The sequence below is a fragment of the Lonchura striata genome, chromosome 12 (genome assembly GCF_046129695.1).
Source record: "Lonchura striata isolate bLonStr1 chromosome 12, bLonStr1.mat, whole genome shotgun sequence".
Taxonomy (NCBI): Eukaryota; Metazoa; Chordata; class Aves; order Passeriformes; family Estrildidae; genus Lonchura; species Lonchura striata.
This window is the reverse complement of record NC_134614.1, coordinates 17902262-18118105: the sequence shown is the minus strand read 5'-3', so window position 1 is coordinate 18118105 and position 215844 is coordinate 17902262. Positions and strand designations below refer to the sequence as shown.

Genomic DNA, 215844 nt, shown 5'->3' with positions numbered 1-215844 from the left:
CCTCTTACAATGGTCTTACTCTAAAAACCCTTGATCTCACTGCTTTGCAATTCAAAAGCAGGCAGTAATAAAACACTCCTGGAATGCAGAAGTTCTTTCTCCACCCTGCCAATAAACTCTTGAATTATTTGCACATTGCATTTAATTCTTTTATTATACCAAAAAGAAAGTTCAGTTGATGTGCTCATTTAAGCAAGATGCTAGTGTCAGTCTTTTCTACTCTGTGGTGCTGCATCCATCCTTAGTCTCCAGGAATGTGCTTCTCAATGCAATTGGATTTGGGTTGCTTGCTGGTTGGTTTTCATGACCTTCCTTCTATTCCAGCAGCTAAGTTCCTGGGGGCAGCAGAAAGTTTCCTCTGGAGATGGGTCATTGTGACATTCTGTCTGTTCCCTTCTCCCTTCTGTCTTTGCCTTCTGCTCCCTCTTCTGTTTCTCCTTCCTTTGCAATGGCTGCTGAAGGGGGAAGGGGCCATTGGTGCTTACAATACACAGGACCCTCAGCCTGGATTGTTGCTCTTCACTTTCTAGAATTGCTGTGTAGTGCTGAAAGAATGTGAGCAGTATTTATGGCATTGTGTATTACAATAGCAGCCAGAGGCCCAAAGCAAACACAAGAGCCTCTGTGCTTCCCATCCTGCAAATAGAAGTCCTACACCATGAAACAGCAAAATGCACAAGACAGGCATTGAGCTGGGGAATGTCCAGTCACTTATTAAGCTGCTGCATTTTGAGACTGGAATTCTCTGTAGAGCTGGAATAATAATTTCCTCTGTCCATGTTGTGTTTAAATCTTTGTTATATGTTAAAAGTTTGTCTATTCTTGTGTTGAGCAACCATAAACAACATTTCATTTTACTTTTTATGTCCCCTTTTCTCTGAGACTGTTTCCATACATTCACTTTCTCCTCACCCCCCTCTCTTTTATTTAAGCACAGACTCACAGCAAATCTATCAATCACAAACCAGCCATTATACTTTTTTTCCTCTTGAGGGATGCATTTATGTGTGCAGCAAGGTCACCAAGCTCACTAAAGACTGCTTGTTTAAAAATCTGTGTGATTGCTCACATTTACATAACCAGATGTAAAATTGGCTGGAACACCTTTCAAAACACCTTTGGAAACCTGTGCTTTACCTTCTGTTTTGTTTCGGGAAACCATACTCAAAAGAGTGTGTTCTCTTCCTTGGGAAAGGTTTTGCCTTTTATATTATCTAAGCTGAGGTGTGCTTTTCTTGAGGATAGGTTAATGCACTGCAGGACTTGGGACAGCCCAGAGCTCAAGGGGTCTGGAAAAGTCAACCATGGCCTCATGAATTTTACCTCTACAAAAAACTGCTTAATGCTCAACAGATTCAAATAAGACGTATTTTTATACTGCAGAACTTAGGCCACATGAGCAAAGAGTGAAAGATTAAGGGTTGCTTTAGTCTTAGAGAGACTGTTGTAAGGAGGCAAAGCCAGGAGATCACAGAAATTAAAGGATGGCTCTAATGGGGTGTTAGTCAGCCTCCCCTGCACATTCTCAATTTTCAGCTGCCAAAAGCTCAGGAAGCTGACAGTGTTCCATCTTGAGGAACTGAATTGTAGGGCAAAAAAGTTATCATCCTTAACAGAGAAATTCAGAACTCTTACACTGATTGTTTTCTGTATTATATTATGAGGCCTTTGCATCTCTCAGCTCTATTGGAGTGACTACAATGAAATAATTGAAGTGTAATGACACTTTATAGTTCATTTGGTAAGTTGAAGTTGTGTTGTCAGCTTAGTGATAAAGCAAAAAGGCTAAAATATTGTCTTTTCTGAAAAGACCAGGTTTGCTTTAAAAAAAATAAAGAAACCTTGCAATTGAAGTAGGTGGCTGAAGGCACTGCAGTGTAATGCAGCTATTGGATCATGTGCTGAGACAAGGGCCCTCTTGCCCTGAGAACTGGGCAAAGCCTGCTAATAATGTGTATTTGCCCTTTATCTTTCTGGAGACTGATGATGACAAGGGGTACTCAGAGTTCCCATTTCAAGCACAGCCTTGTTCAAGGCTTTGTGGGTGAACATGAGCCATAATTGGTGGTTTTACCTGTAAAATAGCTCAGCTGAAGAGCAGATTCTTGGCTTGGCTTTTTCCCAGCCTACAGGGTACAGTTCACTTGAGGTGAAGGACATCAGTCATTGCTCTCTGCCAGCAGAAATAGGGTACACCTGGTTGCCAGAAATCTTTGCTAGATCTTTTCCATCAGTTAAAGACTACATGAAGACCTGAATTTTTCTAAATCTCCTGTATGAAAAACATTTGGAAAAGGCTGCCTGGCAGTTAGTGCTGGTAAACTTTATTTTAAAGCCTTTGGTAAGGGCTCCAATGTTGCATTAGTTACAGATGTCATGAGGACAAAACCCAATGTCAATAGGTTCTTAGGATAAGGCACTAAAGCCTTACATACTTTCTGTTACCTTAAGATGGATTTTGGGTTTTGTGGTACTCCTGCACAAACCGTAAAGTCAGATTTTGAATAGGATGTGATGCTCATATGAAAAAAAATTAAGAAGTAATCAGTATCTACAGCAGATATAACAAGTTGAATATTTTTCCTTTTCTGCATTTTTGTAGCCAAAACTGTGGGGATTTTTGTTGTTTTGTTGTTTTTTTTTTCCTTTGGCAATAGTAAGAAAATATTTGGCACAAAACAAAGTAGTCTTGTACCTCAAACATATATGAAGAGCTCCAATAAGTTGCAGATGTATTTGACTGGGAGTAAAGTTGCAGGATGTGTCTCACGTTAAGCAAGCAACATACTTTGCAGACAAAGACAAGCAATATTTGGAAATGGAACTTTCAAGGCCCATCTGAGCTTTTACATCTTTTTGTCTCTGACAGGTGTGTTGACACTGAATATGCTTGTAGAGATCTTGCAAGGTGTAACAATATTAATATTCGTTAGGGTTTTGTAGCAAAATATTATATTGCTGCCTGACAATTGGTCTGGAAATATTTATTCCTTATATAGTAACGTGACTAAAAATGGCACTTCAGGAAATTACGAAAGCTCCACCTTACTATGTTTTTCCATGGCTGCTGTTTCATTTGAGATTGGACATAGGAAGAACCCACAGCTGTGGTTACCTGATGGTGCCAGAAGAGCACAATCCTCTTTCACCTTTCCTTGCACGGTTAATGGTAAGGCATGAATCACAGTTACTGCTGGGTACACCTTCGTGGTGATGTATGGTGGCTGGGACGTGTGTATCTGTAATTAATGAGAGGGAGTTGCATGGCTAATTCCCTGTGCACTGCTGACATCCTGTCTGCAGCTTTGTCCCTGATCTCTTACGTGCCTCCAGCAGCCGGTTATTGCATTACATCCTTGTATTATATAAAGAAAGCCTTGACCTTTGTCCTTTGCAATATTGGTTCAGTGCAGGTTCTTAATTCAATTTAGAAAAGAAGTCTAAGCATTAAAACCATTTGATTCTCCTTAAACATTGATGGGACTATTTCTGCTAAGAGAAAGCACTAAGGCTAAGAATTTGCCTTCTAGTTTTTTGTCATTGACAAATGAGTGTGTGTTCCTTCACATTGAAACCATGCAGGAAGCCCAATCTGGGCAGGGAGTACACATCCTCCTCTGCATTGCAAGGCAGCATGAGCCTACAGAAACTATTAGCAGTGCAGTATTTTGTTTATTATTTCATCAAACAATTCTGAAACAATAACCCTTCTGAAGCAAATAACCCTTTCCCTGCTGCAGGAAAATCTCTAGTACTTTTCTTATTTTTCCTCAGTACTACATTCTGTAGCTTATTTAAGGCTTGTGTTTCTGCATCCTCCCTGATAAGCCAGGCTGACACTAGAAATATTGCAGTGCCTTAAGACAGACACCAGCTTGTGGGTGATGGAAGCTCAGGTAATCTCCAGGAAAGATCTGATCTCTTTTTCCTGTCACCATCCATGTGGTTGTGTTAGGGTTTTTTGCAATGTGTGTGTTAAAAGCAGGGTGCTTATGTCTCTGAGTGTCTAAACCCTGTTACTGCTGAGCTTCAGTTCCCCACTGATTGAAAATGGGCATAAAGGTGCTCAATTTTCTTCTGTGGGTATTGTGGGATAAATTCATTAAAGATTTGGAGTATTAGAGCTAGACACAATCTGGCTTTTATTAAAATCATCATGACTGTAATGCTGGTAGCACCTTTGTGCAAATCCTAGCAAAAGTAATTTTTTTATGATGATGGAGATACAGATCCTCTAATTATCCAGGACAACTCAAATTAGCACCACAAATATCTGCTATAAGTTGAGACTGCATGATGTGAAGTATAATTGATTTTTAATATGGTAGGGCACAACTGCTGTTAAGGTATATACAATGTCATTTTCTCCTGTTGGATAGAAGTGTTTTGAAGAAACCTGTTTGTGATTTATACCATTGCTAGAGATTTGGGCTTTAAATCAACGTTATATTATTTGTAGATTCTAAACTGGATACAGTTACATATTCAAAACTAAGAATTTTTATTTTGTATTTTATTCTTAATTTCAGAAAAGTTTTTAGTAGAGCAAAAGAAGATTCCTAGCAAACCTGTGCTTCTCCTCCTTTGGGAGAAGTAAAATAAACCTTGAGCACTGATAAGCTGATTTACTCCCCCGGCCCCTCATTTTTGGGACAATTATGTGTAATCAGTGATTACTGCCTGGATTCCATGTAAATGATATGTCTTTGGCATATGGGAGTTTTTGCAAATCATTTTAAGCAAGGCATTCTTCTATGCTTGGCAGAGGAAGGATACAGAGAGCTTTTGTACCTCAGTTGCACCAAATTGAATATTTCTTTAATCACCCTGGAGAGGAATGCACTTGATTGCATTGTGGAAGTTGTGAATTATTGTTTTTGGGTAGACCTGGTGGGTAATGTATGACCTGACTCCTCACTGCCACTACCCAGCCACCCCCTCAAATCCACCAGCTCTTCTCCCTTGGGCAGGAACTGCTCCACAGTAGTAGCAATAGTGCAACAGTCCAGAGAAAAGAATGTGAGGGAATAGCCATTAATAACAAAGTTGGCAGCCCCCTGTGAGGAGAGCAATTTTCGCATGAAAATCTTCTTCAAAGTAATGAAGCCTTGCTTCATTTGAAGTCTTAACAGGTAATTGCACAGAAGGTGATTTCCAGGTAAAGATTTTTTTCCCCTGAGTGAGGGGCAAATACTCTCTATTTAAAACAGACAAAAAATCCAAACTGTCAAAGAATTAGCATGTAGTGCAGAAGTTAAATGCTCAAGGTTTTTTCCCTAATAAGATGGTAAAAAGACAGTAACACTTCCATGATAGATTATTAATACTCCAGAAGAGGGAAACTGATGAAAGCTTGTGACTGTTTCTGTACATGGCTATGTGGTAACATATTTAGTTTTGAAGTCTCTCAAATATGAACCTTTTCCTCCCCTTTTTCATTTACAGAAAACACTGAAGATGAGGCCAGAACTAAAAAGAGACATTGTGCTGTCATCAGTTTAGACAGTTTCCTGGGAAATACTAAGAAAATGTTTAAGGGGGAAAAACATATTTCTCCATTTTTTATGCTCAGTTTTCACTCATAAACTCCAAGATTAAAGTAGTCACTTTAATTAATCTAGTCTCAATCCTCAGACACAAACAGGGGAGAGAAGCCATGTGCTGCTGGGGTATTCAATTGACAGAGTGAGTACCAGAAAGCTCAGAGGCATCACAGTCCTTGGCCTCAGTTTATGAGCTACTTACCAATTTGACAAATGTAATGCCATTTTGACAAATGTAACTTTTTCAGTGAAGGGCTCATTCAGATGCAAATGTGTTTTCTGACAGTGGGGAGAAAGGAGTTAAACTGCTGCTGCTTTCCCTCTGAAGAAAGAGCAGTGGTTCATCTGCAGCCAGCCTTTCCCTGCTGCTCAGCACACAAGGGATAAGCCCCTCCCAGGAGGCAGACAGGGTAATGCCATCAGTTAGGAGCAAGAAATGCTCATCCCATGTCTGGAGCAGCTACTAAAAAGTGATGCGTGACATCCTGAACCAGCATGAACACATTCCTACTGAGCTCGACAAGCAGAGCTTTGCCCATCCTATTTTCATTGAATCCGTGTGTTGGAGGCTTTATTTTCACAGTGGTCAGCAAAATCTCTGGATGTACATGTCTGCACAACACAGGTGCAAGCCTTTGGTTTATGATCCCCATCTGGAAGCGGGCAGCCCGGGCTGGGAGCTGTGCTTTGTGTGCTGAGGAGTGGGGCTGGGGCTGGGTGACGCAAACAAAAAGGGACTCCCAGCTGCAAACCCTTCACATCTGATGGGACCCAAGCGAGTGCATGGCTGCCTCTGCCCATATGTGCAGCTATATCAAATGTAAACATGAATCCAGTTAATTTTCACACACTTGTTACAGCTTCCCGTGTCTCAGTGGAGGCCTCTGAGAGCCCTCCTCCTTCTTGATCTTGCTGGGAAAGCCTGGATTTATGTCAGCTCAGGCTGTTCCCTGGATGCATGCTGGGGTGCCAGACGTGGGACAGTGGCTTCATTTCAGCATCAAGGAGAGAGATGAGCCAGGCTGGGGGCAGATTCAGCCTCATCAATCCACATTGTCATCTTAATTTATCAGCTATTGTCACAGAGAACAGGGAGCCAAACGGATGGAAGGGAAAGGCTTCTTCAAAGAAAGACCCAGGGGGTCATAAAATGTCTTAAATTGGGAGGAAGGGCTTAGTTGTCAATCAATGCTTTCCTGCTCACAGTGTTCCTGGCATGGCTTTCTAGATAAGCACGTCACTAAATACAGTATCTGGGATGGGAAATGATGTATCTCCCTGGTTTGATGCTTGCTCTTTTAACCAGAGCCACAGAAGAGGAAAATGTCAATGATTTCTCATATGTGTACTAAACACGTGGGTTGTGATTATTTATGTTTTGTTGTTTTTTTTTTCCTGTGAGTGTCTGGGATCCATTGGAAGCAGCAGCTCAGTGCTCTGCTAGTGCAGCAGGTAGTCAAACTTCAGGAGAGGAAGGCAAAGAAGGGGAAAGTTGCTTGGCTGTGCACAGGGATCTGTGAGTCCCACTGAGGTTTGGGGTGCCAGGGTGGATTGCTGTGCCAGGGTGGTGGCCCCAGGGTGCTGGGACCAGGCTCTCCTTCCTGTGCATGGACAATGGCCCCGACCTGGCCAGTGAATCAGAGCCTGGACTCGCCCTGCAATCAGCGCCGCAGAGCTCAGGAAATGAGGCACCTGCCCCACTTCCTCTCATTTAAAGGGTTTATTTTTAAGTGGAAAAGGCTATGAGATTTGTTCCTTTTTCTCAGGGACTTCACGTCCTCTGGAGATCCCTGAAGGATGGGGTGAGGTATGAGCAACCTCAGGGACCTTCCTTTGGGAACCACGTCCTGGTATCTTCACTCAGCACCCCGCACCAAGGCTGAGGCTGTTCATGGGATATACATGAACCAATCTACTGAGAGCATGGCAGAATCTCCTGATGCTATCTGAGCTTCCTTCCACCATGACCCCAAAGTGGAAACTGTTGCTGAATAAAAAAAACCCAGGTCCTGGCTCTGCTGAGCCTGTGTTTTCCACATCTGCATCTGGTGACTGTCACTGTGGTCCTGGTGAGCAGTGAGGCTCTCAGGCTGGGAGGCAACACCATTGCAGATAGTTTGGTCTGGGCTTTTGCTGAGATCTACAGAATTCTAGATGGTAAGCCTGCCTCACTGCCCATTTGTGACCATGGCACCACTTCTACTGGACATTTTGTGTGAGGAGACTGAAACTGAGATTCATCTGTGGAGCAGTGGGTCTTCCTCCATAGGGTTATTCCTCTCATGGGCAGTATTTGAGATGCTCACTGACTGTTTTCTATCATAAAATCACACTGTAAATGTGATTTTCAGGAGTATTCCTTTGTAAAACAGGCCCAGAAACATCAAGGCAATGTAATGTGATCTATGTTTACTTTCCATATTTTGAAGAAATATGTTTTTTGTGCTCTTCTATTCAGTGGCTTCTCTGTCTCTATCTCTCACTTTGTTTCTCTGTGGGCTGGGTGGGTGCTGCAGTGCTGCAGTTCTGGGTCTGGTGCTGTACCCAGGTGAGATGTCTCTGTGAGGTGATGCCCTTTTGGGGACCTGAAGTGGTTTGTCTGTGGCCCAGCAGTGCTCTGTGCAGACGTGCAGGTTTCCTCATCTAGCTGCCTTGGGGATCTCCAGCACACCTCTGCATTGCCTGGTGCAGGCATGCCTATGTTTGCAAAACACCAGCAATAACTAAGGATTAAGTAGGAAACAAAGGAATGCATCTTAGAGCAGTTCAAGGTCTATCCATGCTTAACCCCCCCTCCTTTTATTCTACTCTTCTCTCTAGATATACTAATTTACTTTAGCACCAATTAATCCATGTGTTTCAACCTGCCTGCCCATCCTCTTTTTTTTCCTTTAGTTTAGAATAGCTCTGGGAGGTGGTTCTTTAACTCTCACTGAACTTTTTCCAAACCAGAAGTGTTCTCAGAGAGGAATGTCAAGTGCTTAACTACAATTAATTTTTGTCAGAAAGAGAATAAATAGCGCACCACCACATGTGTCAGAACAAAACCTGTCTGTGTGATTGGGTAGGTTTTAACCATAGCTCCACTTAAAGGATTATACCCCTTTCTGTGGGGAAGGGGAAGAAAGGGGGACTCTCCCAAAGCTGGAGATGCACACAATTTCATTTCACCTCTACACAGGTGTGAGTGTAGGTAACTGGAGAAATTGTTCTTACCTTCATGTCCTTCACTTTTACCTGGTTATCACTGTTTGCAAAGCAAAGCTCTGCCTGTAGAAGTAAAGACAGACTGGACTGAACCTAAAAAACCAAATGTTCTCACTACTGTGATCTCAGAAGCATAGAAGGGCTTGGGTTGGAAGGGCTCTGAAGATCATCTCATTCCAACCCCTGCCATGGGCAGGGACATCTTCCACTAGACCAGGTTGATCAAAGCCCCATCCAAGGTGGCTTTGAACACTTCCAGGGATGGGAAATCCACAGGTTTTTGTGTTTTCTGGGCAATCTGTGCCAATGCCTCACCACCCTCCCAGTAAAGAATTACCTATCTGCTGTAACTAAAATCTTGGTGGGTTTTTTTACATTTAAATCCTTTTACAAGGCCTGAAGTTTTCACCGATGAACAAGGCAGAGATCTCTAGACACCAATCTAAATTCAAGTTTTTTCTGGATTTCTGATCTTTCCTCTCTCCTCCTTTCCACCCTATTTTTAAATATCCTTATAAATCCTTATCTCAGGCATTGTTCAGGAAGTAACCAACAATATTAACATAAGCCATGTAAACAAGGCAGCATTACACAACAGCAATGTCTGACACTATTCATTGATATTTCTAGCTATGATAGTTTCCTTATCCTTTCTTGAATTTTATTTTGTTTGGACTGTACCCATTCTTTCCTTTCTAATGTTTGGGCTTTTTCCCAGTTGATGAATATAGGGTTTAATTCTCTTTCTTACAAAACATGAACCAGCCTGGCTTTTCTCATTGACTTCCTTATTAGCATCAGCACCACCACTTGTAACATTCCTCATGTGAGCAGCAGCATGTGAGCTGGATATATTGGATATATTCTCTCTTAGAGTTAAATGCCAGGGTGGAAAGATATTGCAAGTTTAGCTTTGACAATAGGGTTTAAGGGGTCTTTGTCTTCAATTATTTTGCAGTAGTGCAATAAAAATAATTAAGAAAACTACTTTCAAGAGGCTGAAATCTGGAGGAGATCAAACTCTGGCTCATTTGGCACAGGAAAGCCAAGCAACCATGCAGGACTGGAAACTTCTAGTTGGTAAGACTTGTTAGAGTTAAATCAAAGAGGAGAGTCTTTTACTCAAAGTCATGCAATTTATTACTCCACTACAGATTCTCCAAAAGAATATAATACCTTGCTGTAATGGTAACTAGGAAAATACTTTGAGGTTTTAAAGCAGGATGTGCAGTTCATGCTGGTTACTGAGTGATAAATGATACAGGCTGCACAGAAAAATGATACAAACATATTATTTCAGCTAGCACAGCAAAGCACTTCAGATATAAATTAAAAATAACTACAGTCTTGTGGTCCTTGTCAGTTATTTACAAGCCTCTTGAAGTATTTCCTTATCTGTCTTTCTCATAAGAAATTAGGCAATTATAGTACAAGTCTGAAGCCAGAGAACATCAAATAATGAATCATTATGGCATTATTACATGGGAAGTAGGAACAAGGGGAAGGCCAAAAGAAAACCCAAAGGTTTTTCATCTTCAGGAAATCTATTTTGAATTAAATTGAAATAAAAGCCTTAAACAAGTTTAACGTAATTGTGAGGAAAAGGCAGTTGCACAATGAAGAGGTATTTGCAGTCTGAAATTCAGCTTCAGGAAAAAAAATTTCCTGTCGTTGAGCTAGTCACAAATCTTTGCATAGGGGAATCTTTCATGAAAGAGGAAGATAAATGTGGTCTGGAAGTCCAGTGACTCAGGAGTTTCTTAAAGATGGGGGGAAAAGGAAATACATCAGTGTATATGCACTCCTTATTAACCCTTATTCTTGCCCACAACATGTTTTGATTTGGGGTTTTTTTTTTTCACAATTTGAATACTGACTTAATTTCTTCTCTTCTGATTCAGCATTAGAGCACATTTCAAGATAATTAATGTGTTTTGGTTTTCTTTTCTAAGACAATATTCCAGCTTGGTTAAAAAGGCATTACATTGCCTACAAACCAAATCAGACATTCAAAATATGTCCAGCTCCCCTGAGTATCAAAAGGAGGAGGAATCAGCAAGTCTTAGGCTTCATCTTAATTTGACAAAAGATGTTACAAGAGGTAACATCTTTTGACATTGTCCATAGCAGATGCAGATAAAATGAGCCAGTGGTCTTCAGTAAATGAGTTGTTGATATCCTATTCTGCTTGTGCTCTGTGAAGGATGAAATCAGGGAACTGATCCCCACACTCACCAGAAATTGCAGTCTGATCACGACAGGCAGGACTAATGGCTTTGATTGCTGAATTCTTCTCACAGTCCTCTCCTCAGCTGTACAACTATTCACTGGAGCAATGGGCCATCATAATTGGGCAATATTTTGTTGTGTAAAAAAATATTTCCATTTAACTTTTTAATTCAATTATTTCTTCTTTTAAATGAATTGTGTCAAGGCAGGGCAAATTGTGTGGAAAAGACACTATTTGAACAGACTCAGATTTGCTAAAATGCAAATGTCTTTTTTAAAAGCCACCTCTGTATCCTGTATTTAGTATTGGTCAATCCTAAGAACATGATTATACTTGAGTTTGCACCTGAAGGATGAGAACCTAATATTTTTTCCTGACCTCAAATGTGCTGCAAGGCAACAAATGGCTAAAATTTCATTTTGCAAAGGATGAGAACACTCTGAGGTAGTTAATGTAGTTCAAGATATGTCATTCCTAATTTGGGAAATGGCAGGGCTGAGAACTGAATATTTTGGGTAAATGGAGTTCTGGGTCACCAGGTCTACATAAAATACAGCTGAGAAATATGTAGGTAATAATGACAGCTGGCAATGACATGCCACTGTTCACAAAGGAATAGCTATAGCAAATTGAGTTAAGAAAAGGAAATCCTTGATGTTATTCAGAAAGAAATTATCAAAAGCAATTTTAAAATAATTAGCTTGGATTCAGAGCAAAACATATTCTTCTTCTAAGGATTTGATAACATATCCTTCTAACAAGGATGTGAACATTTTAACATCAGTATTTAACCCACCTTTTGCATGGACTCATGACTTACAGAAATGGTGAGGAAGGTCTCACCATCCTATTGAGAGGTGAAGGACATAGAGATCCTGAGCAAGAGGACTTGCTGAGCAGGTTCATTTTCCAGTTTAGAAACACCAAACAGCTTCTCAGAACAAGTGTTAGTTATGTCATTTCTTGGGTTGTGCCTGTCTTTGAATCCTTTCCTCTCAATAAACACATACGCTCCACTGTTTGCTGTCAGGAAAAGTCTAAGCCACAAAATGTGAATAATACTGACTTACACATTTCTAAGGGCCTGAGAGAGAATGAGGATCCATCATGCATGGTGCTGTCTAAGCACGTAGCCAGTACTTGGAGTCTGAGTAAATAAAATAGGAACAGAAAGGTTCAGTGACTCGCAACAACCCGTGAGAGGAAACAAGAGCCTGGAGTCAGTCCAGCTGCTCTGACATCCCGTCCATTCCCTTTTCCACTGGATATTGCTGAGCTGACATCTTGAATGGTGCAAAAAGTGGTGCATGATCTATACCAAATGGGAGGCTTATCACAGTTATCTCTGCAATGTCTGGCACCAGAAGGATTTAAAAAACAGACATCAAATTATAGAGGCATAGATCTACCCCGAGCGTGTCTGTTCAGTGCAGTAATGCATAACTGCTTGATTATCATCAATGAAATCCTCATGCTGCTACTCATCTCTACCTGTCTCCAAATATGTTGAGATCGGTGTCTAGATTTATTTCTTGCTCTTGGTCTCAGGTGTAGCAATTAAAGAAATGTTCTGTATTGCTGAGAGCACCAGATGTGTGCAGTGGAGCATCCTATCCTGACAAGCATTTTGCATGTAATAGTTCCTTTGGGTACACATTGGCGTCTGGTTTTATTTTTCTGTTTATACTTAGTTTTTCTGTTTTATGGCACTATTTTCTTGATGGGGTTTTTTTGTTTCTTGCCTTGGAGAATGGTTTGGAGTAGCATGGATTATGGCACAGCAGCGTTAAGTCGTCTCCTGTTTCTGTTTTCAGTTCCTTAAGGTCATTCTAAGTTCTCTATTTGACTGATCCTGTATGGAATAAACAAAGAAAAATACCCACTGATTCTGAAAACTGAATTGTGAATCATGCTATGTCTTTCTGGACCTTCTTGATGTTTCTCTTGTCTTCCTGGACCTGGGACCAGACTTAACATATATATGATAAGTCTTCTTTGGGAGCAAGGTTGAGGAGCAAGGCTTTTTAGTCATAGAAGTTACAAATCTTCTTTCTCCTGCAGCCTAGAAATGTAGTGGGCACCTAGAAGGGGGCAGGTGATTTTCCCTTGAAGTCTCTTTTCAGATTTTATCCTGCAGTCTAACTTTCAGATTGTTCTTCACTGCAGAGTGAAACAAGATGCTGAATTGCAATCTCAGTGCTAGGGTGCAGCAGCAGGCATATTCTGATGTAGAGAAATCTGATTTATTTTTCTGTGAAATACTTTGTACCAAACTGAGAGTGCCATGATGGATATGACTAGCTGACAAGAGCAACAGACTATGTTTATTCCTATAAGTAGAGAAGAAAGTCTTTCCTGACTTCTGCAAGTGGTTTTCTTTGCTTCCTAAAGAGTGGAATTTGACTACAGTATGAGTAGTGTTAAATGTTACTCAGTGTGGTGAGTGCTATTTCTTCAAACTGATACAGGCAGTCAAAAATATAAGCAATGTTGGTATATCATGACACCATGACCACCTGGTATCAGGTGGAACTTCTTATCTCACCAAAACCTCATTTATTTAGTTTTTAGAACAACAGTTCAGGTGAAACCATGATAAGCAAAAGATTAAAGCTCTGTCGGATAAAAAGCAATCCGGTACCATTTCAACTATCCTAGTTTTCAAAGGAGAATGAAATATGCAATAATTCACACAAACATAAATGTTGAATAACCATTGCAATGGATTGCATTAATAGATACATAAGGTGAAAAAAAACATATTTGACTTAGTCCTCTGCTGATGGTGCCAGCAGATTACAAGGACTAACCTGTCTACTACAATGATACCCATCAAATAGCTATAATTCAAATATTTCAATTTTTTTCCATCTCAGGAAAATAGCATAGCCAGGATAAATAACAGCCTTTACATCATTTTGTTTCTCAAATTAATTTCTGGCCTCACTCAGCTACCTGTGCATCCACTTGGCCTGATGCCACATGACAGAATTTGGGCATAAATTTGGTGTGAGAGCTCTTGAAGCACCACTGATGGTGCCCTGAGATCAGGTCTCCTTCTGCCCTCTCTCCTCCTGTCTTGTAGGGATGAGCATTTCAAGGGTGGAGGTTAACAGGCATTCCTAACTATGCATGGCATCCTACTCCTTAATGCTGACACAAATGGACTGTTTCCTAGGAGATGGCTCAAAATCAAATAAATTATTTGAGAGATATTAATGTTAAAAGATTCCATGGAGTTCAATTTTACATAAAACTCCTGTTACCAATTAGCTGGCTCTAGATCAGGGCTACACGATGTGGCAGATAGGATCTATTTCCCTCTTCACTGTGTGACAAAAGCTGTGTGTGGTCAGACTCCTTTTCCTGGGTCATGCAGCCAGTTGAGTGCTCAGAGCCCCTGCCTTCCTGCCCTTGTTCCTCAGGGTCTCTCTTTCCTCCCTGTGCCCCCACAGTAACATCTCCCACAGTATGGGGGTGAGTGATGTTAGCTGGATTCTGTCCTCATGGATCCAGGGTGGTGCAGTGCTTCAGGACCCAAAGCCCTGAGGCTGCAGTTTGTTATTCCCATACCTTGCATTTCAGAATGATAAATCAGACATTCTGCTTTGTTTTTCTCCACCTCCGGCGGCTTTTCAGGTTGCATCTAGTGAAAGAATTGCCCATGAGCTGGCATTAAAGGTGCACCTCTAAGAAATATATTACCTGAAACAAAAGTTCTAATTCATAAATATCTTTCCCACCTTTTTGTTGCCCTTGTTAGGGAAAAATGCTCCACTTTAACCTCCAGCTAACTGATTACCTGCCAGTTCTGATGCTGTGGTCAGAATTAATGTGCTCCAAAAGCCAACAGAGATGACTTGTGTTTGGGCACCTCATGAGAAAACAGGGAGATGAAAAGCCTTAGGAAAACTTTGACAAACAACTTGGAGTGTTTGACCAGCTATTCACAGCTGCTGCTGAATGGAGAATGCAAGTAACATGCCAAACAGAGACCAAAGGGGATCAGCAGGGAAGGCAGCTTTGGTATCAGCACTGGACATTTTACTCTTGGGAAAGGAGAAGAAATATGCTGAATTACCTGTAGGAGGTGTGCCTGCTTTTGCTAACAGATGTGGATGGTTAAAGAATTCCTAACCACTAGATCCTGTACCAATGTATGCTGGAATTCTTTCTGAGTCAGTGGAGATACATCCATGCACAGCACCTTAATTTGACTGATTGCATCCCACCCATCTAAACATGCCTTAAAGACTTGTTTGCAGAGCCACAATCTCTCTGCCCCCTCCAATTCCCTATTTGAGGTGATAATATCTCCCCATAAATCCTGGATGCAACAGCTCCAGCATGACCCATCACTTCATTACACCAGAGCTGTGTAGTGCACTGAGGAGTTTATCTGGATTGAATGGATCTGGTCCAGGAGCAAATTAAGGAATGAGGAATCTGATTATTTCTGGGCCAATTCTGTATGAGTTACAGCTTCTCAATTTTCCTAATGTCAGCTAGTTTTACTTGTTTAGTTTTCCTTCGTCACACAGGAGGTGAAATATCTAGCTAGCACAGACATTTTGATGAGCTGCTGGTGTCAGGAAAGCCAACCTGAAATTCGGATCTGGTTGGGATGCAATGTACCATATGCAGTGTCATTTCAGCATTGGCTGTTTGGAGAACACCAGGCTTGTTCCAAAATTGGGGATCACATCACTCTCAGCAGCAGGAGTGTGGTGGCTCCTCAGACACCCCTGCCTGTCTTACTCAGTGCTGTCTGGGAGGAGCAGCCTGATTTCCTCAGCTTTGTGCAAGTGAGGAATCCTTGTACAGAGGCAATTTCTTCATGACCAGTTACAGTGGACACGGTATAGCATCCTTTCACTGCATAAAGGGAATAAAGGAAAATTATACGTCCAGTTCTAGGCTGCTCTGCACTGTTTCAGACGTGAGTAGTAGGGGAAAAGAACTATTTCTTCTCTTTTATTTATTATTTCAGGTGTTTCTTTATGATTACTTCCTAGTGATTTCAGAGATAGCTGCTCCATCTTGGCCTTACACTAGCTTGTTTAGTCTGATGCCATATATAATTTGTTTGTTTCTTCCAAGGCACTACTTTTTCCATGTATTTACTTAATGGTTTATATTTGCTTAAGACACTCAGACTTCATTCAGTGATTGCTGGATTTTTCTATGTATTCTAAAGCATAAAAATTACATCTGTGTGTTGAACTTTTCCTTGCAAAATTCCTCTGTGAGTCTCCTGTGCAAGTTTTGCAGACTTGATGGGCTTAGCAGACATAACTCTTGCAGGTACTCACTGAGGTTTTAAAGTGTTTAATTGGTCTTGAACACATAGTGCAGCTCTCCAAATGTAGGAGTGAGGTATTTTCTGATCCCTTTTTTCTGTTCTGCACGTTTGAGTTGTCAATTCTAGGTAGGCTGGCACTTGCACAGAGAAATTTTGAACTATGGATGTTTTCAGCAGAAAAGTAGATGATGCTAAAGGGAACTCATGGGTATATGTCCTGAAGTGCAGCACAGTGACAGCTCCTCAGTTACTGCTTTTGGCATCTCTTTTTAGTCTGTGCCTGCTCTGAAGTTTAGAGTAAGCAAAAAATCTTATTTGACAGAAATACTTTTACCCTTTTGTTAAATTTTTCTTTACTAATCAAAATTTTATTTGATTTTTTTCCACTCAGGTTTTCATTTGATTGGGAAATACTTCTGCAAGGCATTATGGAAAAGTCTGCTGGGTGTTTGTCCTGCTCCCTCCCAGGTGGGTGCCTGCCTTTTCCCAATACTCCCACACCTTTTGGTGTGTATATTCCTGTGCTGCACATGCAGAACTGGTGACAAGCTCACTTGCTGGCTTGTTTAATTTAGTTTCAAATTCTTACCATACTAGGGAATTCATTGTTTTCTAGGACCTAAGCACCATCACAGAATTCTTCCTGGTTATTGGTTAACACCAGTAACTAAGTACCAGGTGGCATCTTCAGCACCTCATGCAGAAATTAAAACAAATGTCTTATTTCAGAAAACTGATTGAAAATTAGCATAAGGCTGCCCTAAGAAACTGTGCTGCAAACTTGCTTCAAGTAATTGAGTGGGAAAGCTCTCTTACCCAGCAGCCACATAGTTAACTAGCATAATTAACTAACTTAATTAATTTCTAAACACGTAGGGGTTTAGATAAAATCAAGAATAAACATTTGGATTAAGAAACAACATTTTGATATTAGAGCTGTGCCTTTTCTCTCATGTTGTGTGAGAATTATGGTGTGAGGAGAGTTCATTGCCCAGCATTTTCCTTGTGGGATAGGGAAGAATCTCTATCCAGGTGCAAGTGGTAAATATCATACTTTGTCACTTGAGGGCAGGAGAAAAATCCTCTAGAAAATAAAAATCTACAGTGTTTTTGTTGTGTTTCCTTTTAAAATAGCTGGCAATTACTCCATTCACATTCTTGTCCTTTTGTCTGTGGTTCCTTAGTGCCAAGAAACCCGTGTGTGTTTTTACAACACATATTCATTCATCTTTGAATTTTTAAATTAATATTTTTGTCTTCTGAAAATAAAACTTGAAGGTATGAATTCTAAAATGATGACATCCTAAATTTGTTATGAATGCCAAAAATAAAATTTTATTTTCTTCTTAATTACCTCTTTCATAAAAATAACAACCGAGTATGTACTCATTGCCAGAATTCTGAAGAATGTCATATCACTAAAGGGGATAAATTGCTAACTAGACACCTAGAATTGAAATTCCTTCAGTAATAAACTAGCTTTTGACAGCTGCAGCCCTTTTTTTGCAGGTGCAGAAATAACATTTTCTTCTTTTTGTTTTATCTGCTTTACATCACTTAATGACTAGAGTATTCCAAGTTGGGAAAACAACTGGTAGTTGAAAGAACATAAAAATTTGCTTATCCTTTCCCATTTTATGAGTAAAAGATGGGTGGGGGGAGGGAAGATCTGAGATCAACCTGTTCTAATCTTGACAACAGGGAAGCAAGGAAAAAATAGCTCAGCTGATTTATTGCTGTTGATATTTGCACTGTTCAGTACCTCAGCTGCCTTGAAATGCAAGGAATATTTTGATAATATTTCCTAAAATATGCAGGACACAATGTAGTTCCACTTAAACAATTATGTTCTCCTGGATATTTTTGTTCAGAAGCAGCATGACACAAAGCACACATTTAAAAAGTGAATCAGGTGGCTAAAAACTCCATGTCCTGTTTTCTCATAAATCAAACATAAAAATCAAACCCCAAAATAAATGCTTAGATATATAGTGACGTGTGATATTCGTGTGCTATTTGTCTTTTTAACCAAGAGTTAACAAAAACAAATACTAAATACCAGCTCAGAGCTACCTTTCTTTGCAATCAAGCATTTTTATTAGGTGTCAGTCTCTGAGACTAACCCTTTATCATGAATATCTGCTAGAAAGCACAACTGCAATGCAAATTGAATTATTTAAATTGTGATTTAAATAACAATTAACAAAACTGATTTGAATCAGAGTGATATAAATTGGTCCCTCCTGCTTTAAAATTAATTAAGGATGTGCTTTGAAAGCATGGTCCTATCCGTGCTCTGACTCAGTGGGTTCTTCATATCTCTCAAGTTTTAATAAATCAGAACAAGGGATGGAATTTTTATTTAGTTCAGCAATCTCAATCTCTGAATTTAAGGCCACTGAAGAATAGATTAACATTTATAATTGCTAGGTTGATCAGTAATGCAAATTAAAAATGAAGATTTCAAAACAAATTAACCTTTGCAGTACATCTTGTAGAGACAGACAGACAATGGTATCATTGAAAAAGTTCCCCTCATCCTTGAAGTCACAAATCACTGTATTCTGCATGGTGCCTCGCTGCTCTGCAAACTCTGGAGTCTCTATGTCCAAAAAATAAACTGTGATAGCTGAAAGAACAACATGGGCTCTTTGAGGCTGGCAAGTTCCTGCATGGGCTATCGCTGCTTTGTGTCGCTCCAGGCAGACTTGTGTATTTTGGGCTAAGATTAGGATGTTTAGGCTAGTGCTAAATGGGTTTATAATTAGATATGTCCCAGCCCTTGACCTATTAATTGAGGTTCATACTCCCCTCCATCTACCCTCCACCTGTAATGGGACTGTGATTTAAAGCAGTTGGGAAAATGGGCCTTCTGTACCCACATTTCTGCTTCAGTGTGCCTGTCCTGGGTTCTGCTGAGAGCCTTTCTGTCCCTCTTAGAGATATCTCATGAATAGAACAGGGCACTATGTCAATATGGTCTGTGCTGTATTTATTTATTTATAAAATTAAGAGCTTACATTCTATCTGGAGAAAAACACCCTATGCAATCAGCACCTCTTCACTTGCAATGTTTCTCCTCAGGCAGAAAAGCAGTCATAGCTGGGGAAGATGGAGTGGATTTTGATGTCCCCATACAGAATCTGAGGAGGTCCAGGACTGTCCCTTCCATGCTGAGACATCTGCAGAGCTGGGACATGCAGACCCCTGTGGGTGTTGTGTGGGGGAAGAGTGGAGCAGGATAAGGATGACCATGGATGGAATGGAAGGAGTGATCACCTATGAGAGCAAACAGCTTTGGTCTCTCCTGCTGCAGGTACATCAGCTCCTGGGAAACGCTTACCTATCAATGCAGCTGTGCAGGAGCTCCAAGCTTTCTGTGTGGTGGTGTCCCAAGGAGCAGAAGACAAGCTAACCACACTTTGGGTGTAAGCATGTATGATGTGTTTCTGACATGGCTCATAGGCTCCCAGAAAATTGCTGTTTTCACCTCTGCAGTGCTTTGCCCAAAATTTAAGTTTCCATTAGCAACGTTTCATACCTTCAATGCACATCACAGAATATGCTGAGTTGGAAGGAATGCACAAGGATCATCAAGTCCCACTCTTAGCCCTGCCTGGAGACACACCAGAGTGCCTGACAGAGTAGTCCAAATGCTTCTTGAACTCTGCCAGGTTTGAGGCTGTGACCACTTCCCTGGGGTGCCACCAATGATAACTGAAATTGAATGCAAAGAAATATTCCTTTTTTTCTCATAATTTATATGCTTCCACAGTCCTTACCAAAGAGGAGCCATTAGAAACTGCTGCAGAGTGTATGACCCATTAATCTGACCCTGTGGAAAATATTAGCTTATGCAGATGTCAATGCACATCCTTTGTGTAATGGTAGGGCTATTGTGTAACTTGCCTTTTTTTTCTATGAGCAACCTTACACCAGGGGAAGCTGGTAGTACAATCTTCTGATCACAGAACTCCAGAAAGATATAAATAGGGAATGAAGAATGAACAGTGGTATTAAAAGCTTGCTCTGAATGGATTTTTTTTTTTTTTTTTTTTTTTTGCTAAGCTTATAAATAGAAATAAAACCTAAACAACCTAAACTAAATAGACCGGAATAAACACAGCACTGTGGCAGGTATTGTCATCACTGCTCATACGAGTGAATGTTTTTTTGGTTAATGAGAAAGCAAAGCCAGGAAGGAACCTTAAAGATGTCCAAGTCTGAGCAGTGGAAATGCAGAAAGTTTTTCCAGGAGGTAGAGCACAGATGAGGAGCCTGACCCCTGGTCTAGTGGAACAGTGTGTCCAAGGCTCTAGGCAGGGCTGTGGGAGGTGGGGGAGCCTTCTCTTTCCTTCCAGCCTCTTCCAGCTGAGATGCTCCTGCCTTCTGTCATCCAGAGGATGGTAAAATGTGGGTGGTAGGTGAAGAAATGCTGATGAAGGGGATATTGATAAGGCTACTGAATAGGCTGCCAAATACTTGGAATATTTTTTCAAAACTTTTGGCAGTCAGAATAGGATTGCAGCCTGGAAGAAAAAGACCCGTGTGTCTCGTTCAGTAGATGTTTCCAGCTGCTGGTAATGGTATTGGCAATAGGAGTTAATTAATAACTGGAAAGTTATTGCTTTTTAATGCATCCAAATGTTGTGCAACTGCCATTGACGTTCAGCTAAACATGCCCTACTTCACATATCTCATTTTTTGTTATCTAAATAAATTGCAGGCTGTTGAACCATCTCTTCCTTTCCTAACACTCTATTGTTTGCTAAACAATTTTTTGAGTTTTTGGGTTTTGTTTTGTTTTGTTTGTTTTGGTTTTTTTTCCCCCTCTAAGAAGAATAAAGTATTACACATGGCCCTTTTCCAAAATCAAACCTCTTTAGGATGGTTAGCCTTTCTGGTCTATCTTTTTACTGATATTTATACAGATTACTGGCAAACACAAATTTATTGCAATATTTATTGGGCTGAATTTGAAGTTACTTATTATGTGGTTAGATGGCTATTTATTAGACATGTCACAGTAGCTATTTAACACTTCTATAGCTGTCTAGCTAGAATTAGGATGTAGAACAGAATTTATTGTATTTTATCAAGGAAATGTTACAGGAAGAGTAAATTCTAGGAAAGACACAACTGTCAGAATAATGAGGGGACCAGGAAGAAGAAAGCAGTTTTAAATAGCAATTCTCAGCCAAACTGAAGGAGGGAAATATTTTGGATGTGAGGAAGTCCAGGTGCAGATTTTAGTTTCTTTAAAGTGCACCAGCTCTCTGCCTAAGAGCTGACCTTTCCCTCATGAAGTGGACATTTTTCATTTAGAAAAGGAAATTAGAGTCATCTTCTTTGATTAGTTTTGTGCTGATTAAGTAGAGTTAAAAAGTTCTATGGGACCATTTTCTCAAGGAACAATTTCATAAGAATCAAGTCTTTCACAGGCAGGTGGTACTTTGGTGTTTTTAATGTGTTGTGTTAAGGTGGTATTGACTAGGGTATGTCCACTGTGATGGATTCAAATGACTTTTTTTTCTACATTAGTGTGTTTTAACTCTGCATTTCACTGTTGTGAAAGCTTTTTGCAGCATCAGGACAAAAAGTTTTATTTTATATTTACATCTGTGGGGTTTGGATATTTTTCTTATTTGAAACTGAAAATGAATGCATGTGTTGAATATCTCATGAAGAAAGGTGGATGAGACTTCCCTGCAAGGAAGAGGCTGTAAGTGCAAAAAAAATTCAAATAATACTTATGAATTTCTTTAAAAATAGTTTCCTTTAACCTTTAGAAAATGTAGATTATTTAGGAAAATAAGTCCCCGTTTTCATGTACAGACACAGACCATCTTAAAATACTTCAGCAAAAGAAGTCAGTCTTTCTGTTTAACAAATAAACCCATTTCTGTGGGAGGATGTGGAGGAGGGAGGAAATGAGGCCATGGAAAGGCTCACAGGTGTGAGGGTGAAGCTGGGCAGCCACTGCTGGTGAAGGTGCAGTGGAGGCAGGACAGAGCCAAGGGAGCTGCTCTCCTTTTCCCTGTGCCTCCTTTTGGCATTTTCCTGGGGCAAAGGAGTGTTTGTGCCCAGTGGCACTGCTGGCAGGAGCAGCAGACCCCATCCCAGCCTCCTCCTTTCCAGCCTAATTCAGACTGTTCACCCCAAGTCCCATAGGAACTCCCTCCCTGCATCTGCCTCATTATCTCATCACAGGATGCCAGCTGTTGTGGACCAATAAATAAATATTTATCCCTTGATTCCTGCAGGTGGAGGAACCCAAATACTCCAGCCTTCAGATACCACAGCCTTGAATGCCACAGGATGAGGTGTTCAGCAACACAGAAGCAGGAGATCATCAGGGGAAACCTCTTTGTCCAGATTATACCTGCATTGAGATAAGTTTTAATGATGATTTTTTTAGACTGTAGCTGCCAATTAAGCTCAAGCTAATGCTAGTAAGAAACTAGAGTAGGTAATTCAAATAGACTATAGATTTTCTTAAATTAATTAGCTCCCATTGAGGGTTGAACATAACTAAAAATAATTACATATGAATTATGAAGTTCAAATAGAATGTGTTACTTTACTCACACAAAACTTCAAGGGAGACAAATCAGAGAGGTTTATTAGCATATTCTACTTTTCCAACAAACCTTAGCAGGAAGGGAAAATATAATAATATAAAGGAGTTGAAGATTCATGTTTCCATAATAGCTGTATCCGCGCTATCTTACCTGTGAAATTTATTCTCTGTGGGTGGTGATGCTGTTAAATAGTTATTATTTCTTAGCCATCTTTATTTTTCCCCCTGTAAGCAGCTCTTTTGTCTATGTCCATTAACATGCAATCCTCTCCTACCCTGAAATTTCTTAAGCTGCATTACACCTGAGCTGGGGGTTTTGCAGGGAGCAAAGGGCAGAACACAAAACTGATGATAAATACACTCCCAAAAATTCATTTTTATTTGAGCTCGCTCATTCTAATTGTTCTCTTGAGGCTCGATTTGGAGCACAGAGGAATCCAAAGGGGGCTCACTGGGCTGTGGGTCAGGTTTTCAGGTCACCTGTACATGGCAGGTGGTGAATAATGAGCAGCACAGTGCCAGCCCCTTGGCCTGACCCTGAGGATGGAGTAAGAATTCAGCCACTGATCTCATCAAGTGCAGTCTCAGGGATGCAGCAGAGCACAGCACCCACTTCTCCTGCTGTTGTAAATGTAGGTGAACCCAATGGGAAGAAATTATGTCTGACTCAATTTAGAAGGTTGAATGATTTCTTTATTATAACTATGTTAAAATATATTAATATATTATATAAAGGAAGATATTAAAACTACATACTACTTTTTCTAACTTTATATTTAACATAACTTGTGACCTCTCTGGGACATTTAGATACAGGTAGATTGGATTGGTCATCAGGATCAAACAATCTTCACTAGAATCTAATTAAGCACTCACTCTAGGTAAACAATTTTTTAAACACATTTCATATGAGAAGAACAAGGAGTAGAAATAGAAATTGTTTTCTCTTTCATTTCTCTCTGTTTCCTAAACAGAATCCTTTAAGCCAGTTTAAAAAGTTTGTCCTTGCAGAGAGAAATGTTCTTTTCTTTAGTCTAGATTAGGCATTCGGATGGGAAATGGAATGTGGAGGTCCTGGCCCAGCTTTCTTTGCAACCACATGTGAATCACTTCATGTTGTGGCCCCTTGCTGCTCCACCAAACTTTACCCTACTTTGCTTGATTTAAAGCCTGTGGGAGGTGGTTGTCATATTTTGCCTTTTTTAGGGACATCAGCATGCATGATGCAAGACTCAGGATTCTGGACATCGCTACAGTAATCACGATAAAGGTCTGAGAACCTCTTGGTCAATTCCAAAACCCCCACCTCTTGCCACAGTGTTAGAAACAGGTCCTTGTTTTAGCTTTTATCATCTTTGATAAAGCTTTTAGTACTTATCATCTCTGTCTCCATGGGTGCACCTTCCTGGTGTCCTGCTGCTTTCCATACATTGAGTTCTACTGTTGTCACAAAGGATCTGGAAACAGATATATAATCACAAAGTGTAAGACAGCTGCATGGCAAAAAAAAAAAAAAAAATGGAGTGTTCAATCATTAAAAGAAAAGAGTTAAAATAAAATTAATTTCTCTTATCCACTTTCCAAAGATGCCAGCCTTTCTATATAAACTCCTCTGTCATTAATCTAATACAGTTCTACTTTGTTCATAATTTACTACACTCTTGAATAAGCCATTCTAATATTTGTGCAGGGCAATACATAAATCATTGTTGCCCTTCTCTACTTTTTTTACTTATCTGGTTCTTTCAAGGTCAATAACCTACCTTACAACTTTCATCTGGTTTAAATATTCAGCTATTGCCTTTTACACCTCTCTTCCTTGTTCACATCCATTTGGATATCTGCAGCTGTATCTTCTCAAGTAGCTATTGATCATGTCTCCTTGCTAAAGGCTGCTAACTTCATCAGCAGTAATGATACAAATGACATCTGTTAGGGTTCACTCACACCTCTCTTTCAGGAGGAGAGACTGCCTTCTGACTTTGTTGTTATTGGCCATCTTTTCTGCCTAGGATATCTAAAACTCAGTGAGAAAAATTATATGTTGGAAAATATCCTCATTCTGACACATGTAGGCTCTCAATGCCCAGGTCATGCAGAGAAGCTAATCAATCCCTACTGACCTCCAGGAGCCTGGAATATAGCTGGGTAAGGCCCCAGTCCAGCAATGCACTTAAGGATATGCTTATGTAAACACAGGATCCATCCCATTTTCAGTGCAATTTGGTGAGAAGTGCATTTCTGAGCAGAGCATCTCCAGGAATGCTCCTTTTTGCAAGGGCTGTGCAGGATGAGGCTCTACCAGTTGCCAACATGAGCACACTCCAAGGTATTTGGTAATCTTGTACAGGGCAAAGTAAATTTTTTTGTCTTTCTTGTGGGGAGGCTGCTGAGGTGCCACTGCTTTGGAATCAGTGTGTGTTTGTGAGTGTGATCTCTTGTCCTCTGCACAGCTGATGAGCTCTTAGGAGTTTGAGTTTCTCTTGCTGACTGTTTAAGAGAAAATTAAATTATTTAGAATTAGGCAGAATAATTGGGTGCTGCAGGACCTTACAGTTATGCCTGTTGTGTGCCGAGGGATCATCCTGTCTTCTGACTTCATCAGATCCTTGACCCAATTGTGTTGCTGCCACAAGATTGCCAACTTGTACCAAAAAACAGAGGAGTGGAGTTTTGCCGTGGTTGTGTGCCAAGGAGGGAGGCTGGAGTAGTTACCACCATGGTATAGAAGAAAACAGGGCTAGAAAGGACCTGAACAGGTCACCTCATCCACCCCCACACAAACCACTCCTGACTCGTTTGTCTGAAGTGTTTTTTTAACCCTGTCAGGCGTGGAGATCCCCCAGCCTGCCCAGGCAATCCCCTCCAGTGCCCAGTGACCCCTGCAGCAGGGAAGTTATTCTAGTTCTGAACTCAGGTCTCCCTTGTTGCATTTAAACCCATTACTTTTTTTGTGCTTTCCTGTGGATATGGATAAAAATTTATTGCCTTCCTCTTTGCATCAGCCATTTGTATAATTGAAGGCTGTTATCAAGTCTCCTCTCTGCCTTCCCTGCTCTAGACTAAATAGCCCAGATAGGATGAAAGATGGAATGGGGTGTCAGGGAGAAGGAGTTAGAGGAGGAAATCAGAGAGGGATTAATCCTGCTTTCAGTCCCTGTAGAAACAGACTTTGCCTTCTGAAGGATGGGGATGTGGGAGGGGGAAACAGGATTCTCAGTGCTGCTGATTCACTAATGCAGCTCTGTGAAATGTGTATCTGATTGATGGGCCACTGCCTCACAGACAAAGGAAGAGGGGCTTGGGCTGACAGTCTGCTGAGCTGTGACCCTGCTCTCCAGCCTGTGCTTGGAAATGAAGGCTTTCCTTTCTTACACTGGTGAGGAGTGTATCCAGCTCACACGTCAGCTCCTGTGAGATGTATCTGGTTGAGCTTCTGTGCATCCCAAAAGCTGCTTCCAGGTGCTGTGTGTGTTATACAATCAGACAACATGATGATGTAGAACCACCACCATCCAGACCACCCAGCATGAGCCCTGCCAGGGAGCAGGAGTCCTCTCCTCTGATGGCAAAACGTTGTTTCTGCTGCCCTGGCCACGGTTCTGTGCTTCCCACCCATGGACAGCATGGGAAGCCACCCACCACACACGCTGCCTACATGTGTTTCAGCTGCCTACATGTTTACAGCTTGATTGCTGTTCATAAAACCAGCACGTGGAACAGGCAAACTCCGTGTGCTCCAGAAACCCTTGGGGTGTGCTTTGTCAATGTCACGCACATCAAGGAAGTTCAGCGAGCGCTCAGAGTGACTTCTCGTGTTCAGAACCCTTTTCCATTATTCACATCTGCTGTCAGAGCTGCAGCCATTGCTGTCACAACCTGAAACAAAAATACCTCCCAGCCTGGAGACTTCCAAAAGCCTAAGGTGGGGGAGAAATGTTTCCTTGCTACTTAATGCTCCCAAACAGCTTTTGGTGACAGTTTTGCCTTGCTCCAAACACTCCAAGAACAGCACATAAGGTGGAGCTGTTTTCCCTAGACTCCTGGTGACATGGGATCACAGGATTATTTACATCAGAAAAGGGCTGGCCTTGAAGAAAGCAAAATATTAGATGCTGTTTGGAACAGCAAGAAAGTTCATTGCATTTCAAGTGCACTGCAGGTTAACTCCAGCACTCCTAGTCTCTCTTCCTCCCCCACTGGCTCATCAGTCAGCTGTTAAGACTTTCTAGTTCAACTTTGGAGTAAAAAAATCTTGACAAATTGCAATCCAATTGTTTGGTTGGGGTTTTTTTTTCCTCTCCCTTTCCCCCACCCTCCCTTCTCAGAGTGACTTTGAAGATGATATTTGTATTTCTGAATTAAAACCACATTTGCCCAATACTGCAGAGGGGTGAGGCAGAGGCAGAAGAAAGAAGAAAAGCTTTTGTTCTCCTTCTCACAGCGACCCCTCACCTGCCAGGGGCAAGCTCCACAATAATTTCTAACAGCTGAGGTTAGTCAGGGACACCTAATCCCAGAAAGCTGGCTCTGAATTCCAGCACCAGCACACAGTGTTTGAGTTTCATCAACAGCCATTTACATCTAATTCTCCCAATCCTCTGAAGTGTGAGTATGTGTACAGGTGTGTGCTTATTTAATCAAAATATATAATTTTTTTCATAAATCTGAACCCAAATGATATCAACAGCAGTGACATTATGTTTTTTAAATCTAAGCAAGCTCAGGAATTGTTTTGAGGATGCGCTGGGGTCTTTTGAGTGTACCCTAAACATCAGTGTCTACAGAATGCCCAAGAATTGTGATTCCCAGCCAAAGGGAGGGCTGAGTTCTCATTCCCTGATTTCCTGTAATGGAAAAGGAGTGCTCTGTGCAAATGAAACTGAAAGTCTCTTGCTGAGTGTGCTGAGACCTGTCCAGTGTGTCTCCAGAAGGGATGTAAGGAGCATCCTGGCAGCACAACAGAGAGAAACCTCCCAGGGTTCAGCTGATGGGAGGATGTGACAGCAATGGCTCACTCCGAAAGAAATGCATCTTCCCAGGCATGAACAGGGATCAGATGGGATTTGGTGGGTAAAATTACAGTTTTTTCTTCTTTAGAGTCAGGCAGAAGGAATAATGTGTTATTTTTCTCGGGAGAGTTAATTTTTTCAAAGATAGTCCCCTGGTTGACCCTAGGTATTGGTGACCCAAGGATAAAACTCCCATTCTATTGCATCCCTTCCCACAAAGGAAATTTCCAGCAACTTTTCTATTTGTGGTGTTTACTTTAAGATCATTCTCTTTTTATTAAGAAAAAAACTTTGGTTTTGCTGTTTGGCCAGTTGAAATGAGTAATGAAAATGTTATTTACATGGGACAAATGAAATGTTTCCTTTGAAATTATTTCATCTTACTAATTGATTACAGTGGGACTGCTTGGATGTGTGTATCATACAGCATCCAGTCCCTCTGTTAGAGCAATACTTCAGCCAACCTGATATAAATCAGCCCATGGGAGAAAACAAGAGGAAAAGGTGTCAGGTATTTAAGGCTGACCATCCCATGGATCCAGTTCAGTCTCCACAAGGAAACAATTAGGGTGTCTGAAAAGATGTCCTAAAAATATTGGAAGTTTCTGTGGAAGATGAAACACTAGAGAATACTGATAATTAAAAACATAGAATAGAAATTAAAAAAATATCAAGAGAAAACTCCTCCAAGGAATAGGTATTTTCTGTTGTTCAGTGCAGACACCACTGAGAGCCTGCTAGAATGGAAAGTACTTGCTATTGATGAAAAGTAATAACATAAATCCACAGTATGTCTGAATTCAATTCAGAAAGGGAAAAAATTAATATAAAGGATTTAAGTGTTACAGCACAATTCCCTCAAGAAGAAAAATAATCTCATATTTGGAACTGATTTCAATATAATTATCTTCAAATATTCATGGCTGTCGTGGTTTGACACGGAAAAATAATTTTTCCCGGAAAGAAGAGGTCAATTTAGATATTGACCAATTAAAAGTAGACACGCCTCTGAGAACACAGAGGGGTTAAAAGCAGAATTCCCAGGAAAACTCACTCTCTTTGGTTCTGGTCAGCGTGCAGTGCAGACCTTCCCCCGCCCAGCCACGAGCTGGGTGGGGGAGGGGAAGCCCATGGCCTGAGAAAGGTAGGCCGAAAGCCCCAAGAGTGGTGAAAGGACTAGAACCGGGCTGGCCCCTGCAAATGGAAGGGTGGAAGAAATCTGGGATGTCTCCATTTCCCCCCCCAGAGTTCCTCTCCCAAGAGGGAGAGAGAAAGCCGCAGGGAAGGAGGAGCGGGGGGAGCTCCAAAGTGCCCAGCTGTGTGGGAGTTGCTGGATGTCTGGACATCGAGCCATCCTGGGAGTTCAGACTTTTAACCCTTCCTTGAAAAATGAAAGCTTTGTGAATTTTCCTTTCCCCTCCTCAATTTAAAAGAGAGGAAGAAAGACACCTTGGACCCTGGGATGGGATGTTGGAAAGAGAAATTCTAGATGAGAGGGGGACAAGGAGTGGCTTTTAGCTGGACTTTTCCGTATTAGCCACAACCTGAACCAATCTTCTCCTTCAAGAGAAACTGTGTTTTGGGAGGATGCCAGTGAGTCAAAAGACCTGCTTCAGCTGGGAAAAAGACAAAAGTGGAGTGAACAAAGAAAAGGTTGGGGGGTTTGTGGTGGCACCCCCTTGCCCTGGAAAGGAATGAGAAGAGAAGAAAATCTCTGTTCTTGAGCCCTCGGCCCCAGGGGAAAATGGGGGGGACTGTGGTCCCAAACAATGAAAAACTGAACTGTTGTTTTCTCCCCTCTTGGCAGGGCATCTTTAAAAAGAAAAATCCTAAAGGCAGTGACCATCCATGCATTGATGGTGAGAACACTGTGCATAGAAAGGAGAAGGGTCACCATAGCAAACTTTTTCTCCGGACAGTGCCATGTGTAACATAGAAACACAAGATGTAGAGCTGTGTTTCTTGGGGGGTCTGTGGCACAGAAAAGACTCTGTTCCCTCGATAGACTGAGTATCAATTGCTTAAAGGATAGAAACCTGATTGGAGTTCAGATTGTGTCTCACTGTAGTTTGTTAGAGTTGGGTGGTGGGGGGGAGGAATGTTTTGCAAAGTTTTCATTTAGATCTTTGTGTGTTTTCTTTTCCCTTCTTTAATTTTCTCTTTTCTTTTGTAGTAGTAGTTTAATAAAGTTTTTTTTCCTGTTATCAAGCTTAGGCCTGCTTTGCTCTATTCTAAATTCCACTTCACAGCATTCCAGGTAGGAATCACATTTTCATAGGGGCACTGGCATTGTGCCAGTGTCAAACCATAACATTTGGTTCCCTGACCGGGAAATCAATAAAATAAAATCAAATAAAATAAAATAAAATTGTGATAAGGTGAATGCTGTGAAATGAAATCAAGAAAAATAAAAACAAAGCATGTGATGAGTTTTAAGATAAATTAGGGTAGAAATTTAATGTAAGTTGCTGTTTTATGTAAAATGTATTGAATGTAATTTTGATAATAATTTTTTTTGTAGTCTGTATTCTCAGAAGCGAAAAGTAAAATGTCGTGGTTTGACACGGAAAAATAATTTTTCCCGGAAAGAAGAGGTCAATTTAGATATTGACCAATTAAAAGTAGACACGCCTCTGAGAACACAGAGGGGTTAAAAGCAGAATTCCCAGGAAAACTCACTCTCTTTGGTTCTGGTCAGCGTGCAGTGCAGACCTTCCCCCGCCCAGCCACGAGCTGGGTGGGGGAGGGGAAGCCCATGGCCTGAGAAAGGTAGGCCGAAAGCCCCAAGAGTGGTGAAAGGACTAGAACCGGGCTGGCCCCTGCAAATGGAAGGGTGGAAGAAATCTGGGATGTCTCCATTTCCCCCCCCAGAGTTCCTCTCCCAAGAGGGAGAGAGAAAGCCGCAGGGAAGGAGGAGCGGGGGGAGCTCCAAAGTGCCCAGCTGTGTGGGAGTTGCTGGATGTCTGGACATCGAGCCATCCTGGGAGTTCAGACTTTTAACCCTTCCTTGAAAAATGAAAGCTTTGTGAATTTTCCTTTCCCCTCCTCAATTTAAAAGAGAGGAAGAAAGACACCTTGGACCCTGGGATGGGATGTTGGAAAGAGAAATTCTAGATGAGAGGGGGACAAGGAGTGGCTTTTAGCTGGACTTTTCCGTATTAGCCACAACCTGAACCAATCTTCTCCTTCAAGAGAAACTGTGTTTTGGGAGGATGCCAGTGAGTCAAAAGACCTGCTTCAGCTGGGAAAAAGACAAAAGTGGAGTGAACAAAGAAAAGGTTGGGGGGTTTGTGGTGGCACCCCCTTGCCCTGGAAAGGAATGAGAAGAGAAGAAAATCTCTGTTCTTGAGCCCTCGGCCCCAGGGGAAAATGGGGGGGACTGTGGTCCCAAACAATGAAAAACTGAACTGTTGTTTTCTCCCCTCTTGGCAGGGCATCTTTAAAAAGAAAAATCCTAAAGGCAGTGACCATCCATGCATTGATGGTGAGAACACTGTGCATAGAAAGGAGAAGGGTCACCATAGCAAACTTTTTCTCCGGACAGTGCCATGTGTAACATAGAAACACAAGATGTAGAGCTGTGTTTCTTGGGGGGTCTGTGGCACAGAAAAGACTCTGTTCCCTCGATAGACTGAGTATCAATTGCTTAAAGGATAGAAACCTGATTGGAGTTCAGATTGTGTCTCACTGTAGTTTGTTAGAGTTGGGTGGTGGGGGGGAGGAATGTTTTGCAAAGTTTTCATTTAGATCTTTGTGTGTTTTCTTTTCCCTTCTTTAATTTTCTCTTTTCTTTTGTAGTAGTAGTTTAATAAAGTTTTTTTTCCTGTTATCAAGCTTAGGCCTGCTTTGCTCTATTCTAAATTCCACTTCACAGCATTCCAGGTAGGAATCACATTTTCATAGGGGCACTGGCATTGTGCCAGTGTCAAACCATGACAATGGCTGAAAATGTTTCCTAAATTCTGCTTCCAAAATGTTGTGAGACAACAACTGTGTCCTGAGCTGATTTCAAAACCATGGAAAATGATATTGTTTCACATAAACACAGAAGAAAACATGATATCAACAGAAATTAACCTGAAAATACTGTCCCTCCTTATAGAGTTGCCTTATTTATAGATCTGTGTCATAAGTGCCAAAATCTTCTTGTTCCTCACCCTCTCTTGTCAATGGCAGGCAAAGACTGCTGGGGACAATGATTTTTACCCTGGTGTCCTGTGACCTTTGGAGGATGAGTGATCCATCTCCCTGTGGGAGATTTGGTGTTTTGCCACTCGTCAACAAAATGCTGTCCTCAAGTGAGTAGTTTCACAAGTGGCAAACACAGCCACTGCTGCTGTAAAAGTAGTTACAAAACAGAGGGGAATTTTTTTTAGTATTGTACAGGGGGGTTTTAGCACCTGTACAGGGGGGGTTTTACTTTGTACGTGGGGGTCAGAAGTTCTAAGATGGAGGAAAGTGGGCTGATCCTGTTCTTCCTCCTTCTTTTTCCTTGCCTCCATGTTTTTGGTGATGTTGGCACTCACAGATTGGTTTAGAGTAGAAAAGCACTTTGTAATATAGGTAGTGGGTATTGGGGGGAAAACTATAAACATGTAATACATAATATATCATATAAAAGATAGCAGCAGCCCTGGGTGGGGAGAGAGAAGAAGAAGACAGCAGTCAGAGAGGATGTCAGGGTGTGTGTGTGTGCCTCTGCCTGAGCTGCTGACCAAACAGCCACAGCCTGAGAAGAAAATCTTTTAGATAACTCACAATAAACTGCCTTGAGACCGAACATCAAGAGCCTGAGGAGTTTTCCTTTGGAAGCACAGGTGGGAGGAGAGACTTTTCCCACCACATGAGACCCCAGACCAAGCCCGGGGTTCTCACACCTCAGGGTCTGGCAGAGCCCCAGAGCTCCAGGGTTTGTCAGCGCCGAGGTGATGGCAGGAGAGGCCGAGCAGGAGCGCTAATTCCAACGTGTCCCTCTCGTGCCATTTCCTGGAGATGTCTGCAGTGTTCAGCCCAGTGCTGCGCTGCTTTATCTCAGCCAGTTGTGTTCTCTCTGACACGAAACAAACTGCAAAGCAGATGTCTCATCATTCTGCCTCTAGCAGGCCTTGAGTCCAGCTTTTTAAATTGATTTTTCCCTTTTCACAGTGCACCTGTCAAGATCCCACTCTGGAACAGAAGATCAGAGCAAATGGGGGCTGAGGAGAACAAAAGCTGACCCAAACCTTTGACCTAAATTTAACATAAAGCCAGATGAAACCTTAGAGGTTTGTAAATGTTCATGAAACATTTCCACCTCCTGCTCCCCTCTCCTTTATCTTTGGTTTCTTTATGCCTCTACATTTAACTGTTTCTAATTGAAAGTCTAATGTAAAGCTCTCCCAAATTAATGGAAAGGCTCTCACTGATTTCAGTGCCTTCTGATTCAGCCTCCCAAAGAAAGGAAATAATTTCTTTAATGAAAGTGTATTTAAATTTAAGAGAAAAGAAAACCTGAAAAGAGATAAGGAAAAGCAGATATCAAATGCAATTTTCCAGCTAGCAGCACATGTCCTTGATGTGAACCCCGCCCATGAAATTGCTATGGATACTGTTATCCCAGGAAAAAATATCACTGCACAGAAATAGAGAATTGCTGATACAGTGGTGAACTGGTTTAATGAGCTTTAATGTCTTTTTATATGAATGATAAAATTTCTAGTTTTTGCAACCAGGTTGTGCTTTAGAACCTAACTGCTGGTAATCGGCTGGCATTTCTAACCTGAAATTTCCAGCTGGCATTTGTCACCTGAAACGTTTGTTTGTTTGTGTAAGAGTTTCCTTTGTACCAATATTGCAAAAATGAAACACACAAAAACTTTATTAGGAATTAAGTCTGCTACTCATACAATTTTTAGCTTGCTAGGTGACTTTTCAGAAGGAGGTAGTGATAGTTTATGGGGCTTAGTTACACCTGAATTTCCCTAAACCATGCATTAAATGGTCAGAATAAGCATGTTCTTGTCCAATTATATTCTGGATTCACAGACAAGAGTCTTGAGGAAGGCTGGTGAAACCAGCCCCAACAAAAATTAAGATGTGGTCATGTTGAAAAGTTGTTACACTGTCTTTTGGCAGCTACAGGTCCTGATGGATTGCTGTAGCCAGTTCAGAGCTTGGTCTCTGTAGTACTAACCTGCCTTGAGCTCTTGTTTTGCTCTTAGAAATTGAGTGTTTTCTGTGTGCACACTGGTGTGGCTGCATATTTTACTTGTGAATACATGCACAGCTTATCTAGGGAATTATTCCCTAATATCTATGTAACAGTTTTGGTGTTCACAGTCACAGGGTAGATGCACAAAGAACAACATGTGCTCCAGAGGCTGCTACTTGGTGTTAATGGAAAACACAGATGTGCAAAGTGGTCCTAGGATGATGCTGTTAATAAAAAGAACTGCTTGATCATAATGTGCCTATAAATGAGCATTATTTAAATATTATTCATATGCAAACTTTACACAGCATAGGGGTTTTTTAATTCTCGCATTTTCTTTTTGTCTCCTATTTGTGTTTTTTCCCCTTACTCCTCCTGGATTTTCTGCTTCTGAACTCCTCTGAAGTCCTCCCCAGTGTCAAGGCTGGACCGATGTGCCAGCAGGGCTGTCCCTGTCCCAGTGTTTGACAGCAGTGATGGCACCTTCTTCAGACACCCTGACCAGAATGCCTTCAGAGTATCTGCTGGGTGCCTTTGTCTTTGGAGGTTTGGATAGTCCTGTCCATGCACTGACCACTATTTAACACCTGAAAGAAAACAAAGACTGTGACAAAAGGTGCTGGCTGAGCTCCATGGACCATCCAGTGTGGGGACAGCAGTGGTGGAGCGAATCCACTGGACAGAGAAACCAGGCACAGAAGAAATTATCCTATTTGCTTATTTCAGCCCAAGTTAGAAGGGAAAAATTCTATGTGTTGGCCTAGTGACAAATCTATTTTGACTGTCAAAACTTAGAAAACTTTTCTTTTTCTCACAACTTGTCTTGGACCCAGTGGTGTGGGTTTTGCAAATATTTCATCTATCTGTTTCTAGAAGCGTACAGAGCATGAATTACTGGAAATGAAGCAAAATCTACCAGACATAAACTCAGCCCATCCTCTATAGCTCATATTCTCTGAAGACTCATTTGTCCTTTTCCTCTTTTTAGATATTTCCTCTCTTCTCTCTGGTCTGTTCTTGTTATTTGTTTCATCAGCCATTTGTTATACAACTCTTGGCAAAATATCAGGGAAATCTTCCTGTGAATGGGAAGTGCTTTTTTAAGGGAGCAACAACAGTTTCTTTACTTGGGAGAGCAGAAGACAAGTCAAGCCCAAGTATTGTCTTTGCTGAGACAGAGTTCATGAGGACAGTGATGTGCTTTGTTGGACCCAGTGGTGCAGCTGATGAAGCTTGTCTTCTTGGGATTTTCTTTGGTTTTTTAAAAGGTTTAAGGTGTTATTTCTCCCTGTGAAACTTGCCTCACTGCTGTGCTAGTGGTCAAGTAGGCAATGATGGAGGGATGGGCTGAGCTTATGCCTGGTGGGAACTGAGCTCCCTGTGTGTGGCTCCATGATGGGGGTGGGTCTTCTCATCTAGGGGTGGGGATGCCTTTCTGGCTACTGGCATCCCAGGCAGTCATTAAAACAAGCAAACTGCATTCTTTCATCTCTCCTGGGTCCACAGCTTCCTCAGCCCAGACGAGATGGCCTTAGACCCAGTCTGAGCCTCAATAAACTTTTCACTTTTGCAGTTTCACCCAAGGCTTGAGTTTGCACTGGGATTATCCTGAGATTCGTCTGCTTCAGGTCTGTTGGGTTCCTCTCTGTCTCCTCTCCAGCTAAAAGATTATAGCAGAGCTGCACAAGCATGTCCTAAACTCAGAGCAAACTGCAGGAAAGGCAGCTCCAGCTGCAGCTCACAGCCTGCCAGAGAGACTCCCCTGGCAGGTCTCTGACGAGCCTGTTACTACAAGTTCACCCCAAGTGGCAATTCCGGACAAAGCAAAATTTTGCATGCAGTTCATATTAGTTCATGCTATCTCACATTGCCAGCAATTCAGTAGCTCCTTCTCAGTGCTCAAATCTCAGCTGAAAGATTTATGTGGACTTGCAAGGCCACCTCTCTGAGGAAGTCATGAAGGTGGGCATGCATTTAGTTTTCCCAAATATCATGGTGCAAGTGAGTTGTGTAATATCTTTTGGAAGGAGTGAAGATTTTAAGTCCTAATACAAAGTTATAATCTCTGCAAGATGTAACAGCATCTAGAATAGCTTCCAAAGCAGCAAAGGACACAGTAAAAGTTGTTTTATATAGTAATTTTTATTTCCACTCACTGAATAAGTGAGGTCTTACATCTATTGAATAACCCAATATATACAAAGCCTTTATTTTAAAAGAGTTTCTAATGCTTTGACTGCATGCATTAAAACTCATTTTGTGTTTTAAATGAATTATAGCCTATTCAAAAGCACATTCTCACCCTAAAGCACTCTGTGCATTATAGTCTCTGTAATACCTTCAGCTGCTATAGAGATCTCACAGAGATGAGGATGTTCATGATAAATAAATTTGGTATTTTTTTCATGATCATTTCATTTTGTACATTTGCCAAAATATTTTTTTTAAATCCATGTTATTCAAATTTTGGAGAAGGGTTGGTTGTAAAATCTCTAATTAAGTTCCTTTTGAGTCACATTTCAGTGATGGTTTTTAATAAATGGCAATATGCAAATATTAGCCACATAGCTAACATTTTCTGTCCTCTCCTGACTTATTGTAGGTTAACAAGGATGAATTATTGTCTCACCCCTTGTGAACATTGTGTGATCTGGGCTAAAACTAATGAGCCAAACCCAGTCTTCAACTGGACCTGGAGTGAGGCAGTGGCTTCTCATCTCCCCAGCAATTACAGCAGTGCAAAAGGCAGTTCTGTACCCAGTGCCCTGCCCTGCTGCCTGCTGACACACTGCTGGGGATGTACCCTCAGCTCCTGGAGCAAAACCCACTTCCATCCTGCTGGAAAGGCCTTTACAAAGAGGAAGCAAAATCCTGCCCAGTGCTGTGGAGAACAGACAGAGGCTTTTTGGGGTTGTCTGTGGGAAGGGGAGCTTGCTATCCCCAGGAATGGGAGGCATGTCCGCAGTGGGAGGCAGTGCTCACGGGGCTCCCCACTCTCACCATTGAGCATTGTTCAGAGCAAACAGAGATGCTGCATATGGATGTAAAGCTTGATTTGTGGCTTTTACACCCACCACATTTCTTGGAGTTGACAATTTCTCGAATTTTGGGACTTTTTCTCTCCAGGCTGTTGTTTTCTTTGGGGTTTTTTCTTCATTTTATAGGAAGCTAGCATGCAAACAAACCAACCCACGCTTTGGCCAAAGCATCTGTGTAATGCTGTCCTCCCCTCAAAAGTGTACAAATCTGCAGGCATGGGGACACATGTTGGGTTGGTATAACACAGTGCAGCTGCACCATGACATTGCTTGGGTGGATGCTGAGAAATCTATAGGAATTCCCTGGGGAAATGTGGAGTTGGGGGGGAGGGGGGGGGCGGGGGGGAAGCCTGCCCTACCCACTGTTACACTTTGCTGGAAAATCCACTGCCCAACAGTGAGAATAGAGTGACTTATTTTTCCAGAAATGCCTTGGGCCAGCTGTGTCTGAATAGTTGTTTCTTGCCCCTTACAGTTCCCAAAATGTTCAGAGCATTTTCCAGGAGGAAGCAAGTTAGAGCCAAAGAGACACAGAAGAAAGAAGGAAAAGATTCAACTCAGCAGTTGTTTAGTATAAGTGGAATCTCATTCATTCTAAAATTTCAGCCCTTTCTGATGACTTCACAGTTTTAAAGAAAATAATATTTTTGAGCTCTCCTATGCATGCTGAAAAGCTCTTTGTTCCTCCTCTGTGTGGCAGAAGATGCATTACGATTTGTACAAGGCTTTGACGCAAGGTGCGTGATGCTCACCTCTGAAAATATAACTGATATTTTCTCTGAGGATGGAAAAAGGATGGGTCAGTCATCCTTTCTCTGGGAATTTCCAGCCAAAGGGAGTAGTTGTGTACTTCAATTCATTGGTGAGTGGGCAGCAGCGTGGCTTGTTGGATCTTCTCTTTGGGCATGGAGTGAGAGACACGTGGAGATGGCAGGACTGCTGTCCCCTCGTGCTCGGCCATCATCAGGCGTGTGGCTTTGGCAGACATTGTGAATCAAAACCCTGAGGGGTCTTTTCAAACTCTACCCTGACTTACCTCAGCTCTTCTCTTACAGCTGTCCCTTCCTCCAGCCAGAATGGTGGATTTGAGTGCACAAAGATATTGAATCAGATAAAACTCACTGGAAAAACCTGTATCCTCAGGTGGGTGTTGATGGACATTCTCCATTGGCTGAAAGTTTCTTATCTAGATTCAAGGACACTTCTATTTTAAAATCTCTTTTCCATTGGACATCTACATGTGAAGTCAGGTTGCAGACACGGAGGCTGGCTCAAGAAAGCCACAAGCTGCCTGATTTCTGTTGCATACCATAATTACAGTAGCATACACTTTGGACTGACAGCAATTCTCAGCAACAAAGTACTTTAGAAATATTAATCTCACATCAGCTATTTGTGTTGAATATTGGCTTATTCAGCAGGTGATGTGAGCCAATATTATCATATGTTTATAGACAGCAAAACAGAGAGGAAGAAAGATTAAGTGACCCACCTAAGGCCAAGCAGTATGTCCAAGAGAAAACCTAGTTAAACTTGGGGATTACTGCCTCCCAGTGATGGAGAAATGTCTGCAATATTTCTGAGAGGCTAATGTATATACCTCTACAATAAATTAGAAATTATACTGGCTTACGTTAGTCCTTCACTAGTGTAAGGGACATTTTCATTGCATGGTATTGCAAAATCCAACAGACTTGATGCTTTAGACAGCAGCAGCCAGATCCTCCAAAATGTCACCATGATCCTCCATGTGCAAGTCCCACAAACTGCAGTGTCTTAAAGGAGAGCTGAATCTTCAGCTGATGATTAATATAAGCTGTGATTAGCTTGTGATTTGGCAAAAATGGCCAAAAGTTTGAGTCTTTTAACCTTGTCTTCTCACTATTCAGCATTTCCCATTCCATGAGCTGAGAGGGACTCACAGATGGGGCTGTTCCCCAGTTATGGGGATGGGCTACATGATGAGGAACAGGAGTTCTGTGTCCATGGAACTTGTACAGCATCAAGTCTCAAGGTAACAGCATTTCTTAAATTGAATACTGATGTTATAGGAATTTTAGGAAATTAATTATCCCATGAAAAGTTGATTAAACTTCAGAAGAAATAGGTTTACATTGAAAAATTGGCTAATAATAGGGATAAGATAATTATACATAGGGGGGGAAAAGCCAAGCCTTTTGTTCTTAGACTTTCTTCTCTTACATCACATTATGGATGCCATTCAAGGAAGCAACCTCTGCAGAATAATTCTAAGTGTTAACTAATCATGTTTCCAAAAAAATGAGCAGGGTCTCAGATTTTACTTGGCTTGGATGTATAAAGGCAAATTATAAGTTACGTAATAAAACAACAGAATCATTCAACATTGATTTACTTGTTTGTTTTGCTATAAGAAATGAAATTTTTATTGGAATGAAATTAAACAAAAGTTTATGTGCTTGTGTTCCCCATAGCCTTTTATACTGTACTAATATAGTAATATTCATAAATCATATCAGTTTTCAAATTTCCTCAGCAGTGACCTAGACTACAAATGCTTAACAACTTGCTGAGAGACTTTGAAATTAAATTCAGCTGTAATATCATCTCACTAATTTATGGCAAGTCTGGTTGCTACAAGGATACACTTAAAGAACCATGTACACTGAAGTACATAGTGGGGATAAGATAAAACATGGGTTTAGTATCATGTAGTTATTCCACTAGAAAGATTTATTCTGCGTTTCATTGCTTTATTGAACATGGCAAACCAGTGTGTTTCTTGGGAGAGGGGAAATCTTAGATAATTAAACATGTAAATACTAGGCCAAGTAAAACATGGAACGCACTAGATAAGAAATTAAACCTTTGTATCTATTGAAGGAGTCTTCCCTTTGACATTTGTTAATATGAACATTCACACAGACACATGGACTCTCTATATTAATGTGTATCTAGAAATATATACGTGATTATACATGCATACAGTCTTCACAACAGGCATAATAGTAAAATATTATTTAGGGTAGAACAGACATTATCTGGTGCAACTGGAATCACGTTTCTGAATTGCCCAACATCCCTTAAGCCCATTTTTTGTCCCACTGCAACTTTTGAACTTCTGCAAGGCTCATTATGGCAAATTGAGATTGATGACAAAGTGCAGCATTTTTAAATTATTAGTAACAGAAACAAGCTTTTTCTTTTATCATTGCTGTTGCTTGGGAAAAGTCTCAGAATTGCTTGGCTTTTGAAGGTCCTCTCCCTGTCCTTTCTAACCCATTCTAAGCAGCTAGCTGGCCAATTAAAACAATCTCTCCTTTGGAAAGCAAGCATTTGTCAGAGTTAAGAATGAAGTCTTTCTTCTACTACATCTATTGTCCCATTCATTCATTTACATAACTACTCCAGTGTTAATCAAGTGCCTGTAGGCATCTCTCTAGAAAAGTGTAAGGCCATAAAAATAAAGGCAGACATATCTAGTTATAGATGAACCTTCCACATGCTGCAGATCTTTTCTCACACACTTATCTTGGTTTATCTCCACCTCTTTAAATTGGAAAACTCACAAAAATCCATCTCCTGTGAGATTTCCAAGGTTTCTTGATTTCATTTGGGTCAAAACTGACATAAAAAGATGCATGTCTCAGAGCATTTCTGAGCTGCTGCCAGGAACAGGGAGTGCTGGACTGTGCCACGAAAAAGGAAAAAAAGTTTTTTGAAAAGTCACCAAATTTTTTAACCTTTAAAAAAATCAGCCTGGTTCAGTCTCGGGTATGGTTAAAAGAGCTGCCCTGATTTATTGGTGTCAAACAAAGTATGTTAGGGCAGAACATCACTTTGAAATTGAAAAAGTGTCAGTGGAAGCACTGCCCATCAGCACTGCTTGGGCTGGGTGAGGTCTGAGCCTTCTCTAACACTGGAGAAAAAGAATATTTAAAAAAGAAGAATGCTTTACCTGGAAGTCCATCTCTTACTCTCTCAGATAAAGTTGGCTGCGAAGTCAACCTCAGCATTTGGGGTTGTGCTGATTAATTATCACAGAAATCATGAAATATACTGAGTTGGAAGGGACTCATCAGGATCATCTGATATTTGCTTTGTGCCTCACCCTGGCCCTGCAAAGTAAAAGAAAACAAGTTTCTCATTCCCTATCCCACCAAGAATGCTAAGACACGAATATGGAGTGATGGTTTGGGGAATGTTTCATAGAATAAGCTTTCCATACACATAAATCTAATAAAAAAAAATAATATTCTCCAGTTGGTAACATAGTTGCTTCCTGCTGTCCTTTAATTTTGCACTTTTTCTTTTCTCTTATAAATGACAAATTAATTTTATTTCCACTGTGTTCTTGCTCTTGCACAGTGTCTTACCCAGAGCAATTCTCTCTTAGAGCTCTGTCACAAGGACATGCCAGGACTGCCCAGAGACAAAGGGAAAATGAAATGTAAGAGATGCAGGGGAGTCAAGCCTGCTGTTAATAACCCAGTTTCAGACATACTTGTCCCACCATCATCCTTCTGAAGTATTTTTAATAGAACTCCTATGCAAAGGGAGACCTTAATATGATGCCTATTCCTGCCCTTCCTGAAACCACCATGTTCATTTTTCTTGAAAACGTTCAACTGTGGTAACTTTTAATCTGATTTATGACCCTTTGAGATGCCATTGAGGTTATAGTTGAGGCCCTTAAACTGGACAAAATTAGAAGCAAATATAAATTTAATTTGGTAAACTTATGATACAAATTATATCAAAAAATCAGCACTGACAGGAAACTCTTACATGAAAAATCATACTGGAATTAGCAGAGTCCTCTGCACCTACACACATTGCTTCTAGCAGATATTCTGCCTGTCCTACTTTTGGGCAACTACTTTTGATCAAAATGCTGCAGACTAAAAAAGGTAGTTGTCATTTTGTAGTGCTTGTTTTGGGTGAACAAAATTGTCTTCTGTCTTTAGATGTTGATGAATAGAAGTCCATGTACTCCCACGTAGGGCAAATGTGTTTTTTGATTGATTCATAATAATTAATCTTTGTGTAAGTGGAATGCATTAATTTCTCCTACTGGTGGTGACTGTACTTCTGTTTCTTTTCCTGTGTTAGATGGTTGTGCTCCAGAGACATATTTGCTGATTAAATTGGACTGCAACTGGGTGCTTAGGTTATGTCACTGTTACCTAAATGATCTTTTAAAGAACACAGAGTACTTGTTTTTCCTGCTCTTATGTGCTCCACATTTAATCACAGATCTTTGTAGCTTGTTATTTCTAAAATTCAGATTACTGTGACTTAAAAGCCTCTCTGTCTTTGCTAGTGCTTGGTGACATAAAATAAACCCACATATTAAGAAAAGAACCACAAAACTTGTCAAGTTGCATGAGGGATGGAAAGAAAAAGCAAGAATGCTTTACAGTGATTTGAAAAGGCCGTCTGCAGCACAGCTATAAAGGGAAATGCTATAATAAGTTGATATTCACCATGTAGCCAGAACTGCTTTTGAGAGTGCAGCAGCCCTGGGCAGGGGTCCCTGCTGAGTGTCCCAGGGCATGGGTGGGACACAGACACAGCAGGGGTGGGTTCATGGCCTGGGGACATACGAGTGCCACTGGGCAGCAGGACTGGGAGGGGGAAAACAGAGGGTGAGATTCCCCACCAGTGTCCTGCTGCTCCTTGGTGAGAGCAGCCCCCAAAGCCCCGTTTGCTCCTCCCCACCCTTCTGTGGCCTGGCTGAGACCCTCGGGCTCGCTGGGCTGGCCCTGAGCCCCAGCACACAGCAGTGTCTGTCCCATCTTCCTCCCCCTGCCTCCTCCTCCTCCTCCTCCTCCTCCTGGCCAGGCACTGAGTGGGATGGAGACAGAGCTGGCACAGCCTCCTGCTTGATGGACTGAAGTGCTCCAAGTTCCTTTTTTAGTAAAATTGCTTTGTCTCGAAAGTGCTGCAGAGCCAACCCTCTCCCTCCTTGCTCTTGGGCTGCTGCAGTGCCGGGATGCCGTGCCAGAACTGCTCCTCATCCCTGGACATGGACCATCCCGGGGTGCTGCAGCCCGTGTCCCACACCCCAGGGCAGTGTTAGGCTTCCCCAGGACAAGTACCCTGTCCTCCAGCCCCAGCATTTCTCTCTCTGGTGAGGCCTGGTGGCAGCATTGCTCCTTTGTTCTTTTAAGATATGGCATCTAAGGAATGGACAGAAACCAACAACTCTTTTTTCTTTTTGGCCTGGGATAATAAATAGCTTGCATGCAGCTGTAAAACACTGCACTTGGGCAGAGTTTCACTGGCTGCACTGAAGGGCTCACAGCTTCATTAATTCCTTCCACACTCAGTTTTGCCTTTTCCTTGCTGCTCCTCCACAGCCCACAATGGTGCTGCTGGGGCATGGCCAGGGTGCCAGGGAGGAAAATTACACCAAGGGGTGATGGGGGCAGCTACCTATCTCTGAGTTTGGTTGTACTCCATTCCCAGTTCTGATGCCTTCCAAACTCAGGCAGGGCTTTGGCCCAAAGTCTTTGCCAGAATTTCACCACATGAACTATTTTGTTGTCCAGACAAACACCTCTTCTAGGTCAGAGGATAGTTTGGGATGGGGATGACTGACATCAAGCTGGCCTCAGTGGAGATGCCCAAGGGATCAGTGTGCACAAGGGTTGTGAGGAGTGGGTGGGTGGACCAGAACCAGGTAAAAGGGGCTTTGGTTAGAATATGGGAGTCAGGGAGATGCTGGGAGGTAATGAGCTGCTAACAAGGCTGATAAAGAAGGTGTGGAGATAAATATAATGAGAATTAAACAGGAGAGATGGTTGGAGACTGGATGTGGACAAACAGTGAATATAAAACAAGAATGGAATTAGGGTGAAGAGGACAAACTTACCTAAGAGGTGAGGTTGCAATGAGGGCAGGACATCTGGAGCTGCAGGGAAGAAGGGGCAGACTTACATTCAAACATTTAATGAACTGCTGCTACCCATCAGGATGTTGTTTTCTCCAGTGTCTCTTTGGAGCTCAGTGCTCCTGGCTCAGCTCTGAGCTCTGGCAAAGGATTCCTGCTTCTCCCATTCCAGAGCCACCTGCATCTCTGACAGAATATAGAGCAGGTGCCTGCACATGCACTGGCTGTGTGGCTGCATGAGAAGTGGGCAAGAGTGGCTCTGGTTTGGGGAAACCATGGCACAGTGATGCCATCCTTGGTGACATGACAGGGTACTTCCGGGTGTTGAGGCAGGCTTTGTATTTTTATTCATATTTTGTTTATTTATTTCTAAATAAATGGTCTCCTGCCATGCTGGGTGGCTCTGCTCTAGTGTCAGATCTTGGAAGTAGCATGTTGTCTTTCAGATTCATCTTCCTAGATGATGGGAGTTGAGTGTGGGACTTCAGGGCAAGGCAAGATGATCCCATGATTAAGGTCTCATGCATTTGAGTGCCCTCCCAATGAACTGGGTTCAGTTTCCTCAGTTACCCAAACTAAACTCTTTCAGGATGATTGCTTCTGTGGTTTTGGCCAGGGATTGGGGTTTTTTGCTGATGTTGCATATTCCCAGCTGAAATAGGTATTAATGAGAGCTGAGTCTTACATGTACAGCATAAAGGCCCTTGTAAAGATTTTTGGACAGTTTGGACACCCCAAAGTTTCTGGAACTTTTTTATTTTATTTGTATTATTTCTCACCCCTCCCTGTTCTCACAACGTGTGATTTAGCTGCAGGAATACTTTTGTTAGTTTTGGATGATTCACTAATGAGAAGTACAGAAAACCCATGAGGATATGAACTATTTTCTCTTGTTTGCTCAAGCAACATGCAGCAAAATAGGCTTGGTGCAGTGCAGTATACAGCAAGTAGAAAACCAAAAGTAAAATCATTAAAATACATCCTCCATGCTGTGCAAATGAAGGACAGAAAACTCCTAGGAAAATCTCTAGGAATTCAGCTGCACTTGCATAACTCCAATTAGTGTGAACAGAGTGTTCATTAAGCCCTTGTACTTCTGTGAGGTAAGGTCCCATTTGAACTTCTCATTTGAGATGTTACTGGCCCAAGCACTAGAGGCTGAAGATGGCTGTTCAGTTTCTACATCTCTGAACCCTGTTGGGGGCCTGAACTGTTCACCTGAATGCTCATTTTTATGTGTTTTCTACTAAAACAGTTTTAAGGCATCTTTGAATTCTTGCTTGTTTGTCATAAAGGAGGAAAAAAACACCAAATGGGAATTAAAAAAAGGATTTTCTTTGTGACTACAGCTCCTCATTAGGAGGTTTATGATCAGGCTTAGGGAAAGCTTTCCTTGAATTATTTTAAAGTTCTAATGATAAAAACCTTGGGGAGGTCATGCACATGAGGGATTTAATGCCCATTCAGAACCGTCTGGCATTAGATCACATGCAGGGGAAGAACAAAATCTGGCAGGAGTACTTATCTCCATTAACCCAGAGTACAGGCTGATATGATTGTAGCAGAGAAAATACCCTCACTCTTTCACCAGGAAGAGTTCTTAATAGACCTGGGCTAAATTGACTTATAAAACCAAAGAAGCGTGGGTCTGCCATCTCATTGAGTACATTTACTTTGGCTTTTAATACGTATTTCATATCTCTTTAACCTTGACAACTAATACTTTATGGTATAAATGATTGCTGGGATGAAGGACTGTGTTTGCAGCTCCTAACTTACTCTGTGAAAGTTAGTGATGTAATCACCATGTTGAAGTACAGCCAGTGTTGCTCCTGCCTCTTCTCTAGAGCATCACAGAGTGCACAGTTTCAATGATATCCTCAGCAAAACTCCTGCTGATGTCAGTTTTGACAGGAAATCTTCCCTCCAAGACTCTGAACCACCTACATGCTTAAGTATGTGCTTGGCCTGAAGCAAACTGACCAGCGAGTGGTTTGGTCCAAACCCAGCTGAGAGAGTGAACAATGCCAGGGAGATGTTCCCTTCTCATCCAGATTAACTCTCTTTCACCCCAGCTGTGGGCAGGCTCTCTTCAGGCTCCTGAGCTGCTCATTGCTGCTGTACCATTTTCATCTTGTCATACTCCATCAGGATCCTCCATGGAGGGTTTCTCCCTGCCTTCCAAATTTTTCTCTCCTCTTCCCTGATTTCTCAGCTTGGTGCAGTCTGATAGCTGCTCTCTTTCAGCCAATGTTATTATTCACTTACTACATGGAAAGCAAACCCATATGGAAGACAAGATAAAGGCCATTTATCTTGGAGCCTACTGAGATGTGAACATCTCACATTAAGGCTGCAGTTCAGCCAGGCTGTCTCACACATGTTGCTGTCATCTCTTTCCTCCAGAACAGAGATGGACTCCTGCGTCAGCCAAAACAATCTTAGCATGTCATCTGCTTTGTGCTTAACACAGCCTGGCATGCAAAACATTCAAAGGAAAAAAGAAAAAACGATTATTGCTATGTCTTTTCATTTGTTCTGAGAAGCCACCTGTGCCAGCTTTCCCTTTGAAAATTGCTGTCTGGTGAAGGAAATCCTGAGATAGGGCTGAGTTAGGTAGATGCTAGATGCATCAAGCTTGGAAAAAGAAAGTTTGTTCTATATTCATTAATTAATGCCTCTCCCTGAGTGCCTGAAAGAGGATCATAGAACAACTTGTGTTGGAAGGTACCTAAAGATCATCTTGTTCCACCTCCCCCCTTCCTTGGGAAGGGACACCTTCCACTAAACCAAGTAGGTCAAAGCTCCATCTAGCCTGGCCTGGTGTTATTGTTATGGATAATATTATTCAATTAATAGCTGCCTGAAGGAAGTGATACCCAGCAGGGTGATGTCCCAGTGATGCTGGCTGTGAGCCAGGTGAGGGGCAGCAAGCCCAGCGTGTGAGCCAGGACACTGCTCCAAAGTGCCCCAGTGCCTCCTGAGCTGAGGAGGAGCTCAGGCACATAAGCAGGTGTTTAATGCTCCTGCTCTGACACTGTCTCCCTGCTTCCCTTCTGCAGGGACTCCCCACCAACACAGGAAATGACAGTTCACCTAGTCTGGGGTGAAAGCCTCCATCTTTCATACTTCTGGAGGATTAAGAGACTATGCTGGTGGATGTCCTGCAGTGTCTGCTGGTACCTTTCTGCTTTCTTCCCTGTGCTTGTGACACATTCACTGATGAATTTATGCTGCAGCTGGAAACCAGACCCAGGACAGCCTTTTCCCTGGTTTCATGTTATAGACACAAATAGACTCACACAGCCATTTGTATCTGGTTCTTTCTTTCAGCACAAGAGTTTTATTACCTCTCTAAAATGGTGCTGAAGGGGAGCAAAAGACCAGCAACAAAAGGAATAGCTGGAACAGGATCACAAAGGAGCAAATGGCAGGAGGCTGCCATGAGACCAGGCAAGTGAGAGCAGGAAATTAATGGCAAGTATCAAAAGGGCTGCTGGAAATCACCAATTTTCCTATGAGGACTCATCTTTTGAGTAGGAGCTGCCATTGGATCACATCAGGGTCACTCTGGTCTGAAGTGCATTTTTAACAGACAAAAAAGTTTTTCCCGTCTCAAATGTTGAACTTTGCAGAATAAGTTTGTGAAGTAAATGACAAGCCTTTAAAGTAGCTCATATTGCAGAGCAGTAATGTGGAAAAAAGATGCAAGTAATTATGTTTCAAATAAACACTGACCATTTTATTAGAAACTACCTGAAAAGATACTTCAGCAGTTGAAAATCTATCTCTCAGGCATGTAATCCCAGCTGTCCTGTGTGAGAAACTGTGAATCAGAGGGTTTGTACAGTGGGAATCACTGAGTAATTCCATGCAGGCTCTCAGCTGCTTTTCCAGGCTCCTCATGAGACTCTCATACCCAGGTCCTGGTTTTGTTGTCACTTTGCCCCCTTTGTGCTGAGCCCTCTGCCCGTGCAAGACCCCACACGCTGAACAAGACAAGGCAAATGGGAAGGTGGGCAAGGGGGGAACAAAAATTATTAAGAGGTAGAGCAGACTATCACTCTGCTCTCTACTGACCCTGGACTGAGCTGAGAGTGAATTTCTCTCAAATCCTGCCACCACAGCCATCCTGAAGCAGTCAGGGCACTGCACTTGCGTAAGCAAACGCTGTTGCCATCTTTCAATCACTGCTCCTGGGGAACTGCTCCAACTCTCATGCTTTGAATGGTTCCAGCTGTTCTCTACTCCTCAGAGATAGCATGAGAAAGCAGTCCCTTACACTGAGATTACTTCAGTGATATCAAAGGGTGTGGAAGAAAACTGCTAATTAGTAAACCCTCAAGGTATGAAGATATAAATAGCCCTGGAGCAATGAGAACAGATCCAAATCTGCAGACTAAGATTATCTTGAGATGAAAGCGTTACATTTAGGCTGATTCCACTAGAGAAGAGTGACTGAACATTCCTGTTGAGGGCTTGTTTCGATTGATAAAGTTCCTTATTGGGTTGTGCAGCATATTATCAATTTATTGAACCACCTGCCAAGGCTGAGCCAGGAGCAGTGGTAGCAAGAACTTAGTCTGGAATGAGCAATCATGAGGGAATTTCTGGCTTGTACTTTTACTTATATAAATAAATAAATACGTATCTCAAGTCCCTTTGCCAAAAGTCAAAAATGCTTTGGGGAGGTCCAGCTAAAAGGCAAAAATAAGTGTGACAAACAGCTGACATTCATCTACCAAGCATTTGCTAAAAAAGTGAGCTTATCCTGCCCAATGTGCTTGTGGCAGAGGGGAAATGTCAGAGCGGGGAGAGATGGAAATCACGCAATTGACTCTTCTTGGTCCCTGAGCATACTCAGGAGCCACATCCCTTGTCCCATAGCCCTGGTGACAGTTCAATTTCTCTTCATTCCAGCACAACTACAACCAACAAACCAGCCAGCTGCTCTTAAATGGCCCTCCTGCATTTTGACATAATTTACTGCACTCCTCCACACTTTCCATAGGGATTACTTATGGGGGTCTTTTAGTCTCCTACACTGAGTCTCTTGAATACTACACAAAGTAGCCACTTTGCAGTGGCTTGACAGCACTGTCCCCCTGTGCTAAATGTAGAGATCTTGGGTTTAAAGTGAAGGCTGTCTTAAGGGAAAAGGAGGAAAAACACATAAACTAAACCAAGGCTTCCCTTCAAAATACCAGCCCAGCCATAAGTGTGGACTTGCACAGCTGTTCCCAAGGGCAGGATCAGAGCACTGTGCATCAGGAGCACTTCTGCAGGACCACACAAGTTTACTGCTGTTCTTAAATCCCAGCCTCACAGCTGGTAAATTCCTGCCAAGTTGTTTGAGATGGGGGTACCTGGGAAATATTAGATGAGTCTGCATTGCATCATGAGAACACTATTGCACTTAATTATGCGTATCCCTCCTCTCCCAGCAGACAGATGCTGCATCCACAAAGTGAGAAAGAAACAGTTTTCAAGTAGAATCTGACAGCAAGAAGCCTAAGAGCAGGCTTCAGACAGTCCCAGCAATGGAGATCCTCACAGTATTGCACAATTCAGACCAGTGGATGTTGGTTTTCTCTGCAGCAACAATTCCCATCTATCCCAGTCCAGCTAACATCCTAATTCAAACAGGTTGTCTTGCACTTCTGCCTCCTTGTGCTGGAATGCTGATGGACAGGTCCTGACCTCCCTTCTCTCCCTCCCTGTGAGTCCAGCTTTCAGCCAAAAGTCTGGATGTTCTCTCTGCCAGGTGTTCTGGATGGTGCTCATCATAACAGCCTTTCCCAAAGTGTGTGAAGATCCCCCTCCAGCATTACCCTGCCTCTGTGTCTGAGGCAGTAGCTTAACAGGCACCAACTGTGCTATTTCATCTTCTAAACCAGACTGGTCTTCCAGGGATGGATGGTGGGCAGGCAGGAAAGCCTCCCATCAGTTATGCTGGCCCACAGCACAAGCTGCAGCACCACCCTGCCTTGCTGGAGCAGAGCAGATGCCCTTAAACAGACACAGCTGGTAGGTGAGCACAGATCCATCACCAGCCAACAGCTGCATGAACTAAATCTCAGCCTGTTTGCTCCTTGGAACAGCTGGAAGACAAGGTGCTTCTCCTTCACAGGGCAGTCCCAGGGTGTATTAACAACAAATGTGCAAACCAGGTTTTGGAAGCAATTCCTTGGAAGTGTGAGACTTCAGGGCATTTCTAACTTGGGTCTGTTGTTGCATGTACTCAGGGGCTTTACCCTTTCATCCTCCCCTCCTTTACACGTCAAATCCCCCATCCCCTGATCCAAGACAGGAAATTTCTGTTTACATCAAGCCATGGTGGTGCAGACACTAATCTGGCACAAGCCTGGGCTGCTGTATGGGGATGATGCTTTTCTCACCCTCTCCCTCACGCTGGCTCTACAATTCATGGGTTTGGGCTTTAATTCTGTAGATACTTTAAAGAAGTCCCAGCAGGTATGATGGAAAAGTATCTTTATCAGACATGATACAGCTGAGTGAATAAAGTGAATGGTCCTCTACTCATGAAATGCAAATTTACAACAAAACTTTCAGTTTACCTTGTTCAACACTTTTGTAGATGGGGATTATTGCCTTGGGTGAGGAATTCCTCCATATTTTGACCTGACTGTTCATCTGCATGGAGGCCCTTGACACAAAGTTTGAGTTCCTGCAGCTGCCTCAGCCCTGCTTCTCTGTAGGATGGCTTTCTATACAAAACAGGGTCTCTGCTGCAGTTTCACTTTAAAACTTAGTCTAACTAAATCTGTCACCTATTTAGGTACATTCTGCATTTATAAACAGGAGAAGAAAAATATATGTGAGCAAAGTGGCACTTTGACACTTCAAAATTTCAAATGTCTTTTCAGGTGAGTGTGTAAAATCATTCTGTAGATGAATCAACATTTTTTCATATATATTTATTTTAATATATATTAGGGCTCCAATAAAACATTGGAATGCTTAAAAATTACCATCAAAACCCCACAACAAACAAAAACACATCCCAACCAACAGTGTAGTTTTCCTGTTTACTTTGGCATGTGGTTTAAACACATTCTTCTGAATACACCAAGGCTAGTTGGTGTCTTGCTTATTTGACACGTTCAGAAAACACATGTGTCTAGCTTTGCAGCTGAAATGTGAGACATCATTGCAATTAAATGTTTATATGCTGAGAAACAGTGTCTTTATACAGCACAAGGCACTGTGTTCAATGCATATTAAATACTAGATATTCAATGCATACTGAATAATGTTTGGTGAAAAATGTTTCTTTGCTACAATCCTAATTGTTTTCTTTATAGTTCTAGGAAGTTATCCCACACTCTGTTTTAAATATGTTTCCAAATTTAATGAAGTGTCTGGTTTAATCATGTGTCTGTTTTAATGGCATAGGAATCCCAGTCAGAAAGCTTCATTATGTGAAGATGAGAAGAGAGGGGTTTTCATCCCAAATCCTGTTCCCCCTATGAGGCAATAGCTCAGGTTTCCTTCTGATAATCTCATGGATGTCACAGCTTTTCAGCTTTCTCCAGAATATGGTAAACTAGACAGTAAGTGGACCTTTTCATGATTAAATTCCTTTCAAAATTAGGAAAGTGATATTCATTCATATTCAAGGCTTCTGAATCTGATTGTGTGTCATCTGGCCACTTAATTATTCAATAAGCAGTGCTGGCCAAGGAATGTAAACTGAAATTGCTGTAAATTAGCTCTGGTATGACACAGTCCCTATAATTGATGTTGCTTTTGCAGATACTTTCTCGCAACTTTTTGGCATTGAATTAATTCTGGTTTTCACATTAGTATCCAGGTAATATTTAGTAGTGCAAGATCTCTTACCTGTATTGGGGTATTTTTTTGTTGTAGGGGGGAGGACATGCTGTACTTCAAACTGAGTTTAGTTCAGCTGCTACATAGGCAGTGATTTGCCAGAATGAAAGCTATTTTTGTGGCTGGAACAAAAGAAAAGCAATTGAGATTTCGTGGAAAACTGTTTGGATCCTGCTGCAGCTGAGAGGCTGGAAGTGTCTGTCTCTGCGGGATTCCTTCTGGACGTCCCTTCTGGTTACACATGTGCCTAAGTATTCTGTGGAACCGGGCCCTCAAAGCAAGCAGCAGCACCCACACACTTCCACAGACTATCCAGGGACACAAACAATTTCCAACCTTTCCCCAGAAAAACTTGCTTTGTCCTTGCCCTGCTGAGAAGCTCAACCTCAGCAGCAAAGACAGCTCTGCCCAGATCACCCAGCACTGCTGGTGTGGGAGGGACAGATCCCTGTGCATCTCTCAGGGAGCAGATGAGGTGCTGGGTTTTCCTCTAGCTGCAGAATATTCTTCCTGGTGCAACTGAAGGATTTCTGGATTCTTGTTTTATTCGTGTTTTTCCAGCCAGAATTTGCAGGCATCTCATCCCAAACCAGCTGCATACAGCCAGAGCAATGCAAGGGTATATTTAGAGGGTAAAATCTTTTCTTAAAGCAAGAATAAATGTTAGTCTCCTCTGAGCTAGGAGTAATATTTATTAGATGTGCTTTAGCATGTGTGTTGCTCTAGGATCAGGCAAGAAAATGAACAGTGACTCTTACCTCATGTTGTACGTATGAGGAAGGATGGACAGCAGCTGGCCCCTGCCTGGATACTCTGAGTGAGCAACAAAACGAGTTAGGTCAGGGTTTTCCTCTCTCACACTCTGTTGGGTCACTCAGGCAGAGCTGGCCCAGTGCCCTGCTCTCTGCACTGCAGCATCGAGGGTGGAGGTGGAGGTTTTGCTGCTCTCTGAGGCTCAGCAAGCTGGGGATGCTCTGCCTGGGCAGCAGGACAGGAAACCTTCTGTGCCTGCTGAAAACCTCATCATGAAGCAAAAAGCTTAAAAGATATTATTTATTTGCTTGCTTAAATTTGCTCTCTCTATTGTGTCAGACAGAGGGGATGCCTGGAAGGAGGGATGTGCCTCTGGCTGCCCAAAGCCCAGGTTTTCTCCATGTGCAGCACGTTCACTTCTGTGTGGCACCGAATGGATGCTGCACTTCCAGCCTGGCCTGAAAGCCCTGGTCTCCAGGGCAGCCTGGGCTGGGAGTGTGGCTCTGCTGAAGCAGATTGGAGGTCCAAGTGTCCCTGAGTGCCAGCCCAGTGCTGCTGCTACTCCAGAGCTGCAGTGCAGGTGCAGCAAAGGCACCGTGCTGTGCCAGCCCCAGCATCGCCCCACCGAGCCAGGAGAACCTGGACTGGCCAAAAAACTACCTGGCTTTGAGCATTTCCAGCATTCTGTGCACCCACTGAGCTTCTGCCTGCCTGCTAGCCAGTGTAACCTGAAGGTTGATGAATCCAGCCTACAAGTTTTTGAGAGTACCTGGGTGAAATTTCCTTTTTTTTCCTTTTGAAAGAAAAGAAAAATGTGCACATTGAAAGATGCAAAAGGCATTCAAGAAATGCACATATCATCATTTCAGGCATTCTGAGCAGTGGGATTGAGTGAAATCATTTATAGCATATGTTTTGATAGTTGAGTGGTTTTAAATTGTAAAGTTTTACTAAACAATTTTGAGTAAATAAATCTTTCCTAGGTAACTTTTAATCTGTTCCATTGTTTTCTCAGTCAGTACTGCTATGCCAAATATCAGTGCAGTTGTGTAATTACAGCAAGACACTTCCAGCTAGATTAACCAATGCTTTCTCATAGCACTGCAAAAAACTGCACTACGAATAAATAGATTCAGGGACAATTTGTCCAACAATAATCTATAGCACAGAGGGGATTAGGGAGTCATCTTCAAAGTATATGCTCATGTTCTTAAAATGACCTGTGAATATCTCTTTAGTCTCTAAGGAGTTCAGAGGGATTTTTGATATAATAGATATAGGTTATTAAATTACTCTTGGAAATGGGGAGCTGACCTCCAGTGGCAAATCTTTCTGTGAAAACATTGGCAAACATTTAATTTGATGAATTTTCCTCTAGTGTTTCTTTCCTAAAATCAAAATAAACAATAAAAATGCATTGGATAGGGAAAAAAAAAAAAAAACACAATAAACCTATTTTGTTGCATTTTCTGATGCATGATTCTGTCTTAACTGCTAATAAATAATGAACACACCTACTTTTAGCAGACACTCCAAGATGCCTTTGAGCTTGCATGTAAAATGGGATGAAATTACCATCCCTTTTGTGCTGATTTGGCCTAGAGCTGGTGAGAAGGCTCAGCTCCTCATTGCTCAGTGCAGAGGGACAGGAAGGTGCCGGGCTGGGATGGGAAGGGATTCCTGGGGACAGATTTTTGGCCCAGAGGGGCAGGGAACAGGGGGGGTGACACTCAGAGCACTCAGAGCCCTGCAATGAGCCTGGTTTGGAGACCTGGAGGAGCATTTCCACCTCACAGCTGCCACCCCAACAACCAGATTATACTGACAGGAGCTCTAATCTGATGAATGCTTCACTTTTTATACAAATTAAGCAATTCCAGCAGGAGGGAGAAAAATAACCCCAAACCTGTAATGAGCAGAATAAGGACTTGAACCTGAGCCTCTGGCATTGAGATAAGTACTCACATGTGTATTTTTTAAATTAAAAAGACTGTTTTGATTTTGGTGATTAATAAACCCATTTTGAAGAGTTCAGGTGATGGATTTCCTGGTGCTTTTGGGCTCTTTACAGAAAATTTTGATTAAGTCCTTTAGTAATGGCCTGAAAAATTAAGGTATTTTCCTTATGAATGACCTTTTAAATTTCCAGACTGAGCATGCTATTATAAAATCTTTGCAGAATCTGTTGCCCTACTCTATGGGACACTTGTTGGACATGAATACCCCAAGAACAGTTTCCCATCTGACAAGCTGAGTTTCTCCTGCATTGCCCAGCTTGTCCAGCAGCTTTTGCTGGAGAGACCCAGTCTGGTAACTGATGCTGTTACCATCTCTGGATCCCCTAGGTACCCTTTAAGGTAAAATCCTGTATTTGGCATTTTTCCTGGGCAGAAGGGCCCCAAGGTCCTGTTCCTTATACCCAAAATCATGCTAGAGTACTTACATACCTCCAGGCATTTTGTGAGAGCTCATTAACCAGGGGGAAAAAAAGGAAAAGAAAAAAAGTGTGATAAAAAACCATGGGACACAGGAATAGCAGAGATATGTTTTAAGCACAGGAAATGTTATTTTTAAACTGCTTGAGAGGGTTAAATCAACAAAATTCTACACCCTGTTCCCATCTCCTCAAAAGCACAAGGTCTGGACAGCATCCCCAGGCCAGACCTCAAATCCTGCTTTCTGAGCCCTGCCTCCTCAGCTGTGCCTGTGGAGGGGCTGTTGGCAGACTGGCCCCTTTTCACACTCAATTTCTGGTGTTCTGGCTCAGCCCAGGTCATCCAGCAGTAGTCACAGAATAGAATCATAGAATCATTAAAGTTTGAACAGATCGTTGAGTTCAATCATAACTCTTTGTGCTGTAGTTTGCTATAGTCTTTCCACTAGGTATCAAATTCTTCCCAAAACATCCCTCCTTGATATTTCATGTCAGCACAGTACAAAAAAGCCAGAAATATGAATTATAATGCAAACAACAATGTAAAATAAAGGGGAGGTTAATGTAAAGCAAAGTTAAGATCACTGTTATTTATACCATGTTTCCTAGTGGGAAATGTTGAGATAATTCTAAAAAAAATAGTAGCACACAACCTAGATCAGATTCCAGAATCCTGATGTTCCTGATGTGTGGGAAGCAGAACTACATCTCTGCCATGCACCCCAGAGCCCTTTTCCTTGCAGCAAGGTAATCAGCAGTTCTGTGGTCATGAACTAAAGCACTGCTGCAGATGTAAGCACAATGTACTGGCACGTCTGTGTGCTGTGTTTTACAGTCACTTCACTGCTTTCTGCTCACCTCAGGAAAACATGCAATCTGCTCATTTTTTTTGCCATGTGCTCCAGAGCATTAAGAGGAGTGATCATTGATAAAATGATAATAACTAGGCAGGGAGTGCAACTCCACTTTCTCGCTTCAGCTTGCCAAGACTGGGGAGCTGACTAAGCAGTGTCCAGGCTGGGAGTGGACAGAGAGCAGATCTGGTTATTTTATACACTGAGTGGAAGCACCCCAGGGGGAACTGCAACCTGAAACTAGCTCAAGTGGTTTGGCACACAATGTGATAGAACCTTCACATCAATAGCATCACCTAAGAGATGCAAGACAAAGGCCATGCTATTGTATGGAGTCTTTCTTCCCCCCGGGCAGAAATGGATCCTGCTTCCTCAGAGCTTGCCAGCTACCCAAGTTGTTCAGTAATTGTTTAGCTTCACGCTGATGAATGAGTGGTAAAACTGAACCAGAGCTGCAGAACACAGTTCAAAGGGTTCAACTCTTCAGCAAGATGAAAAGGATGGATAACACTTGGGTAGCAGTGTCCAGAAATGAAATATGAAAATGCTGATAAATGATAACTGGGTTTCTAAGTTTCAAAAAAAGGAACACATGGAATGGATAAAAATTGAAGCATAAGGCATTAGCATTACGTGGCCTTGCTTGTCACATGATGCTAATTTCCTGGACATTTGAGGGGAAATTTTTGGGTTTGCCAATCTGCACCACTGGTAGAAGCATTACCCTTTTTGCTCCAGAGCCTGCCTACAGTTCTGACTCTTCAAAAGACCAAGCCATGCAAGGCCCCCTTTTCTGCATCATCCTTCTGGATGTGCATGACAAGCAGCCCCTGCCCCTACCTGTCTGCATTGGGTTTGACCATGGAATAACTCATTTAATCTCACCAAACCAAACAACCCATGTGTCAGGAGTTCCATGCCTACCATGCTGTGAATTCTCACTTTGTACCCAGATATTATCAGTGATATGTTTTACCTCTTATCAGAAGTTTCTGATCAGCTTCCTTAGATTTTTTACATTTTAACCAGGTGCTGCAGCAAAACAATATGCTCTTGTGAATGTGTGTTCTAAAAATATTTTTTTAGTAACAGGAAAGAACTTGAAAACCTTGAGCCAAGGGAGTTCTTTGTATTCTTTCTTTTAGTTTTGCTCTTATTTTGACAGTAACATCTCTGTCTGCTCCATAGGCTGCTGCACAGGGAGCAGCTCCACCCCGATCCAGAGGTGGTTCCGAGGTTATGAAAAGTTACTCACCGATTCACTCCATGCACTGTGGCTCTTGTGAAATGAATTCATTTAGAAGTTTAATTACTGGAGATTAAATATATGACAGTAGAGGTAGACTGGAACATAATACTGATGCTCAGCCAACCTTGAACTTGCACATTTGACTTGCTCAGCAAAACTCCATCAGCTTTGTTGAACCACCAGATTCGCCTTCATATGTTTTCAGGCTGATGTTTGTAGGGGCTGGCATTTTCTTCTGTGATTTTTGTGATGCTGGAGAATTATGCTAAAAGTACTGAAGTCTGCATCTTTTTTTCTTGGCTTTGAAAAAGTACTCAGCTGTGGATTAAAGAAAGTTAGTACTATATACATAGTGGCCCTTTATACAATCTCTTTGAAAGATGCTTTTCCAGTTTTATTTTGCTAACAAAGGCATGACATACATGGGTCAAAGCCCACTTTCAGCTTTACTGTGTCATAAAAAAAAATGTGATAGTTGATGAAGAGGGACAGAAATATGTAATGAAAATAATAAAAAAAGAGTGCTGAGGCAATAAAATCCCAGAAGGCAGAAATGGGAGCTGTAAAATGAAAAAAAAAAAAAAAAAAAAAAAGTTTAAAACTATTTTAATTAAATTTTGTAATAAGCTCAAGAAAGGACCTGTTTTGACTATGAGGATACAATCTGTGACAACCTAGGCACTTCTCTTTTTTTTAACTGCTAATGACTGTGGGTGGATCTCACCCATCCAGTTGCTTGACCATTTGCTTGACCACTTGCTTGCTCTGGGAGCAGGTTATGTCCCAGTCCCTGGCCAGTTCCTCCCTGGGAATATTTTGCACAATCATATTTCTCCCCTGAGATGTGCATGAGGTGCATGACGGGATGTACAAACCAATATCCACCTGCATCTGCTGCAGAGGCTGGGAAGTGTGAGTGTGACCAACCCTTCTCCCCTGGGGCACAGAAAGGAGGGGCAGCTCCTTGCCCCTGTGCATCTCTTGCACCCAGGGGAGCTGGAAGGGCTCCAAAGGAAATTTGGAAACAACCCCTCCCCAGGATCCTAGATTGACACTGAGACAGGGCCTGGCTCATTCTCTAGGACACACCAGCTGGGTCTAGGCTGCTCCCAAGAGAGTCCCATCGGAGCTGAACACAATCACTGAGCCATCTCACCTGCCCAAGAGCACAAATTACTGCCCACAGCTCACCTGTGGGATGGAGCATTAAGAGAATGATCTGGCTCCTTAAAAACAGCCAGAGTTCAGCCTCTGCTGTTGGCTGAGCAGTCTTCTTGGAGGCAGCGTGGGCTGCAGAGATGCCATCCTCTCATCCTGGCTGTGGTGTCCCACAGGGAGTCCAGCACCCTCTGAGCACCAGCGTGGTCACTCATGGAGAGGTAGGGGAAGTAAACTTTTGGCTGAGCTGTACTGATTGTTTCCCTGCTGTCAGTGTGGGTTTGTCCTGACTCTCCTTGGAGTGGATGGTTTGCTATCCTCTCAGAGCAAAGCTGGCTCTTTTATCTGCTCCTGGACATGCAATGCTGTGCTCTCCTACTAACACTGCTCATGGCAAGCATTAAGCAGGCAGGAGGGTTGCCTATTATTAATTATTGTTACACTATATTAATTATTGCACTATTATTATAGTGTATTTAGCTGTTCCTGTATTTCCTAACATAGTTTTACTTGGCTGTCTTTGCCATTCTTTCCTGCTTCATCTGAAAATACAGGTCTGCCAGTTGGTGCAGACACAGGTTGTTATACCCCCACCAATTTCATTAGGCTGCACTGATTTAAATCAATACAGGATTGTAGGGCTTAAAAAAAAAAAAAAAAAAAAAAAGTCAGAATAGACTTAGCAGGCTGTGGAAAGTAACGTGCTGTGACACACATCAGTGCTGGTATTGTGTTAGATCAGGAGAAGAAAGGACTGTCAGGCCCCTCTTCTTAAAGCTGGCTCTTGTGCCACCACTGTGGGGACACTTATGTCCCTTGTGCTCTGCTTGTGTATTTTGTACCCTCTGAACACTAATGCATGGTCTTCTGGGTGTGTAATTACAAAATCACAATTCCTTTTGACTCTTTCCAGCAGTCAAGCTAGCAGCAAGTTTTGAGAAATGTGGAGGCAGCTGCTGCACCTCTGGATCCCAGAACATATCTCTGGGATGCACTTCTTGGAAGAGCACCATACCATAATTTTGTAAGGAATAACAGTAGGACCTACTCATGCATCAGGGAGAGCTCTCTCATGTGGTGAGGCTGGCACCAACCCCAGTGCTCAATAGGAGATGGCACATCATTTATGAAGCATCAAATGTGTGAAAGGAAATGGGGGCTTTTTAATACCCAGCTCATCAGGGGCTGGGAAGGCAAGACAGTCCCCAGCCCCCGGGCTGGGGGCCTCCCAGCAAGCTGAACCCCAACTGCAGACATGACTCTTAGGGCTATTTTTAATGCATTTCAGCTTCTCAGTGTAGGTTTTGGCACACACAGCTCCTTCAGGCTCCTGCGTGCTGCTTGGTCCAGCACAGATTGCTGCATTGTGACCTCTCTTGCTGGGCTGGCCCCTGCTCACACACAGAGCCTGTGCAGAGGATGCAGGGGCTCATCCTGCTTCAGAAGAGCATGAATTTGAGGCATACTAAGGACAGCTGAAAATAAATAATTTTTAACTGATCTGGTGGAGACTAGCCCTTAGAAATTATTTGATTTGTGTGAGTGAATTTCCTAGGAATTACACTCAAATGTTCATGTGATAAAAAATAACACTTCTTTCCATAGTTCTGTGGTCTTTATGTTGGCATATTTAGAGCTAATTTTTTTAAAATTCACATCAATACGCCAAGGAAAACTTCCTCAATAAACAGAGTTCTCGCATCTGTGCAGTAGTTGGTTTGCAAAGTTAAACATCCCTGCTGTTTCACATTTTTTTAAGATGCCAGCAGTGATTAGACATTACCATGGGCTAATTGCTTGTACAATTTCAGTTCTTACCTTGCAGCCGCCTTGAAATTTCCAGCTGCAACAACAGGAACAAACCCCATGCTCTCAGCAAATACAAATTAGTCAAAAGCAAAACAAAACTGGTTTTTCTTGTGTTTTCATTGCAGCTGTTTATCCAAAAATTGGAGAGCTGCTTACCTCTCCTCCATCTGAACCTTATAAACAGACATTACCCTGGTCTGAGGCAACACATATCCCATTTCAGCCAGAGCTCAGCAAAGGCACCTTCTCTGCTCAAACAAAAAACTCACATTTATGATTAATATGGTGGATCTTGAGGATTTTCTTTTAATGCAAGGCATGCTGAACTCTCTGATTAAAGGATTTGTGTAATTTGTCTTTTCGCATGTCTAAGATACTGTTGTTCAAACTATATTTAGGCAAACAGGACTCTGCTCCTGCTATAATTATTGCATGTATACCTGGGCATTGACTGCAAACATGTCAGTGGGGAGCAGCAGGATCCTAAAGCTCATTGTGCTGCAAGCACTGCCCCTCAGCCCCCTGTAAACATAAACCACTGTTTGGAAATTATTTATATTTCATTATTCCATGTGCAGTGTTTACGAAAATGCCCCAAAACACAGAAGGCATGCAGGCACACACCCAGAACGATGCCTCTTTGATTTCTGTATCAAGGATCATGCCTGTCCTTAGGGTCGGGATGCCTGGACAGCAGGGTGTGGGACATCCCTTCGGCAGAGCAGCTGTAGCTGACACCATAAATGTTTCCAGCCTGCCCTGGCTTCAAACAGCTCTCCTGACCCAGGCCCTGACGCCTGAAAGAGCAAGGAATCACCTCACTACCTTCCCCAAATTTTGAAATGCTGTTATTAGATTCAGATGCTGGAACATGTGCTGGTGCTGGAGAGCCTACATCAGGCCTGCGGATGTTTGCTAATCCCAAATTTCAGCGCCTTCCTGGCCTTGCCAGAACATCAAAGCGTGGTGGAACGTTGCAGCACAGATGAGGAAATTATAGCAGGGCATTACAAGGCAGGTAATGGATTAGGGACTTCTAGAGGAGTGAATGTTTGGCCCAGGAAAATGATAGGTAATTATGAACAGCATAGGACTTGAGATGGTTCCAGGATTCATTTATATCTTGCTGCTTTTTCTCTTGTCAGCGTTTCCTCTGCCTGTGTCCCCTGTATTCCCTACAGGCAGCAGTACAAGAGGATGAATGCCTGTCCTGGGGGAAACCTTCCTCCCATCTCCTCTTCCTCCCATTCTGCTTCCAGGATCTGCCAGGCTCAGACCCTGCACTGGTTCCAGAGGTTGTCTGCTCTGTTGTTAGCAATTCTTCTTGCCTGTTACAAAAACATATGGCAAATCCATCCTTCTTCCCTGTTTTGTGGGGTCAGACCCCCATGCAGGAGCTCAGACACATACTCCCACAAATGCTGGTGAATGCCAAAACAAAAATAGGAATAAGTAATGAAACCTGAAGCCACCCTAGTAAACTGTTTTAAAAGCATTGAGTTGAGTAATTGTAAAAAATCTTTGAAGACCTGGGCTAGTTTCAGTTCCTAATTCTGTGAGTGGCCTTGAAACAAAATCCTAAGCTCCAGTTTACTAGGCATGGGTGAAGTGAGAGCAGCTTGGTGGGGAAGGGATGTGAAAGGTTGGACTGTGTGGCTAGGGGGGACTAGAACTTGGCCTTTCTCTGCCCAGCCATATCCAGAGAGAACACTATGCCACTTAAAAGCTGCTTGAAGTGCCCAAGTGCTGGTGAAAGCAGGGTGGGTCTGCAGTGAGGATGCTCCTTGCCTCCTGGCTCTGCAGGTGTGTTTTGGGCCATTCAGGGGCAAGCAGAAGGTCATCTTTGCAATGTACAAACCTGCAATGGCTATTGAGCCCAGGGCAGTCTCTGGACTGTTGGAGTTAAGGCACAATGTGATTTTTATTGCTGCATTTTCCATCTACCATGGCTTCTAACAGCCACCAAAGTAGGCTTACTACTTTCTGCTCTCTTATCTCCGCTTGCCTTAAGCGATCTCTGCTCCCATCTCTCCAAAACACCTTGCCCTTTGTGGGCTTTTAAAAACTAACAGGGCCTTCAGAGCCATGGGATTTATTTACAAACCTACCTGGAATTTACCTACCCTCAGCAGAACTTGTCCCACTCTGGTCCTGGCATATGACACAAATACTCTAAATGCTCAGTGGAAGGTTCCAACCTACTTCCCCATGGGAATTCCTTGGCTCTGTAAAGATTTAGGATTTGTTCTCTAGTCCAGATGCCTTTTGATTTCTGTCGTGGCTGCATTAGTCTCACAGGAGAGGAGGTAACATATTTCACTGGAGCTGCTGGGAATAGACTGGCCAGGAAATGAGAAAACGTGGCTGTCCCTCACCTGCATTTTCATTGCTTTCCTCCCTTCATGCTCCAGTCTCTCCTAACACATCAGAAGGCACTCAGCAGTTTTGGGAAAGCACTTGTGTATGTGTTGTGCTCTCACTGGAGTCTGGGTAATATCTCACTACTGTTATTAGCAAGTAAATTTATTTCCTTAGCAAAAATGGGAAGGCTGATAGTGCAGTACTGATGGCTCTAAAGCTTTGACCAGTAGGTCATTCCATTATCTGCACCCCACAGAATCAGCTACTCTGTTTATTGCTTTTCTTCCTCTCTCTTTTTTTTTCATGAGCAAGAAATAAACCCTGTCCTTTTCCCTACTTATCTCATTAGGACTTTATTAACAGAAAGCACATTTTTGGCAATTAGATTTAGTAGTCATCAGCATTTTTTTTCTTCAAGCAAGTCTGTACCTTTGCAGCAGCCTCAACCAAAAAAAAAAATAAGGGTTTCCTCCCCCACTTTTTTTTTTCTTTTTTTTTGTTCTTGGAACCTTAAAAAAAGAAAGTCTGTGACTGTGTAATGTTCTTTAGTGGAACAACTAACTTTCTATACACTTAGCAAAACTGAGGAGTTTACAGTTTTTCCAGCTGTTCTGTGATGCAACATAAACAGTAAGAATGATAGCCTGCCTTGGAAATGTTCTGTGCAAGCCATGCAATTGGATTCCAGCATGATTCGTTAGGTTATGCTGTCTGCTACCTCTTGTTGTTCTCCTCAAATTTCTGAGTCATCAAAAGCAGTGAGGAGAAAACATGCAGATATCTTGCCATCATCCATTTTCATTCTTTCCCCATGCCAGGAAGAATGCAATAAAATTGATGTAGGACACAGGGAGTTACCAAGGAAGTTTTTGTGGTTTCTAGAGGAGATGCCTCTTTTGATTGTGGGGGAAAAAAAATTCTTGTGTCATTTCCAGAAATAAAAACTTGCTTATTAAGGGAGATTTCATGACTGTGTGTAAGGTGAGCCGGGCAAAGCAGGGTCATATCCATCAGCAGCACAGGGGCCACAAGGTGCTTGGCTTTGCCTTTGCTGTGTAATGCTCTGGGGATGGAGGTAGCCATGGGTGCTCTGCCCAGGCTGTGGTCAGACACCAGGCAGCCTTGGTCTCAGCTGAGGCTGGGTTTTATCAATCTGCACAAATCATTTGGAGCAGAAGACACAAAACATGTGATTCCCTCCCCACCATGTGGAAGCAGGCACAGGGTGAGAGAAGTGGAAGGAGGCTGTGTCCCAGCAGGGCTGGTTTGATGTGCTGACCCTCTGGCCTGAGAGCCAGGCTGGAGAAAATCTCAGTTAGATCCAAGAGCAGGGGGTAGGAGTTGAGTTGGAGCAAGTACAATAGCATAAAGTTAAATATCATCCAGAAATAGCTCTCAAATGGTACCAAAACACAAGATTTGGGTGGTAAGCACAAGATTTGAGTATCAGAGCTAATACCTGCTCAGAGACTGATACGTGCTGTCTGTGTGGGAGTCAGCCAGTGGAAAGCTCCATCAATCACATCTGCGAGCGCTGCAATTGCACATGCTGATGAAGCATGAATGCAGCCAAGGACTTGAGATGAAACACCCTCTGAAAATGGAAAAACCCTTCTAGAGCTCAGAATCCACTTGAGAGCAGGCTGCCCAGGGAAAATCAATCAACAAAGTGTATATGTCTTCTGTACCAGGGTTGAGCTTTCCAAAACAACCATGGCCCTTCATTAAAACCAAGGGAAAGCTGTGGATATTCTGTACCTTCAGCTCCTATGGCAACCTGGAGGCCCAAGATGTCCTTACAGGTCCAGAAATCATATGCCTCCAGTCACTGCAGCTAGAAAGGCACATTGCTTGTGAATACTATTTTATGATTGAATTTGAAGTGGAAAATGAAGTGAAAAATAGCAAAAAGCTGCAAATATCCAAATCCATTTCTGGGGTGCCTTATCCATCCAAGATTTCTTCAACCAGTGAGAAATTACAGGGTCTGATGCTGGTTTTGTGCCAAGAAAAATCACCCGAATGTGAACACGGCCTTCCACAGAGATTCTAGTGAATTACAAAGTTGTGGAACAAGACCATGCCTGTCTTGTTCTGTGGCTATGAGGTCTGGTCATGCCCTGATCCTTGGAGAAGGCAGGGGTGTCAGGAGTGCTCGTAGCTGTCCTTGCCAAGGTACAGGGGGAGGCTCCCTGTGCTACTGAGAGCCCCCTGTGAGGTGCAGACTGACTGCACCTTGTTAATGATGGCTGGTGGCAGCAAGCAGCATTTTCTGAGACATTTTGAGTCAATCCTTTAGGCAGACTAAACTGGAAGACAAAATAATCTGTGCTTTGATCTTCTCGGGATACTGGCATTGATCAATGTTCACAAATAAATTGTGAAGAAGGGGATTTAGCAATGATGTTCTTTTGCAGTCTTTTCCTCAGAAATCACCAATTCTTGTTGAATCAATGGCTTCAGGAGAAAGAGCTGTGGGAGAAACAGGCTTCTGATGCCTGAAGATTTTTTAGATGTCAGAAATTTTTCTGTTCTGCATCAACACAAAGGCCTCCCAAAAGTTTCTGTAGGAAAAAAGATTTCAAGAGCTTATTCAGGAATAACTGAGAGCCTGAGGGCAAGGCCAGTTGCCTGGGCTTTGGGAGGTGCCTCTTGCTCTGTGTCACCACCCAGCCTATTGAATTTGGTTGTTCCTGAGGAGGTGCCCAGTAGGTAGGCAGTGACTGTCTCCTGGAGTTTGCTGAGGAGACCTTTCCTGATGAAAGTCTCACCAGCATCAATACATTCTCACAAAATCTTTTGGTGAGCTGACATCTTGCAGTGTAGAGGATGCACTGGCAGATTCCCAGCCTCCCCTAAATACAGCACAATAACAGAATTAGCAGCAGGGTAAACACCAGCTTCAGTGAAAGATGTTCAAACAAATATTCTAATCTTCTCTCTCATATTTTAATGGTACTTTCATGGCATCATCTTGTAAGGCAATAGAGCAGTTTCCTGCTGGGCTGCTCAAGCTTTCCAGCACCCACAGCTACTGCCTGGAGCACTGAGTTTTGTAGCTAATTGAGAGGTGCATTCAGACAGAAACCCCTAATTGCTCAAATGCCTTTATTCACCTCAGCCTCACATCCCTGTTCCACACAAAGTGCATCAGATTTATTTAGCCTGGTAACATCTATACAGGAGAAACTCCTGTAGAAGAGTTTCTTAGAGAAACTTCTTCAGCCCTTTCAGAGATGCGTAGCTATAGGTGTTCTGCCACTGAACCTTTTCAAGTAAGTATTAAATCAGCTCCATTATAAATTAATGATTCTTGAAGTGTTATTGTAACAGTGTTCCTAACAAGCCACTTTATTGCTGTTCTGCTCATAACTTCAAGCTTCTTAAAGTGTTCATGCTTGCTTAGAAACCTCTGCATCTCTTTTTCAATACGTAATTTTTAATCTTCATGGTTGGCTTAATCCTGGGTTTAAACATGACCTTCAAGTCTCTGAATCCAAAAAGTTAAATGGAAAAATCCTTGATACATTGTTAATTCTCTTGACTTTTTTTTTATGAAGAAAATTGGTTGATCCTAAATGCCAGACTGTTATGAAAGACTAATAGTGACCAAGGTTGCATTGCTTGTATCACCTTTCTATCAAAATGAAGCATGCACTACATTAAAAAACATAGTGTTTAAAATGAAAATATTGTTACTGTGGAAAATAAAGAGGGAAGCATTATTGCAAATACAATACACCAGGAGAAATCCTTAACATTTGAAATCTCCCATCATATTGCTGCACAGGTTGATAATAAAATGATTAATAGAGAGATAAAAGAAAGTGCAGAGCATTAGATGGGATGCAAAAAAAAAAAACCTCTTCATGCTAGAAAGCAGTTAATAGCTTCGAGCATATTCTTCTGAGACAATGTGAAAGAACCTAAGAATGGAAAACCTCACCCATTGATGCTTTGAATAGATGTGGGTGGAGGAAACAGAAATTGCCAATGCTGGGATATTCTTAGGAGCCATTAAGGGGACACATCACTGGTGTATCACCCTGGGACTGTGAGCAAGGGCTGTGCCACGCTGGGGACAATGGCAGGTGTCTCTGTGGGCGAGAGCAGGGTCATACTCTGGCAGAAACAAGTTTTGGCAATTGAACTGTTCCTTTTCCTTTCAAAATTATTAGTTGTTAATCTCCTTCCTGCAGAGGCCCCTGGACTTTGGCTTAGCTGGCAAAGGGTGGGTTTGTACATCAATTCCTTTACTAAGCAGAACCTGGGACCTCTTTGCTGTTGCTGTCATAAAGTCCTGCACAAACTGCTACCAACTTTGCTAACCAAAGTCTGATTTCTCCTTCCACAAGGAGTAGCTGAGCTTTGAGTCCATTTGTTAGCTTTAGCAAGCTTAAATTCCTTTAATCTTCCAATAAGTACTTTTTCCCACTCCTAACACTGGCTCCTTTACTAGAAGGATGTTTTAAACCACTCCAGAAGCAGAGGGGAAGGAAGCAAAGACACTCATCCAACTGCTCACCATGTATCTGAAATGCTTCTTTTGCATAATCAGTATCAAGGACATTTTCTTAAATTGCATTCCATGTTTTTAGGAAATGGGCATGGATTTAATAGCTTCCTTAATGCTGCTTTGTTTTACTCTCTTACACTGGTGCCTGTGTTCCTCCACTCTATACATGGTGTGGGAGCTCAGAGCTGACTGTAACTGTGTGGACACCTGTAGAAATTTGGCCTTGAATGTCTTTGGAGCTTCTTGGCAGCCTTTCTCCAGTTTATCTGGGATTGAAACAGCAGTAATTCACTTTCAGGAAAGGAGTAGTAATTTCCCTTTCCAAACCTAGTGCCAGATTCTGACAGGACACAAATGCCTGTGCTGGAAGGAGTGCAAGGCTCAAATTTGTCTGTCACCTAGAGCTGCACTGTGAGAGAGACATGGGGCAGGACATTTCTATGTGCCTGGCTCCTGGTGGAGCTCGATCTAAAGTTTTGCTCTTTTCTCTGCCTAGAGCATCTGGCTCAGGCTCCATTTGCTCCAAAAGTAGAACACAAGGGCTGAAGCTCTGGCAGCAGGGCTTGCACCCCAGGACCAAAGGCAGCATCACCCTTTGTGCTGGCCAATGTCTGACTCCACAGGAGAGATGGGCCTTGCAGCCCCTGATGCCAGCAGGAGAGGATTAGGCTGCTCAGCTGTAAAATGCTCTCCAGTGTCTGCTCTAGCTGCAGGTGGTGGTGAGAAACAGCTGTGCATTAAACCCAGCACCCCTCTTTCTGCTATTAAGTGTATTCTTCTGGGCTGAGTAAATTACCACTGGACATCTGTAAAACACATTTATGTGTCTAGAAGGTTTCTGTAGACAAAGATGGGTTAGCTCTAGCTACCCTCCCAGTTTAGCCCCAGGGTAGATTTCTGCTGTGGATGTCTCCAGTGAGGAACAGCATTCAATTGCTAACAAAAGGCAAGACAAGCATTTTTGGTCTGTGTTATCCATTAGTGTCTGGGAGCTTGTGCCAAACCAATTCTTATTGTTACATTTGATTTGTGTGTAGATATCAATGGCTATACCTCTAAGAGCAATGGAATTCTGTATGCAGGAACCCCTCTCCAATGGCTCACGTTTTTATGGCTTTCCATGCACTGCACTGGGTATTGCACATTATTAATACATGTGCTCTCTGATTGCTAAAACCCAGGGGAATGCATTGCTTTTCCTCATTTCTCTGACTTGCAAAATACATTCATATGTTCCAGTTTTTGCTTGGTTACTGTCTTTATTGACTTCATTGAACTAATCACAACATTGCATTAGACATACATTTTTTTTGGAAGGATCAGAATTTTATTCTAACCTTTTTTTAAAGAAACAAGTAAGATGTTAACTTTGAGACAGATACAATTCTGTTGGTCTATGTCCCTTTGGTGCCTAGTTGTGGATTCCTCAGTCACAGATCCTGTACCTGTGTACTGTAAATATTTAAGGAACATCTACAAAAGAGCTATATGCCAAAGCAATGGAGCAACCAGAGGCACAATCTATCCCTCTGCACACAGATATAGACTAAGAGCTCCTCTAGACAGGTGACATTGCTCACTGCACAGAATTGTGCATCACTTACACCTAAATGAGTACACTGCAAAATTTGATAACCATTAATAAATTTTACAAGTTCTTTAGGGTGCAAGCAATTTCTAATTTTTCAAAGTAATTCAAAGAAGCACCAAAACCTTTTGTATTGGCAATGGCTTCTTAACTTTTGGAATCAAAATTACCTTCTAGCAACAGCTAATACTTGGCAAACAAATGTCTACTGAGCCCGTTTGCTGGAACTTTTTATGCCTTGCTCTCAGTCCGTATGGCAAGTATATTGCTGGCATAGCACTCATCTAATTTAAAGCTGGGAGTGAGGCCATTGTGTACAGCAGAAGGTATAAGTGAGGAAATCCAAAGATATTATTTTCCAGGCCATATTTGTTTTTAAATCCAAGACATGTTGCAGTGTAGCTATTCCAAAGGGGGACAGGAAAAGGGAAATTTCTCCAGAAGTATTTTTATGAACCATGAAGATAAATCCCTTTTTCAGAGCCATAATTCTCAAGCAGAGAAGGAACTCGGTGTAACCCCAGTTTCCCTTGTGCTGCACCCACAGAGTGCTTGTTTAAAAGCCCAGTTCCTCCAAACCCAGGAGAATCCTGGTGAAAGGGACTCTAAAGATATCTGAAGTTTCTAACTGCTATTAAAAGCAAGTTTAAAGCTGACAGTGCATGCATCTTTTCTGATTAGAGGAAGAGCAGCTGATAACAAGATAGAGATATCTACCAGAGCTGGCTCTGAATACTTGCAGAGCACAGAGGGGAAAATGGGGAAGGATGCTGTTGTGAAAAACCCTCATTTCATCTTCCCCCTAACATTTCTGCTGGCTGATGCCTCTGTTTTACATGTGCAGTTTAGCCACCAAAGGGGCCAGGCAGAAGCTGTGCTCACCTCTGTGCATCCAGCTGGGCTGAATTTGGTGCCTGTAGGAGCCAGAAGAAAGCAGCCCCCTGAGAGCAACCTCCAGAGACATCTCAGACTGCAGGAGTTGTTTGCCCCCAATGCCCCAGAGCTGCAGAGCTCCAGGAGGAGGCTGAGCCTTTGGGAGGGGATGGATGAGGGTCTGAGCCTCTCCCAGACCTCGCAGCCACCCCAGTCTGTGCTCCTGCTTTGAATGGACACATTATCTTTCACAACTGAGCACAGGGGCCCCTGTCCTGGAAGGGCTCTCCTGGGGAGGTATTTCATCTGCCATCCAGTCCCTTCCTTCTGGCTTAACTCTGTCAAAAGGCACCGTGGGATTAACCCTTGGAGGTCTGGTTCTGTGACTTTGGTCAGGGATGGCTTTGAAGATTTTAGGCATAAGCAAGCACAAGAGCACATCTTTGATTTTGTTCTCTGGTGTCCATAGCTGAAAATGGGATTTTAAGTGCCAAAAAAAAAAAAAAAAAAAAGAAAATCAGGGCAAAAATAGAGAACAGAAATGTGTAACTCATCTAAGGTACTAGACAGTGACAGACTATATAAAATGTTATTGTTCAACAAACACTGTCTCTAATAAACTCCATTTACTAGTGTTAGCAGCTTGGCAACTTGGAAACCCCAAACTCCAGTTAAGTAAGGAAACAAAAAGCAGAGCCATATGATGATACCCATAAACTACGCAGCTGGTTTCTGTTTTAAAAGATATTCTACTTTCCATATTAAATAAAGCTGCTTAGAGTGCAAAAAAAATCCCACATGGCCTTCTGGAAAATGAGAACCAAGTTCCAAACTGAAAAGTCCCTGGCCATATACCACCATTAAAAATAAAAGTGTGCTTTCTCTCTAACCAGCTACTGTAGCACCAGAGATGATCCCACCTGGGTAGAATGAGGAGTGGGAGAAACTGCTGCTTCTGATCTCAGGAGACATTTGGACCTCAGGAGAGCCTGCAGTGGAGCAGCAGACACTCTGTGCTCACTATCACAATGGAATTCATGTAAGGCCAGGTCCTGCATCCCTACCTGCCACAGGTTTCAGTAGGAATTGAAAGATCTCTGGGGTTTGCATGGAAAAATATAAGTTTTTTTGTAAGAAGCTGACCTTCTCTACCATCCTTATCAGTGTAGCTTGAAATCATATACTCATTTCTGGTTATACCCTAAGGTTTCTGACTAAAGATGTTTTACCATAAAAGTCATAAAAATATCACTGTACTTTAACAATCTTGTATACATCTGTGAAAAGAAGATAGTTAAAAAGAAGTATTGCTAATTTGTTTGAGAATATTTAAAACACCTCCCAATTAAATCTTCAGCTACTGATGGCAGTGAAAGAGATGACTGCTAATTTTGCCTTTGGTTTGGCCAGTCTCCTCAAGTATTTTACTTGCAGTGCTTGTCTGCTTTTTGAGAATTCTGCTACATGAAAAATCCTGGAAAGCACCCAGTTCTCTGTCTTGCAATCAACAGGCTAGACAGCCTCTGACAAAATAAAACTCTGGCATTGGCCTATCACCACTGCCATGAGCTGGTTCTGCCTGTGCATACTGGTTATATGTACTTGTGGCCAGGTAAAAGTAATTTAAGTCCTCTTTGCATGGCTTTCTTTTTTAATATTTATTCATAGGTGTATTTATAACTCTGACAGGGGCTGAGCTCTCCTGTTGTGCTGGATTCTCTACAGACACAAGTCATGGAGCCAGGGACACTTATAGGGGTGGTATTCCAGTGTCTTTGACTTCTCAGATAGAACAGTGAGGTCATGTGGAATTATTTGTCTGAATCCACAGATGTCTCAATTGTCTGTGGAGGCTGGAACAATCACCTGAAAAATTCTCGTCCAAGTTTAGTTTGGATTTTGAATATTTTTAATCTTCCTATGCTGTTTTATTCTGAAATTTCAGGTTTGAAGTCACTTTTCCTGATAGTACCAGGGCTCACAAAGGAAATGTGATGTGGGACACCCCAGCCATTGCTTTTCTGGTGGGGAATTTGTTCTATAAACAGCTGTTCCTTTGAAATCTGTCAGCAATTAAAAAAACATCCAAATGATGTTTCACTGAGGGTTTTATAAAAGAATTTTGAACATAGAGCAAGCACAATTTTATTCTATCATACAATTTCATAAATAGCCTTTGAAGAATAACAAAACTCTTTAGGCTGCAACACTTAAATTTGGGAAGGAGTTTTGGCAGACTGGGTAAATTTAGGAAGCAAATCTTTCCATAGACTTGCATGTAAGTAATAAAACATTCATACACATGTGGGTTAACATGGCAGAGAGTAAAAAAAACAAAGTTCAGAGAAAGTTATTGATGTTGGTCATCAGAATGGGAGACTTTGGGTGAACTGATGCTCCTTCCATGCCACTCTGCCCTCTGCTTTGGACAGCACAGCTCTCCAAAGCATTTGCACAACTGTGGCATCATTCAGGTTTTGCTCCCAAAATGTGAGGGGTGAACAAAGCTGTAAGGAAGGTGCTGAGGAGACTCTGGCTGCAGGATTCAGCCCATGGATGGCTCAGCTGAGTGCTGAGGGTGGCTGAAGCAAATCTGTGGGTGGTTTCCTGGGTGAAGGGCTGGTTTGGGTTAACAGACCTGGCACACCCCTCTCCCCCCAGTACATGGGCTAAGGTGGAAAACACAGAGCAGCATCTGGAGGGCTGGAAAGAGGAAAAAGCAGGAGGGAAAGACAAGCAGCCTGCAGGGATTCAGCCACCCAGGACAACTGGATAAAAAGCTTTACACAAACTTTTGTAGTAAGAGGCAAGTCTGGTTTTAGAACTGGCAACAGGGTTGGGGAGATAAAGATGAAACATCATTTTTTTTATCTCATGGTGAGGAGATAAGGACAAGGTGAGCTGCTATTTTCAGAAGGAGAGCCCCAGTTTCTGGATCTGCTTCCCAGGGGTCACACGAGCACATTAGTCTCAAAGAGAAAGTGAATGATGTTTTCAGCTTCAGTAAAGAAGAAATGAGGAGGGATTCACTGGAGTGTGCAGGACTAGAACTGCAAGTTTGGAGACAGAAAATCTTGCTAATTACAGATCAGATTATTTATGAAGTGTGGGACTGCATCTTGCAGGAGCCACTCAGCTCTAATCCTAGAGAAATGCTTCCTGAGAGCCAGCAGCCTGGGAGATAAGCAGAGACAGATTCCAAGAGAGGAAGAACATGAGTTAACAGAGGAACCAAAAGGCAAACAGAAGCTGTCTGGGGTCATGAGCATCCTGGGTCTCAGTATGTGCTGGCCATCCCTGAGCTATGAGGCAAAGGTTGAGAGAGGAGTTTTGCCTCATTCCAAACCTTTAGTGACTGCAAGAACTAAAAGAAGAACAAGAAAAGAAGTGAAAAGGAAGAGACTTGCAGTGTGAAGTTTTCAGATCCAGACTCAATAAATCCATGAGAGAGGAGAGGACTGCCAACCACTTGGCTCTGTTCTCATGTACATTATTGAATCAACAACCTCTTCCCTGCCAACTGGACTGTCACCTGATAAGCAGAAAAAATCAGCTGGAGAAATATAATAAAACCATTCTGAGCACAGTGGGGAAATGCAGGGTAGTGATAAGAAGCCTCCAGAGCAGGGATGTTACCTTCTGGGTGCATGAGAGTTGCTGGCACAGAGCAGTGTCACCTCCAGCAGTGCAGGAGGAGGCGTGGACGTGGCTGCAGCACAACGCTGTGATATCCCCAGCTTAAGCACAGGACAATAGCCCTGTGTGGCTTATTTGGGGCACAAGGCTTTGTCAGGCCTTATTCTGCAGAGATGGATGGATTCAGAGAGAATTCTGTTTAGTCTTGATGGAGCCATTAAATAATGAACTGGCAAACTTTCACAGCAGACTCATTAATGCACCCATAAAAGCCAACATAGTCTGGATCAGCAACCACATAAAGGAAAGGAAAACCTTGAGGAAAAGTAAAGAGCAGCTTATCTCAGTGGAGGGACCACTGAGCCAAAGCTTTTCACTAGTATCAGTGCTTCAGGCCAGCTCATCTGCCCCAGCACAGCATTCTGCAGCTGGGAGACCAAGAGCAGCTGCTGGCACTCTCAGCCAGGCAGCAGCAACACCACAACCATTTCAGGGCTTTCTGAAAGATGAGCAGGGAAGAGCTGTGCCCAAAAGCCTGAAGACACATTTCCCACAGATTCAGAACCCCCCATCAGCTTCCTGCTTTAGTTTTTGGGATGGATGTATGAACCAGCTTCAGGTGAAGAGAGATTGAAAGATATATAGAATATCTTAGAATAATAAGACTGTAACAAATCAAAATGTATCAAAGCAGGGAGATTCTGGGTGCAACACAGACGACTGCAGTGACAAGTCAAAGACTAATTCTGCTCTGATTCAGCCCTACACTTGCCCTGTCCCTGGCCACCCCCGTGTCTCTTGGCTTCCCTCTGACATCCAGGTCTCTCCTGCAAGTCTGTTGAAGGTCCTGGCACATCTCACATGTTCTACTCGAGCAAGTGGCTTCAACAGCCACTCAAGAAGCCCCTCTGAGGAATATGAAATGTGTCTCTTCAGACCTCTCTGTTCCTGCCTCCTCAACAATGGCACATGACATTTACATTTTGGACAAGACCCTTTTTCTCTCATGCTGCCTCTAAATGTAACTGAAGATAAAAAGTCATTCTTCTGCGCTCCAACACACAAGGAACAATTTTTATCTACAGTGTGATGGTACAATACATCTCAGATATTAGCTAGTCCAAAAGATTATGTCTTTATGGTGGAGACCTACAAAAACATGCTCAAGTTGCAGCTCATTTTCAAAGGAATAAATATTAGAGATATTATTTTTATTTTTAAAGAAAACTGTATGTATGTTCCCTGGCAAAGGGAGAACCTGATCAGAAAGGAAATAGGGAAGTGACTCCCAGGGTTTACACAGGACCAAACCCAGAACTGTCTATGCAACCCAGCAGAGACTTCACCTTTCTCCTGATCTCCATTTAAATCAGAATGTTGTTGTTGTCTTTGAACTTCCCAAGTTCTTCAGTTTCTCTCAGGCCAGGGAAAGGGTGATATATTTGAGACACAGTTTATTCAGAGAAGCCCTAGAGATTGTGAGCCTTGGAAACAACACAGCAGGAAAAGGACCAGACCTTTGGAGACAGCCAAGTGTGGCATAACCCCATGGAACAGCACTGCCAGGCACCAGGGAGTCTGACAGGGAAGAAAGAATTTGGCAAAGGGGGAAAGTAGGCAAATAATGAATATACAGGTCTGGTAGGAAGGAAAGGAGCAAATTGAACTGAGAGGCTTCAGTGTATAGTGGGTAACAGGAGAGCTCTGGGGAGAGCTCAGCACATATTGGAAGTGTTGTCACAGACTGAGTGACCCTGCAAGGCAGCTGGCACCCTTGGTAGGACCCAATGGTAATGCTGGTTGAAAAGAAAGGAGCAGTGGCCAAGTTTCAGAGGCGTGGGTTCACAGAGTGCCTGCACCTGCAGCCTGCTATATTACATTCATTATATTACTGCCCCTGCAAGCACATCAGCAGATTAAATGCAGACCTTAGGTGTACTCTTGGCTCGTGCACTTCCAGGGAAATGCTCAGCATTACTTTAAAGACATTGCAATGTGTTGTAAGTACACAGCCTTGCTTTCATCATGCCTTCAACCACATCTTTTTCATAAAGAGTTTATTTCATTACTTGACTGACATCTAACACAATCCTTGTGACAGAAGGGGAGCAGGTTGTAAATGACTGTACTGACCATAATGACCTTGCTCCATTACCCCTCATTTGCACAGCCCTTCCTGTCACAGCTGTGATATTGCCAGGCTGGGACTTCACAGTCTCAATTTTCACTCTGAGCATGCCAAGATGGTTTTCAATACTGTGCTTTAATCAAGTTACATCCTTTAGCATGAGTGGAACCATTGCTTTAAAACCCTGGCCCAGTATACTTCAGGATTAAAGGGCCACCTCACCACTATTCTTCTAAAATAGGTTCACTCTGAACTGGGTCAAATGTTGGAGATCTCACTTCTGGAAAGCACATCTGAGCATCTGAGTTCTACCAGACACTGATAGTCCTTTGTATCCTTGATTACTTTGTTTGCTCTTTCCAGCATGCATTCCCTGCTGCATCAATGCTATGATGCTGGTTAAATTTGCTTCATCATTTGTCTATTAAATTAAAAGATCATCAAGGCATTAAAGTGTTACTTAGTAGCTGCTGTTTACACAGATTGGTCATTAAAGATTCCAAGCTCCATTTAGCTCAGAGCTTACAAAGCAACTCATTAAGCTAAGATTGTAAGGCCACCATTCTGCAAAACAACTACCATGTGCTCACCTACAATTAAATTCAGTGAGTTTTAGGCTCATCTTTTTGACTTTTGCCATTCTGTTCATTGAGCATTGCAACTGTTTCTGGTGGTTATCTGAAATTATACCTTTTCTGATGCCACAAAAAAATCACTTAAATATCATCAGTGTTGAAGGCTACTTTAGAAACAAAAGCCCCTCTAGCTGTACCATCAAAATTTATTTATGGTATTTGTATGTACAAGCTTCATAATTTAGAGTGGAACTCAGAGCATGGTCCATGTGCTGCCATTGGAGAGGAGCAGCCAAGAGACAACAACTGGGAGACACCTTGACCAAGGTGACTCAAGTGTTAACTTTCTGCAAGGCTGAAAGAATTAAACCCAGCCAGAGAACACCTGCATCACTCATTTATTATGTTATTCAATAGAGCTTTTTGTGTCGGCCTCTTTGTTTCTCTGTCTCCATTGATGCTATCGTAGATTAATTGGCACCACTGCAAATGTTCACAGCTGTCTACAAGATGTTGGTGAGTGCATCGTGTCAGTCAAGCATGCTATCACCAAGGAGATGACTCCAGTCTTCAGGAAGACTGTTCTGTAATGTGACCTAATAAAATAAAATCTTTCAGCAAGTGTTGGGAGAATATCCATCAGTCTTCAAGTTAAACCAAAAATGCTAGGCTTGTGCTGATGCTTTATTGTTTTTACAGTTAGGCATTGAAATTTTAATAAAGTGGTCAGGAGACAAATCATGCTAGATTATATAAGCAAGATTCCTATTTAACTTGGGATGTATAAAGCATGTCTCCAATCTGGCCAGAAAGGAGATGAGTTTGCTTGTTTTATTTATGTATGCACACTCACACAGGTGTGATTCCTAAGGATTATAAAGTAGTGTTATGTCTGGCAGGTAAGGTGATGATTATTCACTTAAACATTTCAGCCCAAGTGACACCGTGTAGTGCTTGAGTTCACTGCTGTGCTTTTGTACCTTGTAGAGGCTGAAGCTGCTGCCTACAGTCACTCAAGATTCAGACCTTTCGTGTATTTATATTTATATTTATTTACTGACCCAGTAAAATTACAACTCAAACTGGGACTGCCCCTGCTCATAAAGAAGTGCTGGGGAGGGGCAGCAGGGCCAGCAGACAATGCCACCCACCTGTAGCTCCTCAGTGCCCTTTGCTAGCCATCTCTAAGCAAGACTGAAGGCAGATAAAGGTGATTTCAATCTGTGATTAAGATGAGCTGTTATTTCCTCTGAGAGGAGAGATTAAGGAGACTAGCTCATGCGTGTGGTGGCTCTTTTTGGTTGGAAGGCCCTCTGTGAAAAGGGGTGAAAGAGGTACTCCTACTTTCCCAGGAGAAAATTCAGTCTAGGCTACCTCACACCTGTTTTTGCATGAAGACAGAAGGTTCAGCATGTGTGTGTTCACCCAAGGTAATGAATTTTTGTGTATATTTTAATGTAAAATGTTGGTGGAATTGGAATACTCAGCCTTATTTTGATTTTCTAAGGAACATTTGCAGAAAGTCTTGGTCTATGCTTTCTGAAAAATTGTGTTTGTCTTTTTGCTATTGGCCTTTTATAACAAAGGCAGTATAATACATCCTGCTTAATGTTATATTGACTTACTATACCAGACTGCCTGTTAAGTGCAGCTAGAATGGAGTCATTACACCCTCTATTAAAGTAGTAACCTTCAATTAGGTCTACAGAGACTTGTTTTTCAAATGGCAGAATGATTTACCTAAGAACACTAACCAGATTTATTTTGATTTAGTTCTGTTATCAGAAAGAACTTATCTACCCAGAGTAAAAGCATTTGACCACCTATGAGATTTTTAGTTTTTAAAGTCTAGCCTAAAATGCCTCATTTGTTCTGTGAGACCCATGTTTAAAAGCAAATTACAGGGTGATTATTGTAGTATTTTTCTAGAATGATGAGCATTATTTGAAATGACAGTGCATCTATGTCAAGTGTTGGTGCGCTCTCAGCGTTCCTATTTTTTTTTGAGAAATAAAGTAATAGAAAACCTAGGCAGTATGTGTATGTTGGGACTGTATGAAAGGGGAAAAGGAAATTGGTTCATCAAAACGATTTTACATTACAAGTCTGAAGAATGACTCCTTCAAAACAGTGGTTTCCTGAAGGCCATAAATCTTTCTGCTTTGGCAGACTGTCTTAATTGTTCCTACCTCTGAGCTGTTCATTCAAAGTATGTCCTCTTAATAACCTTCAGTTGCAATTTTTAGCCCTCAAAAGAGAGAGGTGTGCACTTGTGTCAGCAGCCTGTGCTCAGCAGAGGTGGCCACAGGTATTACCCTGGTGGTAGCCACAATTCACAAACCCAGGGCTGTTTGACAGCCCACCTGAGGAACCTGTGCTCAGGCACTGGGGTACCAGAAGCTCCGTGTGCACTAAAGATAAAGAGGTTTATGGGGCAGTTTCCAGAGGTGGTCTTCAAAAGAAATCAGGTGGTCTGGAACTGTGCCCTTCCCATTAGAACCGTGACTGTTGCAAAAGCAACTAAATCCCGATAACTTGTGTAGATGTTTCTGTGCTTTGCACAGGAAAAGTACTGCAGGGAGATGTTTTGATGGCTCAACTAGAGAAGAAGCAGAACTTGTGCTACAAAAGGCCTTCAGGAGCAGGACTGCAGGGCTATGTTTGTACCACAACAGGCAGCACAGTTGTCCCAAAAATGTGTGAAGGTATTTCAGAAGTCGCACGATTTCTTGGTTGTAAGGAAAAAGTTATTACCCTGCCTGCCTGGGCTCTCCTCTCCTGCAATCATGGTGCCAACGGTGTGTGTGGAGGGGTAGCCCTTTCCTTCTCTTTTAAAGAGATTGTTCCATCCTGTGGGTAGGGAAGCAGCTGAACATCTCACTCACCAAGGCTGTGGGCAGACAGGTGCCATCCCTTGGGTGATGTTCTTCTACTCTGCCCAGGAAGAAGGCCTGGAAGTGCCACTTGGATCATATTAACTTCCCCTTGTTCGTGCACTTCCATCCTTTTAAGCTCTTTTGAGAGAGTGCAATTTGCTGTCTTATTTTTCAATGTGTGAGAAATGCTGAAACCAGGTGTAGGCTCTGTAATGCACAATTCAAGTCAGCAGTTTATTATGGTGTAGCAGTTAAGGCAACAGGCTTGGCAAGGAGTTAAAGGAAAATTAAAATGAACAGAACCAAATAATGATATTTCAATATTCCAACGTTAGGCTGTAAACTACATACAGTTTACTAATACATGAGGTGAGAGAAAAATATTCCTCAGTATAGCTGGTGAATAATTATCAGTTAGGAGTGTTATAATTTCCACAGTAATACCAGGGACAGTATTTCACTAAAGTGAAATCAATCTCCTAGCAGAACAATGGTTTTGTCTCTTGTCTTCTGCAGTAGAAATGAAATGGAATAAATGGCTTAATACACACTGAACAACCATGTTCCAAGTTCAGACATTTGTACAGTTATCACATGTAATTATTGCTTATGGTATTCACTTTTCGGAAGGTCTTTTAGTGAGAGTTAATAAGTCCTCTAGTACTGACCTACTTAAAATCTTTGGTTTAGATTCTCAGCTGCCATGCAGCCGCTGGTGTGCCGTCTGAAATTCTACCTGCTTTCTTCACAGACCCTACAGACTAATAGCAGAAAGGTCCCAAATTCTCAATTACTTTGGCACTCCTTCTTGTGGTTTAAAGAGAAAGGGGTTGAGGAAGGCAGGGTATTTGGTGTTCTGAGCCTGTCTTCCTTTAGCATTGAAAGCAGGGGAGTTTGAGTCCCCTCCCCCTTGGGACTTCATTAATACTTCTCCCAGGTGAACTTAGCCCCATACAAGGGGTTCTTTGTATTTTGTCTAACCAGCTCTTTGTTCAGGCAGATATCCAGGGCAGTAGGGAAAAAGTCAATATTCTCTATTGAATCAGTGGCCTTTTCCTGCTATGTTTCAAAAGAGCATTTCAGAGACAAATTGGTTATAATTGGCAATAGAAATAAATTCATGGATGTATATGTGTGTGTCTGTTTATATATATATATCTAACAACAAGGAAAAAATACACTATTTACACTGAAAATTTTTCCTTGAAGAGGAAAACTAGACATGAGGGTTATTGTTTCATTAAAAAAAAAAAATACAACAAAAAACTCTCAAAGCACACCAAAAAAGCCTCAAGGGCTTTGCTGAGATAGATATGGGCCTTGCACAGCTGAGCAGTTGCAATTCTTATTTACAGTACATGGTAAGATGAAAATAGCCAGAAGTTGCCCTCATGCCCCTTGACCTGACACCAGCATTTTTGCTATGTGCATGTAGCTATGGATGAAGGGAGAAGTGCAGAACTCTCCTAATCCAGGCTCGTTTTCCAGAGGATAGACATTAATGGTGCATTTGGGAGCATCTCTACCCGTGAAGTGCTGCTGGCAGAATTCACTGCTTGTTCTGCAGGATGCCTGGGACTGCCCACAGCAGCTCTGCGTGCAGCAGGAGCTTTCCTGCTTCCCAGAACCACAGTGTGGAGGTTGTGTTTAAAGCCTCAAGTGGCTCTGTTCACATTTCCTCTTGCTGATACTTCTATAAAAATAATGTCCTTGTACTGGTAATAACTTCTGGAGAGAGACTGAAATCAGGCAGCTTTAATATGAGCTTCTCTTAAGGCTTGGTACTCTACCACACAAAGCTGTCTGATGCCATTGTGTCCCCATGAGTTCTGAGCATGGTTTAATAGAGTTATTCTCCCAATACAGAAGTGTGGCATTCAAGCGTGGGAGTCGCATCCAGTTTCACCAAAATATTTAAATGCCTAATTAATGACAGAAAAATAGTATGTTTTAGGCTGGAAGGGATCTTAAAAATTATCTTAAAGACTATTAAAGGGATGTAAGATTATAACTGGTAAGATTATCAGTTTCAACTCCCTTGAAGTGGACGGGGACATCTTCCACTGGAGCAGGTCTCTCAAAATCCTGTGCAGTTTGGCCTTGGTCACATCCAGGTATTGGATCCACAGCTTCTGGGGCAACCTGTATGACAGTGAATGCAGCAGTTTAATTATGAGACTAGCTGCCTAACTGCCAGACCAGATTTCTTTCTCTAAACCAATTTATAAGTGATTGTTTCACCATATGAGTGTTGCAATTAGGTTCTTTTTCCTCAAAGCAGAATAATTTCTAAATAAATTTGTTTTCCCCTGATAAACTTGTGTCATTTGAAGTAATGAAAGTGGAAGGAAGAAAAAAGTGGAATTGCTAGGCTAATTTTAATTTCTGAATTTGAATAGACTGAGCTCCTCCTGGGAAGACCCTCTACACTTGAGGATGGGAAACTTTTAAAATATGTTTTCCTTCCCCCCATGGAGAGAACATGCAACAACCTTCATAGACAACCATCACACTTTACTGTGCTAATCCAGCACTGAACTGAGACTCATCAGTGGCACGTCCTTTTCTAAAGAAAGGAGGAAAAATAAATTTTAAAAAGACCCAAACAAATTGCTTTTACATCATCTCACCAGAATGTAAACTAAAGTGAATCTTTGATGTTACATGCACAGATGTTGTAGCTGACATATCTCATGGCAGGCACCAAGCAAGAAGTGACAGAACGGCAGGAAGTTGAGGAGACCACAAACATCCAACGCTACAGGGATGGCCTGGAGCAGCAACCTACACAAACACAACAGTCTAACTTCATTGTTAATTAAAGCAGTGCTTTCCAGGGTACAGCAGAAAGTTGGTGCTGTACTTGGGATTCTGATTTTCAGCTGTGGTTGTTGATGCTAAAGAAAGATTTGGGAGCAGAAGTCAACGTGTAGGCACCTGCCAAAATAGAGATGCATTTATTGCACTCTGTATGCATGCAGTAAGTTGTGATATCTGGATGCTTGTTAAAGAGTTAACATATGACAGCTGTTTGCCCATGGATTAAACCATATTTTATCAGCTAGACAGATACTCCTATTTCATAAATTATTATGTTTCCGTTCTTGGAGTATCAGTGAGCAGGAAGGATGTCTTCCTCTTGTCACACAAATAAACTCTTGCAAAAATTATCTTAAAGGATATTTAAACTTCGTTATAGACTTCTGATTCCACATATTTTTTGCTCAATCTTAACACAGAATTTAATTCAGTTTAGTTAGTTCTTATAAATTCATATTTCAGGTCTGAGATTTGAATGTGCAGTGTTATAGAATAAACTGCATTGTAAAGGGGACAAAGTAGGGTACTACATAGAAATTTAAAGGGCAGTGTTGCATGAGAAATAAAAGAAACTGTGAATGTATGTATGGAGTAAATGCACCAAAAAGAGCTAACAAACTAATATTACCCAAAACCATTCCTATACAGGCTAGTAGAGCTTGGATTTTCTCTTGCTACAAAATGACTGCCTGTGTTTGCACAGACATCACATGAAAATATGTTTCACCTTCATGTTGTTCATTTAATTCCCCTTTTGAATTCTGAGTGGCTTTGGGAGCAGCAATTTGTACCATATCAGCAGCAGTGATCCATCCTCTGAGTGGCTTCTGGGGGCAATGCTTGAGCTTACCAGCTTAAAATTCTGTATTGCACTCACTGATGCAGAAAGCACCAGTGGAAAAGCCTGGCTGGAGCTAATTCATTTCAAATGCAATAATAATGCTCACAGGTAATTTTTAGTTTTCTCCTATTCTTCTCTCCATTGCCTCTTTGCTTCCCTGTGTACTGCTGTGATGAGATGCATAAAGAAAATCCAGTGCTGGAGCCATGCAAGGAGAAGTTGTTCTGGTTGATGCAGGGTTCGATTGAGAGCATCCATAACACTCCTGTCATTGTCCTGATTCTGCTCCTTTAGCTTTTGATGGGCTTGGTGTTGATAGTGGATTGTTCTGATTTCTCTGGATATTTTATTGAAAATTCAAGATGGTAGGAGAATGCCCAATGTATTTTGACTTAAATATTATGAAAATGTGTATAAAAAGATCTGTGCAATCTGTCATGAAATGTAGCACAATAGATGTTAAATTTTACCAGTTTATCACCAATATTAGTATCCCTGTGTGAGAGAATATGTTTTATACATGTACTGCTGGGCATGTTCCCAGTGGGGAGTTGGAAGGGACGTGCTCGGGACAATGCACTGTTTCTAATCAGCAATGCAACTGTTGGTGAATGGCAGCAGATTTATCATCTGAAATTATTCTCTTCAAGTAGTTTTTTATTGTAATACCAGGAAACTAGTCTCCTTTTTTTAAGTGATTTATTGAAATCATCTGGCTATACTCTACCTAATAAAATGTAGTCTATGGCTGCTGGACTTCCTGCAGGAAAGAAGAATTAATCAGATATGCACAGATGCTATAAAGTGGAATGGAAGTTCTATCAGTTGCTGTAGCATAATGGAAAATATGTAAGATCCAGGCTCAGTGGGTGTAAGAGGGTTTAAGCACAGGGCAGGTCACTGGAGCCATATCCATTTTCCCCAGCTGAAGATGGTGTGTTAGTGTTGCAGTTGCTTGTGTGCTCAGGACAAACTGAACAGGACCACTGGTGCAAATATTTTAGGAGTTATTTTACTTCCCTTTCAGTCAGCAAAAGCAATGTCTGGGAGCTGTTCTGGGTGGAAACCATTCCACATGAGGACCTGAACACGAACAGCACATTGTCTGCTGTTTATGCAGAGCCTCCTGCAAAGAAAATCTCAGCCATCAACGAGCTCATCAGTGATGTGCAGGTTGAGCCATCTGTGATGGTGGTGAGAGCTCTCTTTGTAAAGTCACTCATATAATTTAGGTCTTTATTAGGTAAAAACCTTGCTTCTTGTTTGCTCCTGCATATGCTGTTGCAGTTGTCTCGTGCTGTAATATTTAACAGCTCACTAATCATGCACTAAGTGACGTGGCTAATACAGACCCTGTGTGCTTATCCAAGGGCAAATCTCTACTGTTTTGATTTTAGAGAGGGTTTTTTTTCTCCTGAAATTTGTTCTTCTGTCTCTAACAGAAAAGAGACCTGGTTAAAATGCCTTAATTTTCTCTAAGAGAACTTCTTTTCAATGAATAAATAGGAAAGTCAGTAAAATACATTTGTCAATATTTTTATGCAGATTATTTCTTTCTTTACCCCCTGATGAGAGCTGAGGAAAAACTGTTTGTTTTTCCAAACGCCAGCAAGTTCATTTTTAAAAATGTGGGCTTGATCTGTCTGAACATTCTCCTCTCCCTGTTACCTGGTGGCTCCAGTGAAAATTCTTGCAAGAAGGAAAGAAATCAATAAGGAGACCAAAATGATGAAGACTGTTTGACCATGAGGAGACCAGGCTGCAAGGCAGACTGATATGGGAAAATGTAGTGTCTGGCAGCAAGATAACAGGACTTGTGGTGTCTGTGGCTAGATTGGTTTTGATGAATGACCAGCTTGGTTGTGTTGCCTCTGACTCACTTCTTAGTTATCTGAGAAGCCTGAGGTCCCAGGTAAACTGAGCTTGCTCTTTTACCTTCAACAGTTTTCTTTCTCCTGCTGTGAATTCATGTCTGGAAAGAGCTTCAGATATCTCTGTCCAGGCTAAAACTTTGGTTTGCAAGACTTGTTTATAGCAAAAGTATATTTTTCATTGAAATAAAATAACTTCCAGAAGTCTTTTGAAGAAAAAAAGAAATGTTTCTTGCCATGCATTGTTTGGAATATGATTGATATACTAAGTCTTAATTCTACACTAGAATCCTTATGTCAGTCCCTTTCTCATGGGTTGAGAATATATTAATTCTGGAGACAACGTTGTAGATTTCATGATGCAGTTGACTCTTGTAGCATGTAGATTATATGGGATTTGAGCTGTTAAGTGGCTGGTCTGGGAAGTGGCATGGCAGAAGAGGTTGGTCCCTCAGGCAGGAGAGATATCCTTTTGTTGAAGGTGGGTCTGACTTTAAACATGCAGAAGTCTAGTGAGCCCTCAGGATGATGATGTGGAATTGCTTGTAGCTGAGCTTCTTCTTTCTTTCAGTTTTTGTTCATTAGTTCCAGCTCCCACATTGTTTTGGGTTTTTTGGGGTTTTTTTTTTTGTTTGTTTGTTTGTTTGTTTTTGCCTGAAAAGCTCCTGTTATACTACTGCAAAGTTCAGTGTGAGTGGCTTCAGAAAGCAATGCCTGTCTGGTCCCAAGTCAGACAGGGATGTAAGGAAGCAGTAGTAGTAAATCTGAGATCCTAGGTACAATTGCTGTCCTTGCTACTCTTTTAATTGTTGGTGCATGCAGGTCCAACAAAAATGTACCATACAGCCAAGTAATATCCTGCATCATGCTTTCAACCATTGAATCCAATACCTGAAAACTGTTGGTGTTTCATTGTTTCTCTTGGGAATTATACAGCAAAGTGTTCTCCACTGGAATACCTCGAATAAGTTGGTGAATAGAACTGCTCTGAGGAGGCAGTCACCATCCTCAGGGTGAGCTGCCCTGCAGAGTGGTGGAGCTGCTGCCTGGGGCACAACGACCAGAAGGTTCTGGGCTGGCCTCCATGCAGCTGGATCTGCTCCAGTCCCCTCCTCCCCTTCAAGGGAACAGGGACTTTTAGGGGGATGCCATGTATGGGGCAAAATCAGCTGGCAGTGAACAGATCCCATCCCTCTGCTGCTCTGGGAACCTGTGTTACACAAAGGTGGTGAAGAATCACCTTTGCTTCCTCTGCCTGAGTTTTGCACCACCCTGACCTTCTCCTCTGCCCCAGCTTTACTTCATGAGCTTGTTTTGTTCTCTTTGACATTTTCCCAAGTACATTTTAATTGATTCTGCCGCCTTCTCTTCTTCAGTCTCCTGGCTACTGTTCATCTATTCTTCATGTACAAACAGAAATAAACAGTGGAAAAGTGGTACAACTCCAGGTCAGAGCTCAGTTAATGCCTTCACTTCATCTTCAAAGGCTTCAGCTGTCTGGACAAGGAGCTGCTAGTCATGCTTACCTTGAGATGCCTTTGGCACCAAGGCACACATTTTTGTCTACTGGCCAGGATTCTAGGTTTTCACCCTTGGGTTCAAAGGCAGGGATGTTACCTCCAGAGCTACTCACCACTTGTAAATTATTTAAAATGAATAATTTTTCTCTCTGTGCAAGATCTTTGTTGCTAGAATGAAATAATCAACTTTGTCTGGGTTTATTCTCTCGTCCAAAAAGAAAGTAGTTGTCTGGGTGTTGTATGCACATTTGGTGGGAGGCAATCCTCTTTGTTGTTTCAAAGGGGTAATTGCAATCATGGCTTATAAATCATTGGGGAGGTATAGGACTGTCCCCTCTTAATGCAGCCTTTTACATATGAGTGATTATTTACTGATGATGGTGTAGCAGTATCTGAACGTAGCATTTGGATTTCATATTGCTCTGATCCTGGATTTGCCTCTCTGAGGCTGCCAGGGAAGTATGTGGGAACTAACCTCTAACAGAGGCCCTGCAATTGTTGGTTTTTACTCCTTAATCCCATTCCCAAACTGTGGTATTGTTAAGGCAAAGTTTACTACCTGAACTACCTCAACAGGACAGAGGACAGCTGTGCTGGAGTGAAATTTAATCTGGGGAAGGATATTTCAGTCGGTTTGTTTAAGTGACAGTGACATTGTGAGGGCAGTCATGAGGTTGTAGCCAAAATACAGTGGCTTAAGAGCTGTATTAATAGACCCATAATTACTAATGACATTTTAAGGATTAGACACAGTATCCCTCAAGTTTGAGCTTGAGATCTGGGAGCAAGCTGGCAGAGATTGGCTCTTGTTGTGAAGTATCTGCAACTGTTAAGAGTATAATAAAAGGGTTGACTCTGCAATGCTAAATGATGCTTGCTTACACAAAGGAGGTAGGACCAAGGGAAAAGCTGAAGTTTTGTTTGCAATACTTCCTTCCTTTACAAACAGAGGAAGCAGTGGCTTTGGAACTAAAAAGCTTAGTGCAACAACAATGCTACCTACATTTTTGGCTGGGAAAATAATGTATTGCTCCCTGTGAAATTTGCAGAGAAGGCAACTTTGTGCCAGGCTGTTAAACTCACCAGCTACAGGGCTGTGGGTTCCCACTGAGTAGTTCTTACCTCTGCCCATTAGGCTCATGTTCCCATCCCTTGCTCCTAATCTATTTGGCTATGAAAGTCTCTTTGGCTAAAATTCTTCTGCATTACACTGAATAATTTTAAAAAGGATGAAAGGAATTCTGGAGTGTATTGGTTAGAATACTTACCTGAAAGTGGTGATACTGGGATCCAGGCCAGTAGGAATTACATTGTATGGTTTAAATGCAGAATAAATATGTAGTTTAGGCTGTAGGTTAGATCCTGCTGTGATATCAAGGTAACCATGTGCTTTGGTACATTTATGTATCTAAATAGATGTTTATCTATCTAAATCTGGTATGGTCCTAGTGAGAATCTTCCAAAGGATCCAGGGCATTTGAAACACCAGCTGTATATGGGCATTTTTACATATTTTCTTTACCTTTGCACGTCTGTATTTTTCTTCAAGTTGTGTGTAAACCAGGAAGGAAAAATTTCCATAGGAAGAGGTAGTACATTCAACCTTACCTATACTAAAAAAACAACAACAACAACAAAAACCTGTTATAGTGCAGATAATTTTTGCATCTTTCTAGATGTCAGGAAGAGAGCAGGGGAGTATACACTCTAAAAGCACCTGTTAGGTGTATATTACAGTGAGAATGCAATGTTCAAACAATTCTGTCAGTTTTGTTGTATATCCAGCTACCCTGGCTCTTCAGAAATTGTTGCAAATTAAAGTGAGCTGGTAATTATCCTCCAAGTATCCCTCAGTGCTCCAAGTAGCACTGGAACAGGCCTTGCTGGCTCACACACAGCCTTGTGCCTCCCCACATGATTCCATCAGCTGGGCTTTGTTGTCGTGGTACATCTCCATGTGTCAGTAAATACTGGAAACAGATAAATCTTTCCTTAAAATACATAGCAAGCATGAGAGAAATGGAACTGGACAAGAAATTCATAAGCTATTATTGTAACTTTTCATATTCACTGAGTTAGAGGCTAGAACAAAGGAAAGGTGTGTTGGGATACATCAAGATCGTTGTTATGATGCAACCACAGCTCATCAACTAATTCTGATCTATCAAGTAATGTTCTTCACAGAATCACACTGTTTTTACTCTTTTTTCCTCTTTTTTCCTCTTTTCTGTCTCCAATTTTGTCACTTTACCAAGGGGGGAACCTTGCTCTTGTGCCCAGTACGCCTCCTGCTAATGGCCCAGCTCTGCTACCTCGGCCTTCTGGTTTGGGGTGAAGGTTTCTCTGAAGATGGGCTCCAACAGAGTCAGGCGTGAGTACCTCATCTCCTACTCCCCTGGCTTGGGGTGATATTCCTGTGGCTGGATTAGAAAATTCACTAGTGTACCTAATGATGCCTAAAAGAGAGCTTTTGGGACACATTGCATCTTCCAAAATTGGTTTATTTTCATGTGTGACTGGAAGGGAACCAAGTTCCTCTCAAAAAAGCACGGCAGAACAAAATCCCACTTAACCTCCTAGGAAAGATTTAGCTCCTTGACTTTAAGCAGAAAAAATGAAAGCTTTATATAAATACATCCTGAACTTCACTCAAACTTTTTTGCCATTTAAAATTATCTCTAAGCTTTCAATTACAGAATTTGATGTTATAAGCGTGGTAGAGCCACACAGCACATACTTGGAAGCAATTTGCAGTGCTGAGAATCTAATAAAGGTAGCTGACAAGATAATTGCCAAATTATAGGAATGCACTGCCACCACTCGCACACAAATGCTCTTTAATTATTTTTTGGCATCCGAGGAAAGAAAGAGGAATGCAGAGTTAACAGGCAACATGTAATCCATCTGTGTTTGTTTTGGGGCATCCTGGATTTGTGGAGGACACCAAAATGAGATGTTGTCTGGAGTACAATGACCTTTGTGTGCAGGAGAAAAATTGCCACTTGCTAGATCAACAGTGTAAAACAAGAGAGTTGCTTGTCTTTGGATTATGACCTGGTCACCTAAAGCATGTGGGAAAAATGCGTTCAGATAAAGGCTACAAAATTGTTAACACTTTGAATTGCATTTAGATTACAGAGCTTTATACAACTAGCAGTCTCTGTGTTATTGAAAACCTTATCAGCTGCCATTCAGTCAATGCACTCACTAATAAAGTGCTTCATGGAATTTGTGCATGTGTTTGTGCCTGGTGTTTGTCCAGCCACATCTTGGGGATTTCCTTCTGAGGCATCCATTTTATCCTAATCCCAGCCAACAATAGCCATTTTATTCCATTATTGTCTATCACACAGTAATGAAAGAAATTATTTCCATGCTATTGTTACTATTGTTTGTGTATACATCACAGATGAAAATAGGAAAATATTTCTTGTTAAGACAGTCATCTGTAGCATTATTCAGCCACTTGTCTGTTGTGATTTCTTGATCCATTTAGAAAATGACATCAAATTACAATGATATGGAACTCTCTAATAGCATCATTGTCTGATTTCATTTTTTCAGTTTTCTTTTAATTAAGTCAGGAGTCTATTCTATGAGGGGTGAATGATCTTCATTTACAATACCCCATTCAAAGCTTGCTGCTTCAGATAGTAGAAACAAAAGCCTTAATGAAAACTGACATAATCTAGAATAGGAAATCTTGGTCAGACATTTCTTATGGATAAGACAGATAAACAGATCATTCTTCTTGTGAAATACAGCTCCCTGGCAGCACAAAATACCAGGATTATGTGAGCATACACCTCTCATCGATTGTGTTCAGCATCCCCAAAATACTCTGTGGAAGCAAATGTGAAACCCTGATTTGGAGGTTTGGTTCTGCAGAAGCCCTGGACAGGCTGAAGAGTCAGTGTCAGGATTCAGCATTGTCACTTTGGTGTGCTAGGGAAGGAAATGCAGCAATAGCAGTGGGAAGGCATGGAGAGGAGCCTGGAGGAGAGGGAGTTATTGTTGTGACTGTGCCATGGACTCACCCAGAGCACGTTTTCCTTATCTGTAAGGAAAGGTTGAGAGCCTGAACACATGGAGATACCTGGCACAGCCTTGTTGGATATTTTCTCATACCAGACACAACCAAGTTCTCGGGGAGAATAAAAGAGGGAACCCTCTCCAATAGTTACACAGAGCAGGGAAGTGATGACAGGTAGTAGATATCAGCTCAATGAGAGTTGGTTGGAAATCCTTTCCTTTCAGAATCCAAAAGCTTGGACAGCTTCACAGCCCAAATTATTAGTCTAGGTTTCCGAATAGAATCTTCCAAGAAAAATAAAGGCTTGTCCTGAGGTGTTATTTGAAAACCCTGGTTTTGTCTTGTAGGGATGGAAATGTTCTTGGAAAAAACTTCTGGGTGGGGATTATTGTTCAACACCAGTCAAAAGGCTGCACCTCTTTTTTTTTTTTTTTTTCCCACCTTCAGGATTTTTTGTTTTTTGTGTCTTCAGAACTTCTTGTTTTTTGCAGCAGTCCAAAGAAATCACTTCTTTAGTCACCAGGGTCATGCTCTTTAGAGACATGAAGAATTTGGGATGGACAAAAAAAATGGTAGGATTTCGTGTTGCTGCAATACCTGGAAGAAAATTAAAACCTGATCAGAGGATTTGTGTTCACCACTCCAGCAGCTGGCAACTCCTGGAGCCAGCACAGCCTTCATGCTGTCTGCTACCAACCTGCTGTCCCTGGGACAAGCTCCCAGCAGCTGCCCTCACTGGGCATGTAGATCCACTGCTTTTGGCTAGCTGAGTGAGATATTCCTATCCCACAGAGGCTGACTTGGTGTGGGTACAACAGCACTGGAGTGAAACAGCTGGATCAGAGTGCTCAGGGGACAAGGTTCCACTCAGCCTTGTCCCAGGTGACGTTAGCACAACCAAGAGGCTCCACACAAGGAAGGTCTCAATGAAAATGCAATTGTTTCGGCTAGTAATATTTCTTTTTGAAGTTTTGGATCTTGCAAGCAGGTCTTCTCTTTGTTGTCTGAGTCAGGCCTGTGGTTACAGCTGTGGACATCACATCTGTTCTCGTTAGTTACTCATGCTCAGCCCTGTCTCTGATCTGACCTTCCTGGTTCAAGCACATGGTGCAATTGCAAGTTAATTGGCAACCAAGGTGATTTTCCTGGATAGGAATTTTGAGACCAGCTTCCTACTTGGTTTTTTTATTTCCTACTCAAATCAAATTTTCACTGCCAGTGTTGGCATAAATGTGAAATCTTCCTCCACGTGTTTGTCAAAACCAGGGCAAAGCCTACAGCTCTCAAAGTAGCATACATCTTCGGGGGGATGCTGAAAGGATATCTTCAAAAATCTAAAAAAAGTCTAATTTTCAAATTTATGTGTCTCCATATTTCTCTATATTTCAAATATCTCCAGCACAGAATAGTTCATCCTTACATTAACTTTTTCTGCTCAAAAATGCATATATGAAGTGTATAAGCTGGTTTTCCAAAAGTATTGATCCTTCAGAGTACTTAAACGTGCGCATTCCATGGGCACCAATACATAATGAACAATATGAATGCAGAAGCTTTACCAGAACATGGGTACAGAAGTGGTCTTGTCTTTGCAGGTTCATCAGACTGACCTGTACTTTGATTGATGGGGAACACTAAAAACATGTTATCACCCTTATAAAGAACTCAGTCCTATTCATTTTCTTTATTTATCTATATTTTTAGTCAATCAAAAGCTGAGGAAAACAAACATCCTCAGTGAGCAGAAATCTCTGGGGGGTAGGAACATACAAAAAAAAAACTTCATTCACTTTAAAGATCACTTATTTTTGTCCAGACAGGATTTCTACTTTCAGAAATCCTCCAAGCATATTTTCATTCATGCTTTGAATAATCTATACTTGTAACCAAATTTTGTTTGAATTTTTCTTCCTCTTTTTAAATAAGAAATAGGGTAAAATCAACAGAGCATGTTTGCACTCAGCAATTTTGTCTATCACTAGTTTTAAACAACTTTCCAATTATAAATTATTTCTCATTATGTTTTTTCTTATCTAGTGGCATCTCTGAATAAGGATTCACCTCTGTGCAGTTAAGAATGTAAAAACAGTTTAATGAGACCTAAATAGGTGCTTAAAACTAAGGGTGTAAGCAAAGGTTTCTCTCAGATGTAAACGACTGGAAGTGCACGCTGCTGTTGTTTTCTGAAGGGTCTTGTCTGAGCCATTTTATTCCAACACTGAGGTGGTTCTGAGGTCTGTAAAGTCCCTGGTGCACATAAAGTTAACCTTGGATAAGTGGTTGTGGCATCTGGGTTTGGGTTTCAAGAATATATTTTGTAAATGTAAATATTGTCTCTCATTAGTATGCTCCAATATTTGCTTACAATGTTGTTTGTGTGAATTTCCTAGCAGAGAGATTTGCTAACAAATTATAGCTGGAGAACAGCAAAACTGAAGCCAACTTGTCTGCAGGATAAAAAATAAAAGTACACAAGGTACTACAGACAGCAGCCACTCAGTTTTCAGTGGGAGCATTTTCATTTCAACACATTTGTAATTAAAAAAAACCCATCACAGGGGCACAATAAGAGCTGGGCAGGGGTCTCTCCTTGTCTTCAAGATAAGAGCAAATATGAAGATTCCCTTACTCTCAATATTTATTTTGCTATTTACCATAAATGATACTTTCAGTAGTTGTACTTCTAGCAGGTAGTGTAATAAGTGATAAAAGCTGTGTCTTAACTATTTTTGTTTTGCTGTAACTAATTGACATAAATATTTATGCTGTAGTTATCAGTAAAATATATTTTTCTCTAAGTACCAATAACAAACCAATCCTTTAATTATGATATAGAACATCTGGTGGCTTTCACAGAAACATTTCCTTTTTACAGATAACTCAGAGAACAGAACAGTGCTATTTTCACTTGGACCCTTTCAAAGAAACAGGAAAAAAGGAAGGGAGTTTAAATACTGTATTCTACATGCACATTAACTCCCACATTGTTTTCTGTCCAGGATTATAAACAATATTCATTTGAAAGGCTTTAGATTTATTCCTATTTTAAATACTGTAGGGAATGATTAAAGATATTGAGCATTAATCTTGTGAAGATACATCAGAGGCACTTCCAGCCTGTGCCCTGCAAGCTAAATCCTGTGCAGGCACCAAAGTCTGTAACTTTTCTGCTGCTCCCAGATCATCTGGTAAAACTTTCATCAAATACTCAGCCCTTTTTGATGTCTGCCTATGTGGTACTTGTCAAGAGCTGGAGAGACAGATTGGTGCTGGATAACTACTGTTTGGACCCGAAAGGCATTTAATATCTGTGTTACAATCCCTAGAAACTGCTCAGGGATTCTTTACCAGTAGTTAATGAATGTGCTTTAGTGGTGAGAACAAAATGAAGTCAGAGTGAGCTGAGATCTTCCTAATGGTTTGTAAATCCTAAATACAAGATGGATTCTGCTCTTAACTTCATCCAGCAGTTTATAAGTTGATATGAGAATGAGGATGATAGGAAGATACGGCTTAAGGTCAGCTGCTGTCTCATGGCTTTTGAGAAGGAGCAGACTCAAATTCAAAGCATCTGTTGCAAAACTAAACTAATTCTAGTTGAAATTTATTTCTAGAAAAGTTGTCCGTTGGGACATTCCTACAGTAAGCAGAATATTTATTTCTGCTGTGAGACATAATTGCATCTGCTGTGTGTTTTTGATTTCTGAACGTCTGGGGGCAAAATCTCAGTTGCTCTAAATGGGTAAAGCTGTTCTCCCTGCTTTTGTTATGGAAAATTCTGCTTGAGATATCAAGCTGTGGGAAAGTTGTTTTGATTTGGTTTTTGGTAAGGAGATGACTTTGGATAGGTTCATTTTTTGGTGGGTTTTGCGTCTTTTTTCTTGTGAAGATAGGGTCAAACTACAAGTAGAATACTTGCAGAAATGTTGTTCTCTTGTGTCTGGTAAAAAACCTAATTTAAATAGTTTCCTTAATTTAAGAAAAAAAAATCAACTGTTCTAGTAAAAGTTCTTGTTTTGCTCAAGTTTTTATTTCCTATGAGCACAATAATATATCATTAACAACATAAATATTTTCATTCAAAATGGTGCCACTTCTCCTAGTTAGGAGTATGAAACTTCATCCTTTCATCCTTCTCTGTGGGCCAGGTTCCAAGGCTGAACTGACATCTATCCAGAGGAACATAAACTCTTCCTCTGGCTGGTGTCCAGTGACAGAGATTTGGGGCTTGGGAGGTCTTTTGAGGGTGTTTTGGAGTTTTGTGTTCTTGGATTTGTGGGTTTGTTCATTGGTTGGTTTTTTTTAAAGTGAAAATATTTTATTTTTAACATCTCTGGCTTTGATGTGTTTTTAAACAAATTCCACAGCAAGGTTTTCTTTTGCTCAGTAATCATTTTGCCCTTGTGAGAGTTTTATATATCATCTCCCAAAACATCTCCCCAAAGCTTCTCCAGAGTCATTTATTGCATGTTGAAGGTTTTTATGGAAAGAGGGGCATGCAGGCAGAGGAGGTGCACATCCCTTTATGTACCCCATTGCTGATGTCCCATGCTCTGTGGATCTCAACATGAGATTCATTAGATACCTTTATAATATCATCATTTTAGTACAGAGGTTTGGGGTTTTTTTCAGGATTTTCAGCTGCTGGTTCTTAGCTCTTTGTCTAGATACTCTGTGCATTAAATAATTAATGTGGTTTGGACATCTATTCAGGAGAAGGCTCTAACTTCAACTTCTAAAATTTTAGTTTGTGTATGAGAAATTTTTTTCCCACTAGTTTTATTTTGGACTATTAGCCATAGCTGCATCTGGGCCAAGATTTTTCATGGAGCATCAAGAATTTACTGAGTACATATGTTCATTCTGTTTTTCTTCCTTGAGAGTACCTTTCTCCTGCAATCCAACCTGGAAAAGAAAATTACCACTGAAACAGCCTTGACACTTTGCATGACACTTCCTATCCTTCATGTGCTTCTTCTCTTGGGTTTTTCAGGAAACCACTGGGGCATCATAAAAAAGTGCAAATAAAATGCAAGTTTACAGTTATACCACTCATGGATAAAAATCAAAATTTAAAACAAATAAGTGTAAATATTGGACATGTGGCAGAAACAGAACAGATTAGCACTTAGCTGATATGCAGAAATATTTCCTGCTTTATTAGCATTGATATCATGTGCTAGTCAGTGTTTTAGGAACTTGAAAACAAATTTCTAATCACAGAGGGTCAAAACTGGTAGCAGGGTGCTCAAAAGTCTTGCTTTGCATTGTGGACCTGCTACATGTTGATTTTTAGGCTTTTTTTTTTAACCAGACAAACTCAAAAATTTCAGCTTTTAGCAGAAGATGGGTGACCAGGAAGAATAGTCCTCAGGTCCCTGATCTTTCTGACTTCATCCTCCAAAACCTTGTACTTTCCTACTAAGTTCCCCAGGAAATGCAGCTTTGCAACAGACCCAGTTTTATTATTAATACTATTTAAGATTGCCCAGCTTGAAGCAGATTTTCCAGCAAGGGTGAAGGGCTCCAGCTGCTTGAGTCTTTTAAGCAGCCTTAAACTTGACAACCAAAAATCATGTAAGGCAATTTATGTATCACACCTGAAACTCTGGGCTGTCGTTTAGTTATATGAATTCTCACCAGATTCTTGTTTCTCTTGAAGCTGTGCATGCCAACAGCAGAGGGACAGAAACTCTGCTAATAGTCCTGCATAGCCATTTTTCTGGGTGCTCACACTGTGGGGTTTGCACAGCTCTTGGTTGTCATCTGCTCTCTCTTTCCTAAGTAAAAACTGTGCAAGTTTCTCTGCCTGATTTATCTTAGTGTTAGCAGAAAGGAGGTTGCTGTAGAATGTGGACGTGAAGCAAAAGTTTTCATGAGTTTGGGTTTTATCTTAGTTGGCTGAAGTGAACTAGAGTTGGTAGAAGTGGAATTACCTTTAAAATTAAGAGTATCACTTTTTCTGTAGCTATTGTCTGTATTCTCTTTGCCCTGGATCTTCAGTGTTTTGGCTCCCAGTCATTGAGTGTGACTGACCACGGACAGAGATGGACAGGTCAGAATCACCAGAGTAGTTTTATCTTCTCCTCTGACTGATTGCCAGGCAGGACACAGATGTTTTCAGGTTCTCCTGCTTGTTGATATCAGGACATCAGGTTGTAGTTTATTGCCTGAGGCAAATTCTCCTCATGTGCAGGATTGCAAATGTTACACAAGCATTGCATATGATAGAATGTAAGAATGTGATAGATGAAGTAGAATAAGTGAGTGCACTTTGCAGAGTTCATATTTGGTATTCAGCTTGCAGCAAGAATAAGAAATTGAATTTTTTAGCCCACTATTTTTTGAGGACTACCACTAACAGTGATAAAAATGACAAGACCACATGTGCACTTAAGGCAAAAAAAAATAAAAGCATGAAATAATCCATAGATTTAATTTTCATGCTCTTGCAGTCTCTAAGGACGTACATGACTGACAACTTTAATAGCAAAAATCTGGATCTGAGGGTCTTTCTTCACTGACCCAGCAAACCTTTGCCAAGTCATGATGGCTGCCTGATGCACAGCCTGAGTGTCAGCTGAAGAAAGAGAAACACCTGGGACTCAAGAGCTGAAAAAGACATTTTAAAAGGAAATACAAGATTAAGTGGAAGAAGGTGAGAGGCAAAGAGCAAAGACTGGAGTAGCTAAAACTAATGGTATGGACATTGCTGGAGATGTTCCTGCTTCATGCATCATAGGGATCTCCAGCCTTGGTTTTGTCACTGGCAACACTATGCTGCTGTGATATTACTAGTTTGAGAGTGGATCTTCTCTAAACGTCCATCATGGGGCAATGCTCTGGGCAATGGGCAGCTCCCTTCCTCTGAACAGAGTATCAGCTACACCTGGGTGTAAGAGAGGTGAAGGATGCACCAGGGAGCAGTGAGCTGCAAGGAGAGGCTCTGCTACCAACTGGGAATGCCACAGAGCTCATCTGCAGATGTGAGCTCCTATTTAATGTGATTTCCAGCAAATCTTTAATCGAGCTCATGACCAGCCTTCTTATGTCACTTTTATCTGGATCTCTCCCATCTCACCCCATAAAAAGTGGCTTTTATGAAGATGTGGAGTAGCCTACTGCACAAATGACACATCACCTCCTGAAATCTAATAGAGCTGTCATCCTTGTGCTGCTGCTGTATCTGTTAAAGCCATCAGCTGAACATCTGTCCCTCTGTATTTTATACATTACACACCACTGCCAACTGCCTCCACCCAGCTAGGTTGCCGGAAACACTGCATTTTAAATGCTTTTAGAGTGGGAGGAAAGAGGGAGTGTTTTTTTTCATTTTTCAGTCAGCTGCATCTGATAAAAGAACACTTTGTAGTGCTGGGTAACCCCAAACATTTAAATGCTGGTTTGCAAGCCATGCTGCAGTATTGTAAAAAGGACTGGAGCTCTTCAAAACTCATTCGATTGGAATCACACTGGACCCAAATTTGGCAAGAAAACTACCTAATTTCAGTGCTGAAATCTGTAACAAACTGGAAGTAATTCTCCATTAGCATGGAGTTCATATAAATCAAGGCTTCTGCTTCCAAAACTGAATTACCCACAACAGCACAAGCTATTGTTGCTTTTAGGAGCAGACATCCAAACCCAAGCATGTCCAGTTCCAGGTGCTCAATGCTGTAATGGGGGCCAAGATTCTTTGAGATATTTGAATAAGTTAAACAGAATGTTGAGCTTTCCTGGAAAAACTGGTCTCCTTTTGGAAGGGATTTTAACCCTTTTGAAAAAAATCTGGTTTTTCTGACTATGAATATTTTTAGAAAAATTCTAGATTTCCATATAAATACTCTAGTTTTCTGGCAGGATCTTTGTATTTGGCTTGATGATGCCCACAGGAAAGAGCTGCACTGGACCAGCAGCAGAAGGCTGGAGACAGCAGTGATGAAACAGAGGGAGAAGGAGCAGACTGCAGGGCATGGCTAGAGGAGCTTCCTTGGCAAGTCCCTCTTCCCACACACAGTTGGGTAACACAGTTTCATCACATGCACCTCAAACAGAATTTGATCTCCTTGTAAAGAGTGAGGAGCTGAGCAGATTGCTATTAAAATCAACCAGATTTCGTAGAATTAACTGTAGGGTGGCAAACGTGATATAGCAAACTGCTATTTCTTTTTTTACCCTTGTTTTAATTCTTTTTTGCCTAAACAGCAGCAGGTGTTCTGGGCTGCCCTGTCAGCATTTCCAGATGGGTCAGAAACTAAATCAGCTACCAAATATGGATGCAGAGTAATTAATTACTCCTGCAGTACTTCTCTCTCTTTGCTGATACTGCATTTATTTTCATTTTAGGCTGGGTGGCAGTTCCCAAGGCAATGTCTGATTTTGTTTGCAACTTGGTGTAGTGAAAAGAACATAATTTGCTATCCCTAATTCTAAATGTTACTATTGTGTTATTTTTTTTTTTTTCACCTGACACCCTTTTGTTTAGACAATGCTGGAGAGTCAAACCATATATAAAGATGCTGTAGGTTTAATGCACTGTGATTGGGATTGATATGGAATATGGTGTATTTGAGAGTTCATCTTGAGGGAAAAGTCACAGTACAGCAAATTTATTTGCCGTGATGCTTCTTAAGATCTTGAGATGCTCACCCTGTTGCACCTGCCAAGAAAGGCTGTCTCCTGGAACAGCTCAGGCAGTTTATCTCAATAGATACTTGGATACAGCATAAAGGACACTTGCTGGCTGTGTACCTGCATTTAAAATGGGGCAAGGCTAAACTGTGTGTGTCTGCAGCCCGTGTATGTGCTACTGATAAACTCATAATCAAAGAAGCGAAATCCTTTTGAAGATCAAAAGAACTGTTGTTATGTGTATCTGATTACAAGCAATGGCCTACAGTGTCTTGTAGCTGCAAATACAATCAGTGACACAAACAGGAGTGATGGGGATAGATTGCTGGAGACATGGGGCTTTAGGGTTCTCTTCTCTGGTCTTGGACGCTCTGACCCACTGTTAGGAGAAAATACACATCACTGCTGCCACATACTCCCAGTTTCTCCTACAAGCTGAGTTTTCAGTCAACTGAAGAGACCTTGGAGGAGCAGTGAAACTGTCAGATGTATTCTGTCATGGAAAGACATCCTGACTTTTAGAGACAAAGGAAAGCTGTGCTTTCTCCCCCGCTTCTCCTTTTCCATATCAGACATGTCCAAGAATGAGGAGGAAAAAAAATCACACTTAACTATTACATGTCTCATCCTTACATTTTTCAGTGTTATGAATTCATGTTTCATGGATTAGGCTTTGTTCTAGTCCTAACATAATTTCTAGTGTAATAATATTAAAAGATGATAGCCTTCAGTGCTCTTTTCTCTTCCTTGGACAGTCTCTCAGCATTCCCCTCCTGGACCATAACCTTGTCTATCTCCTGAGGTTTGAGGGATGGGGGGAATTTTTGTAGACTTAGGGCACACAACTCAAGGAGCCATGTGCCAAGATCAGTGCTGATGGGGTGTGGAGGAGTTTGATTAATATGCTGAAACTTAAGCTGTGTCTGCCAGAGGCTGGTACTAAAGTACCAAAAAAAAAAAGAATTCTAACAAGATAGATGTTTGAGAAATGCTGTAGATGCCTCACGTTGTCAGGGGCACAGGGAGGAGAAACTTTGCCTTCTTGTACTTCTGCACAGGCCAGATATTATTTTGTCGGTAGATATCGAGAAGCACGTGAGAAAGGATAAATGGAATATCTGGAGACAGGGATTTCCAGCAGAGCCACCTCAGTGGCAGCCCCAGAGCAGGTTTTTCAGTCTGAAGCAGATCGCATGCACTGTAACTAGTCCTTCCCTCCCATCCTCCATTCTAGGCAAAATCATCTGTGCCTGGCAGCACTTGCAGGAGTTGTGGTGTAAAGGGGCCTGTACAGTGATTCCAGTCTCATCTAGGGAATAAAGTGGTCATGCTTTCTTCCTCTCACTTCCTCCCCCTTCCATATATCCCAGCAATGGATTTCCCAGAGCACTTCTGTCCCATAAATGTGTTACTCCTGTTTGCCTGCCAGAGAAACTGGGTAACACCTGAAAATCTGAAGAGGAAGGAAAGGAATATTTCATTGTAAGTGATTTCTAAATGAAGAATTTTAGAACAAGTGAGTCAAAAGTGTATCTTGAGGAGGAGGGTGGTTCAGTAAGGCACTGGATGTTGGAAATTCCAGCTGTTGTTTATAAGAAATGCTGCATAGATTCATAGCACAGCCAAGGTTGAAAGGAATCTTGAAAGATCATCTGGTCCAACCTTGTCATGAAGAAAAAAAATGTGATTAAGAAAACGTCTTGGTCTTGCTGTTTCCAGGCATGTTGGATTGTGCCTTGCTTTTCCCAAGGTCAGATGGTCATTCTGATAAAGCAGAGTGGGAAATGGGGCTGGTAGGCCACTTCTATTAATTTTCACGTGCTCTATGTAACCAAAAACTGAAGCATAAACTGTTGGCACAAGATTGTCTGTGTATCTTTAGTTCAGTCAAATAACTTTTTTTTAATACTTGACATTTTAGTCTCAACCATGGTTTACCTCTGAAGTCATTTGAAAGGTTTATTTTGATTAGAATCTGAATAGTCATTTTTGATTAGCAGTCTGCATAGATCAGAAATGATAGTAAAAATCTGAAGCCCTGCTGATTGCCAAAGGTAACACATTCTCTGTGCTTATTCAGGTTTTCAGTGCTGAACTTTTTTGAAGTTGAGCTGAACCATAGAATATTTGTTTGCTTTGCAACTGTTGTCCAGCCATCTGCTTTAGGTTTTGCTTGATTTCAAGAAGGGTTGGATTGTTTTGGCTTTTTGTTTTGTATTAAAGATATTGGATGCATTAATCCTCTGAAAAATCAAAATGTCCTCAAGATTAATTACAGATATGGGTCAGCTATTTGTTGCATTCTACCCATATGAAACAGGTGTTTGGGTTGGCAAGTCATCCAGGGCGAAGAAAGGACTTCATAGATTTGGTTTTTTTTCTCTTTGAGTTTATGGTGAAACTGAGCTTTACACATTCTCCAGGAGTCATTTACTTCAAATGTCATGTTCTGCAAACAATTCTTAGTGGAACAGTTTCCCAGAATCACAGAAAAACTGAGGTTGGAAAAAAAATGTGCAGGTCACCCAGACCAACCCCTACACATCTGCCTTTGTCTTTATCATAGGTACCCATGAGGTAGCTGGAGAAAGCAATGAGATGCACCTATCCTCAGCTTTTTCCTTGGCTGAAAAATTGCCATTTTTGATCTGTCCTGTGCTCCAGACCTTGCCTGACTTGCAGCATTTTCATGTCTTTATTGAATGAAATACTTCCTATGGGAATACAGGGCAATCTCTTCCCCTTACCTGGTGTCTCCACACATAGCCTGAAAGGTTGGATTGGGTTAGAGAAGAGTGCAGGCAAGGTCTGGGGAGATAAAATAGGAAGGCAGTAAATTCACAGCTGAGACAGGCACCTGTGGCTGGCAGCTTTCAGTGGGAGGTGGTGAGCTCACGGTGTTTTCCTGGGGGGAATTCTCCAGTAGCATATTTTGGTGTTGGAACCCAGCTTTGTTTTCCTTAGATCTATTTGGCAAATGAATAGTGCTTCCAGCAGCCAACAGCACTTCAAAGTTGATCCAGCAGGGAGCCCTCTCATCAGGTAGAAGTGATTCAGAGGTTAAACTCAAATGCTTGAGTCCCAATTCAGCACCCCACTCGTAAGAGCTTGCTTGCCATATGCTGACAGATGACTGCCTTTTCCTCAACAACTAAACTCTTGTTTAGCTTTATTTCAAATGTTTACTTTTCTGCTGGGATTTCAATAAAAGCCCCTTGTCCTGCAGCAGCAGCAAGTCATCCAGGACAAGAATGGGGTCTGTAAAACTGTCCTGGTTTTGTGCTTGTAAAGCTCTTTGAGAGAGACTACACTACCATTCCTGTGTTTTGCTTTTGGAAGGAAGTTAAACATACATTATTTAAGTTATTTGTGTTATTGTTAGATCATGGGGACAAAGGGGCTGACTGGTAACAAGCATAAAATAGTTGAAATTTATGCCCCTATGGTTCTTTTTCTAAAAAACAAAACAAACTCCCAAAACAGGAAAGGCAGAAGTGGGGGGAAGTGAGGATCAGTTATGTTTTGAGTTGATTTCGTTTATGCATTGTAGTTTTTCTTTTTGAGCTCCTGTTAGCCTACTGCATCTCAAGCTATCTCTGGTCCCAGAAATAAGGCCACTTTTCCAGTTTTTCTAACAGAAGAGTTGCCTTTGAAAATGGAATTCTGCAGCTAGACCACTGGTGTGTGGTCCACTGAGAAGTGCTTCCAACACAGCACTGTGCACTTGCCTCTGTTTCCTGGTGGCTTTTCCCTCTGTTACTGGACAGTGATCAACTCCCTGTCACAGAACAAGTGCTACAGCAGCTCTGGACAGGAGCAGAAAGTGTATTTTAAATTTCTCTTTGCCTTTTCTGTTTCCAGCTTTAAATGATGCTGAGTAGTGGGAAAAATCAAGCCTTAAGGTAGAGCAGCAGCAGCTCTTGAGCCCGCAGTGCCTTTGGGTGCGCTCAGTGTTGTGCAGCTCCCACAGCATCCAGCCCGGGTGCTGTGCTGGGTTCAGCCCTCCTCCCAAATTCTGGAGAGGAGGGAGCCAAACCTGCCAGTCCTTCTCCCCTACTGGTGTTGACTAAATCATGTGAGAGGGATTAAGGAGAGCAGTGAAGCATTTTAACCCTGCTCTCTCCGCAAGAGCACTGGGGAAATGGAGTGTTCTCTTGTCAACTGGGCATGTGCATCAAAGGGCTCGGACCTGAGAGGGGAGTGAGGTGGAGTTGGACAAAAAGCCCCTAATCCAGTTAGCTCTTGATACTGCTGACGGGGCCACAACATGGGACTAAGGGATGTTTGCTCCAGGATTTCCTCCTCTGGACGCTGAGCACTAAGGATCTGTTGGGTTTCAGGAAGGCAGCAGTGCCACAGCAGGTTTGTGTGGTGCTTCCACAGCCGTTCCCACCCCTCCCTGGAGCTTTCTGAAATCACTCTGCCTTTTAATAGTGGCCCTGCTCCCCAGTTCAGTGCCTCCTCTTTGTGCAGGCACCATGGAGTCCAGGCTGGAGGGAGATAATACTTCCTGAAGTGCTCATTTATCCCAGCGGGAGAGAGGCGGCTCGCAGCATCCACACGGGTTATTAAGCTGCGCTGAAAAGAAAGAGCAAACTGCAGAGTTGTATTAGTTTATGTATTATCAGCATTTGTAAGGTACCTGTTGCCCTAGTAACGAAGAACAATGTATATAGGTTCAACCAGGCAAAATCACCCTCTGGTCAGGGAAATAAAAAATTCATGGCCTTTCCTCTGGGGCCACTCCTCCAGTGCTTGGGGAGGAGGGCTTAGGAGACAGAAGAAACGGAGCTGGTTGTTATGATCATACAATCCCAGTTTCTGTTCATTCACTGCTCCTGGGAACCCTGCAGAGCTGCTAACAAGCTGTGTGTATATTGAGAGCACGTAGGGATACGCTGGAGGCAGGAGGGACAGAGGGGTGGGCAGGTTCTCATAATTCAAAGCCTGCACAGTGCCTGGCAGTGCAGTTGGCTTGGGGATATCCGGAGCTGCCCTTTCCATATCCCTCCTGCTCTCATCTCCAAAGGACTGGCTGGGGACCTCAGCAGTGGGGCTTCTCCTGACCCCATCCTCCTTAGGACTAAGCTGTCTTGGCATGAGAGGAGTGACAGGCTCTGCTGTTTTTGTGACAAGTGTATGTGCTGCCCTGTCCTCGCTTCTCAAGGCTTAGTGTTTAATCATTAAATGGGAATCACAGCATTGCCAAACTTGAAAAGCTACCATGGCTATCAGAGTAGCAATTACTCTTCTAATGAGGGCTGAATGAGTGAATGACTATGATGTTGCTTGCTCTTTGTGTCACGGGATGGTCTGAAGACCATCACGCTGGGCACTGGGAGCTCACCCTGGCACCATGTCCCACTGTTGCCCCATGTCCGGATCAGGGACCCTGGCTGAGTATATGGTCCTCTGAACTTCCAGATGCTTGACACTTGATATTTTCCTCACAGAAAAATAGATTCTCTGTATAAACAGTATAACAAGATAAACATTGTGCTCAGTATGACAACCAAGAAAAATACTGCAAGGATACCTTAAAGGCTGAGATAGGTTCAGAAGACAATACTGACTTTGTGTCAACATCATGGGGAGAGTCATTGCTCAGGTCCTGGCAGTTGTAGGAGATAAAACAGCATTTTCTGTTGCATATGGGTCAACTAGTGTGGGCTTGTTCCTAGCATTGATTCTGTATGCTGGCTAATGACAATGCAGTTACTGTTCTTACACCTGTTTGCAAAGGGAAATGAATTGATGACAGAATTTTTAGTGCCTCTCCATGAGGCAAATGGGTCAGGTTTCTTTATTTTTGCCATTTAGTGCAGTACATCCAGTCTTTCAAATCCAAGCTGTGACCCAAGATATATATAGGCAATTCAGCCCCTTGTTTTATCATCTTCTAAAAGACAATTAAGTCATTAAAATCTCCACCAGAGTGAAATGAGAGGTGAGATTCTGATAGCTGTAAACTAGGCAGCCAGCAAAGGGGAATCCAATTGTTTGTGGCACTGCAGGGTTTTACTGCAGGATCACATCACAACTGATAGCCAGCAGCACAAAACTTACTTCACTTTGGCTTGATGCTTGTCACAGTTTCTACACAAACAGTAAAAATTCATTATCTGTTACTGTTCTGTGTTCCTATCAATCCCTTTGTTGCATCAGAAGAGATTTGTCTTCATTCTCTATCAGCCACCACAGTGATTGCCTCACTGTGACTTTGACTATAATTTTAATTGTCTATAGATCCTGCACTGATCTTTCTGACACTGAGAGATTTAAGAGTAAAGCTCCAGAATCGATGTTAACAGGTCTTTACTTGGGACCCTTATTTAATAAACTCTCGTAGCCTCTAGGGGTGATTTACGAAACTGACCTTCACTGACTGTCTGTAAAACCAGAAAATCGGTAAATGCTTTTCTTCAGAAAGTAATGGATGCTTCCTTATTGGGAATCACCATGGCACCTGAGCCATGGCCACAGCTTTACCTGCCCCAAAGTGTTACTGCTGTAACTTTTGAGTAGATGATGTATTGCCCTGCAGAATAAACCCAAACTTCTTGTTCAATGTACATTAAGATGTTGTAGCAGGGGTAAAAGTAGCTGATTGTTTACAGTGCAGAGCCTCTTCCCATGTCTAGCAGAACTGACAGTGTAGTTTTAAATGGTCCAAGTTATAGGAGTCTGAGCTAAATGTTGTAAAAGATATGGTATGGAACAGCCAGGCTTTGATGAAGACATGGCTGGATAACCTAACAGGCATTCCTTGGTTTAACAACCCTGCAGCAAAGTGCAATGAGTTGTGTGGCTTTGAGTTCAATAGGAAGGTTTCTGCTTTAAAAAGTAAAGGGGGACAAAAGGAATTGTGTTGGGATTCTGTTCTGGCAGACAAGGTGTGACTGGGAGCGTGCCCCCAGTGAAAATGCCATGGAGACAATGTGCCTGCTCCTACCCATCACTCTCCATGCCAGTGCCTGACTTTAATCCATGCACAAAACCCAGGCTGCAGTGGTATTTGCAAAGGTGAAATGGTGCAACTGTTACTGAAGCGTGCTCCTTCCTGATCGGAAAAGTCGATAAACGTTTTACAGATGATGGGTTTGGGCAGCGGTTCTGAAGTGATTCTGCTCTGCCTCCTTTTGCTTTGACTGCTGGAGATGCTGTGTGTATTTCATAGTAAATGGGTATTAAAGGTTTATTAAGCAATACAAGTCTGTTAAGAGGTGCTATCCACAAATCAGTATAAAATATTCCAGGCTATTGTAAGGCCCTATTACAAGAAAATAGAAGGATTTTGCATCAGTTGATTAACCAGTTAGGAAACTGTGCCTCTCATTAAACTTTCATATGACATATTAAATGTACAGTTGTAAATGAAAGGTGACTAGGCCATTTATTGCAAAACAAATGGATTGATAAGATAAAAAGGAGGCTGTGCTTTTGTGTGTGGATACTGTCAAGAGGAATAGGAAGAGCACTTGCAAAAATGAGAATGCCACGATGTGCTTTTACTTCAAAACAGAGTCCTGAATCTGCCCTGTTAGAAAAATCTATCACTGAGACTTGAGTGAAGTATTATCTAACCATCTGAGACACAGCCCTATAATTCATGGGTCATTGACACAGTAGAGAAGATCAGTTCTGGCTATTGTAGCAGCAGAGGGACTCTTAATCCATGGATTATTAACGTGGAAAATTGAAGGGGCTGTTACAGGCTTGTGGTTTATTAGACTATTGTGGATTTAGGGAGCTTTAATTTGAAGATTATGGACACAATGGAGTGCAACAGATCCCTTGACAATGTCAGTGGCAAGGCTTTTGTACAGGAAAAAGCTTCTGCCTGAATTCTGTCCTTCCCCATCCCACAGGATACTGCTTAGGAAAATACTTATGGGGCTGCAATCACTTTTGAAGCTCATTTGATCAAAGTAACTCAAAAACCTACTTCTCTGAAGATAATGTTCCCTCAGCTCTCCAATCTGGAAATTATTTTGTTCTAGCAAGGCTTTTCTTGCCAGCACTTGATTTTCATCCCCTATTGCTGTTTTGTCTTGCAAAAAAAACCATCATGTTTGTATAACATCATTAGGTCCAGGGGATGCTTTGCAGGACAAATGAGCTGAATGTGTTACGTTTTGGAGGAGGACTAAGGAATGAAACCTTGGATCTTCACTAGCAATAGCTTTATGAAGTACCCTCCTGCCTCTGATCATTTGACCATCTCAAAAGCCTGAGCTTATCTCTGCTCCCCATCCACCTTGAAGGATTAATAGAGATGTGAGGAGCTTGTGGATATGGAGAGGTACAATGAGGCTTGAACACTACCACAGTTCCAAGGACAGCCAGCCTGCTCTGAAAGCACACCAGGGAAAGTTTCTTCCCTGCCCAAGAATGTTGTATGTTTTCCTTTTACCCTTTTCTGTCCCAGAAGAAGGGAAGGAGAATGGAAATTGTTACAGAAAACACTGTTGGAAGGGTTGGGGTTGAGGGAGACTCAGAACTGGCACTGGGGTAAGTTCTGTAACTGCAGTGGTTCCACTGCACAGCACGAGCATGAATGGAAACCTTCCTTCTCCATTCTCTGATTTCTGTTTGCACTAGAAGAGGAGGAGCTGTGAGTGGCTGGTTGGATCAAGGCTCTTGGCATGTCCCCTGTGCCTGTGCTCAGCTTGAGGTGCCTGCAGAGGTTGTTTGCCTCCCTTCCATGGCTGTCTGCAGCTGGGGAGTGGACTGAGCAGACCAGGGAGGAAAGCCAAAACGCCACCTGTGCGAGCATTGTTTGGTTTGTTGTGATCCTGTCCAGATAAAGCACAATTTGTTCATGGAACTTCTTGCTGCTGGAAGCTGAGGAAGTCAAAGCATGAATGGGATCAAAAGGAGCTGCACAAGCCCATGGTTGGTGGCTCATGAATGGCTTTTGAATGATGTCTCAGACACAACCTCGACACCAAGATTTCTAGCAGTAGGGAGGACAGCAGGAAGAACAGCCATGCTTGCCCTCTTGTCCAGGTAATTTTCCAAAGCTGGATACTTCCTACTTCTATTAGATTACATTTTAGGGCCAGACAAAACCTTAAAAGTTTTCCCAACAGGGGAAGGAAGAAAGCAGCTACACAAAATAAACTACAGTGTGTGTGAGTCAGGGAATGGGAAGCAAAAAGGATGCAGGGAGTTCTCTCAGGCCAAGACAGGTGAAATGAATGCTTCAGTTTCCTGGCCCCACATCAGTAAGAGTCACTGTCAGTATACAACAGAGAAAGCATGTGCAGGACTTCAGAAGGCAACTCAAGAATTTCTAGGAACCGCCCTGAGCACTGGGACAGTCCCCACCCTCTGATGCTCCAGTGTGTACCCAAAGGCTTGATATATACAAAAAATCCCAGCAGTCATGCAGAGATTTGATTAAATTGTAAAATTGGTTGAGTGATTATTTTAATTGAAAAATATATATTTACTTGAAACAAATTCCTGTTTCTCATCTATGCTTATGTTACACAGATAGTTTGGTTTATACTTGAATAGAAAATGTTTAATATTCAGCCTGGGAATAGTTATTTAGCACAAATAACTATTTCTTCGATATTAATTCCACTTCAAGTATTTACATTTTCTTGCTTTCCCTCCCTTGCCCTCTTCCATTCTTATCCCCATCAAAATTTACTTACATTTCCCAGGGAATATATGTGGTTTAGAGAAATGCAAAACAAATGATGGATTGAGTGTATTTGCAATGCCCTTTGAAAACTGCCCCAGTGTTCAAATACTGCTCAGTTTTATTCCTCTAAGTGTTCTGCAGCTTACTGCTGCAACATGTCATCTACACAGCCAGGAAGTTGTACAAGATACACAAGATTCAAGCCAACAGGATAAAATCCAAGTGATCTTTTAGCTAGCTTTTGAAATGAGTAGAATTTTGTGACCCAGAACTCCAGAAATTAATATTATCTCAGCAGTCAAACACAGATGGTCCACATGAAGTTTTTCTGTGTAACTTCTAATTTGACATGTGAAACATTTTATATAATTTTTTAAAATATACTGTGATTTTAAGCCCTATGCTATTTAATAAAGCACATAGTGTTGCAAAGGAACAAAGACCTGTGAAGTGTTTGGTTCAGGAACATTGCAGGTTTAAGCAACTTTTAGAATTTGTGTAACCAAAGATGCCTGATTTTTGACAAGCACTGTACATGCAACTGCATGAAATGGGAGAACAACTTTTAATGCTAATGTGCTGGACACCTGCAAGGAGTTCTGAAAAGTTCAGTTGCTCAAATAATGGGAAATTTTCCTGTGATTTCAGCAGATGTCTCCCACAAGTACACAAGAAAGTGTTTGTCTTTATATTATCAGCAGTTTTTATATTACAAAATAGCCAAAGGTCAGAATTGCATTTTCTCTCAGGCATGGGACTGAAAGAACAATAGCTGAGTAACTGTATTTGGATTCAGTCACTGATTGCACTCCCTCAAGATATTCTTACAATCACTTATTCTTCCATTTCTGCCCAATAGGGGCTGGAGTTTGGTAAAAAGCTGGAGTCAAAGGGGTGTGGGGGGTACAAACACAACTGAGGTAGGTGAGAGGTTCTACTGGTGAGAACATGAAGGAAGGGAAACACTGAATTCCCAGAGCTCTGGGCATCACCCTCCCTGTGAGAGGATTGAGAAACAATGCATATTTTGGTCATTTGGTTGCTAATGTTCAGAGCTAATTTCGAGTGTTTTGCTAGCAGATGAAGCTTTTCTACTGAAGCCTAGGAAACAGAATGGTGGTGTTTGACAGTCATGTTCATTGGGGATACCTGGGGCTGCTGTGAAACAATCCATGCTGTATTGGTGAATAGGAGCTGCCATTGCCATGTGAAACGCTGTGATTTGCCCCCCAGGGTGCAGGGGAATAACACTGTCTGGGCAACAACGTGGAATTACTCCTACTCAGGTTACTGCTCTCTTCTGTCTCATGGTCTTCCTGCACAGCAAGGTCACACGGGGAGCCATCAGAAGACTGCTGACACTGACTCACAGCAAGCCTGGCCACTTCTCCTCCTCAGCTTTGCCAAGATAACCATCTCTGCTGGGAAGAGCCAAGGTGGGGATCTCTTTCTTTACTTGATCAAAGCAAATCAACTACCTCCTTTTAGAGCTTTACATATTAGCATCACATAACATGTCTTTTCACTTAACTAGTTCAGCCATTCATTATCCATTCAAATTGAACCTGGCAGAGCTTCCTGTATTCAAGTTTTTTTGGATCAGTAGTTATTTCTGTTATTGGTCCAGAAAACATCAGCTTTCATCTGACCTCTCCCTCACATGGAGCTTTTCCTTTCAAACCAAAATTTTTGTTTAAATATTTAAACATGTATTTATTTAAGTAGCAAACCCATGCATCCTCGACTCTTGTCAAATTTCACTAGACTGCAATTCTCTGGCTTTGCTTGTTGTCTTATGGCTCAGCAGATAATATATTAATGACCTGTACAAAGCCCCAGCAGGATATATCCTAGAGAGAAAATGGGCAATGTCTGGATTTCTCAGTAGTCCTTCATTTTGGAAATGTTACTCAGAAAGATGTTATGCCTCTGATGAACAAAATTCAGCTGCTCCTTTGCAGATACTACATCCATAAGGAAAGATCTTCCATCTTCGTTTGTCTTGATTCAAAAGTTGCTGGTGTTTCCTATAGGAACACTAACTCTGTGTTTATTAGTCCAATAAATGGCCGTCACTTAATGCTCCAACCAATGCTCCCAGCAATTACAATCAGCAGGGTTCCCATGCTGTGCATCAGTGACGGTTCGTGAACTTGCTTCAGTAACTTCCCACGAGTTAACACAGCTGAAGCAGACAAGTCAAACTACAATGACTTTGTTTTGTTGGAGGATTTGGAAGCCTGGTTTCCTAAAGAGATTTCCAGCATCACACTGTAAGTCTCTACACCTGAATATGTTGTTAAGTTCCTTCCAAATTTGACAGACAGCTAGGTATGTCAGCAATAGTAAAATAAGACACTGAGGAGAGATTAAATCCATGCCACTCAATCAGGAACAAAAGTTGACCTGTAATCTCAAGTAAATCTCCAAATCCCTCAGACTGCTCATAGAAAAAGTATTGCTGCTGTAGATGTTCTGATTTGGGGTTTGTGTGCTACTACCCGGAGATTAGCCCAGCCCTGAACCAGGGAGCCAAAGGCAACAAGGCTTTGCAGCTTCTGTTGCTCACAGATTGGTTTATTGTGAAAGTCCTTCCTAATTTCACTGTCAGAGATGTGTGTCAGCTTTTGTTTGAAATAACCAAAGTGTTTTTTTTTCCTTTAAATATTGTGCAAGTGTGCTGAGAGGTGCATTTCCAGTACTTACTTTAGTAATAATTCTTGAGCATAGATGGGAAACTGAACCTGAGGGCAGAGAGCACAGATAGCTTTATTGCATTAGAGAGAATGGCAACCTGAGAACATCTCTGTGTGGGACCACAGCTTGTAGAAAATAAAAATATAAATGTGCCAGATTCATATAATCTGGTGCAATGACTCCATGATCCCAGAACTCTGCCTGGGATATTTACATTTGGACCGTAGTGGTCCTGTGATGAATGCTGACAGAACAGTGAGTTCCTGACAGGTCTCAGGTCTGTTGTGTGGTGGGGGCAGGTTTTCAGCTCTGTGTGTTTAGTAGACCCTCATGACCAGCTACACACCCTGTCACTGCTGAGGAAAGGTGTTGGACCCGAGCCCTGCTTTCCTGTGTGAAGCCTTCCTCTCCTCCAAATCTCCAGCAGCATTTCCTGCTCAGTGGAAAAGAAGGAGAGGTGTAATGCTGTCCAGGCTCTGGTAGTGTTGCCCATGTGAGGACAGTGGTTCTGATGATAAATATTTCACAGGTCATTCATGTCTGATAAAGGTGAGCAGCAATACATTAAACTTTTCCCATTCCATCTATCTCCTTTTTTCAGTGATGTGTTTGCTGGAGTCCCTCACTCTCCTGATCCTTCCTGGTGAGGGAGGAAATCGCTTGTTTTGACATTTTCTAAATAGGAAGAGCCAAGACAAAGAAAACTTCATCTGTTGAAGCAAATTAGGTGAGAAAGAGGCGCACAGAGCAATTCTCAAAATTCCCCTGAGATGTCCAGTTCCCCTGAGCATCAGGTATTAAAGAAATTCCTGTAAGTTTTCTATTTACATCTTTGCTAACCTAAAGCCCTCTGAATGTCTGGTGTTAACTCATTTACCCATGGTTACAGAAGGAATTTGATGTATATAGGAAACTAATCCTTTTCCAATAACAAAACCAGTGTTTAGCTACTGTCTTTTCCATCTCATATGCTGCATTCTGTAGAGCTTGCCAGCTTGAACTGGACACTTTATTTATGGAGGGAAACTCTCAAACTGCTTTGCATCAGGAACAATTTATATATAGAAGTGTATATATGTAAATATACATAGTGTGTGTATGCATATGTGTATGTACAAAATACATTTGCAGTACTAAGAAAATAAAAATGAGAGCGAGGTTACAAGATTCCAAATTCTCACCCAAGGGAATTTCATCTGTGGCCAGTGGCTTTTGATAACCTTTGTGAAATGTGTGAGTGCTACATCGTGCTACATTCCTCACAAAATTTAAGGATGATGAATGTACACTAGTAAATTCTGAGTGGCTTTTTTCTTTTTTAACTTAATTTTCCCAGAAAACTCCTTCTTACCAGAAGTTCAGCTGAGACTGCTTACTTAAATTTATTTTGCTTAAAACAGGAACTGAGATTTAAAACCATTATTAATAAACATTTCTTTATTGTGAAACATCCAATGTAACTCATAAATTATTGTCAACTTAATTAAAGACACTCACCTTTCCAGCTGTTGCTCTAACCAGCTCAATCTAAAGAAAATAAATTCAGTGCTTTGCCAGTTCTGTCAGAGACTTTGGTGCAGGCACAAAAAGTGTCAGGATTCCTTTCCTCACCACTCCAGGTGTTACTGGGCCCTGTTGGAGCTGATTTCAGAGGCCCTGAGACGTCCTTGAACTTCTGAGACCCTGACTCTTCATCAGCAGATTGTCTAAGATGTGGACTTACATGCCTGACCAAGAGAGTGAGCTCACCTCTTTATTTTTTTTCTTATTTTCAATGAGTCCAAGAATGGACCTGTGAGAAATTAAAGTAACTTGGCTACAGTTATCCTGGAAGAGCGAGTTTGCCATTGATGCAGCCAGCAACTTGCTCAATGACCCTTCAAGCTAACCCACATACAAGATCATTTTCTATGAAATGGAGAGGGATGTTTCAGGCAGCTGGTTGGAGAGAGGAGCATGTCTGTGACTACTATTCATAGCAAAAAAGATTTTCTCATTTTCAGTCTTTTCTACAGCTGAGTCTCAGTAGACCTCCTGAGTTCAGGAGTAACCAGATGAGTCCATGGAAAACAATTCTACTGAGAGCCATGAAATACAAATAGAAGATATCACCTTGACCCCAGAGATCACCCATGAAGTTTGTTAGAGAGGCTTCAGGAGAAATGAGATGGGAAACAGAAGATACATACAGATAGCTGGAAATGTCCAGGTTGGTAAAGTTCACCACACTTTTGGAATAACCTGCAAAAGAGGGGACAGTGGGTTAACCTTTGTTTATAGAGATGTGTCAAAGGCGTGCATTCCTCTTCCCTGCATCTCACCCTTAAATAACTTCTGTTCCCAGTCCTGGTATGCTCCAATGGCCTCTGTTGTGATTCATAGAGAGGTGAGAGAGATGCTATGATGTCTGCAGATAGGGGAAACCAAAACATGGCAGTAATTACAGGTAGGTAGGTATTATTCTGAAGTCACACAGAATTTCACCAGCCAATTCTCTCTGTCATCTACTCTGTCAGGCCCCAGAAAGTTGCCTTGTTTATGTAGGAGGGCAGACAGGAAAGGGATGAAATGCTTCTTTTGTAATGTATTTTCCAGCATCAAAGCCATTTGTGCTGACCAAGTAACTGCACTTTAGTGACTATATCATCTACCCAGTGACATTACCACTGGTTTGCAGCTAGATAACACTTCTCAGAAATGGAAATTTAATCTATTGGATTACTTTTTTTGAGTAATTGGGGCAAAAACATACAAACAGGGAAATTTTGCAAGGCCAGAGTTTGTTTTTACTTATGACATCCTTTAAAACAAAGGTTAACCTTCTGTTCAGAGAATTCCTTGTAGGGCTAAGGTTCAAAACTGAAAGTAGCAGCCCAGCAGAAGTGGGTAGCAGAAGATGTGGCTACAAATTGTGTAGCAAGCTGGGGGCTATGATAAATCTGAATTCTTAAGAGAATATATTAGGGCTGGGGTGCTGCTATTTTGGGTTAGTTCCTCACTTCATGAATTTTTAATCTTACTATTGCAGTTGAATGGTTTGTAGTTTATTTTTAAAAAATCAAAAACAAAACCTTTTTAGGTTGGAGAGAGATGGAAGAGATTGATGAATGCAGCCTGGGAGGCTGTACCCTTCTCAGAGGTAGATGTCCTCTGAGCCACTTGAGCTAGTTTGGGATTGTTCCCCTTAGCAGCTCTGTCCAGGGTCTGTTCCCATGAAGCAGGACCATTAACTAAAGGCTGAGCATGTTGGACCAGGGGCGTTCTCTGCAGAATAGCCCCTTCATGCACTGCAGCAAAACTGGAGCTGGTGCCACTTGGCTGCATTGGGTCCTGTGTTTGTAGATTTAACTTCATTTTCTGCTACAGGTCTCCTGGTATGTAAGAGAGCAAATTCAAGCTTGTCGCTGTGTTCAGTGAGGCAGCAAACTTGCGGGGGGAAATTCCCCTCCTTCTCTAGTTCACGGTGTTCTCTTAAACTATTTATAAATAGGTCTGCTTCAGCCAGTGTTTGCATTTGGAGAGCCTCACTGTTCTCATTTTCAAGGCTTCTCTCAGATCTGAAAGTAAAGGTCAGGTTGACTCCCCTTATTTGAAATAGAGAGGAAGAAAGTTAACCCTGTAAGCAGGTGGCTCTAATGCACTAATTCTCAGGAAAATGAGTATATCTTCCTCTCCCTTTGGCTCCATTTTCATTTCTCTGCCCTCTTCATTAGCTGATGATAATTCTTACTTCCTGCATCCTTTTAAAGAGATCCCCCTGCAAATCATCATCTGGGATTCATGAAATGCAGGGATCTGGTAATCAGCACAAATCACACGCTTCTGGCCCACACTTGCCAGAAGCCCTGGGTAAGTTTTCAGCTGCGTTTATGCTTCACCTCCCTCCACTTTACAGGAAAATAACAATTTGGCCCATTTTACCCAAAAAAATTTGCACCAAAACACAACAATCCACTTCATGAAGGATTATTTTTTGCTGATTGAGAGGTGTTTGGAGATGACAGGCATCTGATCTCATCTTAAGCCTTAAATTGCTGTAAATCCTTTATTGGTTTACTTTTTACTTCAACCAAATAAAATATTATCCTGCCTCAGAGTTAACACTTTCCAAGCTTGCCTCAGCTGAGTGTTGCACACCAAAGGCATTATTATCTGCCATCACTGAACAAGGCACTGCACAGAGCCACCAATTCATGTGTGACACAGCTACAACACTAAATAGGATTACATGGCTCATAAGGCAGGAGCTGCACACATGTAACAACCATTTCACTTCTGTATGGGGCCCTTAAAGGGCAGGTAAAATATTGAAACAGCCTGAGATGCTGTGTTGTGTGTATGGGCAAAGGATGTGGGGGTCTCATCATCTTCCAGACTTTGCTATCCAAAGGCTGCAGTAAGAAGGGGGTCAGTGGGTATTTACTTCTGTGAGGACCTCAGCAGAGGTCACAGCCTATGTCTGAATGATGAAAACAAGAATAAGGGTGTGAAAGAATTTACTTCTGAAATGCAAAGCATTTATTTTTATTTCTTTTATGTTAATATTCAAGAGAACTTTACCCTCTTTTATCCCAGGAGCTGTCTTAGCAGTCTCCTTCAGAACAGATTATCTTTGACTCAAGTGGTACATTTATTTTGGGATGGATTGCTAATAAATAGAGTTTTCTAGGTGTTCTGACTGCAGGGAATGTAATTGGTAGGCAGGTACATTGTGAACCTAACCAAAGAAGACTTACAAGACTAAATATTGTTTTATTGCCTATTTAAGACTTTGAAATTAAATGTTTGTATAAAAGAAGGTGCATTATCTCAAGACAGTGGTTTTATTTGTTCTATTACTTAACTGAGTGTTACAAACACCCAAGAGGCCTCTGTAAACTTTCTGACTGAGCTGTGAATTGAGGCCAAGGTGAATGTCATGGTTTGACACTGGCCAAATGCCAGGCACCCACAAGAGTCATTCGCTTACCTTCTTCTGCTACAGCTGGGCAGAGGAGAGGGGGGAAAAAAAGAATTAATGAAAGGTTCATGAGTTTAGATAAGGACTGGGAGAAAAAATAGGAAAAAAACAGGTTTAAATTGAAAGGTGTAAAGTAAATTTATTATTAACAGAGTTGGAGGAGGATAATGACAAGTAAAGTAAGTCCTTAAAACACCTTTTTTTCCCCCCCCAGCCCCTCCCTCCTTCCCAGCAACAGCACAGAAAGACAGGGCATGGGAGTTTTGGTCAGTTCATCACTCGAGATCCTTTTCTGTTCACTCAGGGAGAGCAATCTTTTTTCTGCTATGCTGCAAGTCCCTCCCACAGGCAAAGTTTTTCCAAAACTGCTCTGGCATGGGTCACTCATCCATGGGGTGCTGTCCTCGAAGGGGAGGCTGCTCTAGTTTGGAAGCAAGGGCCGTTTCTCCATATCTTTGGAAGCAGGAGCCCTCTCTCTCTGTCTCTCAAAGTGGGGACCCTCTCTCTCTATTCGGGTCTCCCACTGGATCACAGTTTTTTCTGGCATCCACCCACTCTGGCAATGAGCCCTTTTCCCATGGGCTGTGAGTGGATCTCTGTACTCCCGTGCATTTCATGCATTCCAGGGGACAGGGTTTGCTTTACCATGGTCCTCACCATGGCTTGCAGGGGCAGCCAGGCAGGCAGAGCTCTCCATGGGCCACATGGAGATGGCGCAGCCTTGGCAGCGCAATGCCATGTGCTGTGCCAGGGATGGCCCCGACAGCAGCCCTTCACCACTCCTGGGAAAAAACTGTCCATGTGATGTTTTGATTTTCATCTTAAATATCATCACAGAGGCATCACCAACCTCTCTAACTGGCCCAACAGCACGTCTATCTTCAGAGCCATCAGAAATTGGCTCTGTTGGACATGGCTGAAGCTTCCAACAGCTTCTCACAGAAGCTACCCCTATGGCTCTCTCCCACTACCAAAAAATCAGGCAGTGCCAAATCAACACAATTAATTTCTCCCAGTAAGACCCAATCACTGGGTAAAGATGTTCTTCTTAAGGTGTCCTAGTCAAAATGGCTAGAAGTTCTTCTGATCAATAACGGAGCTACTCTATATGCATTTTTATGGATATGTGAGGTTTTTACCCACTAGTAACATGTACAGGCATAATTTCTTTCAGCACGGAAGCACGAAATCATTAATTAATTACCACCATTCTCCTTGGGCATGCTCAGCTGCTGCTTGTTGTGAACATCCCATGGGCTGTGAGGGGTTGTTTCTGTCCTGGCAGTGGCTGCAGTACCCTGGCAAGCAACGGTTCACTCACTGTTTAGAAATCTAATTTTCTCTGCTGGTATGTGAAAAATTGCATGGCATTCTTGTCACAAAATTCCTTTTCTGGTTTTCCTGTGTCCTGCGCTTTCACAATTCTCTTTGGCACAGCAATTATTATTGTACCAGCTGCAATGCTTGCAAAAGGTAACCATAAGGAAACCTTCGTAGGCGTCTTGTGAAATGCCAACACTGGTGACTATGGGCCCCACCACAGCTTTTATTATAGACTTTGCTAATTTGTTTGGGTATGCATGTAAAGACTTTGATGTCATTTACCTCACATGCTATATCTAAGTGAAGTGCCATGATTATTTACCTATAAACCATTTTTTTTAATCTAGAAATCAGTTGTTTTATTATATTGGATTCCAAATTTACTTTTTTGTAGCTCTGTTTAAAGTATAGATACTATTTATATTTATATTTATATTTTTACAAAATTTTTATTAACAGAGACCTTAAAAATTGAATTTGCTTTTGTATTTCTTCCATTTATATTGATAAAATATCATACACTAAGTAGTTCCCATACCCATTACATAACATTTGCCCACTCGTACTTATTTTGTCATCCTTACTTCCTCAGGCTATTTTCAACTTTAAGCCACTGCTAATCCATGACCTTAGTGCTTTTGTCTCATCTGAATTGTATAAGTATTATAGAACAAGGATTGAAATTAACTACTCTTGACTTTATTGTACAATAACAGTCAGCTGATTCACTTTTCTATTTCCACTAACTTGAATAATAGAGCATATTTAATTACTTTAATTTTTTTAATAATTATTTAATCAATTTTTTTTCAGTGTGGGAAGGCCATTTATGAAATATTTCTAAAGGGAAAGTGGAAATGAAAGAAAATATTGATGGTCTGCATTTCTGGGTATCCAGAATTGCTGCCAAGAGCACAGAAAGAAAACAAGCAGGAATGAACCCTGCATTCTGCAGTGCCCACTGCAATGGCAATTGAGAAAAATCTGCTGAGACAAAAAAGAAAAAAAAAAAAAAGCACTTTGGTCACAGAGCTGAAATGGAAAAGCAGCAACTGTTAAAAGGAACCTTTTGTAGAGTCTCCTCAAGCTCTGTCTCCTTCCATGAGACTCAAAAAGCAGAACACCTGTAAAATGTCAGGTTTCCTTTTGCATGCAGGAGAGCAGCATCGCATGGCGTGGCCATGTCTCCAATAGGCTGGGCAGTTTGCTGCTGCTCCTGTTCCAGCCAAGCTGACTGATTCTCATTTGAAATGCTATCTCTAAGCTGCTTTTGTTCAATTGCTTACTTTCCTGAAAGCTTATAATCAAAAGGCCATATTTCAGGAATAATTTGGCTCCCTTGTATGGTATTGGTTTCCAAGTGGCATGTAAATAAGGGGTCACACTTTCCAAAGAGAGCACTGCCCCACCATCAGTGCTGTGAGAAATCTGCTTTGCAGCTCCATGGCTGAATTTAGGGGGAAGCATTGCTGGCAGGCTTAGTCAGTGGCCCAAATTCTTCTCCCTTTATCCATATAACCACATGAAAATTGTTTCTCCTATCCACAGAATGTGCATGAATAATTTGCTTGGCATGGGACTGGAGCTAACTAGCACAATAACTGTGCTTTTGTAAGCTCCATATGTCCCTTGCCTTGGAGCTTTTCAGATGATACAAAACCCTGGTACTGTGACTAAAATGAGAAAAGCCTGGGCAATGACTTCAGAAGCAATTGGGAGTGACCTAAAGCTCATAAAGGATTCTTGGCTTTGATGACGTTGACTCAAGTCCATCAGACTTACAAGTTACATCCAGACCTTATCAAGATCCTGGAATGACCCCTGCAGTCTGCAGAAATGGGTTTTTTAAACACTGCAAGGGAGTCCAAATTTCCAAACTTCAGAAACACCAGTCTCTTTAACTGTACTTTTTGAAATTAGCTCAAGAAATGAGTGCACACACATTGCCTATCCCTCTCCTTCTCTTTGCACTCAACATTTTTGGTGTAGGAGAGTTCAGTAACGGAAGTGTAAACCTTCTGTTTACATCTATAAACAAGATAAGGTACAAATTGCTGCAATACAAACTTCCTTGCTCTGGCCCTCCGCTGACCTCAGCTATAAACGACAAGGACCCCTCTTTCTCATAGTTGAAGGAGTCTCCAGTCTCTAGGGCAAAGTTTAAACCAGCAAACGTGCTTACAAAATCCTCTGTGTGAATTTTTCTGGCTGCTGTGCTAGTCACATGCCGCTCAGGGCCAGGGGCTCATTCCTGTGACATGAGGGACAAATGCAGCTGGACCTATATTTGGAGGATGCCCCAGACACCTCCAGCTGCAGGGTGAGCCTGGGTGCATTCGCACACATTTCCTGAAGTCAAGGAGCAAGCTACAAGTACTTTTGCTGAAGGGCTTGGATATAGAAGGGCACGCTTCTACTACATCTTAGACCTACAGGAAAGATCCGTGTCACTGTATCTCACACTCAAGTCTTCTCCTGGAAGCTGGGTCAAATAAATTGGTTTCAAAATATCAAAGATTATGCCAAGTAAACACAAGAATAATTAGATTTAAAAGCTACTCGCTCATTGTCTTATTTTTATAGGCATTCACCCATTTCAATGGGTGCAGAAAGAAGGGCTGCCAATAACACAAAAGCTGTTCTAGGCATGGGAACCAAATTCCTTGGTCTCCAGGACAGATGACACATGGCTTGAGGGAACAACACAAAAAGAGAGCTGGGGCATGAGAAAAATCTTAGGGAGTGGGGCAGAAAATAAAAGGGAACTTCTGACAGCTGTAACTATATCTCCCTGAGAGATGTCACAGCCACTGGCAGTCATACATACACACATCATTGAGACTATGGTGGGTATTCCTAATAGGAATTGTTAATCTGGGATTTCCACAGCCATGGCTGTTGTGGGTGGTGGAAGTGGAAACTAAACCATCATGTTGTGGTACTGACATCAGTGCAGTGCAAGGTTGGACTTTTGAACACCAGCGCTGATTTTGCACGAGGGCAAGAGTTACACTGATATTTGTGTGTGTCCCCAGGCAGGATTTGTGTCCCTCTCCTCCTGGAGCAGCTCGGCAGAGGAGCACAAGAACATCACCTCCAGCATGGGTCACCCAGCTACAGGTCCCTGGAAGATGGACTGGCACTCAGGCAAGGCCCTGTAAGCTTTCCTTGTTTCTGCCCTGTCACCACTGAATGCTCACCATTGGTGTGCCCTGGAGAGTGTGTGAAATGGCTCTAAGAGGGTCAGGTCAGTAGCTCTTGTGTGTTTAAGCAATGCAGAAACTCCTCTTTTCTTCCTTGTGCTGTGCAGTGGTATGCAGGAGAGTGACTCTGCAAGAGAGAAGAGCCACAGGGATGGTTCTTGCTCACTGCTTTTACTGATGCTGCAGAGAGGTGGTGACACTGGATCCCTCACAATGCTTTCAGCAGAAGCATGTCAGCTTCTGAAAAGTGCCAGCTCCTGGCCCAGAGGCCTATTTTCTATACATAATGGTATCCAAAAAAATTTTACACAATTAGATACCACTGCCCTAAACCACGTGGTTTTGTATATGTATAACCAGAGCTAAAACTTCTATTCTCACTGTTCAGAGGAGTTAACTGATGCACAGAATCAACTAGGATAATGTGTTTGTTTTAATGTGCCCAGTTCTACTCGTGTTAGGGGGAAGTTGCTCTTTTGGCTCTCCATGTATTTTACAAGCTATGACAGGTCTAGGACTCTCATCCAGGGGTGGGCATCTCCCTGTCCTGCTGTTGAAGGAACACAAACATCCAATTTGTTGGTAGATTAAATGGCTCAGATTGGGACAATTCTCTGTTTTGATGATGGCCTTTGTGTTACAAAGAACCATGTGCTGGAACCTCCTATGAGAACAGCAGAAAGAATGCTGCTGGTGTGTATGAGATTTCTCCTCCCTTCAACAAATGCTATTCTTAGCTGACTGGCTGGTGTGGAGTAACGCATTAACTGAGTGTGATAAGGCAGGGGAATGCCGATACTGGCCCCATTTTCAGCCCTGTGTTTGCTCTGCCATTAGACAATGGGGTCTTGGTCCCCTAGGAGGCCCTGACATGTCAAAACTATGTCAATTAAGTCAACAAATATCCTTGTGTTACAGTCATTTCCAAATCGTGCTTTGTCCCTTTAAAATTTTTGAATGGAAAGGTTAGGGATATTTATGAATTAAGATGATAAAATATGGGGAGACAACGTGGAAATAGCTGGCTTAGAAACATGAGCCTGATTCCCATCACCAGCATTTGTTAGTGTTCTTTATGTTGTAATGCCTATGAAAAAGTTGAAAGGTCTGAAAACCGCAACACGTATACCTCAGCTTCCATGTGTTGGGAGGTAGGAAATTACCCCCTTAGCAGAGCTGCCACATCTCCAGACATACAAGGTGTACTGCCCACATGCAGATCTCCTCAGGTGTGCCGTTCACCTGCAGGTGATGAGGGACCATAATTCTTAGGAAGGTCCAAATCCTTTAGATAATTTTGGGTAACATTTCTGGCTGGGAAAGGAAAGGAACATCGTGCCCTCACACTGGGTATATGGGAGCTCAATCCTGGTGTCATTGAATTCAGCCTGATATTGTGGGTAATAGTGCTATAATCCTTACTGCCAAATGATCACATCTGGATTTAGAAGCAAGTTGCATGTATGAAAGCAACACTGAGATTACTGACAGGCTGCTTATTCCTACTGGCATCCTTATGGCTCCTTCCCAGTTTATCTCTCCTTGCATGCAAAAGACAAAGTAAGGCTCCATTGAAAAGTCTTGGGAATTTTGAGAGCTGTTTTTTTGACAAAATTAGCTGCTTAATTAATTGGCTGAAGACACCTACTTGTGCTATGAATAATTCATCAGTGAAAGAAAGTGCTTCAGGATAGTATTTGGGACAAAAATTGCATAACAGTAATCTCAGAAGTCAATTTGCTACCTATAAAGGAAGGGATTTCTGTCAGCTGTCCTCTCTTCAGGGAAAAAAACCCAACTCCTCTTAACATTGTCTGAAATTGGAAACAGCCTACATTTTAGGTAATTAAAACTGATGTTCCTGACAAACATTTGCCTCCAAAGAAATGGTCTATTGTAAACGTAAACTCTCAAGATCCTTCCAGGCATACCAGCAGACTGTCTCCTAAAAATTCTTCCCAAGCCATCTGGTGCCTTATCTTTGTAGCCAAGCCATACAATAACTTTAAAAGAGGATTGTTGCTCGCAGGGTTTAGTCTCAGGACTACAGATTCTCTTGGAAGTATCTCAGTTCACTCTGAACCCATTAGACAGGCAGCTCTGGTTGCATGAATTCTCCACGGCTTTTAATCAAGACCCAAAATGTGCAGCTGTGGTTCTCTTAGGAGTTCCCCTCTTCCTGTGGTTTGTAAAGGGAATGAAGGAGTTACAGGGAGAAGCTAGAGATTTCCAAACAGGGATTTACACTCCATTAATTCTCTCTCCAGCATCCCAGCCAGAGTGGCATGACATGAATGTGGTTAGGAAGGCTGCAGCCAATTCACATCATTCTTGTAGCTCTCCTCACACCTGCAAGGGGAATGGATGGATTCCAGGTTTGCTCCTAGAAAGCCTTTGCCATCAAAAAAAAGGTATTTAGTGAGTGAGAAGGCATGAAGGCATAGAGCAGAAGTGGCTGTTGGAAACAGCTGGTAAGAAAAAGACAATTTTGTTTCAGCTTTCCAGATCACCCAGACTTTGCTCTCCCTGCATCCTGCTACTTTTGTGTCCACTTTTTAACATCTCATCTAAACTCTACCTTCTAAGAATTCTTACTGTTAAGTCCCCTATTTTCATTGCAAAAGCAGAGCCTGACAGTGAAGTAGCAAAGCCAAGGCTGTAGGTACCTGATAGCAAAGCAGTAGTTCAGGCACAAACCAGAGTGAAGGAGCTTGTGTTAGTTGTGCCCAGCCACTCAGGCAGCAACAGCCATCGTGAGAAACAGTGCAGGGTGTGCGGCTGAAAGTAGAATTTGTTCACCATTGCTTCATCCAGGGCAAACACAGCATAGTTGGGGAGAGACCAAATCCCTTTTCGGACTTTTGTCCTGTGTTTATATGCTGAATCTTCAACACTAAGCATTTCTAGTCTGTTCCTTATCAATGCTGCTTTCAGAAGAAAGGAGGAAGCTGGGTGCAAGAGAATAGGAGCACCTATAAGAAGAGACCTGTTCCTCAACATATCCTGCAAGTTGGAGACTGCTGACAAATCTGAAGCATCAGAATTTAAGCAGCATCTCTTAATCATTTAGCATGAGGGAGCAATGGCTGTGGTCTGTTGCACATTCTGGCTGTGGTAATGATGTGGTACCAGCACTGCTACAAAGTGATGGGCTGCCATTAGATTATCTTCTCCCTCCCTGTGCCCATCTGTTCTGGGAACCCTCAGCTACCTGAGAATTTTAAAACACCCTAGTTTTGGTACTGCAACTTAGTGAGCACAGACATTTTTCTAAGTTAGAAAATAAATGTTTTTTTCAAGCTGTTGTATCTTGGTAAAGAAATACTGGATGTTATATATGCTTGTCAGGTGGATATTAATGAGCAAGATGTGATGCTGTAAAATAGCTCCTGGAAATGACAGAGATTCTGCACTTCTCCAAGTCAGTGGAAGTTTTGATGATGAGTTTTGACAGGTACTGGATTAGGCCTAAAACTTTCCCAGCTTTTTGGCCATTGACAATTTTTTTGACAGTTTTATAACTGGTAGAGACTTCCTACCACAATGCAAATATGACAACATTGTAAAGACTTCCCCAGGGAGACGTCTTTGCTTTTAGCTGGGTACCTCATTACACCCCAAGGGAAATCAAACTGTGTAGGGAAAAAGAATTTGATACCCATAAAGTTGCTTAGCTTTTTCTCTGCTCTATTGGATATTTGTATTTTGTTATCTCTGGAGACAATCTGCTATTTGGGAAAATAATGAAAACAACCCTCCTAAAATAGAGTTTTACAGTTTAATTATCCCTGCACTGAAATATTACATTATATACTTAGGCTGCATACAAGATGGAGAGGGAGGGTGGAACTACAATGAGGTCAGAGCTTCATGACCCCATGTTCTTTGCCAAATCAATCATCTCAGTCTTCTTTTCATAAGGTGATGGTGACACCTCACAGAGCTGTTATGATAATTTGTTTATATAACAAAAGTGCATGGCTCGAGGGATAAAGCTTTTTGTACCTGCATAATTTCCAACATTCCCAGGTTGCCTTTTGGTGTGGGATTGCAGAACATCTGCTATATTTTGTCCTCCTAGTATTACTGTTAATGTTTTGGCACAGGCACCTGAAACTGCATAGATGCATAAATACATAATATCAAAAGTCATGAAGAGTGTATTCAGATCCTGTTTGATTTATAGCATGTGAAATTGCAAAGTGGCATTGCAAACACAAAAGATAAACTAATATAATGTTTAGCTTGATGTGAGTTAATTTGCATAAAAATGGGAAGAATTAAGTGTTTCTTAGCTTCTTTAGGACCTCTTGGAGGTTGACCCGTAGTAAAAAGGGAGATGGGATCTATAACTGCTTATTAGGCCAAAGGATCTGCCAGGCTGCAGCGAGCCCCAGAAGCTGGGCTACCCTGAGAACTTTCCACGTGGCAGATAAGAGGTGTAAGGAAAAGGAGCAGTGTGTGAACAGTCAGCAACAATGCTGGGAGTAGGGGAGGGGCAAGCTGGAACCAGCAATTACAAGTAGAGAGCCTCAAGGGATCATTATGTCCATCCGTGCTGACCTGAAGATGAAAATCCCACACATTTGCAGTGTCTACGTGGGCTTTGCTGTTCCTCCCACCCAGTCCCTAGTTCCTACTCATGTATCTGCTTTCCAGGGTCAAAGTAGTTTCTGAGGCAAGCTGAACGCGTTTCCTTGCATGCGAGTGCAGCAGTGGAACAGACTTGTTTGCATTCCCTCCTTCACCTTCTGATCCCATATGGTGATTCCCCACCCAGACGAAGAGCAGGGATGGTATCTGCAAGGACAGGGCTACACTGCATTTCCACTGTGTCCCACCTTGTACCTGTGTGCAGAGCAGATGGCTCCCACAGAACACAGCTCCTGCTGCAATGCACTGGTTGGGAAGATGTCCGAGTTGCACAGTTTGACCCAGGATGGAGATGAAGGATGTTTGGGTATTATTTCCCTGGGTAACCTTGAATTAGTCACCTCAATATCTCAGTATTCAGGGAAGCGGATGGCATCAGTGGCTCCTCAGCATCCTGGCACAGGGCTTAGTCACTGGGCCTAAAATGGGGACCAGGATATGGGCCCATAGAGGGCAAGTTGTGACAGCAGTGATAGCAGTGCTGGGCTGGTGTTGCTGGGAATGGCAGGGAGTACTTCCCAGCCTCCTATGGGTCAGAGGAGCAAACTCCTAAACAACCCAAGTAATTCAGACCTTGATGGCAGCAGCACACTACATAGGGTAAGAAGAGAACCCCAGGGAGGAAGCAGGAGTTTAAAGGACTACACTAGATGAATGTATTTAAATCCTTTTAACAAGGATCAAAAAGAGTTGGCTTGGCATGGATGTTTGAAAATTAAGTATACACCAAGAACTTGCAAGTTTCATTCCCTCCAAACAAATGTGAAAGGCTTACAAAACTTAAAAATCCAGCTTTGACACAACTGCTAAAAATGTCTTTTAATGAAAAGCCTTTATGAGAACTTCCAAATCAAAGAGAAAGGCAGCCCAGAGTGGTATCCTTGTTACCAGCATTAAAAGATGAATCAGAGGCAGGAAAGGGTGGTCAGCTGTTTGAAGGGAATGAAATATTTCACTTTCTGACCACACAGATTAGACAGGAGGAGAAGAGTTGGCTGTTTTCAGATATGTTGTAGCATTGAGGAGCAACCATCAAAGGGAAACTGTCTGTCTTGTGGGATAATTGTTGGGCAAGCAAGAGGATGCAGCAGATAAAGGAAGATGACGCTTACCCAGAGAGGCCGAGCCACAAAGAACAAAGATTAGTACTGGGGATGGCCTCACCTATAGTGAAAATGAAATGGTTACAAGGGGGAAAAGCAGTGAAAAAATCTCAGGAAATCTGGGTTCCTCAAGTGTATCCTTACAGCAGTATGCACTGCCTTAAATTTCTTACTGAAATTTTGCTGTTGTGATCAAGTTCTGATTGGGTAGTTTATAGAAGAGGCATTTACAGCTCAAGTTCTGCAGTATTTACATAGGCAAAATTCCCAGTGTTTTAAGGGGATTTTTCCATGGGTAGGTATGAGCTCTCAAGTCTTACTTTTTACTGGGTGAGGACTTGGAGTCTGCACAATTACCATACCGTAAGTATTAATAGATCCTTCCTAATAGGAAAGTTATTTGAATTTAAGATTGCAGCTTAGTTTCTCTAAGCTCCACATAATCTATTTACTTACAGTACAGCTTTCATTCTGCACTTACCAATCTCCAGCTGTAAAGATTCAAAATGCCACACAACATACAACTTGTGCATATTGATGGAAATGGCTCTGTAAGTCATGCAATACTGCATGGAATGCATAAATGTATGTTTAGTGATACTGCAAAGCCAGGATTTGGTCCTGGGAGGCTTCAGACCACTCCCAACTCTTCTCCATAATGGAGTCCCATGAGTTGGATCCTTCTTCTGACAGCAATGGAATTGTGTTTCTTGCCTTCCCTCAGGTTGGTGATTTTAGATCAGTTGGTGGGGCTGTGAGGATGCATCACAAAACAATTTTGCTCCATTCAGCTCAGTGCCAGAAAGTAAAGGGTCCTACCCAACTAAGTCACAGGTATGTGCTGTCATTTCTCAGCCTCTACCAGCTCCTGAGCTCCATCAAACCCCACCCCAGAGCCACATTAGTTTTCTACTGGTCACCATGTAGAAAACTAAGGAGGAAAAAGCTGTTCCTGTGACAGTGAGCGGAACAGAAGCAAGGCAGCTCTCACCAGCACCTGACGGGGTACGGAGGATGCTGAGGCTCGGAGCACTGGGATGCAAGATGTTTGTGAAGTAGGGGACACCCCAGGGCACTCTGCAGCCCAGATAAACCAGACCTGTCTCCCAACACTGTGCTGATCAGAGGACTGAAGGCTGCACCCCTCTTTCCCAGACACCAGCAGGACTAGCTCCACGTAAGCCTCCTCCCCTCCCCTCCCCTCTGACTCAGCCCTAATGCTATGTTGAGCTTTCCACCTATCCTTCCTCAGGCAACTTGGTTCACTTTTCCTCACTCCCCTTTGCTGATCACCTGCTCAATATTGCTCCACACACCCAAATGGCAGCACAGGCTCCTCCTGGCACTCCTGAGTTTGGGATATAGCCTACCCTTCCATCTCTCACTATGGTTTCTGGAGCATTATCCCAAGCTCAAGCACGCCGTGTGTATCTCTCTCTGTGAAGACTGAAAGCTTTGGGGTACATATGGAGATTGTAGGAAGGTGGTCAGGGCTCAGGGTGCTCTGCAAAAACTTCAGCTCAGGGAGATACCAGGTGAGTTATCTCTTGGTTAGTATCTGAGATTTTAATTAAACCTGGTTTATAAGTGTGGGCACAATGCCATGCAGGGAGGTGCCATTACACCTTGCCCTAAGGATGTGCTGACTTGGGTCTCCACAATTCTGGAGATTCCTGCACTGCTGAGGCTCTGCCTCCCAGCCCTGCAACCCTGGCCAGCCAGTCGCAGGGTTGAAGATGCGTGACTTTGTAGATGATGCTTTATTTACTCTTTTACATTCATCATACAAAAATTAATAATTGACTCTAAATATTTGAGGTTTGTAGGACTCCACCAGTTGTTTTGAAGAGTCAGGAGGTGCCATTTTGCCCAGAAGTGGATTCTGAATTGATTTTTATTTCAAAACTTTCCCTTTCTGCAGCAAATACCAACATTTCTGTGCCTTGTCCCAAAGTTGAGCGAAGAATGTAAAGAACTTTGACATTTTCTATGGAAGTGCAAATGGAACTTCCAAACTTCTCATTTGCCTTCCTTATGGGTTTTAAAGGTTTAAAAACCTTTTAAACCAAGGCTGGGGGGTTTGATTTGAGGAAGGGGTAGAAGACAACACTTAAGTACATTTAGATCTAAAGGATGTCTTAAATTTTTACAGAGACCTTTCAAAACTGTACAACAAAACAAAATAAACTCAGATAAGGATATTATCTTCCTTTTCCCTCAGGGTGCCTGAAAAGTACACAAAACAAATCTAATCCTGAACAAAAGTTGCTTGAATTGCCTCTTATCTGAGAAATGCAGAAGAAAGCAACTGCTGTAAGTGCCACACAGGGGATTCTTCTACTTCAATTGCTGGTCTACTTCTTCAAGCTGCCTTGGGAAAAAAAAAAAAAAAAAGGAAAAACGTTAATTAGGTAAGAAAACTCAGCTTTCCTGCCAGCGAGTGCCAAAGTGACTGATCCCTACCAGGTCCTGGCAGAGCAGGCAGCTGCCGGTGCCACTCTGCCTGGGCTATCCGGGATTTTAAAGCCTTTTGGAAGGAGCCGCCGGGGAGTGGGTGCCGAACCCATGTGTGCGGAGCCGTGGCTCGGACTCCCCCCGCCCGCTCCGTCCAGCTCCAGCGACAGCTTTTCTTAACCAAAACCTGCGACTTTGGCTTTCACCAGTAATGAAAAAAGAAAGTGACATATTGGAAGGAGCGGAGCCGGGGGGGAGCGGAGGAGGGCGGGATCTGCTTGATCTATGGAGCACGCCCCTTTTAAACTGAGAGTCCCGGCAGCTCGCGTCCACCACCCCGACGCGGGGAGAGGCGGAAAGCGAGGCAGAGCAGGCAGGCAGGCTGGCGGGCGGGCGGCTCCCCCGTCCCGGCCCGTCCGTCCCGGCCCCGGCCCCGGTCCCGGCCCGTCCGCCCCCGCGCACCATGCGCGGCCCCCGGCGCCCCGCGCGCCGCCGGCCCGCCCGCCCCTAACGCCGCCCGGCTCCTGCGCCTTCCCGCGGCAGCGCTCCGGGGGCCGGGAGGGGGGCTGCGAGGAAGGAAAAACAAAAAAATTAAAAGAGGGAAAAAGAAAAAGGAGAAGAAAGCTGCTCGTCCGAGGACAGCGCGCAGCACCATGCAGCTGGCGCCGCTGGCGCTGGCACTCACCACGCTCTTCACCGACGGCTTGAGGACGGGAGCGAGGAGGCAGAAGCTGCACCCCAGGCAAGGTAAGGGGTGCTCGGGGAGGGGCGCGGGGAGCGCTGCGCTGCCGCCCCTCGGGGCCGCGGGGCTCGGCCACCTCACTCAGCGGAATATGCATCTGTCCCCCCGCAGCCCAGCTGCTGGAGAAGCTCAGCGAGTACGAGATCGTGACTCCTACCCGAGTGAATGAGTTCGGTGAGCCCTTCCCCACCGATGTCCACTTCAGGCGGCGCCGGCGGAGCACCAGTGCTGCCCCCGACGCCTGGACGGCGGCGGCCCCCGACTCCCCGAAGGCACACTACAGGCTGTCCGCCTTCGGGCAGCAGTTCCTCTTCAACCTGACGGCCAGCTCGGCCTTCATCGCCCCGCTCTTCACCGTCAGCCTCCTGGGAGAGCCCGCCGCAGACCAACGGCGCCTCTACGCCGAGGCGGCCGACGCCGATGTGAAGCACTGCTTCTACCGGGGGCACGTCAACGCCCGGCCCCGGCTGACCGCCGTTATCAGCCTCTGCTCCGGGATGGTGAGACCCCCGCCCGCTGAGGGCCAGGGGCGGAAGCGCGGAGGAGGAGGAGCGGGACAGCGGAGGGTGGGCGGGCAGAGCGATGGCGCCCGCCCCTTCCCCTCACGGCGGCGGGCGGCTCCCGCCCATCCGACCGGGGGTTACTCCCGCGCCGCTCGTGATCCGCGGGTTTTGGGGAAAAAAATGCCACCCACCGACACCAGGAGGGTTCGCGAGCACGGACCCCGCCTGCCCCCGGGGGTGCCGGGGTGCCGCTGAGGGGTGGCTGCGGGCTTACCCCAGCGCTGGCCCCGCAGCCACCCAGCGCCCGGGACCAGGGGCATGTCCCGGTCCCTGGTACCCTAGCTGGGTACACAGCCCTTCAGTGTAGGGATGCTGGCATCGGGATGCGCAGAAGCTCCTCAAAGGGCTGACTCTTCTGTCTGTCCTGGTGCCTTTCAGTCCCACGGGGTGCCAATCCCAGGGGCTCCCCGGAGGTTTCTGCTGGCTTCATTCAGTCCGCGGGTTCCTCTGGGTGCACGTGTTCAGCTAGGCTGGGGCACATGTGTGTGTGGCTTTCCTCGCAGGTACTGACCATGGATACCGGTATGGGATGGCTACAGAATGTTTTGTCTTGGATATTTTATTTATCCACCAAATACCTGCATTCATAGTTATATGCAACTAGGAGCATTGATGTCTTCTCATAAGTAGGGTTTTCACTAGCTGGATACCTTCCTCTGGTCCTTATGTGTGGGTTAAAAGCCTGTCTTAGGGAAGCATGCCCTGCGAAAACAGCACATGATTGGGTTGCACTGGGGCCTCCAGCACACAGCAGCACCAGCCACCCTTTGGGCAAGATTGGCTTGGTAAACATCACTAGCATAAGGACAGGGCCTGGCAGATATGCCTTTCTGATGCTCCCTGCCTGTGGGTTAGTAATTAGCCCTCTATAAGCACCAGAGGGATGGCTGTGCAGCCCAGGGTGGGTGCAAGCAGTGTGACTGAAGCTGGAGCGCCAGCCACTGCCTTCACAGGGGTTACCACAGAACTAGGCACACCTCCCTCATTAGCTGCTTGCTTTGTGGGGTAGTGCTGCTAGGTGGCTTGTCATCGTGCAAAGCTGACCTCCTGTTCCTCTCTGGTCCCTCTCAGCTAGGCACATTCAAGTCTGATGATGGGGACTATTTTGTAGAGCCACTCCTATCACTTGAGGAACAGGAGTATGAAGAAGAGCACAATAAACCACATCTTGTCTACCGACACCGGACACCTCCAACCAACTCTTCAGGGGACTGGCAGACTTGCAATACTCCAGGTACGCATTTTCTTACTGCCTTGGATGACTTGGAAGTGCTATTTGCAGTTAAAAGGTAGTAGCTTTATGTGGGGAAAAAAGGGATGTGGAGTTGAGGTACCCCTCTAGAAGTGGTGCTGTGACTGCTAGGACTGGGCTCATGGTGGTAATGTTGTCCCAGAGAGATGTGGTGCACTCATGCTTTCTAGGAATTGGTTATAAGGAAGTTGTGGTCAGACAAAAGTTTTGCTTTGATTCCTGATGTAAAGCTGGCAAGAGAGCTTTTGATCTGTCTTGCCTGAAGTATTATGTGAGCCCTTAAACTTGCTTTCTGTTCTATCCTACATGAAATTCCCAACCATCCTAACTCTCTGTCTGACACTCTGTCCTCTAAATGACGTCTGTCTTAGTCTTGCTGTGCTCCTGGTCTTCTTTCCCCAAATGTGGCTGTGAGTTGCCATGTCTTACCTCTTTCTAGAGGAAATGAGGAGGTCCTAACACCGACCCTGGCAGTTCTTCCCTTAATAATCACTTTTCCATGGTTCATTTTCAAAGGCTTTTTTTTTTTCCTCGTGGCCCTTCCTCCACCAGCACCATCTCCCTGACCTCCTCATTCCCTCTTTCTAGTCTTTGCACATATGAAAGAGCAAAGGCCTTTTTCTCTCCCCCTTCATGTGCCTTGATGAGCCTTGCTCCTACTGTCCCTATTATCTGCAGTGGCCTCCTGCTGCTCTCTGCTTCCTTGACTTCCTGATGTTCACAACTAATCCTCCCTTTTGGCAGCAAATACCTAAATTTTCTCTGAAGAAGCTTATTCCTTCATTCTCCTGTTTCACCTGCTGTTTTGCCCTCCTCCTTTGGCCTGCAGCTAGATCTACAGGAACTTTAAAGCCTAAACAGAGTAGACCTTGCCTGAGTTCCCTTGTGGGCTGCAAGCTGCTCATATGTTGTAAAGTAGGTGGAGTTGCTCGGGAAGTAAAGATACCACTGGAGGAGAAGTACTGTGCTCAAATTAGCACGTGTTACTTGTTTGGCACCCATGACAGTGGATCGTGGCTGTGCTGTTGAACTGTCAGTCTGTTCAGCTTGCACTGATCATACTGAGTCCAAATATGCTCTGATACTCTGTGACTAGCCAGAGCAACAGGTGTTTATTCTAGAAGACATGTTTATTCTAGAATCCACATCCACATGCAAATATATGTGCCAGGGGTACAGTGGCACCTCTCACAAGTCTGTCATTGTTTGTTCTTCCAAGGGTTGCTGCTGGAATATGCCATTCTGGTTTCTCTCTTCCAGCTGTTTCTGCTCCCTTCTTTGAGATCAGATGCAGGAGACTCAGAACAGTTGGAAAGAAACATGGAATCTGGCACATTGCATCAGTAACCCTTGGAGGAATGGAGCAGCAGATCACAAGACTCATTGAATCAAAGGTAGCTGGGAGGGCTCTGAATTTTGCTTGTGTACTTGACTCTGCGCTGCTGTAACAGACTGCTGTATTCACCCCACTGTATCATAGTTCCCCTTTAGACTATTATTCTTCTGTATTGTAACTCACTAGAATAATACTCCATCTGTGATTTTATCTATGTGCTGAATATCTCTTCCTCTTTTATTCCAGTATGCTTTTCTTCTTGCTTGTCTTTGTTTTTTTGCTCTTCCCAGTTGCTTCATGTAGTGGAGGGAGGAGTTCTCACCTCTCAAACATAAGCTTAAGATAGGCATGAGAGTCTTGTCTTCCTGTCCTCTTTCCCTTCATCTCTCCCTCTTTACTGGCTCTTCTTTTTGTCATCGTCCAAGCTTTTGAAAGGGAATGATGCTATAGCCATATGTGTATGGTGAACAAGTCTTGGTTATTTCATTTAAGGAGCACATTAAGAGAAGCTTGGGCAATATCTCTCACTCCTGCCAGAGAAGAATGGTTTCATGAGAGTTTGGGAGTTAATCATAGTTGTAGGGTATTGTGTGAATCCAGTCTTTTGTCAGGAGAACATGTGAAATGGTGCATTTGCTTTGCAGGCTTCTGGCAGGGGTGGAAATTTGCTTGAAGAGGAAATTCATGGGAGGGAAATTTAAGGTACCTCCCCTGAGGAGAGCAAGGAACCCTCTATTGCCAGGCAGTGGTGCTATTAAGAGTGACTTTCTGATAGTCATCTTCCTGGAAATGATTAATAGTCAACATACTGGTGTGCCCTTGCCATAATGATGTAATTTTAGACTTCTTGAGGTACTCAGGAAAGTTTCCCTTGTGAATTAACTAACAGATTGAGTAAAAGCTTTCATTTGCAGCAGTCTCCCTGGTCTTACTTTTAGTTTTCAGCGTCCTGAGGTCAGCTTAGAAAACCAGGTATTTGCTTTTGTTAAGTTTTAATTAGCAGTTTCTGATAGCAGTTTTAGGTCTTCTGACATAAAAGATACTCTGCAGGTGTTCTGGAAAAAGATTTTTTTCCTCTGAATGCTGATGGATATCAAATGGAAGCTGTGCTCTGCGGATGAACTTCCATAGCACAGCACTGGGGTCTCTGGAAATGCATTTCAGCTGTCTGGCATACAGCTCAGCCGCCGCAAGAAAAACTTTGGACACAGTTTTCCTTGGGGTAACAGGTTAATGTAGTTTCAGTCATAAGAAATGGTGCATTTCCCTCTCCTTCTTTTCTTTTAGTTAATGCTGTGAATCAGTTTGTCATCTGGCCGGGGATCTGGCAGAATAATTAGTTGTGTTTTACTGAATAGCCTGACGGGATGAGGACTTGGCCAGGCGGACAGCATGATGTCACTATAGGTGCAGCACCACTACCACCCATCGCTTCAGGATAGCAAGCTCTTCCGACACAATTATTAAATATCCGCTTTTTAGAGGGAGGAGGAAGAGAAAAGGAATTGCGATCCTAAAAAAAGAAAAAAGGAAGCGGCTCGTTGCAAGGCTGGAGAGCACTGCTTTCCTGCACCCCACAGAGGAACAATCTGACTCCAGTGATAAAGGCGCAGAGCTGCATCCTGCATCTCTGTGCCAGCTGCCTTCATGAGGCAGGCAGCACCTCCTCAAGCCCCAGTGGGACCTTCTGCCAGGAGCAGACGTGTGAGGCCTTTCCATCTGAAACCATCAAGGTTGGTCTCGCAGAGAGATGTCCAGTTCCAGATGCCAATAGGACACTGCTTTTGGTCATCACTTAAATAAACCACTTCAGGCCACCTCTTGCTCTGGGTCTTATTTCTGCTGCTTCTCCTTTCTGTCATATTTCCCATGTTTTGGTCACTGATGTATGTATACATGTATTTCTATGTATATGTTGGTTGTTGAGTTCTCTGGAGATCTTCTCTTCCAGTTTTGTTGGGGTCTGTCTGTGATAGTTTTAGCCTTCTACTGAACCTTAGCAATGATTCTGCTTGTTGGCCACCCCTTGTTCTGAGACAGATGTGGCCTCCACCTGCCTGGTTGCACTGGACCACAATTCCCCTGTGTCCCTGAGCATAATTTCAAGTATTGTGCCCTTTTGTCACCCCACTTCTGTTGCCTTCCCAGCTCTTGCTCCAAACTTAGCAAATTCTGTGCAGCTTTTACTGTGACCCTGATGCAGAACTCCTGACTAAACCTTTTGGGGCAGCTCCTTCTTTGTACCCATGATGTCTTATGTTTTAGCTTTCATAATTTTTAGATTCCATACTGCCTTAGTGTGTGATTCTGAACTTCATATAAAGTGTTAGTAAGTTCTCATCACAAGATAGTTAGTTCTCAAGCTGGAAAAGGATTGTTTTATCTAAGGACAGCCTCAGGCCCAAAAAACATAAACAATGGCAAATTGAAGAGAGCAAACTGAGAGGATGGGACTTCATAACCTGAGGCTATAATTGGACAATTAACCCCAATATGTAAATGGACCAAAACTTATAAAAGTGTGAAGACTTGTGACTGGTTGTCCATCTCAAGTGTAGCCACGGCCTGGCTCTTGTACTGCCCAAGGTGTAGCCTTTAAAGGCCTTTTAATAAATACCTACTTTATTCCTTTAACATTGTCTAGACTATGTTCCAGGTCAGTCTCTTTAGGCATCACCCACTGCCTTCATTTGGCTGATCTGTGGTTCAAATTTCCATCCCAGCTTCATTAGTTAAATAACTCTCTGTTCCTGCCTCATTTCTCATAATTCTTTTATACTCAGACCTGGGTGAGATGAATAAACCAATGACTGAATGTATAGTGAATGTGAGCTGCTCCCTCCCTTGCTGCTGGTCAGCTGTGCCCATCCCGAGGCTGGTGTTGGACCTGGGCTCTGGGGCTGCATGTGAGGATCTTGCACAAAGTCCTTGCTCCTTAATGAGAGCATTTAAAGCAGGAATATCCACCACGGGCAAAACCCGTCATGCAGAAGCAGCAATAACACTCTGATGGTGCCAAACCAGTAGGAAGATGATTAGAGCTGTTCCTGTCCGCTTGGAGGGGAGCCAAGGGGCTGTAGCCAGCAAAGAGGCCTTCCAGCAATTTGTGCTGAGGTGATGAGGTTTTGGAAACAGCCTCAGATGAATGCAGGACAGAGCAAGTTTTACCTGCGCCTTGCTGACTGTGCCCCCACCCACTGCTGGCAGAGGTGGGAAAGCCCAGTGACTCACCTGCTGAGGCTGCTTTCCAAAATCCACCAAGTATTATCAGCACAGATGGCTTTGGGACACACCCTGCAGGCTAAGCATATCCCAGTACCTGCCAGAAATGGATGCAAAAGGGTCTCAGATTTGCTGGTATTTTGTTGGGTGTTGCAGCAGTTTGACTACTGGAGAGTGCATGTGTGGCCAGGTACAGCAGCTCCACAAAGGGAAGCCCCATGTGGTCCAGGTGAGGAGGACAGAAGCTTTACCTGCAAGTTGTGCTGAGAAGGGTCCTATAAAAAGCAGAGGAGAAACCAGCATGAACCAAGTCTTGTTGCTGAGCTAGCATGACACAGACATACTCAGTAATATGTCACTGATTTTTCAGTTGCATTAACGAGTAATTTGTAATAGATTACCCTTTCATAGTAACTGTAACAACCTTTCCCACTGAACGTGACACTGGGGAACCACCAGAACAGAAGAGTGCTGCCCTGTGTCTTGAGTAAACGGATGCCTGTTACTGCCAGGTCAATGATTGTGATCTTGTTTTTTTGCATGATAATTAGCACCAGCTTGCTCTCCTAATGCCAGCCAGCTGCATGGGAAGTCACTGGTGAACCAATGGCACAAGCAGGAGATGGTCCTATCACCATGTTCCCATGTGCTTGGAAGGGGTGGTCAGGTTGAGATTGGGATGGGGATTTGTTAGTGTGCTAGCAGTGCCATGACCAGGGAGAAGACTTGGGGAAAGATGTGTTAGGTATCTGATACTGTGGCTAAAGTCTGACTTTGTAGTGTGGTCTTTCATTGGTGCAGGAAGGGGATGAGGTTTTATTCCTGCTTCAGCTGTGGTTCAAGGTGTGTCTTCAGTGTTACAATTGGAATGGGGCCAGTGATGGAAAATTTCCTGCTCCTTCTACAGACCCTTTGTATGTTTTATGTTGTTACTTTATAGCAGTTCCGAAGCAGAAACTTTGAATTCCTCTTCCAAAGGACTCAATGTTTGTACTCTTATGAGTGGTCTGTGGTGAAATCCCAGATCCTTTGCACTTGGATTGTTGGTCTAGAGCCCTTTAGTATTTTTTGCTGTTTCTTTTGGACTCTGTCTTGCTTCCAACTGTGTCCTTTTTTTTTTTTTTTTTTTTTTTTTTTTTCAACTCATTCATCCAGCAAAATTTTGCATTCTAGGTGTCTGGTTTCCAGGCAGGTCTTCAGGCAAATTCTGTACTGCTGAGTGTCACGTAAACTCAGGCTTGCAGGAGATCTGCAGGGAGGTTTTCTTAAGCCTTTACTTCCAGGTTGAGCAATCCTTAAGCTCTTTCAAGAGTCTGTTTAAGCTGTCAGCTTTGCTTTTGGCCTCAGGGTAAAACACTGACTTTGTTATTTTCCTCAGAAAAGTTTCTTATCTTAAAGAAATGGATTGTAATTTTTAGTCAGATAGTAATTAATTCAGGTTTCCTTCCCTCTCAGAATAAAGACGAGAATTACATCACAACTCCCATATGCTAATGTAATTAATTCTATTTCTGCTTCCCTGTTGAGGTAACAGCACAGTAGGAGCCAGCTGGTATTTGGTCAGATGGGCCTGGGAGGTCAAGCACAAGCTTTTGCCATGCTGAGCTGGGGAAGGGATCAGTATGTAAAGTTTGAGGTATCTTGTGACGTTGGCAAGCGAAACAAGATAATAGACTGAATTTATTTAAAAAACATTGATCACAGTCAATGATACAGATCCCATAATTAGTTTTGGCTTAAGATTCCTCAATGTGAGTTATAAATAAAGTGCATACATTTTGTTGTTACTCTTAGTATTGAAAATGTATCAAGCATCCGTTTGGTACCCTAAAGGTGTAACACTTAAGATTGTGACTAAAGAAATTGTTGTTGATTTGTTATTGTTCTGCAATTTAAACATGGTAAGTGGACAGAGTTAAATTATTCTCCTGGAATCAAAATGGACATACTTTTACCTCATCTGTGTGGACATCCACTGAAGGAGGACAGGTGGGAGAAGCAGGGGGAATCATTTGGGTGCTTTCTGTCTGTTCCCTATGGCATATATTACTGAAAAATAAATAGGCTGACTATTCTGTGTCTGCTTTTCCCATATGACTGTAATGTCATTATCAACATCCCTGTGGCCAATTGCTGGACAATTTTTTTTCGTAATGGGATATTTTGTCTTATCTTTTACTGACTGTCAGTGCAAAGTTGTGGTGGCCTCAGTGTTGTTCTTTTTGGCATGGTACCTCATAGGTGTCACTAGATACTAGTGTGGGACACAGGTTGGTGTACTTGTGACTGTTGTGCATTGGAAGTTGCCTGAAGAGCATGTGTGGGAGTTCTGTAAGATGATCTTGAATCATTTTCTGCCACATGTTCAGCTCATGTGTTAGTATCTACTTTCTTAAAGAGGGAATTTATTGTTTTGTTCATTAATCTGCTTTCTGTCTACTGTGCAAACCTGATGGCTTTCACTTACAACTTTTTACCTTAGGCAGAAAAATAATCTTTTAGGCTGGAATGCTTTCTGATATTCATCACTTGTAAAGAAAACATCTAGAGTATGTGTGGTCTTTAGTGTTAGCATGGCATAAACCAGAGAATGTTTTATTACTAAGGGAAGCTACTGCTGCTCACTTCAAGTCCATGGTTCTCAGCATTCTGGTTCAAGCAGTGAGAAGAAAGGCAGGGTCACCCTGCCAGACATCAGGGTTCAGCATTACCTTGAGCTTTGGCACTTCCAAGTCTCTATAGTCACAGACACAGGATACAGCGAGTGAATTGGGGTGAAACTGTTGGTTTTTGCATCAGTGATGCTTCATGCTGGTCTGAACTGCCCATGGCTTTATAGCTTTGCTTTCTGGCCTTTATATTTTCACATATTGCAAACACAAATTCCAGGCTCTGGGCTTGACACGTGGGACTGACTTCAGCAGGAGGAGCTCCTGGACATGGACCTGGCTATAGCAGCAGCTCTAGTTCAGTCAAGGAGTTATCCAGAGGAAAGGCAGGATTAATCCTGCTCATAGGACTGATCATCTCAGTGTGCTACAGCAAGGCAGGTCCCCCATTATGTTTCAATCCCTGGCTACTGTCTGAGCAGGGTGTGAAGCTGCTGGCAGAGAAAGCGTGTTCAGCTTTGGATTATGTTGACCACAACAACAACCCACAGTAACAGAGGTGAGAATTTGGCCTCATGTAAATCCATCTGAGATACATTTGTAAATATATAGAAAGACAGAGATAAAAAACATCTTGGTATAGAATTAGGACAGACCCAGGGCTAGAAGAATTCTTTGACCTGGCTTCATACCTGTTGGTGTCCTAAAGAGGGGCCAGTTTCCATTCCATTTCTTGACAAGAAGAGCCTAAAAATGTGGTTCAATTTCAGCCAGTCTGATCTCTGCATGAAGGCAAATTTATTTTGCCTCTCTCCTTTGTTTCCCAGGTGATGGCAGTCCCTGGGGCAGCTGCTGTTGTACCAGCTACAGGCAGCAAATCCAGCCAGGCAGCTGGAGCTGGGGCTTGTACTAAAGCTTTTGGCCAGGGGGCCAGGGTTGCTCCTGTAGAGTTGAGGAAGACTGGTCACATGCTGACTGACTGCATAAGGGGAACTCAGCTGAATTTTGGTCTGTTTTATGGAGGTATGCAATAATTTATTATCTTTGTAACTGGATCAGAGCCGGGGTAGAAATGATGTGGGCCAACTGCTGAGTGGTAAATTTTGCTAAAAATCCTAGGTCACACATTCAAAAACCTTGAGATAATTAGTCAGTTTGAAAGGATCATACAGTTTTACTAGCAGGGAGATGTTGTTATCTCAAGGAAGACATTTTTCTTCACCCCTTCTTTTGCTCTCTTGCTCTCTCTCTGTGTTTTACTTTTTTCTTTTTTTCTTTTTTTTGTTGCTATGTGCAGCTCTTATGAACTTGCAGCTGAGCTGGAATTGCTTGAGTTGTTACATGTCTTACTTAATTGTGCAAATTGCTTTCTATTTCAAGGACTAGTTAATGTAGAAATGGAAAGGATTATGGCTGTTGGGATAAGTGAGCATTCCATCTTTTAATATTTGGTTTAGTATAACAATAGTTATTATGTCAAAAGCAGATCCTGACTCTGCCCTGTCACCCTTTCATGCAGGCAAAGTATTCACACAGGGCCTGAGTCCTCCCTGCTCTCTTTCTTGTGATAGATCCAAAGTACATTAACCAGCAGGAAACATCCATAAATCAGCTGAATGGGTTCTGGGCTGAGGCTTCTTGCCCAAGCAAAAATAAATGGCATTAGTGAGAAGATGCCATCAGGAAGCTATATCCTTTTACAGGATTGGGTCTCCTTTTAAGTCCCACATTACAAAGAAGAAACCAAACAGAAAAAAAAATTAAGATAAACTACCAGGTCTGTATAAAGACAGTGAAAACAGCATAGATTGTCTTAGTAAAGTATGCAGTAAAATGGACATTATTTTGCCTTTACCTGCCTCTCAAATGATTATGAACTGTTGAGTCAGTGTATGGGCTCACCTGATACTTGAATAATTGAATTGTATTTTGTGTGTTTTTAAAGGATTTTTCTACTCACTAGGGTTTGGTTTTTCTACAAAGCAAAAGAAAAATGTTTTGTTTTTTAAACCCATCTAGTTACTACCATGTGTAAGTAGATGTGTTTCAGGTCATTGCAAAGATTGAGGGCTTGCCAAGAAAACCATTTTTCTTCCTGATTTCTGTTACTACGTTAACACAATAGAAAAAAAAGTGAAAATAAGGTGGGGAAATATCACACCCTTTTCTGGTTTTATGTGTGCCAGTAGGAAGCTGGTGCTGCAAAATCACAGTTTTGTGTAAGTGAGATATTTCGCTTCTGCCTGATGGAGCAGGGCAGCACGTTGCACCACTCACTGAAAGCAATGCTGTTGTGGCTGTTATAATGGAGCAGGATATCAACAGAATCAGGCACACAGAGTTCCTGGCAGTGCCTTGTGCAGCCCCCATTAATGTGGTCAGGATTTTACAGATGGATTGAGAGCAGTGCACAGCCATTAGCATTTAATTTTTTACAGGTGAGTGCACACTATCTACATGCAAGAAAGATGGGTGAAGATAACAGTTCACTACTACCAAAGTCCAGGAATGGCTTTTATGCAGTGCATCCCCTTCACTGGTGCCTGGTTTTCCAGTAACCAGCTGACAAACACCCAATATGTGACCTATCCAAATAGCACACTGCAAGTGTTAGAGTGACTTTGTGAGTCACAATAATTCAGTTGTTTTGGAAGTGATGATGTGTCTGACTTCATTTGTGTGCTGAATGGGGAAAGAGCACTGATACTGTACCAACACTTAGCAGCATTAGGTTAATGATTGAACTTGATGATCTTAAGTATCTTTTCCAACCTAAATGATTCTGTTAACTCTGTGCCAGATCTCTGTGCAAAAAGGAAAGTTATTTTTCCTCTCTGCTGGGCATACCTGGCTTTGTTGGGCTCTGATTCCCCTGCAAGATCAGGGGCAGATCAGGGCTCTCAGAACAAGATGTGGAATTTCATGTGGTACTCTCTGGGTTTTGGGTGGGTTTGTGGGTTTTTTTTTTTAGTGTGTGATACCAGCAGCAGGATTTCAGTGAAAGCCCAGTGAATATAAATTTCTTTTATACACCTGTGTATAAAAGGCGTCTTCAAAGATAGATGTCTTTGAAATTCCCTCTTTTTTTGCCATCTAAGTTCACTCTGACTGGATGATGGGAGAAGGCACCTGAGCCTCATGGTCCCACCTGGGGCCCTGCAGAGCTCTGCCTTTGCTCTGCAGCCTTGTCTTCAGCCTTGCTCGAGCCCTGTTGAGCATCTCCCCATCCTAAACACACTTTTCCTTGGGCACCTGCTCCTTTTGGAAGTTAGCTATTTAAAAGGGAAATTTGAGTGGCAGTCTAAGGGTGCAGAGAGGAGCTGGCTGAAGGGCTGGGGTTAGCACTTTCTCCTCAGTCTGGTCCCCTCCTCACCTTTAAGTTATTTGTATGCATAGTTGGCTCCCCAAGCTGGTTGGCACTGAATGAGTCGGGATAATGTCATGGTTGCCCACGAAGCAGTGCCAGCATGAGAGCATAACCTTGCCAACACAAGGGCATTGATTAGAGCAGAGGAACTAGGGCAATCCAATTATAACCACAAATGCCATTGGCTTTCTCGAATTCTTACTCAAATAACTGCAGACTCTCTGCTGTATTAAGGTGGTCTGGACTATATCAAGAAAGGGGAATTTAGAGGACTTAGGTAGTACAGAGTAGGCAGGATTTAATTCTTAACTACTGTATTGCCTATTTGCACATAGGGTTAAAGGATAGTATTTTTCAGATAGGTAGAAGCTGGCTGATCCCCTTTGCCTGCTGCGATACTGCAGAATAAATTTTTGGAAATTATTACAAATATTCCTAAAAGGAAACTATACAGGAAAAATAACTAAGACGTTTCCTATCATTTCAATCTTGTTTGAGCATTGAATATTCCTTTGTTCTGTAATATTATGCTTCCTCTAACCTACTCAATGGGTCAGATAAGGAAATGTGATATTTTTCACCAGCATGACAAAATTAAACTAAAGCTACAAAGAGCATGAGGGTTGTAGCCTGGAGTCGTAGATGAGTAGTTCAGATCTGGCTTTATATTAAATGCAGAAGTGAACAGTCTTTCGTGGATGAATCACATTCAATTAGCTACTTCCTATGATGAACTGATTAAAAATTAAGTGGCATCAAATAAGCCTGATTTTGCGCTTACATTTAAATAATGCTATAATTACATACTAATCAGACGGTAAATCTTAATTGTACATGTTCCATATGTTTTATATGCCTGTTCTCCCTCTTCACTTTGTCGTCTTTGTATCAGCATGGAGTATATTTTCAGGCTGCTTTTATGTTTGGCCTAATTGAATATCAAAAGCAGTATATGTGAAACTTCCTGAATTCTATTCTTTGTCCAGTGGCAGCTGTGCTATTAGATGACCTTTACCATTCCTGTAGCACAGAATAATAAAGGGAAGGGGGGAGCTGAAGCCCAGGCGTGTTATTGTTAGAGACAGAAATAAATCATATATAATTGCTTTGCTGTGAAGGCCAAATCCTGCCGTTCTTCATGCCTGAGTTAGAAATACAGGATTTGGACCTTTGTTTCCTGTGGTTTCCTGGCCACCTTGGACGTGCCCAGAATCCTCACACTGCTGCTGCAGTGGCTAATTACCATTGCAGGGCTCCATCCCTCCTGCACGGACCAGGAGCTGGCTCTGCTGCAGGGAATGTCCACCTCTGAGTGCTACTGGCTTCCCCAAGGTGGCTTTGAAAATGAATCCTTAGATGTTGAATTACATGGTGGGCTTCCACAGAGTGCTTCTGTTTCAGTTCCCTGCTTGTTTGGAGCAGGCCCACGCAACTTTGTTGAGGTAGTAGGTATTTTGACTTAGCATACACGTGGTACTTTATTCACTCCAGATTGTACTGAATGTTTTTTTCTGCCTTTTAACCATAGATCATGACCACAGTCACAAAAAGAACAAGCGGAAACACTGGAGAAGGCAATGGGCAGAGAGCAGCAGCATATTATCTGATATGGAGATGTTGAAACACAGCCTGGAAGTGAATTCTTTTTCTGGGGACAGCAACAAGACGGGGACCATTGGTGAAAAGAAGAGCCACAAGCGAACAAAGCGGTTCTTGTCCTACCCACGTTTTGTGGAGGTGATGGTGGTGGCTGACAGCAGGATGGTCGCCTACCATGGAGCCAACCTACAGCACTATGTCTTAACCCTGATGTCAATAGTGAGTGTTCAACCAGGGCAAGTAGATTCACCTACAAATCATTTTCTAGTGGTCACAGAGCCCCTCTCTGCTGCGTTTGTATGCAACGCCATCAGTTTGCCTTCTCTAGGCATGGAGATAATGCTGGGGTTACATCAAAATTGGTAAAACATGGCTGGAAAATGCTGGTTGGAGTCTTCTTTCCCAGATCCATCACGCTTCTTGATCCTTCTCACACCTCTCTCTTCCAGCTTTCTGAACATCAGACACCATGAACAATATCACTGGTTGTATAGTCCACAGCTATACTCTTCTTTTTATTTAAGCCCATGTGAATTAACAGCCGAATTTAAAAAAGTACTCTGGGCACTGTGCCTTCCAGGGGACTGATGCTGGTGGGTTATGCAGTTGCCTGATTTCACCTGCTGTTGCAAGGAGAACGAGTCTATTGTCACCTTGATCCTTAGCATAGTTCTCAAGTTGGCTTTCCAGGCTGAGAATAAGCACCTGAGTAGTTGCAGGTACTAAGATGCAGTAGTGCAGTTTCCAGACAGGCAGTTCTGTATATGCAGAGTGAGTAGAAGGGATTATCCAACATATTTGTGTCTCTGGAGCAATGTTCATCCTGTTTGAGGGTAGAAGTGCACTCAATATGTGGTCTGAAATTGCCCATGTCAAAATCAGGCAATTGGAAGAATAAGTTTCTTTTGGCAGTCTTGTTTGGTGGTCTTTGTGTCTCAAAGCAGAATGATCCTTTAATTTGGTGAAAGGTGTGCTAAAGCAAAAGGAAATATTAGGTTTCTGTGATACCAGCAGGTTTTTTTTCATTCTAAAATTGTGCTTCTGCCAGAAGGTCTCTCCAAGTAGCATCAAAGCACTGAGTAGGGCAGAAGAGCAGCCCAGGAGAAAAACAGTTGCAACATGAAGAATATGTGTGTTGTCTTAACTGTTTATTTCCTTGAATGTCAACAGTAATTCCAAATATTGCTTTTTGAAACAGGTGGCTTCTATCTACAAAGACCCAAGCATTGGAAACTTAATTAATATTGTTATTGTGAAATTGGTCGTGATACATAATGAGCAGGTAATGGAAATTATTTTCTTCACTTTCTGCTTGACAATGGTATTTGTAGTGAGCATTGTCATGAATAATTAAAATACCTGCTTTCTGTTTGTTGCTTATCAGGATGGTCCTGCAATATCTTACAATGCCCAGACAACATTAAAAAACTTCTGCCAATGGCAGCAGTCCCAAAACCACCCAGAGGGAAGTCACCTTCGGCATGATACAGCCGTGCTTGTTACCAGGTGTGGTGAATATTCTTATGAAAACTGTAGCCAGTTGTGCATCAGGGCCCATGAGCATGTAATATATGGGAAATGGTCAGATTTTGATGTGGATGTAATGATATTTGCAGTTGTGGGAGCATGTGTCCACCAGAACGAGATGATTTTGAGAGGCTTAAGACTGTCTAAGGTCTGCCCATGGGTTTAGCACAAGATGAAAAACTCTGACTGTGGTGGGGAGTTAGTTTGGACTGTGGATGATGTGGCAAAACAGCATGAGAAGGTCCTTTGGAGGACCAAGAATTGTTTCTGCTGTTGTTACATGTGCTTGTACCTTAATTCACTGCTGCATTGAGAGTTAATGTGTCAGGTCTGTTCTGCTTTCAGACAGGATATTTGTAGAGCGCACGACAAATGTGATACTCTGGGTAAGGAAAACCTTTTTTTTTTGTCTTTTAATAACTTTTTTTGTAGAGACAATGTTAGATGTCTATGCTGAACTGTAAGTGACATTTCTTTTTCCATCATAAATCTCTGTTATCTCCTAGGTCTGGCAGAGCTGGGCACAGTCTGTGACCCATACAGGAGCTGTTCAATTAGTGAAGATAACGGACTGAGCACTGCTTTCACCATAGCACATGAACTTGGCCATGTGTATGTTTTATGTAAATACATTTGCATTTAAATAGCCCAATATTTATGCTAACTAGGGCTTGCCAGCCAGGCTGGGAACTGATACTGCTAAGACTAATTATATGAGGGGAGATCAATATATTTGGGGAGAAGATCACCACTGAGGTAGATGAAATTGTGGGGTGCTCTGGAGCCTACCTGAGAGCAGCCAAACCAGCAGGGCCATGTTTTGAGGAGGATAAATGACAGAGTAGCACAAGCAGCACCTAAGAAATGACATCTTGACCAAGTTATTTGAACTAGCCAGGGTTTTGGGCAGAGGTCCTTGCGGGGGACCAGGACAAAGGATTCTGGCACATCTGAACTATCTTCTGAGACTGAAGTCTTCTCTGAGAGCAGGTCCTCATCCTGCTACAGCTTGTCCCACAGCTCTGTGTGGTGCTGGTGAAGGCAGTGCAGCAGCTGTGTGTGAAGGAGGAACTTACCCAGGGCATCTGGGAGGTGATGAGGTGTATAAGTGAGCTTAACTCAACCCTTGAACTGTTTCATCATGGAAAATCTTGTGCTGCTGGATATCCCCTGAAGAAGTGCTGCCATTCACCTCCTCCAGCAGAAATTTCTTTCAAGCAACTTTTGCTTTTTCTCACTACTGAGACTTTTTCTCACTACTAAGCAGTCATGAGAAAATCACCTTAGATCACATAGTCCTTTACCCCTGGCTACAACCTTAGGCAGCTGACTCAGTCCCAAACCATCACATGCCTGCTTTGCAGTGGAGCTCTGTAGGTGTGGGATGGATGAGTACTTGGGAACAGATCTCGCATTATTCTAAACTATTGCTTTTCTTCATGGAGAGCTGGCTGAGACTGTGTATTTTTAACCACAGTAGTATTTGTTTAAATAAGACTTCCTGACAGAAAGTCCCCAAAATTTTGGTGTTCCCCATACCTAACCTATGGCTAATTCCTTTGCTAATGCTGCCTCAGAGCTGCTAGAGGGGGTTAGCAGTGCTCCCAAGCAGGAAACTCCTCTGTGCTCTTTTTTTCAGAGAGCAGAAAAGATGGTTTGTTGGAGGTAATCTTAATGGAATACAAACTCCCCAGCCTTGGAATACAGGATCACACCAGGTCACTTCCCCTTCCCCACTTCAAACAGCACAGCACTTTAAGCCGCTCTGTCTCCATTAGTGAATTTACCACATTCTTCAAGGTGTCATGTGCTGCAAACTTCACGTTGGTTTCTGCTGATACCAATGCTTGCTGGCATTTTGTAACCCTGCCACATAAAGTATAGGAGCCAAGTCTATCCCTGGTACAACCCTGCTTAAGCAGCCCCGTGGCCCAGGGCATTCAACTGCAATAGAAAATATTTTGCATCCAAGAGTATTGTGTGCATGAGGGTCTGCAGTTAGTGGGCTCAAGTCAGTCATCTCCTTCAGAATTCCCTGAGATCAACTCTTGGATCTGTGGTCAGTTCCAGAGTATTTGCCATTTTTATGAAGGAGCATCTCTGGCTAAATATATGCAGTCATGGAGTGGAGAGCTTAGAAGGATGCTGCACAGCTTTTCCCACATGAGTTCTAGAAACCCTCTTCATTAACACTTCTAAATTTATTATGAATATGTGTGTATTAATACTTTTATTCTGTAATATCTGTCAGTGGCATATGTAGGGAAAATTCTTGGGTTTGCTTGCATTTAGTTTACACTGTTGCCCTTGCTATGCTAAAAACTTGATGTTTGCCTCTTAACTGACTCTACTTTTTGCTGCTCTTTTCCTCTTAGATTTAACATGCCACATGATGACAATCACAAGTGCAAGGAAGATGGAGGTAAAAACCTCCAACAGCATGTCATGGCACCAACACTGAACTTCTACACCAATCCCTGGATGTGGTCAAAGTGCAGTAGGAAATACATCACTGAATTTCTGGAGTAAGGCCTTGCATATGCATGTGTTGGGCTGTTTTCACATGTCCATGTGTCCCATGGAGTTCTTCAGTTAATTAGGAGTCCTAGTGTGCAGCGTTTGGAGGAAATCAGAGAGATTTGTGTGTGCACACATCCTTTACATAGAGCAGGAATGCAGCCCTGGCATCCAATGCCTGCCAGTTCAGCCTCATGATAAGCTGGCAAGGACCAGCCTCTCAATGGGGAATAATAAGTCTTCCCCCATGGATATTGCTTTTAAGGAATGTGTGTTCTCCTCAAACCTGAAGAATGACTTTTCCAAGCTTTGTGGCCCAGATACGGAGCTGTGTTTTAGAAGGCAGATTGAATCTGCCTTTCTGCTCCACAGGTCAAGATAAAGCCCTGGCACTAATCCGTGTGGGAACACCGTTCCAGGAGCCCACGGGTCAGTTTGCTGCATAGTGATTTGCCCATTTTGCTGTGATGCCTTCCCGTGTGTTGTGGTGTGGAACAGAATGAGAGCCATGATGGTGTTCTGGCAAATCCAGGAGCTCAGTCCCTTGGGCAGTTTTGCTAATCAGTGATTTTTTTTTTCTAAATTCTTTATAAAAATGCGCCAGTGCTTGCTCAGCAACTAAATGCACACTTAGAAATGCTTTTGCCATGGTAGCTGACTGGGGCGTGGTGGATGGTTGCTGTCACAGCACAAGGGTGATGGTGTGTGGGTAACACACCCTCCTGTGCTTGAGTTTGAAATAGCTCTTGTAGTGCTTGTTAAATATGGCAAACGTGGTGTGCAACTGCCCTAAGGCTAATTCAGGCAAACACAAGTGGATTCTGATCTCCCACCTCCTGTTAACACCAGTATTCTGATTTGTTTTGTAGCACTGGTTATGGGGAGTGTTTGCTTGATGAACCTTCATCAAGAACTTACACATTGCCTCAGCAGCTCCCAGGGCTGATTTATGACGTCAACAAACAATGTGAGTTAATTTTTGGACCCGGATCCCAAGTGTGCCCCTATATGGTAAGTGAAATTTCACACCTTATTTTTCCTGGTTTTGCCAGAGCAAAATAAGGTCTCCTGGGGTTGGATGAATGGCAGACTCACAATCCATCAACTTACTGTCAAGCTTGTGAGTTAATGATAAATCCTGGGGGGATAATTTCATAAAGGATTATCTGTCTGGTAAGGGATATGGTACATATTTAATGTTTTGATTTCTGCAATCACTTAAGCAGATGCAGTGTCGGCGACTTTGGTGTATCAACGTCGATGGTCCTCACAAGGGATGTCGAACCCAACACACACCTTGGGCTGATGGGACAGAATGTGAGCCTGGAAAGGTCTGTAATACCTGGTGGTCTGTGCCTCGTGGCTTTATTTCCTTGGGCTGAGGCTGAGCATATCAATCAGAATCATCCTACCTTAATGCCAGTAGTGTGGGGCACGGTTCTGACTGCAGTGCTGGAAGCCCAACGCAGCTCTATGTGCTTTAAGCCTGATGGTGCCTGATACATCTCCAGCCCAGATAACATGATTAAAGTCAATTGCTTGGCATAACATTGTTTAAAGCAGGTATTCCTAGAGTGCTTATCTTTTTGAATTAATGCCCTTGAGTGAACTTTTGAGCAAAACTTCTTCAAAGCTTCCCTAAGCTTTTGTTAGAAATTGCCTATGTGATGTGAGCAATTAGTAATTCTGTGTAACATAAACTTGTCAGCTGGCTTTTCATCTTGACAGCTTCAGAGTAAAATATAGAACTGGTTGACATTTTATGTATGGAACATTTTTGGCAGTAATTCATAGAAACTTCCCATTTCCACGTGCAATGTTAATTTCCAGCTAGCATTGTGGTTTCTAGGGTAAGTGTTTAATTTTTAGTTATTCGTCTCTGTAGAAAAATAGTTGAGAGCATTTTTCTTTTATTGAGATACTGAAGCTTTTGAATAAAAATGCTAACTGGTTCTTACTATTTGTGTCTGAATAAAAGTAGTCTCCATCTGTGTCTAGTAAAAATAGTGTGATGTTATTCTACACAGTATAGCTTAAAATTTTGCTTTTCTGGCTCTTAAGATCAACATTAATAATGATAATGTTTTCTTTAGAAAGAGTCAAAGTTTTGAATCATAGTCTCAAAGTAACTTCAATAAAAATTCTGGATGCTATTTGAAATATAGTTTTCCGTACAGGCTGTGGAAGTGTTTGGAAATTTATCTTTTGATGTATGTGTCTGAAAACTCGATTGTTCAATGACACTTGACTGATTTCCTTCAAGACAATGAGCATCACGTATCAATTTGCCTTCCTTTCTTAGGGAAAAGTGCAATTGCAGATTTGTTTTTATGGTTGAGAAAGTGCATTAGAGATGTAATTGGAATGTCTAATGTTTTTCTGTAAAATCTCCATTTTGAGCATAGGTGTCTGCGGAGTCCCTGTGACTTGAGACCTTGTGCCCTCAACTTCTCTGTTGGTGAGCTTGGGATCTGCTCATGCTGAAAGATCAGCAATAACTTTGACATTTTCTTGAAATTCCAAAAATCTGGGTTGCAGCAAACCTGCACTTACCCTTGGATATGACCAGAGTGATGTGCAAATAGCAACAGCTGAGCAGATCAGCACCCCCTCAGAGCCACCCTGTGTCATGCAGTGTCCAGCTGCATGGCTCTTAATAAAGACCATCTGAGCAAAAACATTTCAGGCCACAAATTTAGACAATCTGACAAGTTTAGACAAGCTAGATAAGTGTGATCTGAACGTCTCAGCTGAGAGAAGATAGGCTCTTAAGAAAAGCAAATGCAGCCCACTCATGTTTGGGCATTTAAATGTATTCTCACAAAAGGGCTTTATGGAGTAATTTTGCTGCCTGTGTGTTCATCTGATTCAAGCTTAAAGTTTGGATCAACATAAACTCTGTCCTGCTTGGTATTTACTTGGGCTTGTAAAGTGCTGAGGTGCGAGTCTGAAGTGCTTTTCCTTGGAATAAATTGCTGTTTTGGTACTTTGCTGTGGCCAGGAGCCCTGTCAAGCTGCTATTTGCTGACTAATGCCTCAAGTCTGCATGTTTAAAGCCCATGCTGTATGGGTTGGCAGATGGAGAAAATACCATACCATTTTTTATGGAGATATCTTTGGAAATAAGAGAGCTTGAATAGCTAAAAAAAAAGATTTAGCTAAAGCTACTGGGATGTAGATTTAACTAGGCTCTAAATTTACTCTTAAATCAAGGGCATTAAAAAACATGAGAGTATTAACTTACGCATATTTTACACATGAGGACACTGAATCTGATATTGCCAAATCAAGCCATAAGCCCAGCCCAGAGTCTGGCTTTGCTGCATGATGGTTTTACCATATTCCACAGAACCAGCTCATTGTTGGGTGGAGATAAATCTCTGAAAGAAGATAAAGGGGGTTGTAAATTTGGACCACTCTCCATTGTGGTTTTCAGGGCTGTTTAAAGTATGGTAACTGTAGAGCAGATGAACAGTCATGATTTGTGTCTGCTGCCCTGTGGCAGCAGGTAGTGTGTCTGTTATGCATGCATGGAGCTGCACAGCCCCTTCTGCCCCCTGCTACTCCATTCAGCCAGCCAGCCCAAGGATGGCAGCTGGATTTGGGGAATTATCTGGAACTCCAGTGGCAATACAAAGGAAAGGAAAGTCTGCTGTAATGTCTTCCATCCCTGCCAATGCTCTCCAGCTCCACTGTGTGTCTAAGATATTTTGAATTTGCTCCAGACAATCTGCCTTTTATTCTCTTCATTCTGTGAGCTGTAAGCTTATAGGAAAGAGGACCCTGGCAGGCTTTTTAGTCTTTCTGCTGTATCTCAACATAGAAATTATTTTTAAAATATGAAAGGCATAAAGGTTGCACAGCCAGACTGTTCACAGTGTGGTTCCAAGAAGCACCATTGTGTTTTCATAAGATAATCTGGCCATTTATTTAAAACAGCTGCTCTTTTCCCCTGCTTTGCTTTACCATCAACTCCAACCCCCAAATTTTTAATAAAATCAATAGGTGTAGATGACTTCCTGGTTAATTCTCAACCATGAGATGGGAGACATATAGGTCATGTCACGGTCTGTAAGCTATGTTCATTCACTAGTTAGCTATTCAGTCATCATCCGTGGGTCAGTGGTGCCTGGCATGACTCTGGTTAGATATTTAGCTGTGAGCATCAACATTGCTGCAAGAAGTTCTCCACTGGGACAGCACTGTTGGATTGCTGTCATGTATTTCTGTTGTTTAATGATAGCTGTCACTGTATAGGGACCCCAACCTTCAGGTTTTCAACCTCTAAATGCCAGGAAGAGTTGTGCATTGTAATTTGTCCTGCAGCAAAGAAACAGGCATTTCAGCTGATTTTATTGCTGTCCTTTATTGTAGCAGATGGGTTTCAGTCACTTTTATCTGGGGAATCAGATCTTCAGATGAAAGCAAATCTGGGGCATTTTGCAGCATAGAGACCATGCTTGTCTCTGAGCAAACACCACATGCAGGAGTTAAATTATTTCTTCAGCTGTCCTGCAAACCATATCCATGGTCAAATGCACCTGAGATCAGCTTTCTTCATCAGCAAACTATGTAACAAGTCAGCCTTCATGGGGCAAAAGATGTCGTATGTGCTACAGAGCTGGTGTTCTGTGGGATGCACAGCCCATGACAGCTTGATTCTGCTCTGTTTGCCTAGATAGCTTTATCAAAGGTGGTTCATAAGGGTGTCTTAAAAAAGTGGGGTGAGCTTGTGGTGTGTCTTGACACAGCCTTGTTGTGGTATTAGTGGAAGGGCTGGAAAAACACAGTGCATCAGCAAATTTAACCCTGTTCCCATAAAGATCATCAGATCTGAACAGCACCTGGTACACAGAAACACTGCAAGGGCATATTTTAGTTATGCTCTCTACCTGTATTCGTAGTCTGTAGCCTCTTCTAATCTGTGAGCAATTAGCAATGTTTGGGCTTCCCATAATTACAAAGATTTAGGCATCTGTATGTCTCTGGGTTTAAAACAACTGTAGCAAGCACTGTTCACTGAAAGGGGATACTTTCCCATATATTCTGGTGAGGCTAGAAGGTGACTCCTTCCTCACTTCTGCAGAAGTCTGTGTAGTCCATCTAGTAAACATACCCCAAAGGACACAATTTATACCATGAAAATAGGGATGGGGGCTTGCCAAGGTAACTTAATCCAGTTTTCCAAGCAAAAGAAAACAAGAGTCATAGCTGGAAAACAGAAATGTAGACTAGGTCTTGGCAAGTCCCATGTTATGTCTGAGTGTAAAATAAAATTAAAAAAAAATAAAAAATAAAAAAAAAAAATTTGGGCTTGAGGAATTATTTTTTTCACTTTATTTGCCTTTTAGATTTGAAAGTTTTTTGCTTTGGGTAACTGTGGGGAGGTTTGAGTTTTCCCTGGTGTTTCTCCTTGTTGCCTGTCTCCTCCTCTGACACAGCTCTCCGTGCAGAGTTTCTGCAGCTCTCCTGGAAATCAGATAGGGCAGCTTTTTGAAAAGCCAGTGCTGTGAGCTTGCTGTGCTGCTTAGCACCAGTAAACAGGGAATATTTAGTGGTTGCTGTTGCCTTTAGTCTTCATCCCATAAATCATTCCGTGGACTCAGCACCTTGCCTTCATTTGCCATTTAAGGGTATGGAGAAAGAAAAATATGGGGGTGATAGACGAAAGTAAAAGTAGTTCAGTTTTATTTGATTGCAAAATCATTGTGTGTGGCTGAGAAATAAGTGAGGCTGAGTCTTGTTGCCCAGGCTGGTCACAGTCGGTCGCTCGTAATGCAAAGCAGCACAATCCCACCTTTGCCATGTCTCTCCTTCATGTGCAGCACTGCAGGTTTGGGATGTGTGTGCCCAAGGAGCTGGAGGCGCCGGTGACAGACGGAGCCTGGGGCACCTGGAGCCCCTTCGGGACCTGCTCGAGGACCTGCGGCGGCGGCATAAAGACGGCGATCCGAGAGTGCAACAGGCCCGAGTGAGTGCACGGAGGGGAAGTGCCACAGGGTGAGATGGGGAAAAGCAGATTGGCCTGCCCAAATGGGCTGAAATCAACTTTGACTGTCCCCAGTCCTTGTGAGTGCCAAGGACATGTGGCTCTGCCCTGGGGATGGGTGGCTTTGCCCAGCATGGGTGAGGCAGGATATGGTCATTGGCATGTGGGTGAAGTGCTCTAAAAAGGGATCCATTCAACAATGAGGAATAAAAAGCTGATACCTACATGGGTTTATTACCTTCTGTTTTCTTGTAGAGGCACAGCTGGGGTCCCACTTCCAGAAGTGTTTTTCTTTCTCCAAAGCTGTGATTCAGAAAGGAGGGAGAAAGGAAGGAGCCTTCCTTTTTTACCATTTTACCCCGGATTCAGTTGCTTTTGCAGCTGTTCCTAGAGGGCTTTCTAATAAAGTTTTCTACTGTTTTATTCCTGCTTTGTCTGGTTTTGCAGCTTTTGACTGCTTTTGCAGCTGATCCTTTATACAGTTACATTTCAGCTGGAGCAGACTAGCCAAACCTCAGCAGAAATCTGTGACCCATTAAAAAGTGGCACTCAAAATGTTTGCTATCAGCCTGGAATGCAAAATCCTTCACCGTTTGAAATGGCAGGGAATTTTGCTGTGGGCTTCAAGGAGACAAATATGTAGTTGGTGCAATAGTAAGAGCTTGAGCAACTGGTATGAAAGCAGCCTATTTACGTAAATTGTGAATTGTGCTGGTTTCTGTTTAATTGCCTTCTTGCAGAAGAAGGGAGGCTTTCTGGGCTTTTATTTGAGACTGAGATACAGACCAGGAGAGAGTCTGTGGGACTGGTTGCACTGAGGGGTCTTAAAAAGATTCCTATTTCTCATCATTGGTGTTGGATGGTTTATTGCCAAGGAAATTGCCACTAGGGATGTGCTAGTGATAGTTTCATCACTATTAATGGGAGAAGGGAGTGTTTATACCTCTGGCACTGGTGGTGTGCTAACAGGAGAGGCTGCTCAGCACAGCTGGGCAAGTGTCAAAAGTTGAGGCTGAGAGAGTAGGAGACCAGCACGTTAATTAAAACAATGCTAAGAAAAACACAAGTGTGCAGGGCTCTCATCTGGCTGTGCTGAGTCAGCATGCTCCATATGGTCTTTGATAGCCATGGAAAGACAAAAACAAAGCATCTTTGCATCTCTGCTGCTGAAACTTTGGATGCTGTCAGCAAGATGTATTCCTGTCTCCTGAGAGGCATCTATTCAGACTGATAGCTTTTTGTGATAGAAAATCTCCTTTATCCTGTAGCCTAGCCAAGGGATTTGAAATTCCATCTTCCCTGATAGCTTGTGGTTTGTATGCTGGTGCTTCAGTAGGCGTATTGCTGTGGCTGGGATTTGCAAAAGCATCTAAACACACTTGGCACCAAGCTGCCTGAGAAATCCTTAAGATTGATAGTGGTTATTTTCAAGGCCCCCTTTCCTGAGCTTTGTGCTGGGGGAGCTCCAGTGCTCCAGAGCTTTCCACTGATTGTTGATTTGTGCCTGTAATTTGACACCATAGTGTGAGCTTCCACCTCCCTTGTCCCCATTATCATGGGGCTGCTAAAATGATGCAAATGGTGAGACCCCACTGGATACTCTCTCGCCTTTTCCCCTTCTCAAAGTACTTCAAAAACAGACAGTTTCTCCTCTGTTGTAGAAGGCAACAAACCCAACCCAGATACCTTGAGTAAGGACTGAAATAATTCTCAATAAATCTCTCATATTCAAAGCTGGTTTAGCTTTTTAAAGTTGTTTCTGTGCATGAGAATCTGGGGTGGGATCTTGCATCCAGTAAAAAATTGTGTTAAATCTGGTATTGAAAATTACATCAGTTCCCTCCATGCTACAGAAAGTAAGGCTGCAGCTCTTGCCTCTCTTTGTAGAGTGCTCTGACACATACATGGGTGAGTATCCTGCAGGGATGCAGGAAGAGCTGTAAGCCTCTGGAATGGCAACAGGCTGTTTTGACATGCCCTGAAGGAATGTGTTTGCTAACTAGTCCAGACCTTTCCCACTGAGATTGCCCACATGGGAATTTGAGCCTGGCTGGTGGACAAAGCCCATGGCTGTGGTGCCTCATCAGAGGGTCTGATGAGGTTCTGTGGTGCAAGCCCTGGTTTTCAAAGAAAGACATGTTGCAGAGTTATGGGAAAGGGCATATTTGATAACAATACCAGAAGCCCTGTTTTCAGGAATGGCTGTTTGGATAGGGGAGTGTTATCTCTGGATGTGAGTTAGATCTCATTTGCATTTTAGTCTATCACAGAAGTAGCCACCTGTGTTGAAAACTGTCTGAGCCTGACATGCAAACACATGTATAGATAACTGTGCTAACCACCAACCAAGTCCTAGGGCTCCCTGGAATGTAGGGAAGGATATCTCAAACTGATCTGGAGCTTCACAGATTTTTCTGCAGTCACATGTGAGCACAGGTACCTGGGCAAATATGCAGATGAACACTTGTGCCTGCAGTTATTTCTCCTGGGGCTTTTCCTTGTGACAACCTCAGTGCTCCCAGGCAGAGCTGCTGCCCATCCCATGGGGCAGGTGCAAAGCACCCCCAAAACAGCATTTCTTGGCAGGATGTCTGTACCTGGTGCTCTTGGACTGCTGGGAGCTGGGTGCTGCCTCAAAATCTGCAAGTGAAGATGCTGAAGGTGATGGATTTAGCATCATGTATTTCAGACCTATTGGGGTGGGAATGGGGATGAGATTCCATCATTCCCTGAGCTAGAGAGTTTCTGGGCTGCTGGGAGGAGTGCAGTGGGTCTGGGGTGTGTGCAGGAGCTTGTCAGGGGAGTGATACTGCACTGAAATTGGCTCCACACTGGCTGTTAATTGGTCAAATAGTTGACTCGGAGAGAAGGGAAATGAAAGCAAAAAAAGGTTTCTATGCATGTGCTGCTTTCCCTTCTGTCTCTGGGTACATTGTTGAGGATACAGAAAAATATTACACAGAACAAAGTATGCTGTATTTCTTCATGACACTGAAAATTGATGTTATATGATGGTGACTTCTTTTTCAGGGTCAGTTCTTTTTGTCCCTCACATTCTGTGAGAAGCAGTGCTGGTTAAAAACACTGAAACTTGTCAGGGGAGTTTGGAGCTGTTTTTAAGTGCCAGAAGTGTGAGTGTGCTTCAGCCCCCCAGCATTGTCTGCAAGGAGATTTACTGCCAGGGTTACAAAGCTGACAGTTTGCAACAGTGGCAAGCTTTAGCATCCTTCAGTTTGTGGTGTGTCCATGTGTCAATGTTATCTCAATCTCAGGGGTCATGTCTAGAGAAGAGACAATTAAATAATAGCTTGGATTTTTGGATTTTATCAGACATTCCTTTAAAGAAAACAAAAGGGCTCCTGCATGTTCTTCATGTTCTCCTTAACTAAATACTTAAGAGTTTCATTTTAGTTAAAATGATTTATATTGGAAGCAATGTGTTTGCCATAAGAATGCTTTTGAAGTGAAAATGATGAATCCTGTTAATTCCCCTATGAATAACTCGGACTCACCCAGGTCTGGAGTGTACTGCTGCTGTGATTAAGAAGGTTCCTCGTGTGCTGCGTAGTAATATGGTTGAGGTGTCCCTTTGTAGCTAGAGATAGCTCATGTGCCTGTATGCAAATAGTCCATGGGATGGGCTCTGGTATTGGGAAACCCCCGGCAATTGCCATTGTGCCTGCAAGGCAAGGAGTTTGGGCTGTGTCTGCAGGAGCTGCTATGCTGGGATAGCCCTGGAGCTGTCCCAGGTGTAATGAAGTAAGTTCTTTGAAGTTGTTTGTCATAACAAGGTGGACAACAGACTAAATCAGTAAAAACAGGGTTTAGACTTACTCCTCCACGAGGAACTGTAAAGATGTAAAATCAGTCTGTAATCAGGAATCTGCAGTGGCCACTGTGCAGTTGCTTGGGCTTTTTATTACTGGTACTTGCTTAATTGCAAACACCACAAACCTTTTTAAGTGACAGGCACTTCACTTTCCAGATGGCATGTGAGAACTGCCCTCAGAGCAGATAGAGATGGTGTTGTTAGCTATTGCCCAGGGCTGTGCCTGAGGACAAATCATACCCTGTGGCATTTAGGGTAGGACTAAAGGGGTCTGCACCAGAGCAGTGAGGATCTCAGTGACTGGAGTATGCTGGCAGGAAAAATCCTGCATGTGTAACTGATGGTGCTCAGCATCTCACCTGCAGTTGCTCAAGGACCCAACTCCTTTTGCCAAACCTGTGAGCATCCCTAGTGTGGTGCTGATGGGGTAGTGGGAAGTCTGCCTGCCTTTCCTGGTTTTGCAGGCAATCCTTTGGCAAGAGCAAGCTGTTCTGTGCTTCTGTCTCTCATTTGTTTCACAGGAACATTATTTGAGTCACAACAAATCTTCAAGTGTAAGAGTGAGGAATTGTTATTTGTGGGAGAAATGGCACTGCTGGGCTTCCTGAGTGGTGGAGGTGCTAAAAAATTCAGTTCAGCTGCAGGAACTTGTTGGCTCACTGTGTGTAGAGACCACTATGCAGGTGCAGGGAGGTGCTGTCACTTTTGTTGGAGGTGCTAGAGATCTCATGGTGAGAGATCTCATGTGGAGATCTCATGGTGAGCACCTCTGTTCTGAGGGCAGGGGTGGTTCCCATTTATTACTCATTCATCTGCATCTTAAAGGGTTCTCCAAGTGCGCAAACCTTGTGTGTGTTTCTTCCCAATGGAGCTCCAAGGGAAGGAGCATTCTGCCAGCATCCCTGGGGCACTGATGGGCACCTGGTCCCCAAGCAAGGCAGAGCTGATCCTGAAGAGCAGCCCTGGAAGGCAGGAGTTGTGGGTACACGGTTGTTGGAGCCTGGCAAGTCGCTCTTCTGATTGTACTTCTTGCTAGTGTAGGCACTCATGTTTCAGAGGGTAGGTAGAAGATGCAGGTTTGGTCATTATTTTGATGTGCAGCTCATTCTTGCACCACTGCTGGCAGCATATGAGATGGGAGAGGCTCTTTCAGTCCCCAGAGTGATCTTCTCTGGCAAAGGCTTCATCTACATATGAGAAAAAGAGTTTTATGCCCTGAATCTGTGAGTCAGGAAATTTAAAATTATAGCTTCTCCTAAGCTTATCCAATGGGTTTTATGTGGCTTGGATGGGATCTGTCTTCCCAGTTTATACCAGTGTCATCCTGCTATAAAATGGGGGTAAGTTTTTTATTGGCTGTCTTTAGTGCTTTCTGGAATATATGGAGGTGAGGTGTTTCAAAGTGCTCAGCATTACCATTTTTAACATTTGGGGCTAGAAGTTCTGAAGGACTAAGTGTTGTCTGACCTTTCAGCTTCTGCAGGGAAGGAAGTCTTTTCTCCTGTAATGTTTTGTTTTTTGCAACCCAGTAGATCAAAGGCAAATTGTCAGCCACAAAATCCATATGACTGGTGGGGTTGTAAGGAGACATGGGCCTGAGTGGGATCCCTCAATGTGAAAATAGATCCTCAGGTCGGGAAGAAGGTGTTGCTCTTCCTTTCTGATTTCTCTCACTACCATGGCATCCATCAGAAAGCAAATATTCTCTTTGTCATCCCTTTTTATTGCATATGTGGGATTTTTTTGTTAGACACCAGCATAACATTTCCTGCTTGTTAGCCTGAGATATTAATTAAAGATATGCAGAAAGACAGAGCTCACAAGTGCTGTTGCAAACCCTGACTGTACTAAAGCGGTTGCAGAATTGCAATTCCCCTCATTTCCAGCCCGGTGTTGTTTCTGCAGACCCAAAAACGGTGGGAAGTACTGCGTGGGTCGTCGCATGAAGTTTAAATCCTGCAACACAGAGCCGTGCTCGAAGCTGAAGAAGGATTTCCGGGATGAGCAGTGTGCCGACTTTGATGGGAAGCACTTCAACATCAACGGGCTGCCCACGAATGTGCGCTGGGTTCCCAAATACAGCGGCAGTAAGTGGCTGGGGGGATGCAGATCCTGCCTCCTGGATTGCTGCCTGGGGGTGAGGGTGTTCAGATAACGTGCTCCTGGTCTCCCTCCCTCCCCCTGCAGTCCTGATGAAGGATCGGTGCAAGCTGTTCTGCCGGGTGGCGGGGAACACGGCCTATTACCAGCTGCGGGACCGCGTCATCGACGGGACGCCCTGCGGCCCCGACACCAACGACATCTGCGTGCAGGGCCTCTGCCGGGTAAGCACTGTCCCTCCTCTCACCAAAGGGACATGGCACTTCTGTAGGGCGGCCAGGCTGGCGCTTCTGCACCATGCTCCAGGCGGTTGTTGGTATGTCCTCTTCACTCAGAGGATGCCAGCAGCATCTGCAGACTCTGTCAGCCCCAAATGGTCTGAAACTTGTGCCAGCCTCCAGATTTGCACATGGAATCCTAGGATCATTTACATTGGAAAAGATCTTTGAGCTCAAGTCCAGCCATTAACCCAGCACTGCCAAGTCCACCACTAAACCATGTTCCCAAGTGCCATACCTACATGTCTTCTAATACCACCAGGGAGGGTGACTCCCACCACTGCCCTGAGCAGTCTTTTTCAGTGTTTGACAACATTTTTTGTGAAGAATTATTTCCTAATATCAAATCTAAACTTCCCCTGTTGAACATGAGGCTGTTTTCTCTTGTCCTGTTGCTTGTTACCTGTGAAAAGAGCCTGACCCCCAGCCTGGCTACAACTTCCTTTCAGGTGGTTGTAGAGGGTGAGAAAGTCTCTCCTGAGCCTCTTTTTCTCCAGGCTGAGCTCCTCAGCCCCCTCAGCCACTCCTCATCTTAGTCTAGACCATTCACCAGTTCTTCTTGGGACACACTCAAGTAGAATATGTTTGCACATCTGCCCTAAGTTACTGAGGGCTGTGGAATCTCAGCCTAAATCCCAGTGTTGCTTCCTTCTATGCTTTGCCCCAATTCTTCCTGATCAGGCCCCAGAGCCCTACATTTCCATTCACAATTGTTCTACACACTTTTTTCTATGGGAACAATTGATGCAAGAATTTTTTTCTAGTTGAAAGCATTACCTGGTGCAAACAGTTGTTCTGATTCTTGCTTCGTAAAAAAGCCTTTTGTTGTAAAACCTTGTGGGATGGTCACACTATAAATCAGTGGAAAAACGGGGGGAAGTAAACCAGTTTATCTCACAGCAGCCTTTTGCATACACTGCTTTTGTGTGCCTTAATTAGGAGATTTGTCAATGGTGTTCTAGTCTGTATTTGCTCAATCTGTTTTTTTCAATTTTTCTCTTAAAGCAAGCTGGATGTGATCATGTGCTGAATTCAAAAGCAAGAAGAGATAAATGTGGTGTTTGTGGTGGGGATAATTCTTCATGCAAAACTGTTGCAGGCACATTTAACACGGTGCATTATGGTAAGAATCTGTTGCTAAAAACTTTATACTGAAAAAATGTGGGTCTATAAAAGCCATTATGACACTTAATCTACAAAAACACCGATGTAAAACACAAAATCCTTCTAGCTATAGTATATTCCATTTTATAACTATTTATGCTCTCAGCTCGTGTAATGTGAGGTAAGTTAGCTCATTTCCCTTCCCCTGTAGAAAACAAATCAAATGCCTGTGTGATAGCCTTGACTTTCTGTTAAATCTTTCCTAGGTTATAACATTGTGGTTCGCATCCCAGCTGGTGCCACTAATATTGATGTGCGTCAGCACAGTTACTCAGGGAAACCAGAGGATGACAACTACCTGGGTGAGTTGTACTCCTTATTTCACTCCAGAAATCTCCTTGGTTGTCTGGTTGTGGTGATGTATCTACTGGCAGCTCTCTGCTAGGGAGGTTGAAGATTTCATTTGAGGGAGATGTTTTCTTGGTGAGAATTTTTCTATGTCTGCCAAACATTCAGCCTTATCTTCTTCCTTTTTTTCTTTTTTTTTAGTTCATGCCATCCTAGTTGCAAAGTTTGGGAGGTTCACCAAGTATAAGAAATATTCCTCTTAGGGTGTGTCTAGGGCTGTGAAGGACTGTTGAGCCTGGGTGGGAGCTGAGGGACAAAGCTGGGAACCAAACAGGATTCAGAGTTCTGCTGGAGTCTCCTCACTACAACTTTATCTCTGCTGTCACCATGCTTTGGCTGGTACCATGTCCTGAAAGATGTTTGTGTAAACACATACAAAGAAAAATTATTTTCTATTCTTCTGAGAATAATAATTCTGATTTCACTTAAAATGAGGCTTTCTTGTCCCTGCCTGATAGGGACATGTAACTGTAAAGAAATACCCTGCACCAAAGATATTGGTTTGATTTAAACCTAACAGTAACTTGGCCTTTGTCTGTTGGAATTTCATAATCACTGTTCTCTCTAATGTGTCTTTAGAGGCAGATGACAATGCTTGTGGTGCTGTGTTGGACCACTGCACATACATGTTAGCATGGCCATGGATGTCTTTTCCATCATGATCCCTAACTCACCCCATAGATAGTTCTGTTTGACTTCAATAGCAGAGTTAATACAAATGAACATCATGACTGATGTTACACTTCTCAGTTGAAGGCTGATTTTGCCATAAAGTCCTGTGTGGGTTCTTTCAGAGTCTCTGGTTCTCCTCTTTTGCACACCCTGTGCCTTGCACCACCAGCTGTGTTCCAGTAGCACAGGGTCCTGTACTGATATCTTTGAACAGGGCACTTCATCTTGTTCTATCTCACCAAATTCCTGTAACTAGGTACCTTAAAAAGGGGAGTTGGCTGGTGGCCCCCAGCCCATAAAAGGTATAGGGACTCATTTGAGAAGCAAGTGCCAGAGAATACCATGCACCAAAGGGAGGCAGTGCTGACAGCCTTGGCTGTTGCTCTGAAATGCCATCCATGTGGCTGGACCCTTCATTGTGGCAAAAAGTTGAGGTGGTGCAGCAGGATTGCACATCAGCACCAAGAAAGTGTTACTGAGGTCTCAGAGTTTTCTGTCTTGGAGGAGGGAGCCAAATTTTATTTTTCCTCTTTCCTGGAAAAAACAATCCTCCTTATGTTGTGCCTATTCAAACTGGTTCACCCCAGAAGGAGCCCCAAACTTCTCAGCTCTTCTTGGAGGGCCTTTAATCTTCTTGGGAAACAATGAAGGCAAATCTTCTTTAATGTTGCTTTAATATTGCTGGGAAAGCATCTCTTCACATTAGGCCTGACTGGAAGCAAATGAGAAGTGTGCATGTGTCCACTTACTTTGCAGCTCACTGAGTGTGAAATCTTGGGCCCTCACTTACTGTGAACATTGTAGTTGCTTAACAATTTAGGAGGAATTTGATGTTGTCATCAAGTCCAAGATGTACCTACTGTTATAGGAGATACAGTAAAAGAGAAGTAATCCTTTAATGAGTTTTACTACTGCCTAATAACATTAAAACCTCCAAAGTGTGAAACTTGGTTGAGTTTAGCCTCTGCTTTGTGAGGTTTTCTCCATCTAGTCTTTTTGCTACTAAGCAGTGTTTTGCTTTGTTATCTCTCCTCATTCGATGGAAAAACCTTCCCTTTGGTGTTTTGGTGTTTAGATTTTTCAGTACAGGGGCTTTTTAGTAACATAGCTGTGATGGGTGAAATGGTGGGGAAACTAACTTAGGAAATTAGCTACATAATCGCATTAGTGTGAAGTTGTGCAGCAGACTGCTGTTTTCAGGAAACTGTTCCTTTTATAAAGTATTTAGGCTTTAAGCCTCCAGTGCTCTCACATACCTTAAAATTTGGAATAATAAAAAGCATGGGGGGATGAGGGAGAGGGAGACAAAGGGGGAGATACTGACCAAACTCTCTGTAATTATATACTAGAAAATTATATTTCGATAATTAGAGTGTGTACATTTACCCTAAGAACACACCTGGAAACACCAGGGAAGCCACCCTATCCATACAGCTCATGAAAAGGTTTGGGCAGGATTATTTCTGTGGTATATATAGGGAGCCTATGTGTGCTCCTGGCAGCAGCCAGCCCAGAATGTCTTTTGGATATCTTTGCACTGGGTTATGGATTAACTGTTTAGCAACAACTTCAGGAGTTCAGCCTTCATTTTTAGGAGGCTTTCCAGTGGAAAAAGGAGAAGGCAAGAGCTCTGCTGCTCACTTTACATCCTTTCTGTTTGAGAGTGCCAGTGGGCTTTTCCCCCCACCTCCCCAGAGAAAGGAGCACTGAGAGCACATGACTCACGTTGTTATGTATGTATGAGTTAATTCTGCCTCTTTAGTTCTTGTTTTTTGCACCTATGCAGCCTTATCTAACAGTCAAGGAGACTTTATATTAAATGGAGACTTTGTCGTCAGTATGTTTAAAAGGGAAATCAAAGTTGGGAATGCTGTGATTGAATACAGTGGCTCCGATAATGGTGTTGAAAGGATTAATTCTACAGATCGGATTGAGCAAGAAATAACACTTCAGGTGAAGTATATGTTGTGTGTATGGACAAGTCTGCCCAGCATTGTTGAACTGAAAACAGTAGGCAGTGATATCTGTTGGTTTACTCTGCTTCATTTTTCTTCCTCTCAGGTTTTGTCAGTGGGCAATTTGTACAATCCTGATGTTCGTTATACATTCAATATCCCTATTGAGGACAAACCTCAGCAGTTTTACTGGAACGAGCATGGCCCATGGCAACCCTGCAGTAAGCTCTGCCAAGGTGGGTGCTTGGGAAGGGTAGTTTTGTCCTGGATTCATTTGGGGTCTGGGCAGTACATCAAACAGATATCTCTCTGTTTGATTTCTTTGAGATTCTCACCCTGTGGATACAATTGTTTCCCTGGTCTGCAGTGGAGGGTAACATCCTACAAGGTGCTTCTGGGTTTCAGAGCAGGGTACCTTACAGTGCCTCCCAGCCAAGTGAGCCTCACAACCTGGTTTGCAGGTGAGGAAGCTGAAGCACAGAAAACGTCATGAGGCATTTCCTAAGGCTGCAAAATGCACCAGTGTCCGGTTTTGGGTCTGACATCCAATCATTGCCAGAGCCCACTCTGCTAAATACTCAATCAGAGCCCATTCCTGTGGGGTACTGCAGCTCTCTGCCTGTGTCCATCCCATCTGTGAAAAACTCCTGCTCCACTTAGTCTTAAACCCCCTCCCTGTTTCAGACAGAGGTAGAAAAGCACACCTAAACATCTCTTAAATACTACTATGAAAGGTATAAGAGAAATTACTGAATTGATCACTTTGCTACATGACTCAAACCAAGTGCTGATTTTGTCTGTGCAGGAGAACGAAAAAGGAAGCCTGTATGTAAGAGAGAGTCAGATCAGCTCACGGTGTCAGACCAGCGATGCGATCGAATTCCCCAGCCTGACCCCACCACTGAGCCTTGTAACACAGAATGTGAATTAAGGTGCACTGTGCCCAGCCATGTGTATAAATAACATTGTGTACTTATTATTGACTCCTCTTTCCTTTTGCTTCTCACCATAATTTCCTTTCTCACCAGCCTGTATTAGATTTTGAAAAAGAAAAGAATTGGTAGTTGCCTCTTTGTCAGCCAAGAGGGATTGTCATCCACCAGTGGTGTTTTGAAAGGCACTTTTCAATGTTTTTACATTTCTCTTGCTAGATTCAATTAGAGCTAACTATAACAAAAATTCTCTTAATGTTAAAAAAATCTCCCTGTGTAATAGGGCCTGAAATTTGCATCTGCCTGGATTAGAAATCAGTGCCATTATACATAGAGCCTGCAAAGAGGGGAAAACACATACTTAAAGAAAAAAATATAGCTAAGACTTGGATTTATCACTGTTTATTTAAAGCAAAGAATAGGCTTAAGTGTAGAATGGGTTCAGGACTGTCCCCAGACAATTCTTGGCAAGCCAGAATTGATGGAGTACAGTCTAAATCATCACAACCCATTTTCTTTTAAATAACAATCTGTTTTCCTTCCTGGGGCTGGCATTAAGCGTCTGCTGGTGAAGCAATTCCGATGGCCGAGTTTCCCGAGGGGTTTCTCCAGCCCTGTAAAACCGGGGCTGTGCAGGGCCGGGTTGTCGCGGTAACAGCTGTTGCCATTGCAACAGGTTGGAAACTTGAGAAGGGCAAAGCAGGAGTCTGAAAAGCATGCAGGGCTGTGAGGCTCCCACCAGTCAGGAGCTATTGATTCCAAATCCCCTTGATCTCATTCTTCTCTGGGCTGTGATAGAGTTTACTCTCTTGGCTTGGGAGCAGGGCTCTGTGTTCCCTGTACAGGCACAGGCATCAGCCCGAGGGTCTCCAGGACCCCCTAGAGGATGTCACTGCCTCCTCCCCCAGAAGCCACCCTTGCCAGGTGTGAGGGGCAATGGGCTCCTGTTGGCTTCAGGGTCTCCAGCACCTCCCTGGATCAGGCCTCATTCCAGCATCTCTTTCCAGAGCTGGGATGATGTGAAGCAGAGTTGTATCTCCAGGTGGGTCTTTGGAGGTCTCCAGCACCATCTTTGTTGTCCATCTCACAGAGGAGGCAGCAGGGTGGAAATCTGTCAAGAGAGAACACCTCTAATCCCTGCTGACACGGCTAGGGCTTGAGTATCTTGTAGCAAGTAATTTGCTTATCCTTTGTAGAGCTGAAACTGCATTGTGGGTGTCCTTTATTGTGGAACACCTCTCCAGCCTGTGCAGATCATTTTTTGATGCTGTATTTTCCAGTTTTTAGTGCTGACGTGGCAGGTGCAGGGGAACATGGGGTGGAAAGCTTTCAGAATCTTTCAGAAGCTTTCAGAGCACTGTTCCTTGCTTGGCCATGAACTCCCCTTGCCACCTTGGCTGGTCCCACAGGATTACAGTGTGGTTTTGCTGTCTTTCTTTTGCTTAAGAAAGACCTTCTGACAGTTCCTTCCCTTCAAGCAGCAATGCCAGGGTAATTGTAAGTCCCAAAGCCCTGCGAAGTGTGACACAGAGCCAAAACTTCTTGTTCAAGAGCATATATTCCTTATTTCTGTCAAACACCCTTGAGCACGTTCCCTGCAGAGCCCGGGGCTGATGTTTGCTGTCCTTGGTGCAGGTGGCACATCGCGAGGAAGAGCGAGTGCACGGCGCAGTGCGGGCTGGGCTACCGCACCCTGGAGATCTACTGCTCCAAGTACAGCCGGCTGGAGGGCAAGATAGAGAAGGTGGACGACCGCTTCTGCAACAGCCAGGCCAAGCCCAGCACGAGGGAGAAGTGCACTGGGGACTGTAACGTGGGAGGATGGCGGTACTCGGCCTGGACTGAGGTAAGGGATGCTCTGTGGCACGGCCAATGCTGCTCCTTGCACAGGAGTACATTGGGCTGTTTAGGTTGCTAACAGAATATATGTAAAATATGGCCACAGTGGTTCTGCTTTCATTGCTTCCTCTGGAGGACACTCTAATCTGAATCAGCCTGGTATTCCTTACCTTCCACTGCAATTATTCTATACTTTAAGTATCTGTCTTCATTACATGAAGCTCTGCTAGCTGTCTTCTGCCATCAAAGCTGTCACCACTGCCAGGAGCTGGGGAGGACATGTTGCCATCATCAGACGACTTAGGAAATTTGTTTCCTTTACACATCTTAGCTTTTGCATGAACAAAAAAATTCCTGAATGCAGGCACCAAAAGATTGAGAAGTCTGGGGTTTTCCAGAAAGGGTGCAGTGAAGTGGGGCTGGCTGGTCAGAGAGTTAATCTCTCTTAAAATGAAAACGAACAGCAGCCATTTAGGAGAAGTGAAAGGCAACACTTGTAAAAGTAATAATGGGGTTATAAATGAATTTCACAGGTCTGAAATGAATTTGTGAAACACATTGCCACGACATTTTATTGAACACAGCGAGATTAGCTTTTTAAAGGAATACATAAAGTAAAAGCCTGTTACTTAAAGTATAGGTTGTTGTTCCGGAGGTTTCCTGCAGTCACTCCACAGTGACTGCAAAGAGGGAGGAGGCAATAGCAGTAGAGTGGCAGGAAATATTGACTGGGTGTGTGTCCCTTGCAGTGCTCCAAGAGCTGTGGCGGGGGCACGCGGCGGCGGCGAGCCATGTGTGTGAGCACCTACAACGACGTGCTGGATGACAGCAAGTGCAGCCAGCAGGAGAAGCTGACAGTGCAGCGATGCAGTGACTTCTCTTGCCCACAGTGGAGAACTGGTGACTGGTCTGAGGTAGGTGCTGGTCACCAAGGTGGGCTCACCCTGCTGGTCCTCCACCCTGAGGGGCTGGTGTCTGCAAAAGGTGTCTCCATACCTGCTCGTCTGTCATGATTTGTTTGTGCATCCTGCAGAAGGTGGCAAGCCTGTGCACAGGGAGGCTTCAGACAGGCAGCAAAGTTATTGGCCTTGTTACCAGTGGTCAAGTGGCCACTTTCCTCCCTGCAAAGCCACAGGGGGTTAATGTCTCTGCAATCCTGCAGTAATTTCTCCCCAGTTTTTCCGTAGTTCTGCTATGTATTTGGGAAGAAAAATACCTTCTGCCCTCATTTTCCCTTGAGATTGTCCTCAAGAGCCCTGGCAGCTCTGGCTGTCACTGGAGGGCAGGATTGCACCCTGCTGATGTTTTGCTCAGCCTCTCTCTGCTGTTTATTACCTCTTCCACTGCTGCTGGTGTTTTTTGCAATGCAACAAAACAATCATGATAGGTTTCTCGCTGCAGCAGGACTGGGGGTCCTGGAGTACAGTCTTCAAAGGGTGCTCATCATCATTGTGGCCAAATTTCTCTTGTTTCTGTAACTCATGTTTTTTTAAGGCATAATGAAAGCAATTAAATGGGAACAGGATTGTTTTCTACTAAATGTGTCTTCTGATTTGAGCTGGTGGCAGTCCAAGCCGTGCCAGGGTAGTGGAAGAAGTGCTCACAGCCTGCAGAAGCCAGGATCCTTAAAATGCACACTCATAAAGAGCAAGGTTTTTAGAAACACACTGTTGTGCACAACTAAAACCCCACAGGGCAGTGCTGTGCCTTTACCCTGCATCTCACAGCTGCTAGAAGTCAAGAGCCTTTGTGGTCTCACTTTGCCCATGCTGAAGGATTCTAGCCCAGCTGTGCTCTCCATGATCCAGCCCCTGCTCTAGACTAGCTCCTGACAGCAATCTTCTTGTTGACAAGACACTCCCCTGTCTTCCAGGACATGCTGATGTTAGCTAAAGAGTTGCACTTCAGCACCAGGATTTTTTTAAGCAGTGGTTGCAGTAGGTCTCCAGGTTTATTTTCCAGTGCCAGGGCAGGTGCTGAGCTGACAGTGCATCCCCAGCACCATCTGAGCTTGCACTTTTCTCCTCACAGTGCTTGGTCACCTGTGGAAAAGGGCACAAGCACCGCCAGACGTGGTGCCAGTTTGGAGAAGATCGATTGAATGACAGGTTTTGTGACCCCAAGACGAAGCCGGAGTCAGTGCAGATGTGCCAGCAGCAGGAGTGTGCCTCGTGGCAAGTGGGGCCCTGGGGACAGGTACCACACAGCCCCACTAGCTGGGGGGACCTGGATAAGGGTGGCTGGGGCTGGGCACTGCCCTTTCATCCAGATTCAGCAGCATAACTGTGTTAATTGATTCGCACACCAAAGCAGCCCTCTGTTTGCTTGGGTTCAGCGGATAGGCAGCAATAACACTACCTGCCCTTTGTGCTAAATTTAATCTCTGTCATACTGAATTGGCCATGATTTTCAAAAAAAGAGGTTTCCAAGGTTACCCTCCTAAATCCATATTTAGGCACATAAATACGTGCCCTAATTTTCACAGAAAAGCTGCTCACATTGAATAACTTTTGTTGCTTTTAATGTTTTCCAGTTTGTGGTTTAGTGAGGGTTTTTTCTGTTAAAATATAAGTTACTCATTCCTCCCAGAGTGTTCCGGCATCTGCTTTTTCACAAAGCTGTTAGCTCTTGACTTAAAAAACAGCAACAAACCCAGACCAGTTGTCCCAGTCAGACATATTTCCCATCAGTAAAATTTTTCATTAGCTGCTCATGCTACCATGGGGCTGAACAACCAGTTTTAAAGAAGGATATCATACAGGTTCTGCCAGACTCTGATTCTAATGTGTGCAGCAAAGTAAATAATTTCAGTGCTCCACCTTCATTCCCGAAGAAGCAAGTGAAGCGTGCAAGGCACTGGTGGCTGCAGCGAGTTAAAACCTTGACCTAATTTAAAGCTGAAATGCATGAAATGCAGAGAAACCAGAAGGGAAACTGTCTTTCATTTTTGCTGTTCTTGCTACATGCCTAAACAGAGGCTGGACTAATTAACACTCTCTAACCAAAGCACCTGCTCAGACCCAGTGCTCTTTTCTCCCATCTTCTCCCAGTGCACTGTGACTTGTGGCCAAGGCTACCAGATGAGAGCAGTGAAGTGTGTTGTGGGCACCTACATGTCAGTGGTGGATGATAATGAGTGTAATGCTGCAACCAGGCCTACAGATACCCAGGTAAATCCTACTCTCTTGTCTCCATCTCTTCCCAGTGTGTGTATAGAGGTATCCAGGCTACAGATTCAGGGAACATCGTGCTACAGCAAAGCTTTGCCCTGAATGCCAGCCCGGCAGAGTGGTACCTTGGGCTGCTCATGATTGTTGGAAAGATGCAGCACAGCACCCTGCTTTGGTAGAAATGGGATAGATAAACTGTGTTCAGGGAGTTCCCATCCAGATCTTCTCCATGTGGTTCACCTTACACTCTGCTGAAGCACCAGACTGCCAGAAAGGCAGCAGACAACCTAAGAGGGTATCAGGACTTTGTGGGTGAAGATTAATTATCTTTGCTTATGGCTTATATCCATGGAGCTCTACTCATGCAATGGGATGTGAGGGTGTGTTCAGATGCATCACTAAAGCTGGACTCTTAAGAGCTCATGAGATAAAGAAGCTGCAGTGGATAAATCTGGGATAACAACAAGAGACTACAAGGTTGAGACAGTATTTACTGGCCTCAGAAGTTCAGGTTTTGACACAGCAGACACCTCCTTTGTCTTGCATGGAGTTGAGGATGCCTGGCTGCAGTCTGGGCTCTTGTGCGTGCAGGACTCTGTTGCTGTTGCCCCTAACCACAAATGATGGTGAGAGGCCATAATTTCTTGTCTGCTGCATGTGACAATATAATGTTTGTGACAGCTGTAGTTCCAGACATGTACTCTCTGGCCAGATAAATTGAGAAATGTTGTACACCCTTTGCAAATTTGCTGAAGAGGCTTTCCATGTTGTGTACTTGGAAGCAAACATGTAAATTCCCATTTCAAGCAGAAGATATATCCAAGGTGTCTGGAGGGGCTGAATAAAACAGAACATTACCATCTATCTGTCATTTAGAAGAATTGTAGTGCTTGTGCCAGTCTTGCACGAACTCACAGAGTTTAACTAAGGCCACAACATTTGGGAAGGAGCTGTTTTTCCCATGTGTGGAGACCAGTTGCACTACAGTCAAGGGGTAACAAACCCACCTGTCATCAGCCATCATTTGGCATATATGCCTCCAGCATAAGTGAAATCACAATAAAACAGAAATTGGGTTTTCCATTTGTCAGAAGCTGCCCTCCCCCTCATGGGGACAATCACTATTTATTTCCTTTTTGGCAGGGAGTACTCAGTGGAGTAAAGTCATGGATGTTCATAGTTTCTGACACCAGACCTCCTGGGAGGTCCAGGCAGAACCAGAGCCCTCCTGTGAGGCACTGTACAAAGACTGAGCAGAATGACATGTCTGTCCCCAAAACCTCACATTGCTTGGTGTGTGGTGGAGATCAGCACATGGATATAGGTGGTCTGGTGGGCTGCAGGGAATCAAAGGGCTGCAATCAGCAGCATAACCTTTATTGTGTGGGCTGCAGGTCTCACACTGAAGAAAGGGAGCTTTGAAGGGAGATAAAGTTGCTGTTTTGCAGATGTGTGTTCATGCCAGAACGTTTAATGAACTTTCATCTTTTGCCTCAAAAACATCTGGTTTTAATGCATGGAGATGGTACATGGTTATGGGGATCCCTATTGTAGAGTTCCTAATAAGTCAAAAGTCCTCACAGAGTACTGCATATGAAGGCCCCAGGATACTGATGCTGAGTTTTGCTGATTCACTAGGGGATGCAGGGAGGAAGCCTGCCTGCACAACACGTGCAGGTCACTAGAGTTTCAAGATGTTGCATGTTCTTCATAATTACATTGAAGAGGAGGTGGTTTAATCAAAACATCTGCAAATTCTTTATTTCCTGCTTTCCCCATGTATTTTCTGTACAGGACTGTGAAATAGCTGTGTGTCCTTCCCATCCAAATAGTCCTGAAGCCAAGAGAGCCATATCAGGCATTCACAGGACGCAGTGGAGATTTGGATCCTGGACACCGGTAAGCACACATCGTAATACTTTCAGGATTACTTTACAGTAGGCAATGTGATATTTTTAAGTGCATATGCCCAACTTTTCATTACAAAGTCCTTGCAATGTACATCAGGCAACTTCCTAGTGGAATGTTCTTTGCTCTTCCCTAGTGCTCCGCAACATGCGGGAAGGGAACCCGGATGAGATATGTCAGCTGCCGGGATGACCAGGGCTCCGTGGCCAATGAGTCAGCTTGTTTACACCTTCCAAAGCCCTCAGCCACAGAAACGTGCACCGTGACACCATGCGGGCAGTGGAAGGCCTTGGAGTGGAGCTCTGTAAGCATCACGCTGTCTCTTGCAAGAGACCTCATTGCTGGAAATGTGCTTCATTAATCTGTCGCGCTTGCCCTTTTATAAGTGAGGTTATTTGGGTTTTCTGCTGTTCATTATTAGCAAGAGCTGTTTTTCAAAACTGGAAATGTGACGTGTCTCCTTTTCCCACTGTAACGCAGTGCTCGGTGACTTGTGGTCAAGGTAAGGCAACGCGACAAGTGATCTGCATCAATTACAGTGACCAGCTGGTGGATAGGAGCGAGTGTGACCCAGACGACCTCCCTGCCACCGAGCAAGACTGCTCCATGTCTCCTTGTCATCCGAACAGCCATGACTACGGCAGGCCCATCCCCCCTTTCCTCTATCCGGATCATCGCCTCAAACCACACCCTGGGGGCAGCCCGAACCGAAACCGTGCACATATACCGGGAGGCAATCAGTGGAGAATAGGCCCCTGGGGTGCTGTAAGTGCTCTGATCCTCATATTCTTGGGTTTTCTTGGGCTTTGTTTCTTTCCCAAAATCCATATTTTAAAGTCAGCACAAAGGAAGAGAGAGAGGGACCTTTCTCCCCACTGTCTGGTCTCTGCTCACACAAGCAAGTGTTGCAGAAGGGCTCAGGCATCACTTGTCAGCCTCTCATACCTTGTATCTCCAAGCCAGTCTAGGCAGAAAGCTGCCAGCATCATTTTCCATGAGGCAAAGACTGGCCTCTGCTTCTTGGCTGTCTCCTGGGACTTTTACAGCTCTACAGAGTTGTTGCCAAAGCAAAGCAGAGCCTCTCACTGCAAACAGTATGCCACACTTTATCATGGAAGTCTCTAAAGGGAATTAAGCACAAATGGGATGTCAAACACTGAGCAGAGATTACTCACCTGCTTAAAACTAGGCTGGCGTTTACTTTCTTTGCTTAGTCAGTACCTAAGTCATTGCATTGCTATTAGTAATAGCTGGGGTTTGAAGTTTAATAATGCCTGTTAGCTGTATTAAACTTCTAGCAGTGCATTCCCACGGTGCAAGGCACTGGGAAGGAGCTGGGAATGCAAACTTATTCCTGGACTCAATGAAACCGTGGGCAATTGTGTCTTGCAGTGCTCTAGCACGTGTGCGGGGGGGTTCCAGCGGCGGGTCGTGGTGTGCCAGGATGAAAACGGATACACTGCAAATAACTGCGATGAGAAAAGCAAACCCGTGGAGCAGAGATCGTGCGAATCTGGCCCCTGCCCTCAGTGGGCCTATGGCAACTGGGGAGAGGTGAGTGCACCATCCATCTGGGCTCCCTGCCCAGGGCAAGACTTTCATTAGCAGGTGGCTGAAAAATGGGAGAAGAGAGGGGTATTGTGGTGGCATTTATTAGAAGGATTGGAACCTGAAGAGCAGCCTCTGATAAATGAGTGAACCCAAGCAATTGCTGGGTGGTGTTTTCATTTCCATTTGTCATGGGAAAACTTTCTTCCCAAGCAAAATTAAGTTTAACAAAAATTAAGATTTTTTTTTTTTAAAGAGAAGCCTAGTTTAACTGAAGGCCTTTTTTTTAAATAAAAGTGTTGCTCCCTTTTGAAAATTAGTCTGAGATGAGCAATTGGAAATGTAAACCTCCATTATCACATTGAGTCGGGCAGTATCATGGTGAGGCAGCATGAACAACTTTAGGGGGAGAGAAGCTGAGACAGCTGAAGATCCATCTGAGGTTCATGAGAGGGATTTAGCTGGAGTGGGTTAGTTGGGAACAGAAACTACCATTGGTTTTTTGGGGTGCTAGTGCTTCAGGCAGCAAGTGAGCAGTATTTTTGCTGTCCCAGCAGTGATTGCTCTGTCCTCTGCTGATTTGCAGTGCACGAAGCCATGCGGAGCAGGGACAAGGACACGGCTGGTGGTGTGCCAGCGCCCTAATGGAGAAAGGTTTACAGATCTGAGCTGTGAAATCCTTGACAAGCCACCAGACAGAGAGCAGTGCAATGTGCAGGACTGTCCTAGAGATGCTGCCTGGAGTGCTGGTCCTTGGAGCTCGGTACGACCATAAACTCTTTCTCTTTATGAACTATTTTGTAGATATCCCCTAACAACATTTAATTTGCTTCAAACCAAGGTACTAATGCTTCATGTCTTAAAAGTGCACTTACAGAGGATTATTTACAATATATTCAGAATAACACCTGTTCAGGAAGGGCTTACATTAGGGGAGCTTTGGTCCTTTAATTTAAAAGGCACTTTCTGCTAAGTAGCCACCTTTGTCCATCTTATTACACTGTGCAAGTGCTGTGCATTATGAATCTTGGTTCTGACTGAGTTTTTGCATACAGATTTAAACCTGTAATTTAAGCAGTACATTTCCATTGAAGTTAAATTGTTCTGCTCTTTAGTGGTAATACTGCACTGAGCACCTACTGGTTTAGCAGTGGTGTGTGCTCTGCCAAAGGCAAGAGAAGTGGGGAGATGTGTTAAATGGCATCAATTTCCAGGCATGTATAAGTGTGTATAGATGTGTGTGCATGTGGGCACATGCCCACACACAGACCTACATAGAAACATGTGTGCATTCACAACTGTGCTCTATTTCTGTTCCTGTGTATATAATAAGACTGTAATGTACAGTGCAAAGGCACCTGTAAGCTATTCTCATGCATCTCTCTGCTTCTGGAGAGCGATTGTCTAGCTTGATCTCCAGCTGCTGCTCTATCACTAAGCCAGAAAATGATCAGCCAGGTGTTGGAAGGCTTAAAACCCTGGCAGTTTCCCAATAGCAAAATAGTATTTGGAGCAGAGGTGTCTTACTTTGCTCCTTTGCTGCTGGAGGAGTCTGCTACAGAGATGCTCTCGTGAGGGCAGAGCAGCCCTGAACCACAAGGTTGTGGTGCTATTTTGGGTGCCACACCTTTGTAATTCTCCCTGACCAGAGCAGCAACCTTTTCTGTGAACCTACACCAAAGCAAGTGTCACCTGAGGTGCTTCTGGAGCCCTGGAAAATCACAGACCTGTCCATTTTGGAGTGGCCTTCAAACAGATGTAAACCTTTATTGTGTATTTTGTTATAAAAGAATTTGAAGACAATTTTTTGAAATCTGATTCAAAAGCACTTTATAGAAAAAGAAGAAAGAGGCCTGCTTTTTAATGTATTGGTATTCCTTAATTGTCATAGTTTGTAAAGTCATCTTGCCAAAACCTGCTCTCCTTCTGTGGGTGCTTTCAGTAACATGGATACCTTCAGTAACACTCTTCAATATTTTTATCATACCTCAGTGAGTTCTGCAGTAGCCATAAAACTGCTGAACTGGTGTGTATCCGGTGCTGCACCAGTACAAGAGACAGTGCTATGAAATATTTAATTTGAGGTGCTAATGTACCCCTTGCCCATCAACCTGGCTGGTGCTAAAGAGGAGCAAGGTGCGGTAAGCAGAGGTAGCGATGTGTGTGCTGGCTGCCCTGCAGGATTTGCCAGCTGGGGGTTGCTGCCAACTTTCTTTTACCTGTGCTGGACCATTTGCAAGAGCCAAAGGTTTGGACAGAGTTGTGTTTCATTCTGGTGTCACTCAGCTTCTTCGTGGCTGTTGAGGAGCAGGCTCCAGGCTGCACTTGCTTCTCAGTGTTGGAAACGCAGGGTGCAGTCTTCTAGTGCGATGGTTTTCTTTTCACCCAGGAAAAGTTCCCTTGGCTCCACTCTGTTTTATGAGTCTCAGTGGGTTGTCCTTGCTCTCCTGGGAGCAGGTGGGACAACTGGCAGACAGGTGGAGAGCAGGGACACCCTCTCCTGCCTGCAGTGTCTCCTCCCAGCTGGTGCAGGGTCGCAGCCCTGGGGAAGGGGCTGAGCCCCCGTCATTGCCATGAACTGATTTGATTTTTCAGTCTCATTTACCAAGGTGTCCTTGGGCTCTGACATAGGAGACCCAGAGCTGTTTGAAGACTGAGAAGTATCTATGGGGTCCCCAGGGCTTCATGTCCTCCAGCAGAACACTCCACGTGTATGTCTACCTCGTGCTACTACTGTAGGTAGTAACGGCCAAATTTTTCTCCTTTAGTGTGGTCTCACCTGGATTTGCTTTAGCTCTGTCATCGGTTGCAAACATCATTCTGTAGCTGTACATACTTCATCTGTTGGGATGGAGTGTCACTACCATATTTTTTTGGTCACTTTTGAAACAAGAGTATAGTATTAGCTGAAACTTTTCAGCAGTATGGATTTATGTATTTATGTAAAAGTGTATTTATTTTTCCAATATTGTTATTTAATTTTATATAAATATTGCATACATTTACAATGTTTAATGTTAATGTTGAACAGTGAAAATTAAAGACAAGTAGAATGTAATCATAAATGAATTTGTATAATGATTTCTTGAGTCTTTTGCTAAATTCAGATCATATACTTAGTTTTGGTAACTTTTGCTAAATTTTCTGAAACGGTTCTGCAATGTTCCATCTTTTATCTGGCTTTTCTTTTACTTGCTTTTTTCTCCAAAAGAAATTGTCATTCTCAATGATTAAACAAACACAGTTAAATGTGTATGAATTATAAAGTTTGGATAACTAATTTTTTGCAATCATGTGACTGGCTTAGCATTACTCAAGTTTCAGTGAAATTAGTACTATAAAATACGTACAAATTCAAGCAGAGAGAGTCTGAACACCCAGTCTGCAGTCCTTGGGCAAAATTCCTCTGGGATTTTATACAGTAAATAAGAGATCTTTATCTGGCTGGTTAAATCCAGGGTTGGAAGAGATAATTAAATGGATAAACAGATTGTATGTGTAAATGATAATTTTACAAGAAGAGACTGGTGAGATGTCTTGTCATTATAATGTATGTTCAAAGAGGACTAAGAGGAGGTGACACTTTTATTCCCTTGCTTATTTAAGAACATGTATTTACCCATTGCAGAATTGTACACTATGTGATAGACCTGACCTTCTTATTAAAACCATGCTTTAGAAAACGTGCACTGTCGCCAGAATACAGTGTTTTTTCTCCTCTGAATGCTTAATGGTATCAATGCAGATCTCCATACACACTCTCAAATCCCGAGAGGAAATCTTGCCATGTTCTCCAGGATGAGGGAGATGTTCACAACGAGAATTACCCATTGCTCCACTTAAAACCCAAGGTTTGGTTTTAATAAATATACCCATATATATACTATATATACAAAATATATGCATAACCTCCCTTAAAGCACCCATCTTGGAGAAGATTTGCTCCATGCAATAATCTGTGATATTTTGAATTTGCATTAATATCCAACTGTATCCTGATACAATTTATGAATAATGCTGAATTAACTTGTTGTGGGCTTCTCATTCTTCCCGAGTTAGGAAATAGTAACAGATAAGGTAAAAACAATTACATCTCACAGCACCCTGCTTCAGCTGGGTGAGTCATTTGGGCTTCACTGCACAGGGCAGTGATCATTTGACTTTGAATTCTGGAAAATGGGTGGGTGAGGTTTAGATTTATTTGGGGTTTGTTTGGGTTTTTTTCCAAAAAAGTATTATAATTTTAAAAGTAGTCTGCCTTGTCAAGTGCTTGTCAGTCCTGGATATCTGAAGTTCAAGCTGCTGGTGCAGTGGTTGTGTAGCTCTCAGTGCTTCCCAGCTCTGTATCCTGTAGGCAGAGGTGCTGGTATCACAGTCTTTGAGGGCCTTTTGCTCTAATGAAGAATCAGAAGCTTACTGTCAGGTAATTAGAACATAACCAGCTAAGTTCCAAACTCTCTTATTGTGCATGCGCATTCAGGTTTGGGTTAGGAGAGCACTGGTTTCCCTTGGCAGGAAGCTGCTGGCATTGATGGTTTTGCAGAGCTCTTTGGCTGCACACAGGGATAGAGCAGCAAAGGAGCTCTGAACTGGGAAGTGGAAGAACTGCCTGGCCAACATCTGTGTCAGGCAGCTGGCACTCTGGCATTTTAATCCTAAAGTTGGTGTCAGTGGAAACTTTGGATTATTTGTATTTAATTATGTCAAAGCCTCAACATGTTGTTTGGAAAATGCCTTCCCCATGCAGCTGGCTGAAAATAGGCTGCTCAACAGGAATATTCTCTGTGTCGTTGTTCTGATAATGTTCATAGCAGGCAGGATGTCAGATCTTGCTAAGGCAGAAGTGATAGCCAGGGACAGATTTGGTTGCAAGTGTATATAAGTATATATGTTCCCTTCATCTCCTCTGCAGAAAATGAATTTGCTGTGACAGCAGCATTGCTGGACTGCTCTTGGGGTTTTCTTTGAAGAGCCTCAGCCTGTTGCTCCTCTGAGGCCATGGTGATGGATGCTCCTGCATCTCTCTCCTCACCTCAGTGTTCTCAGCTGGTGGCTCCAAGGTAATCACAGGTGGGCAAAGGCAGTGATACCCAGCTGCCCAGTGGAGTCACATCATTTTTTTCATCTCTTTTCACCCTAAAATCTCTGGGTTTTGTTTTTCTTTCCATTTTTATTTTTTGCCTATTATCACCATCTTTCATTGCTCCTTCTGATTCTACTTAAATGAGGAGAACTGTATAAGTGTACTTTTGTAATCAGTTCTCTGTCTCCTCTTTGCTGGTGTTGATGCTCCATTAGCAGGAAAACAACCATGGATGCCCATCAGCTACACCCTGCAGGTGAGGGACCACCCTGGGGCACTGTGTGCTTAACACTGAGCCAGCACCTGAATCAACTCCTCACAGGACTGATTTCCTGCGACTTAAAGCTCAGCTGTTGCAATCCACTCTCCCCCTTGCAGGCCCCCATTAGTCTTTACACCCCTCATGACCTTTTAGTGTGATGGAGAAGTAAAAGGACTGGTCAACAATGTCCCTTCTGACCTCCCTAATCCAGTGATTAAATGCAGGGGAGTGACCAGGGAAGGGAGCTGCAGAGGATCTCATCTGCTGTCCTTAAACAACCTCTTCTGTTGCCACTACCAGGACAGACAGGAGCTTGGACCAGTGGTTAGATTCACAAAGGTTATTTTCAGGTATCTTTAAAATCTTCTCGTCCCTTTGCCCCCAGACACTGCATCTTCCCCCCAGGTTCCTCAGTGCTCTTTCCCACTCAGAGCAATCTCTTTCCTCCCATAGTGCAGTGGCTGTTTGGCTGCATCTGGCATGCCTCTGTGGTTGCCTTTTTACACCTCCTCCCTTACACATTTTCTCAATGGAATAGTCATTTTCTAGGCCTAAACTCAAACAAGAAGTGGTGAGGCTGCTGTTCAGCAATGGCTGGCTTCAGGCCCTGTGTTATGGGTGGCCCATGCCTGGCTGCAGATCTCTTGCCCATGTCCACAGAGGAGAAATAAAGCAATAAATAAAAAGGCAATTGCTGGTAATATTTGTCTCCCAGAGCACTGGCTCTGAGTACAGGAATGCATTAGATTGCAAGGGACACATTGAAGCAGTAACACAATTTCAGGGATGAGCTGTGAAATGCAGCATCTTCAGGCAGATCCCTGAGCTGGGTTTTGGGAGTCTGCCTGTGGTTTTGCCCATTTTCCAGAGTCACACTCTATACTCCACAATGCAATTATTGCTGTTGCTCAGATCCTAGGGATTTAGAAACAAGGATGTATAACAATGAGGGACATTAAGCACAAAGAGATTTACTGTGCTTCTGACTTTCCCAGTGACTGATTCGTGCAGTTATCAAGAAAAAGATGGTGCAGTCAGTCCTCTTCCAAAGGCACTTAAAGCTCTATTAATATTTTAATTTTACTAGCACACAGGGGACATAAGTGAGCCAGCAGCATGGATGAAAATCTGTCTGTTCCCAAGACCATATACAGGTTGAGAATATTTGTCCCTAGTGCATTAAGCCAAGATTCTTCTTTTTAAAATGGGGGAGCAAGCAGCAGCCCAGTGCTCCTACAAGCCCCCAGTGTGATGCACACCTGTGAAACAGGGCTTACATTTCTTGAAGAGCTCTTTACTTTGTGTTTTACTCCATCCAACACAGAGAAATCCTATTCTGGAGCAGAATATCTAAATGGCATTGTAGTACCACTGTTCCCTAGAAATATGAAATGTCAGTTAGCTGAGGCACCTTGCTGCTTCAATTGGTACTCTCCTAGAAGTGCCACAGCATGGAAAATAGGCATCATCAGTCCCTTCCACATCCCACTGTATTGGTGCCCTTAGGTAGTTCACACATCTCCTCCTAATTTGAGGAATTGCCATCTCCTGCCTCCCTCCCTGGAGAAACCTGCAGTGGCTCTATGGGGCTTTTCTTTGTTGTTCAAGGTAAATAGTGTGGAGCAGGGTAGGGACACAGCTTTTAGGAGAGTTCTGTGTGCTCACAGCCCTGCTAATTTCTGTGCCTGGTGAAGCCTTTTGTGGTGTAACAACAGGGCAGGGAAAAGAGGGGGAGAAGGTGCTGCTTACTGGCTGGATGCTGCAGAAGAGGAGATGCATGGCTTCTCCTGCTGCAGTTACCTCTTTCTTGTCATATATCTTGTGAGGTTTCCCAACTTGGGGAAATTATTGTATAGACTTTGCCATTGGGGCCTTAAATCTTGCAGGAGTTAAAGAACCCAGGAGCATCCTTTCCTCTGGGCAATTTGTGCTGGAGCAGTGGGCTCCAGACACACCAGCTCTTTGTTCCCCTGCAGTAACACATCAAATTGGACCCTTTTCTTTGAGAAATTTTCCTCTTTTTTTTTCTTTTTTTTTTTCTTTTTTTTTTTTTTTTTTTTTAATGTGCTATAAGACATCATCTGAGGCCACTCACCAGTCCCTGCAGCTGAGTTTAGTGGTGAGAAGGTGAAGATTTAGTGATTTTTTTTTTTTTAGAAGATTTCTCCCTTTTGCAATAATGATTTGGGAAGCTCTGTGCCTCTGCTCCAAGGCAAGACCAGAGGCTCTGGAGGATGGAGACCCTGTGGCCACTGCAGAGACAGAGCAGACCAGCATGGAAGTTGCCTCTTGCCCATGCCTGGGGCAATGAGGGCTCCTTGGGTTTGCTGGGGCAAAGCCTACTCCTGTTCAGACTGGGAGCTGTCCTCCAACTCTAAGAGGGCTCTTCAGAACACTTCCACAGGGGCTCTGGACAATGCTCACAAACACATTCAGATGATATATTCCAAAATCCCTAATGTTCATGCCTTTTTTTCAATAGCCCCATTTCTCTGAGGAGTCAACTTGTATTAAACGTTTCTAAAGCCTCTTTCAAAACTGCATTGCAGTGCTTTGATGTGTTTTGTTCAGGTCTCTGGTTCATTTGCCCTCCCTTAAATGTAGAGACCCCTCTTCCCTTTTAAATTAAGAATCACATTGTACTTTTTGGCCACGCACCAGCTAAAATCACCATGACCATACACACTCAGCACCTTGGCTCCTTAGTTTGTGAGGAAAGGAAGGCCAAGCTGGGTGACTCCTGCCCTGCATGTATCCCCACCCAATTTTAGGGATTTCTCACCATGCCAATGCAGATGGGTACAAGACCATGCTAAAACACATCGGTGAGAGAAACAGGGCTTCAGAGCAGCAATAAATATTTCCTAAATATGTCCTAAAGTGCTGCAGCCTTGCTTTCAGCCTGTCTCACTGAAGCTAAGGGAATTACCTGCTGAAATACCTTGCTGTTGTGAAGCTGATTTGGTTTGGATGCCACAGAGCCCCTGTTGCTGAACAGCTCACAAAGGTTCCAACATTTTAAGATTCCTGGTAAAGGTTCAGCTGGTGAGGAAGGATCCAGGCTTTCCTTAGTGATGTGTCTGTTGATGTCCTTTGTGCTCAAGAGACTTCAGAGGTACAGAAGTTACAGGGATATGGTTTCAGTATCTGACAGCAGCAGTGTTAGTGGTAGGAAAAGGTGATACAGACTAATAGGCTGTTGAAAGGTAGCTGGAGAAGTTTGCTGGCATCCAGGAACACAGCCCTTTTGGAAAATGGGTATAAAGCATTGGAGGTCTCTGTTGCTTTGCTGCTTTATTCCATCCAACACATTTTGTCTCAAATTGCTGCAAAGGATGAACCAGAGCTTACTTACAGCTGCTGACTTTCTATAAAATCCTTAATGTGGGGCAGTCTAAATCTACAAGGATTGATTTTAATTTCCTCCAAAAAGTTGCTGCTGGCAGAATCTGATAAAGTCATTTTTAGTCTAATCCTTCCCAGCCCTTCCCTTGCTGAGCTATCGTTCTATCTTTGGGAATTCATTGGGTGATCACCACAGCTTGCATTCATTGTCTTAAATACCTCCCAAATCGTTGTCGGCTGATGCACGGTGGGTCTGAGAAGAGGTCTGACAGCATTTTCTTCAGCTTTTCACTTCTGGGGTAGAGTGTTCCCAGGTTTTTGACTGGGATGTGCCCTTCTGCCCTTTGTGGAACTGCCCCTTCAATGCACAAAGATTACAAGGAGCAGTCATTCCACTTCTTCTTCACTGCTCTGTGGTGCCTTTTTCTTGCTAAGATTTCTTCATTTGTGCCCCGGGCTCTTGAGTCCTCTCAGTGCTGGACTGACCCCGCTCCCAGAAATTCATCAGAAATTTTGTACAAATTTTTAAAGAGATTTTGAAAATATTCTGGGTTTTTTGTTTCCCTGCTGCCAGCCCTATGCATCAAGTAGCAGCCTTTCTGTTTTAGGGAGTCTTAATGAACAAGATGTACCCTCATGTCTCAAACGATGAGATCAGAAAATACAGAAAGGCTTATTTTAAAGCAATTTGCACTTGTAAAACAGAATTATTATCTCCTAAACTCTGAAATAGAAAACAAATTTTTTTGTGGAAACAAAAACACAAGCAGAGCAGAGCATTGCAGATGTTTAGCATCGTGTTCTGACCTTCATGAAAACAGCTGATATGGAAATATTTCTGCCATATTTATTTAAACCTTTTTCCTTGCATTTATTTTAACTAGGCAGTATATTTATTTGAAAATACCAGCAGCATGCCAATCTCCAGTTCTTGGCATGTTAACAACACTAATCATGCAGTAAACATAAAGCCCTTAAATCTGTGCTAAGTGCTTTGATCCTAATGCTCTTAGGAAAATTCTTTCGTTATTGTTCTCCGTGTAAAGTGCCAGGTGCAACTGTGGTGGGTTTAGGAGATAATAAAGATAATAACAAGGGGAAGGTTTGCTAGAATTTTAGAGTGGTGGCTATAGCTGATTTTTCAAAATACTGTTTCTCTATTATTTTATGCACCGCAAACTTTGGTGGGGTTTTTTTACAGAAACATAACAATTTATTGTTTTCACACCCTCCTCCATGCCTGGCTGTCCTCCCAGGTTCATCCAGGGGTGCTGTTTGCTGTTGTGCCTCAATCACAGGCTGTAAACAGCCTTTCAGGGCAGCGTTTTCCCACACTTAAGTGGAGACAGAGGCAAGTTGACCATAGGCATGCCCAAGTGCATGTGATCCTTGACTCTAGGAAGCTGATTAGTGAAAAAATTCCATACAGTACCTGGCTACACCTTCAGGACTGGCCTAAAGGTGATTAAAACCGGTAGAGGCTTTTCTCTTGACTCAGAAAACCTTGGATAAGGTGAGGCTGTTATTCCAGAGAGCCACCACCTGCCCCCATTACTTGGAAGCATTCTCTATGGGGGATGTGAGAGAGAAATTCAAGAAAAAGAGGAATGTGAAGACAGTGATTTTGCCAAATGTTTTGAGGAAGGCAAGGTACAAGCTTACCTCATTGTGGTAATGTTATTGGTAGGTACCATAAGCAGGCAGCATTTGCAGCCATGAAGAATCCTGTTAATGGAATGCAAAGTTTATCCAGGGTCCAAAATAAATTATGAGGCTGATGGTGGTAGTTGGGTGTAGCACTTCCCGGACTCACATGGAGTTGAGATGCAGCTCACTATCAAATTCTGCTTTGCATATGGCTCACATATGCTTAAAATCTATGTGCCAGATAAAAGCTGAATACCTGAGATGACTTAGATGGCAGTTATTAAGTAGACTCTTTGCAAAGGAATTTTCAGTCTCTGATACTTGATTAAATTAGATTATTCAACCTTTCTTTTCTGTCAGTACAAATGAGATCATAACTCAAATGTGCATGAAAGCAAACGGGTGGTTTAGATCTGAAAATGCACAGCTGCCTAAATATGATTTATATTAAAGGCAGACATAGAAATGATTCATTCCAGCATCTTGGGAATTACATTTAAGTATTAAAAAAATTAACTAAATTATGCCTCAACCTCTGAGTGCACCAAGGTTTGCACGCAGACTCGTTTGATCATGGGATCACAAGATAAATGTCAGAATCAGGCTCCATGCCAAAGCGAAGCATTTTGTAGACAGGGAGTAATAATTCTGGAAATAACTAGGACCAAATTGTTTGTAAGATCAAGTATTTATCAACCAGCTTCAGGTTCCCAGAAAGGTGCTTGCATTGTTGCACAGTGTGGTTAGTCTTACTCTAGGGTAAGTAGTGGGATCCCATATATTTTTTAAATTAAGGATGTTCTAGGCTGTATCAGCTCAGGATATGGGACATGAGAGAGTCCTGATCAATGCTGTAAATTTACTCTTTGACTTTAGCTGTCAAAGTGGCATAACCTGCAGGAAGACTGTTTACCAAGATTTACTTTAATTTTTGTTTAAGCATCAGTGTTGGTGTTTAGTCCCAAGACGGTAAGTGGATGAAAATACTAGAAGTTTAGAACTGGGTTTTTTAGGATGTGACATTTCTGTCTAGCTGCTGACTTTCGTTGCCTGGGGAGAGAAGTAGAGAGAATGAAAAAATTAACTTCTGATTACATTTGAAGGCATATAAAAATAGGGTAACATTAGCTTGATCTTTCTTCTGTTGACGCTAAAGAAAAGAAGTTAAGTTTATGGAACTGGGTAACTTGTAGAAGTTTTATTTTATTGCAAGGGACGGCATTTCTTCTGTTTTTCAGTGCAAGGCTGGGTGTTGCTTGTTGGGCTTTTTGGCCTATCTTCGAATTTGATCTGAGCTCAGGAAAACTCAGAGGCAGTTATCCCTGCTCAGCCTCTCAGAGGAGCATCATTAATGGCTCTTAAAACTGATTAACTGGACCTCAGAGATCTTTTGTTGAGCTGTAACGCTCTTGCAGCAGGAAAACAACCTTTTTCAGGGAATCATTTATACAAGCTTTTAAGCATCAATGTCTGGTTTTAGGGGCTACATCCATTTCTCTCCACATTGGTTTGAACTTTTCCATTTAGAAACTGCTCTCTGGCTGGTTCTTTGTGAGCTGAATGAGCTGTAAGTAGGGCTGTAATATAAAATATTCACAGGTGTCAATGTATATGCCAATTTCTATTCTAGTGGATCTTCCAGAGCTGCTATATATATAAATTTTTGGGGGGTTATTTATAGGCTGGGAAGAGCTTAATCTGTAATATATTTATTGGGAAATATACTGATGGAGAGACTCCAAAATGAAGGTCGAAGCCTCATTTCTGCATGTTTTCTCCATTCTGAAAAGAAAGCAGAACATTTTATATGGAGAGGTGGTTAAAACAGTGTGTTTGCCCTCAAGGATTAAACCAGTATGCTTATGGGGTAGCATGTAATGAAGAAATGGAAGCTGAGTCTCTGGGTGCATCATGCTGAGTAAGAGGCTTGTTCTACATGAAACTGTCATATTAAATTCGTGTCGTGATTCCAAACCCCTTTGATTCCTAAATCTTTAGAGGACACTAATCTGAAATCAAAGTGAATTTGCTTGGGGTTTGCATGCCAGAAGTGGTCACATTTGAAAAAGTTCAGTGAACCTGCAGAGGGAGGTTGAAATTAGTTGCTTCACTACAAAGCTTGCAGCTAACATACCTGCTGGTTTGCTTTTTGCTTTGATTCTCCAGGCTCTGCCTTCTTGCCACCTTCTGAGTTGTTTTCAAAATGCATAAATCTTAAGGATGAACATGTCCTGGTTTCAGTCTGTTTAGTGAAGTAAAAAAGAAAAGTCAGACTACACTGATAAAACAAACACGAGCTTTTGTACCAAGGACAAGGAAATGCTGCACTTTTCTGCCTTGTCCTTTGTGCAGTTATTTCCCTCTGTGAAGGTGCAGAGCACACTTTACCCTCCTGATTTACCAATATTTGACATCCCTTTGTATCAAGGTAAATGGAAATGGTTCCTTTCAAGTTCTTCTAAGTAGATACTGAGGGCTCGTGCCTTGATCCCTGTAAGATGACTCTGCTCCTTTGAAAAGACTTGAGCAACGCCAGGAATCCAGGCTGTTATCCCTGCTGAATGTCAGCTGTTTTCTCTGTTTTGATACTGGCATTTTTTAGGGCTTTGACCAAGAATATCATACAATATTAAGTGTCTGCACTCCCCTCAAGCTTTGTGTAGCCTGCTGGGGACCTGTGGAGGTGCTTTTTGGTCAAGCTACAAAAAAATGCCCTGGATAGCCATGGCCCTTGTATGAGTGTGAAAGCTGATCTGTTATTACTTTATATTTACAGTGTTCTGTCTCCTGTGGAAGGGGCCAAAAGCACCGCAGTGTGTACTGTTTGTCAAAGGAAGGGAGGCATGTAGAAGAAGAGCATTGTAAACACCTTGCTAAGCCCAACGTGCAAAAGAAATGCAGAGGGGGCAGATGTCCGAAGTGGAAAGCAGGAGATTGGGGCCAGGTGAGACATGTTGTGTACCCTTTTGCACCTTTTGGTATTCTTCCTCCATCAAATTGGTTAGAACCTGGTTTTCCAATTACTTCTGTCCTCATGAATTATTCAGGGATAAAGGTTTTGGGCCAGCTTCTGGTGTCCACTGCAGCTTCATGGACAGCAGTGGAGCAGTACAGATTTGTACCAGCTGAAAACTAGGCAGCTTGTTTTTAGTGTCTATCTGCAAGCAAATTCCTTGTTGTATATTTTAGGATTTTGCTAGAAACATAATTAGTATATAATATTAAAGAGAATATATTGTTTATTCATGTTTTTAATATAGTTTAAATATCATAACTCAAATAAAATCTTCCTTAGTTTTGAGAAATAAACTCATTGTTTGTTTTTCCCTTGTTAAAAAGTCAGACAGTGATGCATAGAGCAGAGCCTGCTGGAAATGAAAACTATTTTGAGTTATTATGCTAAAAGCATACCTTGAATCCTTGTTTTCCTGAAAATAATGTCTTTGTCATCACCTTGAATCTGCTGCATCACATTTTTAACTCTGAACCTTGCTTTTCCCTCTACCTCATTTGTGTGCTAATCAGAGGAATTATTGAAAATCCCAGACTAAACGAACTGTTAACTTGTAAAACATCGTGTTCCCTTGCATTCTGTCTTCCAAATTTAGGTACAAAACACCCATTCTTGCTGCATTCCAGCTCCCTGAAATACAAACTATTCACATTGCTACAGGCAAATGTTAGGACTAGGACAGCATGCTGTTGATTAATGTCCACTAATAAAAAAGGCAATAAACCCATTAATGATCTATGATTGTTTTCAGACTTGTATTAGGGTTTTTTTTTAATCCTTACCTTTGGATTGACAGGATAGGAGTATTTGCCATTATGTGGGTGAGGGACTAAGTGCTTGTTGACCAGTGAGGTTCAGTTACTGAGGTCTGGGCTCCTTACCTGAGGACAGGAGCATCCAGCCTGTGAAATCCACAGTACTGCTCCCATACTGGAAATTAAGTCAATATTCACGACTGAAATCTCAGTTTTATACAGAAGCCAGACTAAAATGAAATGCAAGGCCACTAGACAGTCTTGTGGTATCCAATTTGCACCTTATTTAATGACTGCTCCTGAAAGCAGTTTTTATTATTAATTGTAAACATAATAATGTAATGGTCTATCAATTGCATTAAAATACACTAATACTAATTGGTAAAAGTAAGTGGTTTAAAATTCCCAGCTTTCCACTGCATCATGGATATTAATTTTATGCAACTAGAGAAAGAAACCCAAGTTAATAGGAGGATGAGGTGATTTATGGTCTAAGGTGATCTCTCATGACCAGGCAATTATGGAATATTTGTGTGCTAATGATAAGGCTAAGAACAGGCTTTTCCAGGAGTAGCTCCTCAGCCCAGGTTCCTGATGCAGGCTGTGCTCAACCAACCAGCATCTTGCTTGGGGAAAAAGTAAAAGGGTAGAAACACTTATGCTACAATGTCAAACTGGGCTTTTTAAAGCCCTGTCAGATGCTGTGACATGGATCTCTGAGGCTCACTGCTGCTGGCAGCATTTTTTTTTGCCTGTGACAGATGAAGAGTTGGGGCTGTCACAGGTTGGGAGTGCTGGTTCTGGGTCTCTTGTAAGGGGGATCAGAGATCTAATTCCATGAAGCCAAGCTGGATTTAGATGCTGAATATCTCATTAAGAGCATGAAACATACACGAGTTTGGTGCTCTGAGTACACAGTAGTTCAGGGTATAAATGTGGCATGAAAACTCCATGTGACCTTCCCTATCTCCAGTGCCACTGTTGCAAATAGGAACCATGATCAGTTTCCACTTAGATATTATCCATAAAAATCCCTAACTTTCTGAAGGTCTAATTGTCTCAGAAAGTTAATCCCAAAGCTGAGCTGCTGTGCTTTTTCTGCTGAATAAACCAGTAAAAATCTGCATGAGAAATAAGGTGAGATTTTCCCATAAAAGTGGATCCTTATATATGCACAGAACCCATTGCACATACCTTTAGGTGCTGGGGTTTTTTGCCTTCTAGAAAAGGAATTACTGAGAAAGTAAAGATCAAAAAATACAGGAATGGTTAAAAATCAGTCTCAGTTGGACACTGGCTGTGCTGATGCTCCAATCTTAGGTTTTTTCTCTTTGGATGTTTTGTATTCAGAAGGTGGTTATTTCTTTTCTGCATTAAGAGCCCACTTCCATGGAGCAAAGCATTTTTGATATATCTCTAAAAAGGCTTTTTCTCCAAGTCTTAAGTGTGTTTATGTCTGCACTGAAATATCCGATTTAATGCCTTTGTTTCACCTAAGTAGTGTCAATTATGGCCATTTACCTTTCATTTAACAAAAACACCAATATTTTATTCTGCTCTCTGCTATTTGCATACTTCAGTTAAAGGCTGAAATCCAGCCCTATATAAAAACACAGGCAGGGCATCGGGTGGAGTTTCTGGCACAGTCCAGGGACCATTCTCTTCCCAAACCCAGGTGTCATACACACTGCAGCCCCCCATGAAAAAGCCACGGTGTCACTTGTGCTCTTTCATCCATACCTGGGCTTCTTATGTTGGTGATAAATGCAACTCAAAAGGCATCTTAGAGCATGGAGGCATCCTGCTATATATGTTTCTCCAAGTTTGTGCCTTTATTCAGTTTAAGAGTCCCCCTCTGGAATGTGTAGGACAAAGACCACTGTTAATCCCAGGGAAGCAGCAGCATATGGGAAGCATTTGCATCACTAGTGACAGAAATCCCACTGCTGCTTTCAAAAGCTACACAAAAATGCTCCCACCCTCCTACAAATATCTGAAGCCAGACAAATAGTCACAGTCAGCTTTTCTCTGGTTTTCTTGGCTTTATGGGGCATTTGGATAGTAAAGCAAAGAGCATTATGAAGGAATACAGAAAAGGGAATTGCTTCCCCATTAAGCACCACTTAATTCTCTGACTTAAGAAGGCTCATTTTAGTGGGCATTGCAATAACTTATTTATGAACTTATTTTCATAGTTCATATGAAAGTAAGTTCATAAGGCTGCGAACTTATTTTCTTAGTTCCTGATATATTAATAAGTAATGTTAGTTGTTATAAATAACCAATATTAGTTGTTAATTCAGCTGTGGTTCTAATACATACCTTTATTTTTTATGCACTTTCTTGTACAAATGCAAATTCTCTTTACTCCAAATCTGTATAGTATACTTTAAGGTCTAGCCAGGAGGAATCTGTTCCAGGGGAATATTAAGTACTGCTAAACATGTTAGTGTGCAGTCACAACACTAAGAAATGTTGCGTGAAAGAAAAAATAAGCTGTTAATAATATTGCAGTGTAGATAATACTTTAAAGATGTCTGAGAGACAGAAAAATTCAGGCATTTGTTACTGTGCCTTGAAGTTGGGAGAAATTTGCCCACAGTGTAATGAAGGAAATGTGAAATGCAGTTAATTTCAAAAAGACATTTGTTTTCAAAAACTAACTGTATTCCCTGCCTTGGTGCATGTGCACGTTTAGATGCATGCTGAAAGAAATCCCAGCTGTATCACACCTTTCCCTCTCTATAGCTACACACTTTCTTCTATAGAATCCAAGTTTGCTTTTCATTAAAGCCCACTCTGTTTGTGGCATTTGATGTATTCTGAACTATTACTTTTTTGAACCAGTGCCTGAGAAGCAATACTCAGAGCAATACTCAGAGCCTGGCCGCCTCTGGAATGTCAGGGCGGTTTAGCAGCACTGCTATTTTGCAATAAAACCAGATTTTTCAATAAAAATCCTGTCCAGGAAGCCCTGACCCCACTGAAACAAACCAACAGCAAATATTCGCACTGGCTTCAGATTCCCAATGTTCCCTTGCGCAAGGAAAAGCCTCGCTCGGAAGTTTGATAGAGCATCGCTATCGATGCCCTGGAGCCCAGAGCAGAGCCCGAACCCCCCGAACTCACCGTGCTGGCTGTGATGGGAGCTCCACTCACCTTCTGTCCCTTCCTGCAGTGCTCCGTGTCCTGCGGCCGGGGTGTCCAGCGCCGCTCCGTGCAGTGCCACGGCGGCGCCCCGAAGGCAGCCGAGGAGGCCAAGTGCGACCCGGCCAGCCGGCCACCCCCGCAGCGGGACTGTCACCTCCCCGCGTGTCCCACGCACCGCTGGGCGGCCGGAGAGTGGCAGGCGGTAAGCGGGGACCCTTCCCCAGCAAGGCTCAGCTCCTGTGCTCTCAGGCGTGGCGCGATGCTGGATGCCGAGGCCGGGGAGCGCTGCCGGAGGGTCGCAGGGCTTGGGTTGCAACCTGGGGTTGCAAAGCAAAAAACAAAAAAAAAGAGGCAGAGGGAAGGTTCGTGCATGCTGGATGAAAGGGGGAAAGGAGAAATGCTTCTATAGAGTTAATTTATTGCTTCGTGCTGCCTTGTGTTTGGCTGGGACCTATGCAAATACTGAGCAGGTCTTGGGTAGGGTGGATTTGGGTCTCTTCCAAGAGACGGAGCCCTGCTGCGCTGCTCCAGCCTGAGCCCGGTGCCTGGAGGAGTTCGGGGGCAGTGGTAATTCCCTCTTTCCTGCCCCATTACCCCAGCTCCATCTCACATCCCTGTCCTTTCACTGAGCTCCAGGTCTTTGCTCTTTTATCAAGCCACAAGCAGTGCTGAGATCAAGTCTTCTGTGGGAGATGATGCTTTTCTGTGTGACCAGGATCAGTTCCCATCAAAAACAGCTACTGAGACTGAAACTGGAGATAAAGCTGCTGCTCCAGTGGTTTAGGGAGTGACTTCAACTCTCCTGCAGTGTGGGCAATGAGAGGCCTCAAGGCTGGTGGGCGGTAGGAGGGTGAGGGGATTCTGAGCAGGAGAAGCCCTCCCATGCACTGCCAAGAGTGTCCTGTGTCAGCCTTCAAATGCACAGAAGTTTTTGTCAGAGGCAGTTCAGACCAGACACCAAAATTATTCCTTTCATTCTGTTTTTTTCCATTTTTATCCTCTGCATGTGGTACCTCAGCCTGACGGGAACAGGACACACAAGTTTATCTTAATTTCCCCAATCTCAGCAGTGCTGGGAAATTGGGTTTATAATCCTGTGTAACCCAGCCACGAGTGCAGGAGGCCAGAGGAAGCTGTGCTCTTTCCCAGCTGTTTCTCAGTACACAGGGAAGTGTGATGGGAAGCAGCAGGAGGCAAAGCCAGGCTGGTCACACAGTGGTACCAGATGGAAACATCCCAGCCAGAAATGTAGAAACAGCTGAGGGGGCTCCATCAGCTTCCTTGCAGTTTCAGTTTTAGTTTTACAGAGCCCATTAACTGCTTCAGATAATAAACTTAAAGGCAGCAAAGAGGTCACCAAACAGCATGTAGTGCCAGTCCTTACCTAGTGGTGTAATCAGCCCTGGAAAGAAACAGCTCCTGCCCCATCCTTTCATAGAATCTTAGAATCATTAAGTTGGAAAAGACCTCCAAAATCATCAAGTCCAACTTTTAACCAAGTTTTGCCTTTTCTCCCTTATTTTTTCAACTTCTCAAAACAGTTTGGAGAGGCACCTGCCCCCAACCTTCTGAGCCCTTGATGGGATACAAGTACTGATGTTTTCTGAAGTTTTCCAGAACTGGGAAAATTTTGAACAGATTATGGAGATTTGGTTTTTCTCCAAGGGAGCTTTACTAAGAGGATGGACTGAAGGTTTCCTCAGCCTCATAAGTACTCATAAGTAACCATGCTCAGGAAAATGCAGGAGCTGCCCAATGTGAGCTTGGCCCTTTGGCTGATTCCAAGCATTTCTTCCGAGCACTTCTTATTTTGTTCTGGTGTACACAGTCAAAAAAAGGAATAGCACCTCCCCCCCAGCCAAAGGCAGTGTCCATGAGGAGGCACAGATTGCATTGGTATTCTCTGAGCAGGGAGCAGCAATGAATCCTAATTGACATGGAAGGCAGGATATAAATAACATCTCAGTGCTGTCTTGTTCTTGATTTCTTATCTTTAAAGGGAATCTCTCAAGAGGGTTTGGGGTTTTTTAATTGTTCCTTTTTGTTGTTGTTGTTTAGAAAAAGTGTTGGTCTTGACAATGAGAAGGGATATGAAACTTACTGGAGACCATTTACTGCTCTGTTGGTGTATCACCATTAATCACCTGTTCTCAGTGCCTTCACCAGGGAGAAGAAAGTCAATAGAAAGAGCCTTGCTAATGTCAAAATAAAACTCAGACTAGAGTCACAAAGAAAAAAGGGAAAACTAGGAGAAAGGAGGTTTTTTTTCTTTAATATGAGCCTCTGTGGAAGGACAATGCACAGCTCTGGAAGCTGCCATGCAACTCCAGAATCTTTGACATTTGCCTTTTGGGGGGAAATTGTGCCATCCTTGCCTGATTTGAATTGCAGAGTTACCCAAGGCATGTTTCAAGCATTCATGCATGGGGGGTAGATTTCATCTCTGTGTCAGATTGTTATTTAAAAAAAAAGAAGAAAACAATCATGCTTTTGCAAAGCAATCCCTTTGGGGTTATTTTAATTATTATTATTGCTCTTATAAAGCAGTTTCAGAAGTGCTTGAAATGTTCCTTAATTTGAACTGCCAGGAAAATAGTTCAGAATTTGGGAAATGAGGCAAAAGAGACAAATATTGTCAAATGCCTGACCTGTTTTCAGATTTTACTATCAATAGCTGTTATAGCCTGACCTCACTGTTTTGTGTGAGATTTAAATCAGTCTTGAACATGAGATTTCATGCAAAATCTGTCACTGCATTAAAAGTAAAAATAGCCTTTCCATGCTAGTTGAACTATCTGCTTTGTACATGGATAATGTTTTATAACTTTGGGGTGGCTGATTGGAACCTCTGTAGTGTTTCTTTTTGACTTAGTTTATGATGGTCTCACTGTCTTTGAGCCTTATTTATATTTCAGTGGGATTATTTCAATTGCCAGTTACCCTTAAAAATACAAATAACCAAACTTTCAATTTCTGATGATGACAAAATGCACAGAACTGGCTCAGGTTTATTTGGCCACACAACTGTTATTTGCAGACAAACCCAAATCAGGCTGGCTTGTGCTTGGGAGTGTCAGTCTTTCATCAGCAAGTAATGATTTTAAAACAAGGATAGGCTTTTGATGTGATAGCTCTTCACTGCCAATGTTAGAAGATGCCTTGATGGCACAGACATGGTTCACCCTCTTAAAGTGAAGCATGAGCCAATGTACTTTGCAAATTAATCTGAAATATACATTAAGGAGATGAGACAAAATCAGGCTTGGTTCTTCTCACTCCTTTCAAGGTGCCTCCTTTGGCTGTGAGGGACCATGGAACAATTCACCCTTTATTGCTGACCCCTTGCTGGGCTGGAAAATGCCAAAGCAGAGAGGAGGAAAGCTTTGAGCATCCTGTGACCCCACTCCCACTGAGCAGGAAGGTTGGGGTTCAGGCTGCCCCAAAAGGTGCCTGGAGAGCTGTCAGGGAAGCTCCCTGGTGATGGAGCTGTAGTGGTGCCATATTCACACACAATGACCCCCTTTCAGTTTTTACTTATGTAATAGTAAAATAATAATAGGGAGATAATCAGAGATGGGCAAATATAGCTCACTTTGTTTGCTTTCTGGGGAAATCACACTCCAGCAAATTCCTCCAACCCCTGTAGGATTGCCATGTTTCAGCACAGACCTAGAAGGAGCTTCCACTCCAAGGACTCAAAGCAAGAGAGTAAATAAGGTTGAAAGCACACAAAGCCCTTGGGGTCTTCTGGCAGACTGCAGATTTTGCAATGCTGACTGTTGCCTAAGAGCTCCTAAGTTATTCCTTTGGAATAAATGCTGCTTTGTGGAGCTGCCTCCCCTTCCCAATCCCCTTCCACTTTGCCCCAGTTTTAAATATTTACACCCAACATGATGTTGTGCTCACTGCTGCTCTCCTGGTTTGCTCCTGCTGCCACAGACTGATCTGATTTTTCAATAGTCTCAAATAATTTACAATCCTGGTTCTGACAGCCAATTACAGTAACAGGGCCATGACAGTGCCTGCATTTTGCAATTAGCTGAACCCACTAATATCTTCCTAATTGTTGGCCAGCCAGGAGAGCAAGAGCTGCTTCAGGGAGGCTGGAAATGATGTTTGGAGGGTAAGACTCTAACTAGATTAAACTGGCATAGTGTTCCATGCCTAGGTAACTTCAAGCGGTGTTTCTGTACAGATAGGAATGGTCTGATTGGATGTTTTATCCTTTTCCTTAAGGGGAAGACATTTCCTATGTTCTATAAAATGATTATTTTCATGCATTTTTCTCCTCGTTAATCCAGTTAGTTGAAAGTGTTAGAAGTCTATTACAGGCAATAACTAAAAGAAAATAGGGTTTTATCTAGACAGCTGCTCTTACACTGATTTATTTTGTTTTATGTGTTTTTCTAAGATGTTCTCCCAGGACAGCCTCACTCCCAGGAACACAGCCTCACAGTCAGGCTCATTTTTCCCTGACAAGCAGAGAAAGAACTGAGTCCTTGAAATCTCCTGAAGGACCTGGAGAGCAGTTGTACTTGTCTGGCTTGGGTTGCTCTTAATATCAGGCAGGGCAGTGTTTAAAAGAGAATAAACCTGCAGGGCTGCCTCCACTGCAGTGGTTGTAGAGTTGTGTTCAAGGCTGGGCTGGGTGAAGCTCTGAGCAACCTGCTCTAGTGAAAGGTGTCCCTGCCCATGGCAGGGGGTTGGAAAGAGATGATTGCTAAGGTCTTTTTCACCCAAACTGCTCTATGATGATTCTATGATTCTGTGTGCACCATGCCAAAGCAGAGAGCTGGGGAAGGAGCTCCCCCCTCCACCAGCCACAGCCAAAGGTACAGCAGTGTGATTTTTGCAAGGGGGATGGTTGAGTTGTCAGTCTCCAAACAGCTGTATTCACTAGGGGCTGAAATAAAGGGGGTTGGCCCTCTCTTCTCCCTTTGCCCTATCTCCTGGCCCAGCATGCCCAATCCTGCATATTTTGATCCTACCACAGCTGGACCCCACATCTGCCCGATCCCAATACCTGCTCCCTTGGTTTCTCCTCTCTCCTGGGGATGTGTGTTAGTATCTCCAGAGGTCAGGAGCAATTTCTCACTGGCAGCAGCACGTGGCACAGCAGGGTCCTGGTGGAAAATTTTCCCCCAGGTGATACGAGTGACAGCTGACAGGGGTTTCTGGGAGGAAAGCTCGCTCTGGATGTGGGTTCATTGCCGGGGGTCCCTCAGGGTTGCCTGAGCTGTTGTTTCTTGCACACAGTGCACCAAGACGTGCGGGGAGGCGTCGCGGTTCCGCGAGGTGTTCTGCGTGGATGAGAACAAGCAGCTGCAGAGCAGCGGCTACTGCGAGGCCAGCAATCGCCCCCCCGAGGTGGAGAGCTGCGGCCTGCCCCCCTGCGAGTACATCTGGATCACGGGAGAGTGGTCAGAGGTGAGTCCCCCTCCCCCTTGCCTCCCCCAAGCCGTGCTTTCCTCCTCTCAACACTGCCCTTGCTGAGGTAGTGCAACCCCAATCAACAGTAGCAAGGCAGCGCTGTGGGTTTTGATTATTACTTGGTTTATTTCATTGTGCAGTCTCCCTGTTGGATAGAAAGGAGTGGTGCTGTGGAAGGCAACCAGGATATTAAAGACTAAAAGCAGCCTGCTCAGGGTCCTAGCTAATATTATTATCTGGAGGCAATTTTCTTCCAAAGCACAGTGCATTCAGCAGGCACCCTCTTTGGTTTTCTGCTGGTTTATTTCATTTATTTAATTAATTGGTTTTATTCCCATCCACTCCCTGGGGGCTCCAGAGCTGTGAGTTGTGTAAGGGTCCAGATGTGCTTCACGGGGGAGAGGCAAGCCTGGAGGTGACCATGGGGGCACATCCTTCCTCAGTGCTGTCTTTGCAGGGGCAAGGACCCAGAGTGAGGGAAGGCAGGACATTCACCCTCACAGCTGGGAGGCAAGGAAAATAGATGAGTTTTCCTTGCAGCGGGCGCCGCATGCGGGAGGATGCAGGTTAATCTCAGCCTGTTTCCTTCTGCAGCCAGTGAAGGATTACTTTCCAGTTGGAGAAACAGCAGAGGGAAATGACAAGGCAGCTGCTGACACAGCACTGATTAAAAAGAAACAACAAGAAAAGGGGAAAAAGAAAACACGGCAGGACTGAGGGGAAGGAGAGCCAAGCCACCTGAGATAGTGCAAGGAGGGAGAAATGTGGAGATATGAGAATATCTCAGAGAGCCTGGTCTCCTGAGTGGTTTCTTAAGAGAAATATTGAGATGCCTGTCCAGCTGGAGCTCTGGTGCTCCTTGCCCAGGGACTCTCTACCCACCTCAATGCCTGGGAGACCACCTGGGAGCACTCAGGCCCATGAAGACAGAGAGATGAAGAGAGCTTTCAGAGCCAGAGTTTGGCTCTCCCAGGTCCCACTCAGTCCTTTGATGAGGAAAGCAGAAGTGCTGTTTATCCTCTAATTACAATGAATAATTTCTCATTCTTCTAGTTGCTGACAAGTACCTGCAATTCAGGGTCAGCCTTGACCATTTTCTATCTCTCTGTATCCCATGGCAAAAAAACCACCACAAACCAAAACAACTAATAGAGTGATTTCTAAATTCTCATGGATCTTCTGCTCCTTTCTTTGTGCTTGGGAAGAAATAACACATGGCCAGGAGCCAGCCTGGAGCAGGGAGTCTTGGAGCAGCTGTAGATCCAGCCCAGAGAGGAATTGGGTGCTCAAAGACAGCGTCAGGCACCAGCCCCCTTGTAGTAGCCACTTACAGTATTCATGACTGGCTTGAATAGATACCAGTGATCCCTTGAATCAGTTTCCTCTGTTCAAAGCTGACAGGCCTGGTTTCCTCCCCTCCCATTTTGGGCAGCCTTCCTGAAGCTCGTGGTGCTCACCGGTATTTGCTCTGCCCGCAGTGCTCCGTCACGTGCGGGAAGGGATACAGGCAGCGCCTCGTGTCCTGCAGTGAGATTTACACTGGGAAGGACCACTACGAGTACGGGTACCAGAACATGGTCAACTGTCCTGGCACGCAGCCCCCCAACATCCAGCCCTGCTACCTCGGAGAGTGCCCCATCTCGGCCTCCTGGCGCGTCGGCAACTGGGGAAGCGTAAGTTGGGCAAACTTCTTTTTTTGGCCAAAGAGACTGGAACAACCTTTTTTTAAACACAGACCAAAGGTTTGGCAGTGGAATGTGTTAGAGCTGCTTAAATTAATGCATTGAATACTCTGGTGCAGCAGCAGGCCTGGTGTGTGTAGGGCTCCATACTTCAGACTGAACCCTTTCGTATGGGAGAGCCCCAGCGGCTACAAGTAGAGTAATTCATGAAAATTGGGATGTAGCCAATATTTGTGGCCGTGTTGATGGCCATGCTGAATACTTAGTCAGAGAGTAGGGTCATTGCAGAAAACAAGGGTTTGAAAGCCTTGTGCTAAAAGGATTGGTGAGTGACTGCCAACTGCAGTTGATTCCACTTGGCCATGTGTATGAGAAAGACTTGGGAGCCAGCATTAGGCTGAAACATTTGAGTCATTTGAGTCTTAAAACAATTTTTTTCTTGTTTTTTCCTCCCCCTCCTTCTCACAAATGCTGGGACAGGTCAGGGGAAAGAACCTGGCCTTTCTGCTAAAGTTATTTGTGTTGAGTGTCTTCTGGGACCTGAACTACAAGATCAAATTTTAGTTAAGGTGATAACATTTCACTTCTTAGGGCTTCTGACATTCTTTGAAATGTGATGTTTCACCCATAAACTTGATTTATTAACCTAGCTGATACATTTGTAGGAATTTGTCAAACCTTTACAAGGCAATGAGTGTCAAGCCAAGTAAAATGTAGTAGATGTCACAGTAACTGGCAAAGCCATTTGAAACCTAAGTTCCTCCTGCCCCATAGGAAGCTTCAGATCCTCCCTGTGAGTCAGCACAGAGGAGTTATAGCAAAGAGCTCAACTTCAATTAATTGGTATTTTCCCTCAGAATTTAAGTGCAAAATACCCAACTCATTAATCCAACTTCACTGCAAAGAGTATTCATTTCAGAGAACAAGACCTTTCTCCTCACTTTGGGCTGCTGAATGTCCCAGTCACCACCAAGTGCCATGACCCTTGTCAGCTGTGATTTTGAAAGGGATTTAATGTAAAATGCCATCCACTCTGATGGACAGAGAGAGTCCTACTCAGTGCTTCAGCTAAATTTTATGGAACTGGACCTGATAAAGAGTAAATGCCAAGCTGTGAATACCATGAGCCATTGAAGACCATTTCTTCATGGTGTGTTCCTTTAGAATAATAATTTCTAAATGGGTGAGCAACTTCATTTTCTTTATAGCCTAACCTGGTAGCTGTAGAAAGAGCTGATTTTCATTTCTCAAGTACTTGAAAGAACAAGTTGTGGATGCAGGAGCAAGGTCCTCCCACAGCCCAGACTCAGTAGCTGGATGCTCTGCTGCTTGGTAGCTCCAGTAACTTGTGCAATTTCAGCCTTAGGCTTGCCCTTCATCTGGGTGGTTTGAGGATGACCCAGTGTTTGCACAGATGAAGCCATTTTCCCAGCAGGTGAGGGGAGAGAAGATTTTGGGGCTCCTTTTTTTTTTTTTTTTTTTTTTTTGGTGCAATTTGCATAGAAAACAACAATCTTCCTAATGTGAAAAATAATCAATTTCACTTGAGCACATGGTTCTCTTTAACCAACTGCCTCATCCAGCAAAGTGTGCAAACACTGAGCAAAGTATGGTATTCTTGAAGTAATCAATGATAATAAGGAAGGGATTAATTACCAAAGGGACTACTCATTTGATTAAAATTAAGCCTGTGTTTGAACACTTCACAGGATTGAAGTCTATGCTGCTGTCTCTTGATACAAGGGAAACCATCTGTCCCTGTTCTTTCTTCTGGAGCCCATAAACCCTTGAGATAAACCAGGAATCTCTGTCTTCTGTCCCACAGTGCTCTGTCACCTGTGGAGTTGGGGTCATGCATCGCTCAGTGCAGTGCTTGACCAACGACGACCAAGTCAGCAGCTTGTGCCATGTGGACCTAAAACCTGAAGAGAGGAGGACATGCCACAATGTCCATGACTGTAAGTCTGCAGATTTACACCTTCTTTTGCCTTTCTCACGGCTTCAGCATCTTTTCCCCTCAAACTCCTAGAGATCTGCAGTATTTCCAAGCATTGGGAGCCATCCAAGTAAGCACTAAGACACTTCAGGGAAACCTGTTAAAAATAAAAAAGATGTTTTGATGGTTTGGAAGCCTCAGAGTGTTCCAAAATAAATTTTGATGTGTTGTTGTTCAGTTACTGCAAGTATTTCTGTTTTGTTTCAGGTGACTTACCAAGGAGTTGCAAAGACGTTAAAAATCTCGAAGGTGTCACTGAAGATGGTGAATATTTCCTGCAAGTCAAAGGAAAGACATTAAAGGTGCATTTCAGCAACAGAATGATAGTTAATGGGTTTTCTGAAGGTTCAAGAGGAGCCTGCCTGTGGTGTTCACTTCCACTCTTGGATTTTCTGCCTTTGGTTGTCTCAGTGATGCCTTTGCACATGACACAATTCTGGCTTGTCTCTCTCAGGTGTATTGCTCTGGGATGCAGACTGACAGCCCAAAGGAGTATGTGACCCTTGTAAATGGTGATGCAGAGAATTTTTCAGAAGTGTATGGATACAGGTAAGAAATCCTGTAATCATGAACTTTACAGTGTTTTTGTTTTCCATGGCAATATTTCCTGGTCATGAGTAGAAAGGGTTTTCTTTTGATTTAGATTGCATAACCCAACCGAGTGTCCGTATAACGGGAGCAGACGAGAAGACTGCCAGTGTAGGAAAGATTACACAGCAGCTGGGTTTTCCACCTTCAGCAAAGTAAGGCTGGACCTGAACACTATGCAAATAATAAGTGAGTAAAAACAGGGCCTTGCCATTAAAAAATGTTTATTTTACACAAATATAACTGTAACAAGCAAGCAGTAGTACTCTAGTGAGCAATATTCTTGAAAATTCCTGTTAAAAGCTGCTTTTAGACTTGGTCTCCTGTTTGCTGCTTTACACTTGGAGACTGCAACTTGAGTACACCAGAGATGCTCGTGTTATTTCTCTGTAAAACAGGAAAATACTAAGGCAATTGCTGGTGTATCTGCTCTGCAGAATGAGTATTTGCGTGCTCCCAGCAGCCCAGTGCATTTTGTGAAGGATTTTATTTTATTTGGTCCCCTCTTTTCAGAATGGACTCAGACACAAAGCCTGACCAGGGAGGAGCTGCCCCACTCCCCCACCCTCTCCATTTTACTCAGAGAGGTGTCAGGAGATCCCAGTGCAGGGGTCTCCACTGGGATGGGGATGCTATTCCCAGTGGCCAGGGCAGAGAAGTCCCTCAGCAGAGCCAGACCACAGGGAAGTAACTTGTGTTGAGGGCTGGGGACATGGATTTGCAACGGAGAAAGAGAATATAGCTGTGCAATAAGAGTAACACACTGTCTCTTTTGTCATTCCTGTGAGCTGGGAGCCCATCCCATCACCAGAGACCCTGTAGCATTCCATGGGGTTATGGTTTCAGTCCCCTGACTCCACTGCTATCAGTTTTCAGCAAGTGTTTTAAAAATACAACATATTGTTGCGAGTTCATTCAGTAAATAGCTAAGTGGTTTTTTAGCAAATCGAAACCCTTCCCTGTAAAATGACTCCTTATCTGATAAGTGGGTTTTATCACTTAATTTTCAAGACCTCCCAGTCTATCAATCTGTAAAAAGCAACTAATAATCTGTAAAAGCTTCTAGGTAAAGATCTCAAAGGAACCACCCTCTGGGAATTTGATACTAGCTCCCTTTGAATTTCAAAAGGAGCTGGGCACCTACCTCTGTCAGGCAGGAGCTATCTCACATCCCCATCTAAATGAGTCTCAGTTACTTCAGATCCTTCCAGAGCAAAATACTCCAATTCCCTTTGAAAACCCGACCCCTGGGCTGGGGCAGCCAGGAGAGCAGAGATGTTGTTTGCTTTTGTTTAAAAGAGCGATTTAGAAGGTGCTGTAGCCTTTTTGAAAGTGGGGAATTGTTTGATAGCGAAATAAACCCCAAGTTAAGGGTTCGAGTTTTGTTGTTATTTATACTTTGTTCCTAAATCACCAACAGATTTGAACTGAGTGTAAATACTGAGTGTAAATGTCCTGCTAAATTCAGTGCTCACGTTCTGGGAATCACATGTGGAATGAATCAGGATATTTAATATTAAATATAGTAATCTTGGTATAATAAAATTGTAGTAGTCTTGACGTCCTGCATTAATGTGGGAAGCTAGCTTTGGTGAATTTAAACATTAGCAAAGAGCATGTTTACATTTATTTTGTCTCTCTCCCTGCATCTTTCTTTCCATGTTATTCACCAACTCATCTCCACAGCAACTGATTTACAGTTTGCACAGACACATGATGGACGACCTGTTCCTTATGCCACTGCTGGGGACTGCTACAGTGCTGCCAAATGCCCGCAGGTATTTGACAAGAGCATGTAACAGGAATTGGTGCCATTTGTTATGTTCAAGCCCTCTATTAATTACTGCTGATGCAGCAGCCCAGCTTCAGTGAGTGGCACGTTCTTATCTCAGCGATCTGAAACTTTTCCCTTTGTGAAGAGGGAGAAAGTGATGAAGAAAGTTCCTTTTGTGAACAGGAAGAAAGTAGTTTCCATTTTCCATGTTATCAGGCCAGTGGCTGCCTAGTTCCCTAAGGCCCCAGTAAAGGAAAAGAGGAAGAAGAAAGAGGCTGTGGGGAGAGAACTGGATTTTGCCTGCATAGTTGAAGACAAGGGGATCAGTCCATGACAGGACTTGGTGGAAATGCTGGGCAGAGAGAGCAGCAGGGAGTAGATGCTTTTTGAAAGTCTGTAGGAGACAATTAACACTGTGTTAGGGATGGCTTGCTGCATGTCCCCAGCACACCTACCTTTTGTGGGGCTGGGGATGGTGAGTGATCTGTTTGGATAGTCCGAGGTATGGGGTGGGCATTACTGGCAAAGGGCATTAACAGGGAGTTGCAGCAGCAGACAGCAGAGGGCAAATCTCTCAAACCTCTCCATCTCCTCCCTCCCTGCTGCAGAGCTGACACTTCCTGCACAGCTCAGCAGCTTAGGGATTGACTCCTTACCTCAGGAGTGCTCATAAATGTTAATATCCATCCATCTGACCCAGACAGTTTGCTCCTCACAGAAAATCAGCATTCCCAAGGCAGCAAGTGCAAGGAGCAAAGCTAACAGCCATCTGGTACTGCACGGCCGTGCTGGGCTGTGGGGCAGCCTGGGGATGTGTCCAAAGGATCCCTCCATGGGTCCAGAAATTGGCAGGACTGGAGTCTGCCATGGGGGTGAGAGGAGGGCTGGGGGCTGAGCACTGGATGCTGGCATAGTCCTTAATTTTCCATCCATCTTTCTCATTTCGAGAAAGGGTGGAATTAAGTGTTTTAAAGAAATTGAAGAGTTTCATTAGTCTGAGAAAAAAAAAAAAATTGGAAAATAAGGAAAACAAGGACAAGTGTGCCCTCTCCAGTTGAGGAGGGAGCAGTGAGAGCAGCTGCAGCACATCCCTGAGGCTCCTTCCCATCAGCTGCTGGAGCACGTCAGGCTCTGCAGTTTGCCATGGGAAAGCCAACAATGCCCTCAGCCGGCAGAGAAGAAGCAATGCAAAACCGGGGTAAAGCAGTGAAACCTGGGCGGGAAAGGCAGTTCAAAAACGATCTAAAGCCCCTCCTTCTCTGCAGCCACTAAGGAGAACAAATTCCTAATGAGAGCCATGCTGTGCTTTGTACAATGATCATGATCAGAGCAATGGAAAACAAGGGAAAACTTTGTTTTTGCTGTCAAAATCCTGTAAGAGAAGTGACACCGTGGCTTGCTGGGGGTGTGGAACATGGCATTTTGGGATAACCAGGCTCTGGTTGTTTTTTAGGGTCGCTTCAGCATAGACCTGTACGGGACAGGCCTGTCCCTAATGGGAACAGCCAAGTGGCTCTCACAAGGGAATTACGCGGTGTCGGAAATTCAGAAATCCCCAGTAAGTTGTAACTTTAATTATGGCTGTACCTGCTCATCAGAAGTTTTTAATCACCACATTGTCATTCATGGCAACATCTTCCAATAGAGACTAACAAAAAATGAACATCTGATATTAAAGTGTTGTATGTAATTGTAATGGGGCAAGACCCTCGCGGGATTAGATTGATCAGAGTTATTACAATTAATTAGTGAGCCTGATTAACTGTGAAGCTGAAAGTGCTGAGTGCTGTGGGGCAGACATATCCTTAATCAGTTGCCTGACATGTCCAGCATGGAGTGTGCATCACAAGGCAGGGCAGCAGGAAAGGGACAGGGCTGCAGAGCAGAGTTGGAGCTGCAGGTAGGGTTTGGTCTAGTGCCCTGAGTAGGAATTGTTCCCAACACATGGCTGATAAAGCATGGAGGGTGTGGACCTTCCTGCTGGTCCAGTTTGGGTTTATCTCCTTGGGAAAGTCTCAAGTCACTGTAGTGTTGCAGAGGCACCATCCCCTGTCACTGCCTGTGGCTCTGCTGGCTGGCTGGAGCCTCAGATTAAGCCAGGCAGCCCTTCACAATTACAGCCAAATTTGTACTTGTACTGCTTAATTTGCCTGCCTGTTAACACCTCCTGCAGTCACGGTGTGCCTTCACTCTGTTGCTTCTGTGTCATATTCTGAAATGGTAGAAACCCAGGATTGCTTTTTTGGCTGTTATTTCATGTGAGTCATCCCAATTGCCCCTGTTAAAACTCTCCAAAGGAGCTCACCATAATTTAACAAACAGCAATTGGCAAAACATCCTTTCCTGTACTGCTTTCAGGCTCCCCCTGGCTCTGGGGAGCCTAAGTCGCCTCTGTACTGGTCTCTTATAGAATTAATGCTACAGATCTGACCACACTACAGGTGGAAAAGGACCAGCACAGGTCCTGTATTGTCAGTTCCAGCAGGTGTTTTTCTATCTTCCCTTCTAAAAGGAGAGAAGTCTCCTTTGGGGTTGCAGAAAACATCACAGCTAGCAGAATTAAAACAAACTTTAAGGAACAGAGGTGCTCAAAAATCCTCCATCACCTGATGGCATCTGTCAAGTGCTGTTCCAAGGGTGTAATTTCCTACAGGATCAGAAGAAAGAACGGTGTAGTGAGAAGAGATGATAGCAGCCTGCTGCACTCACAGATCAATAATGTCAAGGGCAGGGTGGAGCTCGTTTAAAAATAAGTGCTTTGTGCAAACTTCTTGTGTCCTTAAGTCCAATTTTCTGGTAATTGAGGGTTGAATTCCCCTCAAGTACTGTCTGTCCATTCTAATGACCAAGAGGAGAAAGACTCTGCAGAGGTGAGATAAGGAAGGCCTGATGGAGGTATTAATCTCCTGACTCAAGCCCAGAGTTACACCCTGCTTGCTGGGCACACCTGGAGACCAGGTCAAGCTCAGGACCACTCCACACTTACCCCTCCTGGCTGTGGGAAGGGGAGAAGAGTTGGCACCTCAGCAAGTGACATCACCTCACCCTATCACTTTCCCTCATCTCTTGTCTCTGGAGCCACTCCAGAACTTTGCCTTCCAAGTGGATGCTTCCTGGTATTGCCTGCAAATACCCTTTCCATGCTCAGGCAGAGTTGAGTAATTGTTTCTGACCCAGAGTGGTTTTGCTCTTGCATGAGCCAAGTTTTCTACTCATTACTGTTATTCACTGTGGGGCAAACTGGAGAAAGCAGATACCCTTGAGATACCCTCCAAATGGCCTTCTCCTTGGCCAGCTTTCAATTTAATAAATCAAAACAACCCTTTCCTATTTGTGTCCATCATCTGACCTGCTAGCACTAAAGAGAATTACATTTGTGTACATTTGAATACAGCAGTGATTTCATAGATTGATTTTGGCATCCTTTGTTTTCTTAAACACCCTAAAAATCATGGCTTGAGTAACCCAGATCTGGCCCTTCTGCAGCATGGAATTCATGAGCTCTTAATGAGCTGTTATTTCTGATTTTGCCTGCAGGATGGTACCAAAGTAGTAGGAAGATGTGGTGGTTACTGTGGGAAGTGCACTCCATCATCTGGAACAGGCCTCGACATTCAGGTGTTATAGCAGTGGTGAGTTCTCAGCTGCTTCTGCATGAAGGAAAATCCAAAATGCCCTGAAGGAACAGATCAGACCATGATTGCAAAAAGACATGGAGTGCATTGGTGACAGCCACCCACCCCACACAGCATCCCTGTGGGATCCCCTCTCCCCAGTAACCCTTGTGGATACAGCACTGTCACCTGGAAACACCTCCCCACCTTACTGGCACCCACCTTTGCTCTGCTCTTGTGCCAGTTTCTCTGGTGACATGTTCCAGAGGCCAGGATGACTCTAAATGTGCACCTTTTCTGTGTTTTCCAGGTTCTCTGCGAGCAGCCAACAAAGATGAGGGATGGATGAAGGATAGTGATGCAATACCTCTGCCTTCCACTTTTATATCTGTGTATATGTGTATATAGATTGCATATTCCTAATGTACAGTATAATATTTATGTTTGGGATTATTTATTTTGATTTAATATTTTTGTACGTAAAATCATTATATTAAGGCTGCTTTTCCTATTTTTATTTTTTATTGATAAATCCTGCAGTCAAGCCACTGCATTTTGCATACTCTACATTATATGTAGCATTATGACAAGTGATACTTAATTGTCACTGTATTCAGTTGTTTACTTTCAGTCAGTAATTTTCCTTCAGTTATGGGCTGCTTTGGCCCTCCACGGTGCTACACAATCTGCATAGGGGTATTTTTGGCATTTCAATCTGTCTTTATGCAAGGAAATTAGACAAGATGTGCTTAAATTTTTATTTTTAGGGATTAGACTGACAGCACTCAAGGAAAACATGACAATGAATACTGTGCTAGTTGCATTAGCAATCTTTATCTTTTAGGTATATTTTGAATTTCACATGACCTCTGTGGCCAGTGCTGGAAGCACTGGTTTGGTGCTAACATGATATTTATTAATGCTCTGTACTTTTAGTTAATCCAGTGCCTTTATCATTGAAGAAGTGGATAAAGGAGAAAAATTGTCTGGCAATTCAAATCAATCAAGATCTATCCCAGGTTTAGGAAAATTCCTGCAGATGGATCTTCAGCTCAAGCCCCATTTTTTTCAGGGTTCTGAAGTGAACTCACTTTTTTAAAAACATGTATCTTTGTCTCCTAATTGCATGTGCCACTGTGCTTCCTGACTCCATCTGGAAGCGGGGTATTAACTCATCCCAGACAGGCTGATCAGGCCATATGTTTCCCTGGGCTGTGTTCTCAGAAGAGACGTAGTTTCTTACAGACTTTGTTACAAAATCCTAGCATGAAGATGAAAGCATCCCTCTGGTGTTCCCTCCCCATGGGGCTGGTGAGGACCGTGGGGACAGCACGCCCAGGGATGGGGACAGCACACCCAGGGATTGGGGACAGCACGCCCAGAGATGGGGACAGCACGCCCAGCCAAGCCACCCCTTCTCTTGGCCAGGGTACTCCCCTGCAGGCACTTACAGCATTTCCCCAGCTTCCTACTCACTCCCAGACCATCTGCAAAGGGAGGCTTTGCTGCCTCCTTTCAGCAAGATCACTCTGTACCTACAGATGATTCTGCCCCCCCTTCAAAAGCAAGCTGCTGTACGCCCACTCTTGTGTTGCTTCGGATCTTCCTGGTAAGGCATCTGTGCTCCTTGCCTCTCCTCGTTCCCATGTGCAGCCAGACATTTGCTGTTGGCTTTTTTTTAATCAAACTGAGGAGCCATGTCCCTTAGGTGTGGTGGCTCCTGCCTGTACGTAGCCCTCTGCCTGTGGCACGCCACGCTTTCACAGAGCTTCCTAGCACACTGAACGGGGGTGATGTGACCAGGTTATTGTTGTAGTCTGTGACTATGTCCCTTATCTCTTTCTCCACAACTTTACTTAGTGATAAGAAGGTGCTGCCCTTTCACCTTATATGTCGAGGCAGCCAGGAGCACAAAGTACAAGGAAAGGAAGCTTTTCAGCACAAAATTACCAGCAGTTTGGAAAACCAAAGAGGCTTATCTGCTACTCCAGATAACTCTTTCCATTTTGGATGCAAGCAGTTACCAAACACAACCTCTGTGAGTCTTTTACAGAGCTCCCCAAAGGATGTGTAATCAGTGTGTTACAAAACACTTGGATCAATGGTGATAAACGATCTGATCCCTGGATTCATAACCTGTGTGTGCCAGGCTGCGTTCAGCCTTTGGAGTGAAACTGTCAGCCTGACAATGAGGGATTGACACATTCCTGTCAGCTGGGAGACATCTCACAGGCGAGCAGGGCTGTGGTGCAGCCCGGCAGCTGGAGAACTGGTGAAGGAAGGAGGAAAAAGGGAAAGAGAAAGAGAAAAAAGGGAAAGGGGAAAGGAGTAATAATGGAATAGTGATTTTCTAATGATAATTGCTTATGTATAAATTCTGTAGGGAAAAAGGGAAAATTGCACTATGAACTTCAGAAAGAAATAGTGGTGCTTTGTCACTGTAAGTGAAGTGAAGTGAATGGCTATTTATAAAAAGAAATACTATTTTGACCCATACAAATTAATTTCTACCATATCGTTTCAGGGCAGCTATTAACAGAGCTAGCAGAACCTAAAAAAATACAAAATAAACTATAAGGGAAAAAAAGACAGCACTGATCCTGACATTCCTTAATGGTCATCATTAAATAGAGCAGATTTTGACATTTCTTGTTCAGGAAAGAACTCTGGGTTTTGTAAATCAATGCCATTATTTTTCTACAAACTGGGGTATTTTTTTGCAAGCACTTTCCTGTACAATGTTTCCTTTCTTTCTGCTTACACTCAAAAGGAAATGAGAATACCTGTATGACATGTCTGTATGGTCTTGCTGCATTTGCCATCGTATTTCAATACCTGTGTCCTACAATAGAGGCAAAATACTTTGTACACAAGGGAATAATACATTTAATGTTAAACATTCTTATCTGTGCTGGTGTTTCTTTCCAAGGTGTGGTGGGTTTGATTATTCCATGCAAAAGGAACGAGGGATGGGAAGAATGTTGCTTATATGGAGCCCTGCCCCAAACCTATGTTAGAGTCTGTGGACCAGGGATCCCCTTGGAGAATGGCTGTGACCACCCACTCATGTCCTGCTGGTTGAGGCTGATGCTCCCAAATTTCTGTCTAGAGAGGACTGCTCCAAGGTGCATAAAATACACAAGCACATCTCAGAGATGTCCCGTGCATTGTTCAGACATATATGGTGACTGGCTGGTGCTGCCTTTAATGACCAGGGATATTCTTTGACATGACATATAAGGAAGAGAAGCAGTTAATTTTAAAATGTTTCTGAAGGATGAGCTGGGATATTGGGCCTGGTCCACACCACTTCTAGTGTTATGGAAAGAAATATGCAAAACAAAAAAATCAACTTTCCTAAATTGGATAGTATCAAATATACAGGAAAATTCAGGCAGGAGAAATTTGGTTTAAAAGGAAGGAAGTGTAGGGACTGCCTCCCAGGATGGCAGTCAAGTGTTGAAGTGCAAGCACTGTTACATCACCACTGCCCCAGATACTGCGGGTAAGAGTGAAGTTGCAATTTCTGTCTTCCTTTATATGTTTCTCATGCTTTGTCTCAGAAAATGCTGCAGATCTCTTAGTGCTGGCAGGTCCAGCCTTTTCCAGCTTCTATTTTTTCAAAGGAGAGAGGATTCCTCCCTTGTGCTGTCTGGAACACTGTCAGATGCAGAAAACAGAACATGCATGTTTCAAAAGCTCAATTCTTATTTTAAATGACCAATCTCATAAAAATGTCTTTTCTAACATTTATCCTTAATAAATTATTACAAAGATTTAAATGTGAGCTGCTGTGGAATTAATACACTGACCCTGAATCATATTTAACCGTCCAGCCCTGTATAATGAAAGGTCATTTTAACACTTTCAGTGCTTAGGTTTTGCAGCACTCTTCAGTCTCTTTGTGCAGCTTCAGAGACAGGTGATTGCTTGATCACTTTGGCCTTCTGCCCCAATGATGGGCATTTTTCTTCTACAGAAAAATAAAATACATTTTGTTGAAGGCTGTTGGAAAGGCATGTCTCAAGGGATTAGTCCTAAATCAGGACATTTGACTCCTTTCCTTCCTTTCCTCATAGCCACACTTTGAAAATTGAAGAGTGCAGAGAAGCCTGTTCTGTTGAGTCTTTCCAACACAACTCCTCAAACAGATGATTGAGGGCTGACTCAGAAGAAAGCGTTCTGTCAGGGGAAGAGCACTGAGGTGAGACACCTCCCATTACCAGGCAAAGGCACAGGAATTCGACCCAACCCAGGCTTCATTAACAGCTGAAGTGGCTCAGCCCATGCCTTAAGTTCTCCCAACACTTGAACTCTTGAAATGGAGAACTCTTTCAATCAGGTCGTTGTTAGAGACGTGTCTCAGTTCATCCAGAAGTCACAGCCCTTTGTGATGTTGGTGATGGCTGTGGGAGGGGATGAGTCCCTCTGCAGCACAGATTCCTGGAGGCAGCTCCGGCTTGCATTGAGCAGGAGGAAGCTGATGACCGAAAGCGGTGCCTGTCAGTCTCACTCCAACATTTTCCAAGTATTTTTGCCTGTGAAGTGATCCAGGCAATTGGAATTGTAGCTTTCCAGAAGCAGATTTAGCTGACAAGTTTCTGACCTCTCTTTGCAATAGCAAGATGAAGAATGCTAACAAGTTATTTTCAGCCTTCACAGAAGAGTCTGAGTTTCCACTTCAAAGTTGGCTTAATTTTCCAGCTATTTAATATTAGCAAATATAAGGCATGGATTTCAGAAAAAAAAAACAAACAAACAAACAAAAACATAGTATTTTGACCTAACCGAAATGCCTTTTATACTATATTACCTGAGGAGGTTTCTTTTGTTTGTTTATTCCAATTAAAAAAAAAAAAAAATGAAATTTTCCATAAAATTACTTCTGCCTCTCTCTACTTATAAATATTGATTCTGAATTGTTTGGAGATGCGATCTGTTGACTATAAGTACAACAAGTAAGGTACCTGATGTAAGGTACCATTTTAAGCAAGGGGAGGTAGAAATACATTTCTCCTTTGTGACACTGATCCAGGTCCTTCCAGGCAGGATATGAAATGCAGAGGCTGAGGCCATGCCCATCAATCCATTTCCACCAGGAAAACCTCAGTTCTGCTGGGAGCAGAATGGTTTCCACATTACATCTCCTCGCAGGTTTTGGCACATGCCTGGCTCTAATGATCAGCCTGAGCCGCCAGCAACGAGATCAAGCTGCAGCTAATTAAACATGTGTTGGTAGTCAGTGTCTCCATTTCCAAAGAGACATTATGAGGAGAAGAGCCAGAAGTCTGGAGTAATCTCTGAATACAAAACCCTTTGTATGTGGGGCAAAGGGTGCAGGGGGAGGCAGGGCTCTGATATTCTCTCTTAAAATCATTACTTGGCTCCATTCATATGCTTATAATTTCTTCATCCTTCTTTAGTCTGCGCCAACATTTCAGATGAGCAATTAAATTAATCCAGTCTTTTCTGCATTGTCCTTTTCTAATCCATCCTCGCTGGCTTGCTGACCTTCCTCTTTGAAGCTATTCACGGCTCGCTGCCTGCCTTCCTCAGCCCCACGCAGAAAGGAGCATTGACTGTGAAACATTCTCATTGCTCCTGCTGCCGGAGCAGGGAAGTGGGAATGGCTCCCTGCAAACTCGCTGGCAAGAACAGACGTGCCCAGGTTAGCTGCTGTTACTGGCAAATTCAAGCAGCAGTAAATACAGGTGGTGCCTCCAAGCCCCCCCGGCGGGTGGGGGCGAGGCCGCCTCCAGCAGAGGATGCAAGCAGGTACCAGATGCTGCCAGAGGCTGGAGCTGTGGCCTCGTGCATGGCTTGGACTTCCCAGATGAAGTTTCTCAGCTTGATCCCAGGTTGGAGTAGCCCTTTGGAGCAGGATGCACGTGCGTAGTGGTGGGAGCACGCAGCTCTGCACTTCTCACTGAGGCTGACGCCTTGCCAGGGCTTAGAACAAGCAGGTACACATCGGTGGCAAACAGAAAACACAGCAGAGCTGAACTGGCAAACAATTGAGACCTAGAATTTCAAACTGAAAGTTGCTAAAAGGAGATGTAGGGCAGCAGTGGCCATGGAAGTTTGTTTCCTGGCAGCACAGGAGCAGCACACTGAGTCTGAGCCTTGTCTGTAGGAGCAGGAGGCAATGGCCTTTCTTCTTACCTGTGCTGGGGTTCAGCTGCTGCAACACTTTGCTGTCTGTCTCTCCTTCTCTGTTCTCCTCCCAGGGTGTCCCTGAGCATGCCATGTCTCCTCAAATCCACCCAGGCCAGTGGTACAGGTGATCTAAGGAAACCCCAGCAGATCACTCTGCTGACTCTCACTCGAGCTGCTGCTCCATTCAGGTAGGTCAAATGGAGAGGTGATACCCTTTAGATCCACTTTTTAGAGATACTTCTAAATTCTGCTGACTGAATTGCATGAAGTGGGGTGTCCTCGAGACATTTCAACAGCTCTTGTCAACACCGACAGCTTCATCCTGCTCTGTGTGGAAAAATGCAGTGGGTGTGCCTTGTGCTGGAGCAGAGCTCACCTGGAATAACCCCTGAGAGCTGCCTGCCTGCCCCAGAGAGGCTGTTGCCCAAGATAACCTGAGTGCAGCCTCCTCTTCAGCTTTCCTCCACATTGTGCAAGTGATATGTGAAGCTTTCCAGGTACGATTGGCATTCTGATTTCACTAATGGCATTTTCCCATCTCATCGTTCCCAATGGCTTGGGGCTTTCAAGAACTCAAATGTATGGCAGCATTTAACTTGGGAGAACCAGAAGTTTTTGAGAGCAGGTGTGTCCTGGGCTGTTTGCTTTGGCTAAAGAACTGGTGGCTCCAGCAGGCAAAAATAGCACCAATATAAAACCTGATAATACTGGTGTCTAGAAAAGAAACAATTTCTGGCATCTCAGGGCCACAGACAGTTTTCTGATTTTCCCCTTTGGCCAGCTACCTAATTTCTCATGATCTGAACTACTACCAGCAGCCTGGTTTTGCTAGGCATTTCTCTCCCCTATTTATAAGCAGATTTCAACCCTGTAAAATGGTAAGTAAAAGACTCTTTTCTTTTTATCTCAATTAAAAGAGACCATGAAACAGCTTTAAAAACATGAGTAAAAAGACCTTTCCACCTGCAGGGTGGCAAATGAATGATTACTGTGAGGGATTGCAGGACATCTGTGACACTTCCAGTGCTGTGGCAAGGGAAGGGCAGGATGGCTTCAATCCTGCCAGCTCACCTGCTGCCGTGCCTGCTCACACCTGCCTCTCTGCCAGTTACCCTAAATTGGTTTGTTTTTCCTTATCTTCATAAACGGTCCTGAAAAGTCAAAGAAGCATGGCAGAAGTATGAATTTACAGCACAAAGCAAATAATTCTGCTGCACCAAAGAGAGTCCCAGGGAGTCAAGGGGGATAGTAGAAAGTTACTTGTTGCTATAGCACTAGGATGTTGTGTGCAAATTGGCGGAGTCCCACCTGACTGCTTTGTTTAGCCTCAAATTGAAAGGCATTAAGCAGCCTCGTGTACCGGGGCCATCTCCCACCCTGGGGGAGCTGTGCTGAGGGGTTCCTGAGTTTGACAGCAGAGAAATGCAGACCTGGGAAAAGCTGAAGCACTGGCACTGCATTCTGGAGATCAACAGCCTGACGGATGAGGAGAGGGGTTGGAAAGGAGCAGGAGGGAGGGGAAGGGGCCTGTGAGACTGTGCCACGCTGGCATCAGAGGCCAGGGTCCCTCCAGCACCTCAGCAATGCCCAGCCTGCCCAGTGTGAGAGGGACAGGTCCCTTTTTGAGAGGGTAAGTTTTATGTCTCCACTTGGCTCTGCATTTCATAGCAGGTGCTCCTCTCCACAGAGTGGGACTGGGCTCCAAGTTTTTATTGGTGTGGACTCCAACTCCCAAATGCTATTTACAGGGAAATTGAAGACCGCCTTCAAAATTAACAATAGATGGCTATAAATCTTACTCAGTTACCTAGCAACTAACACAATAAAATCCTAAGGTTAAAAGGAGAAGGGTTATTTGGAGATACCTTGGGGAGCACATAATGGCCATTTGCATTCCTGGGTGGGAGGACACAAAAAAAATTCCTGGGATATTTACAAATGAGTGTATTGGTGAAAGAAAAAAGGTGCAATTACTCAGTACTGTTTTAATCAAAATACCTCAGAACAGATAAATCTAACAAAAAAAAAAGTAGTAGTCAAATGGCTGTGATAAAGAACAGTGAGAAAATGTATGGTGATCTACAGAACTTGTAGAAGGGTTTGTTAAGTTGCTAAGCCCACTTTGTTACCATTTGTGACATTTGAAAAGTGTGTACTGCAAAGTATCCGTGTAATAAACCTTCCAAGTGAATCTGACCATTACGTGCCTGATGGAATATGCCCCAGAAAATCCTACGCAGTGCAAAAAAAATTTAAAACCAAAGTAACATAGCATGATTCATCCCGGCCTGGGTTCCTGTTATGCACAGCACAGATTGAAATTCCATATCCCCACCTCAAACTGGGGTTTATGCACAGCCTTTTCTGCCTGCAGTAATCGAAAATCTTGGAGCTGGAATGAGTGGAAACACTGAGAACTCCTAAAAAACCCTCATGGGGGCACATTTAACCAGGAAGAAGGAGGCTTGGTGGAGGAATGATGCAGCAAATCAGATGTGTAGTCCCCATCACACTCCTTCAGCACCTGTGGCACTTAGAGATATTTTTAAGCCCTCCTTTTGCTGTTTGAAAGGTTTCAGACAATAACTTCCTAATAACAGTCAGACATTTATTACCTTCAGGGTGCTAGATGGAGACAGGATTCATCTTGAGCTGTAATTCACCTGCACAGGCTGCTGGCAGAAGGTACCACTTGGTATGTAACAGCCAAATTCACCTTGATTTCACAGAGGGGAGAAATGGATGGGTCCAGCAAAAAGATGAGAGCAGCTTTCTGCCTTTCCCCACTGCTGTCTGTTGGTGTTACCCCTGCCTTGGTGCTGATGGTCAGGGCTGTAAGAGGCACAGGGGTGCCAGAGCTGATGGAGGGATGCTGAGAGCTTCCTGCATGTGAGTATTTTGGAGGTGATTTCCTGACATGAGGCATGGTTTGCAGGATAGAAAAGCCAAGGGCACTTTCCTGGAAAGACTAGCAAATTTTCCTGGCTTCACACACAAAACTGTTTTGTCTGCCAGCTAACTCCCATCCAGAATTGTTGGACCACAGCTGGAGCCAGACTTTCCATGGTCTTTGGTGGCATAAGTTGTCCCCATATTTCCTATCCCCTGGTTGCAGCTACTGCTGTGGACCTGCAGCTCCCCTTCCCAGGTGGTAAGGACTGCCCACTGGGCTTGGACACAATCGTGCTGGTGTCACACACAGGATGGAGGTCACCAGGAGAACAGAGCCCTAATGACAGCTCTGCCCTGCATCCCAGGCTGTTCTTCTGCACAGATCTATCCTATGCCAGTCCCTGTTCCACCTACCTTGTGACCAAAAGCTAAGGCAGGAGCTGTATTTTACCTCTCCCTGAGCTCTTTGATTTTCATCATAATTATTTCTGTATTATCAGGTACAACAAGAAGCAGGAAGCAAAGAGCATCCCTGTCATTTCCCTCCTCTTGGCCATCCACAACTTCAAAAGGGAAATGGGTCCAACTCACAGTGCATGAATGGAGCAAACTGGGTTTTAAACTGGTTTAGTCATGAGAAGGGCTGGAAGGAGAGTCATTCCTAGGCAGGTTTGATTGAAACAGAAATGGGAGGGGAAGATCACGCATGGAACAATTTAAGTGACAGCAGAAACAATAATTTGTCAGCCAAAGTGTCTAGCATGTATTATACATGTGTGTCTGTTCCTGAGCCTATTTGACAGCAGTATTTGACACCCCCCACCTCCAAGCTGAGTCTGCCTCCACTCAAGAGGAAGATCTCCATATCTATAAAAATAATAATGCAAAATCCACTTTTGAAAGTAGCTCTCATGGTAGCACAGGTAGGGCTGGAGCTGTGTTGCTGTCCCCTGCCTACCCAGCCATGCCAGGATGGTGCATCATCCCCTTTGCACATGGTGAGAACAAGGGAGTGGGAGTTTATTTCCTGAGAGATCTTTACTCTTGGCAGCTTTTCTGGGGGAGGAAAGAGAAGAGGAGCATTCAGGCCAATGAGATAATGTATCCCCACCCTTTCCCAAATGCATCCCAGAGATGATGTTCTGGCCTGGCTGTTTCCTTACGGAGATGGAGCATCTGAGCATCCCTAAAAGTGGATGGGGTCCTCCCGAATAGCCCATTTACCCTGGATGGCTCAGACCAGAGAGAAATTGTTGTTCCCATTTAGATATTTAGATATTTAGGTGACCAGGAGTGCCTAAGGACCTGACTTCACTGGGGTCTGTACTACCTGAACATTTTTATGGCTCTGCATGGACCTGATTTCCCCAGACCCCTCTGCAGGCACAGCAGAGCAGAAGCAGTGAGCACCCCTCACCCCTCTTATCTGCATTTTCTGCACTCCCAGGCTGAGCCCTCATTTTCCCTCTTCTGAATATGCTGATGCAAACTTTGATGCTCAGAGCCTCCCCTACCTTTTGCTTGTGCCACCCCCTGTGCCTGCAGTATCTGCTGGCATGAGCCTGGAGGACACAAGCATGCAGGGTG

The 215844-nt window shown here is 43.1% G+C and overlaps 1 protein-coding gene and 4 long non-coding RNA genes across 8 annotated transcripts; 4 read left to right on the top strand and 1 right to left on the bottom strand.

The window, feature by feature from the left end:
- Nucleotides 1-3084: 3084 nt before the first annotated feature.
- LOC110482218 (uncharacterized) lies at nt 3085-26067 on the top strand. Its single transcript, XR_002467379.3, has 3 exons — nt 3085-3169; nt 16674-16750; nt 22546-26067. It is a non-coding gene; the product is annotated as an uncharacterized LOC110482218 (long non-coding RNA).
- Nucleotides 26068-30572: 4505 nt separating this feature from the next.
- On the top strand, nt 30573-38237 carry LOC110482222 (uncharacterized). 3 transcript variants are annotated; one of them, XR_013340699.1, is made up of 4 exons: nt 30573-31358; nt 32051-32172; nt 33020-33138; nt 34471-34847. It is a non-coding gene; the product is annotated as an uncharacterized LOC110482222 (long non-coding RNA). The 3 variants fall into 3 exon arrangements; XR_013340700.1 differs by lacking the exons at nt 30573-31358; nt 34471-34847 and adding an exon at nt 38158-38237 and having other exon boundaries at nt 31819-32172; XR_004148812.2 differs by lacking the exon at nt 30573-31358 and having other exon boundaries at nt 31819-32172.
- Nucleotides 38238-39001: 764 nt separating this feature from the next.
- On the top strand, nt 39002-112375 carry LOC110482230 (uncharacterized). Its single transcript, XR_002467384.2, has 4 exons — nt 39002-39116; nt 109336-109447; nt 111310-111435; nt 112328-112375. It is a non-coding gene; the product is annotated as an uncharacterized LOC110482230 (long non-coding RNA).
- Nucleotides 112376-127687: 15312 nt separating this feature from the next.
- LOC110482170 (uncharacterized) lies at nt 127688-129417 on the bottom strand. Its single transcript, XR_002467372.3, has 2 exons — nt 129304-129417; nt 127688-128317 (listed from the first exon to the last, which is right to left on the bottom strand). It is a non-coding gene; the product is annotated as an uncharacterized LOC110482170 (long non-coding RNA).
- Nucleotides 128922-208108, top strand: ADAMTS9 (ADAM metallopeptidase with thrombospondin type 1 motif 9). Of its 2 annotated transcripts, XM_021551207.2 has the most exons (40): nt 128922-129151; nt 129258-129646; nt 130781-130943; nt 143024-143313; nt 144293-144376; nt 144479-144600; nt 144967-145007; nt 145128-145233; nt 146997-147146; nt 148008-148149; nt 148365-148469; nt 152964-153109; nt 158862-159043; nt 159144-159280; nt 160340-160457; nt 160705-160800; nt 163305-163471; nt 163580-163709; nt 164279-164405; nt 166041-166251; nt 166994-167158; nt 168276-168440; nt 169295-169414; nt 171209-171313; nt 171459-171626; nt 171803-172087; nt 172715-172876; nt 173457-173633; nt 185984-186151; nt 190154-190327; nt 195382-195552; nt 197034-197228; nt 199063-199195; nt 199441-199535; nt 199688-199782; nt 199877-200010; nt 201508-201599; nt 203049-203153; nt 205133-205227; nt 205520-208108. In XM_021551207.2, the coding sequence occupies exons 1-39, from the start codon at nt 129058-129060 to the stop codon at nt 205220-205222; spliced, it is 5799 nt and encodes a 1932-aa protein (XP_021406882.2). In that variant the 5' UTR covers nt 128922-129057; the 3' UTR covers nt 205223-205227; nt 205520-208108. The 2 variants fall into 2 exon arrangements, with proteins under 2 accessions (XP_021406882.2, XP_021406874.2); XM_021551199.2 differs by lacking the exons at nt 190154-190327; nt 195382-195552; nt 197034-197228; ... (6 more) ...; nt 205133-205227; nt 205520-208108 and having other exon boundaries at nt 148362-148469; nt 185984-186947.
- Nucleotides 208109-215844: the final 7736 nt, after the last annotated feature.

What these genes read in the sequence shown, in the direction of transcription:
- ADAMTS9 (XM_021551207.2), top strand. Translation starts at nt 129,058, where the DNA reads ATGCAGCTGGCGCCGCTGGCGCTGGCACTCACCACGCTCTTCACCGAC. An exon ending in GAACTGGTGACTGGTCTGAG is followed by an intron (nt 167,159 to 168,275) that starts GTAGGTGCTGGT and finishes TTCTCCTCACAG; the next exon opens with TGCTTGGTCACCTGTGGAAA. An exon ending in AAGCAGGAGATTGGGGCCAG is followed by an intron (nt 186,152 to 190,153) that starts GTGAGACATGTT and finishes CCCTTCCTGCAG; the next exon opens with TGCTCCGTGTCCTGCGGCCG.